The sequence below is a fragment of the Aspergillus viridinutans genome (genome assembly GCF_018404265.1).
Source record: "Aspergillus viridinutans IFM 47045 DNA, scaffold_9, whole genome shotgun sequence".
Taxonomy (NCBI): Eukaryota; Fungi; Ascomycota; class Eurotiomycetes; order Eurotiales; family Aspergillaceae; genus Aspergillus; species Aspergillus viridinutans.
Window position 1 is genome coordinate 889570 of NW_025091225.1, and position 270263 is coordinate 1159832.

Genomic DNA, 270263 nt, shown 5'->3' on the forward strand with positions numbered 1-270263 from the left:
AGATAGTAAGACCTACTAAAAGGGTATAAGGTAAGTAAAATTTAATTAAAAAAGAGGTTAAAGAATTTATATCTAGATTAGATATAACTTTAAAAAGAGTTAGTTAGGAATAGAGAACTTATATCTAAGGAGGATACTACTTATAGAAATAGAGTTAAGATAGAGAAACTTATATTTAAGATAGATAAAAGTTTAAGTACTAATAAAAAAAATTAAGAAAGGTTATTTTAACTATATAATAGATAGGAACTATATAAATAGATATATAAAATAGTTATATAAATATCTTAGAAAGTAGATTATAAGATACTTTACTAATAATATTTTACTAATACTATATATAAATATAAGGCTCTAAAAGTTTAGCTAGTAAATATAATAGTACTAATAGATATAGAACTACTTAAAGAAAGAAACTAGAAAGATATTACTCTTAAAATATTAGTAAGAGATAATATAAAGAAGGTTAATTTACTAGATATATAATATTAATAATTTATTAAGCTAAAGATATCTAAAATTATAAGAGGCTTAAGGCTTATACTAGAATAACTAGCTTAATTAAAGATTAGGCTAGATATTATATTATAAGAAAAAGAATTCCTTATTAAAATCTTATATACTAGGGAAGTAGTATTAGCTTAGAACTTTAAAGAGAAAGAGATAGTAATTCCTAAAGTAATTTTACTAATTAAAATCTAGATTATTCTATATAAACTATAGTAGGAGAAAAATATTCTAATTCTAAAGATATTAATATTAGCTATAATTTAAATTCTTAAGGAATAATTAAAAATAAAGATTTTAGAACCTAGAAGAGGACTATATAGGAATAAGTAGTTTCTTATACTAAAAAGTACTTTATCTTATTAGCTTATTAATATAGCTCTTAAACTAAATATAATCTTATATTAAGATATAAATTTATCTCTAAATATAGATAAGTTTTTAGAGAACTTTATAGATATAGTAATAGTATTTATAGTTAATCTCTTCTCTAGATATAATAGGATACTATTAGTATTATAATTATATAATTTTATAGACTTTATAATTGTTGGAAAAGGAGTTATACTATGGTTCATCCCTAGTCATATCCATGGGTCAACTTACTATGGTAGATTCCTACCATAGTTAACCATTACCTATAACCATGGATAACCTTTGACTATAACCATGGATCATCATGGGCCTATAATCTAACTATGAATCATTAGTGAGATCACTATGAGGTCAGTGGCAAATATAAGGCTGGTGGCAAGATTATTCAAAATATAGAATAGTCTAGGCCTAGGAGGGATTACCTATAAATATACCCTTAATATCCTCTCTATAGTCTATATTGAATTGATAATTCATTGATTACATTTCATCTTATACTATTTTATTCTAATATTCTACTAAAGCTATCTATTCCCCTTTATACTAGTGATTTTCCTTTGTTATCTACATATATATAACTCACTAGTATTCTTATTCTTTTTCACAGGTTATGAGCCCGGCCTTGCTCCAAGGCTATACTTTATACTAGGTTTAACCTAGTAACCTATACTATTGATTATATACTAATCAATATCCTTATATACTTATACTGAGCCTATAGGAGCTATATTTAATATAGCATCTATTAATAAGATTAGCTTGCAAAAGCTAAAAGGCTCTGATAACTATATAACCTGGTCTATTAGGACTAAGGCTACCCTTATAAAGGAAGATCTATCTTCTACTATAGAGGAAGATTCCTCTGGTAAGAAGAATGATAAGGCATTAGCTATTATAAAACTATTATATAAAGATGGACCCCTTCTTCATATAAAGGATATAGCTAAGGCTAATGAGGCCTGGCTAAGGCTTCAAGATCTATATAATCCTAAGGGATTTACTACTGAATATCTTACCTTAAAGGATTTCTTTAATACTACATTGGATGAATTCTAATCAATGGAAGAATATCTTAATAAGGTTAAGGCTTTAGTAGATGATCTAAAAGGAAAGGATATTATCTTGCCTAATTAGGTTATTATAGCCTAGGTTTTGAATAGCCTAGGTAATGATTATGAAGGGTTTATATCTAATATAATCCAGGCCCTAAGGAATGACCCTAAAGCCTATACTATTAAATCCCTATTTTCTAGCCTTGCTGATGAGGCAAGAGGAAGGGAAAATAATAGTCATAGACTACTATATACTAAGGGTAAATCCTATAAAAGGGGTTCCCTAGGCAAATATTGCCAATATTATAAGCTTACTAGTCATGATACTAGTAATTGCTATTTCTTATTCCCTAATAAGGCCCCTAAAGGTTGGAAGAAGGGAAATAAGAATAATAATCAGAAGGATTCAAAGATTCATAAGAATCAGAAGAATTAAAAGAATCAGAAAGGACTAAAGGATAAGGATGGCCTGGCAGCAGTCCTATCTAGTCTAGATCCTGATGTCTTATATAATTCTTCTAATATGAATCCTAATCATGATCCTAATCATGATTCTCCTAATAGTCATCAATCTGATCATTTAGATCAAGATATGACTAAGGATCCTGAAATTTATACTCTTCATGTTATGGACCCTGATCCATTAACTATGAATGATATCCCTGATGATGAGCTATTTGATATAGCTAGAAATGAGGTATGTTTACCTCTAATAACCCCTAATACTAGGGCAGTCACTAATAATAATAGTGAACTAGATCATCTAGTTACTAGGAATCACTTATTTCCTCAGAATGGATTAAAAGTGGATTTTATTATTGATAGTGCTGCTACTATAAATACTATTATTAGTATGGACTATTTCTTTAGATATAAAGAAATAAATAAAATAATATTATAGGGCAAAGCTAAAAGCCTAAAAGCTAAATATCAGGGTGATATTCTTATAAAATATCCTTTAGGACCTGTAACTATAATAAAAGATGTCTATTATATCCCTGAACTAGGAATTAATCTTCTTAGTGTGGATAGAATATCTGAGGTATTAGGAATAACTACTATCTTTACTAAAGATATAGTATCCCTATATCTTAATAACCAGCCTATTATGGCTGGATATAAAACTAATAACCTTTATCATATTCCACTTACTATATTCTATCCTAAAGAATATATCAATGCCTGCCTAGATAATTCAGAATTATCTGAATTTAGGAAATGGCATATAAGGCTAGGGCATATAAATGCTATTCCCCTAGGATTACTATTAAGTAATATAGGAATAACTATATCTAAGCAAGACTTAGAAGATTTTAGAAGTAATCCATGCCCTACCTGTATCCCTGCTAAGGATAAAAGGTATATTAATAAAGAATCCCTTAATAAAAGGGAATATAATATCCTAGAAAGGATCCATAGTGATATAGGAGGACCCTTATCACCTACCTATAATAAATATAGGTATTATATAACCTTCCTAGATAAGAATTCTAGGTATTTATGGGTATTCCTACTAAGAYATAAAGATGAGGCCTTTCAGACCTTTATAAATTATGTTAAACAAGCAGAGAATAATAATAATAAGAAAAGAATAAGAGAATTCTTTTCTAATAATAGATCTGAATATACTAGTAAATGCTTTCAAAAGGCATTAAATAACTATGGTATTATTTACTATACTACCCCTATCTATACTAAAGAGCCTAATGGCTTAATAGAAAGGATAAACCTAACTTTATTAAATAAAGTTAGATCCCTTCTAATAATGGCAAATGCTCCTAAATATCTATGGGGAGAAGCACTACTAGCTAGTGTTTATCTATATAATAGAACCCCCCATAAGGCCTTAGGATTCAAAACTCCTTATGAAATATTCTATAAGGAAAAGCCATATATTCTAAATATTAGAATCTGGGGATCTATAACATACTATCATAGTAATATACCTAAGGATAAATTATCCCCTAGAAAGGAGAAAGCAATTATTATTGGCTATAGCTAATATAATCACTATAAACTATAGGATCTAAATAAAAATAAGGCTATATGGTCTAGGGATGTTACTATCCTAGAGAATAGTTTCCTAGATCCTAAGCTAAATAAAAATACCTCTATATCTAATAATACTAATTAATATGATTATATTGATATAAAAGCTAATAATAACTATATAAAGGAGTCTAGTCAATCTAGCCCTAATCAAAATAGACCATTAACTAGGTCTAAAATAAAGGATATATCAACTATTCCTAATCATAGGATTGAAATTCAAATTCCCCAGAGAAAAGAATATAATAATATAAACTTCTCTGTAGTAGGAGAAGATAGGGCCCTATTCACTATTAGTGATACTATATTAAGGAATTATATGAATTCCTTAAATAAGAAGGAAGAACTAGTAGAATTCCTTCTAACTACTACTACTATAAATAAGCCTAATACCTTCCAAGAAGCTATTAATAGCCCTAATTCTAATGAATGGCTAAGGGCATACTTAGAGGAAGTTAATAAGCTAGAAAAGTAAAATACCTATGATATAGTTGATCTTCCTAAGGGGAAAACTGCCCTAAAGGGTAGATGGGTTTTTAAAGAAAAACCTATAAATAATAATATAAATAATAGCTATATAACTAATAGTGAAAAAACTATTAGATATAAAGCTAGATAGGTGATCCAAGGATTCTATTAAAGGTTAGGAATTAATTTCCTAGAAACCTTTTCTACTACCTGCAGAATAGAAACCTGGCATCTACTTCTAATAATAGCTATTAATAAAGGATGGCATATAATGCAATATAATATCAAAAATGCCTTTATGCATGCTGATATTAATGCTGATATATATACTATATTACCTATAGGGATCTATAATGATCCTAAATATAGGAATAAGGTTTGCCATCTAAATAAGGCTATATATGGCCTAAAACAATCCCCAAGGCTTTGGTATAAATATCTAACTAAAGTCCTAAAAGAACTAGATTTTCATGTCCTTCCTTATGATGAAGGTATATTTATAAATGCCACTAATAAATGCATTATTATATGCCATGTGGATGATATTCTGATAATACATGAAAATCTGGCCTATATCAAAGAGATATCTAATAAGGCTCAAAAATATATAAAAATAAAGGAAATAGGTTCTGTGGCAACCTTCCTGGGGAATGATATCTCTATAAATTATAAGGAAAAATCAATATTCATCCACCAAGGATCATATACTAAAAAACTCCTAAAGAAATTTAGTATATATGACCTCTATAAGCCTGTTTTAATCCCTGGGGAACCAGGAATTAAATTAAGAAAAAATACTAGCCAAGCTAGTGAGAATGATATTAATAAATATCAAAAATAAATAGATTCTATCCTATATCTTACCCTTAAAACTAGGCCTGATATCACCTTTAGCACTACCTACTGTGCTAGGTATATAAGCAATCCTAATAGTAAGCATTTTAATGCCCTAAATAGGATCTAGAAATATCTATTAAGATATCCAGAATTAGGCCTAGTGTATAACTGCAAAGGAAATAACCTTTTTATAAAAGGGTATTCTGATTCAGACTGGGGCAATGATTTAGATCAAAGAAAATCTACTTCAGGATATATATTTAGCCTAAATAGTAATATAGGGATTAATAACCCTATAAGCTGGAATTCTCAGCTATAGAAAACTATAGCCCTAAGCAGCTGTGAAGCTAAATATATAGCTCTAAAAGAGGCTATAAAAGAGGCTATATATCTGAATAGCATATTCTAATATCTAAATAATCATCTAAAACTAGGCTATAATGCTAGGACCCCTAGGATCCTAGTGGATAGTAATTCAGCTAAGAAATTAGCTGAAAATCCTGAATTTCATAAAAGATCTAAACATATTGAAATAATATATCATTTTAATAGACAGGCTATTCAAGAAGGAAAAGTAGAACTTATCTATATTCCTAGAAAATACCAGCTAGCTGATTTCCTCACTAAAAATRAGAATAATCTRCTACATAAATCATTTATRAAAATRGCTAGTCTGGGACCTAGTAAGGATATAAAATAATRAGGTTTTATCCCCTAAGAGGGTTTTATCCTTATAAAATYAGCCTTATGAAAAGAATTRCYATTYATTCTAAGCTRATATAACTAGTATAATTTTTACCTATAAAGGTTTTTAATACTAGTTTATATATATRCTAGTGCCTTTTTTCCTATAAGGTTTTTGCACTAGAAGACTAAAGGTCTAATCTAAATACTCCCATATTTAGCTTAAGGGGGGGTGTTGGAAAAGGAGTTATACTATGGTTCATCCCTAGTCATATCCATAGGTTAACTTACTATAGTAGATTCCTACCATAGTTAACCATTACCTATAACTATGGATAACCTTTAACTATAACCATGGATCATCATGGGCCTATGATCTAACTATGAATCATTAGTGAGATCACTATGAGGTCAGTGGCAAATATAAGGCTAGTGGCAAGATTATTCAAAATATAGAATAGTCTAGGCCTAGGAGGGATTACCTATAAATATACCCTTAATATCCTCTCTATAGTCTATATCAAATTGATAATTCATTAATTACATTTCATCTTATACTATTTTATTCTAATATTCTACTAAAGCTATCTATTCCCCTTTATACTAGTGATTTTCCTTTGTTATCTACATATATATAACTCACTAGTATTCTTATTCTTTTTCACTATTAGATTTACTTTAAATAACTACTCTATCCTAAGGGTGGATAAACTTAGTACTAATCTTTTAATATATAATAGAAAAAGTACTAGAAGATAATACTTTAAAATATTATAGCCTCTTCTTAGATAATATAGAAGTAAAAGAACTAAAAATAAGATATAATAAAAAAAAAATACTTTTTAGAGTTTATTAATTTATTTTTAAATATTTACTTAATTTAGATTAAATACTCTATAATATTAAACTCTTAAGGTTTATTATTTCTAGAATAAAGTCTTAATTTTTAGTATCTATTCTTAAGATTATAAATTTTATTTATAATTATAATAGAAGATATCTAGAGAAAATAAAGATTATTAAGATTATAGATTAGCTACCCTATTAGAATATATATAAAGCTAGATTATTTATTAGTATTATAGTATATTATTAGATATAGATTAAAGGTTTTATCTTTATTATAGAATCTATCTATACTCTCTTCTAAAAAGATATAATCTTTATCTAGAGAAGAACTAAGTAACTAACTATAGATTAGCTTAAGATAGCTCTTATATTAGTTCTAGTCCTTAAGTTTTTAGAATATCTAAAGAAGCTTAAGAATAGATTAATAATAAAGATAAAAAAAGTTATTTTTACCTATAATATTAGTAAAGAAGGTTAGGGAGGGAATTTAATATAATATAAGATTAGAATTAATAAGAGATATCTAATCTATTTTAAAAGTAGTATCTAGATAGATATAGAGATAAATTATAATACTAGAAAAAAGAAGTACTATATAGTACTTAAGTCTCTTAAGAAGTTTTATACCTAGCTTTATAGATATTATTTTATATTAGAAGTAGATACTATAACTCTAATTATATAATTAAATTAGATAGTAACTAACCTTTTAGAAGCTATAATAGTATAGTAAATTATATAAATTTAACTCTTTAACTTTATTATTTATTATATTCTAGGTTTAAAGAATACTATAGCTAATAATTTATCTTAAAGACTACCTATATATATAGATATTTAAGAAGTAGAAAATAATAATATTAAAGAGTTTTTAGATATATAATTTAGTATAATATTCTATATTTTACTACTAGACTCTTAAGGAGAGGATATATTATTCTTAGTTAAATTAGAAATATAGATAAAGGAGTTATACTAAATTATAAAATAGTTATTAACCTTAGAAAGGCCTAATAAGATAGATACTAGTAAATTTTAAAGATTTAAGAAAAGGGCTATAAAGTTTCTTATTTAAGATTATATTCTATTTAGAAGATCTAGGAAGTCTAAACTAGTTTATAGGGTAGTAGATAATAAGTAATAATAATAAAGAATTTTATYTACTATATATAATAAATTAGGGTATTAAGATAGAGAAGGTACTTACTATAAAATTATTATCTAATATTAGTAGTCTAGCTTATAGAAAGATATTTTAGATTAATATAAATTTTATAATAGATGCTAAAGAGTAGTAGAATTATAGCTTAAGAAAAAGATAACTCTTACTAAATCTAGTAAACTACTTTAAAAATAGTATATAGATATTATTTATATTATTTATAGGAGTATAACTCTATATTACTTAGCTATAGCTAGGGAATCCTTATTAGGATAAATAGAAGTCTAAGTAATAATAACTCTAATAATAGTAGCTATAGCTAAATTTATCTTTAAAGATATCTTTATAAGATAGGGTTATATTAAGATTCTAGTTTTAGATAATAGTCTAGAAATAAAGAATATTATTATAGTTCTTTATAAGAGATATAAAGCCTATTATATTTAGATATTATTATATAATTACTAAGCTAATAGGTTTATTAAAGTTAGATATAAGTTAATTATTAAAGCCCTAAGAATATTAACTACTAGAACTAGTATCTAGTAGTAGTAATACCTTCCTATAGTTCTCTAGGCTAATTATAATATTATAAGAGGTATAATAGGAATAATATCCTTTAGGATACTTATAGGATAGGAGGCTATTCTACTAATAGAATTAGAAGTTCTAATATAATAGATACTACCCTAGAATAAGATTTAAGATACTAGAGATCTAGTTATAATAAGAGTAAGATAGATTAAATAAAGGGATAAGGATACTACTAAAGCTATTATAAAAGTCTAGTAAAAAAGAGAAAAAGGAGATAAAATATTTAATAACTAGAATTATCTCTAAAGAGAAGTATTATAAAAAGATAACCTTATTCTACTTTATAATAGTAAGCTAGAAACTTTATATTCTAATAAGATAATATTTAGATAGTTAAGACTATATTATATTTATTAGATTCTTATAAATAATTTATACTTACTAAAAGAACTTAATAGTGCTATATTCTAGATAATAGTTTATAGTAATTAGTTAAAGTAGTTCTTTATCTTAAATTAATCTAGTAAGGTAAACTTAAGTATAGCTAAAGTTTTAGATAAGATAGATTCTATCTTTATATCTCTATATATAGATATAGCTTAAAGAGATTTAACTTAACTAATAATCTATAATAAAGATCTTATCCCTAATAATTTACTATTTATAGTAATCATCCCTTTACTATAATTAAACTAACTTTATTAGTTATTTTATATTTCTTTACTATAATTTATAAGTATAAAATACTTTATTTAAGGTATCTAAAGTTAGATAATAAGGTTTTACTATTTCTTTATTAGTCTTTAATCTTTTTATTAGTTTATAAGTAGCTTATATAATCTTACTTTTCTTTTATTCTTTCTTACCTTTTACTTTCTATTTCTTTCACCTTTCCCTTATATTAAGTTTAATTAATTTATAATTTATACTTATAATAATAAGGGTATTAACTATAAATTAGGGGGGGGAGAGGTATTTTAAACTTATATTTCTATCTTCCCTAACCTAGATCTAACTAATTAATATCTAGCTAATTATATTAATTTCTATAGACTAAAGAATTATATAATTCTCTATTATTTATCTATAAATAATATAATAAAATAACTACTATCTTATAAATTTCTTATTTTCTAGTTTTATCTAAAGTCCTTAATTTTATTAATTCTCTTTCTTAAAATTATTCTATTCTTAATAAAGTTATTTAGCTACTATCTACTATAGATAAAATCTTAAAGAATCCCTATAAGTAGGGAGTAGCCCTAGCTATAAAGAAAGTAAAAAGAAATAAGTAGAATTTAGATAATACTATAGATATAGATATAAAAGTATTTATTATCTCTATAAGAATAAAAGCTTAGTTAGCCCTAGGAGATATTATAATAGTAAGCTAGATATATATTAAAACTTAGATAAGAGAAGCTAATAATATATTAGAAAAACTTAATTAAAAACTATAGCTATATAAGATAGATAAAGAGAAGTATATAATTTATAAAGAGATTAGAGAAGGAATACTACTATAATAAAAAGTCTAGAATACCTAGATATATATTATTTAGGAAGCTATTAGAAAGATTAATAGATTTAATAAATAGAAAAAGAAAGATAAAGTACTATAGAAAGAAGTAGAGGATATTATAAAGATAGTAGTAGAAACTATAAAAAGAATAGTAGGGTATTAGGCTTAAATCTAAGAAAAATAGGATAATAATATTATAGATTATCTATTAAGAATTAGCTATAGTTATTACTATATAAGGGACTTAGTAATAATAATAAAGATAATTAGTTTTAAAATAGTAGCTAAGAGAGTAAATTAGTATATGTTACAACACCAACACAGCTGCACTAAAGTTAGGCGGACGTGACAGGCAGAATCCTGGAATAATAATAACTAACTAAATTATAATCACTGAATCATAGGAAGACCATAAGTTCCTAATATAAAGCTATATATAATTATGGCCTTTCCATCATCACCTAGAATTACTCTATAGAGCCTTAGGCACTAGGCTGGATTCACTAGGATAAGGATTACACCTGATATATAACTAGGTAGTATATAAATAGTATGCTAAGACCACTCTATTAGAGTATATAATATACCATATCTATATTAAATATATACTAATATATATACCACTGGGAGGAACTATAGATATATAAGGATACTTATTATTATTATATCTAGCACTCTTAGTTTAGTTCCTTATATTTAATATTAATATCTTACTTAAGTATAAAGTTGCTAGTCTAATTTATTAGCTACTCTCTTACTATTAAGTATATATACTTAATAGGCCTTGCTTCTATCTCTACTATTATTATTCTTATATTACCTTTAGATTATCCTTAATCCCTGAGAGGTCATTGTATCATTACATCTATAAGGCTACTGGGTAGGTAGGCCACAGGCAAGTATTGGATATAGTCTAGGGACTATATCACCCTGTTCTAATAAGACTAGCATAGAACAGCAGAGACGGATCCCAGGGTGTGACAACTATATACTATAATTACTTAGAACTTTTATTAGTTAGAGCTATCTATAGATATTAAATAATTTATATAGAACTATAATAAGTATAGCACTAACTAAGTCTAGTATAAATAATAATAAAGATTATTAAAACCCCTGCTAATCCTAGATTATAAATAGTATAAGATTACTATTAACTTTATTATAAAACTACCTATTTCTAATAGCTATAAAGATATTATAGTTATTAGTAATAGGCTAGGGAAAGGTATTATTTTAGTACCCTATAAGTAAATAGATGCTAAGATAGTAGCTTAGCTACTAATTAACTAGTTTATTAGATATTATAGTATTCTTAGTATAATTATATTAGATTATAGCCTATAGTTTATTAGCTAGTTTTAGGAGCACTTTTATAAGAGGTTAAGTATTTAATAATAACTCTTAATAGTATTCTATCCATAGATAGATAGTTAGATTAAATAGATAAATATAATATTAGAGGCTTACCTATAGAACTTCTATAACTATACTTAAAGTAACTAGAAGTTATTATTACTAATAGCCTAACTTACTATTAATAGTAGGGATGCTATAAGTATAAGAGTTAGCCTATTCTTCTTAGATTATAGATATAATATTAAGCTACTAGAGATAGAGGAACTAGATTATAAAGCTACTACTACTAGTATAGCCTATTTACTAAAAGATAGAGCTATAATAATTATAATAAAGATAAGGAAGGTTATAGAGATGGCCTAGTTAGAACTAGCTACTATCTAGTAATACTAAGAAGAGTATTTAAACTACTCCTATATAGTAGCCCTATAGTATACTATAAAATTAAAGGTCTAGTTAGACTTATAGAATATCTAAATAGACTATCTAAGCTAGAAGCTTAATATATAGTATATAAAATTTATAGTACTTAAGGCTATTAGATTATATATATACTAATTAGATATGCCTCCTAGTATCTATAATATATTCTATATTAGCCTCCTGCACCCTACTACTAATAATCTATTCCTAAGTTAGTTAAATAATAACTACTAACTGCTAGCTACACTAGTTAATAATAAAGCTAAGTACCTAGTTAAAGAAATCTTATAAGAGCATAAGAAATAGGTTAGAAGAGGCTACTAGAAGGAGTACCTTATTAAATAGGTAGGTTATAAATAGCCTATATAGGAGCTAGCTATTAACTTTATTAATATAGTAGTACTTAATACTTAGGAAGCATACCAGCCCTAATATAAGAGGGGGGGTAGTGTAGCAGGCAGGGCCTACTAAATACTTAAACCTTATTAGGCACTTATAATCTGCCTTAGGCACTAATAAACTTATGTCTAGTAAGAATACTAGTAGTCATATGATCTCATAGTAATTAATATAATAATCAACCCTATTATATAACCTTATTAACCATTTACACACCCCTTTTTATATTCAGCCATCACAGCCCTAGTTAGAACCTTTTAGCAATTTCTTACCATCCAAATCTAGGTTATAGATTTATATGGCTTCTAGTCCGTGACAAATACTTATAATTACGCCTAAGACTCTGGTAAATAAACTTATGTCCACCTTGGACAAAAGAAATAATAATATTCCTCTGCTAGACCTTACTAGGGGTGCTGGTGATGTAGATCTTAATAATAATAAGGAAGATAAAGATAATACTACTAGTATAGCTAATAATAGTAGGAAGAAGCCTAATAAAGGTAATAATAGTAATAGAAAAGAAGATAATAATAAGAATAATAATAGAAAAGGAGATAATAATAAGGATAATAAAGATAATACTAAGTCTTATAATAAAGATAGAACTCCTTAATTTAGGAGATCTATTAAGGGTGACTAGGCAGTAAGGGGGGGAGGTAATATAGTAGAGAAATATAGTATTAGTTCTAGCTAATTACTCATACCTATTTCAGGGCTTAACCCTTAAGATAGGTGACTAGGATAATAATAATATTATTACTAAAGGTAGAGGGATCTCCTTCTAATTATATTATTCTTTACTAAAGATTATGACTGCTATTTTAGGAAGGAATAAATTACTTTCTATTATAATATCTCTTCTATCTAGTTAAACTTATGTCTAACCTGGACATAACCTAGCTCATGACTCCTAATTATAATAAAGCTTGACCTACTCTTCAGAGTGCTATGCAATATCCCTCGTACACTATAGCACCGGGATCAGTGTAACTTGAGGCAATAACGCATTGCGCCATATGTTGAAGTTCCAGGTTGCGGATAGCTGCGAGTCCTCACGAGTGGATAGTCGGGTTTCAGTAATGACTATATTTAGCAGTAGTTGACTTGGGTTAACATCCACAAGGCTGAAAACAGGGGATATTACTCCATAGATAACAATTCCAAGATTTTCCCATTATTGATCAGAAGTAGATCAACATTGGGGAAGGTTCTGGAGCAATAGCCGAGGTCTTGGCATTAGGGGTTGTTTACCTCTAGTCAAGAGACTCAAGACCCATGCGTTTCATCTACTTGCTCACTACCTACACACACTCACTCACGGTCATGGTGGGACCTCAGCAGGAGCCGGCGACATCGCTTAATGGTCCTTCCGGCATCGAGAGCCGATGGATAGGTCACCTAGGAGTGAGACATCTTCCCTGAACGTTCCAGCCTGCAAGGTTCCTGCAGAAAGAAGAAACAGTCCGGTGCTTGGCATCGAAGATCGGAGTTTGGTGATACCCACTTTTGAGCCAACTAGCCAGTTTCAAGCCCTGCTAGTCATGGTTTGCAACAGAGGAACTGCTCAGGAGTCCAGGCTCGTGACTTGTTGGCTTTCTCTCACATGCCTTGACCTGGTGAGTTCGGGACTGTCGCTACGAATGTGGACAGGCTACACAGAATCATTGACTGACTCACACCAATAGGAAACTGAATTCATACAGACAGACTCATACCGAGGGTTCGAATTACCTTCGAACCCAAGTGCGAACGTTGTCATGATCCCTGGCACATGCTTGCCTTCGTGGGTAGATCACTAGTTCGTTACAGCTTGATTCTTCCCGCTTTCTTTGCCCAAAAAGGCAGTCCAATGATTTATGCATGGTACGGGTAATCGGAAGACCAAAATTAGAACATCTCAAACCGAACTACGGAGTAGATCCCTGGTGATCGCATGGTCTAGCCGGCATCAGACGATCCAAAACCCGAGCTTGAGCGAATAACAAGAGTTGACCAGGAGCCGGACCGTTCAGAGCGAGGACTCGTTCGTGCGATGTTCCCTTGATGTTTTCGCGCTAGGGCTGGAGTCTCCGCCAGGATAACTCTATTCGCAATGGCTCGAGATTGGATCTCGAAGCTGCACTGTAGAGTATGATGACGGTTCGTCCGTTGCAGTCATGGGTGCTAGGTCGTGTTCTAATGTCATGATGTTAAGCGCGAATTCGCTTCTGTTCGTATCCCTTCAGCTCGTTCATGGTTTGTCTATGCAGCTGACACTCATGGTGGACAGAACTATCGCAACGACGTCTCCACAAATTATGTAGCAACGATGTTACCCAAAGTAGCTTGCTACTCGATCAGCCCTTGGAGCCCCAACTCGGGTTGCTAGCAGGTTTCACCCCATGTCCATGTCTTTGTCCAAAACTCGGTTCACCATCAAGCCCTATCCCTCTGGACACCATCATTTCATCCCCCCGGAATAGAATCATGCCTTTGCAAAGGCAGGAAGAATATCTCCTCAACGTCAGAGAGCGACCACAAATGCATAAATACCTCTCAACTTCCCATCTTCTTCCTCCTAATCATCCACCAATCCACTCACTGCTCCTCTGGTAGAAGCATCTCCTCCTTCTTTTCCTCTCGTTTCTTTTCTTCTCAATCAATAAAACCCATCGTTCTTCCATTCGTTCAATATGCATCTCGCTCTTTCTCTTCTCGCCCTCTCGGCGACTTCAACACTGGCTGCGCCAGTGCATACTCTTTCCAAAAATCAAGATTCTACCGCCCCGACTCGGAGCAGCAGACTCCTGACTCCCATCTCCCACCCTGCCAAGGCGATACCTCGCGTGGAGGCACGTACCTTCGGCCTCCTGTCTGGTCTGCTCTCCCACGCTCTTGGCGGATCAGCTGAATGCGAAGCCTGTGAGGGTGAGGCCAGTGGCTCCGCTGGCGCCAGCGGCGGATTGGGCGGTCATCTCGGGGGTGGTCTGGGTGGTTTCCTTGGCAAAGGTATCGGCGTCAGCGTTGGCTCCGGCGAGGATTGTGATGAAAATGGTGAAGGGGGAATGAGTGCTGGTGGTTCTGCAGGCGGCATGGCCGGAGGTTCCGCTGGAGGTTCTGCTGGAGGTTCTGCAGGCGGCATGGCCGGAGGATCCGCTGGTGGCTGCGCCGAAGGCTCTGAATGTGGACCTGCTGGTGGCTCTCCTCCCGGTCACTCCGGTGGTTCCCCTGGTGGCTCTGCTACCGGTTCTCCCGGTGCTTCTGCCTCTGGTGCTCCTGGTGGTTCTCCCGGAGGTTCTGCTACCGGCTTTGCTGGAGGCTCCGCAGGTGGCTCGGCAGGCGGTGACACTGGCGCTTCTGCTACTGGTTCTGGTTCTGGTTCTACTGGAGGTTCCGCTGGTGGCTCCTCGGCTGGTTCTCCCGGAGGGTCTCCCGGAGGTTCTCCTACCGACTCTACTGGAGGTTCCGCCGGAGGCTCTGCAGGTGGTGACTCCGGTGCCTCTACTACTGGCTCCGGCTCCGGCTCTGGCTCGACCAAAGGTTCTGGCTCTGGCTCTAGCTCTGGTTCTGCTGGCGGCTCTGGCTCCAGCCCCGGTGGTATCAGCATGGGCGGCTCTGCAACTGGCAGCAGCGGCGCCCCGGCCTCTGCCTCTGCCTCCGCGTCAGCTAGTGCCGGTGCGAGCGCCTCGGCCGGTGCCTCTACGACTGGTGGGTCGGGCTCTGACAATGGTGAAGACTGCGACGAGACTGGCGCGGACGCGACTACTGGTGGCGACAAAGGTGGCGACAACGGCGATGACTACGGTGACTCCGGCTGCGACGAGTGCGGTGATGACGCTGGCTCGGGCGATGACTCGTCCGCGGGCGGTGATGACTCCGAGGACTGCGATGAGTGAAGGAGTGAAAAGCCAAGATCCATCCTGTACTGCTGTACTTTTCTAATACCTGTCTGACTATCCTGTGTCTGTGTCTAGATCTGTGTGGCTTCAATTATCATTGGAGCCTGCGTCCCTTTGCCTGTCTCTCACTATCATGTAATACCGAATGTGTCACTCCTTACGATCAACATCAGCGATAGAGCTGCATAATGAAGCCATCAAGCAACCTGTTTGCAATATGCGAACTCTCTTTTGTAGACAGTTCTCGGGTCTAGCGACATGTCATGGCAATCCATGAGTACTCCTCCATAGCAGGCGCATGTCTCCGCATAATCAAACCGTATTGTTGACGCCAAGCGCCAGCATAACGTTATGCTTGACCACTTGATAGTCAATCATCACCACCTCAACGTTAATCTCTAGAATAAATAATTTACCCTATACCAACAGTTAATCTAACAAAGATCACTACCATTCAAACTCACAATCTCTCGTCTGCAATATGACAATCTCCCAAGGCATCTCCCCACATGACGGTCTACGTTGACCCTGCGAATCTTCCTACATTCTGGAAAGCCTTCAAGTCAGTATACGAGCAAGTCATCGCAGAGCCTGAATGCACGTTCTTCGAGGTCTATCAAGACCTGAGAATCCGGGGACAGTCACACGGGTAGAAAACTGGTATGTAGCCCGCCATTGATATGCAAGAGCTTAGCTGACGGGGGCAGGTCAAAACCGAAGGAATGGATCATAGGTATGTTTAGTTGGTATAAGGAGGAAATGCTGCAGAATCTGATATTGGCTAGGTCCAAGCGAATAAGCCGTACTATAAGGACTATTTTGCGCGACGGTGCCGTTGTACCTCAAGCCCCGAGAGGTCAAGGTGCTGAATCGTGTTGGAGCGCCGTATGTTGCGGTGAAAACAGAGAATGGGGGATTATAATGTATGCACTTATTGATTATATGAAGGTACATGATAAATGGACTGAGTATATCTGCAGCTCCAGATCTATTGAATATCGGTCTCATATCATTTCACTCAACAATGCCAATAAACGATGCATCGCGAATTGCTATTGTATATAGCCTCAATAGCTACGGCAGAAACTGATCCGAGTCATTACAGAACTTGGAAGATTGGGCCGCGTAAGTTGTCAACATAATATCCTGGGCTTCGATGGCTGAGAACGACATATCTACTAGTCCAGGTCGAACAAGAAATAAATAGCATCTAGCCCTAGCTATCACTTTTTCCGACTAGTTCCTCTCGACTGTCGACAATCGGCTAAAGTTCCATGCATCGTCACGGCTGGCGGCAAAATGTAGGCTATTCTAGCCCATGTTGATGGAAGTTATGCAGGATAATTCTACTGCTCAGACATCGTTTATCCGGTAAAAGTACATTCAATGATCGCTTTTTGCATAGCCGGCAAATCCGGGGATACTTCATCTGCCCCGCATTCTACAGCTCTTGTGATGCTTATTCTGAGACACGCATTAAGCTGACGTCCAGATGTTTCTCTGCAGTGCTCAAGCCTATCCTTGGCAATCAATAAGCTTAAATAGACCAGAGAATGCGGTTGATCTTGTATCGTCAAAGGTGAAAGACCATCATATGACACAGCAATCTTCCTGTCATGTCTGCGCTCCTCCCGAGACATAGAATGCTCCAGGTGATTCATATTTCGGCGAAACTGAGACAATGCTGCCGATCACTCGTTCAATCCAGTTATAATATCTAACGGCCCACCGGCAAAAGTAGGTGTCGATCACAACATGAAACGAAACAATTTACCTGAATCATGAGATTCGTAATCCTTCATCGGCTGAAATCCGCTGAAGCGATGAATACTTAAGCCATGAATTTGCCACCAGGACCTCCTCCTCACCATCGAAGCAATCAAGCAATCGAGCAATCATTGCAATATGGTCTCCTTCTCGTCTCTCGCTCTTGCTCTCTCCACCGTCGCTGGCGTGCTGGCTGCGCCCGGCTCGGAGAAATACGTCGAGCTAGCCAAACGTCAAATCACCGCCTCTCAGACAGGCACAAACAACGGCTACTACTACTCCTTCTGGACCGACGGCGGCGGTGAGGTGACCTACACCAACGGCAACGGCGGCCAGTACAGCGTCGACTAGACTAACTGCGGCAACTTCGTCGCTGGAAAGGGTTGGAACCCAGCCAGTGCCGAGTAAGCTTTCTTCTCCTCTCTGCTTCATTGTCCAATGCTAATGGATTCAGAACGGTCACCTACAGCGGCACCTGGACGCCCAGCGGAAACAGCTACCTCTCCGTGTACGGTTGGACCACCAGCCCGCTGGTCGAATACTACATCCTGGAGAGCTACGGCTCCTATAACCCCTCCACTGGAGCTACCCTTCTCGGCACCGTCGAGAGCGACGGCGGCACTTACAATATCTACAAGACGACCCGGGAGAATGCGCCCTCGATCCAGGACACGGCGACCTTCAACCAGTACTGGTCTGTTCAGACTTCGAACCAGGTGGGCGGGACTATGACGACGAAGAACCACTTCGATGCATAGGCCAGGGCGGGTCTGGAGTTGGGAGACTATAACTATATGATTGTTGCGACAGAGGGATACGAGAGCAGCGGGTCTGCTACTATCACTGTTTCTTAGTTGTCGCTTTGATCTTCTCTTGTCTTTGTGCAAGCAGGTCAGAGAGCTGGTTCTCTGACATGGCACTTGGCTGTATAGCAACCTTTGTCAATAGTAGTGACTGTCACTCTTTAAGTCAAAGATTCTGCGGAGGATTATTATGGATTGGAAATGGCTGTCTAGAGTACTAGCTTTCTTGGCTAATATATGATCACATTCCACTATATTAAACTCCGTACGACAAGCCACAAAGCTTCTTTCAGCCATAGCATAAGCTGTCGCACTGACCAATACCCTTTAGTTCACTCTAATATCCTCATATCGAGTGTTCAATAATTTGGTCTGCGATATAGCACCATTACCTCACATTTGTTATCCTCAAGCCTGTCTTTATTCCGGGCAACATCTTCCCCGGACTCGGGGCTTTACCCCGAGGGCCCAGAGATGTGCATGTGCACTATGACAGCTGTCTCCACATACAGCTCTATCTCCTAAATCAAAAGCAAGAAAGCTTCTGATGATCGTCATCTGTCTTGGCCTGCCTATGGGGAATCCTCACTGCCGTCAGGGCAATATTCCACGAAGGGACTGGTCAGATATAGATCCCAGGCCTTGTCCGCGAGCTTCGATATGTTCCACTCAAGACTACCGATTATACACGAAGCTCTACAGCATGCGACTCTGAAACACAGCTTCCGAGGCAAGGCCTTATGGCCTCCTGCCAGGCCTTTCTCCTGCTAGGATTCGACCAAGGTAGTCCTCTCTTCCTTTCCTCCTAAACTCACCCTGACGAAAGCAGGGGTCATGTCCGGTATAATCGGCGCACAAAACCGCTTCGGCCGAGACTTCAACAACCCCGACGCCGCAATGCAGGGCGACATCACTGCGCTGTATGATATCAGCTGCGTGGTGGGCTCGATAGTCTGCTACTTCATCGGGGAGCGGTTCGGACGCCGCACGATACTCATGGCCGGTGGGGCGCTCATGGTGCTCGGAACGGTGATTCTCGGCTCGTTGCGCAGCTTATCGCTGGCCGGATCATCACGGGGATCGGGAACGGGATGAACTCGTCGACGGCGCCAGTGTACCAGAGTGAATGCTCGCCGGCGCGGATCCGGGGGGGCGCTACTCACCCTCCAGGGGACGGTTACGATTCTGGGGGTCGTGATTGCCTATTGGTAGGTTGCCGCTCTCTTTAGATGCATGATATTAACGAGGTGATAGGATGGACTACGGGACCAGCTTCACCGAGTCCTCGTTCCAATGGCGCTTCCCCCTCTCCTTCCAGTCCGTCTTCGCCCCCTGCCTCATCCTCCAGGTCATCGGCCTCCCCGAGACTCCCCGCTGGCTGGTCCAGCACGACCGGCACGAGGAGGCGCGTGCCGTCATCGCCGCGATAGAAGACAAGCCGCTCGCAGACGAGACCGTCAGCAGAACCCTCCTCGACATCCAAACCGGCCTCGAGGAAGAACAGCGCAGCGGCCCCTCAAATTCGCCGAGCTCTTCACCGTCGGCGAGACGCAGAACCTCCGCCGCCTGCTCCTCACCATCTCCATCGAGCTGGGCCAGCAGTTCACCGGCTCCAACATGATCAACTACTACGCCCCCGTCCTCTTCCAGCAGAACATGCACATGAGCCGCAACCTGGCGCTCGTGCTCGGCGGGCCTGTGCCTGTGTTTCGTGATGGTTTTCGATTCTCCTCTCGCTGGACCGTGAGGGGGCCGCGTACGGTGCCACGGCGTTTATTTTTGTCTTTCAGCTGTTCTATGGGGTGGGCTGGTTGCCTGTGCCGTGGTTCTATCCGGCGGAGATCAATACCACGCGGGTGCGCACGAAGATGCAGGCGATTGCGTCCGGGTGGAACTGGATGGCTGTTTTTGCGGTGCTGAATGCCGCCTTCATCCCCATGGTCTACTGCTTCTATCCTGAAACGAAGGGCCTGGAGGATATCCCGCTACTCTTTGCCAAGGGGGGAGTTACAGGGGATGTCTTGACGTCCAAGGGAGGCCGGACTGTGACGCCGGGGCAGCATGCTCGAGATGTTCAGGTAGACAGGAAGGTGGAAGTGCGGGAGATGGAAACGGCAGCTTAATTAGTTCAATCTCAATAGACATAAGAGTAGATATCAATACAGTTACATTCTCAATCGCAGACGCAGTCGCAATCGCAGACGAGACAGACATATGGAACACTTGACGCGACATCACATATCGTGAACAGTCGGTTCAGCCTCAAAGTCCGGCCGAACTGCTTTCTTTGTACTCTTCGCCTCCTGCTGCTTCACCTCGAATTGGACATCGCCCCGATCTGCCTTGACCGATGCCTCGCTTACTGTCGAGTCAATCTCCTCCCATCTCTCATGGGCCTTGCTGTCCTTCTCCTTGATGACGGAGGGAAGTTCAAAGTTGTCGGGGTATTGGGGCGGGATGTAGACTACATTACCATGGATTAGCGGTGATACGCTTCTGGCTGTGATGAAGACTTGCATTTGTCGCCCTTGTTAGAATGATATTCCGGCGGATGATAGGCTCTGAGGAGGGGGAGGGGTCTGAAGCGGACGGCTGTCCGGATAGTAGTGGTGATGGGTCTCAGGGACATGATATGGGACTGTGTGTTCACTAAAGAGGTATCATTTTCTTAATACATAATTCTGGAGACAGAGGTCAGCATGTTCTTTATATATATAGATCAATCATGATGATGTCAGGACAATGGTATACGAACCCATCATTGGTTCCCAAGCGGTGACCTCGAGGTATCCATGTATACAAGAACCTAAAGATCTCCGCAACTGTCATGCCACAGCTCAGTGGCGAATACTCCCTATCTGGGAATTTCCAGCCAACCACTCCACTACCTCCCCCGTACGCATCACCTCCGCAAACTCCCCCCTCAGACTCTCCACCGAAACCGCATGCACCGTCTCCGCATCAAACCCGCCCTTGGCCCACGTCGCCGTCGCATCGCTAACAAGCACCACAACCCCCTTTTCCACAGCCTTCTCACTCTGCCTGCCGTCAGGAAGTACCTCCGGCCGCCCGTCAGGATAAACATCCACAACCCCCAAATTCGCCGCCATCCGCACCGTCGTCGACACACAGTGATCCGTCGTCAGCCCCGCAAACAACACCTGCCTGATCCCGTTTTCCCGGAGATACCCCTCCAACTCCGTCCCGATAAAACACGAGTTGACGTTCTTCCAGAATACCGGCTCTGAATTGTCCGAGGCGGGCTGCGCAAAGTCCAGCGGGTGCGCGCCTTTGCTGGGGTCGGCGGGGTGGAGTGGGCTGGTTGCGGAGGTGGAGGAGTGGAAGACGTGGATGATTTCGAGGGGGAGGGCGGGGTTGGTTTGTCGGGCTGTGCGGAAGGCATTGAGGAGAGACTGCAGGTTGGTTTCGTAGTTGGGGTTGGAGCGCGAGGTGCCCCAGTAGGTTGGGTGGGAGAAGGCCGCTTGGTTGTCGATTAGGACGAGGGCGGTGGGGACGGAGAGGTTGAGCATTTTGTATAGGCTGTAGTTATTGAATTAGAGTAAATGTAGGTTGCAATTTGATTGCAAATTGATATTGGGTAGTTTACTTTATATACTGCTATCGTACATGACTCAAGGAGAAAGCAATTGTCAGCAACGAATGGACTGAATTGAGTGATTTGATTGGCTAGAATAAGAAGCTGTCTCTTGGCGCTGTCATATATTTCAACAGCCAATCAGATTTGCGTTTATAGATCAGCCCATATCGACTGTTTCTGGGAGGATATCAGATGTGGACACATACTGCGTCTCCAAAGGTTATACGCCCTCCACACCCATATAAATGCAGGATACGAAAGCCGGAGGGTTGTGTTGGGGAATGGCACATGTCATCGTGTGAAGTTTAGGTATCGAATGAAACATATTATATACAGAATAGAATGTACAACACTCACTCATGAGTCGTAGACCGAAGCCGGATCTGCTCCTCGGGCAGGCCGTCCTCAGTCGGAACGTGGTGGTACGGCTTCGTGCGCCGCCGACGAAGCACCGTATACACGCACGCCACAATCCCAGCCACGAGACACAGGAGCAACACAGACGTGAACAGAGCCCCAAAGTCCCGGACCAGTTCATACGTCTCCTGCGCCATCCGGAGGGCCTCCTCCGCAGCCGTGTCGACAGGAGTGATATCGCTGTTACCGCTTGTATCTGCGTCGTCGAGCCCGGCAGCGAGGGGTGTCTTGGTACCGGTTTGCTGGTCGGCTTCTTTCTGCGAGTACAAAGTGTAGGGATCGGCAGGATGCAGCTTTGCCGCCTCGCCCTTGAACCCGGCTGTGGCCCAGTCGCCGGGCACGCGGCTCCGATGGACCCGCGATATCCCCAGGACGTTGCCGGCGTGATCGACCGCCTCGGCCGAGACCCAGTCCAGGTATCCGTGGGCGATATAGATGGTCTCGAAACTCGTTTTGGTGGTGTTTCCAATGAGGACAGGCGGCGCGTTGGCTGCGGCGCGTGCGTAAAATTTCCAGCGCGCAACGTCGGTGGCCCCGTTCCAGCTGACATAAAACGTCGTCGCGAGATCGGAAGCGTCTGTCCCGGCAACCGAGGCGACGAGGTCGGGCGGCGTGTTGGGCCGGCCGGTGAACTCGAACTTGTAGGCCCGGTAGGTCGAGTAGCGAGTCGAGTTGAACATCGCACTTAGCAGGACCTCGCCTTCGGGCGCAAATTCGGTGATGTACCCACGTTCACTCCAGCCGACAAAAACGTTGTTGTCGGGAAGCAGCTGCGCGTTCCCACGCAGCCGGGTCAGCCCCCCGTCGGGGCGGTTGTAGCGCCGGATGACCTTGGCCGTCATGGGTTGTACGGCGGTGTCGAGCTCCACAATCAGAGCGCAGGAAACGGGCTCGTCATTTGTATCCTCGTCGGACGCGTTGTTGAGGAAGGAGATGATGTGGTGAGTGCCGTTGGACTCGACGAATTTGATGTCATGCTGTTTGGAAAAGGTAAAATCCTGCACAAAGTCGCTGTGCTGGCCTCCGAGCCGCCACAAGATGCGTCCGTCCGCCCCCGAAATCAGGTAGATGGTGTTGGTGAAGCGAAAGGACACAATGTAGTCTCCCGCATCATTCATATCGACCGAGTTGGCATGCACATAGTCCCAGCCGGGACGCCCTTCCGGCGGCGAGTCGGGGCCATAGTGGACCGACTCGTGTAAGGGAACCTGGTTGAGGGAGTCCCATTCGAACAAGATGTCCGCGGTGTTGAGATCCAGCCGCACGAATCCACCGCTCAGGACCGCCGTTCGCTCTTCGGGGCGCCCAAAATCCTCCAGACCGATCTCGTTCTCTCGATATGTCATCGCCAGGCCCGTTTTGCCGTCATCAAGGATATTGAATTCGTGAATATCAAAGGAGCCCAAATCCGGCCGGAGGGGGAGCTTATTTTGAATCTCATAGTTGTTTTTCAGAATCACACCATGGCCCTGGTCTTCAAAGTCCCATGAATGCTGCCAAACCAACGAGAGATGCGGCTGATCCCCGATACTGTGGACCGCTTTAAAATCAAAAACGTTCCGATTGTCGAACATGGGCGATCCAGCCCAGATGAGAGTGCCGTCGCCATCGTAGATATACGGTCCAACTTGATACTGTTCGAATCGATGGGTTGGCGCTTCGGGCTCGATCTGACCATACGGAGCGACGAACCAATAGCCAGGACTCACACGGTCGCGATCCTGGTAGTGGACGTCGAATTTCAAGGCTCGTATTTGAGGAAGCTGGAGGTGGCAGATCTCGTATTAGCACGGTGATCGATCTCTCGCAGCGGTTTGTTAGGCGGCAGAAAAAGAAAGAAACATAAGTAGCCTACCGTCACAAAGGACATGAGATCCTCATCATGCTGCTGTGCGGCCACATTATGCAGGAAGAGCGGCAACAATAATGCTGAAGCCCATCGCAGCATTGTGAGAGACTTGAAAAGTCGAGGGAAGAGAGAAAGACACTGGGAGTGTCAATTAATGTTGCGACAGAGTGATAAGACAAGAAAATGCGGGTCAGATCCATCACAGCCTGTCAAACTAGTACAGTCTAAGGCTTGTATAATTTCAAAAAGGGGAAATAAGGAGCCGTTGATCGGTACGTTGCCGAGACTGCTTCAGTCTTCAGTAAGCTGGTTTCCAGATCATTATTGGATCTCCAACGCTGATGCCGGGATTGCTGGAGGACGATCTCGCCGGCGGTGCGTTCCACAAATCCCCACGAGATGACGAGGCCTTGTCAGATCGTTCTTGGCGTTTCACTGTCGGCCTCTTCGGACTCAGATAGATACTCCTCTGTAGAACGGACTGTTCGGGAGGGACGGATACAACGGAGCACAGAGGCTCGTTTGATTGATCATTGGGGAAATGTTTAGCGCTTCCTCCTCATTCAGGCAACGCCAGAGTGGATAACCACCCTTTTGCTGACTCCGTTGACACCTTGACACCAAACAAGGACACAAGATGAACTACCGAACAGAGGCTAAGCGATACTAGCAGCTTCTTAGCACACAGGTTTCTGTTTGTCTGATTGGCTGGAACAGAAGACTTTGCAGAGGCACCGAGGCACGTGGCCAATCAGGCGTCGGAGGGCATGATTCCACAAATGCTGCCAAACACGTACGCGGTTAAGCCTTTAGCACAGCTCCATCATTGTTTCGAGATTACTCGGGAATCATTGACGTGAGGACGTCTCCCATGCCGAGATGCTCGTACAGATGATTTTGATTCGGGATTTCTTTCTGAGTTATGAGAGGTTGAGGACGTTATACTCCGTGCCCTCGAGCATCACTATACATGAAACCCTCAGCCAATGCAGATCTGAGCGAACGAATCTAGCTAGTCTATCGTACAGTATAAGGGAATCTAGGCTAATCCCATACAAGCAGCATAATACGTCACCGTGGCCGGCCAATCCGAGAAAATCCCCTTGACTCCCACCTTCCGCGCCAACGCATCCACAATGCGATACATATCCCCGTCCCCGGTGATCGTCGACTTGACAGACTGGATATAGTACTCTCCCTTGGCGGCCGCAGCCTTCAGGGGTCCCGACCGCTCCAGCGACCAGGTAATGATATCCAGCCCGGCTTTCTTCGCCGCAACCGCATACGCCGACGGCACGATCTCCCCGTCCGCAGTGGTATTCAGCAGCGCAAAGATGGGCGGGGACATGATCTTCACGCCCTTCTTAGCGAGGTCGGCCATTCCGTCCACGGCCTGTTGGTATCCGGCGGCCGTATCGATGCGCTCATCGAGGTAGATCGCCTGCTTGCCGAACGCGGGCTCATGCTGAAGCCAGTAGAAGATGTCGTCCGGCAGGAACGACTGCGGCCAGACGCGCGAGGGGTGGATGCCGTGCGCCTTGTAGTCGTCGATGAGCTGCTGCGCGTACATCGCCTGCGTGTAGTTGCCGCCAAACGGCATGGCCACCTCCGGCGTCTTCAGCTCCGGGGTGAACTGCAGGCCTAGACGGTCCACCAGCTCGATGTACTGATTGTGCTCTACCAGCGTGCCACATGTCGCGTATAGATCCGTGCGCCACGCCGGCGTGCCGTGCTGGTAGTCCTCGGGCGTGGTAGCGGAGGCGTTGTACCCGTCCATCTTGGCGCAGAGGGACTTGAACTCGGCGAGGGTGATGTCGGAGGTGCAGCACTTGGCCGTCGCGGACTTGCCGTTCGCGGCGGGCCGGAAGGGGACGCTGCATTTCGCTGCCAGACTCGGGATGGTGAGGATGTTGGTCGTCGTGTGCAGGTCGCACTGCGAGTGGCGGCAGACGAGCTGGCGGTCTGAGGTGAACGCGACGTCGCATTCGATAATGCCTGCGCCCATGCGCGCGGCGGCGAGGATGCCCTCACGGGTGTGTTCGGGGAACTCGAGCGGACCGCCGCGGTGGGAGATGGAGAAGGCGGGCGCGTGTTTGATACGCGTCTCCGAGCAGGACTGGAGTTCCTTTTTCAGCGGGCTGTCGGCCATTGCGTCGACCAGGTAGTACGGACGAGGTCCGACCTGGATGTTAGTGACTGCTGGACTAGAGTAGTGACCATTGCCGCGGGGGTTGAACGAGGGTGCTGCTGCGACTAAGCTGGCAGTGAGGATCAGAGATGTGAAATGCATTGTGCTGATAATTCGCATCTGCACTTGTGCGTAGAAGTTGGACTATGTGTATTCCTCCTCCAACCGGATCACATAGCGCTTTTATAGCCTCGAGATCGAGTATTCACTCGATAGCCATAATTACCTCCCCAGTCTCTTCCATGATGACATGAGCACATGGGACCATTCACTCCCCAGTTCGCATGGCAGCAATACCCACCCCCCTGCATGGCAATTTCCGCTGATAAGGATCACTGACCCGTGCACAAACCATAACATCTGACTTGCTCGAAATCCCGCGCATCTCCAATTTTTCTCCGCTTTGAAAGCAACGCTGGTTCTTGGCGTGCTTGGCGTCAATGCCTTGTCGGCACATGCATCCAGCACTGATGGTGATTTGATTCTCCAGATTGGCCTCAGTGAATAGATCGGAATGATCCCATCAGTGGCTTGCCGGCAGTTTTCTTCCCCTGGAACTCTCAAAGACTCGAAGTATAGTCGTGTCCAATTAGTTCCGTATTTGTTCTCCAATTTCTAGAAAGTTTGCTCTGTCGATCCTTGTCAGACACCCACGTGGAATATGCATCGATCAGCACGGAGCAGCGTGAGTGTTCTCTGAAACGTTAGAACTGATCGTAGACCCGATAGACTAAATAATTCACAGGTAATGGCAGAATCCTGGTAGAAAAAGTACATGTAGACCAGGACCGTCGTATCGCAATTGAGCCTCGGAATAGTGGCTCGATTCCAGGGCAAGATAATTAAAGTTTTTCATCCATAAGAAAAAAGAGCAAGACACAAGATAAAGGTGACACATCAACATATGCTATGTACAATCCGAATGCAATCACGCTCAAGCGATAGGTATCAGATAAAACTTCAAATTTCTGCGTCACCACAGCGCTACCGCAGCGCTACCACAGCAATAAATCACAGCATGGGCTTGATATCATCCGCAACCTTGAATGGAGCTTCCGTCTTGCTCCGGACCTCTTCGACAGTAACCCCATCAGCAAGCTCGACCAAGGTCAATCCGTCAGTAAAGTCGACATCAAAGACACAAAGCTCAGTGATGATCCGGCTGACGCAGGTCTTGCCGGTCAGAGGGAACTCGCACTGCTTGACGATCTTGGGGTTGCCCTTCTTATCTGTGTGCTCCATAGTCACCACCACCTTGGTGGCGGAGGGGTTGGAGACTAAGTCCATTGCACCTCCGAAGCCCTTGATCTTACCGGGGAGCATCCCTACAACATATCGATCAGTCACGGCAGGTAAGGAGGGAAGAAGGGGGAACTCACAGTTGGCCAGGTCACCACGGGCGCTCACCTGCATCGCACCCAGAATGGTCAGGTCAATGCGTCCAGAACGAATCATACCAAACGACTCATCACTGCCAAAGACGGCCGCACCGGGAATGAGGGTGACGGTCTCCTTGCCGGCGTTGATCAAGTCCGCGTCCTCCTGACCCTTCTTAGGGTAAGGGCCCAGACCGAGAATACCGTTCTCCGACTGAAGCATCACTTCCACCGAGGGATCGACAAAGTTGGGCGCCAGCATGGGCATGCCAATACCGAGGTTCGCATACATGCCGTTCTTGAATTCCTTGGCGGCACGGCGGACGATGCGCTCCCGCTTCGTGGCCGTGTCGCCCTTGCCCAGGGCGGCAGTGTCGTCGCCATCCTCCTTGGCAAAGGTGTGCTTTTCGATGTTCTTCGGCGCCGTGCTCTGGACGACGCGCTTGACATAAATACCCGGCAGGTGGATGGCAGCTGGCTCGATCTCACCCGGTTCAACAATGTGCTCCGCCTCGACGATGGTTATCTTGGCGTTGCGGCCCATCGCCCCGTTGAAGTTGGCCGCGGCGTACCGGAACTGGCAGTTACCCAGCTTATCCGCTTTCCACGCCTTGACAAAGGCATAGTCACCCTTGATCGCCTCCTCCATCACATAGCTCTTGCCGTCGAAGACCTTGACGTCCCGCGGCTGACTGTACTGAGCCACCGTGCTGTCGGGGTTATGCTTGAGGGGCAGCTCGCCGGTCTGGACGACCGTTCCACAGGCCGCTGGGGTGAAGAAGGCAGGGATGCCGGCGCCACCGGCACGACACCGCTCGGCCAGCGTGCCCTGCGGCGTCAGCTCCAGCTCGATCTCGCCGGTCAGATACATCCTCTCAAAGGTCTTGTTTTCTCCAACGTAGCTGGCAATCATTTTCTTGATCTGCTTCGACTGGAGGAGCAGACCCAAGCCAGCTCCATCGACGCCTGCGTTATTGCTGACAACGGTCAAGCCTGTGATCGAGGGGTTGGCGCGCACGGCGCCGATCAGTGTGTCGGGCACACCGGACAGGCCAAATCCTCCGGCCAGAAGGGTGGAATTGGGCTTCATATCCTTGATTGCTTCCTCGGCAGAAGCCACCACCTTGTTGATCTCATTCCGGCGAAGGCTGCTCGAGAATGCTCGTGCGAGGAATCGTTGGTGCTAGAGAGCAGTCGTTAGTCTGTCAAATGATTCCAAATAAGTGCGCCGAATACCTTTGCAGGATTGGCAGAGAATTGCCGCGCAAGGCGCAGACACGTCGCTACTTGTGAAGGCATTATGAAGGGAGTGTGTAAAGAGGGAGGAAGTAAAAAACAGCTAGACAGAAGCTGCAACAGTCCCCGGTCGTTAATAATACTCGTCCTCAATCACAAATTAAGAAATCCTTAGGGATTAGACTCAAGACAAAGACTAGGAGAGGAGGTTATGAGATGCCTCTCTCAAGGTCGAGGCGGTGCGGAGAAATATAAGAAGCTGGAAACGAGCGGCCATTCGCGGAGTTGCGGAAAGTCACCCGCGTCTGCCGTCCTTCCCCGGAAATACCCCGCACCTGCTCCAGCAGCCAATCATCAGTAGCATTTCGGTTGAGTACTCCAGCATAAACACAATGCGAACAAAATACTCATTCTAGCCAAATACCAGATTAGTCTGTTTGCTATCTACAGTTACTGCCTAGTGAATGCACCTTGAGCACTTCATAGCGCTTACAATCTGGGGTGACAGTCAACCTCATCCGATGTCGGCAGCCGATGCCCCTGCCTTTTCCGGTGCCGACCCATCATCCGCGGGGCCGCTTGAGCTCGTCCGCTGACTTATCATGGCCGAATCACGTGCTTGATATAGATCATCATTCATGCCTCATGGTCTCTTTCATTATCTACACGAACACAAAGTAATAGATCAAATCCCGCTAGTATGCACAGGCATCAGAAGACATAATATGACTGGAGGAACTCAACCAAGTCGGCCGAGACAAACAATCCCTGAGTAGAGTACACCGTCACGCACAAGTCGTGTCGCCTTCGTTCTTGCGTTTAAGTGGATTGGGCGTCGTGGAAGGTGTCGGAGAGAATTTCTCTGTTCCTACTAATCCACACCACGTTTATCAGCCTCGTTGTTCGCCGACCATGTCGGAGCACGAGACTTGCGACCCGCCGCACCGACAGGTACTCACTTTACATCGAGGACAGCTTTCGTACCTGAATTCTGAGTATCAGCCAGAGCCTCATCGTAGGCAGGAGGTTCCATGTCCACGTCCTGTTGAGGTGTCAAGGTCGTCACAGCGACCCCTTCCATGGGAACAGTGGCTTCGGTCGAGGGGATAGTCTCGCTGGGTGCAGGATCTTCAATAATCTGCCTGCAAACAGGATCGGCCAAGCGATCCTTGAGACCATCGTTGACGTATACCAGAAAGTATGGCGTGGGAGGGTTCTGGCGTTCTTGGCTTTTGAAAATCTCGTCCGTGTTGGACACCTCGGTGACTTCAGTGTCGTTGTACTTGCGCCAGACATTCTTCCTGAAATCAAAAATATAGATATAATAATGACCGAACTCGACAGACCCATGATGCACGAATACCGCATATAGCCGATAGGCCAGATGCTTGAAGTCCACAAACTGGCTGGAAATCATGGTTTGTGTATCTTTAATCTCTTGTTCGACATCTAGAATGAGAGAGGTCAGCTAAAGATGATGCGACTGCCTCGAACAAGCAAGAAATGCTCACAGTTCAATTCGGCTTTTGCGATCTGAGAGAGTTGGGCTAGCTCAGATGGAAGCTGTGCGTTGATGTCGAGGGCATCGTCAGCAGTTTCAGGATCCGCCTTTAGATGATTCAAGTCGTCAATAACCGCTCTGGCGCTGTCGAACAGAGTTGCCAAGTCCAGGCCATCATTTTCCTAAAATCAGTTAGATTTTAACACAACACTGATATATGTCATTCCTTACGGTTTGGCGTAGCAGCTCGGCACGGCGATCTTCAAGTGTCTTCAGCGTATTCTTCCATTCCCAGCACTGCCGTCGTCGATTCATGATCTCGGGATGCTGTGTGTCCATATAACGATCAAGGTAGATCGTCTCCTTAAGTTCAAGGTGATGCGTGGACTTGAAAGAGCTCTTCTTGATTGGGTCGAATTGTACTCGTTGCACTTGAATCTGAAGGACCGGAGGTAGCTTGCTAATGGCACCGAATTGTTCCACGACGGTATCATCGACGTTGACTTTTTGGGCATCAAAGGCGCCATCGATCGCTGAATAAATATCACGAGATCCCGTGGCGACGTCGACCTTGATATCACACCACCACTCCTCCTTGGACCGGACACCCGCTTCCGCAAGAATATATGACTTGGCCCGTCCGTAGAATAGGCTATCGATTATATGTTAGCGCCGTACATTGAGCGAATCTACGCGTCGTTCGAACTTACTCTTTCACTTGGTCAAGTTGTTCACCATCCTGGGCGAATGCGATCGGCTTGATTGCGCATTGGCTCTGGAAAAGCACATTGTTGATCACTTCGGTCACATCCTGCTGAGCGCCTATTTCTACCTCCTCCAGAAGCTGCTTTTGTGGATCGACTTGTATTGTTGGTCGCGGAGGTACAGGAGGGGGCTGATTCGGTGGCCCGAAAGGGATAGCCAGCGCCTCATCTTTGGGGGAAAGGTTGCTCTCGATATCTTGAGATACTGAGAGATCTGTCAACACGGCGTCCGCGGGTGGCGCTTCATTTTCCTTGTCCTCGTTGGGAGCCAACAACGTATCTGGCTTGGCAGTTTCCGATACAAGCGTTGCTTCACTATCCACGTCGCTTGTTGTTTTACGTTTGGGCCTTTCTGTCTCGGCATCTGTTGGACTATGGCTTCGATCTGTCGTTTGCAAAGGCGGGCCGAGGGGACCCATGATAGGCATGCCATTTATCTCTCCCAGTCCGCCAGGTCTGGTCATAGATATCGTCGACCGGCGCCGAATTGCTGCTTCATTGGACGGGCTTATTAGCGTCAAACGTGCTAACTCCGGACGAGGAGTCACAAAGGAATTTGATGAAGTGATCATGTTTTGAAACAGCGTCCGTAATTCTCTCAGGACTGCGAATGAAGAGATTGGTCAGTCGCTCGGATATTGCACATCCAACTGGACCACACTTACACGTCTGAGACCGCTCAACCTCTTTTTTCAGGACTTCGCGGGAACCAACGCGTTTCTTGCTCAAACTCTCGTCATCCAGCTCCATCTTGAAACTCTCAAAGTCCAGGACCATCTCTCGGAAGGGTCGAATGGAGAAATAGAATTGTAGTAAGCTATTGAGATAGCAGGTATTGCCAATGTTCTGCAATCCGACGGGCCATTCGGACAAGTCACGGCCAGATGCGGCAACCGGCCCCGCGATCATACTGCTGAGTAGAGAGCTATTTTTGTCCTTGGCGATGATGCTCAAGGCTTGATAGTATCGCTCGGCTTGTCCAGGAGCTTCATCAACACAAATTGTGTAAGCTGCCATTATCGCTCCATCGTCCACGGTGCGATCAGGAATTTGGAGCAAACGATAGGCATCGGCAACATCCATTTCCCCGGTTGTCATTTCGCCCGTCTTCAGAAAATGCCTCAAGACAGCCGACTTTCGAGCTTCCGCAATTAGCTCGACAGCACGCCTTGCGATATCCCTAGTCGACGGGTTGTCGTTAACCTGAACACAATCAGCATCCAGGCCTATTGCAAAGCCGACTAGCCCTTTACCTTCGTGGTATACATGGTCAGAACGAACTCGTCGCTTGTTTTACTATCGACGCCGAGGAAGACCTGAGCTTGCTCAACATTGGTGACCCCTTGCTCAACTATTAGTACAGTAATATAGTAGAACTTAGAGAGGGAATCACTCACTGTCTTCTGCCGCGGACTTGATACGCTCACTTCTTCTGCTATCCCCGATTCTCCAGAGTCGAATGCGCGATTCATTTTCCTGTGTAGTAGAACTCAAAAAAGCGTAGAACTTTCCAACTATGCTTTCATCGGTGAGGCGAGGATCATCGTGATCAAGTCCAAAGTACCTGTAAGCATCCACAATATCCTCGTGGGTGTATCGACCCTCGGCATACGCCAACTGAACCGCCGTTTCTATGATCTGGGCATCATCGCCACCCCTCAAGTTTCCAATAGACTTGAGACACTGTAGGTAAAGCGGTGACCTTGCTGGATCAATGGAAACTTGCCTATTGAAGGCTTCCACGACTGACGATGCCGACATGTCCTCCACGACACCCAAATCTTCGTAGTAACTAGATATTTAGTCAGCCACTCTGCGAAAGACACTCGATTGCTGTGGCCATACGGTGCAGGTGCCATTTGGAACTCATTCGCCCTTAAAGCTTTGGGATCTGGCGCTATGTTAGCAACGCCATTTCTGGTATTTGCGACCCAAGACTGACAATCTAAAGCATCCATTGCATAGAGAATATCACTCAACGCCGGGGTTTCAGTATTCTGCACCTGATGGCCCTTCTTCTCTGCCAAAGGCCGCTGCTCTATAAGTGCAGAGAGTTCATGTATAACGTCGTCGAGAAATATCTTCAGTTGATCCTGATAGGGATACTCCGCCCAAGGATTTGGTTTGGGAGGCTCCCAAAATCCCTCGTTCTGAGCAAAGGATTAGAATTAAGTCGAAAACCCGATGTGAGGTACGTGATACAGACCTTCACGGAAAAACCAACAAATTCCAACAGGTCTTTGCACGGCCTTCCTTCAACGCCGAAACAAGTCATGAATCTCTTGTTTATCGCAGATATAGACTTGCTATGCTGACTGTTATGAAGTGCATTGGATATGTAAGTGCGAAGATTCTCTAGAACCGTGATAGGCGACGGTCGACCAACACCTTCCAAACGCTCAGGATGTGTCGCAATAGCCTCGTCCGCCCGCTGTCGCAGCAGCTCAGGATCTACCAGCAGCCGCACCCATTCGTCAGCAAGAATTGGCGATGCGATTCGCACAGACACCGTCACAGGACATGTGAGATATGAACACTCATAGTGAAATGTTTCCACAGTCTGTCCCTTAGGTGATACCTCCGCTGGCAAAGCGCCTCCTTTCTGCCGTCCAGATTTATAGACCAGATGGTGCAGGTGATCCGGCAACCCTTGACTGGATTGACCAATGCCGGGGGTCGAGCTAACAACAAGCTGAAGATGATATCGACACTTCCAGCATACTGCTGACACTTTGGAAGGATTTCCAGTACTCCTTTTCTGCTCCGCTTGGGGTAGAAAGCTCTGGTTCGATTTGGTCATATACTGATGGCGACATGCTGAGGGCGAGATGAAGTCGGGTGGACCTTCATGACCTTCAGGGAACACTGGAGGGACGTCCGAGAGAAGGTTGCGGCCAGTTCCTGGAGGATTGGCCGGATCGTAATCGTAGATATCTTGGACGAGCCGTGGGGCAGTCTTGCCTAGCAGTCAAAAATGTTGGTGTTGGTAAAATGCGCATTCTTCAAGAAGGTGATGGGATGGGTATCTTCAACAAAGTTACATACCGGACCTTGGAGACGACATGGGTATGCCCTTCAGAGCTCACGTTTCCTGCAACACCAGGCCCAAAGCTTGGACGTTCTTCAATATCCCAGTTCCCATACAATCTATATCAAGGTTCGCAGAAATATTTGGGAAAAGGACTGGTTGTAACTGCTGGAAAACACTTGTCCCTTGTCGCAAGATGGCAGGCAGGATAGCGGGGACACCTCTATAGGCAAAACAAGCGGCCAGATTGAGGACGAAGGCGCTTTCGATCAGCACAAGATATTTCAGTAAAGAGTAAATACTATCAGAAATGTGATAGGTACTGACAATATCTAAAAGCGTAGGTTTCAAAATAAAGTAAATAAATGACTACTTACCGGTCATTTGCGCTCATTGACCTCACATGGAGCTCCACTCTAGGGAAAGCGGTCGCGAGCGGCAGAACCGGACATCCCAAATTCAACATCCCCAATCGACCGAACGACCTGTCCACGGCAATCCAGCAGACAATTCTTGCCATAAGCCGCCACCATGGCCCCGCAAGATGAGCATCACCACTACCACCCGAAGGATACGATTTCGGCGGCGATGAAGACCACCGTGCTTACTGGTGCAGTCGGTCTTTTCGCGTCGGCCGTCCAGAACACCCTCACTAGGAAGAACGTTGGACCCTGGGGTGTCTTCGTGCGAAGTGGCGGCACAATCGGTGTTTTCGGTACGGATGCACATACAATAGATCAATTGGTCTACGGAATTATTCTGACAGTTGCTCTCTAGCCGCAATGGGTGGTACCTATGAGTTTGTGAAGAACGCTTCGGCCAACCTGCGGGAGAAGGACGACCACTACAACGTAGCCCTCGGCGGTTTCTTCTCCGGAGCCATTCTGGGTCTTCGAGGTCTGTTTTGTTTTTCTGGAAATATGCACATGCGGCAATTGCTGATTTTGCATTAGCTCGGACATTCCCCGCCCTTCTGGGTTACGGGGCTGCGCTGGCGACGGCCATGGGCGCCTTCGAGTTCACTGGCGGAACCTTGTGGGGTAAAAAGGCACAAAGCGATCTAGATGAATTTGATCGCCGTACACAGATCAGAAAGGCGTACAGAACTCCGGCAGAGCAGACGTTTGCCGAGTTGGGTGAGGGACGAGGTGTGTTAATACCCAAACTCTCAGGACATCACAGTTATGGCGGCTTTACTAAATCGTTTGCCATAGGTATCTACGGTCCCGGGTATGCAGAGAGACGCGCAGAGAGACTCAAGGAGACATACGGCATTGAGGTTCCCACATCCGCCGCACCCGCATCATGAAGTGATTAGAATCGATGTCCGTTGCAATTTCAATCCTGCCAGTCTTCAGTCTCTTTTGTGTAAATTATCGTTTCCTGTCGGATGCCTTTCAGCTAGCAAATCCGGCATGCTCCACACAATGATATCTTTCTGTTCTTCTTCATGATGGTTGAGCGAGCGCCCTTAGTCTAAGCTTTGATCAACAAAAAATCGAGCGGATCGCGTCATGAGAAGAGATTTTGACGATAGCATGCGAGAGTTTGCGTCTCCTCGGCCAATTGGTGAACTATTGTCAATGGATGCAGCTATTGAGCGAATCTACTCGGACGGTCGATCATGAGACAATAGTTACGAAAAGGAATAGCTGAGAAGTAGAATTACTTTGGAATGTCAGACGTGTAACAATTTCCCTTATGGGCGTGCACTTGGCATATGTTATGGACAAATTAAATCATCTCAGTGGTGGCATTGGTGACAGTGGTGACAGATCATGGTACAGCCCGGCTACGAAATGCTAGACTTTCAAGAGTGAAGATCATGACTGGATAGCAGAAAGGAAAATAAGTACTCGATGGGGAACAGGAGACACTTGCTTTGCAGGTCAATATTAACTTAAGGTGTGCATGACAATCCCTGCGGGGGACGAATATGATGTCACATTATTCATAACTGTGTATCCCTTGCCCTTAGCATGACATAATGTTCTCCTTAGGATAACTTTTGATGCTCTATGAAAGTGAGTAAGAGATTGGTATGAGCAGTGCTGTCGAAATAATACCTGCTGGACAATGAAACCAGGCATACTCTTTGCGGAAAAAATATCACTGGCATACTGTGCAGTTAGATACTATCTATCTACCGAATACTTTCATAGGTGCAGAAAGTTGGGTCCATCAGATTTATCCGAACATGTCCAGGACTGAATAATCATGGAGACCTCCTCCGTATGATTCATGCATCATCTGAAGTAAGTATTATCAAAAATCATGGTTCGAAAGAGGGGAATCTACCTCTGGGAGTGGTCGGACAAGGCACGTTCGTGGTACCTGAGGCATACGAGCCTAGGTATGACTTAATCCAAGTAGATTATGTTGATGTCTGAGCAAATTCAAGGTTGATAGTAGCCAGTGGTACTCTGTAGACAGAAACAGAGGTACCTCAGATTGGAGCTCCAGGTGCCGGGCAACTATACACTGATGCGTATCACAGACGATGAACCGTGCATGACGTCGAAGAAATAATAATTGACAGTTTGGGCGCGTTCGCCAGATGGGGAAAGCAGAAGGATCTTCCAGCGGGCCCGTCTCCTTTTCTTTTTTTTTTCTTTTTTTTTTCCCGTTATTCTTTTTTGCTTTTGCCTCCTAATTGCGACTTGCGTAGGTATCATAGTCGCCACTTAAAAAGGGGGAACACCATCGAAGCTATGAAGAACAACTTGTGCAAGCGCTAGAAGGAGGTATGGAGTACTCCGTACTCTGTACGGATACATTGGCTCATTTTACACAATTACACACTGTGTCCACATGATTCTGAGCTTCTTAGTGGCCATTGCTGTCCAGCTGGAAAAGTAAGCGGTTCACAGCCACTTTAATGCATTAAGTTCAAGCCATTCCACAAGCCACGCTTCAATTATCAAAAGGGGGGATGTACTTTGGTACTTTGCTACCTAGGTTGGCAGTAGTCCACCGTTTCATGATCATCATTATCTCCGGATTATTGGATTAATTATTATCAATTGAGATGAATAGGCAACATCATTTAAATGATGTTCATTTTATTGTTTATTAATAGTACTGTAATGCTTCAGCTTATTAGAATTGCATATCTTTCTCTTGTTCAGAAAAGGAGGTCTGTAGTTTGTCCGTCGAAGTACTCCGTAGTCCGTACCTGTACGGAGTATCTCAATTTCAATCGTATAGATACCCATGCCGTAGTGATCTCTTTTTACCTGCCCATAAGTATCCTGGAGAAAGTAAAAGTTTCATGACTACTGTCTGTTCTTCATTTTTCCACTGGCCCGGGAAATCCGTTCTGTAAGTGCCCGATAGCCCTCTCCTGGTCGTCATAACGTCGCATTCCATTGTTCTTGTCGAGCGTAGACGTCATCCGGAACCGTCCAGCAGTTAGTTGTTCATCACCCACCTCATAATCATCTCGACTACTTCTTTCTACACTCCCTGGTCGATCTCAGGATTATAACGACAGATCTCTTGATTTTTAAATAATTACTACCTTATATTCGTTCGGCTTCCAGATCCTCTCCTTAATTTCCCTCTCATAACTCCCCTGCGTGGAATGAAAATTCCCTTCTTCGATAGTTCCTCCCTAGAGCTGTGGGGCTCATACTTGAACCATCTAAAAAGAATCCCTATATTAGTTACTCCCTAATCCATCTCACGACTAATCTATCTACATGCTCCCAAACTGAGCCGATCATCGCCATCGCGAAAAGGGCGCGCTTTTCTTTGGCAGTTTGGTTTCTGAATCCCCCCCGCAAACAGTTCGCTCCAGACCATCGACACCTCCGTTCGCCTGGTAACCAGACTCGACTATCCTGATTCATATTCAGATCGTGCGCTTCGTTTGGCTCCTTTTATGATTATTTTATGATTATTTTACCATCTCGTTCGCTTCCCCCCGTTCTCCTTATTACCAGGGACTCCCGTTCAATTTCCAACATTCCTGGACAAACCGACGACGCATTGATTGGAGCGCTCCCTTATCTCACTGTAGGACTTGCACCGCCCGACTATCCTGGGTAGCGTCATCATCGCTGCGCCCCTCCTTTCCAGCCATGGCAATGACCGCTCAGGCGCATACACCTGTGCAGGATGCATATCGTCCGTTGTCACCACCAACCGAATCCATCCTCTTAAATCGAGGCTACAGCCTGCGGTCCGGCTCTAGACCCAACTCCGTTGTGGCCAGCAATTCAGGCTACAACTACGCTCACGGTGCTGTCGTCGACCCTCCTTCAAACGTTCACAATCCTCGCTTTCATGAGGAGTTTGACGCGCCCAGTCAGCGTGGTTCTGTTGTGCTCGATGGACCGTCAACTTCTGGTGTACAACGTTCCGCCTCGCAGATGTCACATTCCCGTTCAGCGACTCCGACACGGTCAACTACTTTGAAGAAGAAATCGTCGCTCAGCAAGAAAGGCAGTATGCGTCGCAGCGGGAGCCGTCGGAGCCTACGCGCAGGCAGTGTGAGGAGTCTGGTCTTGGGTGATAAGGAAAAGTATGGCGTCGATGGCGCGGATGATCAGCACAGTGCGTTTTATGTCCCGATCCCGACGAACGGGAACCCGACTGAGGTCATGGCGCAACGCTTTCAAGGTATGCATATTTCTTCTTCGGAGCATGTATCTCAATGATCAATAGTATGCTAATGCAAAGTAGCTTGGCGCAAGGTCTTGAAAGATCTCATCGTCTTTTTCAAGGAAGTCCAGAAGTCCTACGAAACCAGGTCTAAGCTCTACCTGTCGGCGTCGAATGTAGTAAATAACGCTTCGCTCCCTCCGACGTTTCTCAAGTCTGGCGGTCTCGCCGATGCAACCGACATTTTGCGAGATTTCCACCGTCAAGGTTACCTAGAAGCTAACAAGGCTGCCGAGGTGGAGAGCGAAGTCGTTAACCAGCTCATGGGCCTCCGAAACGACCTGCAAAAGAAGACCAAAGAAATCAAGAGCCTTCAAGGCGATTTCCGGAACTCCGTCGACAAAGAAGTAGAGAACACACGCAAGACGGTTCGCCAACTGCACGAAGCGCTAGGTCTGGTCGATACCGATCCGTCCGCTACTTCAGGCAAAGGAGACCCGTTCATTATCCGGTTGGGTGTCGACAGGCAGATTGAGAAGCAGATTGAGGAGGAAAACTACCTCCACCGTGTGAGTCTTCTTTCTAAAGATCCCTACAGACTTTGGTCACTGACCCGGCTGTAGGCTTTCCTAAACCTGGAAAACTCCGGTCGCGAACTTGAATCGATTGTCGTCAGTGAGATACAGAAGGCGTACAATGCGTATGCCAGCATCCTCAAGCGAGAAGCCGATGAGGCTTATGACACCGTGGAGAAGCTCCGGACAGGACCCATATCGATGCCTCATGACCACGAATGGAACCACTTCATCGCCAATAGTGACGAACTCGTCGATCCTCGCGTTTCTCTCCGGAACGTGGAGAACATCACCTACCCTGGCAAGGATCATCCGGCTGCGGCTGAAGTTCGATCCGGCATGTTGGAGCGAAAGAGCAAGTATCTGAAGAGCTATACACCCGGCTGGTAAGTATTCTCATTGTCAATGTCTGCCATCTTTCTGATTAGAAAATAGGTATGTCTTGTCACCGACTCATCTACACGAGTTCAAGTCTGCCGATCGGGTAGCATGGCAGACGCCAGTGATGTCACTGTACCTACCGGAGCAGAAATTGGGATCACACTCGCAGCCGGACTCAACGTCGCACAAATTCATGCTCAAAGGCCGACAGACCGGCCCCATGCATCGTGGTCACTCGTGGGTCTTCCGCGCGGAATCACACGAGACCATGATGGCGTGGTACGAAGACATCGAAAGCTTGATCTCCAAGACTGGCGAAGCACGTAATGCATACGTTAGGCGACACGTCCGCAGTGTGAGTGGCGCGAGCGCTCGGACCAGCATTGATCTGGATGAAGACGAGGCCGATCGCACACCGTATGCAGCGGAGGCAGTCGTATTGAACCAGGAGCGGCCGACGTCTGCGCCTCGCGAGCCTGGTGGCCGTTTCCCGAGTGACGTGCAGATTGATCGCCACGTGCAAGCCCCACTATCTCCATCCAGTGGTGAGAGTTCTGGCGGGCACGACCTATTTGCTGCTGCAGGGTCCCTGCCCGACGGAGCTCCTTTTGCAGATGGAAATCGTTCTATCTCGGGACGAGATGGTAGCCAAACTCGAAACGCGGTCGGAGAGCACGATGGGAACTACGGGCTCTCGGCCCCAGAGCAAGATAATAGATATTATTCCGGTTGGATGGGACCAGCTGAGATTGTCGCTCGTCAAAAGCAACAGGAACAGAGCAACGCTCTGGGTGGCCAGAGAGACAATCTGGGTCCCGACAGATCAAGCGACGTACATCCCATGCTCTTCACCGGAATGGGGTCCGCTAGTTCCCGTGACCCTTCACTGAATCGACAGAGGAACAGGCGCGAGAGCGGATCCACTGCCCCGACCACGACGAACATCACCGATCGCACGCACAATACCGTCCCTACCTCGATCGACGGAGATCATGAAACTTCCATGATCGAAGGTAATGATGCCGGCCACCAGCTTAGTGAGGGCCTCAAGAATGAACGAGCCCCGTTCAACATGAGCAGCGCTGCAGCAACGCCGTTGTCTGAAGTTACCTCGGAAGGAGCCTACGGCTCCTATATAACAAATCCCGAAAGTGATGTGAGGCGATCTAAACCAAGTGTATCTGCGCTTGAGTTGCAAATTCCAGGCCACTACCCACCCGCAAATCATATACCTGCGTGAAAGCATCCAATTGACGCAAACACTTCACTTCCAACTGCTTTTTTCTTCTTCTCTGTACATTATATACTTCATCAGCATATACTTCGTCCACAGGTGATCACCCGCGTCACTAGCTGACGTCTCCTCGGTTTTCCTTTGGGTGACGATGTCAGGGAGGCCGACGGTATGAATTGGGATACTTCACAATTGGGGTGCTTGTCGTTTTTTCTTTTTCGAATGAATGGATTGTTTGGATACGGCTGTGGAGCTGGGGATCTGGATTGCTTGTCTGCTCGGCGTGCGCGCTTGATTTGACTCTGAATCCCCATGCGGTGCGATGTATTTCCTTTGTGGTTTCCTTTGTCATTTCCTATGTCATGCGTCATTGACTCTGATGTTTCGCTTCCTTGTACTATATTCTTATATTTCCTGGAATACACGTCACGTCTCTTGAAGCATATGGATATCAGCCCCACGATCTCAACATAGACAAGCCTCCAGAGATTACTACCGTACCACACGCTGTGAACAGCTAGACCGAGATCAGCATGCAGAGTTCTTGCTCGCAAAATTGATCCGCTTAAGTAGTATACAAAGTGCAATGAATCTAGGCCCCTCGACATCTTATCACGGTCATGGCATAAGAGCTTGCGACTGGTCAAGGAACTCAATTATTGCCACATCATCAACATATAGATCGATTGGCCCAGTGGTTAAGGCACCTGCTTTACAATAAAATCGCAGGGGATCGCAGTCGAACCCTGCATCGATCATTTCTCTTTTTTTGCCCGTTATTCCTTTTCAAATATCATATCACGTAATTTTCTTCGAGAACTTTTTGTCTCTTCGCTGGTGATGGAATTCTTCGGCCGTCTTCACTACTGGGGAAACATACCACAACGCTAAGTGATGGTAAATTGAGCGCCGAAAATAGCTGCATTCGACGCCATTTTAAGCGTTCAATTTACCAAGCAAGATCTTAGCCATTCCAGTATCACGTGATGGGCACTGGCCCACTTTGATTTATTGCTTCCTGAGTACTTCTAGGGGCAGGCTATCCCGCTAGTCGACTAGGCGCTCTAGTCTATATAGAAAGAAACGAGCGATCTAACATTAATCATTTTTTTAGCAGTGCAGACGACGACGAGGAAAAAGCCGAGGATGATTACGACCTTAGTAGGGATCTCAAGACACTTCATTACGGGCAAATCAGCTTGATCTTGCTACCGAATCCTACTAGAGACCGTGACCACCTCGTTATGGAAATTGATTTAAAGGCTACTAAGGGCCACCATAGTAGACCTGATCTGCTGAACTGACTATGTCTTCAAGAAAAATACTTTTGATGTCCCCAGTGAGACAGCCTATCTTCGACGTCATAGATCTCGCAATTTCACTGGCAATCCTCGTGAGATATTCATGACAAGAGAAGAATGATTAATTGACTCTTTGTAACGGCGCGACCCAATGTTAACCTATGGGATAAGTCCACCATAGAAATGCTAAGATGGGAAGGTTAAGGAAGCAAGCCGGCTGACCAGTATCAAGAGTACCAAGGGACAGCGATGAATCTTGTTCATTGTGCACATTTCAATTCATTCAGGGGAATTTTGGACCCTAGAAGGAGGAAACCACACGTTGACTGAGTGCAGGTCTTGACAACATCCCATGGTTGATCGATCTAAGGAACTGAGCTCATTTTGCGTGTATACCAGACAAAACAGGCATCATTCAAACCTACCGATGTTGAATCAGTACGTCAGACGGCAGTCCCGGAGTCTTCTCGTTCTCATTTTTACAAAATAGTATCCATAGACCAGATTGAGTCTCTCGGTCTACTCGTTTTACATCGCGTCTGTATCCAAAACCAAAACTGCCTCACGTCCAACATCATCTTTCGCCTTGAAGACTCGAATATGTCGCGATGTCAAAAGATGCACTTCAGGCTGCTTCATATCTTTGGGAAGAAAGGGCCAAAATACTCCGCCATACTTTGTTTGGATGAGCCCATCTTACAGAAGATCTACGGACACCTCTCACTGGTCGATCAAGTTTGTCTATCCCTCAGCTGCAAAGAGCTCTTCGGCCTATTCGGGACGATAGTGAAGCACAAAGATCTTGAATTTCCACGACTCTTGCGTATTAGGAATCCAATCCTGTGCGTGAACAGTCAGGATGTGCCGCGAAATCAACTCCTCCTTCGACTCGAAAATCGCCGCTGGGCCTACTGTGGAAAGTGTTTGAAACTCCATCCACGGAAAGAATTCGTGAGACATTCACTGGGACTATCAGCTCTGGAGAGACTCTGCACTTACTACGCTGGTATAGCTGACCTATGTCCCTGTATTTCTCTGACGATCCGAGGTCGAGACCAGCTTGTCAAGATCCTCAAATCACCCGCGAGTCAGCCCAAAACCAAATACGGCCCATTTGAGTATGACTTTGACAATGGAGGAAGACCCAGCCTTGTCCACCGCTGTTTATTTAGCACTGGGTCTGGCTGCCTTGTGCGAGTTGCTCTGATAGTATATATTAAGGAAACTGGCCAGTTATGTGTAACGGGTCGGCATACTATAAGCTTCTTTTCCTCCCACGCTCATCTCACAGCTGAGCCTAGCTTTGCTTGTCCTCATCAGGATCTCCTATATCTCGTCTCCAGGGAGCAAACCGCAAAAGATCTTCACATGCGCAGGACTTTGATTTTTTCAAAACCTCATCGGGATCTCCTGCCTCTTGTCCCCGTGAAGCTGGTCTCAGGAGCCTGTCCCAGGTGTCAGACTTTGATTGCAAAATACCCTTTGTCTGAAGACAAGAATCGGGCTGAGTTCTGGGTGGTTCGAAATCTGGGAAGGTGTGAATGGCCTGCAGACCGTCCTTGGCTTGACCAATGTCGTCTCACCGGAGCATGGTTTTGGCATAATGAAAAGTACTGGTAAGCTTATCAAAGGATCCGCGCAGAAAGAAGAACTATTCCTGAAATTTCCCTATAGGTCTTGGTCGCGGGACTTGCGGAAGATGACGCAAGGTGTTTACGGTCAGTGGAAAAGAGATTACTGCCTGGAACAGGAAAGAAGGTTGCTTCAATATCAACGCAAATATCAACGCAAAGCCTCATGAACTGCAGATGAGGGAATCCAGATAGCTGGTACCATCCCGACGCTGCTTCTTGCAGCATCGTGTTGTTGAAGGAAAAAGAAAACATGATGTGCGCTCCTGGGACAATTCATTTCTATTTTAAGGAAGAAGACTGGCTGAATGACTTTGATAAATCAATGAAACTTCATTTCATCTCGGTACAGGACATGTCCAAGCTGGTCCAGCATTTGGTATCCAGCATAGAGAGTGGCGACAATATGTACATTGAATTGATGCTGTCACCCTGATAATTGAAGCTGCACTGTACTCTTTGCTGGAAGCCAGCCAGACAGCGCCAGCGGTGGAATCTCCGGCACTCGATTTCTCCGCTCCGTTGGCCCCCTCTCCCGTCAGTGCGGCCGCCTTAGCTTCCAAATCGGCTGCTTCATTGCCAGAAAGGCATCAATGGACCACCGAACATCCTGGCTGTCGAGAGTTTGGGGACAGGACAGTGAAAACATCAGTGACCAATCAATTGAGAACGGAGCGGTCTGCGGGTGCCAAAGCCATGTGGCCAAGGCAAGGAGAGAGACGCTCGGGACGCGGGGATAGGAGAGTGAATTCGTTCTGGTTGCGCTCAGTAATCAGTCAGACTACCTTGGGGACAATGTACTGACCCGAGCCTATCCTGGGAGAAAGGATGGCATAGAGATTGTCCGTTCGAAGCAGGAATAGTGTCGAGAAACAAAAGTGAGTTGTCTCATGTCATTTTCCTGCGCTCGAGATTCCCAAAGCAATGAATCACTTACATGTGGGCTCGTCTTGGCTTCACCCGAAGGTTACTAGTCACCAGCACTGCGAAGAAGTGCGAGCCCGTCGCTGGTGGCCCCACCACTCCATCTATCAAGGTGAGCCGCCTCGAAAGATGGAGCTCTCCTACACCATTCCCTCAGCCACCGCTTCCCGGGTGTAGGGGTGGGGTCTCGAAGTGTACCAATCCAGTCAACCGATCTCGCGTCTTCGGAGATGACCTGAGTCAAGTTGACCTTCATGCCCTGCGCCTAATCTGTCCTCGTCAGTGACCCCTCAGACGCGCTCGGATCAGCCCTGCCACCACCTGAGTTAGATGGTGCCGAAGGACCGGGAGTTTCGTCTCTCCCGACAAGATCTGGTGGATCCTGGAGCTGATCATCGCGCTGGTCTAGGGGGTCCGGTGGGGCAGGATTGATTCCTCCAGAAGCGTCTGTTCTGCCCCCACCACCTGACTCGAGATCGGCTGGACGGCGCGCATCATTCTGGCCCGACGGCGGCCACAGTCGGGGAAACCAGTAGCGCAGCCATGCCTTGACAGGGAGCAGCATACTTGCCACCGACACTCCGAGAGCGACACAACTAATAATCAGCGCAATCCAGACTTCTTTCATGATGGGTGAGTATATAACTTGCCTTGGAATTTGTGTGTGAGGAGAGGAAAAGAAGAAGACATAATGAAATCGAGCAGGAAATCCTTTTAAACCCACGGGGGAAGCTATTACGAAGGCAGGTGCATCTATCGTGGAGGAAGGTACGATGGCAAGAAAAGTATGTGCGAAGATCCTACAGGCACAGGAACGTTGAATCTAGTACACGGTAGATTTCCCAGCCAAGACCAAAAGAAAGAACCATTCCACATGGGAAAAACTAGAGCCGAGTGCCGGGGTTGCTCGTAGATAAGTCGAATGAACAAATTTCTAGGTCACGGCGGACGTTCGTCTAATGAGATGCTTACAACCCGCTCATACGTGAGGGATGCAGCTGCGAGAGACCCATGAGGTTACCGCCGGCAAGTGTGGAAAGGGTAGTTACGTATGATCACTGATGGCCATAACAGACAGGTCATTTATAAGAAGGCCACCAGCATCTACTGCTTCCCCGATGAGGATTCTCCAGAGACAAAAATCGAGGGCGCCAGTCGATGACTTGGTGCGCCCACAAACACACTGATCCAGGTGCACTTCCTGTATTCTTACGACTTGAGAGCGTACCTCTTATATTGAGGTTCGGCGTAACAGGAATGATCTGCCGAGATTGTTGGCCCAAATATAATCTTCTAAGGTCCCTTCGGACTACTGTGCCAGTGCACAATACCGGAGGCCGCAGTAGTAATACCCTGGATCCGCTGCATGAAGAAAACCTTTTAACATTGCACCCAACGCAACACAAAACACGATTCTATCACTGATCCTTGAGTTTTTATGTGATAAGCGCGGCGGTTGACAATCGCCTCATTTGGTGACCGGGTTGCGTCAAGACCATCTGGATCTCCGCCGGGGTTGTCTGTGCCAGAACTGGCACCCAGGGACGCGTCTCTGGGGTAGAGTCGCGATCGAGGGCAAGGCATCCGGGTAGCGAACAGATGGAACCAAAGAGACACTCGCAGATTCCTACATCAATTGAATGTTCCGCGACAATCGAAGATCTTTTGAAATGGGACAAGGTAGGCACGTATACTGCTACAATAATGGTAGCTCTGCCATTCAACAAAAATCAAATACACAAACCAGCATCAGGAGGTGTAATAGTAGAATGAGAACTTGAAAAAAATAGTCAAATTATGAAATGCAGGTCAGTATGTCATCAATTCCTGGTTTATGAGTAATACATCGCAAATTCTGGTTAAAGTAGTTTTCCCAGGAAATAATACCCGCAATTTACATGATCTGATCCTGCGTGATTCCGGTGGTGGATTCTGCGCCTTCCATTGGTTCGCCTTGGCCCTGGTCTGCATTCATGTACTTGACAAACGTGATACCGAGAGGACGACCACCATACTGATAACCAGTGAATTTGGCTGCCGAGGAGTTAGTCAGTCTGCGGTCAATGATATTTTCCAACTGTAACGTACCAATCGCAGTCTCCGCAGTCTCCGCATTGTCGAACTGGACTACACCAGTGCCACGAGAGCGACCGTTGGGCTCGTACTGAATTTCAGCACGTTCAACCTTGCCGATGGTGGAGAAGAGATCCACCAGATCATCATTGCAAGTAGACCATGGCAGCTGGTGATCAGGATCGTTAGCACAAGCTCCTCGACGGCGGAGATGACCAGCCGTGTGAGTCAAAAGGCAAAACTCACATTGCGCACGTAGATGATGGGACTCTTTTCTCCTCCAGAGGTTGCAAAGTCAGTGAATGGGTTGGGGTTAGCCGATGCGGCGGGCTCGAAGTTCTGGGGGCCTCCTCCAAAACCACCGGCTCCACCGTAGCCACCCCTGAAGCCGCCGCCGCCGCCAAATCCGCCACGGCCGGCAAAACCACCACGACCGCCAAAGCCACCCCGGCCGAAGCCACCGTAGCCACCCCGGCCGCCGAAGCCGGGTCCGGAACCGGCAAAGCGGTCTTCACGGACCTCTAATGTCCGTCCCTGCCAGTCGTAGCCGTTGAACTGTTGAATAGCGTTGCGCGCATCCTCGGGAGATTCGAAGGCGACAATACCGGAGCCCTTGGGACGGCCAGTTGCGTCGGTGTGAACGTCGGCGCGGATCACAGCACCTTGCTGGGCTGTCCACGACGGTCAGACGTTAATTCGATATGCAATATCGCCAATAGAAGGCTGCCGCGGAGCGGTTCTGCACTTACCAGCTTGGCGGAACAAATCCTTCAGGTCCTGCCAACCGACATTGAAGGGGAGCTAAATCAAGATTGTCAATACTTATAACCGGATCTATGACGGAGCATTATATGATTCGAGTAGGGGCAACAAACGTTAGACACATAGAGTTGTCTTCCACCACCGCCAGGAGCACCACCGGGGGGGCCACCGTAGCCTCCGAAGCCACCTCGACCAGCACCCCCAAAGTCTCCTCTGGAAGGTCCACCAGTAAAGCGTGGTTCGGGCTCACGGTCCTAGTCAAATCTTGTCAGCGTACACAATGGGCGAGAGACGCGCACAGATCGGGCTTCGGACGTACCTCGCGAACGTAGACAAGACGACCCATGAGGTTCTGGTTGCTAAGCGTGTTGACTGCATTCTGCGCTTGCTCCCTTGTAGCGTATTCCACAATCCTGAAATATATTGTTAGCGCAGGCTCAAGAGGTTAATGAGAGCCGGAAACACTCACCCGCATCCCTACAATGTCCGGATGGCCAGGCCCAGCCCGTCAACCCAAATCGTCCATGCAAGAAACCAAGGAAAATCCAGAAGTAAAAAGAAAGAAGAAAAAGAAAAAGCCAGCCACGCTACGCATTGGTGCCCACCTTCGACATTCCGTTGGGAAGTAGTAAGACGTCGGCAAAGATAACCTCTCCAGCTGTATGAACGATGCGGAAAATCATTCCCCCCAAAGTCAGCCACAAGTTTTCATCCAACAAAAGCTGCGTCGCACTGTCGACACGATATGACCCTGCTCACCCTGTCTCATAAAGTCCTTGAGATGATGCCACTTGACATCGTAGGATAGGTTGCCAACATAGACCCGGCGGTCCTGTTGGGACGACTCGCGTACTGATTGCATCATTTGTTCTTTGGCGACTACGCGGTCCTCAAAAGATCTCGAAGGAGGGTAACTGCTGCGGCCACCGTAACCAGATCCCGAATGTCCTCCAGTTGCGCCCTGAGCAGTACTCATAGGAGACCGAGACCGGCGATCACTGCGGCGATAATCGTCACGACTGCGAGAGCGACTGCGTGGGGAGTACGAGCGACGGCTCCGTCGAGGACTGCGAGAACGTCGGCGGGGCGAGCGAGACCTCTCGCGCTGCACGTAATCAGTGTCAAAAGAGTCGGAAGGCATCGACGAGATTGGACCGAGCCCAGCAAAGACTAAAAAAAAGAGAAATCGATAAGAAGCGCGAGTAGCGAAAGGGGTATGGCTGAAATGAGAGGCTAGGAAATGACGGGAATGTAACGTCTCAAAGGGGGGGGGCTGGTCTCAAACTGTCCTTCCCGAGTTTCGAGGAAACCCCCAACGCTAGCGCTGAGAACCGGCAGAATGGGAGATCAGGTGACACCGCCTGCGCGACAACGCGCAAACCTCAGAGAGTTGAGGACCCGGGGAGAAAGGGCACACAGAAAGTGAAATTTCTATCACGGAAATGAAGAAGGACAAAATTGAGACAAACAAGGTAGAAGGAATCTTGAGACAAACAACATGGTGCAGGAGTGCAAACGAGACGTTAGAAGTGTGTTACATGCAATCGATAGGGACAGTGGGTACCCGGCATCATCAGCCGCGCGCCATCAGCCCCGGGAAATGGGAACTATGAAGGCATAGGAAACTCATTTCTGAGCAAGGGAAGAATGTTTTCAGCTCAAGAACATTTGGGAGTGACATTCTGATGGCAGGTGATGGACTATAGAATGTACACTAGACAAGGACACGACAGAAGCCCAGGACTTACTTGGTATGGTCGATAGACGTCGGCTGGAGAACAGTACTTAATGTAAGCCAAGAGTCCACTATCAACGCGATCGGAAATAGGAACAGCGAAGAGAATCAAAGCAAGTGCCAGGGAGGCGAGAAGGGTAAAAGGTAGGAGGAACGAAATGATCAAAGGAAATGAGAAAGATGAGGTTGTGAGAGAGTAAATAGCGGGGGTGAAGATGGAACGTAAAATCAATCACACTTTGTCAACCACTTTGCGTGTGTGCGTGTGCGTGTGCATGTATGTCTGTCAAATCATCGGAAGTGTCAGGGCAAAGGTAAGGGAGGGAGGGAGAGAGGGATGGGAACGATTGACGGAAATCCCGTGGGGATCCGAAATGCAGCGCTCTCTCAACCAGGATGATTCGCTCGCGGAGGACGAGTAGCCCGTGGATGGCTCTTACCTGGTATTGACAGCGCGGTAGAGTTCCGGGAATGTTGGGGGAAAAGAATTTTGATGGAGTGAGGGACCAAGGATTGGATGGACTGATGAAGGGATGAAGCGGGTGGATAAATGGATGGGAAGAGGGGGTGTGAAAGGTGATGGTTCCTACAGTAGTAGGTACAGTAGTACGATGGTAGTTGGTGACTTTTCGGGGTTGGGTGAGGCGGGGAAGGAAAAGGGACGGATGGTGGGAGAGAATACTAAGGGTACAAAGTAGCTCGATTGTGTTGAACGCTGAATGTCAAGCGTCAAGCCGGATGGTATGTGCAGGACCCCGAACAGTGATTGGACTGAGAGCAGCCTTGGAGGAGGCCAAGACAGGGGGTTGACAGAAGCAAAAGGTGGAGGTGATTGTTCAACAGAGCAACACAAGGCTAACAGTGCTCTGTAAGGTAGTAAAAACAACTTATATGGAGGAGGATGTGAGGACGAGACGCAATGGAAATACCATGGATACAGAGGGATGCGTGTTGTTGTGGTTGTGGTGGTGATGATTGATAATGATGGAGACTTGAAGAAGAAAAGAAAATAAACGAAGAAAGATGTAGATGGTCACTCACCCATGATGTTGTGTTATTGTTGTTAGCTGCAAGATGTGATGTGACAGTCGACGATGACAATCAGATGGGATGGGATGGTCTGGAATCTGAGTCCTCCCGAGTTGAAGGTTCGTCCGGTCTGTCCTGCTTGGTGTCCGTCCAGACTGTGGATTTAAGAGCGAATGGGCTCTCAGACCTGGGAAGGGAGTAGCAAATGAACGATAAGTAGGGGGAGGACTGGAGTAATAAGAGACGATAATATCAGAGGGAATCGAGGGGGGTACTAATGGGGGAAAAAAAGAAAACAACAGGCCGAAGACAAGGGACGCTGATTGGGCCTGTTGAGGTCAAACAGGGATCATGCAAACTTTGCCGGTATACAGAGTATCTACCAGCGATTCAGGATATCTGAATTGCGGAGGAAGATGGAATCTCTCAATACTCAATGATCGAGTCTTTTTGATAGAAGGGTTGATTGTTTTGATATGAGGAGTGGAAAGAAGCGCTGAGCAGACGTGGATGAGTCCAATGGCCACGCACCTGGGGTTAAGTACTGAGTACGCAGTAGTCGAGACTAGTATATCCCATGTGCTGCTGTCAGTTACATGATACTATTATTGACATTAACTACTCTACTATTTATTTTCAATTCTGTGTTCATAGAACTGTCTGGTGATTTGTTGATCCGGAATGATAATAATAGCTACACCAGAGAGAGGTACTACTAGTAATAATCACTGTCGACCATCGATCAAATATATAGGCCAGCCAAATGTGATTTAATTCGGAGCAGTTAGCGCTGCAGCATACTGAGGTTGATGATCAGGCCTGATCATACTATTTTTCTAGATATATATAAATGTGTTGTCATATGGAGAAGCTAACAATGGTCAGATTTCATGTACTGCTCTTGGACAATGTATCCCAGTATGAGACAGTTCAAGGAAGGAAATATATCATGAAGTACCTATATAATTCAAGCTGACATATAAGGCCACTTCCGTTCATTCTTCATCGACTGAAGATGATTCATTATCAGCAATCAAGATAAAGCTAACACCACATCTAAATGGTGCGACCTGGACTGCCTGCTGAGTTAATGAAGAATGAATTCTTGACAGGAAGATCCGCTTGGCTCAGCTCAGCTCAGCTCAGACCACCGCTTATACCGAGATTCCTTCTCCGGCTGGCCCGATGTTCCATCCCATTCATCAAGCCACTAGTAACTTTTCTAACTGCACTTGAAAGACCACCAACAAGAGGAACGGGAACAGTACTCTCTACAATCAGATACAATGGCCCAGCCAGTCTCGCTTTCTCGCTGCTCCCAGAGACAAATCAACACCCTTCTCTCGTCCTCTATTACCCTCACTTCTCGCCCCAACCACTCCTCCTACATCGCCCTGCAGTCCCGCCGTCTATACCAGACTCATAGCTCACCGCGCCGTCTCATCCACCAACAGTCCCAATTCTCACGACCGCAACAATGTATCGCTAAAAGATCATACCACTCCCAATACCACCCCGAGCTGCCCCCCCACGAATACACAAACTCACAAACCACCATCCTCTCCACCGCCCTAAACCATGTCCCCAAGCACGGCTTCACACTCGAAGCTCTGACCCTCGGCGCCCGCGACGCAGGCTTTCTCGACGTCTCGGTCCAGCTGCTCCCGCGAGGAGAATTCGATCTCGTCCTTTTCTGGCTGGCGAGTCGGCGCGGCCTTTTGCGAGGGAAAGTCGAGAACGGGTTCTTTGACAAAATTGCAGCCCAGGGCAAGTCGTTGTCTGTCGAAGAGAAGACCAGGTTGCTTATCATGGAGCGGCTGCGGATGAATGCGGAGATTAAACATCAGTGGCAGGGTGTAAGTTCTGCTACGAATTGCATTGCATACAGTTGAATGGTGCTGACTACTACTGCTATCCCCCAGGCCCTGGCTCTCATGTCCCTTGCTGGAAATATCCCTCTGTCGCTCTCCGAGCTGCATGCTCTGTCCTCTGATATTTTGGATCTTGCTGGAGACGCCTCGGTCGATGCATCGTGGTATACCAAACGACTGTCTATCTCCGCCATCTACGCCAGCGCCGAGGTTGTCATGACCCGCGACTCGAGTCCGGATCTCTCCGCTACGCAGGCTTTTGTGGATCGTCGTATCGAGGATAACAAGTATATAGGTGATAAGATTACCGGTATCAAGCAGTGCCTGGGCTTCATGGGTTCCACTGCTGTTGGATTGGGTAGGAGTTGGGGTTTGAAGATCTAGTCTGAAGGGGTACAGCCTCGACTGAGATGAGGTATAAGTGGAGTGGATATTGTATTCATATTCTAATGTAGAGTTCCGGCATTGTATAATATACACCTCCTTTCTTCTGCCTCCGGCAGTAGGACTTCACCGCTACAGATTAAACCTATCTGCAAGTAATCTCGTCGAGCTCTGTATGTTTTGAATCTCCTCCACACGCTTCTCCAATCGCGGCAACCACCCGTTCTCCCCAAACAACTCCCTCACAGCTGTCCGATTCGGTGCCATATCCCACCACGGATCACGGAGCGAACCCCGATTCTGATTCTCGCGACGCACCCGTTTCCAATGATTTTTGAGGTCTCGTTCTCGCTGCTCGGAGATCGCCCTGAGCAGTCCGCAGGTTCGCTCATCCGGCTCCACCCCTGTAGTCTCCATTTCCTTCAGCAACGATACAACACTAGGTAGATCACTGCACCCGCGCCAGTAGAAGTAGATCAGCTCGTTATACAAACCCGTCGAACTCCCCAGCACCGCTGAGGTCCTGCCGTGCGACTTGATCGTCGAGCGGAACTGACCGATCAAGGGCGAGCCTGGGAAGTGCGAGTTCAGAAGACGGAATGCCACGAGGAGCATTTTCGGGTAGAGGATTGTGACGACTGCTTCCACGGACACGGATTCAGGAACCTCCAGAGGACTGTGAGGGGTGGGCTCGCCCGCTGAGCTTGCCGGCGACGTGCCACTGTCTTCCGGTAACCGGCTATCTCCGAGATATCGTAGCATCGAAAATACTCTCTCCTTGCACACTTCCCAGATCCCTGTATCCCCTTTGCCCTCGTCAATTGCCGCACGGAGCGCGCGCTCGATTTTCGCCGACTCCCTTTGCACGGTGAAATGAATGGCCCGCTCGACAGAGACAGGATCATCACTGCGCAGCTCTGGAGGATTCGAGTCACCCGCTTGCTTCTGGAACCCCAGCTTCGAAGTCGACGCGGGCTCATCCACCTTCCTCCGGGTCTTGCGTTTTGCGGCACCCTCCGTTGAAGCTTCAGAACCCTCCTTTTCCTTCCGAAGGTCCTCAAGCACAGAGTTAAAGATAGCGGAGATCTTAGACATCTCGTCTTTGCTCAGTGCCGGCCTCTCTGTTCCTTCTGTAACCGCCTCAGGGTCAACCTTCTCCTCCACACCCATCTGCTCCAGCAGACCACCGAACGCCTTCTTCTCGCTCTGTGTCATCGTCAGTGGCTTTTGGGGTGGTCGTGAGGATGGTGGTGTCCGCGATTGTGAGACCGTGGTGCCGCGCCTCTTCAGGTAACTTTTCCGGGATCGCCGGCCATCATTGCTCGGGGGTTGCGAGGCAGAATCAGATTTCAAGGAAGGTGTCGCGTTTTCAGAACTCTCTCCATCATGAACAGACTCTTCGCCTCTACCTAGGCTTGATTCGGGTGGTGTGAAGGTAGTCGATGTCGACTGAAGCGATCGGCCCTGGCGGGCATTCCATTTTGCATAGCTCGCGGCGAGCGTCCGCGTCTGGTAGAGGAATGGAACGGGGGAGTTAACGGTTGCTTGCGGCAGGCAACTGCGCGAGATGCGTAGCGGCATTGTACACCACGGCCGAGCAGACTATGGACTGGGCGTGGGCTCTCGTCAGAAAGTCTGCGAAACTCTGACGTAGACAACATGAAAAGTCGGAGAAATTCAACAAAAAAATAAATACGGAGTTAGGTCGACCGCATAGTAGATAGCGCAAAACTACGCTTTCTATACAAAACACACCGCAGACAGTTGTTACTTATTTATCTTATATTCTTTCTCTATGATTATATTTCCCACATGACACCTAGAGAGAGTAAACGCACTGAATCATTTGTTCCAATCTTATTCAGCATATCCCATTATATCACGTGACAGCGCGACATTGCAGCACGCGTTTCCTCAGGCAGAAGCGTGGGTTTGGTCTGCAACACAGAACTGAATCTACACCACTCCTTCGATTGTCAAGGCATTGGTATACACAGCGGACGCTCAAGGCGCTCGCAAAGCAGTCACTATCATGGGCGCTGATAATGAGCTCTCCGAATTCGAAAAGCAGCGTCTCGCCAACATCGCAGAGCGTGATGCGCTCCTCAAGAAGCTGACCCTGGACGCCCAGTCGTCCGGTCTCTTCCCGCCCAAATTAGCGAGGAGCTCACCAGGGGGTCAGACAAAGCCGAAGAAGAAGCCTCCGCCGAAGAAGATCAAGAAGGAAGATGAGGATCTAGTACCGCGGCGTACGTCCTCGCGTTTGAGAGGGCTCGCGGCGGAGAGCGAGGTTGCGAAACGCAAGGCGGAGGAGCAGTACGAGGCTGCGCAGCAGGCGGAGCGGGCGAAGAGAGTTCGCAAGTCGGATGCATTCTCTTTTAGTGAGATGCTTGTGTCCGGGCAGAAACTTAGCGGTGATAGTCTAATCGGGGTGGATGTGGTGACGAAGGGAGTTGCGATGCCGTATCAGCGGACTTTTGGTGATGAGGATATTAAGCAGACGACGGATAAGGAGCTGAAGGCGCTGAGAGAGGAGATGAGCGGGTTGCGGCTGTGGGAGGCGTGGGAGCCTAATCGTGCGTTGGCCTTCTGTGTGAACTGCGACATGCTGTGGCTAGAAATATTAACATCACCGCATCACAGGCATCAAGCTCACCCCCGAACGAATCTACACGATGACGTTCCATCCGTCAGAGGCCAAGCCGTTGATCTTCGCCGGAGACAAGATGGGCAACCTCGGTGTCCTGGACGCCTCGCAAGAGAAGCCAATCTCAGCCGTCAAGCAGGAAGACGACGAAGACGCAGATGACGACGACCCAGACCCAGTCCTGACCACTCTCAAACCACACACACGAACCATTAGCTCCATGCACGTCCACCCCTCCAAGCCAACCCACCTCTACAGTGCCAGCTACGATAGCTCCATCCGCGAGCTGGACCTGGAAAAGACAACCTCGGTCGAGAAATACGCCCCAGAGTCAACCTCAGACGACGTCCCCATATCCGGCATCGACATGGCAGCCGACGACCCCAACACCCTCTACTGGACAACCCTAGATGGCGCATTCGGCCGCTACGACACCCGCGCCTCGCGCAGAGGCGCCGTAGCCACCTGGCAACTCTCCGAGAAGAAAATCGGCGGCTTCTCGCTCTTCCCAACCCACCCGCACTACTTCGCAACCGCCTCTCTCGACCGCACCATGCGTCTCTGGGATATACGCAAGCTCTCCCACCATGAACCCGTTCCGGTAGGCGAGCACGTCAGCCGGCTCTCGGTCTCCCACGCCGCATTCAACAGCGCCGGCCAGATTGCGACATCCTCCTACGACGACACGCTCAAGATCTACGACTTTGGGGCCAAGGGCATCACCTCCTGGAAACCAGGGCACACCCTCTCAGACGCCGAAATGAAACCAGACACTGTCGTCCGACACAATTGCCAGACTGGACGATGGGTGACCATGTAAGGCTCTCCCTATCCCTACCATTCTCAAGCCCTTCTACGCAAAAGCTAACATGAGATGTCTCGCAGCCTCCGTCCCCAATGGCAAGCAAACCCGCAATCCCCTATCCAGCGCTTCTGCATCGGAAACATGAACCGTTTCGTGGACGTGTACAGTAGCTCCGGGGACCAGCTCGCCCAGTTAGGAGGCGAGGGTATCACTGCCGTTCCTGCTGTGGCTGTCTTCCACCGCAGCAAGAACTGGATCGCAGGTGGCACTGCCAGTGGCAAGATATGTCTGTGGATGTGAATGCCCGTCGGGAGCTGGCGAGGGACCGATGTAGCCTTCGCACATATTGTTTGGCATTCTAGTTTAGGCTCTTCGAGTGGCCGTGTTTTAAGGTGTATATCTACTTGCAAGTATTTCTATGACACGCGTATCTGAGCGATGGAAGTTGAACATGATTCAGTCTCGAGGACAGATTGATTCTTTCACTCGTCTACAATCCCATACACTGCGTTGTTCGAAATCTATTACCTAGGTCAACACAGACCGTCGGGTCGAGCCGTGCAAAGCAGAAGGAACTATTGGATGAATAGTAGTTGTTTCATCTATGCAAAGGCCAAAGGTTATGTACACAAAGGAACACGAACTGCTTTTGTGCCATGAGAAAGTCCAGCGAAATCCTTCCATCCATAGCGGCGATTACGAGATGAAAGGCCATGCTGACATTTTCCAGCCAAAAAAGCAGCTATCAGAGCAGGGTATCAACACCGTGACAAATGCTATTCAAGGAGAATGAGCAGGGTAGAAGGGAAGAGAAATCCAAGAAGGGACAGAACGTCAGATCATCAACACATGGGATCAATCGCCGGAAAGAGGTAGAATATACACCAGATGATGCAAGATTTTGCTCACAGGAGGCCTTCCTTGATATACAATAGAAAGTCTTCTCTCGACTGCCTTTTCCCCGCGGAGTCATACATGTCCCGTTCATTATCCAGGACGAGAGGGGACGCTCCGGGAATAACAGAGAGCGGGCCGAGAGTGCGAGCTAGGCTTGATATGATATCAGCCAATAACACTGAAAAATATCATGCTCTATATTTAGATCATGACGGTTTAACGCGAATCTAACCAAGAAGTAGATAGGCTAGTAGAGACTTGTACGTCAGAACTCGTTCCGTAGTTCTTCGCGCGAGTGTTGCTGAGTACTCTCACGGTCTTTGGCCTTGCGTCTTGACGAGGCCGGTACAAAATCAAAGAACCGATACTTGCTCGTCGTCTCTTTCGTCATGCTAGATCGGCGCGCCTTGGAGGGGTCAGAATATTCAAGAGAGTAGGTGGAGGAGTTCTTTGAGCTGCCGGCGCTGTCTCGAGTGTCTGACCAGCGGGGTATTGAAAAGGGCACACGACTCTGGTCCCAGGTCGCTGACGAAGAGCTTGGAGGAGTCTCCTCCTCAGCGTCTGGACCATAATCTGTGGACCGTCGAGGGAGCGAAGGCCGTGAAGCGAAGTAGCCAATCGAGTTTCTGTGATTCCCAGGAACGGATGCTGGCGTTGCAATCGCCGTTTCTGTCGCCGGTGTCGTGGGCTTGGAGCTGTCATCATAAAAAGTCGCCGATCGTTCCATGGAATCCACCAGTTCCTCCCATTTGACTTCGAGATTGCCATTCGGGCGTTCTGCCTGCTCCGCCTTACTAAGGCATTCTTTGGTACGTTGGTGGAGACGAAGCGCCATCTCGTGGAACTTCTTAAGGGCCGGATCGATCTCTTCCAGCTCAGCAAGTCTTCCAGGCGCTGTTTCAAGCCAGATCCTTATCAAGTTCGCGAAGCTCCTTGCGTGGTCGATCAAGAACGGGAGACTAGGGAAGCCCTCGCGTGAGGTGGGGGGCAGACGGTTAAGAATCTGAATCGGCGTCGCATAAGATGGTGTGACAATAGGGGTAGGACGGTCAGCAGGAATCGCGCAAATCGCGTCAACGAACTGCTTGAATTCGGCCCGGTTGCCAAGCAAAAATTTGTTCATCGGTTCCATCCATGGCTCTTTACTACCGAACGTCGTCATGTTTGCAAGGCCTTGCAAGGCTTTGGCGATCAGTGTCAACGTTCGTTGAGCACGAGGGCGAGGGTGATCTGCTAGGATTAGCGGGAAAGAACGAAAGTAAGAGAAAATGGACGGACAAGGGATCTTACCTTTCAACAATCCAAAGAGCTTTGGATTTAGAATTGCTGGACAGAAGAATCGCAGGAACAAGAAACCTGAGACGCTGCTGTATGTCACCGTTCGGAGGAAGTCGCCGTAGCGGTCTTCTGCGCAAGCTCTGATATGCCTAAATATGAGTCTCAACTCTGCAGGACAGCGAGAAGTGGAAGCGGCAATTGACTTCCAAACACTCGTGGTAAGCGAGACGAGTGTCCTCCAGTTGCGTTCCAGGTCATCCGAACGATGGACTCGTGAAGGGTCAACTTCACATTCAGGATCGCTCTCGTCAATCTCGCGTAGCCGTTCTCCGATGGTCTCTTCGAGGTATTCCTTCCCTAGCCGACGCATATGCAGGTCCAGTGCCTTGGTGAGAAGGGAGTTCCCTCGGAACAGAAGATTCGCCTCCACCGTCGCCGTTCGGCCCAAGTCCCTGACGAGGACTTCTCGATCCTGACCAGATTCCCTTGAGTCATTTGAATGGATCCTTGTAGTATACCTGAGTCTATTCGCAGTCGAGTCTTTGTGGACGCCATCAATCTCGTCCTCAACCAGAGCGGAAATCCATTCGACCGTCTGACCCGAGACCTGATAGATATTGAGTAGTGCCTCTGAGAGTTGGTTAAGTTCGGAGGAGATGATCTGGGCCATGTTGATTGTAAGACCATTGGTAAAGGCATGCAGGATCTCGGACATGGGCGTGTATTCATGTGACATGAGGACGACCGTCTCTTCCATCCGAGCTCTCATCAGCATCTCCCCAACAGACTGATCCCGTTCATCCAATATGGTCCACCACTTCTCGGTTTCCACGCCAGACTCCAAGTCATCCAACCGTATCTCCACCCGTCCGTATGTGGCATCATGTGACGAAATTTCCACATCATCCAACGCATGCAGGGCATTTGCATCCTGGTGCAGAGGATAGGACCCGTGGGCAATGAGCGTCCAATCTTTCTGGGTCGGGTTGAGAGTTTTGACGAGTATGGAGACCTGTGAAAGGACAGGGGGGAGATCATTGAAAATGAAATCTTCGCGCCAAAAAGGGTTGGACGTGCGGAATTTGACAGCTGTCTTCGCTCGAATTTCGCCGTCGAGAAGAACTTCTGTGTAGTAGTCGCTGACAGCGGGTGCCGGTACCGGGTTACTGTGAGACCTTGATGGCTTCCGGCTCCTTGGTGTCTCAATTGGCCTGTCACGTTGCAGCTTTGCCTCTGTCACTCTGACCGAGAGCATCCTTTCGATTCGAAACATGTCTCTTGTAGGTGGCGAGCTCGTATCACCTGACCCTGCTGTATTTGTCGAATTCTCCTCGACAGGTAGTTCAGGGCCGTAGAGTTCCGGAATGGTAAAAGCGCGCAAGAGAACGAACCAGACCTCAAAGAGCACTCGACTTTCTAGCGCAAGATACACAGGGCGGGTCAATCCGGACGCAGAATGCGCCGCATACTGAGGATAGATGGCAATGCAGAATTCGTCCTCAAGAACAGACTCGTTCAATTGCTGCACCGCACAACGAGATAATTGAGACAATTGAATGCAAGTGACTAAAGTGATATCTGTTTCTGTGAATAGTTTGAATGCGCCATTCTCTTGCAGCGTGCAGCTGACTTTCTGCCATGACGAAGATAGAGCCCTTTGCTGGCGATAGGTCGAAACACGATGGCTGGAATTTGGCCGTGCACCGGAAGTACCCGGTCTGTCCCACAGGAGCATCTTACCGACCTTGATAATGGCCGCATCTTTCTGAACGGTGCTCTCAGAATTTCGCCGACGGTCCGCAAGGCGACGTTCTCCGATCGCTACCGGCTGAGGTTTTGTCATCTTGTTTTGCACGCCTTTCGGTCGGATCGGCTGCCAACACAGTAAGGCGGCCAGCCAGGAGTCGAATGTTTCACTGACGTGGGGTCTCAGTTCGATACCGAGTCCTGAGGTGAAAGTGGAAACTTTGAGATAGTTCATTCCAGTTTCTGGATCGGCAAGAGAGCGAACCTGGCATCCACGCAGGTCCGGAATCAATGTCTTCGCAAGTGCAGGTTCTCCCTTGGCTTGATATATTAGACTTCCCGTTGCAACATTGATAGCGCAGTAGCCCGACGTCCAGGCTGTGGTGGAAGATGTCCGAAATGACAGAATACCGTGCATTCTTCCACACGTCGTTTTCATGAGCTGAAGTATTTTGGAAGCATCGCTGCTTGACAACGCTGTCGAGGACGGGTTCGTACTAACGGTGGTGATTACGTTTGAGCTACCAAGGTTTCGACTCAAACGATGACGACCAAGCGTCTGGCTGAAATATGGAGCCGGTTGTATTGATGGGAAACCAATGGAGCTCGCTTGGTCTTCAGAGGCTTTGGGCTGGGGAGAAGCGGTGTTGATGGAACCAAGGCGATTTCGAGTTCGTGTGAGGAAGGAGTTGGGGGAGATTTCGCTGCGCTGGTCGTCCAAGGTCGTGGTGCGGGACCGCGCCCGCTGGCTCCGTAATTCCACCTGGCCCTCTTCCTCGTCTCCCGCCGAATGATAGGGTTGAAAGTCGCGACGAGACTCATGATCGGGCGCTCTTGTTCTGTATGCGGCTCGAGGTGACGGAGCAGCACTTCCAGACATATATTCAGCTTCCGACAAAGGGGAATGATTGCCGGTCTCGGAGGAGGGGTCTGGCGTCACCGTCCGGATGCTCGTCTCTCTAAAGCTATCGGGGTAGACCATTCCATGACGGTCTTTGGAGGATGACTTCTTGCTGGGACGCCGTTCCACTGGGCGACTGTAGATGCTGTGGTGGGCAGAGGTCCGCTTGAACCCGTTTGAATTTGAACTTTCCGATTCCATCTTGCCAGCGGCACACGATGGAAACGGTGACAACGGTGCTCAGACGAGGTCGCTAGGAGACGTATGATACGCAGATCAAGGCCAGCACAAAACCACGCAAAACGCACGCATAAGCAGACGCACACCTCGACGTCTTCGCTTCCAGAGTGTTACCTTGCAGCACACTGAAACCAAATGACGCTGCGCAACCGTCCTCGAACAATTGAGGGCCTTTGTTCGTCCAATGGGTCGCTAAGCGAACGCATGGAGTCCAAGTGAAAGATTCTGAGTGTAGTCGCACATTCGGTTTGAAAACGGAGGGGCGCGTTGAGATTGCAGCGTTGGGCAATCGAGCGACAAAGCGAAAGGGCCGCAATCCACGAAATGTCGGTTCAGGGGAGAGGGGGTTGCGCGGGCGGCAGAATAAAAAGTGTGGAAGAGCTGAAGAAATGGCTGAGAGGTATGGCAAATAACCAGACCTTCAACAACGACGGGTTTATCGTCACAATGTCACTGCTAGAAGAACCATGATCGTTAGGTTAGCCCGGCAAAGGTGGTGTGGGAAAAGGGAAAGTCTGGAGAAACGGTCCGTTGGTACGAGGCCATTGGGGTGGCCGACTGGCCGTGTGCTGGACTGGAGCAATAACGTGATATCATTGGATGTAGAGGGAATAGGTAGTACCTACCTACCTAGTAGTACCTAGGTCGTAGCTAGGTTGGACGGATCATCCATTTGGGAAAAGGAAGACACACTTTCATCAGCCTGCTTTTTATTTAATGGCTTCTTTTTCTTCGTTTGTAAGAGCGACAGGAAAAGGGAAGTATCAATGGGTGGTAAGAAAGGACTTTGTGTGTTGCAGATCCCGCTGAATTACACAGGATGCCCAGAAAATCGTGGTGGTGCGTGAGTCCTAAGGTACCTAAGCGGGAGGCGGTGTCGAATGGAGGCAAGGTAAGTGGTTTCCGGCAATCCCAGCCTGGAGCGGGACGGACAGAGGGCAGTTAGGATGACTCCAACGACAACTAATAATTTTAATGTCAATAATAATGATGGCTTGGATGATTGACTTCTTGGTACTCCGTACTTCAATCTCTATAGCATCAATTATCCCCTGGATGGAGAGCTCTTATTCGCTGTAGACTAACCTGGTCTTCCGATCTTTGGGCCTCTTAGGTGCAAACGACGAAGCCTGAAGGGGAAGGATGACGAAGATGAGGATGGCCGACAAAGAACCCTTACCACTGATCTGTCGTCTTCTCGTCTATCCTCTCTCTGGTGTTGTGCTGAAGTGGTGAGAATATGTCTTGCTACCGCGGACTGGGGCTTTCTTCAAGTACCAATCTTAAAGATACCTAACGGGAAGCTAAGGTACCCAAGGCTGTGCTTGGAAGAGGATTGGCCAACTTCATAATCCTACTAGGTGATATGGGACTTGTTGAAAGTTACCTACCTATCTTATTCTACGATATCAAGCAACTACCTATTTGATGGCAACATGATCATCTTCGTGGTTGAGATGAATGGGCGAATCACGTTGTCAGGGACTATCTCGGCAACCAAAAAGTCAGAAGGCTTAATTTGTAATCTGTGGTCTCATACATCTACTTATTTTCATCATTGCTAGATACTATAGGTCGGCCATTTGGCGGCTCCGAAATAGTACCTAGAAGAAGAACTGTAGAAGTCATCATCTATCTGAAGTATAGCCGACAGTCGATAGGCCTTACCAGTCAGGGTCCGCGCCCCTCAACCCGGGATTTTCTTTCGACCTATGATAAAGAAAGCCATTGTGAGTACGGAGTAAGGCACCAGTAGGTACCCCCAAGCCTCTACGCCATCCAGTAATCACTAGTCCCAGTTCATGGATTCGAGTCTGTATGTGGGGGTTAAGAATCCAAATTAAAAGGCCCATGCTGAGACAAGGACATTAGAGCTTGGGCTTAAGATCCTAGGGTGCGTCTAGGCCTTCGTAACTCGGCAAATGCTTGGGAATCTTATGTGTCTCAGTTCCGTAGTCATATCCCCATAGAGAGGTACTGACTGCTAGCTAGAAAGAAAGTTGCTGACTCACACCAGGAAATGATCAAGCTTCTGCGTATACCTTTATCACTTTTCTTACTTTTGCATACGAGGAACGCAAGTGGAAACGGGAGCAAAAAGATCAAGGGACGGAGTAGTAGAGCAAGCTTCAGATTTCGACACTGTTGAATCGTTCGACTCGGAAGATTGGCGAGGTCTAAGTGGTCCTGCGAAGGTGGAGCCCAGGAGAGTCAAAATCAGCACTTCGGCCACTGAGTGAGCCGGCACTGTTGCCGTAATAATAACCTTCCTGATATAAGACCTCTCAGCGCCACGTATATAGAGAGGACCGAAAGGGGAGTCAGGGCATAGTTAGCTTGTGTCTCGCACAAATGAGGCAATTCCCACGATATGGTCATCTTTCCAGCTTCTAGCCCTGCCTCTTTCCAGACTTGAGTACGCAAGCAAGCAGGCAAAGCAACTGCACCCCGCACAAACCATAGATGTCTACCTGGGTAGACAAAGCCTTCGTTTAAGCCATCGGACCTGCCGTGGCCAATCAACGACCTCATCACTGGGTCGTTCCCCACCTTGCGCCTGACTCGTGTCGTCAGGGAAATAGGAGTCTGCTGAGTCATTCTAAGTAGAATCACGTGGTTCGCTTTCGCCCTTGATTGATTATCACCTGATCTGTTTAGTAGCCTCAGGCATTAGTGATAGCATGTTGGTGATCCTTACCGCCTGCATCATAGGTACCTAGCTTATCATGAGGGTTGAGTGGTCATCAGATCGACCAGCCATGCATGGTCAAACGACCATCGTGGAAACACAGTGCTAACATTCCTTCAATTCTCCGCACAAGCTGCAGATAGGAGCTTGTTGGACTTCTGCAATACTCATTTTGATACAGAGAGTCTTTACGATTTGCCTGTTTACCGTTCTTTGTGCAGCAGACGCACCTGGCATTGCTTCTCGAATGGCCCATGACTGATCCAGGCTCTCGGCTAACAAGTCGCTGCCATGTGCTGAACTTACAGGATATTTACGCATCTGCCTTTTCGATTCCATGTCTACACTTTTACAACCAAGATGATGACATCGAATATCTTATCCCGGTTCCTTCCTCCGAACGGCTCACCGTCTGTATACGAGACGATTCGACATCACGATACGACATCAGATTCATCGGATGTGGAGGAACGCGCGGGATTAACTCTGGAGGACGGTCCTGGAGAGCATTATAGTGATCGTGAACTCGAGGACGCCATGGCCGACGCCGAGCGGAGCAGGTTGCCGGACGCGGATGATGCCTTCATAAGTAGGAAGAGTCCTCGGAAAGCGTCTGTCGCGGGACCGTCCAAGTCAAATTCTCGTCATCGCCAACGTAGTCGTCCGCGGTGGACACAAGCTGCCTCACCAGATCACGACTTCGAGGATGGCGATGATGATGTTCCAGCTTCCCTTCTCGTAGAAGGGCATCAAGACGACGACGATCTTAGATCTCGGTTGCCTCCTCCTCCTACTTCCCACCTCACTCCCGACGATAGACAGCCCTCTCTTCCCGGACCTTCAACCCGCGGTGATCGAGCTCGCTGGAGAGCAGCCAGAGAACAACAGCCGCTACACCATGCCGATCGAAGGCGCGCCCCTGGTGTACGATGGTCGTTAGGGCAGCCCAACTTGAACACGGTGGATCCGAAGGAGAAAGCGATGTGGATGTGGGCAAATGTTGAAAATTTGGACAACTTCCTAAAGGACGTTTACACGTATTTTCTCGGGAACGGGATCTGGTCCATTCTGTTGAACCGAGTTCTGAGCCTGTTGTAAGTGGCTACGTGCTTTCACTCTCACCTGTTTATGTTATGCATTCTGACAGAGCACCGGTGCCGCCGTAGAACATTTGCATTTGTTATAGGATTCAGCACATTTCTCACGAATTGCATTGACTACCACAAGGTTCGTGGGAGCAAGACATTGAACGATATCTTGATCGAGCAATGTACTACCAAGATGTCACTGTCGTCCACCTTTCTGCTCTGGTTACTCACGCTGTTCTGGATTGGAAAGGCCTTCCAGTGCCTGTTGGATATCAGAAGGCTGAAACACATGCATGACTTCTACTATTACTTACTTGGAGTCTCTGATACCGACATCCAAACTATATCATGGCAAGAGATTGTCAGTCGACTCATGACCCTCAGGGACGCCAATCCCGCGACGGCCGGTGCGGTGTCTGCGAGACACCGTAAATTTATGGGCAGTCAGTCTAAGCAGCGAATGGATGCTCACGACATTGCCAATCGACTGATGCGCAAGGAAAATTATCTTATCGCCTTGATCAACAAAGACATATTAGACTTGACGCTTCCCATCCCGTTTCTCAGAAACAGGCAACTGTTTTCTCAGACCCTGGAGTGGAATATCAACCTATGTATAATGGACTATGTCTTTAACGAACAAGGCCAAGTTCGGACTCTGTTCTTGAAGGACACTCATCGAAAGGCGCTGAGCGAGGGCCTGCGACGACGGTTTATCTTCGCGGGCATTATGAATATATTCGTAGCGCCATTTATTGTCGTCTATTTTATGATGCATTATTTCTTTCGTTATTTCAACGAATACAAGAAGAACCCTTCTCAGATCGGCTCACGCCAATATACCCCGCTGGCGGAATGGAAATTTCGTGAATTTAATGAACTCTGGCACCTCTTCGAACGCCGAATTAATATGTCCTATCCTTTTGCTAGTCGCTATGTGGACCAGTTCCCCAAAGATAAGACGGTGCAGATCGCAGGTTTCGTGGCGTTTGTGTCGGGCGCACTGGCGTCTGTATTGGCTCTGGCATCGATCGTGGATCCGGAACTGTTTTTGGGATTCGAAATCACGCACGACCGAACAGTTCTTTTCTACCTTGGAGTATTTGGGTCTGTCTGGGCTGTTGCCCGAGGCCTCGTTCCGGAAGAGACAACTGTCTTCGATCCGGAATATGCTTTACTTGAAGTGATCAACTATACACATTATGCTCCAAGTCATTGGAAAGGGCGACTGCATAGTGACGAAGTCCGGAGGGAGTTCGCGGAGCTTTACCAGATGAAAATCGTGATCTTTCTGGAGGAGATCCTTAGCATGATATTTACACCTTTTATTCTCTGGTTTAACTTACCCAAATGCAGTGATCGTCTGATCGACTTCTTTCGGGAGTTCACCGTTCATGTGGATGGGATGGGGTACCTTTGTTCATTTGCTGTATTCGATTTCAAGAAGGGAACCAATGCGATCACCCAGGGAGATCGACGAGACACGGCGAGGCAAGATCTCCGGGCCGATTATTTCTCTACCAAAGATGGCAAAATGTTGGCCTCATACTACGGATTCTTGGATAACTACGGTGCCAATCATCGCGGCAGCCATCCTTCTACTAGACGACAATTTCATCCTCCGCCCGCCTTTCCTACTCTTGGATCACCACCAGCGGGCGAGATGGGAACTATCGGCGACCGGCTCGATCAGGCCCAGACTCGGCACGGTCTGGCAGGCCCTTTCATGGGCCAACAATCTGTATTTGGACCGTCTCGCTACGGTCCGACTGGTCTAGGTGACCATGGATCACCTGCTCCTTCAATACTCCTGGATCCGCATCACCAGCCATCAACTTCAGGGTTTCGAGGGGCGAGCCGCGCACCAGCCTTTCCACGGTACAGATCATCGCGGGCGCAACCTCCCGTATCAGGGACAATAGCGGACGGCGATGAGTCGCCAGTAGCCACGGGACGCAGCGACCCGTCAAGACCGGCTCCTAATGCCGCTGGAGGATCAAGTGCGGGTGGTGTAGGCACTAGCGACAGCAACCTGGGGGACTCGTGGCGGATGAACTTGACGGAAGACGTGGATGATGACAACACAGGAGAGGGCGGAGAGAATGTTGACGCTATTGCTGGGGGTGCCGGCGTTTTGGGCTTGATCCAACAATTCCAGAGGGTAAACAAGGACAGTCGAGGACGCACAGCGGTTGGTTTATAGACATTTGCATGCAATTTGAGAAAGGGTAGAATTTTATCATTTATTTGGTTGTCAATGCTAGTGATATTCTTCCAGCGTCTTAGATTTATCTGACTCGGATTGCTTGCAAAGTGGTCCGTCTGTAGTACGCTATAGGCGACACATGCATGAACGTGCAGTTCTAAAGTAAACAGTTATACCAAAAAGTACCAAGTATGAGCAATACTGGCATCGATCATCAGCCACCTAGTATTATTCGGTCAGTCGTCAATTGTTCAAGTACTCCATAGATACTTTGGACACGGATGATATCCACAGGCACAATCCTTGTAATGGTTTAATGCAAATTACCCCTGGATAAAAATAGAAATATAGAAACAGACGAATCATGATTCATGAAGGACTGAAGGACCCATCTGGCAACGATCATTAATATCTCTTTTCGGTAGTCGGTGATGGGTCAAATAAAAATGAGCATTGAGGATTGGTACTCTGTAAAACTATCGGATCACAACTTCGTTGCAGAGATGAATTCTATAACCATACTCTGTAAGTGAAGACAATATGGTGGACTTGATTATTATTATGTACCTCTCTAGTCTACCATATCCATCTTTGATGGCTCTGTATTATCGTAGGACCACCCCAGTCGTAGATAGACGTAAAAGGCTGGGATCATCGGATCTGGATCCATCCATTTGGGCAGCATCCATGGCTAATCTCGCCCATTCCACTCAGTCGAAAAGTCTGGACTCCGACCGCTGATTCTTTTGGGATGTTGATCCGGGGTCCTCGCGATGTAGGATCTCATATCACGGACACAGAAAGGCGTCCAAGGGTAGATGTTGAGGGAGAGCGAAAGCACTCAAGGAGACTACAGTCTGATCCATCATTGTCTGCAAGTAGTGGAATAGACCAGATACTCCGAGGATTGGACATCTTTGCTTTAAATTTCCGTCAACCTAGTGTGTCTGACTTTGGCCCTATATGTGGGCGGTTTCTTGGCTGCTACATCCGTTGGTTTCGCTTCTTTTGCACCCTCCTTGCTTCTAGTCTAGTCTATCGTTTCTTGATTCTTAGGCGAGAGCTGATATTCGGAGGATTGTCATGACATTAATTGATGTGAATGTGATATGATCATTTCGACGGTTCCACCCCGAGAGAGTCTGCTTACGGTTTCTATTCTGCTGTTCGACCTCAGAGAGGAGTATAATGATTGACCTTTACGGCTCGGTTCCTCCAGCCTCTCGCTCAGTTTGTTGATTTGTTTATTCTTGTGAAATTTCTTTTTCTTCTGGCTCCAAGGCCTTTTCTTGGTGTCTCGTGATCGCATCCATTATTCCTGTCACTCTTTTATCCCTCTTGTATTGAGATTTGATTTTCCTTAATCTTCGTTGCGTCGCCTCACCGTCGCTATCAGTTGCCCGCCATGTTTCGAGCCCGTCGCTATCGAGTCTCGCTGGTTTTTGCAGTCATCTTCGTGCTGATCTTCGTTCATTTCTCCCGATCCCGCGATACATCCGCAAGTACTGTGAGCATCCCCGCGCCTGTCGATCAGCCCAAGACCTACCCTCAAAGTCCACCCCCTGCTGCCCCCAACAACAAAGAACCCATCGCACCCGAATCTTCCACCTCCCATGAGTCCACCTCCGAGTCAGTTTCTCCCCCGGCTCAGCAAGTCGAGAAGCCCGCTGCTCCCGACTCGAAACCCCCGCAGGGTCTTGAATCCGATGCGCATGGTCAAGCATCGTCCAAGGATGGTTCGGTCGCCGGTCAGACCAAAACATCATCCAGTGACAATGGATCTGCCAACGGAGACGGTTTAGAAGTAGCCCCATCCGAATTGGACTATCACGGCCACGCACGGCTCGAGGTGGACCTTCCCGAAACGAATCGACCTACCTTGCACTGGAAGCAGGTGCAAGAACATTATCCTCTGGCGCCCGAAGACCTCATCAAATTGCCGACCGGTAAATCCAAGGCACTGCCGAGAGTGCAGGCTGTTTTCAGAGATGAGACGACCTCCGACAAGATACAGCGGGTGCAGCGGCTGTCGACCGTCAAGGCGGCCTTTGAACATGCCTGGAATGGATACAAGACTTCTGCGATGGGACATGACGAGATCAAACCTCTGCGGGGCGGGTTCAAAGACCCGTTCATGGGATGGGCAGCCACGCTGGTGGACTCCTTGGATACTCTTTGGATCATGGACCTTAAGGACGAGTTCGCCATTGCCGTTGATCAGGTGAAGAAGATCGACTTCACAACTAGCAAGAGGGACGAGATTCCTGTATTTGAAACGGTCATCCGCTATCTTGGAGGATTGCTCGGTGCTTATGATATTTCGGGTCACAAACACGACGTACTCCTCGAGAAAGCCGTTGAGCTGGCGGACATCGTGATGGGTGCTTTTGATACTCCTAATCGCATGCCGACCATGTTCTACAAATGGACCCCGTAAGGCCTCACTTTGCAATCGTCCAAGTGTATTGAAGACTGACTGATAGGTGAAACGACAGGCACGATGCCGCTAAACCTCATCTAGCTGATTTTGACACGACCCTTGCGGAAATAGGCTCGCTCTCCGTCGAGTTCACTCGACTGGCACAATTGACTAAGCAAGACAAATACTACGATGCCATTGCACGGATCACCAACGAGCTCGAGAAACTGCAGGGTCAAACCATGCTCCCTGGTCTGTGGCCGCTCAAAATTGATGCTTCTGGTTGCAGGACTGCCGCCTCACAGCTCAATTACGAGGTCCCTCGCAATGATGTGGTGGATACCGAGACGTCTACCTTATCGTCTGCAGCTCTGCATTCGCCCGCATTCTCCTCTGCAGCTCCCTCCGCATCTCCCTCCGCACCTTCTTCCGCATCTTCGTCCACGCCTCCCTTACCTTCCCCCACGCATACACCTTCCCTAGCGCAAAACGAACGGCCGTTGCCAACAGACGCACAGACCTACGCCAAATTCTTTGATCGGCGCGATGGTGGTAGCTTACATATCGACGCGGAGCCGGCGAACTATGACGACGCCCCGAACGAAGGCGCGAATTCTGCAGTTTCTGGTGACTCTGGTGATAAGGCCTGCACAGGAGGTCTCGCCGCGTCGCCCTCCTCGAAACACAAGTTCGGGCTCGGGGCCCGCGGCGATTCAACCTATGAGTACCTTCCCAAGGAGTACATGATCTTGGGCGGTCTCAACGAGCAATACCCCGCAATGTACGAGAAAGCCATGAACGCAACTCGCGAACATCTCCTCTTTCAGCCCATGGTTAAAGACGAGCGTGATATCCGATTCTTGAGCACCATGACCCTGACGCACCCTATAGCGGAACAGGTCCCTGACAGTGTCTCTGTGACCTACGAGGGAACTCATCTGGGCTGCTTTGCGGGTGGGATGTTTGCTCTTGGTGCCAAACTATTTGGTATTGAGGGGGATCTGGACCTCGCTGCTAAACTGACCAATGCGTGTATTTGGGCTTATGGGGTCACCAAAACGGGCATCATGCCCGAACACTTCTTGCTCGTTCCCTGCGAAAAGGGTCAGCCGTGTGTCTGGAACGAGACCAAGTACTGGAATGCACTCGACCCTAACGAAGAACAGCGGATCGCGGACGCAGAAAAAGCAATCGAGCAGAAATCGAAAGACAGCGACTCGACTAAGCGATCTACTACAAGCGGGATTCGTAGGCGTGACTCGTCTGGAAAATGGCACGTCATCGCTGATTCGGCAACTACGGACGACCTGATCAACCATGACGAAGGGGAACTCAAGAAGCAGGATGCCAAGGATAAAGCTGTCCCTCATGAAGTATATGTCACCCAGCGAATCATGAATGAACGCCTACCGCCAGGCGTTACTCGAATTCTGAACCGCGCATACCTCCTTCGTCCGGAGGCCATCGAGTCCGTATTCTATATGTTCCGCATAACAGGCGACAACTACTGGCGAGAAAAGGGCTGGGAGATGTTCCAAGCTGTGTCCAAGCACACCAGCACCGAAATCGCACATTCTGCTATCAACGATGTCACCCTTGAAAAGTCCAAGAAGCGGGATACCATGGAGTCATTCTGGCTTGCCGAGACGCTGAAATACTTCTATCTTCTCTTTGCTGACCCGAGCGTGGTCAGTCTTGACGACTATGTTCTGTAAGTGCTCGCCAGCAACTCTTGCTAGAGGCATAACTGACTCTTCTCGTAGCAACACCGAAGCTCATCCCTTGAAACGTCCGGCCTATTAACAGCCTTCCCTTTTTCTTTTAAGGGTATATATTTCCCTTCATATGAATTCTTTTTTGATGTAGAAATATCGATACCATCTTCAAAGTACATGCCATTTTCTTTCCAGTGGCTGGCTTGCTACGCCTGGTTATGTTTCTTCTTCGTCCATTACCGTTATTGCACCAATTTAATGTTTGACTTAATGTGTCCATATATGGCTGGAAGACTTGCCAAATGGAAGCGATCACGAATCATAATGAGCGTGGTGGCTCTGATACCCGATCTACGAGGAAAGCATCGAGGAAATGACAATTGAAGTAGCCGTAATGAGCCTGAACTATCAGCCTCTTCATACCCCTGAAGCGGAAGCCTTCTCATCAGAAGCCGTACATTGTAGGATATCCTGCGCTCTGCATACCATGAAGTACAGTAAAGCACTCCGGCAAAGATAGCGGTGGATCGCCGCAAATCCCCCGCCGCCCGCCTTGTTCGCTTTGCCTTGGCCACATTCGTCGTCATCAACATTATCGCTTGGTGCCCCGTTTCCCCTCGTGGTTTCCAGCCTCCTCGCACGGAGCAGCCCTCCCAACCAGAGGTTTCCGGGCACGAGACGGGATGAGTGCAGAGAGACGACTAGTCCGACGACGACGACGATCGAGCTGTGGGAAATGGAGTTTGAGGTCTCCCTGGAGAACGAGCAGCAGTTCTGGGACGGTGAGTTTGTTTGTGTTGGCTGGTTGGTCGATAACCAGAGATTCTACCTATTTCCTCTTGCTTTACTTTGCTCTCCTTATCGCAGGGAGTTGTTCAGTCGTATCTAACGTGTTTGTTTTGGTAGAACTCCAAGAGATTGTTTCCACTCCTTGCGGCACCGAGGACCTCATCGATAATGCGCTCCGGTCTTATTTGAGTTTGGCGACCAAGTACAAAGGTGGGAGACTGTTCTTTGATCTTGACGGCAGCATGGATCGATTGAAAACGAGCTTCCATGAGGAGGGCTGACTTGACTTTGGCCATCGCAGATGAATACCTCAACTCGCCGTTCGAGGTCTCGCGCTGCTCGTATAAATTACTCGCATCGAGTATCTTTACCGCCCATGCGGACTACGTTCGAAGACAGATGATATATGGCTTATTACAGGTATGCGCTGGATGATTTCCAAGGGCTTCATGTCCCTTTGTTCTGTCTTATAATCGGGCCTGCTGACGGTTTACGACGTTTACAGGAGGATGATCCGGACACGCTACATCTGATCGTTTCGTTCCTTCTGTTCGATGGCCGGCAGCATGAGGAGTCCTTTCGCATGATGAATGAGGAGGGTTCATTCCCGCGATTGCTGGAGCTCTTGCAAGTCTACAAAATAAAGGATGGGGAGAATCAGGCTGCGCTTCATCGCATGCTGATGGACTTGCTGTATGAAATGTCGAGAATCCAGCGGATAAGAATTGAGGATCTTGGTGGGTGTTCCAGGCGGCTTCGCTGTTTGGAGCAGTCGGCTAATAGGCAACGCATTCTGGGTAGTGCTTGTCGACGATGACTTTATCAAGGGACTTTTTGAGATTATCGAAGATCTCTCCTACGATGCCAGCGACCCTTACCATTATCCTGTGATTCGCGTTTTGGTGAGAATTTGCTTGATCTGGCCCTGCAGATTTGGAGTATCTTACTGACCCGAACGGTAGTTGGTTTTTAACGAGCAGTTCATGATTTCAGCGCATGATCCTGTGGACGATAAATCGTCGACTCCATTGACCAACAAGGTCATCAAGGTCTTGGCCATGCATGGGAATCTCTATAAGACATTCGGCGAGAACATCATTCTCCTCATCAACAGAGAAGGTACCAACCTCCGAGATACTCGTCTGGCATGACAAATTTCTAACGACTCCTAGCGGAAACATCTCTTCAGCTTCTCACGCTCAAGCTTCTGTACCTCATATTTACAACCCCTAGCACCTATGAATACTTCTACACCAATGATCTTCATGTCCTGGTTGACATTCTTATTCGGAATCTTCTGGACTTGCCTGAAGAGGCGGCCGCCCTACGCCATACATACCTCCGCGTCCTCTACCCGTTGCTCGCTCATACGCAGTTGAAATATCCTCCCCACTACAAGCGCGAAGAACTCAAGAAAGTGCTCAATATTCTGGGCCGGGGCCAGCTATCGAGCAGTGAGGGCGACCTGGAGAGGATATTGCACTTTGAGGAAGTCGACGAAACCACGAGGAGATTAGTCCTCCGGTGCGCGACAGTCGAGTGGTTGCGAGATGAAGAAGCTGAGTCACATAGAGAGAGCGTTGCCTCGTTTGACTCCGCGACCGATGCCGTCCAGACGGACGCGGAGTCTGGTACTCCCACCAGCACGGAAGGCAGTTCGCCTGGGGCTCTATCACCCACCCGGCTTGGTGGATCGGACTCTCCCAAGCCAGACGCGCATCGCAAGCCGAGCGCGGTGCAGCGCCTCGGAATGCAGTTGGAGCCAGCTTCATGCTCGACTATCAGCGTGCAGGAAGTTGCCAGCCAGCACGAGAAACCCGGTGTCATCACCCCTAGTCGCAATGACGCACATCCCACAGAGAATGCTTCAACTGCAGACGCTATCAGGACGACCATCAAACCCAAAATCAAGCCAGAGCCCCCCAAATCCCGACGCCGGCGCGGGAGACGCATCGCCGAGGAGGAAGACAATCCCGATAAAATCCTCGAGGACGCAGCATCAGCGGCATCGAGTCCAGTCATGGCTTCCACATCTGTCGCTCCTCCAGTCGATCGCAGAAACTCTACAAGCATGTCCGGTCTTGCTCCCCCGGTCCCCGCACACTTGCGTCGCTCTGCATCGAATCCTCCACCGGCCCTGCCGCCCCCTCGACGTTCGACTCACCCGGCCGTTCACGCCCATCCTCTTTCTGGCAACTGCAGCCCTGTAAACAGCAGTCCTCTGAACGTTCCCTCCGTCGGCAAACACGGCCAGAAACCTGAGCCACCGAGGGCACGCCGCTGGGCGAGAGGAAAGCACGCACATGGTGACTCCGCGGACAGGTCCGGGAAAGATTTGCCAATGAACGGTGAAATTTTACCCGAGTCGTCGGCTGAATCGAACAGTGCTGAACGTGTTTGTGAGACAGTGAGTGTTGAGGAGGCAGTTCAAAAGGTGTCGTTGGAGTCTTGATCATTTTGAGCAACGAATCTACGTACAAAGCATACTCTTTTGCATCGCGTGTCAGTGCACAGAGATACCTTTTTCGTTTTTGTTATCCATACACATACCCATTAAGCAGAGGAGGCTGCCGTCTAGGCTAGCCAAGGTTTCGACGATCAGTACCATTCAATTTAGCATTCCATAACTCATCAAATGACTCTGCTATTCAGTATGTACCAGAAATGTACATGACAAGAAAGGAGAGAAGTATCATAATCGCAGACCAAAGCATTAATCAGATTGAACCATGAACTCATCAAGTCAATACCCAACCCCACGCCATGCGCATGCAACGCTATGCAAAGCCATGCAAGGTGCCCATGCAGCGCAACGCAACACAACGCAACGCAGATAGAAACGCCATCAGCCAGTCCTCCCGCAAGAGCAAAGCAACATAGCACAGCGCAGCGCAGCGTAGAACGCTGGAAGCTCGACTGACCCCTTCCCTTACTCCCGCTCCCGCTCCCACTCACGCTCCCACTCACTATTCTGGATGCCCCAGAACCGCTCCGCGCCAAACGTCCACGCATTATCCGCCTTCCACAAGTCATCGAACGCAGTGAAAAGGACAAAGTCTGGGTCGTCCGCAAACGCCCGCCTCAGACTCGCAATGGCTTTCTTCTGGTTCTCCGGCGACGGCACCGCTTGCCCATTCCGCTGGCCCGCATGAGGCCACCCAGACTCAGTGATGACCGTTTTCTTCCCGCCCGCCGCGGCGGAGATGCGGCGCGCCTTGTCGATCGCGTACTCACCCGCGTTCTCAGGCAGCTGGTTGTTGTCGAAGAAGGCGTGGCAGTTGGCGGCGCAGTAGTCGGACGCGGCGCAGAGTTCCGGGTGCTGCAGCATCACCGAGAAGGTGTCGACCGTTACCACGGGGCCCTGGTACCCTGCGTCGCGGAGGATGGTGCGGGCGGTGTTGACGGCGCTGGCGACGTCGCTGGGGTTGTTCTGGCCCTTGTTGACGAGCTCGTTGCCGATGCCGATGGTGTGGAAGACGGACCAGTCCCCGTCTGCGGCGTCGCGGATGTAGTGCAGGCTGTCGGGGAAGTTTTGGAGGTCGAACACGCCTGCGAAGACTTTCAGGCCGTGCTGTCTGGCTGCTTGGGTGACGAGCTTGGTCTGGTCGCAGTCGATGCCGTAGATGCGGATGAAGGCGTGGTGGCGCAGGCGCTCGATGTCCTGGTTTATCTGATCCAAGGTCTTGCAGGTGCCGTAGCTAGTGTAAGGCGAATAGGAGATGCCGAAGCGAGGGTTTGAGTTTGTGTTCAGGTTGGGCACTTCGCTGGGGAGATTGGGGAGGAGATTGTCGGGGAGGATATCGCCGGTGTTTGGGAGCAGAGGCAGCTCGGTGGGCGACTGTCTCGATGTCAGTTGTAATTTCAGGCAGGTTATACATTGGATCAATTGCAGGTAACACGTACGTTCTCGAAGGTCGTCGTAGGGGTCTGGTGGGTATGCTCAATACTGATTGTGTGGCCAGCGTGATCGACCCAAACGATAACTTGCTCCTTGGGATTGATGTCGTGCTCGGCATTGCGACGATGGCCAACTGATATGGTAACTACTAGTCAGCGATGTCTTCGACGCTCAAAGGTGTGTTGTTTTGAAAATATCTTACCATGAGGGTGCGCTGCGGACTGGTAGGCCAACAACAGGGCCAGAAGGTTGACCTTGAATCTCATTGCGATGGTTAATCACAGTCCTCACGTTGAATCTCCCTCAGCACAATCCAAGAAACAGTAGAACTGAACAGAATGATCTAGCCAGGAAGACTAATGAAGGAGTAGAGATTGTGAGGGCAGGCCCAGACTGTGGACTTAAATACCCTGGCTATAGATGCACATTCACTGCCAGAGAGTTAGTCATAGAACCATCAGAGGCATAGTGAATTAATGTCCACTTACCCTAGATCTTTAGTGGTGAAATTCATCATGAATGCAGTGATCAGTGAAGACATGCTCTTAAGTACCAGTACTTCGCTTGCCTCCGCGGAATGCAGGGCCATACCTTGCCAAACCCCTCATACAAAAAGAATGTGCTTGGACCCTGGTTTGATAGCATGTTCCTCAGGGGCTGTAACTGCAAGACAGTAGCATGACCGACATGCTCCGCCTTGATTTGACTTCATAGGGTTGTGAAAAGTAGTTCCTCTTGCCTCAACCAGTACCAAGGGGAGGCTTCCCTGGCATAACCCTTCCTCCAACACTCATTTTTTGACCAACATAGGGGAGATGTATAAAGGTGATGTTTCTGATCATTAGGTAGATTTAAAACCCATCTTAAAGGATACAGGCTTTACAATGTTGACATTCAGTGACGTCGAGAAGGACAGGAAGGGAGAACTAGGGAGGTTGTACGTTGTGTTTAGGGAATTAGGGTAGGGCATTCGTCTTAACCATCCAGATAATAGTGTCCCAAGGGGGTGCTATATGTCTCAATACTACAAGATGGTGTTGTCTTAAGCCACTAGGAGATGATATGAGATTCTAAATTATGAATAATCACTTTGAACTGCGTATGAGCCAGTATTCCGGGAGCTTCAAGCCTATTCATAAAAGATTGTTAAAAGGGTGGACTATTACAGGCATAACAGCTATGTGACCCTTGCTTCTTCTATTCTGCCTTATGTTTCTCTGGATCTCTTAAGTCTCATCTTACATCTCCATAATGGTTGATTATCATTGGAGAGAATACCAGTTTATCCCCTTGTATTAAAAGCATAAGTCTAAAAATGCTGAGAGTGAACAACAGCAAGGCCTAATTATAAACAATTGACAAAGCAGTCTTTCATGCACCAGAGGTATCATTATGCCTGTTCCAACCCAACCTTAGGTCCTCGCCCATAACAGGACAGGTTGGATTGAAGTGAACGACATGGGCTGTGACCTGCTCCAGAAAATCTTTTCTCCATAAATCAGAGATCATGAAGGGCGGAAGGTCGAGACATTGGATATCGAGGTGAGGTCTTGAATGAGTGCTGGTCTTCCATAGTTACATTGCCCCTGATGCTCTCATGGTTCCCCTTAGGCGCTTCCTAATCATCCAATCATCACATGGCTGGTTTATGATGATGGAGCCCCTCGCGCATGGGATATCTAGAGAAAACAGCCATCTCCGTTCCTGGATAGGTAACAGCACTACAGAGTGTATCTGCCAGGATCACCCAAAGCAGCAAAGCTATCACAATGGGCCTCTAATTCGACCCGCCATGATCCCAACTCATAGTCAATTTGGGGAAATTCCTTCAATTCATGTTATGTTGCATCTCTCCTTTAGCTTATCCTGGGTTGTCTCAGTCACAGCATCAGTTAATGGCTGAGAGCCAGAGCAGTTTCTCCCTGCTGGTGAAAATCTACTTATACTCTTAGCATGCTTTTGGAGCCCTGTTACACCCATATGATTTGGCCTAAGCAGGCATAGCAACTGGGGAAACCCTAACAGTGCATTTTGATGCATTGGTTTTAGATAATACAGTGTGCATGCACTAAAGATCTAGCATATTCAAAATTAGTGTCATTTCATGGCGTGTTTCCAAATCAAATTTCATGCAACCCTACTTTTTAAGGGTAAGATAGTTAAATATCTACTAATTTATATTAAAATTATCTTATTTAAGGGCCCAGAGTAGGCTGGCTGTTGGGAAGGGAAGGGAATTCCCATGGGAGTCCTATAGCTAGTTCCTTCCCTTTTTACTCTTAGTAGTGGGAATCCCATCCTAACCCCTTAGATAAATGGGATTCCTATTTCCCTATCCCTTAAATAAATAGGATTCCCTAATTAATATAGCAATCCTATATTAATTTCCCATCCTATTCCTACTAAAGGATTAGGGATCCCATCCCATCTAGATAAGAATAGGAAATCCCATGGGAATCCCAAACTATCCTAAACCTTAAATTATGGGGTAAAAATAGGGTAGAATAGATAATATAGCCCTAAAAATAGGCTATTCGGGGTATTCCCTATTTTACCCCACTTTTACCCTATATATTAAGGTTTAGGTAGAGTTGCATAACCAAACCGCAAAAGTCGAATCCGACCCTCACCGAACCCAGGGGGGGTTAGGTTCAGGGGTAAGCCTAGGGAACTGCTTTAGGGGTGGGTTCCCTACCCCAGGCCTGATTTAGGTTCAGTGAAAACTGTTGGTTATAGTTTTCGTGGGTTTAACCTAATGGTTTAACCAACCCACACTGTTTTACCTAGAAATCCCTGATTTCTAGGCTTTTACTAATAATCTTAGTATCACTAGATAGCCCCTGATTCAGGCTATCTAAGGATATAAATATTAATTTAAAATACCTAGTGGTTGCTAAGATATAAGGGAATAATCATCTCTATTATAGGTTGGTATAAAAGTACTAAGTAGTATAGAGATATATATATAAGGGCTCTAAGGTCTGATAACTACTATACCTTTTAAATAATTTTTAACTACTACCTATTCAATCCTATAGATATTAAATTGATATTTTAGATCTAGATTAGTATAATAATAATTACTATATATTTTATATAAAAATAATGATTTTATATAAGCATGCTTAATATATAGGGTAAAAGTAGGATAAAATAGGTAATATTTACCTATTTTTAGAGGTAAACTACTTATTCTGCCCCACTTTTACCCCATATATTAAGGTTTAGGATAGTTTAGGATTCCTATGGGATTTCCCATCTTATTTTAGGATTTCCTATGGGATTTCCCATTCTTATCCAGATAGGATGGGATCCCTAATCCTTTAGTAGGAATGGGATGGGAAATTAATATAGGATTCCCATATTAATTAGGGAATCCCATTTATTTAAGGGATAGGGAAATAGGAATCCTATTTATCTAAGGGGTTGGGATGGGATTCCCACCACTAAGGGTAAAAAGGGAAGAGAACTAGCCATGGGACTCCCATGGGAATTCCCTTCCCTTCCCAACGGCCAGCATTCAGGGATGCATCAGGGGGAGGTAATGGCTTCTATAATTAACTACTTAGTTAGAAATCATTAACACCATAGATATATAAAGATAGGGGTTTACCATGGCATTCTATGGCTTCAAAATAGCTATAATGGCTTGTAGGGAGAAAAAGTATAGAGTTATGTGAAATTTGATTTAGAAACACACCAAGAAATGACACTAATTTTAAATATACTAGATCACAAACATGCTGCTTGTTAGGATGCTGCATTGCTAAGCAAATAGTGTACCCCTGAGGTGCGGAATACATGAATGTGCTGGATTGCTTAAGCCTTTTGATGGACAGGAGCTGCTGCCCAGCTGTGAGTGAGCTCCCCAAATAATGTATGTTTGTGTGTGAGTTGCTAATTTTTGCAGAGGTGGAAAGAGAAACTCCCAGCTACCCAAGGGGTCGTTTAACTAGAGAATGACATTGGCTCCTCGACTTTTGAGCCTAATGCATCTCCTGAACCGACGGGCTCATCCAAGTCAAATCCTGCATCATACTGCCATAACCGTGTGACCCGTTCGACAAGCCTCGGAGAACTCGACGCCTCATACTAAGTCGTAGTTGGCCAAGCCGTAGACGTAGTAGGTCTCGGTCAAGGTCCAGACGTCCAAAAGTACCTCCACCTTTGATCTGAGTGTCGTGTTATCGACACCGAGTCACCAAAGCCAAGTCTGCTAGGTGCGCGGTCAGAAAGTCCTAGATTCTCCCTCACCAATAACGCTCAAGCTCATATGGTTCAGGGAAACCATGCATGTGAGTCACCTTCGGAGAATGATCCACTGTGCTTGGGGACCATGAAGCTACGGGAGATCGTTGAGGTAAGTCATGCTGAACTAAAACTTCTCACATCCATGCTGGATCCCTTGTCTTCCATTCTCATCCCAGTTCAGGTTACATCGTTGGAGTCGGCCTGTCTGAATGGCAAGATCGTGGACATAGATGGCCGTGGCTCTCTGGAGTATCAACCCATGACGGACTAAACTTCTTACATTCATGCAGATGCATTGTCCTGCATTCTCATCCCAGTTCAGGTTACATCATTGGAGTCGGCCTGTCCGAATGGCAAGATCGCGGACATAGATGGCCATGGCTCTCTGGAGTATCAACCCATGATGGACTAAACTTCTCATATTCATATGGATGCATTGTCCTGCATTCTCATCCCGTCTCAAGTTACATCGTCGGAGTCGGCCTGTCCGAATGGCAAGATCGCGGACATGGCTGATCATGACTCTTTGGAATATCGTCCCATGATGGGCGTTTCTCGCTCGCCGACGCATCTACACACTCCACATCACCGACGGAGGCATCTCGTTCTTTTCCTTTGGATAAGGTCATCTGCAGGAGTATAAGTATCCCCTTCTGTCGTCCGTCTCTGCAGGAGAATCCATCTCAATCATCTCCTTCTGACTTCCATTTGCCTGCATTCAAACTCAAAATCGAATAGTGGCCCTCTATCACAATGCGGTTCTCTATTCTCATTCCGCTTTTTCTCTCAGCAGCTCCTTTCACTGCTGCCGACTGGTGGATGAAGGCTTACACCGGTGACAATTGCGGCGGACAAGAGGTGGGCAGTTGGGCTTCTGGTGACCGACACCCTGAGTGTGAAAAATTGGACTTTCTGGTTCCGATCAAGTCGGTCAGAGGTGACGCTGGCGCGGATGGCGTCCTTCAAGTCTGGACCGATGATAATTGTCGTGACCAAGCATGGTACATCCGAAACGAATGTGTCAATGCAGGCAGCTGGGGACAGTGGAAGGGTTTTCGGGTAAGGCTAAATCTACGAACCATGGCTCTGAATAAAAGCTGATAGAGTATCCCCCTGCAGGTTTCCTATTAGACTGCCATCGCCTTCTCAGGAATCAAGGAGACTTGCTGGTATTGAAGATTGCTGGACGTACAATTGGAATACTTTCTAATTGTTTATGATCGATGTGTCCTACAGTTAGTCGACAGTGCTCTACTCCCTCAGATGTCAATTAAGAGGATTATCATACATGAGAACGATGATGGCCTTTTCCATCACATAGGCTCGTGAAGAGAGCAATCGATAGAGGCTTCGGCCTAAAATCATAGTTGAACACGGATTACTGTAGGCAATTTCTTTTCACCATCTTAAATCATCAATCCTGCCTGAATTAGCATCTTTGACACGGTCTACTTCTTCATATTCTCCTTACCTTGAACTATCAGGATCTATCCATATTGAGGATACCATTTTGTTCCCTTGTATTAAAAACATATCTAATAATGCTAAGAGGTCAACACACAGCAAGGCCTAATTATAAACAGTTGAGAAAGCGGTCTCCCATACACCAGAAGTGTCATTATGCCCTTTCCCCTCATATGTGGTTGACGGGAAGATGGCCAAACTTATTCGAAACTGCTTCACGAAAATGAAGTCGATGGCTGCTGCACGCATTTGATGGTGTATTGTACACAAAGTTGAGAGTAGGAGTGTCGCAAGTCAGGAGACAGACAACCGAAAAGTCACGGCGATGTAGGTCAATTACGAAGCAAACGAGGTCATGACAGCATAAGCGTTTCGGATTGAGCCCGTTGAGAAAGAGGCCTGGGCGAAGAAGTGATCTACTTTCTCTTGCTCACCACCTTCGTGATAGCATGGCGAATTATCGTTCCGGCCTTTTCGATTTCCTTTCTCGTCAAGCCGATGGTGACACACACCTTGAGCGCTGGAGGGACAATTTGCTTCGGCTGAAAGTTATCATCCAGAGACTTGAGACGGCTGATAAGGACACCATTCGCAAGGCACTAGCAGAAAGTCAGTTCCCATTGAATCCCATGACAATTTGGAAGCGCTCAGATCAGAGATTGCATACCTCGTCAACCACATCCTGCAGTAAGAACTGCTGGTCTTCCGCAGTAAGTCTCTTCGCGGCCACCACCTCGGGTTTGAGAACAAGGATCATGACGGGATTCTCAGGGGCGCTGGTACAATACACCCAGTCACTGCGAGGATCCAACTGTGCCCACATAGCTTTGGTATGCTCCCTGAGCTGCGATACCAGTTCAGGGCCATTCTGAAGCAAGTTGATCGTTGCACTGGCTGTGGTCGATAGAAGGGCAGGCAATGCCGCTGAGAATGTATATGCGGCAGCAGAGATCCGTTGATGATGGACAATTTCCTCAGAACCAGCACAGAAACCGCCTCCAGCGACGAGTGGGCCGGCCAGCGAGCCCACAATCATATCAACTTCTGCCGCATCGACGTTTTGGTGCTCGGTGACGCCTCGGCCAGTTCTTCCCAGGACGCCAAATGACCAAGTTTCGTCAAGGATGAGTCGGAATTTGTACTTTAGTTTCAGTTCAATCTTCACCTGTATGTCAGACTGTGCCATATACCCTCATAGCTGGAAAGGGAAAAGTCACGTACGATTTTTGGGAGATCAACCATATCACCATACGATTCAAAAAGGCCCTCGGTGATTATGAACCTTCTCGTGAGGGGCTTTCTCGCTTGCTCTTTGGTGATCTTCGCAAGAACTCTTTCCAAGTCTTCCATATCATTATGCTCATACCACCGGACCATGCTGCGCGAAATCTGAATACCCTTCCGAATGGCGAAATTGACACCCTTGTCGGCAACAATGATATCTCCACGTTTCGAAAATGCCGGGATGACGCTCGATATGGTAGAGAATGCCTGTGAGTAGATGATGCAAGCCGCTGTGCCGAGATAGGCAGCAACATCTGCTTCGGTTTTCATGTGTACGTCTTGAGTGCCGTAAAATCCTCGGGGACCACATGGGCCGACTCCATAATTGCGAAGCGTCTGGATTGCCTTTTCCTTGAGACCCTCGTTTGTATTAAAGTTATAGAAGTTGAAAGAACCAAGATTCATCACCGTGCGACCGTTGGACAGTTTGGACTTGGGCCCGATTGGACTGTAGGCCATCAAACATCAGCATCGCAGAGACAATTGAAATGAGAGTCAACATACCCAACAATCACTGTCCGCTTCTCGATCTCCATTTCCTCTAGAGCGGTGGGCTGTCCCACAAGAGGCTCCGGCATCCATTCGTCCACGAGGTCATCAATCTCATCCTCGGAAAGCTTGACGACTCCGGGTTTCGTTGAGTACTTTGGTGCAAGCAGATAGCGAACTGCGAATAGGAAGAGGAACAATTCGACGGCGGATCGGATCGGATCATTCTGGTAGCTCGATTTCACGTAGCGCAGGAAAATTGCAGATCCTGGTAGCCGGTGAAATAGGTTTGCGAGCTCATGGAGGTATTCCGAAAGAAGACGTTGGGTCTCCTGGATATCCATAATGAACGGAAAGAACGCGGCCTTCGGGCGCAAGGCCAAAGTGTGAGCTTCAGGAAACGTAGATTGATGTAATCATTCACCGGCACTTGCAGCGAGCAATAATAATACTATCGGCAGACGAGGGACTATTTGGGGAAACGCAACGAAAGATGAGCCTTCGGTTTGGGATATCCAGAGTCAGGACGATCGGCGAAACACGTCGCGCACGTGACGTGCCTAAAAGGGTTTCTTTCTCAGGCAACAACGAGGCAAATTACACTACGAAGTATACTAAAGCCCTATTTCCACCCAGGTGCCGTAGACCAGGAATTAGACACATTTGAAGTACCAGACTATGATATTTCTGTTGTTATCTTTCGCGGTGATCACCACATGAGGCTGTCATTATTACGGAGTTGCGATGTCTGGACCCCTGGGAACGAAACGATCTGAATGTCGTGTGGATTGCCTAATGAATACCATACATGATGCCTAAGGTCAGAGTACTCTCGATAATGCAGTTTATGATGAATCCTCTGTATTGATTTCAGGGTCCTCGAAAACAACTAGACAGTAAACAAATTGAACAGTGAAAAAACAGCGACTTTATGCGGCTCAGCAGCGACTTGGAGGCGCTGGATACTTTATACAGCTCGTGTTCATGATGCCATTTCTGCAAAAAATTAAAAAAAAAACAGGCGAACAGAGAGGGTCGAGAATTAAAAAAAAAATTACAGCGCTTTCTAGCTCGTTGCAGTGGCCACGCTTGAGGCGCTCTCGACTGGCTCAAAACCAGCGGGAATACCGTTGCCGGTGTACGTCACCGTAGTGTCGTTATTGTTCTTGTCAAGAGGCTGGAGCAAGTCGAAGGGAAGATTGGGAACTTTAACCAGTCCCAGGGAGCGAACAACAAGTGGAGCAACGAGAAGGACAAGGAACAGAAAGAGCATCGCGAAGTAGAGAATAGCGAAGCGGATGACTCTTCTCTTCCTGAGCTTCGATTGCTTCAGTGAGTAGATTGGAGGGCGGATTTGGCGACTAGAGCAGTGTTAGACAAGATGCGATCAAATATCGTGGTGAAGAGTGTTCCTTACCTTGGCCGCAGCCAGAAGAGCATGACCGAGTGGAATTTGTCAATGAATGGGACGCAGAGGGCAGGCAGCATAGCGAACAAGAGCAGATGGCCCAAAACGAAGTCTGCAGAGAAGTATCCCAACTCTGTAATCTTGCATAGGAACTCACGGCCAGGTTGAGATACGGAGTGCCAACCCATGCTGTACCACTTGCCGGTCCACCATGCGATATTAGACTGGTCATGCTTGAACTCGCGAGTCAATGCAAGCGCAATGATGAGCTTGTAGATGAAACGCTGAATGGCCGCCGCTGCAATCATGCCCATGAGCATTCTCGGCCAGGACCATGATTCAAGGAAGAACATGACTTCGAAGATGGCGAGGAATATAATGACAGCTATAGCGTGCGCAATGGCAGCGAGAACAGCACCGAATTTCTTGCAGCACATGCTGAAGATGGGCCCCATACAGCAGGCCATGCCGAAGAAAGCAGCAGCAACACCTGCGTTGATGGCGATTGGTCCAGCGGCAACAATAGCAATCCGCATGATGGCATCCATAGGTTCCACGTCAGGTACTCCTGTCCTGGAGTTGATGTAGAGATAGGGAACCAGTGTCACAGCAACAAGTACCAGGGGTGCAATAATCTCGCTGAAGAAAATGTTGGTGATACGAGCCCTAGGAACATCGCCGGAGCCCTTTTCGGATGGCACACCCAGAAGCTTGCGCTTGTAACCAGTGATCCGAGTACGAGACAGACGACAGAATCCGATCCAAGAAGAAGCGTGCGAGCGCGAATTACCACGCGAAAGCCATCTGAGATAATCACGGTAATCAATGAAGAAATCATTCCAGGCGAACTGGTGAGGGTTGAACAAGAACGGCGAGATGCAGAGGGCAAGCAGAGAGACCCAGAACCAAATGAGAGCCGCCGTCCAGACGGTGGACGTCGCGAACAGAAGCATAAGCAGCGAACGCGCGCCAGCGTAGATGGAGGGACCTGCAAAACGCGAGTATAGGACACCAAAAGGAATGCGGGCCGTGGCAAAACCACGGCCAGTACCGATATATCGCGCACCGCCGAAAGAAAGGTTCTGGTGGACAGCGTTGGCATAGATCTGGCAGACAAACACCTCGAACATGAAGGAGACGGAACCGAAGTGTTTGGCTAGACGCATGGCCATCCGCCATACTCCCCTCTCTGTCAGTTCCTGGACAGCCAGTGGGACGAAAGAGATGAAGAAGACGATGAAGATCGAGATGATACAACGGTTGACCCAGTCGACGATCGGGGTGAGATTGGCACAGTAAGTGGGTCGAAGAGGATCCGTGATCGGCAGGTCAGGGTTGTAACGGCAAATGATGGTCTCGTGCTTCAGAGCACCCAGGTTGATTAGGACAATCATGAACATCTGCACCGACAACATGATGAACATGTTGTTAATGTGGAAGCCAGGGTGAGCATAGTAAAATGACAGGAAGCGGTCGAGAGGCAGTTGAGTGCCGAGATAGTAGTACTCTCTGGACAACATCTGTTCGCCCATACCCGTACCGATCTTGGTTGTGAAGTTCAAAATGGAGCCAAAACCAAGATCACGACCTTTACCACATTGGTAGTACTCGCAGTGCTTGATGCGACCACCACGGATCATGGCATTCATACCGGCATAGATATCCTCGTTCAGATGCAGACCTTTTTGAGCTTTCGAGATACCGCCACGAGTTGTCATGAAGATGCCGTTCAGGAAATCGGGGTGACCATAGTGAAGCTTACCACCGATCTGAGCCAGCGTACGAGCGAAAAGGGTACCGAAAGTCTGTTCTTTCCCAGCCGCGACGTCACCGAGCACGCCGATATTCTCGGAGAAAATGTATTCACGGGCACCAAGAATGGCCACGGGGTTGGTGTTCGTAGAGGGAATGCCGGGCGTGTAGGGCGAGACGTTGTCAGTAGTCAATTCCTCGAACTCAGCGAGGACACTACGGATCTTGAGACACTCTTCGAGATAGTTGTCCTGATTGGCATCGATCACTTGGATATACTCGCCACGGTAGAAGATGATTGAGTGATTCTGGTTGTCAGACTTGCCATCTCCTAAAATTGGGTTTCCGGAAAGCTGAATCCTAAACTTCGGCTTCCGCATACCGTTCTCCAACAGCTCGCAGTGTCCGTCAATAAGGGCAGAGTACAGACGGGGCTCTTCACCTTCATTGACGGGGGGTTCCTCGTCCAGGTAGGCGATTTGGAGATCTGGGTAAGCCCTGAGAAGGAACTCGGTATTCTCACGCTCTTCCTTATTGAACTTGGCGTAGCGTTGCATAGAAACGACGATCTTGAACTTGCGGCGCGCCATCCTCTCAAGCTCTCGTTCGAGCTTCTCGGAATTGCCACCGAACATCTGCACGACCTCTGGATTTTCAACCCGGTACAGGAGCTTGATCGCCCTGCTGTAATTCATGAACCCAGAAACAGTGCGGTAGAGTGTCTGTGAACGCAATGAGGACCAAATACGAGTCCGAAGGGTGTACTCTGGAGCAGCGGACTTGAAACCAATGCAATAGAAAGGAAGGTCATCAATCTTGCTCTTAGCAACATCCTTTTCACTCTTCTCAGGTTCGCCATTAAACTGGGAGGTTTCATCGGCCAAAATCTTGGTGTCCTTGACGAAGCAGTCCCACTCGTGAGGATGAAGTTGTTTGAGGTATTCCAGCAGCGTCACGCGAGAGTAAGGCTCATCCTCACGAATAATCTCACGCAGAGAGAGGAGGATTTTCTCGCTATAGTGGGGGATCAAAACGGTGAATGTAGGCATATTGTCCACAGGAAGGGGCTCGGGCATGGGGGTAGAGAGTGATTGCGCGAAGAACGAAATCCGACGCTCAGCTTCACTACCAGGCGGGAAGAACTCAGTCTTGAAAGATTGATCCTCCTGAGACACAAAGAAAGTGGGCGCACGCAGGGTCCGTTTGCCTTCTTGCTCAGAAGGAACCTGGTGGTAGAGGAGCTTCTGGACATGGTCTATGGCCAGCAGATGCTCCCGGTACATTGAGATGATGATGGCATTCCAAACTTGAGAAATCAATACCTTAGGTTTGTACTTGATTTCCATGTCGGTGGTGGCGAGGACCTTCGAGTAAATACGCTTGGGCAGTCGGGAGAAGATGTTTCTCCAGGGCGACCAGATCGACACACCCAGGTAGAACGACCTTGCAACAGAGAAGACAGTGTTGCAAATAATGTACCAAAGATAACTGTCCAAGAAGAAGAGCGTCAAGTCCATGAAGAACATCAAGCCGAGAAGAATCTGGGGCTGTTTGTGGCACAGAACATTCCCAATGTATTTCACACCCACACACTGATGTATGCCCATGGGTGAGAGAATTCGAATCGGGTCCTTGAAAGACAGGGTCAGGAAGAAGTACGATTCCGCCAATTTAGCACCGAAAACGCAGACCCACAGGCCGTACGACATCCACATATCGTTGCCGTGCAGACGTGGGAAGCTTGCGGTGAATGTCTGGCTAGCCACGTACTGACGGCCATGCTTCTTCAGGTAACTGCCGAAGAGTCCGCCAAGCGGCATAACAGAGAAGAAGACGAAAGTTGCCAGCGCGACGAAAAAGTGGACGATACCAACAATCAAAGGGATGGTGCTGCTGATGCCCATGCTCTTGCTGTATGCGAAAACAAACACACCAGGACCCAGATTGATGATGAAAACCAGGAGCAGGAACATCAATCGCTTGGTGAGATGCTGAGCTCCTGCCCAGCGCCTAGGCACGTACATCCATTCACAGATAGTAGCCGCGATCTGGATGAAAGAGACCAGGGCACCTCCGAAACCAACGGCGGACCAAATCCTATAACCAGGGGGCTTATTGTTCAATTGCTGTTGATAATTGTCGGTGTAGAGCGATTGTGCGTTGAAAGCAGTAAAGAACCAGAAAGCGCCCAGGTGGATGACCCAAATACGGTTGAAGTTGGTGATCAAGTGGAACCAAGATCGTGTTTCCTTGTAGGTCTTGAAGAAAGCCTTCTTCCAGACGACGTCCTTCAGCTTCGTCCATCTCTCAGCCGGTGGGATGTCAACCAGGCGCGTCTTGTCCTCGAAGACAATCCGTTCGATACCTTCTGGGTACCAGAAAAGCTGGTTCATATCATCATAACCAATGATCTGGTTATGATCGCGCTCACGACGTACGTACTTCCCATCCACGATTTCATAGCCCTGATCACGGCAATATTGGTAAAGAGGCGTGATGATCTCGTTAAGATAAGTGAATTCTTCAACAGGCTCAACTCGGTTCTGACACTCGGGCGAGTTGTAGTAGTCGTCGGCACATTTGAAGATGAAGCAAAGACATTCGGGTAGGAACCGGACCTGGTTGGCTTCACCCCAGCACAGCAAAAACAGTGCCAGTTGGCGAACTCTGTCATGCTGGGACATCTTGTTCATCCGAGTTTTCCATCTGTACTCGGCAGCCTCCAAGCTATTGTCGCCCTCCAGCGCTTCCAATGTCTCCTCAACGTTCTCCGGGTTCTGCTGGGCGGCTTTCTTGGCTGCTTTCCGCGCTTTCCTTGTCTTACGGTCGGCTTTTCCAAGCTTCATGTTGGCGAAACCCACGGCATCGTCCAAGTCCAGGTGGGCAGCGAAATACCAACGTCGGTAGTTGGCATTGTCACCCCCAATGTAGTCGGCGTGCAAGGAAAGAAGCGCCTGGTTGGGCGTCATCCGGGAAGCGCGCGAATCCAGCATCGTCATCAAGTGATCATACATGTTGCGCATGCTGTCTCGTTGGAAACCGAACTTATTCACTAGATCGAGGAAAATGTCTTCTATCTCCTCCTTGGAGACGGGGACCTGGCCGTCTGACGCCCACGAAGGGTAAGGCTCTCGAGATCGCTGACCACCGGGCAGAGCATTGCCGTAGTCCATGCCGTACACTGGGGTTGATGCTCCGGAGGACCTGTTGGCCCCATATGAGATCTGGGATGACGGTGGGCGGTACCCGTACCCACGTCCACCATACTGGCTATCGGCGTAGCTGTTGTAACGTTCGTCACCGCGGCCGTAGTAGTCCATATCGGCCGCACGAGCGGTTTCAGACCTCATGGTGAAATCACTGAATGTCTCCGAGTCTTCTTCCGAATCACCTCGGCGTCTTCCCCGATTATCGTAGCCCTGCTGGCCATTGCCCTGGTCGTAGTATTGGTCACCGTAGTAGTCATCGTGCGGCTGACCAGCATCGTAGTATCCTCCTTCATGCTGATTGTGGTTGGCGTCCGCGCCATAGTACCCGCTACGACTGGTTAGTAAGTGTCTGCAAACCCAACGTTGGAGACATACGATCTGTCGTAGTAACCATCACCATAGTCATGGTCATAGTAAGCTTGCCCATGTTCATCTTGATAGTAGGAGTCACCATGTTCCTGATGGCCATAGCCATCATTGTAATGGCCTCCCCCTTGTTGATATCCCGACATGCTGAATGAAACTGTGGACAGCTCTGTGGCGGACGGTAGAATCTTAGCTTCTTGTGTACTTTCGCAAAAGAGACGGAAGTTGCATGGGAACCTTACATCAAGGACAACCCATTAAATGATTAGAAGTTAAAGACCAATCGTTCCCACGATATCAGAACATAGATCGATAACAGCTCAGCCGTTTCCAAGGGTGAATCTCGAGTCGCAATAAACCAGACGCGTCGTGATGTATATTGACGATTCACCAGTCCCAGACCGCGCAGCCGTTTAGTAGACGATGAAACGATGGACTATCCTTCAACCCAAGCAATGAACCAGATGACCGTTATCGACAAAGGTGATTAACGAGCGGATGTGGAAACCGAGAGGGAAGATAAGAAAATCGAAAAGGGTGAAATGGCGAAAAAAAGAAAAAGTCGATACTGAGGGAAAAGCGAAGTAATCTATTGCAGAATCGATGCTGCAGATTTAGTCTGATGCAACAGCCCAGGCCGCAGAAAACAGGCTCCCTCTTCTTTCCTCAAACGAAAGCCAGAAAGAGGGAAGGGAGCGTTGGCCGAAGTTTGTCACCAGAAAAACTTCTGCTTTCCTTCCTCTGACAGTAACAATATTAAAGAGCGAACGGAAACGTCAAAACGAAAGTGGTCAGAACAGAAGGAAAATGACCAAGAGATGGACGAAGGTAGGGAGGGAAGACTTGAGTTGGACAGTAGTGAGGAAAAGGAAAAGGATTGACCACCAACTCAGGGAAAATGCTGGCGCTACGGCAATTGTGGTTATTTTGGGATCTGGATCTGCCAACTTACGGGCAACAATCAAGCACATGAGGGTGTTACCTTCCTTTACTGCTATTTTGGCCTAAAATGTACACAAATGTATGTATGGTAAGCACGAAGTAGGTGGGGAAGGTACTAGGCCTGTATGGTATGGTAACTTTAGCGATTGCTCTGTACATAATGCAGGCATTGCACCATTTTTAGAAGGGTGCTGTATGGTTACCTGGATCTGTATCAGGTACCATCCTGACCTAAATACAATAAATACATCAACTTAGATGTTGCTCATCCCTTTATAATTTTGGAGAGGTTGGCAGAAATCAACCATTTATGGCCAGCCATCTATCTCATGGAAGAATCAGAGAGGGAGCCAAAACAGCTTTGTACTGTCAGTGTCAGTAAATTTTTGATTCTGCGTTTATCTTTCCTCAATCCCGCTACTTTTAATTGTCAAATAACGCGTTGGCCTTCCAAGTTTTGAAGCCACCGCCTTCTTTTCAATCACATCAAGCAGGTTGAGATTCGAAGTTTAGACAAGCTAAAGTGTAGTGGTGGATTCACAGTAGCAAATGACCAGCCACCGTGGACTCCGGAACCCATGGAAGCTGATGGCGCCGGGCGGCCCCTGAAACCAGACCCACTGCGTTTCTTTGAGACGCAACAATGAAACGTAATTATCCCACTAAATACATGGTCCGTACCTTGGTATTTTACGGAGTACGCAGGGACTAAATTACAAGCGCTTGTGGTGGACAGCTTGTTTCTGAACTTTTGGTATGCAGGGATGTACTTCGCCCATTCCTGTCAATGGGTCTTGGGAGTGGCAACCTCATGAATGCGTCGCTATGCAGCTGCGATTAGGGACTTGAAGAAAGAGCTTTGTTTATGATTATTAATGCTCTTATACTATAACTGACTCTTAGAAATCAGTTGCTTACCATGGATGCATTATGCTTTCACATAAAATTGCTGCAGCTTATGCTACATAGCGGATTGCACTATATTGAAGTAGCGTGTCTGAATAACAAGTCAATTATTGTTATATTATGCTAGCTACATGAAATACGTACCTGCATTGAATTTGTCAGGGTTCCGCCACCCATCAGTCCCATCAGACTGTGCGAATTCTATGGCGTATTTGCTCCATAGTAAGATGCAAACTAAGGTACAAACTACAACTCATATACGTAGTAACTTACGTGTATGGATTGCAGTCGGTAGTGCCTAACCTAGGAGCTAGCCACTTTGACAGCTGAATGCAGCCATGAATACAATTCGTTTGCCACTCTCAAGAGTACTAAATTTTTTATGCTTGGTAGATTTGTATGGTCTACGAAGTATGGAGTGCGAATAATCCTTATCAGCCTTGGCAGACAGAATAAGCAAGATTAACACTGTAACACCAAGTCTTAAGCCTAGAGAGGTATGGTACCACAGAATAAGTCTGCCGATCTTAATGGTCCGGTGTCAGGACGGCGGTCCTCCATTTAAAATCAACAAGGCATCACCAAATTTGCTGACATCTCTCTGGCGATTCCGAAGGTAGACTGTATAAGTTCAGATATTGTACCTAGGTTCGAAGCTCGAAAGTTACACCCACTGTTGGCTGACTGATTGATCTCCTAAATCGTAGCCCATCCAAGGCCGTAGTAATAGTGTACAGAGGTACGAAGCACACAAAGCCTTGAAAACAGAATTATGATGCAATCATACTACCAGTAATCAGACATTGTGCTTCCCGTAGATCAAAATCTACCGTCAACCGAGTCATATTTTCTTTCGGCGACTCTATTGAGTACTGCTAATCAATTACCTTATCCACGCCGTACGGAGTAAGGACTTAATAATTCAGACCAAACTATCATAGCTTCTAGAATCTTGCCTTCTTGCGTTCCGCCTCATTTCCTTAGAAACTGTCACGACTTTTAGATATTAGATATAACCACTCGAAAATAGAACAGTCGAGATTTAACATGGTAGCTTGGGCCAATCTCATTCACACGGTCAACGATGCCAACGATTCTCAAACTAGTGCTTACCTAGGATTTTGAAATTAGAATCGGAGATAAGTTGACCCACAGAGTACTCCGTACAAAATATTGCAATTCCACTCTTATGGAGTACATACTATGGCACTATTGGTTCAAGTTCTTTTAATGGTGGCCTAGACACAGCCATCAATGTAATCGTGCTTACGCTGATTTATTTGTGTACAACCATGTCATCCTCCTTTTTATGCAAAGTATCATCTCCTGAACTTCATCACTTACAATAAGAGGAATTTATTATTGCGAGGTACCTCTTCACTGAGTATGGTTAAGTGGAAAGTGTTTCCAAATATATCACAATCTTAATTGGACAATCATCGTTTAGTTACCCTGATCCTGATTCCATGGAACCAATCACTGAGCATTAATGTTAATTAACAGTACCACTATCTTCCTCCCCTCATGTCCATGGGACTCTCGTCCGTGTAGCTATGTATTGAACAAACTCCTTAACTACCTTACAAGATGTATGTAGTATACAGATCTCACAAGGTCTGTCACATAAAGTACTCTGTAGGTGAGTTAGCCACACAAATTAGCTATGGCGCTGGTTGGTAGATAAGGTAAGTGTGCATAATGTGTTATCTCAGGTACCACCCAGGCAATGAAGCATGCAGGATGCAGGTATCTAAACTGTATTAGATACAGCTCAGTCAATCATCGGCCACAGTCCACAAATATCCTGTGGCGACCGAGGAAGGGGAGCCAGGAGCTGTTGAGTAAAAAGGTTAGATTATCCACTCAACCATTGCAGTGCTCTCCTTGCAGAATATTGTGCATTATCACCATCTCTTATCTACTCAAAGAGGGTCAGATGTCCTGGCCGACTTTTTGAAGAATTGCCATTTCAAAGACGCCATCTTGAAAATTCCTTAATCCACAGGTGGATATTACGCCGCGGGAGTTTTTAGAATTGAAGAGGACTCTTAGTCTAGTCCGTACGCCAGGTAATTTTACACCTGCGACTGTGGCTCGATTAGCCCGTTTCAGTATGTTGGCGTAATAGGTACCTTTGAGCCAATTTTCAATGTTGAAAATTAAAGTGGCTGTGAGTTACGGAGGTGTGCACCAAAAGTTTTGACGGCGCTAGTAAGCCTTGGCTGTATCCTTCTGACGCAGCCCCCTAGTAATTTGTATGGTAAAGCGTCTAGAAGGAAAAATATTTGAATGAATCTATCCATAATAGTTATATGAAGCTATTCAATAATGTCTTCCCAGTCTGGATCTAGATCTTGACATCTAGATAGCTGTCCCTTAATCCATCTTCCTAACTAGTTACAATTAGGCCTATCTTCTTGCCCCTCTTGATATTCATTCCCTCCTTGCAGCTTTATAACCTCTTAGATATAGTGAATAAGGCATTAAATCCATTGTTGAATCTTCTCCTGTGGAAGCTCATTCCATGCCTTTATCTAAATAGCTTTACCAGTCTTCTTATCTCGAGGGGCTCCGCGTACAGTTATAAGTCTCTTAAGAAATAGCTAGCATGGCTCAATAGCATTCAAATCAGGCGAATTCCCTGGCCAATCTAGGAGCCGTTGAACCATATGGATATCATATACACATTGTTAACTATGGTGGATATGGGCCGGGGCCTTATCTTCAAGGACAATAGTATTAGGTTAATCTTTCTGGCATTCTTTCATAAAAGGAATGAGCTTTGGAATTAGAACTTCCTAGTAAGGAGAAGTTCTAGATTAGTATGCAAATTACTAAGATTAGAAGAACCTCTAAGAGAAGAGAACTTACCTTTTAATATCTCCACCAATCTATTCCACCTTTCTATGCATTGCAAATATATTTACCACTCTTCTGATTCCACTTCCAGGTAGGCTTACGCCCCCCAATTCCGCGGAGATGAAGGCAATTCATAGAGATATTTATCTCCCATTCAGCACAGCGGATAGGCTCAAGCTCCTGGTTTAAGGCTTTAATTTCTATCTTAGCCTGCTTCTTCTGTTGTGATGTCTCTGGCTCCCAGATATAGATAGGACCTTTCTTATTATAAGAGAAACACGCCCAAACCATGAAATCAGATGCACCTTTCCAACGCCTCCATACACACATTAAGTCATATTGATCTTGAACCGTTCACCATACACGTATAGCTCCACACCAGTGGCCTAGAACTACCACAGTTTCATCTGTCTAGATAACATTCTTCCAATCATCTAGGGTCCAGTGTTGGTGATCCAGGCAGAATTTAAGTTGTTTAGCCTTAGCAGCTTCAGTTAGTCCAGGCTTCCAGGAAGGCTTCGCAATGACAAATCTATTTCATTTAAGAATCCGCAAAACAGAGGAGTATGATATACCAGCCTCATAAGCTAGAATTTCAGATAATTTCTCCCTTCCATTGCGGTCCTTGGATACAGATTCAATAATAGCTTTCTCCTTCTCAGGTGTTATCTCCTTAGGCCGGCCAGATTATTTAGCATCCTCAGCATATTCCATTCGAACGCGTTGGCAGCTAGTAGGGTTGAATCCACAGTCTTTTACATGTTAAATCATCTTCTAGATAGATCAAAGGGGAACCTCTAGCCTGGCAGCAATATCTTTTGCTTCTATGCCCCAGGCTACAAGCCCCAGTATCTGTATGCGCAATTCAATTAGATGGAAACCATTCTTAGGCATGGTAAGTAATAGATTTGATGAAAATAGGGAGTTTAGATAGTATCAAAGAGTTAAATACTAGAATGTAAACAAAGATTATTCCTTCAAGACACATTTCCATACAAATTACTAGGGGGCTGCGTCAGCAGGATACAGCCAAGCTTACTAGCGCCGTCAAAACTTTTGGTGCACACCTCCGTATGGATCGCGGAATTGGCGTAGTGGGGCGGGAGCTGATACATCAAAACCAATCAGATAATACAATCCCAACTTGGACCAACGGTGGCAAGTTAATTAAACAGCGGACCAGAAAGGGGTGTTTCACATCTCAACTCTCAGCATTCAGCTCTCATGAGGGATTCGTGGTCAAGCCGCCGGCTTCTTTAGCTGTTTATTGACTCGTGATTGCCTTTATTCTGCTGAGTAGTCCAGTCCCAATACGTTCAAGGCTCAAGCTAGGCGCGACACAAGGGTGTGTGGCGATATAAGCTTATAATGGTTCCTTTTTTTCGATGGCCGACTTTATATGTGTCACAGCAGGTGGAATTCTGCTAAGGGATAAGCTTAAGTGCAGAAAACGGCGGCTTTGGCGGGTGCGAGTAGGAGGTTTCGAATCTATCGCATTGACGATCTTCAGCTCTGTGACCATCTAAAGATCCGGCTCTGTCTGAAGTACTCCGTACTCCCAGGGCACGAAGGAAAGACCATGAGATAAAAATCATGGCCACGAGCTACATGCAAGTACCCATTAAGAGGCTGGTCGAGTACCATGACGAGAACCGAAAGCAATGATATACGAATGGAGAAAGGATATATAAGGATGCTTATTACATACCGTATTTATACTTAGGTTTGGCGTTGCTTCTCAACTAAGATCCACGCGGCCGTGAGTCTTCATACTGTTGGATGCTTACGTGGGTTAAGTACCACAGAGGTAGGCAACATAGGTACTATGCCGGACAAGAAAACAATACCTTGATGGTCTATGCCAGATATACCGAACCAAGACCCCCAAGTATACATGGCCCCTACTCTGGTAGTTGAGTGGCTTGGGTATGGCACTTGTCTGGAAGACACGCTCTCTGCACAGTTTATTTCTTTTTGCAACGTGCCAGGTCGAATCTGTTTGAGCGCTATTCACCTTGGAAGTCTATTTGATCATCCTTTGCTTTCCGCCGACGGTGAAGCAATCACACCTACCTATCCTAGTATTAGTAGCACTATTACTGATTTGTTTCCTAGCATATAGCTATCCCGGGAAATCAGCGTTCCATTGATCTTTTTGGGACAAGGAACGGCGGGAGACCATACTATACCTCCAGGGCTATCGGCAGGGTTAGGCATGGCACCTACTTCATAGATGTAGTTCTGCTCCGTCCTCCAGAACAACCTCTAAAAAGGGAAGTTACCAACCCACGCTCGGCACACGACACATAAAAACGGATCTTTCCCTCTCAACTCGCTTTCTTAGGTAGGCAGCACATTGCTGATTGACCGATCGAATAAGCTTTTATTGTTGTCTCACTTCTATCTAGCCTTCAAGGGTTTTGGACCCCTGATCGTCTGAGGTGTGGACCTGCATTGCGTGTTCCGGATGCCCTCTGATATCGACATCTCCCGCGGCAAGGGCACCACCACCTGCCTCGGGGCAAATAACAGCCCGCGAGACGGGAAGATCACCGATTATCACCTGTGATCAACAGTGGATAACATGAATATCACCCCATGCAGGATGCCCTGGGACCCAGCAAAGCGGGATGATGGTGGGCCGTTGCGTTCAATCCTCGAGTCCCTCAGGCATTTGGAGTAGGGGTCCGCCTGTCGCATAGAAGAGGACGAATTTCCAGGGCTCAAGTGGCTCACCTTCTCTTTTTCTCGTGCGTACATCCGTCCGTAAGAGTGTCGCTTGTCTTTGGCTTGTGTGCTTGTTCTTTCTTTCCTTCATCTTTGTTAACACCACTGTCATTCTTTGAAATATCCTTCGGGTGTCGCATCTACAATCGTTTGCTCATTCAGTCGACCGAGTCCTTCGTTTTCAAAAACTCTTCCTAATTGAATCCCGCTTTGGGATTACCATTCTTTTGTACACGGCATTCGATCCATCTCTGAGTATTCCGTGATCTAAATACAGTCTCCTTGAAGCATCAACATGAGGATCAGCAGCATCCTCGCAGGCGCTATACTGTTTGCCAGCAGTGCTAGCGCCGTAGATGTAGACCCTATCGTCATCAAGGGGTCCAAATTCTTCTACAAGAGCAATGACACCCAGTTTTATATCCGGGGCGTTGCCTACCAGCAGGACTATTCCGGCACCCAGTCTTCCTCGAATAGCTTCAAGGATCCTCTAGCCGATGCCGACGCTTGTAAGCGGGACGTTCCATACCTCGAGAAGCTTGGTACCAACACAATCCGTGTATATGCTGTCGACCCGACCGCGGACCATTCGACGTGCATGGACCTTCTCAGCCAGGCCGGCATCTATGTGATTGCGGACCTCTCATCCCCGGGGGAATCTATTATTCGTAATGACCCAAAGTGGAACAGCGACCTTTTTAACCGATACGTCACTGTGGTGGACGCTTTGGCCAAATATACCAACGTCATCGGGTTCTTTGCTGGAAACGAAGTGTCTAATACGAAGCAGACAACTGGTGCCAGCGCTTTTGTCAAGGCTGCAGTGAGAGACATGAAGGCATACATCAAAGCAAAGAACTACCGACCGATGGGGATCGGCTATGCTACCAATGACGATTCGTCAATCCGTGAGAAGATGGCCGACTATTTCAACTGCGATAATGCGCAGGAGAGTATTGATTTCTGGGGCTACAACATCTACTCCTGGTGTGGAGACTCTAACTACGAGGAGTCCGGTTACTCGACTCGTACTGATGAGTTCCGCAACTACTCGGTCCCTGTTTTCTTCGCTGAGTATGGTTGCAATGCGGTTGAGCCTCGCAAGTTCACTGAAGTCTCCGCGCTTTATGGACCGAAGATGGCTGATGTCTGGTCCGGTGGTATTGTTTATATGTACTTCCAGGAGGCCAACAATTACGGTATGTATTTGGTGGTTCTATCTGTCCTGCGTTCTGCGACTAACGATCCGCAGGGTTGGTCAGCATTGATGGCGACAAGGTAAGCACTAGAGCCGACTATAGCTATCTTTCCCAGCAGCTGGCTAGTGCTACTCCCTCTGGGACCAAGAAGAGCGAATACACCCCGGCAAACAGTGCTCTTCAGTCATGCCCACCAGTCAACGGCGATTGGCTTGCAACTGCGAGTCCCCTTCCACCCTCGCCAAACGGCGACCTTTGCTCGTGCATGGAGGACAGCTTAAGTTGCGCATTGAAGGACACTGTATCGGACGACCAGATCGAGAAGCTCTTTGGGACCGTCTGCGGCTATGATGTCTGCGAGGGAGTGACTGCCAACGCAACCACCGGCAAGTACGGCGCGTACAGTGTCTGCAGTCCCAAGCAGCAGCTGTCTTATGCCATGAATCTCTACTACGAGCAACAGTCCTCCAAAGGCAAGGCCCAGTCGGCCTGTGATTTCAACGGCGCTGCATCCACTCGGACTTCCAGCAGTCCCAGTGGCACTTGCTCTGCGCTTTTGAAGGAGGCTGGTAATTCCGGTACAGGCACTGTTACTAGCTCCCCAACTGGGGTTGCGGGAGCGGCCGCCGTTGGCTCCTCCGGCAGCGCTTCGGCGTCGACCTCTAAGGGTGCTGCATACATGAATGCTCCCGGAAGAGTCACGGTTGGTATCTGGCAGTTGGGTTTGTACGTGGTTACTGCCATTGCTGCCGGTGCTGGTATGATTCTACTGTAGATTTTCGGCTCGGTGTACATTAGAGGGATATGGTCTCTAGTTGTGGTTGCCGCTGAATGTAAACTCGGCCAGGAGTGAGAGGTTCAGGTCTTGTCCAAAGGCATGTATCCTTAGTAGGTGAGCGGCGTTTATAGACTCCGTATGCATTTTGTGTAATCCGGGGGGTCGTGAGTCCTCCCAGGAGTTGACTGTTTGGTAAATTATAGAATTTCGTGCTATTGGAGATCGTGATATAAATATATCACCAACGGCACCATGATTAGACAAATTCATAAGTATCGTCCCGGCTGGATTGAATATCATTATCTTAGATGCTGCTAAGTGGCTCGTAGGTAGATCCGATAAATAGGCAATTCGCAGCTGCTGCCACGAACACATAAGAAAAGAAACTAACTTGACATCCTTTGATCACAAGGGGTTTTTGGAGCACGTATGACTTTTTGGCTCATTAAATTATTTAGCTGAGGCTCTTCAACAATCAGGCCCGGGTGGTCTACGGAGTAGTGGTTCGAAACGCGCTGCTCGAAACACACGAGCCGACTCGGGGATGGACAGAAAACACTTAGTCAGCATTTGCCTGAGCTATAGAATCTGCCTGAGGCCGCAACTTCAGATGCTTTGTCACATGATTATCACATGACATTGGTAATTCACTACGTGTGATCTGCTAGCCTGTAACTGCTTCTCAGGGATTAACCCAAGCCTGCGAGAGGTCCCGCGTTCTCCGCGTCGGGCCCTGACCCTTCTTTTTCTTTTTCTTTTTGTGGTTGTAGTTCCCTATTACCATGGTACCAACATCTGTTTATTTTGCTGTACACAAACACCAGCAAGATTGGTGGACGGATATATAGCCCCCCAGTAGAAAGCAAGTAAACGCACACATGCTGCAGACTGTAAGATAATGAATGACAATTAACTATCACGTCCGTCCTGCATGACAACAGCCCGGGTCACCTGGATGCGGTTGCCATGTCAACCACCCAACTTCCAACTTTATACTCGGACTATCAACATGAGACACCTTCTGCCCAGCAAACAAATGTATATACATTATTCTCGTCCACAACCAAGAAAGCAAAGTGATAGAAGACCTATATAGTCTTCGCCGCCGTACTTCGCTCTCGCAGTCGCAATCGGAGACGCGGGCAAGCTGCACAACACCCGGAGGGAAGCCGCGGGACGTGCAACGAATCATGGCAAGACTTAACGCAACGCCAGCGAAGCAGACAACTGCTCGGAAATTGACGAAATTATCCGAGAAGAAGGAACCACACAGTTCCGTTCGACGCATATTCAAAGAGTGGTCACCAACGGCAGAGGCTGAAGAAGACAGGGAGGAACAATGGAGAAGAGCAACCGATGCATGGGCCAAAGAGAGATCTTATGGATTTGGAGGAAGGCCACCGCTGGGAAGAAGCGGATCGCAACGGGAAAAGAAGACGACTCTAGCAGCAAACTTCAACATACTTCCAGATAGTGACGGGTCGAGCGACGTGGACCAGGACTATAGATCCTCTACGAGCTCTGCCCGCGAGGAGACAAGCAAGACAACAGTCCCGCTGAAGCAAGCACACGTCAACTCACTCCTGCTCCCACTGTCGCAACAACCACGAAACCGACCAACCCAAAAACTGGAAACATACGACTATGCGAAGGAGAACGACCCCGTCGACGGGGACGAGGAGGAAAATGCACCGACAATATCCAGGCATTCATCCAATGCCTCTTCGCGGTATTCGCCAACGAGGAGGAATGCCCGCCAGGACATGGAAGAGAAGGAGGGAAACCTCCGATTTTTGAGTTATCGCCAGTCACAAGAGACTAATTCAGAAGACGAAGAGGGAGACAACAGCTTTAGTTCTCTGGATGATTTCATAGTCAGTGACAATGAAGAGCTGAGCTACCATGAGACATCTGCAGACGAACTAGAGGAGGAAGAGATCCCGAAAAAGATTTCTCCCCCCGGACCAAGGCGAAGGTTGTTAAGAGGTAGACGACCAAACCCAGAAGCAAGGCTCATGGAGGCTTTGATGAACCCTTCAAACAAAGATGACATCTGCTTAGAACCGTCTCTGCCACCTACAATGACGATACCATTCCCCCAGCTGAAACCAAAACCTGAGAAATCACACGTGAAAAATCCCAAAATCACCAAAGACATGGAAATCCCGAACCTGGAGGACTCTGATTCTGACTTCCAGCTTCAAAGGGACAGGTGAGTGGATTCCAGGCAATCCTTAGGCCATTATATCACTTATCTGTTGCACGCTGCTGACATCCCACAAGCACTGCAGCGGATACTGATTCACCCACAAAGAAATCAGAAGCGTCTTTGGCTGTTCTAGAAACACCACCTCCCAGTCCCTCTAAAAGCTCTCTACAGTCACCAACGAAGGACAGGATCTGCATACCGCCAACCCCATATCGCGAGAGCGTCGATGTTTTCTGGAGCCAAGAGGCCACCAATGACTGGATCGACCAACATTCTCCGCACAAGGGAGAAAAGAAATTAGAGCAGTATCTACGAGAATTTGAGGAGTCGGATGGTGATACCAACTCTGAAAACATGCGAAGACCCCGTGAAAGACATAGAGAGCCCAAAACTCCAAGCAAGACGGCGTTGAAGAGAGCAGAGACAGAGAAGAAAAAAGCTGCTCTGGCACGCAAGAAGCTGTTTGACAACAAGAAAGAGCAAATCGCAGATGAATTTCTCAAGGTCCTAGACGACGCCGTTTCTGGAGGCCAAATCCAAAAGCTCGCGGAAGAAACGGGCGGTGTCCGGATCATCTGGAGCAAAAACCTGCTGACTACCGCCGGACGTGCTAACTGGAAACGCGAGAAGATTGGAAAAGAGTCTCGAACACCAGAAAACGGATCTGAACCGTCAACGCTGATCAAGCAGCATGCTACGATTGAGCTAGCAGAGCGCATCATCGACAGCGAGGATCGACTGATCAACACAGTGGCACATGAGTACTGTCACCTGGCAAATTACATGATTTCAAACGTCCACAACAATCCCCATGGAGCAAGCTTTAAGCAATGGGGTCGCAAATGCAAAGAAGCCTTGAAAGATCACCCTGTGTACGGCGGAAGAGTCGAAGTGACGACGAAGCACAGCTACCAGATCGATTACAAATATGTCTGGAGCTGCGTTGACTGTGGTCAGAACTATGGCCGGCATTCCAAGAGCATTGACACAGCCAAATCTCGTTGTGGTGCGTGCAAAGGCCTTTTGCAGCAAATCAAGCCGAAGCCGAGAAACGTCTCACCCAGGAAGAAGCAACCAACTCCTCCGTCAGAGCGGTGCGAAAAGAAATCAGTGGAGGATATGGCGAAAGTGTTTGGCGAAGTCAGTTTGTATAGTTAGAGAACAGAAGTGAAGCTTTGACTGGCCTGCTGTCTATCCCTCTGGGAATGTTTGAGGATTTAGTCATTTCTCCGACATATGAGCGCTCCTTATGATGACATGACAGTTTTCTTTCAAAACTATCTTGATGCCCTCTTTCTTCTTACCCCCCGAAATCCACCTAATAATTCTTGAAAACCGGTAAAAGCAAGCGACCTTATTTCGATGGTGATAATGTAGAGGCAGCATCTGACACTGTACATGCAAAACATCATTCCATATATATTTCAAACCTTGTTTATATGTTTTCATTCCCACTGCAGATACCGATCATACAGATCCAACCGCATTTTGCCAGAAGTACCCTGTTTTGTTTATAATCGATTATCTCCGCCATTGCCCTTTTTATAGTAGACCATTGACCGGATGCGACGCGGACGCCGACTGTTAGTTGCGCGATGCGGCCTCTGCAGATGTTCACACGTACTTGCATCAACTCCCTGCGATTCTCTAAACAGGCATGCATATTTGTCTCGAATCAATTTCATGTCAGAAAGACATCATCGATGTCCACATTCACCCCCCTGAGCTCAGATGGGAGGCGCTGGGATAAAGCTGGTTCCAGCGAATCTCGTACGTCGAGCACAAGATCTGGCAAGACTCAGTATCGGCTTATTGAAGACGTCGAAGACCTGGATAGATACCGCCCCGAAGGGTACCATCCTCTACAAATCGGGGATGAGTTGGATTGTGGCCGCTATCGGCTGGTTCACAAGCTTGGGTATGGAGGATACGCGACCATATGGCTAGCTCGTGATCTACAAAGGGTCAGATATGTAGCCGTGAAGGTCATTACCGCTGATAGCAGTGGTTGCTCTCCTGAGGCTAGCTTTCTACGTTCTCTTGGAAACACGCGATCCGGACCAGGGAGAGAGATTATCCCACCGCTGATCGACGTATTCTGGATCGCTGGTCCCAATGGGAAGCACAGATGTATCGTGACTTCGCCCGCGCAGATGAGCTTGTTTGACGCCAAAGAGGCTTCTACCTTCGGGCTCTTTCGGCCCAAGGTCGCGCAGTCGATTGTTGCTCAGCTCATTCGTGGAGTCGCATTTCTTCACCATGAGAACATTGTGCATGGCGGTATGTGATACGTATAGATGTGTCTGGCTGAATTTCCTGGCTGATACCACTTCCAAGACCTTCATCTTGGCAACATTCTGATCCAGTTTCCTGGAGTGATTGATCGCCTCTCCACATCGGAGCTGTATGAGAGATTCGGTGAGCCAGAGTCAGAAGCCGTCGTTCGTCTCGATGGCAAGCCGTTGCTGGACGGCGTACCCGCCCACGTATTCATTCCCGGTTGGTTCGGCGTCCCCAGCGACGAGATTGTTCTTGGTGACGAGAAGATCATCCTTAGCGACTTTGGGGAATCTTTCAACCCAGACAAAGAGCTCAGATTCTCCTCGAAGACACTTCCGCTCCTCCAGCCACCGGAAGCTAGATTCTCGGACGAGCCGCTCTCCTTTGCTGCAGACATCTGGACACTTGCCTGTACCATCTGGGAAATTTTTGGCCAGCGACCTTTGTTTGAAGCTTTCTTCCCAACTGCCGACCGCGTTACCATGGAGCAAGTCGAAATCCTAGGCATCTTGCCTCCGGAATGGTGGCGAAAATGGAGCAGAAGACTGGAATGGTTCAACGAAGATGGTGAAATGGATCTGAAGCCAGAGACGTCTGGGGGCCACGATGGCGTGCGCAGGACCTTGGACAAGAGGTTCGACTACTGCATACAGGAGCCTCGGGATGAGGCGGGCCTGGAGATCGTGACGGAGGAAGAAAGGAGAGCGTTTGAGGGGATGCTTCGGTCGATGTTGGCCTTTCGGCCAGAGGAAAGGGCAACAGCACAACAGGTATTGCACTCAGAATGGATGAAGGGCTGGGGAATACCTGCTCTGGAACAGAGTTGGAGTACCTTTGATTCGTAGGAAAGCTAAACAAAAGGTACAAGGCTGAGTCCTGAACCAGCATTAAGAAAGAGGAAAGATCTGCCCGTAAATTAAATTATATTGATATTCTATAACCATTCTTGCTGTAGACTAATTGTTTTTAGTAATAGGGTACCTGAAGCAATCAAAGAGTGTAGGTAATGACACCAGTTTCCAGACTGTAAGCGTTTCCCAGCTCTTCTGCACAATAGGCCAGTCCCTACTCATCCCATTCAAGTCCCTAAGCAAACAATCCCCAGTCCTTAACCTCCAAAGTCTGCACCAGCCGATCAATAGCCTCAGTAGCTACCTCCTCCTCCTTCGACAAACCCCGCGGATCCCCGGACAAATCGAACTCATCATGCGGCACATTAAAGAAAACAAGCAGATCCGATTCCTGCGCCTCCAGCCGCACAAGCAGATAATGCACCGTCACACGCGACGTCTGCGGCCCATCTGCACTAGATCCCGCCGCCGCACCCCCAACCGAAACAGGAATCCTCCCCGTATTGGTATCCCTCCGCTGCCGCTTGGGCGTCGTCATCTGCACTACACCCTTGTACGCATGCGCGCGCGCAGAGGCAGGGATCTTGGCTGGGGTTACCGCTGTCGCGGGGATAATCACCTGCATCGTGTCGTCTTCATCGTACAAGTCGCGGAGGTGGTACATGACGGCTGCTTTGTCGATTGTCTCGTGGGTGGCGGGGATGCCGCCGCGGACGGCGGCCTGCGCGTCCAGCGTTGATAGGGCCTGCTCTTGCGTGACACGCTGGTTGACTTCGACGATGAGGCTGGAGAGGGTGGTCGGGGAGAGGAAGAGTTCTTGGTGATCTGGGATCTCGCGGAGGGAGCTGGGTGCATGAAATGTTAGCTTGGGTTTTTATTGAAAAGCAGGAATGTGTGATATACTGACCTTCCGTCTACCCAGCCTTCGGGGATGATGCCCTGTATCGCGCCGCCGTAGAAGGGCTGCTCAGTAAGGGTAGCCATATCGTCTTGTTGCACGCAATGATTTCTTTAACGCGGGGAAGCTGTCGGAGATAATCGAAGCTCGGGGGCCAAGAAATATTCAAATGGCGAGGGGAAAGTGATCTGGGTGAGCTGAGTTAGCCAGGATAAGCGTATGGGAAGCTATCTCAGAGCTATTTATCATCCCATTTCTCAGTGTTTCTGTTGTTTCGATGCTGTTGACTGCGGTCGACGGTCTTCCGCTGCAGAAATGACGTCCGCCTTTGGTCGAGACTGGAGGGGTTCCCTTCCGTCTGATTGGTCGGATTTGACTTCTACGAGTGCTTGGTTGGGGATCAATGTTTACATATGCTTAGTCTAAAGCACAGCTGGAGCCTACAGTGGTAGATAGATGCCTATTTTACTATTGTGCGCAAGACCAACTGTAGAAAGACGGTTGTCGGTGCTCCGGTTGCTGCCTCAGCTCGCGGATTGCTTGGCGCTGAGGGCAGGTCTCTACAAGATAGAAGCAAAGTGCACGGGATAACCCATACATATATCATTATTCTTCACATGTCTAACAGCTCCTCACTGAACTCATCCAATGCGATGAATCTAAATTGCCTCCCCCATTTCGCGCGAAATTCCTTCCGACGATAGGCGAAGCTCGTCACTTGCGAGAAACTCACAAGCTCGACGTTCCATCCTCGCTGCAGTGCTCGCTCCACCATCTTCATGAAGCCTCCTGAAAACTCAGCTTCCGCTGCGTCTCCTGTGGCTAGAACAATAGTCGCCGGTTCATCGGTATCCACCAGACTCTCTAGGATCTTCAGGTGCAGAATTTCGTCCACTCCCTGTTCAACCCATCGCTCCTCCGGCGCATCGTTCGTTTCAGAACCGCTGCCTCCTTCCTGAGCGCTGACTCGGGGATTCTTCCGATACTTCAACTGACGACGAGTCACATGTTTTACCTTGTGAACCCGATCCAATATATTGGCCTCGTAGCCCAGCTTTTGACTTTCGTCAATGGCTGCAAATCGATCAGAGCCAACCAAGACTCTCTTGGCAGCGGGGCGACCACGTTCGAGAATCAAAGAGAAGTTCTGAAACGAAAGGGGTAGACGCCGAATGCGAGTCTTCACAGGTATATTGCGAGCTAGCTTCGCAGAGTCATGAAAGCCAACCATAATCTGCCATATGCGAAGTTAGTCACGATCATGAAATTACAGTGTACCGAATACTCACGTTGGACATATCGACAAAGACATGGATGGGACGAGAAGCCTGATCGTTCGGTTTAGTGCTCGGAGACCGGCCAACTTGAGCCACGGCTTCCGCGTACTCGGGAAATCTCTTCAGGAGTTTGGTAAGAAGACCAACTCTTCGGTCTGCTGCCGATTTATACGCAATGGGCCGCACGCGAATAGGACCAGGCAAGCTCTTGAGAGTTTCAGCTGTCAGGGACCCTTCCAACTCGTCAAAAGAGGATGGCGGAGTCTCGCATGGCTCAGCATTGGACGCCGGTGTGCAGACTTGAGAGGGAATGAAGGACACGGCACCCCGTTTTTTCAACAAGGGTGGGTCAAAGACACTGAAGTTGCCGTCGGACTCTGCCTCCGCACTACTCTCCGACGAGCTGACATCAGAAACTTTCGATTGAGGGTTCTGACAAGCTGTGCTGTTTTCTGCTACAGCTTTCTTTTTGGGGAGTTGAGCTTCAGAGGCATTTGAACTAAGGATCGGTCTAGGGGCAGCCCGAGATGTCTGTTCGATAGTATGTTCGGCAAATTTTACTGTGGCTATAGGTCTCTTGAGGATCTGAATCGGCTTGCATTTCTGAGGCTGTTCAGCACAAGTAGGCTGAGACTGTTCTGTCTTCACGCCTGGTGAACTACCGTGGCCAAGGAGATCCCAGAGAGGGCCAAAATCACCTAGCCTCGGATAACTACCGCTCGAATCGTTGGCAGTTTTCTTGGTGTCGTCTTTCTCGAAGGTAGCAGACAAATTGGTGTGGCCAGCCACATGGGCTTGCTCACGCCCGTTGTACACAGGCGAACGTAGCAGATTCAACACCGGAGTGAAGTCCCAGTTCGAAGCTGTCTCAGCAGGCGATGGCATTGACAACTAACACGATGTTTTGAGTTGATATGTATGCTTAAGAGTTGTGGAAGTGTCAAGGCTCTTCTCAGATAATGCGGGGTCACGAAAGAATCACAAAGAACGGTAAACTAAACTGGAGCGACAATAGAAATGACTAGAGACGACAAGATGATAAACAAAAACAGGATGTAAAGGTGGAACAGGTCACCATGGTCGTCGATACAATCGCACAACACAACGTTGCTGCCAGAAGCATGAAGGAAACGTAGATGATAGAGAAGGGCAGATCGGGCATACACCCATGATGACCTTTGCAGATGACTCGATGGGTGGCGATTATTCTGTCAGTTCCCACCGCCTTCTCTATCGCCTGAATCAAAAGCTCTTTTCCATAAACGGTATAGCCTTTCCGGAGCCCGGAATGACAGATAACCCGATGCAAACATTGCTGCAAAACTGCCAAGAATAATGCTAACCACATATGGCTAGCTGTTAATCATCCGGACGTCATAGATCTGGTTCAACCATATTACCTGCTCTGATGGTTGTGGCTTAAACTTCAACGTCAGAGCTTCAAGCCTCATGAGAGTCAGGTACAAGTTTCGTAATTGTGACGTTGGGTGGATCATAGGTATGTCATGTCCGAGGCACAGGGCTCGGTGATGGCCAGTTGCGGGGTATGGCTCCTTGCAAGCACTTGTGAATCATGACAGAGTATGGTACCTGGGCTAGTCGCAATTCTGGTTACGGATATCGCAAGATACAGGTTGCTCAAACGACGTCATTGAAGCTATCAAGTTTCAGGAGTCCAGAAATGGCAGGCAGAGAAAGATATAAAGGTCTCGTTCGACCAGTGTAGAGCTCCTTCATCATCAACAACAATCACAACATTCCAAATAATCCACAAGCAGGCAAACACTTTTCGAATTTCAAACAATCTTACTTTCTCCTTATCAAACCATCTTCAAAATGTCTGACGCCGGTCGCAAGGATTTCTCTACCAGTATGTGATATGCACTCCATACTCTTGCAACTATTGGTACCGTACACTAACAGACGTGCAGAGGCCAAGGAGGAGATCACTCCTGACTCCACCAAGTCCACCCAGCAGAAGGTCAAGGAGGGTGTTACTGACACCGGCGACCGTGTCGCTCGTGGTCTGCAGACCGACGGGAGCAAGTCCGGCACTCAGGAGGCTTTCGACAAGACTCAGCGTTCCCATGACAACCACGCCCACGGTGGTGCTACCGGATCCATGTGAGTATTCTTCGCGAACAGACCTGATATCGCAGCTAGTTCTGACTTGTCTTCGTGTAGTGGTGACAAGGTCAAGCACGCCGTCGGCCTTGGAAACCACTAGATATGCTGTTGGAAGCGAACGGATAGCTTGCAGCAGCTTGATATCATGATTCCATTATGAGTTCACGATACCACTTCGGAAACCATGTCTTCATACCCTTTGTCATTATTAGTTACGAATGATATGTCTCCATGATGGAAAGTCGCTCACATGCCGCGCCTCTATCCGTAGTTCATATCTTCTCCAGTAAACTCTCAAACATCGAGTCTCGTCGCTCAATGAGCTGGTTCAATTCTCGCTCGAGCTGCCTGTATTGTGCCCGAGCGCCCTGAATGTCCTTCGGCAGATCATGAAACATTTTTAATCGGTGGTCCAAACTCTGGATAATGTCTTTGAGTTGGCTTATTTGCTTCTCTCCTGTGACCAAGTCTTCAATCGTAGGACCTTTGCTGCTGTTTCTTCCCAGAGTTGCTAACCTATCTTGGTATTCACTAAGTTTTGCAGTGAGCATTTTGGTACTCCTCAACCACTCAGCGGTCTGAGCTGGGAGGTCTGCAGGTACTTCGAATGCAGGATCGGACTTGAGTTGATCAAGTCGTCCCTGTAGAGCGGCCAGTTCTCTTTCCAGATGTTTTTGTAGCATGTCAATCTTAGAGATTTCCTCCTGAGCATCAAATTCCTCTACCGTGAGCTCAATGATCGACTGACCAAGGTCTTTGGTACCTGTGCGTAGAGCCCCCAGGACAGCAGTCGTCTCCGCCAAGTCGTCGAGGTCTCGTTTTCCAATCTCACCGAGACAAAGCTCCAGCTCATCCAGCAGTTCTTTCTTCTGTTTATCCCCAGCTTCCTCACGTGCTTTGAATTCCCGAATCGCTTCCTCACGCGCACGGTGGAGCAAGGCGGCCTCTTCGTCCGCTGCGTCGTTAGCAGCAGCAAGAGCTAAAAGTGTACGCAAAGTGTCTTCATTCCGTTCAAAATTCGGTACCGGATTCGGTGAGTATTGGCGACTTAGCCAGGAATTCACATATGCCCAGTCTTTGGCCTGAATGGCTGCTTGACGCGCCTTTGCGGGGGAAAGGAGCGGGCTGTCCATCGCGAGTGCGGTCCTACTAAACTCCTGACTGGTATGAAGAGAAGCAGAGAAGTAAAATTGTAAACCGGACTGCACCGATCAATTCCCGCGGGTAATCGAGCTTTATCAATTGTGCCACCGGCGTTTCCATAGGATCGGCTCGAGACGACTATGCGATTGTTGATGTTGAACTGAAATCGGGGACCGGGGATTGTTGTGATTCCGACTTCCCGCCTTCGCTGTAGTGACCTCCTGGATACATCATCCTCCGACAGCTCGCCCGTCTGACCATTAGTCGGATAGCCCACCATGGAAAGCTACTTTCCTCCGGGAGCTCTAGCTAACCACTCGTCCATACGTGCTCCTTCCCCAGCCTCCACTCCGTTATCGCCGCCTACACAACGATCGAATGCCTTGTCAAACCGACTGACAAGTGTACTGTCGGCCTCCTATGCGGACTCCGATATACGCGATGCGCTGGAGACACTCAGTCTTCGGGGTGTACACAACACTGCAGAGACGCGAAGGCAGCTGCGCTTAGATGTGCAAAAAGAAGTGGTGGAATGCAATGCAGAAATCGTGCGGGATTTCGGCAAGGTCGCAGAGGTGAGCCGTTTCGCATCTTGGGCGGCACAAGAGCGACATTTGAGACGGGTAGCTAACATAGTCCAAATTGGTAGCAATTGCAAAGGATCGGGACCGTGATATCAAGCCTGAATCAAACGTGTGAAGAAATGCGGCAGCACATTGTCCGAGCCAAACAGGACACGGCACCAGTCATCGAGGAAGCATCTGCACTGATGAACCAGAAGAAGGAATCGGAGACAAAACAACAACTTCTCGATGCATTTGTGAAGCACTTCGTCGTCTCAGACGATGACCTACTTGTTCTCACATCGGCAGAGGAACCAATTGACGACCGCTTTTTCGATGTTCTGGATCGGGTAAAACAGGTGCACCATGATTGCGAAGTCCTACTGGGAGGGGAGAGCCAAAGGCTGGGCCTGGAATTGATGGAGAAGAGCTCCAGAAATCTGAATTCCGCATACCAGAAACTCTTCAGATGGATACAGAAGGAGTTTAAGTCCTTAAACCTCGAGGACCCGCGAATCAGCAGTTCAATCAGGCGCGCTTTGCGCGTCCTGGCCGAGCGACCGAGCCTATTTCATAGCTGCTTGGACTTCTTCGCCGACGCACGGGATTATGTCCTGTCCGACGCCTTTCATTATGCCCTAACCGACGCCGTCTCCGGCAATGGGGGTGACCGAAACGTGAAACCGATCGAGTTCTCTGCTCATGACCCTTTGCGGTACGTCGGCGATATGCTGGCATGGGTCCACTCTACGACTGTATCCGAGAAAGAGGCTTTGGAAGCTTTGTTCGTGGCAGATGGGGAGGAAATCGCCAAAGGAATCCAGGCTGGCCTGAGCAGCGAACCCTGGTCTCGTATTGATGAGGGAGAAGAGGTCTCCTTTGATGGTCAGAAAGCCCTTAGCGACCTCGTGAATCGTGATCTAGTCGGAGTGTCTCGAGCTTTACGGCAGCGGGTTGAATTGGTGATTCAGGGCCACGATGAGCCTGTCACTTGCTATAGGGTTGTTCACTTGCTTTCATTCTATCGAGCAACATTTTCCCGACTGCTGGGAACGAAATCCAATTTGGCGGACATGATGCAGACACTAGAGAACTTCACATTCGCCCGCTTCGAAAGTATCATGCACGAGCAAGTCAATATACTCTCTAACGATCATTCTGCCTTGACTCCACCGGACGACCTTTCCGCACCCGAGTTCTTCCTTGATGCCTTGGAAGAACTGACCTCCCTCATGAAGACCCATGACGCTTCACTCGGGGCAGAAGATGCGAAAACCGAAAGCACAGCGGATAATAAATTTACCCCCGTCCTCCGTGTCGCGTTTGACCCTTTCCTGGAACTGGCCAAATCTTCAGCGGCCGAGCTCCCCGACGCAACAGCCCGAGCTATCTACACCACCAACGTTCTCCTAACGGCACGTTCAACGATCTCTGCCTTCCCATTCGCAAGTGCAACACATCTGAATCCTATCTCTACAGCACTATCTAGCCTGCGGATGGAAATGCTTGAAATCCAACACCGCTATCTACTCGATACTTCAGGCCTGGGCATCTTGTTGGCTGCCCTCGAGCCTTTCTCGCCATCCTCAACAACTCAAAAACCAGAATCCAAAGAAAAGGATGGCCAGGCACCGCCGCAGGCTGATAAGCAACCCACAGACATCGCCGAGATAGCTGACCATCCCGCCTTCCAGCCAGAAGCCCTCATCGCCGTCAGCCAACAACTTGATGACTTCCTTCCCTCGGCCCTGATGGATGCAACGGATAATTTGAAGCACCTGCAGAGCGCCAGTTTTGTTCAGAGTGTCACGGAAGAAGCGGTCGAGGCTTTCTGCCGCGACTTTGAATTTGTGGAGGGCATGATTATCGGCGCGGACGAAGCTAGAGGTCGAGTCCATATTAAACGGACGGAGGATGGAAGTGACGCTGGTGCTGAGGATGAGGTTGTCTCTGAGAGTGGAAATGGACCTGATGATGACGAACAGGAATCTGGGCTTAGGACGCTCTTCCCTCGTACTACGGGCGAGATCCGGGTGTTACTCAGCTGATCGCTATGAGACTGTTTCCTCATGACTTACGGGGTAGAGTTGTGTATATAGGTGCTTCATCTAGATATTTATCTGGTCGAACCTAGTTCTTGATGAAATTTGCTTTGCGCTCTACTAGTGCTAAGGGCACATTACACCGCGGCATGTATATACTTCATTGCGATGTTGAAGGGATTACGCCCGTCGGATCATAATACCATAAGGGTCCCGATCGCGTTCACTTACGTCAACAGCACAACTAGAGTCTCTGTAGACCTCCTCATAACTCCCAATCACGCTTGGCCCTCCTTCCTTAAAAATCTCCTCTAAAGCCTTTAGCCCTTCTTCGCGCTGGGCCTCCCATTCCTCCTTGAGGGTAGCGGCTAGCTTCTGACGCATGACGGCATGCAAGTACCCCCTTTCTGTATTAGAATGGGCGAGCGCAATGACAACTGAGCCACGCTCAATGGCCGACAGCGCTTCATGGTGACTCAACTCGCCTGTGAACAAAAGATCTGGCAGGCTGCTGGAACTCATAAGGATACTAGATCCAGATCCCGGACAGATACCAATGGTGCGGATCTTAATTAGATCGACCGGGACAGTCTGTGGGATCGCGATCGGGATACCGCCTGGGTGCCCGACGCCTTGTGCTATGCGGTCGACGATGGTGGTCAGAGGCTGGGGGGTCTCGAAGGTGACGAGACGGCCCATACCAGCTGATTCCATACCTTCAGGCACTGGGGTTGGAGACGGATGGATCGTGCTTCGGACGTGGGGGGCTGCGGAGGAGGGGGAGGTGGATGCTGGCCGAGGTTGAGGATAGGTTGGCTGGGAGTAGTGCTGAGAGGAGGACGCAGAGAGAGAGGGAGAAACGTCGGTAGATGGGGCAATTGCGCCGGTAACGACGTCGCAAAGCCAGTCTGCCATTCCACCGGGGGTAGCGTCCACAGCTGTATGCGGCGAGTACACGCTGATGCCATCCGAGGCGAGCCGCAGCAGCGTCTGTTGCTGTGTGTCATTGAGAGTGAGGGACTTCAGTCCTCGAAAGATGATGGGGTCTTCGTCGCAAAAAAATTGGTTAGCAAATATGCTGGTAGCCAGTAGAGGATGTCGGTACAATGCATACGGTAGGCCACAACCACTGAATCCTTCCGCTTGATAGCTTCATCTGCCACAGCCTTTGTGAGGTCAATGGTCAGAAGCACAGAATTCTTCTGCCGCCGAGCGGGATGGAAGGGAGCTTCAAGAAGCACTGGGTGAGAATTGTATGAGCAGTTGGAACACTATGACATAATACAGGCAATCTTATCTCACAGCCAGTGTTGTCAAAGCTCTTGTCTGCTAATGACTCCGGATAGCTGTAGCAGAGTTAGCAAAAAAGCAATTGAGAAGAAACCGCCAGTGACGGTAGGATGAAGGTGCAAGCATACAGCTTCTTCATGGAGCTCACAACCGCCCGAGTGAAAGGTGACGAGGTGGTCGACATTGTTGAGAGTCGGCGCAGTGCTACTCGGGAGAGAGAACTCATGAAAGGTTGCAATAATATTCAGCAAGTAATGTTGCTCAACAGCATATGTATGTCTTTGAAAGAAAATCATAGCAGAAGGTAAACCCCAAACGATAAGAGAGGGGATAGCTTGCGCCACGCCGATAGATACACACCAGCCACACCATGCAGGTGATTAGATACCTAAAACCCAGCGTGCAAACTAGTCAAGCCACATACTGTAATTTACGCCGTCACACATTCCCGCCCGGATTCCGTCATTCATCTTCCGCGGATTGATAATATCTGATCAACTGCTTCAGTATCACTTATCAGTTTTCTAAGCTGTTTGCTAAATCTATTAGTTACACATCAACGCCTTGGCTTGGGCATCAGAGGAAGACCCCCGCTGACCCCTCTATTACTTAAAGCCTGATAGCCGCGCTTGATGTACTCCCGCACCACCACTTTGTTAAGCAGAAGCTGCCGGTACCTTCTCCGCACCCCCATTCACCAAAACTCGCCCTTTTCGATTACTGCACGCTCCTTCGCGGCTATCAACGCAGCAATGGCGGACGCAACGTCGAGTGTGACGCCGGAGCTACTGAAGAGTAAACTGGTTGAACAACTTCAGGCGCAGGTTGTGGAGATTGAGGATTTGTCTGGTGTGTAAAGTCTGCGACGCTGGCCTGTAGTACGGATATACTTGACTGAGGGGTGTCTAACTTCTTTTTTCCTCTGCCATAGGTGGCTGCGGACAGGCTTTCCAGGCGATTATTGTTTCTCCGCAGTTTGAGAAGAAGAACATGCTTGCGCGCCATCGGTTGGTGAACTCGGTCTTGAAGTCGGAGATTGCTGCTATCCACGCCTGGACACCCAAGTGTTACACCCCCGAGCAATGGCAGGCCCTGCAGCAAGGAAGCGCTTGAATCGGCAATATACTAAGATTATGACTATGTCGCTTGGACTAGGGGCGAGTTAGGTCGATTGAAACGTTGTATATTCCAGATGCCCTTATCGCATTTGGGTATCGAACAATCAGGCGCTAGGAGGATATCTGGGATACATCGCCTCTGACTATAGACTACATGATGGGGATCACCATCGTACCATCAACAGGATAACCCCAAAATCACAGTATGAATTTTGATACCTACGTTTAGCCCAACACCTTCTCTGCCGCCGAGACTACATTCCATGTGTTAGTAGATTTTCTGGCAGCCAAGAAAATAGTAGGAACTATGCATACCGTTGACACCGGTGTTATCGGGCTCAATATAAGCCTCCTTAACCTTTCCATCCTCAACGACAAGCGCATAGCGCTTGCTTCTGTGGTTCCCAAAGATTGAGCTGCTGTCGAAGGTGACGTCGAGCGCCTCCGAGAACTTGCCGGTCGGGTCGCCCAGAAAGCGGATCTATCCTCCTCTTTAGCGTCCATTGATTTGTAGATTCGCAGTGTCATGGGGAAGACTTACACCACTCTTGCCGGTGGCATCAAGGGAAACGCCCCAGGCCTTCATCCTATTATGACTCGGTAAGCTGCGGTCACTGAAAACCCCAGGCATGGAGGCTCCTTAACGATCAACCATCGGCGACTTACACAAAGGGGTCATTGACCGACACCACGAAGACCTGGCCGGCTTCCTTGAGCTTGGGGTGGTTGATATATCCAGGCACGTGAGAGCTAGAGCAAGCGGGGCCTTTCATTCGAGTGAATTAGCATTTGTCTTTTTCTGTCACTGATGTCGCGTCGGATTGGATGCTTATGAGACGGAGGGCTTCAAGGCTGGGGGCCGCAAACGTACTGAAAGCAGCAGGGACACCGATAATGATCCCCTTTCCCTTGAGCTCCTTCGCAAGATTGACTTTGTTTCCAGGTGAACTCTCGACCAGCACGTCAAGATCTGGCACGGCGTCTCCCTTTTGGACGAAGGCTGGAGCGGTGCTGTGAAACAGCGCCCTCCGGGGCACGGCGCGAGGGGCGCTGGTAGCGAGGCGACGGGCAGCGAACATCTTTATGAGAAGACGAACTGTTGAGCTCAAAATGTGCTTAGCAGCGGCTATGAAATATGTAAATATGCCAATTTAATTGACAGATAATGGTCCTTGAGATAGAGGATGAAGCGATGGATGCGTAGGAAGGTTTGTGTACCTGGCGCGTCGTTGGGGCTAGAGAGCATGGCCGAGGCGCTTCACTGCTTGGACGTATTTCGTCATGGACTCCTCTCTGCTGGTATGGCAGCATGGGGAGCCATGTAATTTTCCCATCAGCACTTTATTCGATACAAAATGTAATTGATGACTGTCATAGATATTCCAGTGCATCTGCTTGCCTTTTCCTACTACTGTAAGGTATAGTCAAGTCATGAGGAGATTCCGGCGGTTCCAGGGTCTTGGTTAATGTACAGTCAAGACGAGCCTAGATCTGCAATACATTCCATTATGGCATAACCTGATCTAATTTCTATCTAGGCACAGACAGTTAAGTAAACTTCAATAATAATTGATACTCTGAACTGAATGGTTGGTGAACGGGGTACTTAGTAACTTAGTCTTAAGAATTGACTGCTGAGGAGGAACTGACATCTTGGCTTGTATTTTCCATTCAATTAAGTCAGATCTTCAACAACAGTCAGTGTGGCAGCTTTTTGAATGAAAGGGATTCAGACCCCTGACCATACTCACTATCTGCTTCTTCAAATTGTTCTCCCGAATGCCAACTACCTTAGGATTAGGGTGATCTGCTGATGTGGCGCACTGCTCCCTGAAACCCAGGTCTGACCGAACCTCATCAGTCATATGTATGTGTCCACAATAAAGGATATGTAAGAATCATAGGAGTACTCCTAAACCAAAATAAAGTCGAACATTCCAAGGGTTCTTGGACATTTCATCTCTCTTGCCCCCAAAGCTACCTCCATGTCGGTTGTTCCCACCCACGTTCCGCGAGGGATCTGCATGAAACCAGCAATCCCCAAACCTATTCATTAATTCATTAAAGGTGAACAAATATTGGTGCGGGTAGAATATCCGCTATGTGTCTAATCCTCGACAGTTTGACTGGAGTATTAATCCACCTGCCTTATGATACCCTGTGGAACTCTACATAACTTCTGGGGTCTTTCGCCTACATACTTTCGTAGACCACAGGAAAAATATCTGCATCAAGTTGCAATCAATACCTTTGATGACTGAATAAGGGCAAAACTATCTAATATGTGATTGACCGTTTCCTCATATTGTGGAAGAGCGTCAGGACCCAAGAGCTAGGACGATCATAATGCATTAGGTTTCCCCTCCACCATCATCATCCGCCTATCCTCATCAATACTCCAGGGTCATAACGTCTTCCCCTCCATTGTTGTTGCTTTCTGTCTGCATCTAAATGCGCACTGACATTACTAACTTCCATGATGCTTGCATACTGTAGAGAGGTAGTCACGTTGGGTTTCATAATAATACTGCGCAAGAGACACAGTATCTAATAAATAATATCAAGTTAGCAACTCACAGGCTTTATAATTGAAAATGTTATGTTGCTTTGCATAAGCATGTGTGCTATTTTTTCCTTCACTGTGGATTTTTTTTTTTTTTGGATTTTTCATACCTGATTTTGTCATTTCCCCCCCTTCCTCAATACCTAAGGTAGTAGATTACCTCTTGGGTCCCCACTGTTATTCCCAAGGACCGGTAGTATGATATTTCATTGCCCTCTCGTTCTTATCCCCTCATTTCTGTCTCTCCTTGCATTTATTAGTTTTAGGGAAAAGGGAAGTCTAAACAGACAGTTCACTGATCATGTTGCGTTCTACCTATTAATCAGAAGTAAAGATAATATAATCAGGTCTTATTAGTCTACTAGTTAGAACGAAAGACCGTGGAAAAGTGGTTCCCACAGCTCTTTGTGCACGAACCGCGGAAGAACAGTTATTCAACTCCAACAACAGCTAATCGTCCCACTTATCACCACGAACCAACTAATCAATTTATTCCTACCTAAAACTACTGCCGTTGCTAAATGCTAACACCACCACCTTTTTCAACTACTAAACTACCTACTATTCAACTACCTTGACCTCTACCAATTTCCTGAACAATTCCTTTTTCTTTCTCTTCTCTATTATTCCACAGCGGCACCTTTTCTATCCGCATCTCGGCGCACATTATAGCGCGATCTTCATTATCTCCCGCCCGTTCTTCTCAAAGAGCTGCGACTTGGTGAGCTTGTTGCTTGTTCGATCGGTCGCGACCCATCTAGCCCACGATGGAGGGTGGCCAGACCACGACCAACACCGCCCCCGCTGGTAACTCCAGCGATTTTGTAAGTGTTGACCCTGGAAGATGAAGATTTTCTTTTTAGGAGATATTGAGCTGCATGATAATTATCTCTGCTGTTCCGAGGCTAACAAGATGTACAACAGGTGCGGAAACTGTACAAGTGAGTTCTCCTTTTTCGATTCTTCCGGGGGAAAATCTAGTGCTCTGCCTTGGCTTCGTCGTCCCCCTCCCTTTGTCTCGACTTCGACCGGTTAATCGCCAGGATGGATCGCATACCTTGTGGAATGTTTCTAACTGGTTCATTTGTTGCACAAGAATGTTGGAAGACCCTTCGTACTCGGAAATCGTTCGCTGGGGCGACGAAGGGGATAGTTTCGTTGTTCTCGAGGTCGGTAGCTTCTTCCGCCTGTTCCCGTACAGTCCGTCGGTGTGTCCGCTGTCGAAACTTCCAAGCTGACCGTGTTGCCTTATCGCAGTGCGAGAAATTCACCAAGACCATCCTTCCCAAACACTTCAAACACAGCAACTTTGCCAGTTTTGTGCGGCAGTTGAATAAATACGACTTCCATAAGGTCCGACAAAACAACGAAGAAAATGGACAATCGCCTTATGGACAAAACGTAAGGCTTCTTCGCTCGATTCAAGCGGAACAAATTCTGACAACAGATAGGCATGGGAGTTCAAACACCCGGAATTCAGAGCGAACAGCAAGGAATCACTTGATAATATCCGACGAAAGGCGCCGGCGCCTCGAAAGCAGACTCAGAACACCGACGAATCAGTTCCCACACAACAGATCGATCTTCTGAACCAGCAGATCGTAGCGCAGCAGCAGCAGATCCAGCACCTTTCCGATAGATACGCGCAGTTGACTGTTGATCATCAGCTCATGTTGCAGGAGCTGATGAGAGTTCAGAAGACAGTTCTGAACCATGAAAATGTCATTCACCAGGTGATGAATTATTTGCTATCAGTAGATGCTCGCCAAAGGCGCGATAACAAAACGGCAGCAACCTTCCAAGCTCAAGGGCAAGGCGGTTCAAACGTGAATGGGGGACAGGTAGACGATGTGCCTTCCTCTCCCTTGCAGCATGCATCGAAGCTACTGAGTAACATGAACGCCGAGGTCCAATTCAATTTGGCTGGCATTGAGTCGGTGGGCGAACCCTCGAAATCCGCCCCTGTTGTTTCCACCCCTGCACTAGAGGCTGGGCCGCGAAATGGGGTAGTGCGCCCGCCTACAGCGGCAGGTGCAAATCCCACCAACCTTTTATATCAAAAGATGAACAGCGACATTGAGCCAGTTGTCTATCCTGTTGGTGCTACCAATGGAATTGATCCAATGTACAGTGAGCATGTGAACAATTTGCCGTATCCTATGCCTCCAAAACAGGAAGTGGACGACACTCGCCGACAAGTTCCCGACAATCGAAAGAAGAGCACAAATGTCGATCCTGGATGGGTACGCAGCCCACACATTCTACTGGTGGAAGATGATGCAACATGTCGCCAAATTGGTGGTAAATTTCTCTATTCTTTTTCTTGTGTTATTGACACTGCGGTCGGTTCTCCTCTCTTCCCGTATGGATGCAAGGCAACTGACAGTCTTGCAGTTTGACGGACTGGAAGCGGTGAACAAGATTCAGGATGGATCGAAATACGATCTGATTCTGATGGATATCATCATGCCAAATCTTGATGGGGTTTCTGCATGTCACCTTATCCGCCAATTTGACCGAACTCCTATCATCGCTATGACCTCCAACATTAGAAGCGATGATATTCAGCTCTACTTCCAACATGGTACGTAGTCCTTCAATCCCAAAGACTGACGTTTTGTTACTAACGCGCAGTAGGCATGGACGATGTGCTACCGAAGCCTTTCACACGGAAGAGCCTCTTGGACATGCTTGAGAAGCATTTGGTTCATTTGAAGACCATTCCGCAAGGCATGGAGACTTCGCAACCCACGGCAACAGTCGCAATGGCTGCTCAAACTTCGGCAACCCACTCTGTCAAGGAAGACAGCTCCCCTGGCCAATCACCAGCCACGTCAATGAATAATTGGCAGTCTCCTGGCCAGTTCCAAGGCCTCCTTCAACATGTTCAACCCCAATATGTCCCTGCGACCGCGGCCCCAGCCGCCTACGCCGTGGACCAGAATGGAGTGCAATACCCGGCGCCTCCAGTGGCACTCACTGCCGCTGCTGCGGCTGCGCGGCCGCCTCATCGACGGCAGATATCCGAACTGTCTAGCGCCGCGGATAATTCAAATTTTGCGAAGCGACCGCGCATGTACGCTCAACCATCACAGCCGATGGTCAACCCGGCTCAGGCTACCCGAACTGGCTAAGCTGAGAACAATCCGTCACTTTAAACGAACGCTTCTCGGTCTATGCCAACTTTATCTCAACCCCCGCTCCTCCCACCTCTGCCTCCATCATACAACGGATTTTTGGCCACTTTCTGCGCAATATATTGTGAAAGTTGCTCTTGTATTGACGATCATTACCTCGGTATTTCTGCTTTTTTTTTGCGTCCTTTGTCAATTGGCGACTACGGCGTTTGCGGTGTTTAGGTCCTTTGCATTGATTGCAAACACTATAATAGGCGCATCCATTCACCATTGCGTAGTGATTCGACGAAAGGGAGTGGAATGGGCTTTTGCAAGCGATGCATCAAATCACTGTCGGAGCTCTTACGGAGGTGGAAGATGAGGGGGCGCTGTGTAGCATCGGCTGTTCTCCCATCATCGGTGCATTACTTTTACCTTCACCTGTTGATACTTGGTTCTGTAATGTCTTTCTTTATTATAAACTCTTGTTTTGCATGGAAGGGTGAGTGAGGTGCGATTTTCTGGCCAGTGATGCTCTAGGATAATCCTAGGGCTTTTGCTCGGGTATTGAGTGTGTCTGGCAACATTCCTTCATCATGTCATTTACATTGGGAACAGCTTATTAGAAGATACGCACATATTAAAATTATTTCAGTACGCTCTGACTCTGGTCATTTCATTTAAAAGTAATGGTGCTTTCAGTGGTTGAGATTCCCGCTAAGTCCAAATCTCGGAGACAGTCAACGGTAAAGACGGCTACGTCCGCTTCAAAAGATCGAGAGTTCGTCAACCCCCCCTTCCCTACCTTATCTAGACTGATCTCTTGCAATCTCCACGTTGACGCAAATCAATTAACATGGTTCTAGACCGCTGACCCCTTGACGGGGGAATCTCCCTGAGTCCAGGAGGGCCCAGGCCTTTTGGATGAAGTTCTGGACTTTTCGAGGCTGGAGACACAGAAGATGTGGCTTGCGCGATCAAGAAGGGAAGTCACGTGAATACAAACAGTACAAACATTGTCCCTGACCGCCCTGAGTGGAAGTGGGATGGGATGACTCCTCGCATCGGGCTTGGCACAATTTTTGTGGACGAAAGCTTAGTGGGCGGTACTTGCGAGCTTTGGGCGCCGTCGCTGACAGAGAAACTTGAGAACCGTTAACTTGATCTGCATATTGACTAGCTGCTTCGCACACTGGCTCTAGTCTCGGCAATTCAAAGCCTGGACTATTTGGCGTTTTCATCATTCTGGAAGCGGGGTGCAAATTGAGCTAAATTATCAATGTGAGTGCGGAATGCTTCAGATTACACGCAGCTGGCTCTAACCGCTTTCTTCTGCCAGATGGGTCCCAAAAAAGGCGGCGGTGGCCAAGCGAAGCAGAGGGGCAATGCGACTGAGGAGGTTGAGGAGACATTGCAGGCTGTGGTATGTTCATTGTATGCGGAGCAGCCAGCGCACTGGCACTGCCGTTCGCTAGATGATGGGACGACGATGGCTGATAGTGTGCTTCGGTGCTCTCTAGGTTCTTGCCGATACTTTCGAAACCAGATTCGAGCCCTTTACCCTTGAGAAGCCTCGTGTATGTTGTCCGTCATTGAACCATCTCGTGAAGGAGGATGCGATTCGGAAACTTGCCTTGCCAGAGGGATCTTTTCTCGGTAGCTGACGTGGAGTACAATAGTGCCTCTTGCCGCTTGCGAATACGCCGTTGATTGAGTACACTTTCGAGTTTTTGGCTAATGCCGGCGTCGAGGAGGTTTTTCTTTACGGAGGGGCTCATTCAGATCAATTAGAGAGATACATCAAGTATGTTGATATCGGCTTTGCTTAAAGGATGTTGGCTGACCGTCGGAATCTGCTGAAGTGCATCGAAATGGAGAAGCAACTCGTCGCCTTTCAAGCAATTGACTTTCCTCAAGTCAACGTCGACTTCAGTTGGAGATGTTATGCGCGATCTTGATGGCAAACACCTCATAACTGGCGACTTCATTGTTGTCAGCGGTGATGTGATCAGTAACCTGCCTATTGAGGGTGCACTGGCGACTCACCGTGCCCGCCGCCAAGCAGACAAGAATGCAATCATGACTATGATTCTGCGCGAGGCTGGTCGAAACCATCGCACAAAGTCGTCCTCCGTGTCCCCTGTATTCGTCCTTGATCCCACCAAAGATCGTTGTTTGCACTATGAGGAAATTGAGCATCATTCCGACGAATCATCTCGCCTGACTATCGACACCGAGCTTATTTCATCTCATGCGGAGATCGATATTCGACAAGATCTGATTGACTGCAACATTGATATCTGTACGCCTGACGTGTTGAGTTTGTGGTCCGATAGTTTCGATTATCAGTCTCCGCGAAAGCATTTCTTGTTCGGTGTGCTCAAAGACTATGAGCTTAACGGCAAAACCATCCACACGCACATCATCAAGGATCACTACGCAGCTCGAGTGAGGAATCTGAAAGCATATGACGCAGTGAGCAAGGATATTATCTCCAGATGGACGTATCCACTGTGCCCGGACACAAACTTGCTCCCGGGACACACCTACGATCTCCGCAAGGGCAATCTGTACGCAGAACAGGGCGTTACTTTGGCGCGTTCATGTGTCGTTGGGCGGCGAACTGTCATCGGGAAAGGCACAAGCATAGGTGACAAGACGACAGTCAAGAACACAGTTCTTGGAAGGGACTGCAAGATTGGAAAAAACGTTACACTGGACGGCGCCTATATTTGGGATGGTGTGGTGATTGGCGACGGCACAACGGTTCGGCAGGCTATTATTGCCGATAAGGTTGTGGTCGGCAATAATTGCAGTGTTGAGCCTGGCGCCCTTCTCTCATATGAAGTCAAAATCGCTGATGGTGTGACTGTGAGCGAAGGCAGAAGGATCACAAAGGCCTCGAGAGAGGAATCCGGGGGACTACCAGCGAATGATCCGGATGTGGTCGGTGAAGGAGGCGAAGGTTACGAATATTTCCATGAGGAAGAGGAAGACGAGGACGAAGACGACACTGTATCCAATGCTTCGTCAGGACTTGGTACGCACCTTCCCTTATACTCTACAGGCTCCTCCTCATCACCACCTTTGAATGAGTGTCGAGTACTAATATCTCTTCAGTGTACAACATGGCGCAGCTCTCTCTTTCTACGGAGTCTATCTCTACCCTGTCGTCTGAGATTTCTCATTTCGGCGGATCTCGATCCGAGAGCTTTGGTACTTCGTACTCTGAAGATGAGGATGCGGACCATTTCGTCCATGACGCTGCAGCCAGTGTCTATGACAGCTTGAAAGACGGTGTCACATCTGACGTTGTGCAGTTGGAATTGGTCAGTTTGCGGATGACTGCGAATGCCTCCGACCACCAGCTCCGACGAGCTGTTGTCACGGCCTTCATGAAGCGAACCCAGCAACTGATCGAAGGAGGAAAAGGTGCTGGTGAAGGCGTTCGGGACATTTTCGGCACATATCGCGAGGTTGTTGAGCGGTGTATGTTCGATCGAGACAGCGACGAGAAAACCGACCAGGTCGACTTCTTACTCCTGCTCCAACAGGATCTTGTACATCGGCCTCGCGGCGAGACAGTCCTACTGTTCGCTGCTAAGGAGCTGTACGATTTGGAGCTCTTCGAGGAGGAAGCCTATGAGCAATGGTGGGCCGATGAGCGGTCCAGTGCCAGCGAAGAGATGAGGCAGGTGCGGAGTCAGACACAACAGTTTGTTGACTGGCTCGCAAATGCTGAGGAAGAGGAGAGCGAGGAAGAGAGCGATGAGGACTGAAGCCGAGGTCAAGCACTACGTAGCGATGCCCTTGGAAAAGAGGGGGCAAGCAGGAACGAGTTTTGCGTTATCAGGCAGTATCAACATAGACGAGCAAGTTATGATATCCATTGATGGGCCATATATAATTTCATGATCAAGATCCGATGCGTTGTTATGTACCAATCTTCTATCTACGGACAGAGTTGATTTCGAATTGAGCATCGTTGCCTGGCTGCCTAAGACTAGTAGCCTGAAAATGGCTCCAAGGTGTCTATTTAAGTACCAAATTATTTAGCCTGAGCCGAAGAACCTGCAACATACATTTCTTTTGCATTGAATCTCTAGCAGTCACTCTCTTCACGCTGTGACTCATAACTTCTATCTTTCATTAGTTCTAACCCATACTTGAAGCTGTCTGTATTGAGCCTTTTCACTGATGCACTGACATCATTGCTTCTCCCATTCCCCGTGGACCCAGTCAGCTGGGCATCGATATTTAAGCAGGCGCTGCAAGATATACTGAGAATACCCAAAGAGCCCCAGAAGATCCAAGGAAAGCAGATGAAGACCTCGAAGGATATCAAACGGTAGGCTAGTTAATTGTTGAGCCTATTGAGGCGTACTTCTGATTTCTCCCCACAGTGGGTGTGGTCTTCCCGCAATTGCCAGCGGAGTCATCCGAACAAGATTTCCTCCCTTATGACTGGGAGGCTTGCGATCTGTCGGATCGTACTCTAAGCCTCTGAGCCATCCCCAAGAATCTCACTTGTTTCCAACCCTTTAATTCACTCATACTACTCCACATGCCTCTGCAGGCTTCCCCTTGACACTGTCAGTCGGTTGAAACAATTAGTGATTGATGTCTTGGGTAACAGTGCACGCTTGCTTCTAAACGTTTTAGACGCCCCACTCCCGTGACGTCCAGCGATCATATGTGATAACTAATCACAGTCACCCCTCGCTCTCTTCCTTGACGCTGAACTCGATAAGCGACGCAACGACCCCGTTTGGTGCTAGTGCTGCATAGTTCCGTTTATCCCTCCATCGCTGTCGACACCATCTTCAGTTCCCTGGACTGAAAATAGTTATCCACTTTTTGTTGGTAAGCTGCGACTTGTGTTGTCCCGGAAAAGAAGAAGGCCTCGAGGTACAACATCGAGGCCTACTTTTTTTCTAGTCAGCACATATCGTCTTGCCAGAGGAATAGATCTTCACCACGCCTCCTCTAACGAGAAAAAGGAAGGCGGCCGAGGCGGCGATTACAGACCAGGAACCATCCATAACCGCCACCAAGGTTTCCGTCGCTGATTCGCGAACCGCCACCGGGATAATCTCGTCAAACAAGAGGACTACTCGCAGAAAGGACAAGCTCGCGGACCAAGATCCTGACACAGATTCGGTATCGGTGGCGTCTGCAAGCGTCCCTGTTCAGGACAAGCAAAAGGCAACCGATCTCGTCACGCCGGCTTCCACCAGCATGGATTCAGACGATGATTTTATGACGGATGCGTCCAGTGCGGATGACTTCTTGGATACACAGGGTAGTGATGATGAGAGTCTAGGAGAAGGTATGTTGCAGTAATCTTCCGTTTCGTACTTTGCTGACGCGGCCTTTTCTTCGGTCGCTAGAGTTCGGTGACGAGTTCGACGGCGGATTTTCTCAAGATAAGGATCTACTAGGGAACACAAAGAAGCCATATGAAGTCGACTTCAGAGTTCTGAGCCCAGAGGATATCGATCGGGAGCAGAGTCAGCAGGTCAACGAGGTCTCGCAGATTTTAGGCCTTCCACCAGAGTCGTCCTCTATTCTACTACGGTTTGGGAGATGGAACCGGGAGAAGCTCATAGAGTCCTACATGGATCATCCGGAGGAGACACTCGAGGAAGCTGGTCTTGGGACGAACTTTCATGGGACACCGAAGACAGAGGTTGTACCAGGGTTCATGTGTGACATTTGCTGTGAGGATGGCGACGATTTGGAGACATATGCTATGCGCTGCGGACATCGCTTCTGCGTTGACTGCTACCGACATTATCTCGCGCAGAAAATCCGCGAGGAGGGCGAAGCTGCGAGGATAGAATGTCCCGGGGATGGCTGCCATATGATTGTAGATTCAAAGTCCCTGAGTCTTCTCGTCACCGATGATCTCAAAGAGAGGTAAGTCTTCAGCCCAAGGATCGCCATGTCGGAATCCGTTATTGACGTTGGCCTTGCAGATACCAAACGCTGTTGATGCGGACTTATGTTGATGACAAAGAGAACCTTAAGTGGTGCCCGGCCCCAAACTGCGAGTACGCGGTCGACTGTCCCGTCAAGCAGCGCGACCTCAATCGGATCGTACCCACCGTGCAATGTGCCTGTAAGCATTTCTTTTGCTTCGGCTGCACGCTGAACGATCATTTACCGTCTCCCTGCACATTGGTCAAGATGTGGCTTAAGAAGTGTGAAGACGACTCAGAGACCGCCAACTGGATCTCGGCCAACACGAAGGAGTGTCCTAAGTGCCATTCGACGATCGAGAAGAACGGGGGTTGCAACCATATGACGTGCCGCAAATGCAAGCACGAGTTCTGCTGGATGTGCATGGGCCTGTGGTCTGAACACGGCACCAGCTGGTACAACTGTAATCGCTACGAAGAGAAGTCAGGGTCGGAAGCTCGTTCAGCGCAGGCGAAATCTCGAGCATCTCTTGAAAGATACTTGCATTACTACAACAGATACGCTAACCACGAGCAGTCGGCGAAGCTCGATAAAGATCTCTACCTCAAGACAGAAAAGAAGATGACAAGCCTACAATCTCAGTCTGGTCTATCATGGATCGAAGTTCAGTTCCTTGATACTGCATCTCAGGCACTTCAGCAGTGCCGACAGACTTTGAAGTGGACTTATGCCTTTGCATATTATCTTGCTCGAAACAACCTGACGGAAATCTTCGAGGACAACCAGAAAGATCTAGAGCTTGCGGTGGAGAGCCTTAGTGAAATGTTCGAGAAGCCGGTGCCTGAATTGGCCAATCTGAAAGTTGATATCTTGGACAAAACGGCTTATTGCAACAAACGCCGAGTGATCCTTCTTAGCGACACTGCCCAGAAATTGAAACAAGGTAAGCTCTCATTCATTACACAATGTTTGATACATGATATGATGCTGACATCTGTATCTCTTCAGGGGTATGGTCATTCAATGTTGAATGGTAGACTATATAGAGCCAACAGACACCCAGCTGTTCCAGATGTTGATATTTCAGTCAAAAGCTGGCAAACCGGCCAGATGCGAATGGGATTTTCATGACGTGAATGATGACAGCGCATATGATTTCTATTTCTGATTCATACAAGATCATTACATTTATCTGTTTACACCCGGTGTGACTGTCTTTACTGGAGTTAGCGAGGCAGTGACTCACTATTTTATTGTATCAGTTAGCAATGCATTATTTTCATTTCTCTTCATGTGATCAGTTGGACAATGGGTAGGGAGGAGTTAACTAAGAGTTTAAATCTACAGCTCCTGTATGCAGGAGGACAGAGTCAATATATACGAGGAAGTAGAAGGGTATAGCAATTATGAGCAATAGTTTGTAGATTGCATGCTACTTCTGGCTCTCGGAAATATCAAGAAAACCATTCTAAAGGGGTCGATGCTAGCTAGTGCTGATATTCCCTTAACAAGAGTAATGGTTCTTTCAAGGCAATGTTATCATGGTTACTGACCACTTGACTGGAGGTCCAAAATCTGATTAATGGGATCAGATAAGGACCTGAAGCTAACCAAGGACTTGGTATTAATATTTAGTAACATTAAACATTGGTTATTCGGTTTCCTCCGGGACTCGGAGGGTCCAGTGCTGATATTGATAAGATACTCCCGTATCTGCTTCGGGGTGGCGGACTAGAAAAGGGTTATGGGATGCTGGACAGGGAGAAGTTGACAGGGCTTTCCGGGAGAGAAATATGCGCTGACTGCATGAAAGAATCAGCTGCTGCTGTTGCCATTGTATCTTTCTTGGCCGTGCTTCTTGGATAGGATATTCGAGGTTTGTTTGAGTATCTACTTCTCTATACTACGTACTGAAGAAAAACTCCGTCATCGGAACCTCGGTGTAGTCTGGGCTCGGTGGATGATTAAGCAGCGGAGCCACGACCTCATTATTAGCAACTAATCACGATGGTGCGCCTGGCGACAGTAGTATATCGTGTCAGAGCTGTGTGTGCTAGATCTAGAGTAAAATGTCAGACATTTGGTCTTACCATCTTCAACCTTTAAGTAGGTCAGTAACGTCTCGTCGCTCGATTGATTTGGTCCGAGTTCTCTTGTATCCAATCCACCGGTGGAAACTCCGTAGCGACTTTAGCTCCGCGGCATTCGACTTTAGCGCAGCAAACGAAAAAGAATAATAATTTCCCCAACCTGGATTTTCCAGAAACATTGTCAGCCTCCCGATCGATCTGGTCCTACATACTCTAGTCTTCTCCTTTGCCTCACGCATTGGAATTCGTCTCTTATTGCTCTCGTTGATTGAATTCTACTTGAGGTCCATATCCGTTTCTCCTATCGTCGTCGACTCTTTTTGCGCCCAACTCGTTCCTGTTCGCCGCAGGCTCAATCCGACCGAGAATCGTCGCTACTGCCAAAGCCCGGCATATTGAAACGGACCTTCGGACAAGCTTGGGACACCCGTCTTCCTGGCCTCTCCTCTCCTCCTCTCAACCTCTTCCAATTTCGTGCGGCTCCGGCTGCGTCCGGAGCTATTTAGAGCTCAATGGCAATCCCCGAGCAGATCCCAGGGCAGGAATATGAGTATGTTGCTATATTCAGCACGGATTCCACCACTCCATACCTGCAACATTGTCGGTATCGCGAGGAGAAGGCGTTCTAAAGCTTACTTCTCGCGAGTCGACTTCCTCACCTTCAATCACACTGCCTGTTCCAACGACGCACTGCTAACCTCTATTCGACGATAGATACGAAGCCCTTCCCTCCAACTATGGCCTAGGCCGGAACATGTTGGCTGGTGCCTTTGCAGGGATAATGGTATGTCGCCGTTGAAAACTGGGACTTTTGCGATTTCTGCGAGGCGATATTGACTGGAAGGAAAGGAACACGCTGTCATGTACCCAGTAGACTTATTGAAGGTATGTTGGGTTCGAAGACAACCATTCACCTGCATCACGTTCGGACGCGTAACTAATATCGGGGGTGGCTACGGACAGACGCGCATGCAAGTTATACATCCTACAACCGGAGGTCTCTACACAGGCTTGACCAATGCGGTCTCCACAATTTATCGGATCGAGGGGTGGCGGACATTATGGAAGGGAGTCTCGAGTGTGATTGTCGGTGCTGGTAAGGATGCACATATCCTTAACATATTTGGGGGATGAGGAAAGGCTTACAATCCTGGTTCGGCAGGTCCGGCGCATGCCGTGTACTTTGGTACTTACGAGGTTGTCAAGGAGATGGCCGGTGGAAATGTCGACGAGGGCCACCATCCGCTGGCTGCCGGTAAGTGCTCTCAATCATGATTCTGTCGACGCAGGAAACGTACTAATATTTCCAAGCCGCTAGTGGAGCAGCGGCGACCATTGCCAGCGATGCTTTGATGAATCCATTCGATGGTAAGTCGTCGTCGATGGACTGACCCATTTGACTCCTTTAACGCTCGGAAATAGTCATCAAGCAGCGGATGCAAGTACATGGCTCTGTACATAAGAGCCTTTTACAATGCGCCACGTCCGTTTACCGTGCTGAGGGTCTGCATGCATTCTACGTCTCATATCCCACTACACTCTGCATGACGGTGCCCTTCACGGCTACTCAATTCGTGGCGTACGAGTCGATCTCGAAAGTGATGAACCCGTCCCAAGAATATGATCCCTTCACCCACTGCATCGCTGGTGGTCTCGCTGGTGCCTTCGCAGCAGGTCTTACTACTCCTTTGGACGTTGTGAAGACGCTTCTTCAGACACGTGGGTTGGCGCAGAACGAGGAGATTCGATCGGCAAAGGGCCTTTTCAATGCGGCGGCCATCATCAAGCGCCAGTTTGGCTGGAGAGGCTTTCTACGTGGCGCTCGTCCCCGTATTATCTCTACGATGCCCAGCACGGCGATTTGCTGGTACGTTGTTATCCGCGCATGAGCAGGGATTCAGAACTGACATCGGCATACAGGACATCGTACGAGATGGCCAAGGCCTACTTCAAAGGCCAGGAGTGAGACTTTCGAGCTCCCTGCCCGTAACGGCCCTGTCACATAGATTTCAACTATACCTAACATTCCTCCGACTATTCCCATCGGCGAGCGTGAAAAGTTAATAGGGGTTCGGATTGAAAAAGCGAAAAAAATCAAAAGCTATATTTCAATGCATATTGCGTAAGAGAAGGGATACCGGAAGAACAGGGAGAGAGCAAACCCACAGGTTGGGAATACTCTGTCCTAGCCTGCCACAGACTTCTTTGCGATGTGTTTCTATATTTCCTCCATATTCCTCCTTCCCCTGACTTGTCTTTTCGTCTTCCTCCGACCCTGGTTACCCACCTCATCTACCGCTTCGCTTTGCGCACCCGCTGCCGCGGCGGTTCTGKATCTCAGGTACCCATGATGTTTGGACCACTTCGTGGAGGATACATTTCTCCGATTTATGTTTATCCGTTCAGATAATGTGTGCATAAGTTCTCTTTGGACGGGTGTTGTGGGTTTGATATAGAAGGGCTTCTTTCTTCATTGGGAACATACTTGAGGCGGCTCCTCCGATGAAATTTCCAAGGCGGAAATGTGAGCTCCTAATTTAGACTGCTTCACGGCTTGACCGATGTATCCTATATATTGTGCTGGCGTTGGGCATGCAGGGAAGCTTTCCTTGCGGTTATGATTTGGGACACTCATTGATCCCAGCACCTGGCTGAATATGTACTCAATAGACGGAACGATTGGCCTAGCCTCAAAGACTACTTACTATAAAATTGATAGAAGAAGATCGAGAAGCTAGCAGATATCTGTCCAGTAACTAAGACGTTATTACGATGACAGTCGTAGTATCACCGTGGGGTAGTGTCTTCTCGATCCGGCGGACCAACGACGTCACGCGAGGAGCGTTCTGATGGAAACGAGACGAAAAATCAAATCAGCAATCCCATCAACTTCCAGCAACCTTCCTGTTCGTCTGTTCCTCCTCAGACTCACTGGCCATCGATTCCATCTTTCCCTGCCATCTGTCAATCCAATTCTTCAACTATTCAGTCCCTACTCTACTACGCCACCCGTACCACCTCTGGACGTTCCGACATCGCTCCCCTCGGTTCCCGACAACCCTACAATTTCGCCTCCGCACCCCAATTGTGGTAGATCGCATGGCTGGTGCGGGCGGGTCCTGCATTTCCGCCGGCGTGAATGATGCGCTCCAAGCCTGCTGCGTCTTCGCTGCAGAAGACGTACGATGAGTGCTATCTCTCGTGTTCTACGGCTGTATACTTTGAGGGGCAGGTTTGTCGTCCCCTCCCTTCCCATCTCGGATTTATTCGCTCTATGTCAATTGATATTTTCCTTTTGTCTGAGTACTAATTCGCTCTGATATCTCTAGAACAATGAAGATGAAGCTTTGAGAGCATGGCGCTCTGCTCTAGACACAATCTCTTATCACAACGCCTACCGACTGTCGTCGACTTATACACCCAAGAACGAAACGGAAAAAGCGCTCCAAGATTCGATCCGCCAGCTAGAACTCCAGTGCCGAGAGCGAGTCAATCTCTTGGAAGCTCTGCGTGAAAGCAGGAAGGAAGCACAGGAGAAGGACAGTCCCACCACGAGCGGTGTCAGCCACCGATTCTTCAAAGGCAAATCGGCCTCCAAGGCACCTACTTCGAACACAGCCGGTTGGATCGGAGACGGGACGGTACCTCCGGTGGATTATACGGACTTATCTCGACCGCCGCCGATCCCAGGACGTCCAGCGCCGGTGACGCAGGCGAGCTCAGAGTCAGTCATCCAGGACAGCAGCGTTGCGTCTGCGACTAGCTTACCGGCATTACGTATTCCATCGCATTCCTCCGGCAAAAACCAGTCTCGCAACTCGAGCCCCGAGAAACGGAAGACGATGCCTACCACTCTGCGCAAGTCGGACGGCCACAAGAAGCACGGCAAGAACAAGGATATTCTCCGGCGGAAGGAATTGCGGCCGGCTGCGTCTCAGGCTGCGGGTTTAGCCTGGGGGAGCATCTATCGGCTCCCCTCCACATCTGGCAATCTAGCAAGTGACGCCGCAATAACATCCTCGCGGCAAAGCATCTCCAGTGACTCAGGGTTCCGGAAAGATTCCGGTCAGTTGAGATCCCACTCCGGGGATGAGCTTGTATCGAAGAAAAGTGTGGCAGACGACTCAGATGGCCGGGAGCCTCGACCTGTCCGCTCTGCGCGACGGACAAACAGTAACACAACACCGGTGCCGACGCTAAAACCAACTCATCACTCCCCGGCTGGGGAGGTCCGGCAGCCGTCTGGCAGTCGGAGCAAGACGCTCGCCCAGCCATCGTCGGAGCCTGTTGACAATCCTCGGAGTAGTCCTAGGCCCTCCATGAGACCCAAACCCGCTGCGCTCAGAGCTTCACCTCAGGGTCCACAATCGAGCGATATTGGCCCGACCTCATCGCCTGTCAGAAAAACGAGACCCGAGGCCACAACGAGCATGTCGGACGAACCACAAAGCAAAGCCACATCAAGGTCTCGGATCAACTCCACATCGGCAGGAAAGCCTGTCTCCCGAGCTCAAGCTGAGGGTTTGAGCCCTGCTATGAGTCAATTAGAGGTAGCAAACAGTTCTACTCGACGCAAACCACAGCCAGCGCATACAGTTACACCGCCCTCAAGCGATCAAGAATCGATGGGCCCGAAGTCGATAGACGCTGACGAGGAACTAGAGGAAGAAGACGAAGACGAGGACAGATCTATTACGGACATCATGAACAAACTGCCCAAGGGCATTGACCCTAATGCGGCCCGGCAGATCCTCAATGATATCGTCGTTCGAGGGGACGAAGTCCACTGGGATGACATTGCTGGACTGGATGGCGCCAAGAAAGCGCTCAAAGAAGCCGTTGTCTACCCGTTCCTTCGCCCGGATCTCTTCTCTGGGCTTCGCGAACCCGCTCGAGGGATGCTCTTGTTCGGCCCACCGGGAACAGGTAAGACGATGCTCGCTCGAGCGGTAGCCACGGAATCGAAGTCGACCTTCTTCTCTGTCTCCGCGTCCACATTAACATCCAAGTGGCACGGCGAGAGCGAGAAGCTCGTTCGGGCGCTATTTGGACTCGCCAAAGCGTTGGCTCCATCCATCATCTTCGTCGACGAGATCGACTCGCTCCTTTCGTCGCGCTCCTCCGGAACAGAACACGAAGCCTCGCGGCGATCAAAGACGGAGTTCCTCATCCAGTGGTCGGACCTACAACGAGCAGCAGCCGGTCGTGAGCCATCAACAAAGAGAAGCAGGGGAGACCCTAGTCGGGTGCTCGTCCTGGCAGCGACCAACCTGCCTTGGGATATAGACGAAGCAGCTCGCCGACGGTTCGTCCGCAGACAGTACATCCCCCTCCCCGAGCACCATGTCCGCGACCAACAGCTCCGCAAGCTCCTGAGCCATCAGGTGCACGAACTGGACGACGAGGACATTGAAGTCCTCGTCCATGTCACAGAGGGTAACTCCATCATCATTCCACCGCCCCCATTTCCTTGTCTACCATGCTCACAAGATCAACAAAAAATCACAGGCTTCTCCGGCTCCGACATCACCGCCCTTGCCAAAGACGCCGCCATGGGTCCCCTCCGCAACCTCGGCGAGGCCCTCCTCCACACCCCCATGGACCAAATCCGTCCCATCCGCTTCCAAGACTTCGAAGCCAGTCTCAAATCCATCAGACCCAGCGTCAGCCGCGACGGATTACGCGAATATGAGGAGTGGGCCAGGAAATTCGGCGAACGCGGCGGCTGATTTTCTCCTTTCTTGCACTTCACACTTCATCTACGTTCTCTGTTGCAAGTCGTCGTAGGCATATTTGAAGCCTCGAGTCCATCGTACATGTTCCTCGGTCTTTGGTGTTTTCGCACAGCTTGTTTCGGCGCGGTCTTACTCGGGTGGTTTGCATTCATGTTATGGTCGGTTGGTTGGGTGTTCGTCGAGTTCGGTTGAAGGGGTTTCAGGTGTATAGGTACATACATGGTATTGGTGGCACCGGATGAGCGGGCGCTTTTTTTGAGATGACTTTATAGTATCCTTGGCGTCCATGGTTCAACTTGGTGATCTCGATGTTAGGAGCATGGATAAGGTAGGATCGGAGTCTCAGTGCTCGTCGTTACATTGAACTTTGCAGCTTTCTATGTTCAATCATCGATATCTAGCGATTCTCTGAGACCTTGACGGCACAAGGTACTACTTACTTATACTTACTAAAGGTAGATATAAAACGATCTTCCACCCAACCTAGGTTCAAAGCAATCTTAGGCAAGTCATCTCAGTGGAGATATCATCTCATTGATAATAGGAAGTAGTAGGTATGTAAGCGGTAGTAGGTATGGCGATAAAGACAAGTACATCACAAAAGGGAAATGGTAGGCCAGAGACGGACAATAGAGAACAGGGTGGGCCAGGTCGAGTAATCACGGAGTTGACAAGACAATAAGTCGTGTATCTCGTCGGTGAGCGACGAGCAAAATGGGGCCAAGAGGGAGTGAGAAGTACGCATTCTCTTGTATATTCACATGCCATCAAGTACGAACATTCAACAACCCGGCCGAAGAAAAGAAGATCAGTACGCAGCGAAGGATGCTAAAGATGAAGGGAGAAAAACAACCGTGGTATCCCAATCAATGAACATTTCCTCACACCCAGAGTTGATGGAAAGAAATAAACAGCTGTCAACTGTGCGCTCTTTACAAGTCAATCAGGCTGCCACCGGTCTGAGACTGCTGCTGGTAAGGCCGCTGAGTCGCCCAAGGGTTGTTCGAAGATTGAGCAAAGCCTGTCGACTGTGGGACAAATTGCTGCTGGTTATAGAAGGGGTTGTTGCCGGTGTGAGTGGCTCGCAGACGATCCAAACCCTGACCGGCAGAGTTGACGAAAGTGCCTGGAGCAGTATGCTGGGCCGGGATACGTAGATCGCCAACGTTGCCGAACGTGTCCTGCCCCTCGCCGGTGGCTAGAAGAGCGTTGAGGCGGGCGTGGTGAGGATTGTTCGTTTGTGGCGGTGTGCTCTTGGGGGGTGCTGGGACCTGGAAATTGGCGATAGGGTTAGTAGAGGAAGTAAACTGATTGGTTGCTCTTTCTTCCGCGAGCGTGTTAAGCGATGGAGGACCCGTCGACGTTTGGGGCCGAGTCTGGAATTGAGTGCGGGCAGCAAACGGATTGTTGGACCCGGTAGGCATGGGTTGCAAGGCATTCGCTGTCTGGCCACCGCTCTGGGCCCATGGGTTGTTGCTACCTGCCGGCGAAATATTCTCCTGTGCTTGCTGTTGCTGCTGGTACTGCGGCTGGTACTGCTGCTGCTGCTGCTGGGAGAATACGTCGGTGCCGTACGGGTTGTTCGTGGTAAAAGCTGTTTGCTGAGGCTGAAGTGTCGCCTGGGGCTGCAAGAAGTTGTTCTGAAGCTGGCCGTATGGATTCTGATCGAATGCAGCTGGCTGATTTTGGAATCCATTGGTGTACCCATTGGGCATCCCAGTGACCTGGTTCTGAAACCCGGTTGGTTGTGCGTATTGGTTGTTCAAGTAACCGGTAGACAGAGGCTGTTGGGCATTAATGGGGTTGCCAAACCAGTCGACGGCGCTTTGTTGCTGGTACCCTTGGTTATACCCGGTGGGCTGGGCTTGGGCCACGGGAGTATCGTCAAAAAGCGATTGGGCGTTGCTCTCTTCCAGCTCCCGCTTCCGCAGTTCCTCTTCTTCCTTGCTCAACTTGATCGCCTTGGCCAGATCCTCATCTTCTTCTCCCATCATGGATTGCTTTTCCCGTCGTCTCCGCTCTTCCTCGGCTTCTGCCTTGCTCGCCTCGATAGCCAGGCGATACTCTACGTCTTCCTCATCGGCCGGTCGGCGACGCTCCCGTCGGTCAGATCGGCGCGAAGGCTCGGGCCCATGGCTCTGGTATTCGTCCAGTCCATTCACCCGAGATTTCCAGAGCTTGCGGTCGGATCGTTCACTGCGCAATCGGTCCTCATCGAGGATGAGAGTGGTAAGTTCCTTGGCCGCAACACGAACTGTATGGGTCAGGAGGTACCAATCGTTAGCAAATGGGTTACCTGGTCGCGCAAACACTCATCGCAGTACCACCTACCATTCTGGCCTACATCCCTCCCGTCCTCATCGACGTATTGGAACTCGCGCAGCGTCTTGATGATGTAGACATTCTTTCGGGCCCACGTAACAACTAGCTCGGATCCTTCATGAAGGCAATAATCTAATACCTTCAACGACTTGAGAACATGGCGCCAATTTTTGCCCTTGTCGTTCAGTCGCTTATCGAGCATGTCCATAATCTCGTAGAAATCTGTGGGACTAGTCGCATCTGTCAGCCTGAATCCGGGATATGCCGAAAGAAAACGGAATCATACCTGCTGAAGGTCATCGCAGCAATCTCGGCCATTTCGGTGCCCGTCGGGCCCCAAGGGTCATTGCTCGTCGCTGAATCAGGTCAGTACGAGTAGCATATATGAAAACGCACAGACATGTCATGACGAAAGGAGGAATGCAGCCTCATTACGACCACTCCAGACCCGATGGAGGAGAAGAGGCGAAGAGAGGAAAAGCAAGGAAAAGGAGTATATCAAGGACGTACCATTTCGAACTTTGACTTGTACTGAAGAGTAACCCTTTGTTACGTTCTTCACGCTGCGGACAACTTTCGACATCTTGAATGGTGACTATGTATGAGGGTGAGTTTGGTTCTAGATATTCAACACGAGCGCGGTCTCGATTCTTGCGGGGAAACGAGGCGCCGGGATCGCGAATTGTTCGCCTTTCTGTTGGTCGGGGAATGGGAACGATTTGATGTCGTATGGTGAAAATTAAGACGATATTGGAGTGTTTTGGAGCGAGACCAAGTAGTTGTTCTTGGATAGCTCGTAGAGGCAGATGGCGTGGTCGTCGTAGGCTTCTCCTTAGTCGTTATCGCACGGCCCAAGCAGGAAAGGCGGTGGTGTATGTAAGCCGCGTGCGGGATTCCAGTCAATGAATGCGCCGCAATTTATTATGGCGAGGCGGAGTGTCGGCGCTGGAGACGAAGGTAGAGGGTCAAGAAGCAGGAAGCGATCGGGTGGTAGATGAAGTTCGTCGGGTGGATATATTATTATTATTTGACCTCCAGCGCCTCCGGACGAAGCAGAAAGATGAACGTGGAGGAAGAGGAGAGAGAGAGGGGAGCAGGACGGGTCAGCAAGTTTGGGCCTTTTTTGGGTTTGGTTCCGGCAAGATTCTGATGACGAATTGGGAGGCGGGTGGCAGACTGATTAATATCATTGCTAGTCACATAGAAGAGGTAAAGGCAGTGAGATTGACCTTGATAACTTTCTCTATATCTACTCGATTCTCTCGTCTCTCTGCGTTCATAACTATTATTGGTGAATCCCGTATGGTCATATACAAGCAGTAGTAGTGGCTGGTCAATATCATCTGTCACACCCACTCCATAACAACTTTCTATCCTGTGCTCAGTCCAACTGTTGTATTTAGGTCACAATTCATTATTCCAGCATGGATACCTAATTCCTCACAGGGCTGTTACCCAGCCACACCGCAGACCCCATCTCCGAGACTGCTATACTTCTCGTGGCAAAACGGCCGCGTACGCCTTGGACTTGGCATCATCAATGAAGCACCACGAACCATAGCTGACGCAGTGTCTCTACCTTGGTCCAAAGGATCCTCGACGAACAGTTTTGTTTACTATATCTACTTTGTGGCGGTGCTTCACATCGTCCATGATTGTGAAATGAAAGTGAAGATACCCAAGGATCGCCATGTACGTCATCGTAGGCCGAGCCGGTTAAGTCCCTGGATTCTGGAACACTTCCTGAAACGTAGATCTGTTTACATCTCTAGGGCAATCTTGAGCCGGAAGCGAAGAGATACCAGAATATGCACTAACATGCTTGAAAGTGTGATGAGGATCGTGACCTATTGTATCTATCAATTTATCATATCCGTCTAATCATCTCACTTTTGAATAACCCTATAAGACCTCTCTTCCTACGGCTGCTCCATGCTCAAATATTTGTCCTCGGCACCCTTGATGCACTGGATGTTGGCACCCAGCTTGTTCAGCGTCTCGACGTACTCATCATACGGGTCCGAGTCAAAGACAATGCCACCGCCGGCTTGCAAATAGGCAACTCCATCCTTGAGAAGCATCGTCCGAAGTGCGATGCACGTGTCCATTGCACCAGGCACCAGGTTCGCCCCGTCAGCACTCGAGCTATCGAATCCGAAGTAGCCCACCGCGCCCGCGTAGACCCCCCGCTTCTCGCCTTCAAGCTCAGCGATCAACTGCATCGCTCGAACCTTGGGGGCACCAGACACAGTCCCCGCAGGGAAGATGGATCGGAACGCATCGAAGCGCGTCTTGTCCGGCCGTAGAATCCCCGACACTTGCGACACAAGATGCTGAACATGCGAGAATTTCTCCACCACCATCAGCCGGTCGACCTGAGTTGTCGTAGGATCACAGACCCGGTTGACATCGTTGCGCGCCAAATCAACCAGCATGACGTGCTCGGCGCGGTCCTTCAGACTGCCCCTCAACTCGGCGGCCAGAGCATCGTCCTCCTCGGGAGACTTGCCGCGTTTTACCGTTCCCGCAATGGGGTGGGTGATGATCCTGCCTTTCTCCTCCTTTGCGAGGAGCTCCGGACTCGCTCCGACAAGCTGGAATTCTTCGCAGTCGATATAGAAAAGATAAGGGGATGGATTGACGGTGCGCAAATGACGGAAGAGGTTGAAGGGATGCAAGGAAGTGGGTCGTGACAGGCGCTGCGACGGCACGGTCTGGAAGATGTCTCCCTTGGAGATATGTTCCTTCAGTCTGGTCACATGCCGCTCATATCCTTCCCTACCTATGTTGGATGTGTATTCTTGGTTCGGAACGATCGGGCCCTGAGGTGGGAGTGGACATTCTGGCCTCAGCAACAAGTCGATGGTCTGCTGGAGTGTCTCTTGGCCTTTACCGTATTCCGCTTCAAGGTCCGAATCGGTGCTCGGAATAGGAATGTATGTTACGACCTTGATGACCTGAAAGAAATGGTCGAAGGCGACAATGGTCTTGAACATCATAAAAAGCGACTCGGGAATCCCCAGCACGTCCTTGAGTGGCCGAGCCGTCTTGGGCTCAAAGTATCGAACACAGTCATACCCCACATATCCGATGGCTCCTCCGGTGAGCGGTGGGAGTATCAACCCGGGGACTGTCGCAACACGAAACTGCGAAAGCTCTTTTTCAAGGATGGGAAGAGGATCGCACTCGGGGCCATGACCTGGCCCGGTCTTGAGAACTTTGTACGGTTCTGTGAAGGAACGGCACGAAGACCAGTCAGCGAAACGGCCCAGGCACTTGGAAGGTCTCAAGGGAAATAACACCGTACCTGCGCCGACGAAACTATATCTTCCAATTGTCTCAGTAGTAGCAGCACTCTCATAGATAAATGATAATTTCGATCTACTCATTGATAGAACCACCCTGTCAGCGCTCTCCGTTACACCAAACGGCCCAGACAATCCGCGACTCACTTTTCGGCAATCTTCAGGTAAGCCAACGTGGGCGTCAACAGATCGGCTGGTATACTAGCAGTCAACGGGAGCAGATTTGGGGGGTATTTTGTAGTTCTCGAGTTGTTGATCACATCTCTGGCTGTCTCAAGCGACGGCACAATGGTAGTCTGAGTCATCGGAAAGTCGTTAGCAATTGGCCCCGAGCGGGATCGCAAATTGGCAGAAAAGAAGACAAGTTCAAGAAAGCTAGTCTGAACAGTATATACTCACTGAGGGCGCCATCCTCTCGGAGATAATTCTGATGGGTTTGCGTGCCGGAAGGAAAAAGCTCTCTGCGGGGGGTTTGAAGGTGCCGGCGATGGGGAAAATAATGCGCACGGAGTTAATCACGGTTCCGCCGATAGTAAGTGGTGGTGGTTAACACGACGTATGCCAGCAACAGCACTTTTCGACAGGTGACACAGATTATCAGAGGGTCAGAGAGGTAAGAAAAGATGAACTGAAACCTTTCAAAGACTAAATAGGCCTATCCTTGCTTACATACAACTTCTCAGCAGCCTCGAAAACTGGTCGATAGACAAAAAGGTGCTTGGTGGCCCAGAGTGGTCTAGCGTTGACGCACTGGTCTGATAGATAGAATTATGGAGCCATGTGTTTTTGCATGGCAATACGGAGTAGACTAATAGATGGTAGCTAACTGGGACCACTGACGATTCAGATACTGACCGTCTATTTTCTTACTGCAATTCAGCTGATCCGCCATATCTCTAATTCCCTCCCCCTTACTGCGAACTTCTTTCGTCTCCGATGAGCTCAACTACGACTGAATTTATCCAAGTTCGATTTTTGTCAATAACTAGTCGAGTCTCTTTGCCGTCATACCGCATACCATCTCAAGCATCGCAGGCGCCTTTCTGTCTAGGTCAGCGGGCTTGATTCAGGGCATCGATCGGCTTCAAATGTTCTTGTATTCCCCTTGCGTTTTCGTACGAGAGATCTAGCAATTGGATTGGACCGACGGCAAATACGTGTTCCCCTATGTACGTCTAGACAAAAAGTACATGCATACAAACAGCGAATCATAATGCCATGGAGACATCACACCCGATTCCCGATCCCCACGAGTGTGATGCGTATTTGACAGTGAATCACACCCTTAGTCCCAAGCTTGCGGGAAAGTTCCCAGCGGAAGGAATAACGCCGGTTTCAAACCGCCTGGCAAGATTGGCTTTCTTATCGGAAAATGCGCACTTGTCAGGAGAGCAAATCATTATTCTGAGCGGCTGCCTCGACAGCATTGAATCCATTTTCGATCCACGCGCAGGACTGACCCAAGAAATTGCCCAATGCCGTCCCAAAAGTGTCTGCACGGAATGCGCGAAAGTCGTTACTTCCGATGTTCCAAGCATTCGTCATGTTAATACCGATGTTGGAACTTCCGGCACCAGAGAGGCATCTATCGAGGAGCTGACAAGCGTCCTCAGTGAAATCACCGAATTCAGTGAAGAGTTCAAGAAACGCAGAAAAGAGTCGCTGCAAATTTATGATCTTTGTAACCGGGAAATTCGAAGAATGACACGGAGCATATCTGTACTGGAACACGACGTGCATGAATTGTGAGCAGTACCTTGACTGGAAAATTTTGTCGTACGCCACGAATTGACCATTCTGATTTCCTTGCAGGCAGAAGGAACTCTGGGAAGAGACGGCGGAGCGTGAAGGGCTTCGAGGTACAGTTAATGGGTTGGTCGGCTGGGTTGAAGCTTGGCAGGAACAGCATGATCACGTAACCGCGTCCAGGTCGCATAAAAGTGGGCGAAGGCAATGGACACGACGTAAGACGGAAAAATGCAACGAGGAGACCGTCGGGGCACTTCTCGAGGGTATACGCGCTTGGACGCGTGGATGGAGAGATGTCGAAGAAGCATATGGCATACGAGAAAGAGAACGCAGGTTGAGAATGAAAGGTAGACAAAGACAGCAGCTCGAAGACATCCAAGAGCACAGCACCTCTGGAACCCTCTGAGATCGGAGGTTTGCGAAGACAAATTTACCTGTGTTGAAGGAGGAAAAGAATAAGCCGCGCCAAGTGTGCCAATCACCTTAATCTTGCCACATGATCCGAAGGAAAACGCTGAGCCACCATGCACCATGTAGTTCATGCTATAGGGTATAAGTGTAAAGTATAAGTGTAAAGTAGATGATTCACGAAGGGTGAAGTAGATAATCGTAAATTGTCGCCAGCGGTCAAGCTTGAAATTATGGTAGCCAGACATGGTTATGCAGCGAACTGCGTGGTCGTGGACTTTCAGAAGGGCCGTAAACAAAGCGGGCGTACCCAGTGGGAGACCACCTATGCTCACTGATTGCCGGATGTGGCAAGCAAGCTCGTCAACCTGCAAACGTCACCATTGCACACAAGATATGCTATCTTGAGTTGTATGTTCGGGTTGAAAAAGCCTTGCGGGCGTCGCGCCACGAAGTCTCTTCGCTCGTTGACAAAGGACGGTCAATTCAACGTTGCAGATTGATTAGTGCCAACTGTTTTGACATCTTCAGTATGTGGTTAAGCAATTGACCGGAGATAAGAGACACACCTGTTTTGCGAAACCGAATGCAAGCTTCTTACCATCGGTATCCCACGAAAGGGAGCGATCTGGTAGCGACTCTACGCCCCCGTTTTGTCCGTTGACAGCATGATCAGCTTCTCCTTCTGACCTTGCTTTATCGGAGCCGGGTACGGCCCAAGTAGCCATGGCGGTACCTCCTCTCTCTGCATTCCAGATAAACAATCTGTCGCGGCTGGCAGCAGCAACGGCGTAACCGTCAGGTGAGAAACAGGCGGCCAGAGCTGGCATTGACTGTCCGAGGACCAGGCGATGCAGACAGATAAACCGTTTTGCTTCTAGGTCAATTTGCCAGATCTTGACTGTATCGTCGGTGGATGCGGAGGCAAGAACGACAGAATGACCAAGCTGGGTCTTTTCAAATGACTCGGGATGAGGACGCATCTCAATGGACGTAATATCTCCTTGGTGCGCGTCGTCGAGATGCATATCATGCGTTGGCACCCAAAATGCAGCAGTATCAGAGGATGCAGCCACTGCCACAGCGGAGGAGCCGGCGTTCGCACAGCGAACGAAGGACCAAACTCTATCTGATCCACCCCACGAGAAAGTCCTGGCAATACGAATGCTGGAGTCCACATCGCACTGGTAAACTACGCCGTGGCCGCTGGCATAGGCCTGTTTGTGCCCGAGCCAGCTAAGGTCATAGATTGAACCATCAACCACTTGAGGAGAAGGAAACTCATCTGGTCGCAACGAGTCATCCCAGATTGCCAGCTCGGAAATCTTGCTATCGGATGCCACTACAATCAAGTGGGAGCTATTGTCGGCCCAGTGAAGACCAGTGATCATGCGTGGTACCTCTGGAAGGAGGTCAACAGCGTTTCCAGCCACATCGTACATGGTAATGGAGCCTCTCATGTCGTTATAGGTGGCTACAGCAAACTTGTGGCCCTTGGGGTGCCACGCAACGGCCGAGACGCAATTGCCGTCCCCTCTGCTCTCGACCAACTTCTCCTGCACCGGACCGGAAGAGGTAGATTGTAACCTCCACAAACTGCAGAACGTATCTCCAGCTGCAAGGACAGTGGTGGGATCATTGGGCCGCCACAAGGTGCGCGTCACGTGATCGCCTCCAGCCACATTCAGGATGGTGGTGTTCGGGCTGAGGTCAGCAGCCTTGGCGGGACTGATCTGGACACCCACGCTTTGGCCCGTTGTCAGTGTGAAGGTTGGCGCCGCGGCTTCTTCCTGCTCCTGCAGGTCTGGTCGTACATCCATGTTCACGTCACCATCGCCATCCACGTTCATTTCGGCAGGCGATGGCGACGCGGCGACAGTTGGTTTTTTTTCTGTTCCCACGCCATTAGTGTCTACATCCATAGGGACTTCATCACCGTTGACTTCTCCGCGATCGCTTTTCCGAGCTTTTTTGACAGTAGCGGGCGGTAGTTGGGGACCACCAGCCTCGGCCGTCGGGTGACCATTACTCACGCCGCCCTCTCGCGCAGCTTTGCTTGTAGACGAGTCAGCCGCTTGGTCAGTGCCGGTACCCGCCTCTTCTGGACCAGCTTGGCCTTTTTGTGTTTCTAGCTCTAGCGACACCGGTCCGAAGAAATATTTTGAAGGTGTGAATGGTGTCGGATTCCCATCCTGTAAGCAAGATTAGAGATCTCCGACAATAGATTTTTGAGGAAGACCAAAAAAAGAAATTTAAAAAGGGGTGTGATGCTTTCAACAATAGAAACATGCCTTGTCAATGGACTGCTCCAGTTCGTAATATTGGAGTCCCTTTTGAACTAGAGATACCAGTGCGTGCGTTCGAATGTAGGGAGCAAACGGCAAGCTCTGCGGATCATGATTCCATGCGCGCTGCAGCGTCACTGCAGCTTCACCATGGCCTGGATACGAAGTTAGATCAAGATATTTGGATATGGATTCGCCTTTGCGAGATATCTGATTTATTGGCGAGAGAGCAAAGACTAAAAGCTGTGAACACCAACCTGATTCTTGAAGATACCTAATGCGTGGTCAGTGTCCTGGCAATGTGAGAAATCCACCATCATGGTAGGATTGTGTGGCCGTAGAGAATAAGAATCCAAGGCCGGCAAGGGTGATCAGCACATACCTCCATATCAGGTAATTAACATGATGTGACGTGAGGTCGGGATGTGCCATTGTGACATGCGAAGCAACTAGATGCAGAATCCGCTCGCATGCCAGGATTGAGGATATTCAGAATAAAAAGGTCCTCAACTGGAGAAGAAGGCGAAGATCGAAAAGATGGCGCGGTATAATGGGCTTGCGAGATTCAAGATCCGAGGGATTGACTGGGTGGGCCAGTAAAACAAAAAGAAGGTTCCTTCGCCGATTTTCCTACCCTGTCGAACTTAGGTGGGAGACGCGGAGTCCTTTTTTGGGGTCAAGAGGGGAGGCTCTATTGGGACAGATGCAGCCAAGACTGTGACAAGGGAGAAATAATAATGAGGAAGAAGATGAAGGGAAATAAGAATGAGTTTCAGGAACAACGCCAATAGAAGTGACGAGGAAGGGGCTCGTGAATGAAGATGTAAGGAACCAATAGTAAGTAATAGGTACTAGCTGTAGGTTCTTCCTCAACTTGTACCTAGACAAGCTAATGCGAGTGTTGGCAAAGAGCAGAGATGAAGGTAAGTGAAACTAGTCCTGTGCTTGTGTAGGAAAGATTATTTCTTCCGTTGAAGAACAGTAGGAAGTAATAATGATTAATGAAAATAATAATGAATAATAATGGAAGTCATGAGACGGAACCGAATTGAGAGCAATGTGTGGCTCAAGGATTGCAGGCCCACTAGTAGTGAACTGCAGAGGTTGGGAGTCGAGAAAGAAGTTGGATCCAGATCCCAGATTGTTGCTGACTGTCCACTAAGACAAAGACTGCAAAACTGCAAAAGGGTAAACGTCTTTGTGAAGAAGAAGAGGAGGAAAAGGAAGATTGGGTAGGTATTTTGCCTACCTAGGCGGCTCTAAGTCTGGGGCCTTGGTGCTTAAAGTTTCACCTTCCAGCCAGACTCCAGTGGTAAGGTCACTGGTTAGGCTAACCGTGTCCAGTTAACGACAAGATATCCAAAATTCGAAGTCGAAAGTCAAGAATCCAAAAGGCATGGAGACATGATGGGCTTGTGTCTCGTTGTGGCGTTTAGCCCACAATTCCACCATCTGGCTTAGGCTAGGATTAGACTAGCGCATAGCGTGCAGTCAGAAAACCCACCAGCCCCCTTGGGACTTTACGCTTTTGGGTATTTTATCTAGCTAAGGTAACTAAGGTAGGTAAACTTCTGACGGCCGAATGATCGTCTAGGGCGTCTCTTTATTTTTTTTTATTTTTTCTGATTCTGTTGGTTTGTCTATTGGGGTCTAGGGTCAGCGCTTCCAGCCTAAACCTTTTCTTCATCTAGATACGGCTATCTATGTAAGATTCGCTGCCCGTAATATATCTCCTCGATGTTGCTGCTTGTGCTGGATATTGTGTAGATATATACTACGGAGTACTACAAGTCATAGACAAGGTACTGAGAATGATCCATTTCCAGTGGAGTGCCCTTCCAGAGCTGCTCAGCCTCATTTCGGTGCTCCTGTTTAAGCTCTGGAAAAACCTCCTCTGGGACTCCGCTTGATGAGCCTGCTCAATAGATTGTAAGGCGCAGCCAGCCGTGCAGTCAGTTCCGACACGGGCAATGTGCGGGACATGCTCACAGTTTCCCGAGCCATGAAGGAAAAGCATCACATCAATAGTACTCATCATAAGGAAAGGCGGCTAGCTGCGAACGGTAATCGATGGGCTGTTCCATTCGACAAGAAGTAGACGACAATGAGTTTTCGTTCCTAATATATCTCTATGATCGCAAAAGATGTCATCGTGGACAACATCCATCTTGCTCCGTCCACTGGTTTACGAGGATTCGATGAAAGTCTCGACAAAGACGGAACAATAAGGATAACGGCAGTTCATTCAAGCTACTGTATTCGCTAGACTGTTTTCCTACATGCAAGTTGACATGAGTCGAATACTTTCGTCGGTTGTATCTCATTGTGCGGGTACGACGATTATGACCACCTTGCAGACCAGGTGCATCTATTTCCTATCCACTCCTCGTCATAGATCATTATTCTAAATTTCACAATTATTGTTATTAAGAGCAACTGTCCGCCAATTCTCAGAGAAGTCAGGTTTACTCAAGCTAAATCGACTCTATCCAATCATCAGACGCGATCCAAAAGGTCCAAAGGCGCTCGATCCTTCCTGTCCGACGTGCACTTGTCTGATCGGCCGCCTTTCTTGTAAAGTCCTGCCTACAGTACGACAACTCCTACATCTCTAAATTCCTTAGGCTCTCGTCAACAGCCTGCGGTCTGCGGTCTAAATGAGCAGCCGTGAGTGCTCTCCTCGTCAAGATGCCTCACCGAATTAACATTCCTCCTGCGACCCGAACTTGTCTCGTCAGCCTCGTCACGCTCTCCTTGCTGTACAACATCGCCCGATGGCGACAAATTGGCCCGACGGGGAAAACACCTACAGCGACACCTATTGTTCCCTACTTGACCCTTGTCCCATCGCAGTTCTTCTTTTACCCATGGACCCTACTTACGGCCACATTCGTGGAGCAGAATATCTTTACGGTACTCCTTAACGCCGCTACTCTGTTCTATGGTGGGAAATACTTGGAGCGCGCTTGGGGTTCCAGAGAGTTCGCGAAATTTATTGTCATTATCGCAGTTGTTCCCAACCTGGTGGTAGCCCTGGTATACCTACTATGCGCCGCCATAGGGGCGAGTTCAGTGAGCGGGTAAGAAATCTTCTCCCAGCACGACCGCATAACCTCTGGCGCTCTATCTGCTGACTCCCATCTCTAAGCCTAACGCAAATATGTGGTGGCATTTCGATTCAGTCGTCCTTCCTCGTCGCCTTCAAACAACTTGTTCCCGAGCATACGGTCACGATCTTCAAAGGCCTGGTCAAGATGCGCGTGAAACATTTCCCCGCCCTGTTTCTGTTGCTCAATACAATTAGCGGGTTGGTTTTCGGAACGCAAGTCGCAGCGCTCCTCGCGTGGCTAGGCCTGTTGGCGAGCTGGTCCTACCTGCGATTCTACAAGCGGCAGCCAGACCTCATGGGCACATCGACAGACGGACAAGGAATCAAGGGTGATGCAAGCGAGACTTTCGCGTTCGCTTGCCTCTTTCCAGACGTTATGCAGCCGCCGATTGCATTTGTCTCTGATCAGATCTATATGCTCCTCGTGGCACTCAAAATTTGCACGCCATTCTCGGAGGAAGACATTGCATCCGGGAACCAGCAAGTCCTCGCCAGAGGTGAGGCCGGTCTGCCCAGCCTGCTCAGCAACCAAAGAGGCGGAGGAATGCGTGGTATAGGAAAACGTGAAGAGGTTGAACGAAGACGGGCGCTGGCACTCAAAGCGTTGGACCAGAGACTCCAAGCCGCCGCCGCCGCAGGAAGAGCTCAACCCCAGTCGTCTACATTGAATCAGGCCGGTCCCAGCCACGCTCACGCTGCGACCCCGACTGTCTCGACGGGACAGAGTATGCTGGGGGAAACGAGCTACACGCCTGATCATGCATGAGCCATACATTCGTCGTTTTGCATGACCACTCTGGAGATTGCAATCTCCCATGAGATATTGATAACTCAAATTGGGGACAAATGAGATTTTATTATTCTCAACCGCCTACACCGTCACAAACGCTGGCTTCTGCAGTTTCCCCTATGTAGTGAAGGCAGATTTTCACGGGAGGAACTAAACTGCTTTCTTCGAAGCTACTGGGACCTCCCGTACTATGTTCTTGTTTATGTTGTCACTTGTGGTGGTGGAATCTGGTCAGATGATATGATGTATATGGCGTGAAGTCGATATGCAAAGTAAGGTAGTTTATGAGTCAGAGTCGTGAAATCTCTCTCATCCGCATATCCAAATATCCCCAAGTATTCCCAAGACAATCTTGTAAAAGAGTTTTCCCAAAACTACAGGATCAGAAATAAAAATAAAGGCTATGTTACAATTGATCATGCCGATGTCGTTTCCACAGTCAAAACCCATCTCAAAAACAGAGCTATGTACCCAGAGACCTCAGAATGCGAAGAAAACATTCTCCAAACCAAAACCCCAAAGAACGATATCTTACAACTGCCTCAATTTCTCCACCTCGCCTCTCGCCTCCTGTAACATTCGCTCTTGGTCCTTCTTCGCCTGCCGGATAGCACTCACCCGCGCGCGGTCCTTATCCGACTGCTGACGCATCTTCTCAAGCTTCTTCAGCTCGGCCTCCTCGTCGGCAGTCGCCTGCAGCTCCTCCGCCCCCGTCATCATCTTAACCTTATTCCAGATCTCCTTGTGGTCGAGGTTTTTGAGGTCAACGACGGCCGTCTTCTCTGTCTCTGATGGCGCAGGGGCGTACTTGTCCTGGACCTGGGAGGCATTCAGTGCCGCGGCTTTGCTGGCTTGTTCGGCGAAGTATATCGTTAACGCGGCGGGTCCTTCCTGCTCATCGGTTTGCTTGACGGTCATCCGGACACCCGGGTTATAGAACTTGAGTCGAGGCAGGCAATTGCGCCAGAAATGTCGTGCGCCTTGGTGGCCGCCGTAGATCTTGCGGGCGTATGTGAGGTGCAGTCGGGTGATGGCTGGGAATTCTGCGGTTGCTTTTGAGGCAGCTGGGAGGATTGCAGCACCTGTCCCAACGCGGACGTTGAGGATCTGTACGATTGAATTGAGTTAGCGAATGGTATATTCGATCCAAGGTTGGGTTTGTTGTATTGAAGGGGACGCAGCTGAGGCTAGAATTGAAACCAGCTCGCGATACGAAGGACAGCGGAATGTGTGCATTTAGAGAAATGTAGCGGATCATACCCTCTAGAGATTCTAGGTCAGTAAAATGGTTCAATGAGCAGACAGTGTGAGGTGGCCGGACAACGTACAGTCTTCAACTTCCGCATCCGCTTGAACAGGTTCACCATCTTGAGAGTTGTCGGAGCGCACAAGGACCAGGTCCTTGTGACAGGTGGGATGAATAGAGAAATTGACAAGACCAATGATGAATTAACAATCAACTCTCAATGACTACTCCGTACCAGCGGGGACAGTAGGGCAGTTCTGGCTTAAAGCTTAACTTCAATTTCTGGAAACACGGCGGAAAGAAAACGCTCTGATATATACTCACGTGACTTTTATAGATAGCCTACCTTCATGCTTGATGCTGTCTTGTTAAGCATGGTAGTCAATGTCAAGAAACTCTCACGTAGTAGAAAAGTTTTCCACTTGTAGATCTCAATGACACATATCAATTCATGCTTGCTCCTTGCTATCCTCGAGGCCTCTCTGCTTTGAACTCACCCTCGTTCACAGGGAAGTTATGCATGTGACTCAACGCGGAAACTACAGCTTTTCCAACCATATTCGTAAATTGCATTACAATTTTTTCAAGTAGACTGCAGAAGAACATCTATTTGATTCATATGACTACACCACTGTTACCTGTATAGCCAGCATCAATCTGAGCTGATGGTCTGCCCTCCGGACTCCACCAAAAGCAGACAGATGGCACGTGCGCAATAAATACAACTACTGTCACCGCCATTACATACGCCGTTTTGACTCACAAATGGCCGGCAAGAATTTCGTTTGATAGAGCCAAACCCCGCGGTGGATATATAGGTAGTGATTGACCTCCACAACCACGCCTCAGGGCTCTCCCATTTTCTGTTTGCATCACTTCAATATTGAGAGCCATGGCAGCCGCTGCTGCATCTGCTGCTGCGCTCGACCCGGGCAACAGCACCAAGAATACTCTTAAACTCGAAAATGTTCGTACAATCTATTACCCCTCCCCCTCATTGAGCATTTCCGTGTGCATTTACAGCTAATTGCTTCTTGTCGATCTAGACCGAGAAGAGAGACTCTCTTATCGCCATCGAGAAGAAATACCAGGCACAATGGAAAGAGAAGAAGGTGTTCGAGGTCGATGCCCCGTCTCTGTCGGAGGTCCCTGCCAGCACCATGTCAGCCGCAGAGCTTCGGGAGAAGTACCCAAAGTTCTTCGGAACCATGGCATATCCCTACATGAACGGTACTCTTCACGCCGGTCACAGTTTCACGGCCAGTAAAGTCGAATTCATGACCGGCGTTGCCCGCATGGAGGGTAAGAGGGCTCTTTTCCCTCTGGGATTCCACTGCACGGGTATGCCTATCAAGGCCTGCGCAGACAAGCTTGCCGACGAAGTCCAGAAGTTCGGCAAGAACTTTGAGCGCTACAGCGAAGAGAGCGAGGAGCAGGACCCCACTGCAGTTGCAGCCCCTACGCAGGAAGTCAAGGCCGAGCAAGAGAAGTTCTCCGGAAAGAAGAGTAAGGCCGCTGCGAAGACCGTGAAGATGAAGTATCAGTTTCAGATTATGTTGGCCATCGGCTTGCCTCTCGAGGAGATCCACAAGTTCGCCGATGCTAACCATTGGCTCCACCACTTCCCACCCCTTGCCATTCGCGACCTCGACAGCCTCGGTGCTAGAATAGATTGGCGCAGAGAGTTGGTCACGACCGACGCCAATCCTTACTACGACTCTTTCGTGCGCTGGCAGATGAACCGCCTCCACGAGCTTGGCAAGATCCTGTACGGCAACCGCTATACTATCTATTCGCCGAAGGATGGCCAGCCTTGCATGGACCATGACCGCACGGAGGGGGAGGGAATTGGTCCGCAGGAATACACCGCGATGAAGTTGCAGGTGAAGGAGTGGGCCCCAGAAATTTCTGATCTGGTCAAGGGAAAGATTGAGGATGATGCCAAGGTTTACTTCGTGCCTGCCACTCTGCGTCCAGAGACAATGTACGGACAGACTTGCTGCTTCCTTGGTCCCAAGATCAAGTACGGAATTTTCAAGGTCAAGGAGAAGGAATACTACGTCGCGACCAAGAGAGCGGCCTGGAATATGGCCTTCCAGGGAATTTTCTTCGACAGCGAACACTTCCCCAAGACGCAGGACCAGCTGCCACTCGTCCTAGAAGCGCCTGGTTCCGCCTTTGTGGGTACCCTTATTAACGCCCCACTGTCGTTCCACACCGAGGGTGTGCGCATTCTGCCTATGGAGGGTGTCTCTGCCACCAAGGGTACCGGCGTCGTCACATCAGTCCCCTCGGACAGCCCTGACGACTACGCTACTTTAATCGATCTTGCAAAGAAGCCAGAATACTATGGCATCAAGAAGGAATGGGCCGAGCTGGAGATCTTCCCTCTTATTGAGACCCCGACATACGGTAACCTCACCGCCCCTGCCCTTGTCAAGAAGCTCAAGATCAACTCTCCCAAGGATGTCAACCAACTTGCACAGGCCAAGGAGCTGGCGTACGGCGAAGCCTACTACAAGGGTACTATGTTGGTTGGTGAATTCAAGGGCGAGCCAGTGAGCGCCGCCAAAGAGAAAATCCGCAAGTCCCTCTACGACAGCGGCGACGCCTTCCCCTTTGCTGATCCTATGGGCAAGGTTGTTAGCAGAAGTGGAGATGACTGTGTCGTTGCCTACCTTGGTCAGTGGTTCTTGAACTACGGAGAGAATGACGCGGAGTGGCAGCAGGAAACCTTGAAATATGTCGCCAACGACCTCAACACGTACCTGCCCGAGACCAAGCACGGTTTCGAGAAGAACCTAACGTGGCTGAATCGATGGGCCTGTGCGAGAACCTATGGTCTGGGATCCAAGCTCCCATGGGACCCTAAATTCCTCGTTGAGAGTTTGAGTGACAGTACCGTCTACATGGCCTACTATACCGTTGCTCACTACCTGCATGGCGACCGCTATGGTAACACGCCCGGTCCGCTAAACCTCAAGCCGGAGCGGATGACTGATGAGGTCTGGGACTACATCTTCACGAGACGTGAGCTTAGCGACGAGCTCATCGCAAAGAGCGGTATCAGCAAGGATGCACTGCTGAAGATGCGTAGAGAGTTCGAGTACTGGTACCCTCTGGATGTGAATATCTCTGGCAAGGACCTCATTCAAAACCATTTGACTTTCTTCCTTTACATTCACATCGCGCTCTTCCCACGGGAATACTGGCCCCGCGGCGTCCGTACAAACGGGCACCTACTCCTGAATGGGGAGAAGATGAGCAAGAGCACGGGCAACTTCCTTACACTTAAAGATGCTGTCGACAAGTTCGGTGCTGACGCCTCTCGTATTGCATTCGCCGATGCTGGTGATGGAATCGAAGATGCCAACTTCGACGAAAATGTCGCAAACAGCAATATTCTCAGACTCTTCACGCTCAAGGAGTGGATTGAGGAGACTGTCAAGGACAACTCCCTGCGCACAGATCCAGAATACTCGTTCTGGGACAAGCTGTTCGATAATGAGATGAACAGCCTGGTTCGCGAGGCCATCAAGCACTACAAAAAGTGAGTTTCTGATAATCCTATATGTTGCACTTCCAATGGCTAAACCCATCTCAGTACCGATTTCAAGCTCGCCCTGAAATCCGCTCTCTTTGACTTGACTAACGCTCGTGACGTCTACCGTGAGGCCGCAGTTTCGGCTGGTGTCGGAATGCACCGTGACGTGGTCCTGCGCTATGTTGAGCTCCAGGCTCTGATGATCGCTCCCATTGCGCCTCATTGGGCTGAATACATCTGGCTCGAGGTTCTGAACAAGGTTTGTACCTCTGAGAGTCAAAAGACCTTACGGTGTCGTGACTAATTTTGTACCTCTTAGCCTGAGACAATCCATTATGCTCGCTTCCCAGAGGTCCCCGAGCCGTCCGTTGAGCTTTCGGCTGCCCTGAACTATGTTCGTTCCACCTCTTCGAGCATCACATCGGCTGAGGCTGGATTCGTTAAGAAGCTTTCCAAGGGCAAGACGATCTTTTTCGACCCTCGCAAGCCCAAGAAGCTTACCATCTACGCCGCGAAGAAGTACCCTGCCTGGCAGGAGAAGTATATCGACCTTGTGCGGGAAGCATTCGATGCTGTCAGCCTCTCTATTGACGACAAGGAGCTGAACGCCAAGGTTGGCAAGCTCGGTGAGATGAAGAAGGCTATGCCTTTCGTTCAGACCCTGAAGACCCGCTTGATCAAGGCGAAGGAAGCTCCTGAGAACGTTTTCTCGCGGAAGCTTCCCTTCGATGAATTTGCTGTTCTGAAGGAGATGCTTGGTAACCTGAAGCGGACGACTGGCTGCAAGGAGATTGAGGTCATTGCTGTTGATGAAGGTGGCAAGACCGGTGAGGTGCTGGGCACTGGTGAGAAGAGAGAAGGTCTGTCGGCTGAAAACGCGGTTCCTGGTCAGCCCACCTTCGGCTTTACCAATATCGCTGAGTAGACATGGGTGCATTATCCTTCTACTGTTATATTTGCCTTCGATTAGACATAGGCCGAGCTTCTATAGGCGGTTTCACGATCAAAATACAAATATTGACGATTCTCTTGCGAGTTCAAAATCATTACATTCTTTACAGAGCGATAAAATCTAGACCACCAACCTGTATAAGACAAGAAAGGAACGAAGTCAACAAAAGCGTACCAGTACGCCTCCAACCAATGATTTGCTGCAACAGCATGTAGGGCCTAACTTGAACTTAGGTAGTCTATATACATCGAGTTTTAGTATATCGGCCGATATCGTACAGAATGGAGAGCAATGAATTTAGACGATGCCCTCTATGCCCATGAACACCAATCGCTATGCTATACTATACAAAACCGCCAAGCTGGCTTCGTATCATCCACAAAGCCAGACACGGGTTGAACAGACACATACCATACTAATTATTGGGACTGCTGCGCTCGCCTTTTCAGACCAACGTTCTGTCGTCCGCGGGAAGGCCTCTTGCGCTTATCGGCAGCGCGCTTCTCGGCGATGAAATTCCAACATTCGATCGGAGGCCGCGATCCGATGTGCTGTCCGTTGGGACTGAAGACCTCAACTCGAGGCATGGAACTCGGGGACTCCAATTCCTCCGAGTTTGAACTGGCTCGAATCTGCACGGTAAGCTCCACCCATCCGCAACCTTCAATCAGGATGTCTGTCGACATCACTTTGTACGGAAGTCGAGGTACTGGTATACCATGGTCTTCTACCGCCTTGGCGATGGAGGTCGGCAGGTGCGAGCGAGTCACATCCCACTTCAACTCGAAAATCCCGGCAGAGGAAATCGAAGCAGTGGCTTCCTCTCTCATAATCTGCTCGCCGGGATAAGGACGCTGACCTACCTGCATCTCCACGGCCTTCTCTGTTTTGGTAACATGGGCTTCGATAGGAACGAAACAAGCCGCCATCAGGACATGGTCGGGGTTTTCAGCCGTTATTCGGACGAGACCTCCTCCGAGAAGCAGCGATTGCCCGGGTTTAACCGTGAGGCGCTCAGGCTTTTTCCGTTTGGTCATGGTGAGATCGCGTTTATGCTCGTCACGAACGTGGTTTAGTAGTTGACCGCGGTCGAGTCCAGGCAGGTCAATCATTTCACCTTTACCGTGGCCGAAGGGGATGCGGATCGGCGAGACAGTGGTACCTGGCACAGACGAGACGACGGGGAGGACAGGGTAGAGGTCTTCTCGCGGCGCCGGGGGCAGTAGGCTGTCGGAACCCAATGAGACATCGTTGAATTGGTTAATATCCGACTCCGCGGCCCGGCTTTCAACCAGTTCTGCAATCTTCTCCAGGTTCCTAGAATCCTTGGGGAAACAGGCTTCGATAAAGCTGCTTTTTCCGACATTGGCCTTGCCAACTACCCAAATACCTCCCCCATGCTCTCTGATATCCTCCTTCACCTGTTTAGTCCACCAGCCTCGATGAGCACTAATCATATGTACATTGCCCAACCGGAATTGTTCCGAGGACAGTTTCAAGGCATCTCGGAGAACCGATCGCACGTACTCCATCTTCGAGTCAACTTGTGTCTTAGTCGCGGCTAATAGATCGGAGCGCGTTATGACAAACGATATGGTCGGTAACTTCCTCCCCCATCGGTATTTCTCAGTCGAGGCTCTTCGATTTCGTGAGCGTGGTTCTTGAATAGACAAGGCATCGTAAATATTGTCGACAAGGGACATGGGAAAATCCGCTGCGTCAATGACGTGGTAAATGCGATTATCCCTGTGAGGCGACTCTTTCAAATATTCCTGGATTGAATAAATGGTAGGCGTAGGTACGGAAACAGCTTTATTGTGGTGAATTAGGTCGTGACATCTGTCGCACACCTGCGCGGGCGCTCTGGATTTCTCTGAAAAATGGCTGGCAGTTGTCGTCGCTTCCTCGAGCATCGCTCCATCTGTATTAAAGAAGTTCATCAGTGCCGCCTTGGTCAACCGAGGGAAATCACAACGTACGCTTCGCTTTCGGAGTAGGTACTTCGGAATCGACTAGCTTGAGTATTGTGCTCGCTGCTTTCTCCGCTTCACTCCTCAAGTCAGTCTCTTCTTCAGCACCTCCAGGCTTGTCGTTTGCCGCTCGCTGTGACTCTGATACGAGCTTCCGCACATGTTTCCTAGTTTTGCCATAGTATCCGGGCTCGTTCGGCTCGACGGTTTGCGCATAGGCGCCACATCCCGGGCAACAGACGGGCAATATATCTTCAACAGATCTGGGTGACTCCGGGTATGACTGAGTAGTGGTTGATAGATTGCGTAACTGGCTTGTGTTTAAAAGCCGGCTCGGTTGACGATTTCCAAAGAGCTTCGCATGCGCGAAAAGTTTCCGCGGCGGTGATAATAGAGACAGGCGAAGGGTCTGAGCTGGTCGCTTTGACGGTATCTGACGGAATCCGACGGCTCTGGAGTAAGTGCACTTTAGACAGCGCGACATTATGGTGATAATTGTCTAAGAGCACATGTTGCAAAAATGCAGGAGACGATCTCCGTATGCGATAAATAGATAAGCGTCGGCGGCCGCCCAGATCTCCGGAAAAAAGTTTATTGTGGCAAACAGATTGTTTAGACGTAGAACTACAGTACAAGCGCAGGTATAGCACCAAAACTATGATAAGAAGAGGATTACGAGCATACTATTCCGTTAATCTGAATTCTGAAGTTCAGCGAAGACTACAAACACTCCAAAGGCAAACACGCTTGCAAATCCCTGATCGTAATGTACAAGATAAATTCGAAGAAACAGTCGCAACTGAACGTTGTAAAATCAAGCCTTCGCTTTTCCTTTGCCCTTCGGATCGTCAATTTGCTCGGTTCCTTCGTCTTCAGAATCACTCATGAACTCGTCCTCGTCATCAAATCCAATGAACTTCCTGGTTGGCACTGACTTGACAGCCCGTTCTGACGGCATGGAGACATCGCCCGCGTCTTGTTCCTCATCGCTGTCTTCCTCTGAGCTGTTCGGAGTGTCCTGTCCACTACCCTCACTAGCACTGGCACTCGTGCTAGATCCGCCCAGGATCGCGTCGCGTAAGTTGTCCGTCCAAACTCCGTCCCTCATTGCTGCCAACACAGCCTCTCTGGCCTTTTCGTTCATTTCCTCCTTGTCCTCCATCCACTGTCCATCGATTTTCTGCTTTCCGCCACCGTTCTTCAATTCCTCCTGGCGCTTTTCTGCGGCCTCCACAACAGCCTGCCAACGGCGCCGACGCTCTTCCTTTTCTTTTCGATCCATCTCCGGTTTGACTGCGAGGTATTCGGCCAGAGCCTTGGCTTCGTTGACCGTGCGAATACGGCGGCCGTCAAGGTTGCGACTGGAGCCATTGTCATCGCCCTGATTGCGCTTCCGCTTGCTCGACATACGTCCACCAGCCGCACGAAGCTGGGAACCAAAACCACCTTTGCCTCCGCGCAGGGGAACAGTCAGCCGGAGAGGGAGGAGATTCGACGTTGTTGCAACTTCGCCATTGGAGGCGCCAAAGAGAGAAAGTAAACGTTCGCATGATGGAACAAGTTGCTTGTTACTCGTTGTGGTCAAGACAAGGGACTGAAGCGGTATCGACGACGGTAAGTATGCGGAGACTTTATCGGTAAGATCAGCGATTGTCGACGTGGATGGGAGAGAAAATGAGACTGTCGAAGGTAGGGAGAGGCCTGGGAAGGATGAAAGGAGCACGTTCACTGTTTGTGCTGCCATACTGATCGTGGGGTATCTGACTGCCACTGAAATTAGTGTATTCAATATTTTATGCGGCTAGTCAATGCCGTTAGAGACGAGAGTGCGCGGTCAAGTGTTCGAGATGTAAAGTGTGAGTTGACGTAGAGGAGGCGTTGAAGGTTGTCAAAAGCGGAGTTGAAGATAGGGAGGATGACTAAGATATGGTGGCTGATGCCTGAGGCTCAAGAAGCTCAGGCCATATAATCATGTGATCATCTACATATCAGGCTAGCGCTGATCAGGGTCACAACCCTAACAGGCGTTCCCGAAGAGGAAGCGTCGCACTTTTAACCTGGGCTGCCGCTCCACTTGATCACTTCCATCATATAAACCGTTCTCCTCGCGTTGTCAGAGCGATTCCCCGAATAGCGCCTGGAACTCGCGACAATGTAAGTGCTTGTTTAACTTCATGGCTTTCATACATTGATTTCGCATTGTACTAAATGTTACTGCAGGCTTATCCCCAAGGAAGACCGCAAGAAGATCCACGAGTACCTCTTCCGCGGTATGTTACCGTCGACTCCCAATCGTGCAGCTTTCGCAGCGCAGATTGGTTCGCTCAATTGACAATGAACTCTCACTAACTTGGTGCTACTTGTTGAACAGAGGGTGTGCTCGTGGCCAAGAAGGACTTCAACCTTCCCAAGCATGGCGACATTGACACCAAGAACCTCTACGTGAGTCGACCCCATAAACCGCTTGAGAAAAGTCGGAGATGAACAATTGCGTCTGACATGTGTGTTGCTGCTACTATAGGTGATCAAGGCCTGCCAGTCCCTGAACTCCCGCGGCTATGTCAAGACCCAGTTCTCGTGGCAGTACTACTACTACACCCTCACCCCTGAGGTAGGTTTACTTCCGACCGCGGATAAGTTGAACCGCATCTGATTCTCTTTCATCTAGGGTCTTGACTACCTCCGCGAGTGGCTCCACCTTCCCGCCGAGGTTGTTCCTGCTACCCACATCAAGCAGCAGCGTTCTCACGCTCCCCCTCGCGGCATGATGGGTGGTGAAGAGCGCGAGCGTCGCCCCCGTGCTCCCCGTGAGGGTGGCTACCGTCGCCGTGAGCAGGAGTCCAAGGAGGGTGGTGCCCCCGGCGAGTTCGCCCCCAGCTTCCGCGGTGGCTTCGGCCGTGGCCGTGGTGCCCCCGCTTCTTAAAGGAAGGTTGTTCGTCTCTCGGTCATCCAAGGGGTTGACGGATGCTGCAAGTGTGGCTTGAGTAGGCTCTAAAGGCCAGAAAAAGCTGCACCCCTCCACATCCTGTGATAAAGTAGAACTACTCTTTCTATCTGGGGAATGAGGATCATGTACTGCCAATGCCTCTTGTTACGAACTAGCTAGGATTAATGGCAAAATCATCATGACTCAGTCCGATCAGTCTGTGCTACTCGTAGATTTGTTGGTTTCTGATGGTAAGATGCCAACACTTGAATTTGCGGCGCACGGGAAGCGCTAAATGGAGCCTGCCTTGCTTTCGTCGATATGACACCTGATCGGAGAGAACAATGTAAACTGTTTGATTTCTTGATATGTTATGACAAGCACGATTCCTATGCAGAGAATCTCCTCCTGTCATACCGGATTACTGTCTGCAGAATGACTGATGCGCCTGTGGCACAGTCGTCCGCAGAGCAAAACTCCTCGGGATGATGGCTCAAACCGTCCTTGCACGGCACAAAAATCATACTTGTGGGAACTCGTTTGGAGGTGAAAACACTGTCATGACCTGCACCGCTCATGATAGTCCGCACAAGAGACTTGGGATCAGAGATACCGGCGTCGGCAACGACGGCTTCTGCTGATTGTTGAACACATTCAATGCAGTCAGGGTGAAATTTCACCGCTGGGGAGTCGAAATCCATGGTCCACTCCACTCGACATGGCTTCCCAATACCCTTACCTTCCTCGGCAGCAATTGTATCGAAGTCCTTTCTCAATTCTGCTTCCACAACGGCGACTAATTCGGTCTCTGGCCCGCGAATGTCGAGGGAGAAGCTTACAAGCCCTGGCACGGTGTTGACACTACCAGGCTTCGCTTCGATAATACCAACACTTGCCAAACAACCGTGAGATGACGCAACCTCCCTAGCGCGAACCATCATGCGGGCAAACGCGTATAGGGCATCTGCCCGGTGCTGGAAGGCTGTAGTACCCGTATGAGTGTCTCTACCGATGATGTTCAGGCGGTACCAGCGGTATGCCTGGACGGCAGTGACTACACCGACACGCTGGTTGGCAGATTCGAGATGGGGTCCCTGTTCGATGTGAAGTTCAAAGTGTGCTGCCATTGGCGTCTCTTTGTACGAGCATGGGACACTCCCAAGGTAGTTGATCTTTTCCAGGGCGGATTTCATCGAGTCTGGAGAGGAGGCTGCGGTAGGTAGTGAAGCCACCGTAGGAACTTCCTTGAGGTCATGGGCCCTCGAAAGAGGTATGCACTCCGCCCACACGCCGGAAGAAATCATGCTAACTGGGAATCGAGCACCCTCCTCGCTGTGAAAAATGTCACTATACTGTCTGCGGCAGGAATCTGCGCACGTCATCTGGAGAACGGTTCTTACTTTGTCCAGTTGACAACTCCTATGCCTCCCTCTGTCTCGATTCCCATCTCGTCAACGACCTTCAAAGCTTCAATGCCCGCAAGAACTCCGAGAATTCCGTCATATCGACCACCAGTCGGCTGAGTGTCCAGATGGCTGCCGATGAACGTGGCAGGCACATCCTTTCGACGCCCCGGGCGTACAGCGAAGATATTCCCCATCTCGTCAATGGTGATATTGCACTTCAGTGCCTTTGCAGTTTCGATGAACCAATCCCTCACTCTCTTGTCCTCCTCAGACAGGGCGAGACGCTGCATACCGGTATCTGTCGGTCCACTAAGCCAGACATCGTCAGCACTGCCCCAGTTGAACTACACGTGGGACCAGTCTGTCCTGGCGGAGCTTCATTGTTTGCTCGCCAAGATTACGAACAGCACCGGCCCAGCTTAAGAAAGAATGCAGGATGCCATGCTTACTCTCCCCATCGGATACCGTAGCCCCATTGACAACTGTGATGAAGATCTTTCGCAAGACGGTCCTTGTTCGCGCGTAAAGCCGCGACTTGAGCTTCGCTCAGTTCCGTGGATAACATGGCTTGGCTCCTTGAGATCGAGAAAGACCGTTGAGATCGTATGAACGCAGATTTAACGGGATGTGATGGTACTCTTCCCCTGAAAGGAAGTCGGACAGCTGGTGAAGCTGCAAACCTAGAACTCCATGCAAGTGCCATGGCGCCTTTCAACGAAGGAACGACGACAATTTATCTACGAGTCCTTGCTATGAAGAGCGGCCGCTTGATAGGGAACCCCTGCGGAGAAAGCAGAGATAAGATGACTCCTCAGGGTGGGGTAAGGCCTATCAACGCGGGTCTCGGGGATCTCATCGAGTTCAATAGTCGTCAATTGGGTCGTTTCAAGCCGTTAGAAGCGGACTTTTGCCCGTTCATCAGGGTAGGCTGGTTCTCCAACTCGGAAGATTTGGGGTAGCTTCGCACTACGGAGGGGACCGAGAACCTGCCTCGGACGGAGTAGAGAGATACCCTCTAGATGCTTTGATAAAGTACGAACAGACTGGCTTGAGCACAAGCATATACTCATGTCTTTTGCTTCGGTGCAGCTTATCGAAATGCCAAGTCACGATGATCTTGAAAGCGTCAAGAGTTGCACGTAGCACTCATTGACAAAGGCGGAGTGGGAGCGCTCGCAGTGGCACTATAGCCACGGGGCTTACCAGTAAAAGGACACGCACTTTGTACCGTTCCTGCAACATTTGAGGTATACTCTGGGCTAGAATTCCGTAAAAAAGGGACACGGCAATTTAAGAAGGCATTAATCCAAAATCTAGACAAAAATAAAAGTAACAAAATCGACAGCTATGTCGATGGAAAGGTCCAAAGATTGAGAAGAGGAGTATGTTGGGCAAGCCACGGCCATCTCTGGTAAAAGGCAAGAAATGGGTTCTGAGCTAGCTTGTCCCACTCCTCGGGGAAGTCTCCCTAATTTAAAATATAACCCACCTCCGGCTCCAGAAAGGTTCTCCGTTCGAATCCTGCTCTCTTCGCCCTTTTCTTTTCTTTTCGGTTCTCTTGACGTCGCGTACCCCGCATTCAACCCACCTGCCCGCATCTTGAACAGTTCAGACTTCACGATTGATTATTGTCTGTTCTAAATCGGTACTTCATTTTACGTGTATAGTCATCTAATTGATCCACACTTCGTCTACATAATGTCTTCCGCTGCTGCGTGTATATTCTGCAAAATCATCAAGGGTGAGTCCTATCTCCTGCCGCCGAGCTAGTGAGCTTTTGCGTCTCCAACTTTCGCCAGAGAAGCTTGCGATGACGCCGTACGCACTCCTGCTTGATGGCGCTAAGCTTCTTTGTGAAACATAGGTGATATCCCCTCTCTCAAGCTCTTCGAGAGCGACAAGGTCTTCGCTTTTCTTGACATCCAGCCTCTCAGCCGTGGCCATGCGGTAGGTTCTGGCGCCTTTACGTTGAACTGCAGCATAACCTACCCGAGATATCCGTCCTATACCCAGGCATAGGATATTCCATGCAGCCGCTTTGTACACATCTCGGCGGGTCTCACGCTATTAATGTTGAGAAAAGCATTAGTCCGCTAACAGTAGTGCTGAATCGTCTGTAATAGCTCGTGATCCCCAAGTTCCACGGTGCGAAGCTCACCGACATCCCTGACGAAGACCTCAGAGAAGTGCTGGTACGTGAAGAAAGAAAAGAAGACACAAGCTGAATTTCGTGTCACCCGCCCTTCTATACCCTTTGCACATCCCTGAGGACCTTGGGGGATAAGGTCCACGAACTTTGAACTTTGTCCCCCGCAGGTCACAGAGTCCCTACCCAATCCTATTCTCATTAGGAGAAGGCTGACAGATGTTATCTCCAATAGCCCGTGGCCAAGCAGATTGCCAAAGCAAGCGGTGCAGAAGATTACAACATTCTGCAGAACAACGGCCGCATTGCTCACCAAGTTGTTGACCATGTAAGAGACTGATCATGGACGTGGAAAAATGGAAACACGGCGCTAACTCTTACTGTTCTATTTGATTAGGTCCACTTCCACATGGTACGTCTTAGCATTCCTCCTGGTGTATGTAGCAATGGTGCTAACACGCAGATTAACAGATTCCCAAGCCAAATGAGAAAGAGGGTCTTGGTATTGGATGGCCTGCCCAGGCTACCGACATGGATAAACTCAAGGCTCTGCATGAGGAAATCAAGTCCAAGATGTAAACCGACACTTCTACTCCAAAAGTCGCAGTCCTTGGCTCAACACGAAGTTAGCGTGGTCGTTCAGTTCCTGTCGAGCATTTACTGTGTCATTACCAAGGCTTATTTGAAATTCATCTCTTACATCGTTCAGTAAGAAAGTCAAGACAGTGTATGCGGAATTGATGCATTAGTACAGACTGTGATGCTCTATATATACAAACTGTCGTCCAGTACAGATCATGACTCATTTTCTGAGCCCGTCGATGTCCAAAAGGTAATGATAAGTCAGGTCTATAGTACTCAGTCTCATCAACTCTTAACATTCCTGATTATTGGCTGCTGGCCGCGTTTCCCTTCGACATGCTCTCCGCTGAATAGAAGTCGATTTTACCATTACCTTGGATCACATTCAAGCGATCGTACAGGGACCTGGCACGTACGTAAGGGTCAAGCTGCCAGTATTGCACCCTCAACCGCTCAATAAGCTCCTTTCTCCTGTCCTTAGCTGTTGCCACGACGTCCTTGTCTCCTTTGGAGCTGGCCGAGATCCATGAAATGGTGGCATCTTGGATTTCTTTCCCGAGTTCACGTCGCTCTGCTAACAGCTGGTCTCGTGCGGCAGAATCTTCCATCGGCCTATTTTCGTCCGGTTCGCATTCCGCGTACTTGTACTCCCAATTCTCATCACCCTCAAGCTCCTTCATGATGCGATCTCGAGGAATGAACTCCTCCAGATCCTTGACATTCTTAGTGAAATGGACCTTGGCAGCAACGACCGGATCAAGCCATCCTTTGATGATGTTCCAGATGCCTGTGCAGAATAATTTCAGTACATACGGCTTCCAATTTAGGAACGAAGACAAACCTGAGAAGATCCAAGGCGCCTTGTGAATGAGCACCACTCCTAACGATTCAGGATAGTTGGCCTCGAAGCATTTGATCATGAACTTGACCGGAGAGTAGTCCTGCCGAGGTAAGTGAACGTCCATGGCAGATTGAAGATCATGGGCATACCATATTCGCCAATGAGAAGTCGGTCATATCGAAAATGATACACTAAGAATGTGTCAGGTGCATCTCGGCGGCTTTTGCCTGAGATTTGAGACTCACAGCAGTTTCGACGGGAGGCGCAAGCATCATGCGCGCCGATTCAATTGTGTAAACAGTGAAGCGATCCAAGACCTCTTGACTTTGATCACCAGCCTTATGCAGGCGCACCCTGACGACGCAAATTGGCCGGCCTGATTTGTCGACACCGTGGAGGAAACTCTTTCCCCGACGCATTTGCATCAAGAAATCTTCACCAGCTTTCTTTTCAGTAGGGTCGGTACTCTGCGACTGTTTGAGAGCATGCTGCTCGCCATTCTTCATGATATCGTCATCCACCTTCACATCCATCAACCTCCAGCGGATAGTGGAAATAAACATGACGAGAGCATTTTTGACATCCCACTTACGCGCCCGTAGAAAGCGTAAAAGCAGAGAATCGGGATTATCTTGTTTAACCATAGTCCAGAATGTTGCCCGAATCTCCTCCGGCGACATGTCAACCAGAGTTTGCTTGAACTCCTTCGACTGTCCATACTTATCGTCTCCATCAGAAATATTGATAGACGCGAGGTTGGCTGTGATTCCTTCCGCCGGTTTCTCGCTCGCGGCGCCATCTTCACTGTCCTTGCCTCTGCCGAACAGTCCGAATCGTCGCTTGGGCTCTTTCTTGTTCTCCTGCGGCGTGCCGGCCGGCGCTTCCTTAGCTGACTCCAGCGCATCAAGGTTAACCCCAAAGACCTTCAGGAGCAGCACCCAGAATTCCTGCAGTTTCGCTTCCTGCTCTGCCGTGAGATTCCCCACGGTTCCGGGAGGCAAATCGGTAGGCATTGTTTTAAGAGTATCAATGACGCCGAGAAATAGTTCCTGTTCAGGCTGGATATTTTGCGAGATTGATGGAGAAGGCGAGTCGTTCTTGGGATGAAAGCGTTTATCCTGTAACCAAACTCCTCCGCAAATGACAGCAAGAGCGAATGTAACTGTCCAAAATGATGAAGCCTTCCTCGGAGGGTTGTTCCGCGATAATGGTACAGTGAAGCTCGACCGTCTAGCTAAGGAGCCTGAAGCTGAACAAGGCTTCGATGCGCCTCCAACCGGTAATAATGGCAGGGAGTATGAGCGGAAATGGACGGAGTCGGCCGAAGAAAGGAGTAGACGGCGTCGAATAGACGAACAAGCATGCATGTGCTGAGAGATTAATAACGAGGGTCCAGGGTGGGGTCCGTTCTGAAGACTGTGATGTTGTTGGTTGTTCCTATCCTCATTTCATGCCAGACGGGGCAAGGGCACACGAGGATGGGAAATTTGATAATTATTATTAGTAGTACTAAATAGCAGTGTTCTACCTTGGCAACCCCGAACGGTTTATATCATCATTGCTTTGTGGATAATGAATGCCGCATCGGACCCTCGGGGCGCCTCAATTTCCGATCCAATCGCAAATTGGAAAGCGGGGGATCAACAATGCGGCACCCACTGTTTAATTAACGAGGCAAAGCCAGAAACACTCGATATCTAAATACTACCGATCTGTGTTTAGGTCTCCAACAAATTCATTTCTATAGCGATCATTTACAACCCATGATTGATATTCTTTGCTGAGCTGCCCAACTATCTTGCTGGCTAGGCCCAACCCATCACGCGTTGTGGTTGTTTATCGTTGGCCCCGGAACAACAAAGGCTTCGTAGTCAGGTTTCTGGTCAGGTTTCCTCGAACGCTGGGAACTTGCGAGAATCTATGATGGAAACTGCTCTCTCCCGGTCATCCTCGCGCCCGCGACCTTCGTCCAGGCCCACCACTCCTCTGAGGCCCAATTCTCGATCGTCAATCCGTGAAGCCCATGGTTATGGGACGAGTATCAGCAATGCTGGCTACACCCAACCTGCAATCAATGCTCTCGAGCCGCAATTTGCAGAACTTGCAGATTCTATGGCAGACCTTGAGGCGAATTTCATGCACCTTCAGTTGATGCACGAGAGTTTAACACGTTTCAGCGAGAGCTTTGCCAGCTTCCTCTATGGTTTAAACATGAATGCGTTCTGTGTGGATTTTCCGGAGGTATGTCAGAATGAGCCTTACCTCCCAATTAGACTCTTGCTCACTAAGAATTAGGCACCAATAGCAGATTCATTTCGGAGAGCTAAACAAGCTGAAGCTCAAAAAGGTATTATAAAGCACATTCGACAGAATTAACAAGACGAATTATACTCACTAAGATTGCAGAGGCTGAAGCTGAAGAAGTTCGACGAGCTGTTGACGCTGAGGCAACATTTATGTGAGTTACTACTAAGTCATAGCAGCATTGCACATTGGAGGTTATTCTGACCACGACCCGGGGCCACAGGACGACAGATACTTCGTTCGTTGAGAATCCTCCTAGCACGATTTCCTCAAAGCCCACATCCAAACCCTCCATCCCTTCTCGAGGAGCTACTCGGGGGTCTTCGACACGCGGTCGCTATACAACTAGAGGGAGTAATCGGGCCCGGCCCAGCGCATTGCCTCGAGGTAGAGGTGTTCGATGAGCGCTGTTCTGGGACAGTAATTTTACAACTGGATATCCTAGTGCACAACTGTGCTCGTGCGGACTTTCCCCATAAATCAAGATAAGGAAGATAGACAGCACTGTCGAGAACTGGAGACCGAGAAGCGGAGCTCTGACGGAGAAGCGCTGGTCCGGCCCAATGGTGGAGGCACAGCTATACCAGATCAACCAGAGCGCTACAAAGTGCCTGGGCTGCTTCATTAGCATACGCCTGCCTCCATTCGAACCGTAGCCCTTCTCTTTTCAAGGGCTACTTTTGTTGAGACGGATCTCTAACTTGCCATTGCCACTGAAGCCAAATTAGTGTCATGACAATGCGAAATAAAACTATCTTTAGAAATAATGGCCTACGCAATTCTTAGATTTCGTTTCACGAGCACAATATGAGACATTACAAGTACACCTTTACTTTTAGATATCTCCCAAAAGGCGGCGTATCCTCCCAGCAGTAGCCCGGTTCCTTATCGCTCCGAGCGGCGGACCCTGAGGAGAAAAAGATCTCTTGACCAACATCGAGCCGTCCACAAAGCTTCTGTGGCGTCACATAGTTTCCGCTCAATAATCTTGAGGAAACACCTATCATTTTAACGAATTTAGTCATCTGCAGTTCAAGCTTCACTTTTTATCAAGTGTTGCTGCTGGAGTATCATTCGCTCCTCAGGTCGCTTCAGTGCAATCCGACCCGCACGGAACACTTAGCGGTAGCAGGGGAGAGTGAGGTTCACCACAGCCGTCAATAGACTCGAGCTTGGGCAACACAACGCTGAAGATTTCTATTGTTGATTGAGAGGCTGGCCTCTGAAAGCTTCACAATGCGATTGTGAACCCATACAAGGTCTTTGACGACTCTATTCATGAATGCTTTAGTCCGCACTTGACGTGAGCTTATTGTCCTTCCTCGGCTTCAAGAGCCAAGGTATCTGTTGCTAGACGCCTTTCCCAGTCGTCTTATATATTCTGAAGCTTTTCCTTTCAGACTCTCAAATCTTCTTTAATTCTTCTAATACCCTGTCATCCTGATCTTTCCTTTATACAACATCCTTGGAGCAGCTTGTTCTTGTGCTGTCACCGTCGTCACCATGGCCAGCATTACTTCTGCGTCCATTCTCTCGGAGGCTGAATTCGGTTGCGGTAAGCAGGCATCATCACGATACCGTCCTCTCTATAGATCTTCAAACTGACTTGTAGTAAGAGCATCTCGCCGCAATATTGACTCAGAGTGGAAACACTGCCGATCAGTTCAAGAGCTCATTCCTTAGAACTCACAATGCTCTGGCTCCTAGGCCTTTACCTTTGTTTCCTAAGCCTTTAACGGTGGATGATTTCCCGAAGCAAAAGGGAGGCCTGCGTATTGCTTCTTTGCTAAGGCCAAAATACACGTGTTTGACTTGCTCTGAAGTGTGCTCTCCTGCCGATAGACAAGCTCATACGAAAGCCACTGGGCATCAGTTCTGTAAGTCAATCTAATGCGACTCTACAGTAGAAGGTAGCTGACACCACCAGACATGGAGTCAAGGGGACGTACTCTGTTCTGCCAAGGTTGCGGTGACCTCGTCTATGACCATGACTTAGAACGTCTTCGATCGTTACCTTATGGAAATCACCAAGGTTCGCATCCTGTCTATGTTGGTTTCATTCAACCTGCTAAAGTCCAGCAGCATCTAGGAGACGGAGATCAAGCGCAAGTTCTTCTGATGAACAGTTTGTCAGGAACAACGCCAACAAGCGCGCTTGTGCAAAGCAAGGTGTCAGAGGTCTGTACAATCTCGGACAAACATGTTATCTCAACGTCATCCTGCAGACCTTACTGCATGATCCCATCTTGAATGCCTATTTCTTGGGGAATGGCCATCAGTCACACGATTGTTCTGTCCCAGATTGCGTAGGCTGCGCAGTTGCAGAGGCGTTTGCCGATTTCAACAGCAGCGACAAAGCAGAAGGCTTTGCAGCATTGAATCTCCTTCTAGCATCATGGCGTGCGAGTCCTGTAGGTGGTTTCTTGACCGGCTCTAAGAACATTAAAAGTTACTGACGCTTGGTAGACTCTGGCAGGTTACCACCAGCAGGACGCACACGAGTACTACCAATTCCTCGTCGACAAGCTACATGCGAGCACTGAAGGACACGTGGATGATCACGACCAAGGGTGTCCTTGCTTCTTTCACCAAACATTTTATGGCAAGCTTAAAAGCAGTGTGATGTGCGATAATTGCGGCAACATTACAAAAACGGAAGATCCTATGCTCGACCTGAGTCTGGACGTTCAGGTACAGGCGAAGAAACGGGCCATGGGCGGTGGTGTTGGGCCATCAGCGACACCTACACTAAATGGTTGCCTGGAGAGCTTTACGTCGCTAGAAAGGCTGATGGCAGGTGTTTACAATTGCAGTGAGTGTGGCGGTACGCCTCAGAAAGCAACAAAGCGTTTGCGAATCAAGAAATTGCCGGCGATTCTCTGCATGCAGTTGAAGGTATGTCTCTCGTCTCTGACGACCGCGGTGGACCTGGCTAACATGATATTCAGCGCTTCGAGCATAGCTCAGCAGTGTCCGAGAAAGTGGAAGGCAGGGTCGATTTCCCTTTGTCGATCAACATGCTCCCATATACGACACATCGACACAGGGAGGATCTTGACAAATCCAAATTCATCTATGATCTTTCTTCTGCAGTTGTCCACAAAGGCAAATTGGACGCTGGACACTATTACGTGTATTGCAAGCAGGGCGACCAGGTTTGTCTATCCGTTATTTAGTGGCTTATGCCTCGTGTGTCCACTCAGGAGACAACAACTTGACATTGTTGACATGACTAATTCTTCTCTTGACAGTGGGTACTGTTCAACGATGATCAGGTCACTGCGGCCACTGAGGCCGAAGTCCTCAACGCCGATGCGTATCTCTTGTTTTACAATCTACGATTGTTTACTGCTTCTTTGCAGTAGCTCGTCGCATTGCCTCGGCACCCTTCTATCTTCAATAGAGAGGCAACCATCTTTGATTTACCCCTCCTGGCTCTAGCAGAAAGGAGTTCATGGCATCGGAGTTCAATTTGCGGGTCTTATTTGAATTCCAATCGGGAGGGCCTCAACGTTATCTGTATTTGATTGCGTCTCTCTCATTAGGCAGGTAGTTAGAATACCGTGCTAAAGTGGTCGCGCAAGACATAGCTCGGTGATTGCTAGAATTTAATTCCAGCAGTTTTTCTCATCATACGTTCTACGAAGTAGGAATGCTACGTTGTGTGTTCAAAACGCGGAGTTTCAATAGCAGACACCAGACAATCCGTGTCTCTACGAAGAGCGACATTGGCGACCGCATGGTAAAGACCCAAAATCTTTGCTGCGCGATGGGGTATGTTTCTCCAGTCATAGAGTGTAAAGGTGAAGTGAATGATGCCGCACCGGAGGGTTAGACGAAAGGAAAAATTCAACTGTTGCAACCGGCCGCTACGTCCATAAGTAACCTTACTAGACATGGTGGTCTACAGGTGGCATTGGCCCAATTGCAGTCGTATTCGTCACATTCACCACATTGTTTCGCTATGGCGGGCTCGAGGTGTAGGCAAAGTAAAGTTGAAAGGACGGGAGAAAGATCCTCATGAATTCAATTTAAAAATTGAATTGGAAAGATAAAGGTTTCGACATAACACCTTTTGGGTTGTTCACACCGGCATCTCCTCTTCCTCTTTCCTATTTTCCCCCGTTGGAATTCAAGCGGATATGATTCCTTTTTGATTTTCCTCCATGGTAGCTACCGAGCGCCGAGCACGTAACGATTCGTCGTGAAACAGGAAATGGATCGAGAAAGCAGATTTAACGGTACTGGATGGTAGAGGTGATCTGTTAGTGATCCGCTCTTCTTCTGCCAACCAGTTCTCCGAGAGTGTCGTCGGGTTGAACCTGGCCATGGTGTTCCGACTCTGCGGCGTATGTGGGAACCAACCTTGTAGAAACCGATGTCCTGAGCCTTCTCACGGAAGCACTGTCTACAGATGTCCATCTATAACCACAATCAGTCGCATATCCAATGCTGGTTATTCTCGATAGTTGGCTCATTTCCATACCCCGTACTTGCGGATGAGACCAGCGCGGTGGGCGCAAACACGGCTGTTTCGACGCAAATATCTGATTAGCCATTCCTGCTCGCAATCCATGAAATTTCGACCTATCCTCCTGGTATCGCCTGGGGATTTTCGTTCACACACCATTCACGGGAACCCTTGCCGAACCTATCGAGGGAAAAGCGTAATTAGCCAAATCGTATCGACGCATCCTAGAATAGAAGAATATCCTTACTTGCGGGGCCGGCTGTACCAAACGGACTCGTGAGTCATCTTGAATCTGAGACGGGGAAAACCTGGGAGTTGACGGTGTTTGGCAGGTGATTTGTCGTCGCTGGCGCTGGGCGTTGAGGATAAAAGATATTAAGGTTGAAAATGCGTTGTGTGCCTCTGTTCCGCTGCCGGGCTCGGACCATCTCGCTTGAGAAGCGCTAAGCCGTTTCGGGACCCATTAGGCTATTGCGGTCATGTGATTTTGAAGCTCGTTATTTCGGCTCCAAGTCCACGGCGTTTTGTTTCTCCGCAGTGCCTGAATCAGGATGAAGCAAGAAACGACCACATCTGCTCATCAACTCGAGGATAAGCTTAAAGCTACCTTTCTTTATTATTACACGATCGACGATAAGAAAGAAAATCATACCACTGAATCTGTTTACATAGAACAGTTAACATTACTTCTAGCCTAACACTGCCAGTTCGAAGTCTCAAACCAATGCGGATGGGTGGTCAATCCCTAATTGTGGACAAGCCACATCTTCTCGTGGATACCGTTCATTGGAAAGCTTTCAGATTGAAGAGAATCCCGCGCGCTCAACTACGTCCATAGAGAAAGCGCGCCCTGGAGGAAGCCCATATGATCGCCGTTGTGGATTGTCACTAGCACGTGCTAGATCATTGACCTGCATTTAGTCTATAAATCGAAAAGCTTATGAAAGTCCGGCAAGCGAAGCACTATTGGCTGTGGTAAAAGTCGATCTCAAGTTGAGAATGCGTATGGCATGTCGACAGTGATATGTGCCACACAGACAGCTTCGTTTCTGTTTGTGGCTGTTGAACAACGGTCCTGCGGAGGGAAGGTACTCGCAACTCTCAAAGCATATTTGTCAACGTATGCAAAGCTGGACATTGACGGATTACGGGATTACAACAACAGAACCACCACATAGACCGAATCTCAATGTTCTGCATTTTGATCGTCCTCGCGCTGCGTTCGAAAAGCTGTTTTCTGTTCACTTCAGCTGCGGTCACAGCTTGTCTAGTCTTACGGTTGTGTGCGCGACCAACAGGGTGTCTTTTTCCGCCAGAGGTGGACAATGAATGAGAACGTCCTGATATGTTATTGGAGTGCGCGCTTTCTTTTGGGTCTTGATCCCAAGAGGTGTACAGGCTGTAACTCCATGCAGGCGAGGACTGATGGTTACAATGGTGAATGGTCTCAAGACTCATGGTGAGTTACCCCTGGGAAGAGTAGCCGAGGACTCGTATGACAATCCGACATTCGTTCGCATTCAGGGCGCGGGATTACCTGCATCATATCTGGGGTAGATATTATTTTTTAGTTCCTTCCGCAGGATGAACTCAAAAGTCAGCAGAGCCACTGACTCAGTGCTGACTGCTGAGTATTGGAACACCAGTTAGCTCCTACACAGTAGCGCGAGGTGCGGGTCATCTTCTGGGACCCCGCTGATATCCTTAGCAATGTGCCGATTTTCCGATGTGAGAGGAATCAATTCCTAGGCAGTATCCATGGAGCTACTAAAGGAATGGATCTGTGGATGATCCCAACAGTGACTGGGGCCTCTGGCGTGGTACGGAGTAAAGTGCCGGTCTTCGGATGTGGTTCATGCTCTTGTGTTGAAGATTTATGCAACGGGACAAGCGTTGTGCAACTGCAATACCCTATGTTTCCGAGAATGGTTTCGCGATATATCCGACAGGGTACCTGAAGTTTCCGACTCCCCGAGTTCCAGCCGGTGATCATAATTTATGATTGGTTGGTCTTACCTGTCACCATGGCACGATTCACGCAGATCTGTCTGATTTATAAGAAAATGTGCCGCTGTGATTTGATGCTCAGCTGTACGGAGTACTGTGTAAGTACCACTGAGGTACTTGGCAACTTCAGCCCGTACTTCAACTGTTGCACATGAATTGAAAGGCCGGGGTACCGCATTACATTGATTAAAATAGTTCTGACACTGACAGATGTTAATGTGGAGAGCATCTATGACAGCACCAAGAGTTCAAAGCTCGACCACAGTCATACGAAGCAGCCAACATGATGCCGCAGTATCTCGGCCATGACAAGAGGCTAGGGGTCTCATAGATACTCCAACATACGAAGTTCTCGACGACCGCGACAAAACCTGACGGAAAGTAGGTTGACCAGAGGCTCGCTGATCCGTGTTGTGAGTCACACCACTCTACTCCGTACAAATTTAGTAAGGACACAAGCATAGAAAGATCGAGAAGCATATCAGGTCAGCAGGTCCCGTGTGTCCGTAATCACTCATCAATCCCAAAAGACGGGTCGTGTGTTAGATGATACAAGTGCGTGCGTATAGAGTGAGTAATCTGCCCGTTTCACCTCAAATGTCGACTGTCCAGGACTCCGAGAACTTTATTCCTGAGAGAAACTGGAACTGGGAGTTGGTAGTTCATTCTCACGGAAGCTCGCGGATGGCGGATGCAGGCCGATTCCTTGATCCGTTCTTACCGGCCAATCATGCCAAGAATGGATCGGCAGCTGGCTTGGGCAGTCAGATGAGTCGGCCTAGTCAATAATGTAATTATCGTTAGTCTAAGGCAGGGAGCTGGTACGAGTACCTTACCTACTATCACGAGAACTCCCGTCAATGACTCAGGAAATTCAAAATTACTGATACAGTCTTATTATCAAATTAATTGATGTCGTGTCACCAACATTAGCCAAACGTGCTAGGTGTTCCGCTTGGCGGGGTCACTTCGAGGAACAGATGAAGGGAACCTGTCCGAGCTTTGATTGCAGCTAATCGAATTGATTAGCTGTACTCGGCGGAGGATGCCGTTGTTGTATACTCGCTTAAAGAGTGCCTCTCCCTTTCATCTCCGGGTCATCTCAATGACTTTAGGTGGGATTCTTGGCAGTGTCTTTGCTGTCTTCAAAGCAGATACTCCGTACTCTGCGCATGAAATTTGGATACCTGCCCCTACCAGCATAACGTGGCATCAGCTCATTCTCAGCTTTGCGTTGCCGGAAGGAAGTCTTTGCGCCTGGAGCTGAGTAGGTATGCATAAGTAGGCTGACAATAGCGGATGATCTTTGAAGAACAATTCAAGGGAAGAGGGGTACAGATCTCGGAGTTCGGCAGTATCTTTCTCTACATTTAGTACATTCTTTTTTGCATCACGCGCAAATGTCATTCCTTATCAAGTAATAGTTGATATCTTTGCTTGATTTCAAATGCAAGGAGGAGATGAATGAATCCGTATACCTACCTATATTGTCACTCTGCATTAAAGACCTCTTCCTACTGAGCCGTATGTATTCGTGTTTACTTCCCCTTTGTCCCCGTCGAATGAATAAGTGCCTTAAGACTGGTAGGTTTCGGCTCTGTTGCAGGGCTTACAAATCATGAATAACAGCAGTATTTGTGCCTTTCTCATTATTGTTAAGAGATCGGCAGAGGCCTCAACCACGTAACAGGGGAGTTGGTAAGGCAGAATGTCGTCGCTTCGGCACAGACAATTTCATCCAATCTTTGTACTCATACGGAGTTACAGAAATAGCGAATCACAATCCCGGTAATGATCAAGTGACACCTTCTGGCGATAGGTAAGGTACTTGCTCAAAGAATCAGGCTGGGCAGAGGTATCTAGGTACGCCGAAACAGTATGAGCCGCACGGATCAGATCGAATCATTAGCGGTGAGTGTGTGGATAACGGACGAATTGAGACTTCGATAATATTACTCGCAGTGTGTTGTTCTCAAAAACAATCCATTCCAAAAGGGACGTACAAATAGAGTAATTTGGCCCCGTCCTCAAAAGAGGCCAATGCCCAATCCCCTAGTAGCTCCGAGTCAGGCGCTAAAGCCCAGCTGCCTGGTAGCCTTGGTACCTTGGAATGAGGTCATCCTATGGCACGCACTGGTGCAATAGTGACTTGGATGGTTGGTCACGGGCTAGTCCATAATTGGTAATTCAAGGATAAGGCGGGATGATGCCTCCGGTAGATCCGAGCATCCGAGAAGAAAATCTTTCTGTTTGTTATGTAACTTATGTTGCCTATTCTTCTGTTGGAAAGATCTGGATGGTAATTGGTTGTTATTGTTGCTATTGGATTGCAGTTGAGAGCTGGGTTTGATATTGTAGTCTGCTCCAAGCTCAAGTAAATGTCGAAAGAAAAAGCAGTGATATCAAACACTGACATCATGCGAATCAGTAGGCGATTTCAGGTCCTCCTGGGATACATACTCTCTAGTTCCCTGGCGTTCCAGACCGACCCATTCTGAAAATGAAAAATAAGAGAAAAGGAAAATTCTTACCAAAGACTCTCAATTATTCAAAGTAAGTCCCAAAGACTCCGCATGATGACGGTCTCTATGACCATTCCGGAGCTCTGATCCAGGTAGAACGACAACCTATAAGCGACGAACTCATCGTCATCGTCACTCATATCATGCTCATCGGCATCATAAAATGGCATGATAATTTTCGTCGCTTGATATTTTCTATATCGTAAAACACCGGGAATTTATCGAAATATCAGACAGCATCAGGACAATTCAAGCCGAGCAGGGTAGCGCTAGGTAATTATTCTTCTCCACCGCCGTGCTATTCGGCATACGGAGCTTTGGGGAGCGTCTTTGTTTCCACGTCCGTCTCGGCGCAGGGCGCATCTTATCCCCGCCTGGTCCGAAAGAATCAGAGCGAAACTCCAAAGATTATTAAAAAGGCATCGTCGCATATAAAGAGAGAGGATAAAAAAAAAAGAAAAATACAGAGAGAAAATCTGACCTCGCATCTTACCTCTTAATCTACTCCCCCCTCCCTCCCCTGGCTCCCTTTCCATTCTTACTTCTTCCTTTTCCCTTTTCCTTCGGCTGTCTCCTTCCATACTTCAGCCCTACAAGCATACCTAACGTAATTATTGCGCGCCAGGGCCGGTAGCACTTCAACACCGCAACTCATACAGCTGCGGTTTTGCGCAATCAGAATTTCTCACAATCAAGCCATCGGAATAACCATCAGACGAGCTGGAGCTTAGGTTCCTCAACTCCAGCTCTCTGTAGTCGCTGCCCATTCAGAACAACCTTCTAGCTCAGCCCTTATCCCCATAATACAATAACCAAATCGCCCATGCTGCGAGCAGCATCCCGCGCCGCATTTGCGGCCTGCTTCTTACTAGTATCCATCGCCAATGCACTTCCTCACGGAGACGATGAATCCATGGAAATGGACATGGGCATGAACATGGAAGACACAACAAAGTCGGAGCCGCATAAAGACGCAAACGACGAATCTCCCATGAGTTATTTCGCATACGGAAAGCATTCGGGCACCATAATGGCTCACATCGCTCTCATGATCATTGCATGGTGTTTCGTCCTGCCCACAGGTAAGAAATTCCAGCAACCACCATCTTCGGGATCTTTGCTGATCAGTGCTGCCACAGCCGTCATGTTCAGTGTCGCGCGTTCGCGATTTGCACTGCCGTCGCAATTTTTCTTCCTGGTGTGCAATGCCTTGGGTTTACTTATCGGAATTATCTACAACAGTCAGACCCCTGATCTTTATGAGAACAATGCTCATCACAAGATTGGGTGGATTGCGACGTGGGTAATCAGCGCACAGGTCATTATGTCGTTGATCTTCGCGTATGCTGGCAGAGGCGAGAGAGCAAAGGCATACGAGCAGGCAGCATTCCTCCCTGTGCCCACCGACGAAATGGCTGATAATTCGCACCCTTATACGTCTGGAATGAATCATGCCTATCGCTGGTCAAAAGACAGCGGCCAGGGCACCGAGAGAAACTCCTCCTCCCTTCACAGTCGACCAAGTTCACCTTCCTGCTCAACTCCGTCAGAAGAATATGATGCCTTTGAGAAGCCCGAGCAAGTATTTGAGGAGCCCGCTCACCGCGGCTGGCTACATAGCACCGTTTTAGGCCGTTTTTTCGCCAGTCGCCTGCCTCGCTTCGTATCTAGTCGCGTTCTCCGGGTCTTGAATGCTGTATCTTTGGTTATTGACAGGATTATCCTGCCTTTTGGCTTCGTCGCTATCGCAACCGGTGGTGTAACTTATGGTGGCATCATGGTAAGCGCCTTCTCTCTATCTCCCTCTTTGCCCGATGTAAGATTGCGCTAATTGAGTTCAACTGCAGCGGGGAAGCGAAGTCTTCAACGGTCTGGCGCACTTCATAAAGGGTGGAATCTTTTTCTGGTACGGTCTGTTGACCATGGGCCGCTGGATGGGCTGCTGGGCAGATTTTGGCTGGGCATGGAACATCAAACCCTCGAGCTCCATTGTCGGAAAATGGAAGGAGAAGATTCCTTCTGCCGAGTTTACCGAATCCTTCGTCATTTTCCTTTACGGGGCAAGCAATGTCTTTCTGGAACATCTGGCTGGCTGGGGCGGCGCATGGTCTGCTACGGACCTTGAGCATGTGTCGATTTCGATCATGTTCTTCGGCGGTGGCCTTTGTGGCATGCTGTTTGAATCCAAGCGCGTCAGAGGCTGGCTGAACAGTACCGTTCTGCAATCTCCCGCTCATGCCGGCGTACATGTTTCGGCAGACCCTGCTTGGCAGACCCCTGATACCCAAGGCGTATCCCTCAATCCAATGCCTGCGCTTGTTATCCTGCTTTTGGGCATGATGATGGGATCGCACCATCAAACGAGCATGATTTCGACCATGGTGCACAAGCAATGGGGAAATCTTCTCGTTGGGTTCGCCTTGGCTCGTGGCATGACGTATGTTTTGCTATACCTCAAGCCTCCGACCTCCTATCTTCCGTCGCGCCCACCAACTGAGATTGTGGCATCCTTCTGCCTGATTGCTGGCGGGTTGATCTTCATGCTAAGTGTAAGTGTCTTGTGTCCCTCTCTTTCCTTCTTTTCAATCCAGGGGATTGTTACTGATCTTTTGTCGGTAGACCCGCAATGTGGTTGATAGCATGGAATACTATAATCTGGATGCTATGTTCACGTTCACTGTTGGAATGGGAGTGACCGCCTTTATCATGGCTTGTGAGATTTTGGCTATTGCCCTCAAGGCTTGGGCGGTGAAGAAGGAGTCACGACCACAACTGCCGCCTTTCAAGTTCCCCGCCGCCTGAATCATGCCGAAATGATTTTCTCACCGCCTGTCGCTAGATCACTTCTCATGCTTCAGCTTGAGTTTTTGATACGAACCACGGCGGAAGCAGGTGAAAAAATGGAAGAACAAAAAAACAACACGGACAGGATGAACTGGAGGATTTAATGTTTACTTGTGATCTCATTATACCCCTTACACTATTTGACTTCTATGACCAGGTGTTTGGCTTTGGGTGACTGGACATAATACCCCATATATCACAGCCAGGTTTTCACTTTTTGACGCCTTTTGATGTTTATGAACGATACGCATGGCTTACGGAATGGCTAATGAGGGGTGGTTGATAACCAATGATGTGACCGGATTTTTTTTTTTTTTTTTTTGGGAATACTACCTAGAGACCTCTTGTGGACGTCTTAGTGGATATAGGATGAAACGAACCATGAACAATTGTACAGAGTCTTGTCCAAGTGCCACCTCCTGAATCTGATTTCAAAGCTCGAGCCAAGCAGAAGTTTACAAGTCTCTTCTGGTGGGGGTCCAGCCAATCGTTCTCAGCAAGGCACGTTTTGCTGCTACTCCGTATCATTTGAGACCTTGATCTAATTCGCTCTACCGGATTTAACATGATTTATCTCTTTATCCCCGAGCCTCCGCCAACGGGGAGAAAAAGCTTAGCCATACTGCCGATTACCCGATGCCTCAGTTACCTCGGTGGCTTGGTGGAGGTCAACAATGTCAGACAGACGTTGCAGAGGGATTGTGACAAGGGCCGGTTAGTTTCCACAGCTATTCAAACATTATTCTAGATCGTATCAATGGACAAGGCACTTCTGCCAAAGCTCCTTTATCTTGCAGCCTCGTAATACGTGAAAGAGTAAACCATTAGTAAGCGTCCATGAGAGGCAAGAGTGGGGATGGGGGGCCGCTGCGTCGAAATCGAATTGGATGGATGTTCCTTGATGTTTCTTCGGGCATTTAAGAGGGGCGACTGTCCCGCGTTATCTATCAGCTATTTTTCCCATATTTCACAGTCTTTGTCCAAAGTACGCTCTTCACGCAGCTTTCTATACTCATATCCTTTAAAGATGGCATCCAACCCACCCGGAGCTTGCTGTGCCTCTGGTTTCAAGCACGAAGGCAATCCCGCTGGAGAAATCAAGACTGTCGAGGGTGGTAAGTAGCCTTGCTACCCCTTTCTGAACGCAGCTGGTCTCGGTGCTGAGTCTCCAAAGTTGAAACCTACATCTCATACCCCAAGGACAACAAGAGCCCCGAGAAGGCCATCGTCATATTGAGCGACATCTTCGGTATCTATGTCAACGCCCAGCTGCTTGCCGACGAATTCGCTGCCAATGGATACCTCGCCGTTATTCCCGATCTCTTCCAGAAGGACGCTATCAAGCTCAGTGACATGGAATCCGGCAAGGCTGATCTTCCCTCCTGGCTTCCTAAGCACCAGATCGCCAACGTTGACCCTGTTGTCGAGTCTACAATCAAGTACCTCAGGCAGGACTTGGGAGTCAAGAGAATCGCCGGTGTCGGTTACTGCTTTGGTGGCAAGGTAAGTTACATGCTTTGAAACCTGCAAGGTGTCTATGTTGGTGTATCCCGTTCCTAACAAGGCTCTTTCGATCAGTATGTCTGCCGCTTCTTGAAGCCCGGTAAGATCGACGTCGGTTACACCGCTCATCCCTCCTTTATCTCCAAGGAGGAGCTAGCTGCCATCGCTGGTCCTCTTTCTATCGCTGCCTCCGGTAAGTTGGTCCGCGAGGATGGGTTAGGTTACTATCAATATCATAACTGACGTTGAGAATATGTTAGAAATCGACAACATATTCACCACTCAGCTCCGTCACGAGTCCGAGGATATTCTGATCAAGACAGGTCAGCCCTGGCAGATTAATCTGTTCAGCGGCGTTACACATGGCTTCGCTGTCCGCGCTGACTTGAGCAACAAGCACTTCAAGTTCTGCAAGGAGCAGGCCTTCTACCAGGCTGTTGCGTGGTTCCAGCAGTACCTGTAATCTGATGTTATAAGTCAGATATAAATCTCATATATAATTGATCATGATTTAATGAGCTAGAAGAAATGAGATTGCAAACTTCCAGTATCAACTTTCGTATTTATGCATCACTGAGAGATTCCCTGGACCGATAGCGCTTATCGCACACGTGACCCCGTGATCCGCGTTACTGAAGAGCCCACTCAGACAAAGTAGCCTCAAAGAGCCCTGAGCATTGATCGTTTTCAGTTCCAAATTCAGTGCTGCTGCATTACCTCCTTGTGTTTGTTCGAGCTCACGGTTTAGTCTTACAGGTTTTATATTATTTGGACTATCTCTGCATAAAGGACATCGAACTTTCCGAGTCGTGTGGTCCGCATCGCATGTTTTCTGGCTTCTGAATTGTTTGCATTCATCCTAGACACTGCCACTGGGCACTGGCAATTCCGCTTTACGACATATAGTGCATTGTCCTTGCCTGATTGATGAATCACGACCTCGATTTCCTTGACTTTGCTTCCTCGGTTGTACCGACGTCAACCCTTTCCCTTCGATCTCGATACAACAGCAGAGTTCTACACAAATCAAACAGAACACTCATCCACCTTATTCCTACCTTGACCATCACCTTCGGCGTACTCAAATCGTTCGCACTTTCTGTGAATTGGGGAATTTCGTGCCATTTCTCTACCAAGCAACATGGCAATCCCGGCCGCATTACCGCCATTACCATTCAACCCTACCAGGGTGAGATCGTATGTGCTCCGATTACCACTTTTCACACGCCTTGTGCTGTTGGCCATCGTTGTATTTTGGTTGCTCGAGCTACAAACTATATGGGGCGTGGTACAATGGGGATCATTGACGCCGAGTGAAATCGGAATTGGTAGCAGTATGTCCATCTCTGCCGTGCCGCCCAATCTGCAGTCGATTGTTACGTCTTTGCGTGCGAACGGTACTGACGCGAGAAAATAGTGTACCGACTGAACACCTATCCATTTATTCACGTCGGGTTTTTTCACGCTTTCGTGAATCTGCTAGCTCTCACACCGTTGCTGGAGCGATTCGAAGCTGAGCATGGTACATTGACCGCAGTTGCTTTATTTCTTGGCCGTATGTCATCCCCATTTGGTTTCGGAAACCGCAGAAAGGCCCTATCAAGGAGACCTCAGGTTGCAGTGGGCTAATATCTGTGTGCAGCTCTCTCAACCTTCCCAGCCGGTATATACATCCTGATTGAGAAATTCATCCTGCACAGCAACACTGCTGTGGTTGGGGCAAGGTGGGATTTGAAGACCTCAGAAAGTGAAAGTATTTCTAACATATCCTTAGTGTCTGGGTGTTCCTATTGCTAGGCTCTGAAGCTATTAAGACATTTAAGTCAAACCCATACTTCAGGTATCCCAACTTGGAACGAGTCACGTTGAAGTCCTCAGATCATCTAATTATTCATAGTCTTGGGACAGCGAAGATTCCGACCTGGACGTCACCACTATTCGCATGTGCTCTCGTATCGATATTCATGCCGAACACGAGCTTCTTGGGCCACCTGAGCGCTATTATAATAGGCTATCTACGTGAGTATTCCCTATCATTGTGCTCTCTTGCTTTAAAACTAACGTGTCATTCTCTAGTCGGCCTCGGGTATCTCAAGGTGCTTGTTCCACCAGAGAAGATCCTGAGATGGATTGAGGGAAAGCTGAACCTACTGGGACGACTGCCACATTATGTGTCAGTAGATCAGAAAACCTATGGTCGTTATGGTGTCCTTCCTACGGCGACGGCAGCCGTAGGGGGTGAGAGGCCCACTCCTCTGAGCTATCTGGGCACGAATCAACGCCTCGGTCCTTGAAGCTACCACACTCAGCAGGAAGAAATTTCAATTTTGTGTGCATATTAATCAATAAATACTTGTTAATGAAGCATTAAGTGTATCAGGGAAAATTTTGTTAATTCATTTGCATCACTTGTAGTCTCTTAGAGCGAGTTGTGTAGGTGGTCACTACCGGCCGACGTAAATTTAGATACCAGCTATTGCGGAGATGCTGGTTCCAATACATTCAACTTGCCCTCTAAGCAATTTTACAACAACACTCGGCATGGGAAGATACTTCCGAATGTCTTTAATTCCATGGCATTGAAATGTAAGTTAAATACTTCGAAATTACGCGCAGAGACTTGGTCTATCGGCAAATTGTATCTCAATGCGCGCCATTCATCCCCTAGCATCTACCCCAGAATATCATCAGACGCAGCTTCAGATAGACCTAAGCTGACAGGGACCGGATGACAGCCGTGATCCGCAGGTTGCGGAGCAATCCCCAGTTTCTCTTCGTGCGCCTGCCGTATATACTTTCGCTTCTTTGCATAATCGCAGGAGTGGTCTGGCTTCTTCTCCTTCCCCTCGACGAATACGCCCGTCGAACATACATCTCCGAGAATGCGCTTTTGCCTGGCCAGGTTCATGCATACTTTTCAGGCAGCGAACAGAACATCTTTCGCGGGTATAAGAGGGAACTCGAAAGTTTGCTGAATTCTGGGAATCAGGAAGGTCAGGAGGCGAAGGATAGTGAATTGACACCGGTGTACGTCGAGACGTTGCTGCTACACCTTTCTACCGCTTAGCCGTGTGGTCTGGTGGTCCCATTGCTAATTCCAAATCTGCGACTAGAATTTCCGATCAGATACAGTCGGTCTTGCGAGCGGCCGGGTTGAAAGTTGCGACGCAGAAGTACGAGTACACTTCTTCGGGCATCACGCATGAGGGACAGAATGTCTACGCGATCATCCATGCGCCGCGGGGCGATGCCACGGAGGCGATTGTGCTGGTTGCTGCTTGGAAGACTGCTGATGGGGAATTGAACTTGAATGGGGTCAGCCTTGCGCTGACGCTGGCAAGATACTTTAAGCGTGGGTCGAAACTTATCGCGATGCAGTGTGGAGAAGGGGTCATTCAAGCCGTGCTGATGACGATCGTCTCTAGGTTGGTCTTTGTGGTCCAAAGATATCATTTTTCTGTTTCCACCAGACAGCAAATCTGGAACTCAGGCGTGGATCGATGCGTATCATGACATGCAACCGCCCTCGGTCCAGCCTCTGCCGCTGAAGAGCGGTGCCCTACAGGGGGGACTCGTTATTGAATACCCCTTCGATCATCGATTCGAGTCTTTACATATCGTCTACGATGGCGTCAACGGGCAACTGCCCAATCTGGATTTATTTAATACGGTCATTTCAATCGCCGGGGGTCAGATGGGAATCGGAACCAGCCTGCAGGAAATGTGGGAGCATGATGATAGCTATCAAAAGCGCCTGCAGACAATCCTTAGGGGTATGGTCAAGCAGGGCTTCGGACACGCTACCGGGGCACATAGTAGTTTCATACCGTACCACATTGATGCGATCACTCTGCAAACGAAGGGAGATGGCTGGCAAGATGAGATGGCTCTAGGTCGAACCGTGGAGAGTCTCTGTCGCAGTCTCAACAACCTGCTCGAACACCTTCACCAGAGTTTCTTCTTCTATCTGCTGATGCACACCAATCGCTTCGTCAGCATAGGTACTTACCTTCCAAGTGCGATGCTGATTGCTGGGAACTTCACCATCATGGCGATTGCTTTGTGGATGCGTACGGGCTACTATATGCACGCTCTCGCGACCTCTACCACGAAAGGAGAAGGTCCCCAGGATAAGAAGTCTCCGGCCGATCAAGCAACGAATGCTGAGACAAATGGCGAATTGAATGACTCAAATCCCAAGGAGCTACCCAGTCCTGGCAGCGTCCTGGAGCGACAGTTGGCGCTCCCGCTCACACTAGTTATCGGGCTACACCTGCTTGGCCTGGTCCCTCTTTTCATCTTCAATAACATCCATCACAAGGTCGGTCTCCTCACTTCTGCACTGAACGTGGTCCCGCAAGATCTCTAACAATGTCAACAGTACTATACGACCGCGACCTACACTTGTCTCGGAGCTGGGGTCATCCTCCCCCTCATCGTGTCAGCCCTCTTGAACCATGGGGTTAGTTCTCCTCCAACAACTCAGCAATATTTCCTGACTAAATCCTTCTCCCTCCTTCTGCTCGGCCTGTTCCTCTCTACCCTTGCCACATTGAACTTCTCTCTTTCTTTCATGGTTGGCCTACTCTGTGCACCACTTAGTTTCGTCAAGCGCATCAGTCCCCAGACGAAAGCTGCTCTGCGGTACCCCATCGCTATACTTGGTTTGCTAGTCTTAAATGTCCTTTCTCCTCCTGCGGTTCTCATTGGGGCATGTTGGTACTCAGGCGTGACGGTTGAGACGGTTCTGACTCAGGCAGCATTCGGATGGAATGTCTGGGGCATGTGGACACAGGTGGTTGTGTGGTGTGTCTGGTGGCCTGCTTGGGTGGTTGGATGTGTCTTACTAGGATCGTCTCTTCTTTGAAGCCTGGGGTCTGGACTTGAATTTAGGGGTCTGGCTCGACATTAGGGCTAGTGTTTATACATCACCGTCACATCATTCCATAGGTATATCCTCCCCTTTGGTATTTTACAATTTCCTTGTAGGCAACGCTCATCCTTGACTGGAAAGGACCAATCGCTCCCGTAGTTTTTCAGTTATTGAGAGTGTTCTAGTAAGGTTCGTACATACATGCAAAATAGTACCCTTGTAACCCTCGAACGCCAGAAACATGGGCTCATAAGGATACCTATCATGTTACCTGGTCTGCTTTCTAGGCAGCCCACACGTCCTTACCAACTCCTTCGATCCAGTGACCCAGCTGATTCACACCAGCATCCCAATCCTTGAGTCTATTGCGCATGCCTTCAATCTGTTTCATATCCAGCACCTTGGGCTGCACCCAGTGAATCCGAGCGACCTGCGCAACCTGATCAATAGCACCCTTGAGAAGACCCAAGGACAAAGCCTTCATGACCAGGTGCTCGATCTCTTCAGGCTTGACCTTCGTCTCCGAGGAGATCGACGCGAATGTGAGGTTGCGGTTGTGCGGGGGTCGACGGAAGACCATTTCTGTGAGGGCTGACAGGGAGATCTTCTGGTAGAGGAAAATGCGATGCTGCTCAAGTAGCTTGTTCTTGGAGATGTTGCCGGCCAGGACATCGTACGCAGTAAGGTCGCCGCGGTTGAAGGCAAACAGGAGGTCGCGCAGCCAGCTGTGCGGCGTCTCGGTGAGCGAGTCCAGGATCGGGTGCAGGAGGAGTTCGCCAAAGTTGTAGATTGTGTCGGAGACGAGGGCGGCGACACTCAGGCTGTATGCGCGGGAGACACGCTCTGACTCGCTGAGATCCTCCAGGTTGATGCATGCTAGGTAAAGAAGGGCGTTTTTGTAATAGGCGGCGAATTCTTGTTTGGCCTTGGCGTACGTTCATGGTTAGTTCGCGAGCAGAGGAATTAATGCGAATCGGTCGCTCAACTTACGTGGTAGTAATCTGCGTTGACTTTGTAAAAGGAAGCGTGCACCACCGTCTCGACGGAGTCGAACGAGTCCAAAACCTTCTGGCATACTTCCAGATCTTTTTGCGCTCCATCCAAATCCTGTAGTCGCTGCTTCACGTTTGCAACTTCCGCAAGGGCATACACGTGAGCTTCTTGTGTGTCGGGTTTGTTCACTTTGTCGGCAAGTGATGTAAGAAAGGAGAGTCGCTCTTGGTCATCTGTCACCCCATTGACTGTCAGTCAAATGCTACCTTGCGTTCTCCCTTTCTAACTAGAATAGAACATGGATCTCAAACAAACCTGCGCATTCCGTTGATGCCATCAAACCCAGCGAGACGAACTTCAGCTGATTAATCTTGTCGGCGAAGCTCAGAACAAACGTCTTGAATATCGGTAACCGCTGAGGAGCGCTTTCAGGTAACTGGAAGAACTCCACCAGAGCGTTGGTCAATTGATGCCATAGTTTCCGTTCCCAGAAGTCTTCAAAGCTGAGGAAGAAGGCCTGGCTCTGCTCTGGAGCTCGTTGCAGCTGGTCTGCCAGGAAATCGGAGATCTTCTGGTTCTCCATGGTGGAGAAGTCAAGGAGAGATGCTGGTTTCGCGGGATACAAGGACACGGACGGTAGCTAGGAAGGAAGAAGAGGAGGAGGCTCAGGTATTTGAGATGAAGAGCTAATTAGTGGTGGATGGAAGGACTCGGAAAGTGGTTCAATGAATTGTGAGAGCAAAGGTTGCTTAGGTCTTAGATGGCTGTGTTGCGTAGGAGCTTGGGCGGTGTCTCTGCGCCGCCGTAGTACCTCTTACTGGAGAGATGACATCCCTACAAAGCTACGCCAACAATGTACTCTGTCGTCTACTGCGGTTTCTGAATGCGTTCCAGCAGGTAGCATCCTGACCCACATTGGAGCTATGTGCATGTGGTATTTTAAGGTACTAGAGAGGCACCTCTCTTGCCTATGGTAAGTTGGTAACAAGATATCAGTGCGACTAAACTGTTCCAGGACCCCGGTAGTGGATCTAGCAGTTCGCCTCTAGCACAAGTGTCCGATATGTCTCCGAATTGCTGGTATATATTTGGCAGTCTTAGTCTTGCCATCTCAACATAAGTCTTTATTACTCTATAGTAGCTATCTTGAATTAGGTGAAACCGATTATAGCGCTCTTACTCTTTTCCCTTGCATTTCTTCCACATCAATCTCTTCACATATCGCTCAGAAGTCTTCAAACTTGTCACGATGTCGGACTTTACTGAGTTGAACAGACAATATTTCAGGTCAGTCCGCGATCATTGGTGGATGCAGAGTACCTTTCTTACAAATCACACAGTAAACTAGCTAGTTCCTACAGGGAGGAATTCCGACAAGGCCAGGAATTGATCTTCAATGAGGTTCAAGGACGTCGCTCCTGGATCAGTGATACCTGGAGTGACACCCAGTCGGGAAAAGGTCATAAAATCAGGATGCTCGAGTATGCTTGCGGGCCTGGTGCTGTCTCCGCAGTATGTATCTCAAACAGACTTCAAGGTGATGGAGGATGCTGCTGAATCTGAAAACAAGGCGCTAGCACCGTTCGTCGACCATATTGTTGGCATGGACGTATCCGAAGAAATGATCAAGCAATTCAACATCAACGCCCAAGAAACGGGCTTTGCGGATAAGATGCATGGCTACCACGGCGACCTCCTCGCTGAACCCGTGCCGGACAATCTATCCGGGCCTGAGTTCTTCGATTTCGATCTCGTCGCTGTGAGCATGGCCCTTCATCACTTTGACAAGCCTGACTTGGCGTTGAAACGCCTTGGCGAGCGGCTAAAGAAAGACGGCATGTTCTTTATTATCGATTTGGTACCGGAGGATGAACACTCAAATGGCCTGCACAATGCATTCCTCCAGGCAAGCGCGACAGTTAGAACACGTGGCTTCACCTTGGAGAACATGCAGAAGTTGTTCAAAGACGCCGGAATGGGCGAGAAGTTCGACTACCAGGTCATTCAGGAGCCGGTAGTGTTCAAAAAGGAGGGAAAAGAGTTCAAGAAGACTATATTCATCGCCAGAGCTCAGCGCAATTAGTGACCTGCGTGAGCTTCTCAAGCATGTTCGTTTTTGTATCCTACAGACTGTAATGGTTGTACCAATGACATGAGGGCGTTCGCAGGCTACAGGGTGCTCGGCTCACTAGAGATGAGCTTCCTGTGGGAGCTCACAGTCAGACACCCGAGCAGAATGAGGCCGCTTCGGATGGCCAAAACCCTTCCAGTGTCGGTAAGAGGTCAAGGGAAGTATTAGAGATAGGATTAGCGGTATGGATAGGCACCATCAGTTCATGGCTGGTCAACTTGGTCGTCCAATCAGAATTTCCGAATAGTCAGATGGGGATACGTGCTGAGGGCACAAGATGGTAGTATCCAAGTATAGATTGGCGTTAATTAGTCTTTGGGTGGGAATTTCGCTCGAAATTATCCAATTCACCTCATGGAGATGAATAGTCTGCAGTAAATTCCTACAGTGCAAAGTATTGATCGTAGGTCATTGACATTGCTAGAGGTTGCTGTCCGAATTCGGACTAGCGCAAAAGTCCCGTGCTGCAGTTCGCTCTCTGGAGAACGACTTTCGACCAGTCCAGCATCAAGCCCGAAACTTACCTGCCGAGCTGTGCTCTCACCTCCATCTCTCTCACAATCCACGCAATACCGATCCGGACACAACACGGTGGTCTCATTCGGACCGCGAGCTGAAGAGAGACCATGCAGAAGTGCCGGGCCGTCAATTCCGCTCTGGGGTCGAGGGCATTCGTCCCCGCCCCTCGGGTCCAATTCCAAGTGCAGCGCCGGAATCTCCAGGATGTCGCGATTACTCGAACTGGGAAACCAATTCTGAAGGTCCAGGGCGGACGGTGAGAGCAATTGAGTCGGAATTGTCCGGTAGCTGGGATGCTAACAGGCAGTTTTGTTATAGGTCCTCTCTTGGAGGTATGCTAGTCATCGCCAGCAATTCACGTCGCTTGCAGCTCGCCTAATATGAATACCTTTGCTTTAGGTCATACCGCCACTGTTTTCGGTGCTACTGGCTTCCTCGGTCGCTACATTGTCAACAAGCTCGGTAGGTCAACGAGGTGGCCCGCAGGGTGGAAACAGACGTTGATTCGCAGCTAGCCAACCAGGGATGCACGGTTGTTGTTCCCTTCCGTGAGGAAATGACTAAGAGACACCTCAAGCCGACTGGTGATCTTGGAAGAGTTGTCTTCATTGTACGTGGACATCTAATTTCAGGATATGGAGGCTGTTTCCTCCGGCTAACTCGAGCATCGCTTAGGAATACGACCTGCGGAATACCCAGTCTATCGAGGAGAGTGTCCGTCACTCCGATGTTGTCTACAACCTTGTTGGTCGTCAATATCCCACGAAGTGAGTGGCCGCGTTATGTTTCATGGGGTTCGGTAAGAGAGGGGCCACGGCTAATGCTTCGCAGGAACTTCTCCTACACCGACGTTCATGTCGATGGAACTGAGCGCATTGCCGAGGCTGTCGCCAAGTACGATGTTGACAGATTTATCCACGTCTCCTCTTATAACGCCGACAAGAACTCGCCCTCCGAGTTTTTCAGGACAAAGGTCCGTTTCGGCTCCCCAGCGAGCGGTGGCTGCGTGAAAATGCTGATTGATCGTACAGGGGTGGGGTGAGGAAGTTGCTCGCTCAATTTACCCCGAGACTACCATCGTCCGGCCTGCTCCCATGTTTGGTTTCGAGGACAATCTTCTCCACAAGCTCGCCGGTGTCACCAACCTTTTCACTTCCAACCGCATGCAGGAACGCTTCTGGCCCGTTCACGTAAGCTCAGCACCAAACTAACGATTCGGAGCGTGACACTTATCATGTTATATAGGCCATTGATGTTGGCTCCGCCCTCGAGTTGATGCTCCACGACGACACCACTGCCGGCCAGACTTTCGAGCTCTATGGGCCGAAGAATTACTCTACTGCGGAAATTGCTGAATTGGTTGACCGTGAAATCCTCAAGCACCGCCGCCACATCAACGTTCCCAAGGCCATCCTGAAGCCTGCGGCTTACTACCTGAACAAGCTCCTCTGGTGGCACACCATCTCCGCCGATGAGGTGGAGCGGGAGTTCATTGACCAGAAGATTGACAAGACGGCCAAGACATTCAAGGACCTCGGCATTGAGCCCGCCGAGCTCAGCGACCTCACCTTCCACTACTTGGTAAGTCATTCGCCTTCGTTCAAGTTTTGTTAACGACACTGATTCCTCCTACAGAAAGGCTACAGAAGCTCCTCCTACTACGATCTGCCTCCCGCCACGGAGCGCGAAAGAAAGGAGGAAAAGAAGTACTTGCACGTTCTTGACGACCAGTAGTTGTCTCTGTTTCTTTTAAGTGTGTACATAAGTTTACTAGACCCAGTCAATTTCCTTGTGTTATCCCCAGCGTGTTAGGTATATCCATTCAGTAATGACGTAGTTGAAGAGGCTCCAAGGGAGTCGTGGTACATACAGTACTTATATTTTAAAAAGACCTGACTTAATCCATCAATTGGAATAGGACATCTGCTGCAGGGTCAAACCAACAGGTCGTAAAACTGTCTCCTCGCGCAGCTCTGCTGAAGACTCCACCGATCAAATCACCTCACTCCCCGAGCGTATCTTACCCCACACATATCAAATGAACGCCAGTAAACAAGCTCAGCAATCGAACATCGGAGAAAAATGACAACCTCACCTTCAAATCCCTTCTCATCCTCATCGGCAACGCCCATCTTGCTCCCCAAGACGAAATCTACCCCGCACGATGGCTATGAGGAATTCTTCTCCGCTCACGGCTACAACCCCGCCTTCGTCCCAGTCCTCGAGCACCGTTTCAACCAGACAAACCTCCGCACCGTCAAAGATCTCTTCACATCAGGCAGTCTAAATGCCGGTCCGGGGCGGAAATACGGCGGGCTGATATTCACCAGCCAGCGTGCTGTGGAGGGGTTTGCGCGCTTAGTCACGACAGAGGTGGATGGTACGTTTGCCCTGCCCTCAGCAGATACGGTGGAAAAGTCAAAGGAAAAGAATATCCACAAGCTAACGGGCTCTGACAGTCTCAATAGCGAGAGACGCATCCCGCTCCTTGATACTGTACACCGTCGGGCCCGCGACAGCCCGCTCCCTTACAACGTTACGAGACACCCATCTGCCCCATGCGACGATCTACGGCTCCGACGCCGGAGACGGCCAGAAACTTGCGCTCGCGATCCTGGAGCATTATAATGCGCTGTATGATGGCGGAGATGCTGGCGCAGGCGCCCATGCACCGGCTGCAAAGCCACCCCTCCTCTTCCTCGTTGGCGAACAGCGCCGCGATATCATACCGAGAACACTCATGGCTGAATCCCTACCTCCCACTAAGCGGATTCAGGTCGACGAGCTTGTCGTGTATGAGACGGGGGTGATGGAGTCCTTTGAAGGTGATTTTCGGGCTGCGGTGCGCGCCGGACAGGAGTATTTGGCCCTGGCTGATCGGGACGGGGACGGGGACGGGGAGGAGAGGGTGATATGGGTGGTTGTGTTCTCGCCGACGGGCTGTGACGCGATGCTTCGTGTTCTGGGGTTGCTTTCTACATCTAAAGAGTCCTGTGCGGGAGGTGCGGGCGCGCTGGTTGATGGGAGTGCAAGCGGGACGGAGAGGAGGGTCTTCATTGCGACTATCGGGCCTACGACGAAAGATCACCTTGTCAAGAATTATGGATTTGAGCCTGATGTCTGTGCGGAGAAACCTAGTCCGGAAGGTGTTGGTGCTGGCATTGAGGCGTTCATGCGGCGGAGGAAGGGGAGATGATCTAGGCGTGCTTGAGACTGTTACTGTACTTGTATTTTATACCTAGCCGTTTCGTCGCATTGGCGATGGTTCCAAGGCACGATGTAAAGACATAGTAATTCTTCAATATACCCAAGCACTATTATGGCTGACAGGGTCGGACTGAATGGAAAGACGGCATTGCACGTCCGGAAGGAATTTCGTTCATCAAACCCGACGCAAGATACAAGAAACTTGGTATGGACGATCTACATTGACAAACAACTAGCTGGACGCCAACGTGGAAATTTGCTCGCAACAAAAGCATACGGCCGGCGCTGATATCCTATTCAGTACAACAGAAGGACCTAGGCGGAATCGGGTATTGTGGAAAGACGTTCAACGATGTGGCGAGTCGTGGAAGTTGAATGCTATTGAGAATAGCGATATCGTGCAATGCGTGAGCATATCGCTTGAGCCTTCTATGCGCTTATGATAATATGTGCAGGAGCTTAACCCATCCCTGGATCGGCGGGTGAGATGGTTGAGTTTCATCCTGCCCTCAAGTCTGCTGGAGAGTTGCCACTGGATCGGATACAGTCTTAGAGTACTGCAGGAGACGCCACTGTCTCTCTACCGCATGATTTCTTCGTAGATCAGGGCTGCGGATCACTGGTCAGCGGTCTTTCCTTGAAGCAAACGGATAAAGCGACAACTGACTTTTCAATTGCTCCTTGCTGAGTGCATCCTTGTTCTTGTCAAAATCAAAGAAGCCCTCGGGAATAGGGGGAGCCGTGGGCTCATCGTCGGGGTCGTGGTACGGCTCCAGATACGGATGGCGTAGAGCATCTTCGACCGTGATACGTTTTGCGGGGTTGAAAGCCAGGAGTTTTTCCAGGAGATCCAATGCTGATTCGTTGCTCTTGGGAAATAATGCCTTGAAGGGGATCTTCTTCTTGAAGGGAAGAGAGCGGATGTACTCTCGAGCCCGGCGCGATTTTATGCCGTAGTAGTCTTCCATGGTTGGTGTTCCGAGAACATCCAGAATGAGGGTCAATTGGTGATGGTCTGCTCAGTCAGTCGTGGAACGCTTCACTAAGGAAATTTCCAAAAGCACAGCAACTTACAGTCTTTCCCGGGGAACAAGGGCTTCCCGCTCAGCATCTCGGCCAAGATGCAGCCAACACTCCAGACATCAATGGCTTTCGTATACTCCTTGAATGTCAGCATGATCTCCGGCGCACGGTACCACCGAGTCGCAACGTATTCTGTCATAAAACCCGAGTTGTCATCGGTCGAGGCAGCCGACCGAGCCAAGCCAAAGTCGCAGACTTTCAGATCACAGTTGGCATTGAGTAGCAGATTCGAGGGCTTCAGGTCACGGTGAAGCACGTTAGCTGAGTGCATGGCTTTGAGTGCACGGAGCGTTTGGTAGATGAAGTATTGGCAGTGGTCATCAGAGAGATCCTGGGTGCGGATGACACGATGCATATCGGTTTCCATCAACTCCTGTCAAGGCAATCAGTCTTCCAAGGTCTCCACGTGTGCGTGTGTGCGTTGAAGAGTGTACCTGAATCAAATACACCTCATTGAAGCTCTCATAGTTGCGAGGTCTCTGAATATCCAAGATCGAAATGATGTTTTCGTGGTTAAAGTAGCGCAGTAACTTCATTTCACGCAAAGTCCGCAAGCAGAACATGGAGTGATCGAAGGGTGTAATCTTCTTAATGGCAACTTTCTGGCCAGAGGGTTTGTGAATAGCCGAGCTGGAACAAGTCAGTATCGGAGCCTGATTGTCGCTATCGACAATAGAGGTCACCCACCAAACGACGCCGTAAGCACCCTCTCCAATGACATCTTGGATTTCATATTGCTCAGAAACGTTGAAGGAGATCTTCCTCGATCCTCCTTGAGGAGGCTGCTGCACCATGGTTGCTAACTTTCAGCATCAAAAGTTAGTCAAGAGTTCTTGGATTACAGGAGTGATAGTCGCAAATCGGATCATGCTCAGGTTATCCCCGCACGGTGCATCATGGTTTGAATTGCTCAAGAAGCCTCAGAGAAGGAGGGTGAGGGTTTATCAAGTACTGTTTGGCATGCAACCAGACGAGCCACACAGTGGCTCAGAAACAGATAATGAAAGTCGGCGCTTACATTCGTTTAATTTGTGGTAATCGTAGCTTTGGACGATAATTCTTGATTTAATTGTAGCCAATTCTCATACCGTGGTCGCGCTCGAATTGCTGAAAGTCGCCCAGAATCTGTGGAAGGCTTGAAGCGGGGTAAGATCCGTGTTGGGGGCTGAACAAGTATACAGCAGCGTAGTAATATGAATTCGAAAAAGACGGATCAGATAAGCACGCTGGTCTTTCGAGGGTATAGGGGTTCGAATTTCGAATTCAAGTAACCCGGTTGACGAGCTTGAGATGTAGCCACAAAGCGCTTTGGATGAATCCGTCGTCGTTCTAGACGGCGTCGAGTCAGTCTTTGAGAGTTGAAATAAGCTTCAATATCAGGGCCGTCAAAGCCTTTTTCAGGGAATATTGAGACCAAGAAGGGTGAACGCAATCAAGAGATCATACCGAAGCTTAAGCTTTAGCTTCTGTGGTTTTCAAGACTTGATACTTCCCCAGGTAACTGATAATGGCTATCTGTTGTTCCCCTGAATGGATTTAGCCGCTATCCTCGTTTGCCGCTTCGACAGCCAGTTTCGAGTGTATGGGATAGCTTGCAGAAGGACGATGACAGAGTATATGTCGTTTAAGACCCGCAGTAGAACAAATGGCAGAGCGCGGGAAACAGAGCAGGAGAAGGAAGGTCGATCAGTATCGTGATGTGGAGGGGCTGGAGAAAGCAATAATAACAGGGAGCGGAACGGCCGAAGTGGGGTGGGGCAGCTTTTGCAGGAACAAGCAAAGGAATAATAGAGGGAAATAACACTTACCGAGAGATTCCCCAAGAGAAAGTCGGGGTGTATGTCACGAATGCATAGATGGAAGGAGTAGTAGCACCTAAGTAGATAGAGGAGGGATGTCGAAAGTTGTTTACAGGAATATAGAGTTGGTACAGGAGATCTAATAATACTGTCGCTGATGATCGGCAGTAGTTATGATAGCAGTGACTTATTGATATGGAGACTCGATCTCAAATTCAGCGTTGACAGACGGATTATATCGACAGTTACCTTCAATCCTTCAAAAAGCAGTCAATAGCTTGTTGAAGTTTGGTACAAGAAGGAGCTGAACAGAAAAGCTTTCAATTATTGTTGATTCTTCTTCTTAATATTGTTGCGTTTAGGGGGTGAAGAGTACCTAAGGTAAGACAGGCACACGAAAAGTCCGGGTGTTGGCCGGGACTGAACCTTGGATCACGCAGAGAGGGGCCGCTGTGGATGTATATACTCCGTACTAAGCTAGAATTATAGATAGAAACTTTCAGTTTTCCTATGAGAATGATCATTGAGGGTTCTTCTTTGTCGATCGTATACTAGAGGCGCAAATCTGTGACTTGATATCTAGAGAGAGAGCCTTTACAGCAGAAAATAATTACAGTTAATGAAGATGAATACGGGACAGGACAATGAACTCATTAAGAACAGTTTATTCGTCATACAGTTAAGAGGCTATATTTGTCAAACTCTATGGGTACAGGTAGCAAATACCAATTCTGTCCTACTACTGTGTCTATTATTGACTACTATCAAGCGAGAGACCCAGACCTCGCGATGAAGAAAACTTGAGATCTCTCACTAAGGATAGAGGAGAAAAGCGCCTTTGATTCGGAACCACAGAGGAAACAAGCTGTCACTTCTCAGCCTGTCATTAATAGCACATTTAAGCGTCAGGCTTCCATAATTGGGTCATTCAAGGTCAGTACGGAGTACATAGTGTATGGTTACAACTACGAAGGAGCAGTAGAGAACATTGAGACAAGTTACTGGCCACGATCCACTTGGATGTATCGGAATCCCGTCTCGATCAACTCTGTCTCAACCAGTGTTTCAATCCAACCATGCCAATGACACTAGTCGCCTTCAAACAAGCTAACAAGCAGGTAAATAGCTAACCAACAAAACCCAAATATTTAGCCGCCACAGCGCCAAAGCCGCATCTCGTACGGATGGACACCGCATGATGGTCCCACCCTTACAGCGTGTTACAGGCTGTTCCCTTCAATTTCTTACTAGCAGCTTACAACCCACCATCTTATTCCCACCAAATGTTGGCCGGGTGAGGAGGCTGTGCGATCACAGGTCGGACACTGCACTTGACGCTACTGCCGAGTACGGTCGTCACAATCACCAGATGTTGGATAGGTATCTACCAGTCAATTTTGCTCACTGCCCAATGTCAGCAATGCTAAGCTGTGACCAAAAGTCTACCGTGCATAAGCGGCCACACAGAGTCACAGCTGCCAGGGCAAGTGCAGCTCGTGTGCCATGAGACACAAGGCCCAGTGATGAGCGCCAACGGACTGCAGCTTTAGGGGGCATACCTATGTCCCCACGTACCTCCCTACTTACAAAGTACTCAGCACAGAAATTTAACTCACTACAACATGCTCCCTCGTGACCATTCCAGTTAAAGGCAGAAGATGACTGGACGTGAGGAAGGAAAGCAAGGATGAGAAGACACGGTCTACTAGATCTGGATTCTGTATGCACATATGGTAACTTGTAAGAAAAGAAGCCGTTCTCATCACACCAAAAGTGACCCTCACACTGAGTATTGAAATAATGGTACAATGAGACCAAGGATCTACTCCAAATGATAAGTCAAGGCTCCAGTGCCGCTCGTTTCAGAATAAAATGACATGGCCACTAGAATTGTTGATGTATTTGCCATAAAAATTATCAGACTTTGTAAAGATTATCATTACTGGACAACCTATAGGCGTGATCAAGCGCGTCAGTCAGGATGAGGTTGGACAGCGACTGTGTCGAAGTGAAATGGGGAAGACCTCAAAAGAAATTGGGGCTTTCTCAAACCTTTTCTCGCAGAGAACCCATCCACTGCACCAGGCTGACGCTCTGGTCGGTCCTATCTTCCACGAGCATCGTCTGGGCCCACAGTCGAAGACCTGGCTCTCCATCTTCCTTGACCACATACAGGTGAGGCACCACGATGCTGCCAACGCCCTTGGACCGGTGGTCCCGGCTTTTCTCAATGACCGCCCGCACTCGTTGATTGAAGTCATTGTCAAGCTCCGGGAGGTTCTGCTTGCCCACGCGAAGTTGCGACTTGTCAGGCAGACCGAAGACATCAAGGAGGAGCTGGGGCACTGCGTCACGCCCGATCCAGAGGAACTGGGTCTGTCCGTCATCAATCAGGTAAAGACCGTACGGCACGATGCGTTCAGAAGACAGGTTGATTGGAGGAGGGAGAACAATCTCGCCAGTCTGCTCGTCTGGCAATCCTGCATTGTCAGGCATGTCATGTAGTGAATACATCTTCGGGTAGATGTATTGAATGAGAAGAGGAAGAGGGAGCGTTGACAGCAAGCACAGCGCTGCAGATCGCATATCAGTGGGTATTTGTGCGGATTTGCGAAGACCGAGCTTTGACGCCAATGTCAGTCGGCAGTTTCACCCAGGATAGAACAGGCTGGTCCGGAGAACAAAAGGGGGGGAGGAGAAACTCACGTTTTTGATCATCGCCAGGAAAAGAACAGGAAGACCTCTCAAGTTGGCAGGGAATTGTAGGCCGCCTCCGCTCACGCTTCCACCAGCAAGCTCCTTCCGATATGTCGACAGAAGTTCCACAGCCTTGGCTTGTAGGGCCTCACGGGCAGGTTCCAGTCCACTTGAAAGAACCCGCTCGACAGCTTTGTGGCTGAAGTAAGTCGCAATTGCTTGTTGGTCTGCCGATGCGTATACATCGGCAAGGTTCTGCGTTGTGGGAAGAGCGAGGGTCAATACTCGAATCCTTCTCTCGCCATTGCATGTAGTGTGGAGGACAGCAGTCTGCATGCAAACAATAGGCTTGGTGACGGTCTCATCAATAGCAACCTCAACAACGTATGCTTGGTCACGAGGGAACGCGGGAAAGGCGCATAGGTCGGAGCTGCGGTTGAAGAAGTTGCCATAGAAGGTATTCATACGTAACCCAGTTGTAGCACGGACACGGAGGACGGCTTCAAGCCCAATCTCTGAAGACAAGTAATCGGAGAATTCACGAGCAAATTTGATCGCGTCCTCTCCCCGTGCTGCATTCCATCCGGGATAGAAGTATGTCTGTCCGCCAGTATATCTCGGCAGGTTGCTGAGGGATGCCACATCCTGGTATTGGGAAGAGAACAGGAACATGTCCACTGAGACCTGTGCCTTGGAGCACTCGACAGCGAAGCTCTTGTAGAAGCTGTTCGCCGTCTGTAGGAGACTGCTCTCTTTACTCGTCCCGAGGACTTTCTTATCCTCTCTCATGGTCAGGGAACCATGTCCGACATTGGGCAAAGACGAGCTCAACACGGTCATCTTTCCTCCCACCGGAGCGATCAACTTGTAGCCAGCCCGCAGAGCCGATCCCATGGCACAACCATTATTCTGGGTGTTTTGGAACATTTCCTGTAGTTTGTCGAGGAAGGTCTCAATGTTCTCTCGGCATTCACTCAGAGTCACCAGGAGGTCGCCCGGAATAGGGAGGAAAGGCTCGTCCAGATCGCTGATAACGAGCATTCTTGGATCAGAGTTCTCCGAACCGTCTCTGGGAATGCTGAAGTAATGAAGGCTAGAGTCGACTGCGATGAAACCCAGCCGAGTCCGACGGTCCGCATTGGGGATCCTGTCGAGGCTTTCCCTGATGCACCTTGCGCTAGTTGCCAGAAGACCATTTGTGACGGACGCATAACTCACGTCGATCAGGAAAAGATACACGAGCGGCTGAGGAGGACGAACCATGTACTCTTGGGGAGCAATGAATTCGACTACCGCGTGGTTGAGATCAGGTCGCAGGGAGCGGTCCGCAGGCTTCTGCAAAGCAGCATCCCAATCGAACGCCTGGGGCACATCATTTGTCAGGTTGCACATATTGCAGCGCCAGCGATGGCCATGGTCCAGAAAGGTCACAAATGGGTTGATGTAGGATCGGCAGCGTCGACACCGCGAGATAACCTGGTCTGGAATGACTGGAATCGGGTCTTCCGCATCATGCAGAGCGGCATATGGCTGAATGACAAGGGCAAACGGCAACTTAGATTTCTTGAGGAGAGAGTGCGTTGTCGGCACGGCATTCAAGGTCGATCGGACATATTTCGGAGGACAATTCGCTGTAGGAGATGGGTAAACGCTGGTCTAGAAAACGAGGCGGTCAGCAATTTCACTTCCTGGGTCGGATCATGCGAGTGACGTACACCTGGCGGGAGAACGATTGGCGGCGGAGGGTAGTCAAGCTCCGCGACATTAAATGGTTGAGTGAGAAGGTCTGTAGGATAGAGCTGGTTGAGGGGAACGAGGCGCGGAGCCTGAGGAGCCACGGCGGCCTGCGGAGGCTGCGGCGGCATGAGGTGGGGGTCGGTCACGCCCATCGCGCCGAACTGCTGGGTCATCTGTGCGATTCCTGGAGCAGCAGGGGCAGTATACCCCGGCGCTGCTGCATTCATCTGACTTGGGTCCGCCCCGTATACAGGTTGTTGATATCCCGCAGCCGGCGGCTGAGGGGGATATGCACCGTAACTGCCACCAGCGGGGAGTTGTCCCCCAAGAGCAGCATTGGCACCAGATCCAATTTCAAAGGCTTCTCCAGCATATGCTCGCTTCTTCTTACCACCTGCATGACCTTGGGGGGGAGCTCCGGCGGCCATGCCCGCGTGTTGCTGAGTGGGAGACCCATAACCGGCGGGTTGACCGTACCCTTCCTGGGGAGGATAGCCCCCTTGTGGTGATGCCATGAAGGACGACGCGTGACTTCTTTGTGTATGAGTAATATTAAGTTGTTCAATCCGTGCGAATTCCGAAGGCGGAGGCTAAGGGATCTTGAATGGTCGCGCAACTTGTCACAGCTTCACTACCTTACTAGTCAGCACTTGTCTCGAGCGAGGGGCGGGGAGATGATCAAAGAATCGGGGCAATCCGCGTACCAACAAGCAGGGTCACGCTTCAGACAAACGTGGAAGACGAATCCAAGGTATCATAGGCAGATGCCGCACACGAATGCAGTCGACGTGTTCTGGCAGAGTTTGGGATAGCTGTTGGTAGATAATGGAGGTTCCTTCGAAATGGATGGTGTACGGTGGCCTTTGCGGCTGCTGTTCCCCTTGGGCCAATCAGACCCCACAAGTCTAACCGAAGTTCACAGTCTACCAAAACACTCCAGCTTTCCCAGTAAATCACAAACACTCGCTCCAGATATAATTATCGGGTGGGATGCTCTTAGTTCGAGAGCTGAGTAGCAGAGATATTTACAATTCTATAATCCTCGGGAAATCTGTCCGACGTTGCTGGGTTGTTGGCATAATCAATAAGTGTCCGGAGGACTAGCGATGATCTCATAGGGAGTAAGTACATCATTAGGGAATGTCTCGATAAACAGAATGGAACCTGGATGAAGTTGGCATCGCCGCAGGTAAAGAGATGATCACCTGAAGAACTGAGATCGCATTCAAGCATGGTGTATATCATGTAGATACTGGGTTCCTCATAAGACTCCAATTTCATTACAGGTGGTTGACGCCCGCAGCACATGTGGATTATATATTCTTCTTCCTCCAGGACTGATTATCACAGCCGTACCTCTGGTACTTGAGGATTCGATTTCCACCATTAGTTGTTTATGCACCTGCGTCGTAGCGCTTACAGAAAGGTCAAATAAAACAAGCAGCTGCTCAATTCTATGTGAAGGGCAGAGATAGAGGTATGCCTGGATTCTCAAGTGAGATCAATGAGTAGTAGGCAATCATTGAGTGTGCCAATGTTTGCTTCGGATTGAATAGAAAACCACTAACTACTCCGTACTTATAAAAGACATTACTAAACAAACTCCTGATTCAACTGATTGACCCCCTATCTAATTGCAAATCGCACTGACATGGATATTCTCCATATCCACCATCGTACTAGTAAGATGCGTGCGAGGTTGCCGTGCCAACAGCGCTTGACCGCTAAGCATCGCACCAGGTGAGCACGATCCCTGCCTATTTCCAAGAGCACGGCCGAGTAAGTAACCTCTCTGACAGCAACTCAGTCCAAAGTTGCTTAGCGGGTCTATTTTTGCAGTGAAGCGTATTTCGCTAAGCGCTCTTTTCTTTCTCGCTCTAATCGTGGTTCCATTGGCTTTAGTTTGTGGGTTTGTGTCTTTGATTTATCGAGTCCAACGTATCTGCACCTTGCTCTGATTTGGATTATATTCTCCTACCCTGATCGTGCAACATTCGCGGAGTGATTCGAGCGCCTCATTGCTATGCGAAACCTAAGAACCCTGGAGGTCACCTCTAGTTTATTCTGAACTGGAGGAACACACACGGTCGACCTATTAACTCAGATCTCGATCAACGGTACTTCCAGCCGCGTGGGAACTGCATTTTCAAACGAGAAGGCCGATAGAACGAGGACCTAACAGATAATATGAGTGTTCGGGTTGTGGCCCGTGTTAGGCCACTTCTGAAAGCGGAGCGTGAGCAAGATGTAATTCTTCGCACTGGTCCGTCAAGTCATACTTTACCGCCAAAGGGCGACCAAAAGAGCTCCCGGGGCAATTCGGCGGTTGCAAAACTGAGGGACCGAGATACAGTTGTCAGGATCCCCAACCCCAAGAACGAAAACGAGGAATACTCTTTCCAGTTCAATGCCGTTTATGATGCAGATGCCTCGCAACAAGAGCTGTATGATGCCGAGGGTTCGTCATGCATTCCTCTGATCTAACCGCCATGATAGACTGACGTTATTCCTTCAGTTGCTCCCACAGTCAAGCACCTCTTCAACGGCTTCGATGTCACAATATTTGCATATGGGGTCACCGGAACGGGGAAAACACATACTATGCGAGGCGGTAAAAGCCTGGCGGAGAGAGGTGTTATTCCGCGTCTTCTGAGTAGCATATACAGACGCAACAGGAAGATCGAGAAGGACAGCGAAGGAGAAACAACTGTCAAGGTTGCCTTGAGCTACTATGAGATCTACAATGACAAAGTCTTCGATCTATTCGAACCCCCAGAGAAGAGGACACTAGCAGGGCTGCCTCTTCGGGACAATGGCGGGAAGACTGTAGTCGTAGGCTTGACGGAAAAACCGTGTACCAGCCTGAAAGAATTCGAGAACCTGTACGACCACGCAAATATCAACAGATCCACATCTGCAACAAAGGTCAATAGACATGGCTTCGAAAACCAGGATATGTTAGGCGAGGCTAACTGTGTTTTAGTTAAATGCTCATTCATCCCGATCGCACGCCATTCTGTGTGTGAAAGTGACCATCAGCTCCAGTGACCAGGTTCGCATCAGCACTGCATGTGCTATTGATCTCGCTGGGTCAGAGGATAACCGCCGGACGGACAACGACAAGGAACGCATGGTTGAATCGGCCAGTATTAACAAAAGTCTTTTCGTTCTTGCGCAATGCGTAGAAGCAATCAGCAAGAAGCAACAACGAATTCCATATCGTGAGTCGAAAATGACGAGGATATTATCTTTGGGCCAGAACAATGGCTTGACCGTTATGATCCTCAACCTCGCGCCAATCAAATCTTATCACCTAGATACCCTCAGCTCTCTAAATTTCGCAAACCGCACCAAGAAGATCGAAGTTCGCGAAGTGGAGAATGAGCCTATGTTCAAAGGACCACCGAGGGTCGTGGCACGAGCCTCAACGGCAAATGCTCAGCGGCAGCCTCTTCGGCCATTGACGGCCTCTGTTAATGTCAACTTGACTGTACCAACTAACAAAGATACATCGCAACCTGGTGACGGCAAGCCGGTGAAAGCGTTCCACGTATACTCGGACAAGTCCCGTTCTAGAAATTCGGCGCAATTTAAACGCGCTGATGGGCCGAAGAGGTCTTCATTGAGTTCTGGTCTTCACGGAGCACACCCGAACCGAACATCGAAGACTACTCGGATCGCGCAGACATCTCTGCCTAGCAAACGGCAGGAAGAAATCTCCACAGCCATGATTGAAGAAATGGTCGAGAAGAAAGTTGAGGAGATCCTTGCCGCGCGGGCTGTCAGTGAGCAATCGAAGCAGAGTGAAGTCTGTGAGATGAATGAACAACTGCAAAAACGTCTGGAAATACTGGAGCAGCGGATTGAAGGCACAGAGGACGCCAGAGCCGAAGGACTTTCGTACCTACTCATGGGCAAGCAACATCAAGCGCGAGGGGAGGACTTTTCGGCCCTGAAAATGTATCAGCTGGCGCTCCCTTTCTTTCCAAAGAACGAGAAGCTCGCGACCAAGATTGCCACTCTGAAAGACCGCATTCAGAGCAGGCAGCGCGAGCAGCAGACCGAGTTCACTGGCCAAGCGCCCTCAGCGCACAAAACCGGCCTCGGAAGCATCTTGTCGATCAAGAAACAGCCAGCACGTGCAGGCACAAAACGCCAAGCTGCCGAATCTGACGAAGATTATGAAGAGCCTGAAGAGAGCCTAGCTCATTACAGTGATGACGATCTTCTTGAAAGCTGCCAGCCAAAGCGCTCAAAGCGTACCAGAACCAAAAGCCCAAGTAAAGAGAGCCCAGATGAACCGGATTCGCCCGGCACGCTTCGCTATCCTTTACGAGCAAGGCGGGGACAGTTGCCAGGTGAGGTCATCTGTTCTGGCTGATTCTTGTGGTGTACTCTCAGCAGGATTAGAGGACGGTTTTTATTTTCTGATAGACCCCCCTCATTCGCCAATTGTCTTTCGTAGCATCCGCATCCCGTTGCGGCAGATGGTTGCAAACAGCCACCCCTAGCCATATGTCGAACATGGTCCCAAGGCCTCCATGCAGGCCAGGCTCTGGTCCTTGGTGAAGCGCGGAACAGTGACTCCGCACGGGAAGATACTTTCCGCAGCTCTGGAATACAGATATGAGGCACCTGCCTCGCTAGTCGAGACGTCAAAGCATATCAGCAATCGACGTCATATGTGAAATAATATGCATCAAATACTCTTTCTGTGTAATCTTGATCAGACACCACTTGTGGGCAAGCAGGTTGTTCTACTGGTACAATAAGCTTTCGAGGCAGAGGAATAACAGTCAAAGCTTCAGGCCATGAGTGCGCAACCGTCTAGAGAAGCATGACTATAGGTGGAGGTAGCTTAGTTAAGTATTTCGATGGATTCTACCTGGTAGGACCCTATCGTGATAACTTAGGTACTGAGTAAGTTGCTTGCCATGGCCAATGATAAGGGATCAACAGCCAGAAGAAAAATGAAAGGACGTTGGACTCGAACGACCTGCCCCAGGACACTACGTACATACCGTTGCAGGATCAATAAAGCCAATACATGTTGGGTTTTGTTCTAAGACTCCTGGCTCTTTTGGCCCAAGAGCATAGTCTGCTCGAGTAGGCATATGGCACAATGACAAAATGGGTCAAAATCTCTTCATTTAGAGGCGGGGGACAGCTTGTAAGATCGGAAGAAGATAATTGTCTTGTTCTATAGTACATCGAACCTGCAAAATGGAAAAACCCCCAAGTGAGTCGCTGTTGAATTCATGTATAGAAATACTGCATCTTACTTCTTCTCAGCGATCTTTTCAATGATAACTTTCCCCTCCTTGGTGAGCGTCGCGATACTCTGGCTTATCCCTTTCATCTCGTTTTCCAGTTCCTCGATTGTCCGCGACGGCCCAGGACCTGCATTGACAGCCTCATGAGCGACGTTTCTGAATTCCTCCCCAGCTACCCGTGGTTGTTCAGTAGATTTTGTAGGGTCGAAGGTCAATCCTCTTGGCGTATCCGCGATTTCGTTGATTTCACGGGCAGACATGATATCATTGATACGAGGTCCACGGGTTTGCAAGAGGATCTTTGCAGGGCCGTCGAATTGGAGGAAAAGCTGGTCACATGTACGGTTAGTTCATGGAGTCAAGACGATTGCAGGTGAGCCCATACCCTGTCTCCCCAGATGGTCATTCGCGACCATGTGCGAACCTTGTGCAGTATTTTCATTGTCGTCTTCCATGTGTCTGAGTCTGCCATGTCCCGAATGAACTTGGAGTTCTGGAAGAGACTCGGCAAACTCTTGAGGCCTGGAACCTGGAATTTCAGTGTTGTCGATTTGAAACGGTATGGGCGTGGTGGGTTGGAGGTCATGGTGTAGGCCACCACATTACTACTATGTGTTAGAGCTACATGCGTCAAAAGAAGAAAGACGTGCGTACCTGGGGTGTACAATGTATTGTTCCCCGGCCTTCAACTCGACTGAATATACTTGGCCCGCGCCAACCAGTGCCAGCAGCCCTCGTCCCGTCACCTCTGAACTACCCCAGTGGGCCAAGCTCTGCTCAAGTTAGCGCAGTCTCCCTGCATAGATATATAGGGTTAACGGACCAGGTTTGTGTTGATCGTTGGCCGGACAGTGAGAGTGCGACCAGTCCAGGCGAGCAATGCTCGTCTTTGAGCAATCATCCAGTCCACCGAGCCATCGAGGCGGACAACCGCGAAAGAGGTGACTGGGGATCGAACGGAGACCAACGCCGTTACTGGACTCGCCGAAGATACCTAGCCCGATTTCAGCAATGACTCGTTCGCGCCTGATATCTTATAGGTCCAGACCTTCTGGTAGAGAAATGGTATGCCGACTGCGGCTCTTCGGAAAGGCTCAAGAACGCTTAACGTCGAAACAACCTGTAAATCAAGCCGAGAGCAGTCAGCAGGGCGACCTCGACGACAGCGTGGAAAATGAAAGGTCTCCTTCGTACATTGTCTGCTTTCCCACTTAATCCCACCAGTGTCCCTCGTCGAGTGTAAAGATTCTGTGAAGCGGAAAGCGAAACTGAGAGCAAAGAGTAGGGTGCGCCAATGACATCGAAACGCGCATCTGTCTCAAACGCTGTTAGCGAGGGTGTCTGCGCTCAAGACAACTGCAAATGGCGCTATCGTCTCGGTATGCACATACCTGCTGATTGTGCCGAGCTTGGTGTGTCGACAATGGCGAACTGATCCCCATTAACTGCTCCTGGTCGCTCGGAAGGCGCCGCGCGGATTTGGACGCATCTCGTCTGCCATCGCGGAAGCGATGCAACATCCCGTCGCACCCGCGGAGGGCCGGCTCGGATGGAGGATAGAGTCCGAACACCTCCTCTCAAGGGTTGACTCATCCTTGAAACTACAGCAAATTTTCAAGATGTGTTGCAGAAAAGCGAGTGTCAGACCATGGGGCCGGCCGTGAGTGAGCTCCTCGATTGCCCGGATTTCAAGATTCCCAATTGGGTAAAGCGCTTGGCTGGGATTCAACACCGCCTTGGAGGTTGCTCTTCTATGAGCATAAACTCGAATGTCGCTGGGGATTCTTTATGTAGATATCTAGGAGCTTGATGATGGACTGAGCAGCTTTCAATTGCTTCTACCAATGAAGCAAGTCATAGGAGATACTGTTGTGTGCCCACCCAAAATGTGTAAACATCTCCTCTAATGCGGTGCTGTGATGTCACATGCGAAAAGGGCCCTGCTACGCGATAAACCTGCACTCACCTTCTTATTTCCAGCTAGGATTTGGGATCTTGCAGCAGGAAATAGATGTTCATTCTTTCCTGTTGGTGGATTTGTACTTAATCAAGCATGAACTGATTATAAGCACTTTATGGATCTGAAAACACAGTGCAGAGAAATTGCGCTCGCTTTTGTAATACCGCGTTCATGTGTAATTACCGGAAGAAGCAAATTGGCGATTGCGACAGAGCAACGCATTTTGATGTTATCTCTGCCATTACGTGCTTCTGAATGTCTTCAGGATCTCCTTCTTTTTATTATCATCTTTCTTGAGTTTCCGCAGAAGTTGTTGATTAGATCTAGCAGAGTACTGTAGTATCTCATGCCAAGAGGGTAACTGAATCCGGGAGTACCTCACGAGCTACGCAGATTGTCCCCGCCGAGCTCAACCTCCGAACCCGGCGGTTTGCATGGCCAGCCAGCTATTTACACCCAAGAACACGCCTCTATGATGGTCTCCTGACAATACATCGCAGTGAAGACCGTCGTCAGATAGGATCTACGGCCATAATGCTGCCCGGAGCAGCTCGATCGCCATGTCTGCGTCTCCCCAGGCGCTTCGCCCGCGGTGGTCTCGCCGTTCCGCGCACAGCGTTGTGGGCCACCGCTTGCTACGGGATACAGTTTAAAGCATTTACCTCAGCCAACGGCCCGTCGAGGAAGGAGATACCTAAAGATCCTGCATCGAAATTGAAGACTGCGAACCCCATACCCACCCCGGCATCCGCCAGTGTGAACCCACCGAAAGATTCACGGAATGCGACGGCCGCGAAGAAAGACCTCCTCAGCGAGGCGACGGTTGGGAAAAAGGAACAAAGGAAGGCAGACTGGGCTATCATCAAGGAAATGGCCAAGTATCTCTGGCCAAAGGTAAGGCATCGTGAGGCCTTCATATTCTGGCAATACGTGGGTATTGATTTTGTATAATGCAGGATGACTGGGGGACCAAGCTTCGCGTCGGGACTGCGCTTTCATTGTTGGTTGGAGCAAAGGTAAGAGGTCTTTGAAGCAAAAAAAAAAAAAGATCAAGCGACAGCTCACAAAAGGGGCCTAGATCTTGAACGTGGAAGTTCCCTTCTATTTCAAAAGCATCGTGGATTCGATGAATATCGACTTTGCGACTGTCGGCGGAACAGCATACACTGTGGCTGGTTCAATGATTATTGCCTGTAAGCGATAGCTGCTTGGCGGGTAACTATACAATCAAGTCTAACAAAAACGCTTTTTAGACGGAGCTACCCGAATCGGGGCTACTATATTTCAAGAGCTTCGCAACGCTGTCTTCGCGAGCGTGGCTCAGAAAGCAATTCGCAGGGTTGCACGGAATGTCTTTGAGCATTTGCTGCGGTTGGATCTCAACTTTCACCTCAGCCGCCAGACTGGTGGATTAACAAGAGCAATTGATCGTGGAACGAAAGGTATCAGCTTCTTGCTGACGTCCATGGTTTTCCATGTGGTACCTACTGCTCTGGAAATCTCGCTCGTTTGCGGTATCCTGGTAAGTCGCAGTAATTGATCGTAGGCAGGACTGCCCGGCGACTAATAGTGCTAGACATATCAATACGGATTCCAATTCGCTGCAATCACAGCGGCAACGATGGTCGCATACACTGCCTTCACCATCACAACTACTGCCTGGCGAACCAAATTTCGAAAACAGGCTAATGCAGCTGATAACCGTGGAGCGACGGTGGCTGTCGATTCTCTGATCAACTACGAAGCTGTCAAGTACTTCAACAATGAACAGTATCAGGTGGCGCGCTACGACAAGGCACTCAAGGCTTATGAGGATGCCTCCATCAAGGTGACGACGTCTCTTGCCTTTCTGAATTCCGGCCAAAATATGATATTCTCGAGCGCACTGGCCGCAATGATGTATCTTGCCGCCAACGGAGTCGCCAACGGAAACTTGACTGTCGGCGACCTGGTTATGGTGAATCAGCTGGTCTTTCAGCTTTCAGTACCACTTAATTTCCTCGGATCAGTGTATCGTGAACTTCGTCAGTCTTTGCTAGATATGGAGACGCTGTTCAATTTGCAAAAGGTCAACGTCAACATCAAGGAGAAGCCCAACGCCAAACCGCTCCAGCTCCACAAAGGAGGCGAGATCAAGTTTGAAAATGTCACCTTCGGCTATCACCCCGACCGTCCTATCCTCAAGAACGCTAGCTTTACAATTCCTGCAGGACAGAAGTTTGCTATCGTGGGCCCTAGTGGATGCGGCAAGTCCACTATCCTGAGACTCTTATTCCGATTCTATGATGTCCAGGAGGGTCGAATCCTGATTGATGATCAAGACGTGCGTGATGTATCTCTTGAGAGCTTGCGCAAAGCGATTGGAGTTGTGCCGCAGGATACGCCATTGTTTAATGACACCATTGCCCATAATATCCGCTATGGAAGAATCGATGCAACCGATGAGGAAGTGCGCAAGGCCGCTCAACGAGCACGCATTGATGGTTTGATTCAGAAATTGCCCGAAGGGTATCAGACTGCGGTGGGAGAAAGAGGTATGATGATTTCAGGGGGTGAGAAGCAACGATTAGCCATCTCTCGCCTGATTCTGAAGGATCCGGAGCTATTGTTCTTTGATGAAGCGGTATGATATGCGAGGACTCAAGTTTGGTTTTGAGTGATGAAGTAGCTGACTGAAAGAATACAGACCTCCGCCCTCGACACATACACGGAACAGGCACTGTTGCAAAACATCAACAGCATTTTGAAAGAAAAGAAGCGCACCAGCGTGTTCGTGGCGCACCGACTGCGGACTATCTATGACAGCGACCAGGTCCTCGTTCTCAAGGATGGTCGTGTGGCAGAAATGGGATCCCACCGAGAATTGTTGGATCTGAATGGCATTTATGCTGAGCTGTGGAATGGTGAGTATACTCGGCAGGAATATGAACATACGGATTGAACTGGAGCTAATGATGGATTGTGCAGCCCAAGAAATGTCTCTGGCACAAGATCTCGAGCTTGAACGGGAGACTGAGCGTGACGATGTGGAGCCGAAAGAAAGGGATATGGCGCCCGGGCCAAAAGCGCAACAATAATAAAATACCTCCTTAAACTTCCTTTGATTATTGTCGATCGGGTCAATCGATGTACATATATAATTCTGGATTGATGCGACTGTACTCCGTACAGCGTATATGATTGTCTAAGCTAGACGAGGGTACAAAACCGTTGATCGAGCTTGCTTTTCTCTGAGCGAAGTGTATGTAAACATTATACAAGTGACGAACCGATCAATTCCGTTGAGGACGAGGCTTCATCCAGAGTGAGATCTCGCAAAAAGGATTTGTTAGATTGATTTAGCCACCATAACAAATTGTACAGAAGGAGTGTCTTGGGCGTTGAAGCAGGTAAGTCCATATCCCAGCCAACGTGGGGATCGAGTGTGTAACCCAGAAAACACTGGACAACGTCACTATACTCCGCAGCAGAACAAAATCCTTGCCTAAATGCTGTCGATGCTGACGGACTCATAACCACTAAAAATATTTTATTAGAAGAAGACGGTTGTCAGTCTAATGTACGAGATAGATGAACTCTTCCATGAATTCCCGCTATCGCAGCATCGCTATCTTTCCCTCTTTCCATCCGTGCGCGCCACATGGTTTTTAGACCACCAGCGCACTTGTTCCCGCTCGGCTCAATATCCCCCATGGTTTCATACGATATGGAGTACGGAGTATTGCACCATTTGGGTCCATCGCACAAAGACACCAACGAGAACGCCAGAAATCAGCCAGACTGGCCGAGAAGTCGGCCTGGAAGGACTTGGAGGCGCGTTGGGGCCTTAGGCGGGTTCGCGGGCCTTGAACTACGCCCAAAATGGGCAAGCGGAACCAAGGGAAAGTGGGACTGAGACCCCTGGCTAGTCCGTTCCAGGACTAGCCTCGCGTCATTTTCCCCCTCGGCCACGTATTTTCGCTATTTTTCCATGGCGAACTCCGCACTAGGAATTACTATTCGGGATTTACTAGGCTCATGCTGGTTTAGACACTCACTAAGTCAGGTACAGTGCCCTGTTCTTTGCTGGTAGTCTGGGCAGCCGTCTGTTGTCTACTACGGTATGGAGCATCGTATCTACTTCTCTCTCCTGTTGTTCACAAACTCCCCTTTCCCTCTGCTTCCATCTGATCGCTTGCCATTCTTTTGTGTCTTTCCACGGAGTATTACAACTCTCTAGACTACAGTAATACTTCCCTCTTTTTATATTTCTTTCATTGCCAATAGTTGATTTGCTACATACTTTATTGTGGTTAGCGTGCACTCAACCACCAATTGTATTGCTTCCCACATTCTTTGCAGCTGCCATATTCCCGTCCAGCATACTATCAACCAGCCATCGCTCTTTTTTGACATAGACTATTGAGCCCACTATCATTCATATATCCTTCTTATCACGTCGGCTCTTCTATTAATCAGATACCTACCTACCTACCGTCCTATTGGGTTGGCTATCTCGACGATTCGGCATCCTTTATTGAAAGAGACTTTTCGCGCCACGACCCGTTTAGCCTTTCTTCCCCAGGGTTCTTCTTCGATTCCGTCCTATCGCCGTTTTCCCCTCTTTTCCTCATCTTACTTTCTTTCTCAGCCCTCCCCTGAGAGGTACTGTCTTCACTCGTTCAATTGACTTCAACCTCTCAAACTTGATATATAAATCTACCTCTTTATATTTATACATATACCTTGCGAACGGCGTGGGCCCGTCTTGAATTCGAGTACCGCATTAATCTCCGGTTCTTTGTGATTGATAACGACTCAAAGCCGAGTCCCTCTGAGACACAATGGGTTTCATCGAGAAGTTGCAAGCAAGTAAGTCCATTCGGATCCTCGCTGCTATCGATTAGCAATTCCATATCCCTCTGAACACAATCACGAACTCAATGTGTCTCCTAACATCCCATCCGCAGAGATCGAGCTCTACAGGTTAGAGCAGCGCTATGCCCGTCGCAAGCACCGCAGCACATTCTCCGGCATCCAATACGTCGATGGCGAATATGTCTACTCTAACGGCTCGAACTCGCCGACAGGAACTGTCTCCAAACATTCAACAGGCAGTCACTGGAAGACCCCGACCTGGGGTGGTTCCGGTTCCGAGTCGCGATGGCGGTGACGGACCGATCTGACGCCGAATTTTCTCTTCTTTTCCACTTCTCTCCATTTACCTTTGTATATTCTCAGCATTATGTTTGTGCGGAGGATATGATGACGTTTCCGATCACATATGAATGCTTGCTATTCGATTTTTCTCGCGTTCTTCTATGGAGTCGGACGGCCCGCCCCGAATTTTATAATGGCACTGCACATGGTTTAAAGTCCCATTTAACGCGTATATTATGTAACTATCATTTAGGCTAGTTATGAAATGGACAGATCAGATAAGCATAGAGGAGGCTATTGCTATGCAAATGGCTGCAGCTGCTAGAATACCTATTCTGAGATTCTTAGGCTGTGGGGAGCATCCAGATAATCTATTTAACTAGGAATTCTTAATCCTGACGACAAGATTGCCTGGTGTGCCACTAGAGAACTTATTTAATTATTTAGCACACATGGCCTAGCGTTATGGCCGGAGTCCAGGACCCATCGAAGAGTATAAACTGACATCGGGAAGACGGAGGGATAACCGAGTAGGAGAGCACCTGAAGTCTAAAAAGCCCGTCAGTCCTAGATTATCCCTAGCAACCAAAAATGTTCCCAGAAGCTTTCATCGTGCTGTGGTGTCTAGTGAGTATACCAGACGCCCTCACATTGATCGGATGCTCACTCATATCCACAGGTTCAATACTCCTACGCGATGGTCATCCAAACAATTGCCATGATCAAAAGTCCCCAGTCCGGCATCACTGACTCTTTTCGCACCATAATCCACCATTTACGCGTCCACGCCGGTCCGCTGTTCTGCCTGCGCGGATTCCTATTGTTTATTATATATGATTTCATATGGATTGCTTTACTCCCAGCGCTATTCACCATCAGTGATAGCTTAATATGGAAAAGACACCTACACTTAATTCTTTTTCTAGCTCTCCTTGCAAACCTACAAGTTCTCTGGGTCTATACTGTTATCACGAAGCCATCCGCAAAATACACCCATCAGAGACTCCCTGGACTCAGATGCTGGATTTGTATTGTACCCATCATCTTCTTAGAAGCTGTTACCTATTAGATAGTGCTGCTGTATGCTTTGGATCTCACAATTTATGTCTTAAACATATGTGGCTTCATCAATGATGAAGATATTCTAGACCCAAAAGGTATTCATGTATTGCGTGGAGGCTATAAGCTTGCCATTCTGGGTCTAATACTGTTCTTCATAATGTGTATGGTTACACTTCCCGCACGAACAGTTTTTATCCGGATTGCGGCGTCCACGCTACCTGACGATGACGAGCCGATTGTGCCACTCAATCCAAGTCTGAGACAGAACCCTCCAACAGGCATTCTAGATGCATGGAAGAGCTTACCAGAAAGGACATGGGCGTGTCTGGAGGATCCAAGCCCGGGCGTATATCATGTCAGCCGGCATTTTCTTTCTGGGCAAAATGACCTACGATGACTTTCATAGATTTGCCTTGATTTACATGATCTGGTTTAATAATGCTTGAAACACTCCTTTCATTTTGGAAATAGCAAAAGGCCCTACTTTACATTTAAAAGGCTCGGCCATAGTGTTAGGCTGGTGACGATCTCGTAGAGAATAACCAGCAGCATGCTAGATCCTATTATGTATCCACTCAACGAAGAATCAGACTATCCCCCGGTCCTCAAACGCCCCTGACGGCCATAGTCATGCCCCCATGGGAACCTTCGAGGCGGTCCGTTGTCTTCGCGGCGGCCTTTTTATCCACGCTAGCCTCGAACGAGAGAGGGGTGGCTCATAAACACACATACATTGTCATCAAAAGACATCGTCAATCTCGCAGAAATCTTCCTGGGACTCGTAAAGTCTGACCATGTCGTGGTCTCCTTCATCATCGCTGTCCAACAACTCATCGATGGCTTCCGCAGCACCGCTCAGCGATGCCAATCTCTGGAGTGCCCATTGCAGCTTGAGTAACTTAATACTCGGGAGTGGACGACGGAGAGGGTCATCGGTTTTCATGATGATCTCATGGCCAGACTTAATCCTGAGGTCTGTTGTGGCGTCGAAGAGACAAACTTCTTTATTACTGCGATCTAGAGACTCTTCGAGGGTGGGTGGATTGCTCAGAACCATAGTGGAAGATCGCGGCACTGGCCACAGCCAGTGGAACTCCAGCTTCAGAGTTTTCTTATCCTCACTCATTGAAACAGGCTTGAAGGCGAAGAGACCTTTATCCCAGTATGCATGCGCATCTGGGCTGAGAGTGATCCTATTGGCACAGAGCTCAGTATTCGTGCCTCCGAAGACGTCGGCTTTCCATTCATCAATAGTACTTTGTGGCCAAAACATAGACAGCGCTGTCCAGAATCTCTCGCACTTACGACCAGCGCGTTCACGAAGAGAATAGGGATATATGTGGGCGCTTTCCGCGCAAATCCCCATCTTTGTGATGACGCAAATCTCTCCGTCTCTTTCGAGAGACTGTGGTAGAATCAAGTCAGCCCATCTGTAAATACATGTTGAAGTCATACACATACTAAATCCTTTGCTGCAGCAGACCTCGGGGAGTCAGCAGCTGGAGACGACACAGTTGTGTCTAAACGTAGCCTTTTCCTCGGGTTCGGGGTCGTCGAGGAGGTGGTGGTCGGGGTTGATGGGCTTGCAGGGGACGCAGCACCACCCACAGGGGTTCCAGGACCAGATGATGCATAGCTTTTTTTAGTACCGCTGGTCAACCCTAAAGAGGGTTGAGTAACTTTGAAAATACATAGTTAGTTGCGTAGAAATAGTGAGAACATACATGGTTTAATGATATCAGTCAAAACAACCTTCGTATAGAGTGAGGTTGCAGCTAAGCTGCTTGGGCTCATCTCTATCTGTTTGACATATTCTTCCAGCTTCTCAACAGAACACAGCCACAGGGCCGCCCAGACCTCTTGGGCACAGTCTGCATTGCCGCCTCGAGCACGGTCAAGTTTTTCGATAAGCTCCAGACGACGAGGGTCCTTGAGCTCGGCGCCAACGCCGCCGGAAATGATCTCCGACGCCATGGTTATCGTTATTGGTGTTCTGGTAATTAGACTCAAAGTGGATAAAAGGGGGGGATGGTTGAGTCGCTGACAGTCCAATAATAATAGAACTATGATTGGAAGACGGGTGTTGTGGAGAAATTGTTTCATAAGCGCTAACCAAGCCCTAACCTAGCCCTACCTCAGGCCCTAATCAAGCGCTGATCAAGCGAAGTATGATGTCACTTGATTGATGATGCGGATCTCCGCCAAAGGGATGTCCGCCCCTATTGATGTTTGTCAAATGGTAGGTACGGGGCCACTTCTGCCCGGCCCATAGGGGTCCTCTTTTCTCTCTTCTTTTTTTCCAGACTCTTTTGTCGTTTTCGTTTTCGCGCTTGAGTGCCAGGCACGCAGGCTGAATGGGCGGGAGGGTGCGCTAGTCACACGGACCTATGTTGCCTGATGTACTTAGTATCGATCGTCGGGCACACACCATACTGTCATCATACCCTCTCAGCAGGCCTCAGTACCTGGCTCAAGCCGTGCGATGCTTACGGGTGAAGAGGAAGAAGAATCCGGGCAACATTTCGGACAACTCCGATCCTTGACTGCCGATCTTTTCAACTCCGACCTAGAAGACAGGCGCCCTTACTTCCCTCCCTCGTGATCTGCGATCATTTCAAATCCAAGTCAATGGACTTGGTCACCCTTGTTGAATGACTTGGCTTTCATACCGATTTACCACTTGGCCTACCTCACTGTCAACCATCTTTGCATGATCTTCTTTCCTCTTTTGGAAATTTGACTTGGGAACATGACACTCCCGCGCCCTACTCTTTCTTCGACTTTTCAAGACTTTGGACTTTCTAACCTCCTTTTCTACTTTATTATACGTGAGTGCATGCAAAATTAGCGGGTCGTCGCAATGACTTATACGGAATGGATTTTCTCCCGTGGCGAGCGCTGGACAACTAACTGTGCATATGGTTTATACTCGAATATTTTGAGTCAAATCACTATAGACCTTTGACCAACCATAGTTGCTCTTCCATAAGTACTGCAATAAAAAGACAAACTGTAGTAACGTCATCTGTATGGATATCACTGTGGGTATAGATATAGTCTGGCTCGAACCACGCGCCCTTGGGTCAACGACATTCCTCGTATCAGCCACTTGGGTATGCGTGAAAGAAAGAGGCGGACAGCCGGAAACCTCTGAAGCGCAAATGGCATCATCATGTTGAAGCACTCCAGAAAGTTGAACAGCAGACAGTCTGGTTGTGCGCAGACAACGCTAGTTTCTCTCAACGCTTGGACCTTCTGCTCCCAATACCTAGACGGCCGAGATTAGGAAGCCCCGACTTATTCCTTTGCGTACCACTAAGGAGCGAGCCACGGTTAGGTATGGCAGAGTCTCCGGGGCTATTGCGCCCACCCGAGCCACCTATGTCCGGTTTGCTGCCTCGAGGCGAGTCCGGCAGCCCCCGCTCCTTGCCCCTGTCGGCTGTTGCAGCGGCAGACAGGGCGGCAGTGAGGGAAGGGTTTCGAAGTCCTGCGGTGCTGCCGTCCTGGTCGAACAGCCTTTGTGAGGCACGTTGCGCGCGGCGGGCTTTCTCCTGGACGGACTTGAACTTGTCGAGGAGTTCGACCCACCGGATGGTGTTTTCCTCGCGGCCTTTCAGTCGACTGCCAGAGGCACGTTCGTAGCCTGATGATGAGGATGACACCATGTTCGTACTGGTTCTCTGTCAGCTCAGGTTCCTTGCACCAGGTGAAATTTTCCCTTACAGTCGAGGGCCGGTGTGCAGGAGGCCAATATTGCTGACGCTGTTTAGACGGTTCTTCAACGCAGCAAATGCACTGCTTTGAGGGAGGAGCATGAGAACTCCGTAGAGACACTTGTACAGATACGGGTATCTTTCTGGTTCGAGGAGCTGGAGACGAAGATCTGCTGTACCTTAGTCTCAAAATTCGACGGGTCATATAGGTAGGAGGAAAACTAACAGGTAAAGACAGGCGACTCCAGGAGCTGAACTAGTTTATCAATTTGGATCAACATATTCACAGTCATCTCAAGCTCAGCACTGGTTTCTACGTTAATCACCGTCAGAGATTGGGGAAGGGACCGGTAAACGTACAAGACTTGAAGAAGGTTATAAGCCTGCTCGTAAGCCTGCGCAAGCAGACAGAGGGAGAATGTGGAAACAGCATTGTGGCACCATGACCGGAACAGAGCGACAAAGAACATCTGACCCTCCTTTCGGGATATGTCAGTAACTGCTTGCAGCCGCCGACTCAAGACGTTGTCCTACCTTGGAGTCAAGATTCCTTAGCCTCTTTCTGAGATCTGATAGCTCAGGTGCAGTGATCAGGTTATTATTCAAATTCTGTACCATGATACTTGCAAACTCGATGTCCTAGACAACATACCAGTCAGCACCTGGAAAAATTGCATACAGGAGGAAACTAACTTCTTCTTTCTCGAGGCAGTCTGCTAGAGTCCGATAGATACGCTCTGGACTTAAATTCATGCAGAGTTGTCGAATGATAAGGTTGCCTCGGACTTCCAACAGATGCCTGTCGGTGGAGAAGAGCTGAAGCAAATTAACCATGAAAGATGTAAAGTAGCTATCATCGCTGTTCCTCGAGATCTGTGAAAGAAGCTGGAGGTCCTTTGTGACAACAGCTTCCGCAGGGTCTGACAGCGTCTTCAGAAGTGCAGGGAATGTCCCGTCGTTGAATGCCACCACTTTCTTTGGCGCCTTCCGATGCAACATAATCAACCAAGACAGGGCAGCCACCCTTGTGGCTTCGTTCTCATTCAGGAACTGCAAAGTCAGCGAGTTGACGGCTGCGGCATAATCCAGATCGGCTGGAGGAATTGGTGTAGATATCACACTGCTACGAGGTGTCTGCTCATTGGGGAAATCTTGTTGAGAGGCTTGCTTTTTCGACTCACTCGTGGACGTTTCGACAGATCGACGACCACTTGGTGTCGATGCTCTTCTCTCCACAAGCTCTTTGCTTGCGGATATTGGTCCGGAAGGCGGACCCTGTCGTGTTTCCTCGGTGCTATCCTCAGACAAGGTGACGATATACTCGAGCAATGATGTGTTGACGCGGTTTGCGGCCTGCCGCACTTGGTCTGAACCACTAGACATTGCTGGGAGAACCTGTGTCAAGAGACGCGGGACGAAAGGGAGGATATCTTCAGGGCTAATCTCGAAGAAGCTGTCAATCCAGCGTAATGCAGTTAACTGCATCTCCTCATCTAACTCAGTGTTTAGTATGCGACTACGGCATAACGCACCACTCATTTTGCTTACCGAATGAGGTATCGACAAAAGCCACAAGGATGTCCAGGATCTTGGGATAGTCAATGTGAACATCTTGCCCGGGGATCCAGTCCCCGTCAGCCTGCAAGTCATTTTCCTCAAGGTCTGACTCGGGCTCGGAGTCCTCGATAGCATTTTCACTGCGTTCAGTGTCCACAGCCACTGTGTTATCAGTAGTAGTGCTGACACTATCACTCGCAGCCGACTGTCTGTTGTCGCTCCCTTGCTCTTTGCGACTCCCTTCTATGCCCTTCTTGAGGCGTGCAATCCTCTTGATTTCGGACAGAAACCTGTCGAGAAGAGTCTGAGTGGTGACGTTGACGTCTCTGTTCGGGTCACCAAGGAACTCAATTAATCCTCCCAAGAATTCCGGCAGATATGACACAAGCTCCAGGTCGGGAATGGTATCCAGTAAGGTCAACCATGACACCAAGAAAGTGCGTGTGGATGGACTGATGACATGTATCCGTTCCTTCAGCAAGGGTATGAACTTGGCCAACGAAAACGCAGTGGGAAGCTCGACCTCTTCCTGCGCATCAGGGTCTGCCGTATGCTTCTCTGATAATTGCAAAACTGATATGTAGGAGGCAGCAGATTCCGAAACAATGTCCTTGACGAGTCGATCGAGAAGCTCCGCACCGTTTTTGACAGAAAGCTCAGAATCGGAAGCTAACTGAATTCGATTTTAGACCCTGACAGTTGTACACAAGAAAACAGAGAAAATAGCTAGGGACGACTTACTTTGCTCAGAGCGTCAAATATGTCATTGAAAAAAGGAAGAACCTCCCCCTTGGCGACTTTCGCAATGTTATACATGCTCTCGCACGCGTAGTATCGGACTCTGGCATCTTGGTCGGAAAAGCAAGCAAGAACCGGTGGCACAATCTCTTTTAGATATGGCGCAACGCCCTCCTAATTCAGTCCAGTCTCAGCACCAGCGATATCATTGCAACCTATCCAAACAGACTCACGGATCCAAGCGCTATTGAAGCCGCAGCTAACCCGATCAGACCACCATTTCTCGCATGCGGCTGATGTACGGCGTAGGCGTAATCATGACAAAGCTGATCGACAATCTTCTGGATCTCTTCATGATCTCCTCGAAAAACAGCATTGCGAACGACTTTCTCAAGCCTGAATATGGTTAATCAGTATCTTGTCGGTCAAAGACTTTCCTGGAGACAATCGGTCAACCGTACTCTAGAGCTCCCTGTTTTCTGCGATCATAGAGCTTGTCATTCAGCAGGCGCTGAATCGAATGATCCATAGCTCAAATAAGCATAGATTTGATGAGTTCTCGACTCTCGATTTTCTGTTAAATAGTGCTCATGGTGGAGGGACGATTTCTGGCTAGACTTGGCGGTGAATCAGGGACTCGAACTCAACGACCTGTAGCTATGGAAAAACCATCAATACCAGGCTGCACCCTCTGCACAGTTAGAACCAAATAGGGCTGCGAAACTGCTAAGTCAGCTGCTTACGCGCGCCTGGCCGTTGCGATAGCAATGTGGGGAGCACTCACAGCGTAGATGCGTTGGCAGAGTTGATGGGGATATCTTAGTGGAAGTGAAGTGACGTAGTTGTCAACCATCAAAGACAGGCCTTAGCGCCGACCATGGATACTCGAGTCTAGCGGTACAACAAATCCTTGACGTACAGTCTCTCAACGTACGACTTATATATGCGTCCGCGGGAAAACGTATTCAACTATATCTCTATGTCCTATCACGTATGGTGTCCTAAGTTACGTTGAGTACCTAATCGCTCTAACCGCGGGGACTATAACAAGGCATCAAGATGATCCCAAAACTCCAAAATCTAACATGAAAGCCGTAAAGGCTCCAAGCGAGAATCGGCATGAGAGTAGAGCCTTAATGACTAATATATTGGAAGACGGCGGACACATCCTTTTCACCGGTCTCCTGGCGTATCAGTAGATCTTGGATCTTACTGAGCAGGCCCTTCTCACCATCATTCACAAAATGATTCCAGGAACTGGTGTCGCCGTACAACATTGCTGGAGCCTTAATGTACTGCGTTCCGTCCGGTCTGCATCGCTTACATTTGAATGTGTCGTGAGTGTCACTTCGCGTTTCTGGCTTGAACTGGAACAGCTCGCGGAGGGACTCCAGCGAGAAATGTCGCTCAACGTCTTCAGCCGAATCCACGACGCATGACGAGAGTGATTGCTTGTGGGATTGACGTTGGAAGATCTTTTCCTCAATCGACCCAGTTGCAATGAAACGATAAACAAAACAATCTTTCTTTTGTCCGTCACGCCAAACTCGAGCCAAGGCCTGCTGGTCTGCAGCAGGATTCCAATCTGGATCGAACAACACAAGGCGGTTTGCCCCGATCAGATTTAATCCACAGCCTCCGGCCTTGCTGCTTAGAAGGAACACGAATTCCTCACCGTCTGGATTGTTGAATTTGTCGACGAGCTTTTGCCGCTTGTTTATGTTCATAGTACCGTCCAGCCTCAACGAGCCATAGCCTCTCGATCGGCAGAGTTTCTCGAACAAGTCGAGAGTTTGGGTATAATTGCTGATGAGAACAATCTTGTCATTGGTATCCTGACGTATACGAGCCAGCATACGATCAAGAACCGTCATCTTTCCCGAGTACCAAGATTTGACATCTCTGTCTCGACCTCTAGTTTCAGGTGGAACATAGTCCTCAGGGAACGTATGCTCGCAACCTGGAAGATCTCTAGTGAGATCAAGTAAATCCGGATGATTGCATAGCTTTTTCAATATTCCAATGGCCTTGAGAGGTTGACTTCCCTTTCCCCTAAGTAAGCTCTTGATCTCGGGGCTTTGAATGAAATGGTTGTAGAGAGCAAGCTGGAATTGGGAAAGATTGCAGAAGACAACATGCTCGTATTTGACCGGCAGATACTTCGACAAAATATCGTTCGTCCGGCGAATGATGAATTTGTTCACAATACCGGACAGCTCCGCCAAGCGCTCGTCGCCTTTCTTCCGATCTTCCTCTGTTCCTGCGGCATCTCGTCCTTTTAGAATAGGTATTTCGAATCTCTTTCGAAACTCGTTTTGCGAGCCCAGCAGATTTGGGTTGGCAAAATGAAGTAGAGCGAAATACTCCGAGAGATCATTCTGAATGGGGGTACCAGACAAAATTACACGGCGAGTCACATTCAGACTGTTCAAAGCAGTCCATGTTAAACTGTCTTTGTTCTTGAGTCGATGGCCTTCATCGCACAAAAGAAGCCCAATTGGACTGTCTTTTAATGCATCGACATACATTCGAAGAGTTTCATAAGAAACTATGAGAACAGGCCTGACCACGGCCCGCCCGGATGCGATTGCCCATTGCTTTATTTGGGAGGTGAGCTCCGCCTTCGAGGCTTTGCCGTCTATCGCGAACGGCGTTATTGCATCCTTTCCCAGCCATTTCACTACCCATATTAATATAAGCGACTGACGCAAAGGGCTTGGGGCTTACCGAGTTCGTTGGCCCAATTGCCAACCAGACTGGAGGGACAAGCAATAATACATTTTTGAATTGTCGTCTTTCCTGCTTCCGGTGATTGCTTCAGAAGTGTCCACATCAGGGAAATGCATTGAAGCTGTCAATGTTAGGCTTGATCAATATATCGAAAGAAGGTGCGACATACAGTCTTTCCCAATCCCATACCATCGGCCATAATGCAACCATTTGCATTTTTATCTATCATACCGGTTGTACAGCGATAAAGAAACTTGCGGAAAAGACGAGTCAGTTTCTGGGATTCGTGTTCGCGTGGATGTAGAGAGAATCATTACCTTTACACCTTCCACTTGATGCGGCCTCAGAACTTTCGCCAGTCTGGGATCTATGACCACTGGGACCTTAGGACGAGATTCAACTTTCTTCTTCAGCCCGAGTATATCTGCTAGGCTCTTGTGCATCAGTGGCTCATCCAGCTTGGCTTTAGTTTCCTGGGTATCCTTGTCTTCGGGCTTCGACTCCGGAGGCTCGTCAATATCGTCGACGGTTGGATCATATAGAACTATCGCAAATTCTCCACTGGGATCATGTAGTGGTTTCACAACAAACGTGGCACCTTGCCTCATTCCCAAAGTGGGAGTTGGTCTCGAAGGATTATATTCATCAGAGGACTTGTTGATCAAAGGGATACGAAATCTTTGCTTAAAGGTGGTTTCTTTGTCCTTGACTTTGAAGACGGGGAATTTATTCGCGTCTCTCGTCGCAAGAGCAAGACGTTCTTCGTTGGTCCATGGCTTGACGGTGTTGTCCTCCACCTCTCCATCTGCTCCCGCATAGTTGACTTTTCTTCGTTTTCTCGCAGGCTTATCTGAAGTTCGCGTAGGGGCGGCAGTCCCCGGACATTTAAAAGGCTTTGAAAGACGGTCTATCGAGTTGGATGACACGCTTTTCTGTAGTGGCTTGGATAACGGGGTGTTTCCACCTTCGATTCCTACGGCTGGTCGCGGGCGATACCTATTTCTGTCAGTTAGGCTCATTGGGACATAAAGACTAGGAGGTACTTACATTGATGGCTTCCCCTATAGAAGATCAGGTTTTCGAGTGGCTTCTTTGGTTGCCCTGTCGCTGTCTGCGGTCATCAATCAAGGTTGCTTGATCCGGTGAATTGCCTCTCGACGCGTTGTCCGCAATACTTGGCGCGTTTCCACCGTTGACGGAACACCAAAATACCACGCAATCACGTGCGGATATTGTAGCCGACCCCGCCATTAGCCATGGTAGGATTAATAACGATGTAGGTAGCCACTACTCAAGCTGTCGACGTTGAGAAATTGTTCTCAATGTCGTCGGACTTTTGGGCGGGATACCTCAGTGGGGCCATTGGAATCATAATCGGCAACCCTCTAGATGTTGTCAAGGTTCGAATACAAGCTGGCGGGGCTGATGTAGCTGGATCAACAAGCCAGAACATAGGCTCATTTGAGAATGCGAGCTCCCTTGTGCGAGGTTGGTTGGCCCTTTCACGATGCGTAACCTGACATAAGCACTGACATAGGTATTCTGCAGGTGCTGCTGCTCCCATACTGGGATATGGAGCGCTTAATGCGCTTCTATTTGTCGCCTACAATCGTTCATTGATGTTTATGGATGATTCGGTAAAGGATCCCACAAATCCTTTCGGTGTTTCGCTTTACAAAATCTGGCTTGCTGGTGCTGCTGGCGGAGTGGCCAGCTGGACGGTCTCATCTCCCACAGAGTTCATCAAATGCCGAGCGCAACTTGACACTCGCCCCGGGATCTCTTCGTGGACAGTCGCCAAGGACATCTTTCGGACCCGAGGATTGATGGGTCTCTACTTCGGAGGTGTGATTACTTGCGCCAGAGACTCGATTGGCTACGGATTTTAGTATGCACAATACTTCCCCAGATCTTTCCCCGCCAGTTCTAGTCGGACGTTTATTTACCTATGCCACCCACAGTTTCTGGTCTTACGAGTACTGCAAACGTCTTATGTCCTCTGAGAATGATAACGCGCATGAGATTGCTCTGAAAGTACTTCTTTGCGGAGGCATTGCTGGAGTGACCACATGGGCTTCTGTCTACCCGCTGGATATGATTAAGACGAGACTGCAAGCGCAGACAATTGCAACGGCACCCGAGTCCCGCCCACTGATACATTTACAGAGCAACCCACAGACACTGAACTCCTACCAGATTGCCAAAGCCGCGTATCTATCCGAAGGGTTGAAAGCCTTTTACCGAGGCCTGGGAATTTGCAGCTTGCGAGCTTTCATAGTGAACGCTGTCCAGGTATGTGTTCTCAACAGTGTCATCACCACGAAGTGGCATTTGCTAATCATGCGCAACAGTGGGCAACATACGAATGGCTCATGAAGTATCTAAACAGCCCGTGCGATCAGACACAGAGCTGTGTTGCTGGAGTTACTGGAAGTATAAAGTAGAAGGCACATTTGTTATGTTTAAGATCAACTTGTAGACTATACCGATGTATCTGGTATTTATTGCAGCTAGTAAATAATTTTCATACTAAGACCCAAATAAATGTGGGCCAATGCTAGTACAGGACCGAAAACCGGCGATTCGAAGGTCACCGCAAACCGGAATTGGTTTGCTCGGCTTTGGTATCGCCAATAACTGGCGAAGTTCGGAACATGTGGTTTCATGTGCGGTTCAGACCCAGCCTGGTTGCTGATTGGACGAAAGAGCTTCGCTGTTGCCTTCAAGGGAAACGACAAGAACCTGAAGGTGTAATCCAGTCGTGCAGAGTTTGTCGCCGAGTTTGCAGCCTGAACAGAGGGTCGAAGATAGTGTATCTATCGAAGGTGGTTCTTTGTTGAGGATGACCGTTAGGCTATAGGCTGTCTAGTCCTCCATGTCAACGACCGTTTCCTGCTGTCGCAACCCATTGTCGGTACCCAGACCGACAGCAGCCTCTGCGATTTTTTGTGAATGAGGTTCCTCGCGCAGCATCCGCAATCTGTTCAAACATCCCTCGGTCAGTTGTGATCGGTCCAAGAAGGGGTTCGCGCCGTTTACAATTACCGACCTTCTTTTGTGGTTTTTGCCCTTGGTATGGGCGACCAGGTTGTATTCGCTCTCAAACCATTTCGAACATTCGACGCAATAATGCTTTCCTAGACCTGGAAGATCCTCCGCGTCCTTGGTGGCTTTGTACTGCGTAAGGTGCTTGGGAGAATCAATGTCCGCTCGGACCTGATCGTAGTCCCTACAAAGACGAATGATGTTAGAGCTCGGTTCTTCAAGTGTACCGACGAACGTGATGAGTGTGTCCCTGTATATCGTACCTTGTTCTGCGCTTTGTTTTGATCTTCCTCACAGCTCCCATCTTGAATATCTGTAGACCTAGTATAGTCTGGACACTATTCACCAGATGGTCACAAATTGTTATCACCGATATACGGAACGATGGAAAAGTTTTAGGCCTTTGGAAGCGGGTCAACTGTCTCGAAATTTCCGCCTCAGCCCATAAAGAGGGATTTTCTCGAAGTACTCGCTTTTGATTGGTGTGAGTTCTGGTTGGGCTTGGCACCGGCCCGCGGGATACCCCTTCGGTAGACCTCGGCTCAGACTCGGCTTCAACTGCACAAGCAGCACAACCCCATGCAGTCATTACAACATCTTTCCACGTTCCGTAATTTATGACGTTTTCATTTTTTTTTCGGCATGTTGCTCCGTTCTAGCATCGTCCAGTTGCGATTCAGGTAAAGTAATGGTCTTAGCCCCATAAACAGCCGCTTTCTGAGGTATCCCCCGTGGACACCTGTCAAGATCGTTCCCCTTGATGAATAGAGCACAAGTCCTCTGTAATATTCTTCAACGTGGAGAAGACCAAGTAATCATTTTGACCTGGATGAGCTGTAGGGTCATGGAATTCAGGCGTCTTCTACAATCGAAGCCAGTGGACCACTGCCGAGATACCTCAGTACAGAATCAGAGTGACGATAGATAATTGTTGCCACATGATTGGGCCAGCGCTATTTCCGTCTCACATGCCCCAGAGTGGAAGCATGGGCATCAGGCCGCTTAGAGGTAAAACCCATTACATCAATCCATACCTTTACCGTTTTCTGTAACGAAGTTGGACATGGGGGTACTAGGTACTCCTTAGGGCTGGCAGCAACATTGCAAGGCCATTAATGATGGACCCTTTTCAAACACACCTGATGAGCCTGTGGATCAATCTTTGGAGGCCTCCGGTCTTAAGACCTAGAGAAATTTTCCAATTGTAATCAAGATCATTGGTGTATGGTGAGCTTCAGTAGAATAATGGAGGAGGCGGGCTTCCAGCCATTTTTCCTTGTCTCCGGTCGCAAGCATGGCGCCAATTGTACCGAAAGCGTATGGCCGTACTGTCACGAGCGGTTACGGGTCCTCTTCTCCGGTTCATCAAGAATTCTTTCCCACACCAAGCTTCCTTTTTATCTGCTCCATCTCCCTTTGATCCTTAACTCTTTTTCTCTTACTTACTTTCCCACTCCACTCCATTCTTTACTGCAGCTGGCTGTTGTTGCTGCTTGGATTGGCTCTCGTTGGATGTATTGCGGCATTGTCCAACTCACATAGAGAGAGCTTCCATGATGATCTCCACAAGGCTTGCGCGCGCCGGTGCGCTGGTAAGTGAACTCTAGCTCCTAGTTCATCCTTCAGGCATCTGCATTCATGTGCGATGCATTGAAGGATGGGTCAAACCACCAAAATATGATTTCTCCAGAAGCTGACATGATACCTCACAGGCCCCCAAGTCCCGACTTGTAAGAACCCCATGACCTCAGCTCGCAGCGCTGTTCTCCAGCGAGCAACTCAGAAGCCATGGTTATGGCCTCTTGACCAACAGTGCAGATGTACTGACTGATCTTTCGTGCAGTTCCTCGGGACCCGGGCCTTTGCTACCGTCGGTGACTCCCCTCTCGACAAGAAGGTCGAGATGGCCAACACTGAGAAGGTGAGTGGTCTTGTTCGGCCAGTCTAGCGCTGCTGTTTAGCTCGTTACGGGAGCAGGATCCGCTAACGTATCCGCCAGGGTAACTACATCAACTACAAGTATGCTACAAACGCCCTTTGCGCTCAGCCCAAAACTATCCGCTCATGCGGAGAATCTGGAAATCAGCATTAATCACTGAGTTACTAACGTGTTCATCAACTTTCCAGGAAGATGTCTGAGAACCTGGACATTGTCCGTCGTCGCTTGCAGCGTCCTCTAACATACGCCGAGAAGGTTCTGTACTCTCACCTTGACGACCCTCACGGACAGGAGATTGAGCGTGGCAAGTCCTACCTGAAGCTCCGTCCCGACCGTGTCGCTTGCCAGGATGCCACCGCTCAGATGGCCATTCTGCAGTTCATGTCTGCTGGCATGCCCTCTGTCGCTACTCCTACTACCGTCCACTGTGACCACTTAATCGAGGCCCAGGTTGGAGGTGACAAGGATCTTGCTCGTGCCAACGAGATCAACAAGGAAGTTTATGATTTCCTGGCTAGTGCCACCGCCAAGTACAACATCGGTTTCTGGAGGCCCGGTTCCGGTATCATTCACCAGATCGTCCTGGAGAACTACGCTTTCCCCGGTGGTTTGATGATCGGTACTGACTCTCACACCCCCAACGCTGGTGGTCTTGCTATGGCTGCTATTGGTGTCGGTGGTGCTGATGCTGTCGATGTCATGGCTGGTCTTCCCTGGGAGTTGAAGGCTCCCAAGGTCATCGGTGTCAAGCTTACCGGTGAGATGTCCGGCTGGACCACTCCCAAGGATATCATCCTGAAGGTTGCCGGCCTCCTTACCGTCAAGGGTGGTACTGGTGCTATCATTGAGTACCACGGACCTGGTGTTACATCTCTCTCTTGCACTGGTATGGGTACCATCTGTAACATGGGTGCTGAAATTGGTGCTACCACATCCATGTTCCCCTTCAACGACCGCATGTACGATTACCTGAAGGCCACCAAGCGTCAGCACATTGGTGACTTCTCCCGCGAGTACGCCAAGGAGCTGCGTGAGGACGAGGGTGCCGAGTACGACCAGCTGATCGAGATCAACCTCTCTGAGCTTGAGCCTCACGTCAACGGTCCCTTTACACCTGATCTTGCTACCCCCATCTCTAAGTTCAAGGAGGCTGTCGAGACCAACAAGTGGCCTGAGGAGCTCAAGGTCGGTCTGATCGGTTCTTGCACCAACTCCTCCTATGAGGACATGTCCCGTGCCGCCTCGATCGCTCGTGACGCTCTTAACCATGGTCTGAAGGCCAAGTCCCTCTTCACTGTTACCCCCGGTTCCGAGCAGATCCGCGCCACTATTGAGCGCGATGGCCAGCTCCAGACTCTGGAGGAGTTCGGTGGTGTCATCCTTGCCAACGCCTGCGGTCCTTGCATCGGACAGTGGGACCGCAAGGACGTCAAGAAGGGCGAGCCTAACTCCATCATCTCCTCCTACAACCGTAACTTCACTGGCCGTAACGACGCCAACCCGGCTACCCACGCCTTCGTCGCTTCTCCCGACCTTGTCGTCGCCATGACCGTTGCCGGTACCCTCAAGTTCAATCCTCTCACTGACAAGCTGAAGGACAAGGACGGCAATGAGTTCCTGCTCCAGCCTCCTACTGGAGAGGGTCTCCCCGCCAAGGGCTACGACCCCGGCCGTGACACCTACCAGGCTCCTCCCGCCGACCGCTCCACCGTCAACGTGGCTGTCTCTCCCACCAGTGACCGTCTGCAGCTCCTTGCTGGATTCCAGCCCTGGGATGGCAAGGACGCCACCGGCATCCCTATCCTCATCAAGTGCCAGGGCAAGACCACCACCGATCACATCTCCATGGCTGGCCCATGGTTGAAGTACCGTGGCCACCTTGACAACATCTCCAACAACATGCTGATTGGTGCTGTCAACGCTGAGAACGGCAAGGCCAACTCTGTCAAGAACAAGTTCACTGGCGAGTACGATGCTGTCCCTGCCACCGCTCGTGACTACAAGGCTCGTGGTGTTAAGTGGGTTGTCATTGGCGACTGGAACTACGGTGAGGGAAGCTCCCGTGAGCACGCCGCTCTGGAGCCCAGACATCTTGGTGGTCTCGCCATCATCACCCGCAGCTTTGCCCGTATCGTAAGTCTTTCAGGTTCATCATTTTGCACTTTCACAATAAGGCTAACTCTCTTTTTTACAGCACGAAACCAACCTGAAGAAGCAGGGTATGCTTCCTCTCACCTTCGCTGATCCCGCCGATTATGACAAGATCAACCCTGAGGACACCGTCGACCTCCTTTGCACCCAGCTCGAGGTTGGCAAGCCCATGACTCTCCGTGTTCACCCCAAGGATGGCAGCGCTCCCTTCGACGTCTCCCTGAACCACACCTTCAACGAGTCTCAGATCGAGTGGTTCAAGGATGGCTCTGCCCTCAACACCATGGCCCGCAAGTCCGGTACCAAATAAATTCAGTTGCGACAGTCCGCTTGTAGGCTCAACCCTCCGCATTACGGTGTCGAAGGTTTGTAAATTATGTCTTGAGTGTTCCTAGCGATCACTAGGAACATCGTTTTGAGCGACTGAGTTTAGTGCTATGTATCCTGCACTTGACTCGAGTTCGCAATGTTTGGGGAGTGGGCAGCGGCCTCTGGGCCTGCTTTTCACGGTTCATGATGGTAAAACGGTGTTCTGAAAATTCTAACGATTTGTGTTTCTTCGTTACCACCGAAGTTCTCCTTGTTGTTCTCTACCATCCTGAGTTTGGGTGGGCTCTATGGATATAGGCTTCCGTTTTTCTTTTTTTGCACACAACCATTGTATGTTAGGGATCGCATGCATACCAAAGTCATTTCTTCTTATGTTCAAGGCCAGATTTTCGGGATCATATCTTCTAGTAGCAGTTTGCCCCGTCTGGTTAAGTCATATAACATGGAAAGGCGAGATTGCTTCCCATGTGCCAAGTCCTTGGAGAGAGTCCATCCTATTTGCAAATGCCTCATGTTATCAACTTCAAGCTGGAGCAATTGGAAGCTATACAGACAATACACAGAAACCAACAGAATTCACTAGCGTACCTGACGACAGCTTAGCACCCCGCAATGAACACTACCTCGGCTACTAAGGGACCGCTCTCTACTCCATACTGTGGCTTAAGCAAAGAGAACCTACCTAATTTCGGAAATGGCGATTATCACCTTGTAGACCGCAGAGCACTATAGTTGCGTCTAATTTGTAAGGATACCCTCTGGCTATTCCTGAAAACTCGACGGTCGATCCGATAAGAAAAAAACAGTTTGTAAGCGCCTTTGTGAAACCCAACAACTTCGCAAGCAAACTCCGCATGTATTCAACCATCATTAACATCACTTCCTAAACCATGGCTACACAACTTGTCCCGCTCTCAGAAGTGGAAAGGCTCAGCGCTTCAGTAGTCCGGATACTGGGGGGAAATCCAGGGAAGGTAAGCGCATTCTTGAATTTTAAGGTTTCGCGCAGAAGCAGATACAAATCAATGACCCGGTTCGAAGCTAATATGCGATCGATCTTATAGTTCACTCTGCAAGGTGAGTGGCTTACACAAAAGTCCTAAAACGAAGCAGGCATCTCATGCCGGATATCATAGGGACGAACACATATCTAATCGGACGTGGCCACCAGCGGATACTCATCGACACCGGCGAGGGCAAACCGTCCTGGGCAAATCAGCTCAAAGGTGTGCTAGCAAAGGAGAATGCGACAGTCCACAAGGCACTCCTGACACACTGGCACCACGATCATGTTAATGGGGTTCCCGATCTCCTCAAGATTTGTCCGCAAGTGACAGTTTACAAGCACCAACCAGATGAAGGACAGCTTGATATTGAAGATGGCCAAGTCTTCAGTGTTGAAGGTGCTACGTTGAAGGCGTATCATACTCCAGGGCATACCGTGGACCATATGATGTTCGTTCTTGAAGAGGAGGATGCCATTATCACAGGTGATAGTGAGTCTTACTCTCCACTAGGTGGTGGTCCTATGTGGTCACCGTTGCGGCTGACCCCTTTTTTCACTTTTGCTTTTTAGACGTGCTGGGTCACGGGACAGCAGTATTTGAAGATCTCAAAGTGTATTTGTCCAGTCTACAGCGAATGCAGAATCGGGTCTCAGGCCGCGGATATCCAGGCCACGGTGCAGTGATAGAGAACGCAACTACGAAGATCACCGAGTACATCAACCATCGGCAGCAGCGTGAGGAAGAAGTAATTCGGGTGTTACGGTATGGAAAGCTTGACGTCCCGGATAAGGAACCTTCTCCAGAACGCAAGGCTTCATGGACCCCCCTCGAACTAGTCAAAGTTATCTACCGGAATGTTCCCGAAAGTCTTCACTTGCCTGCTTCGCATGGTGTCTTGCAGGTGCTGATGAAATTGGAGGATGAAGGAAAGGTAGTCCATGACACAGAGACGGGGAAATGGAGCATAGACAGTGGGAAGTCGGCATTGTGAATCGATTGATTATAGGATGGCGACATACTACTGCCTGGCAGCGGATGCTTGATTTCAAATCCGTCTCAACATCTTGCTGCATGCGCGATTAATATCGTGATATATATGGTATCTAGTAGTAGCTTAAGGTGACAGACAATGCTTCCAACCAGTGAAAGTGCTTCCGGTCTGATCCCAAATTCTACTGAGTATGCAAGAATTTCAAGAAGAGGTTAGATTAATGTTGCAACAGCTGCCAGGCCATGTGAACCCAAATTAAGAGATTGGACTCGCAAAAACGCAACCTGTTGGGCGCCTACTTCACTCATATAAATACCACTGATAGTTAGGTAAACATGCAGGAGTTATGATTACGCCGCCAGCCCGTCATCAACCCACGATACCAGACGACTGGTGGTAGACCCATGAAAGGAAATTGTCAAAAGGATGCGAGATATGGACCGGGAAAAAATGGACTGTTGGCGGGATTTGTTTCTTTCTTTGGCAAAGGAAACCTGATGCCGTTATCTTTTTCCTTGGAAGTGTTGGTTGGCATCATCGACGGCTTCTTCCTTGACTGGCCGGGAAGTCCAAGGCGACATTCCAGTTAGTCAGACTCTGACTTCACTTTCCTTAAGCTGGGCACCTTGCCACAAACCTTGGCTTACAATAATATACTGTAAGTTACCTCTGATACTGCTCTGCAAGTGCCTGAATTGACAGACCTGCAGTAGTATGGTATCTTTATTGTTACCTTACCTATCACTTTATCTAGACTAAACTGGTTTTAACCGGTTACCCCTCCGTCTGAATCTCACTGCCTACCTTACCTATATTATTGTTATTAATATCACTATTTCGTATCAAACCATATAGGTGTATTGAGGAGGATCAAACCAGTATTTTTATGCTTCTCTCCCTTCTGGTCTCAACGAGCTGGCCCTGATATCATATATCCCATCCGAATCTCGCAGTCGATGAACTCGCTATTGAAGAGCAGGCCGCTTTCTTTGCCCCATCAGCCTTTTTGCCCAAATCTGGGTCCGGTGGTCCGCGCGTTTGGCTGTTTGCTGGGCTCTGAGGTCACTCTTCCCCGCCAACCTCCAGCTTGTTTCTTTCTTCCTGTCTGAGAGATAGTAGCGTCAACGAATTCTTCGTTCAAGGCGTGAGTGAGCTATTCAGGATCAAAGCTACAACCAGAGAGGGCTACATTTATACAGCATTGGCGACCAAGATTGCCGTCCCCCTGCGCTGTTATCGGCGCCCTTCATTCCCCTCACAGTCGGGTTGCCCTTACGATCGTCCCCACCTTATTCTCGGCATACTCCGACGCTTCGTTAAACGTCACCTGTCTTGACTTGCCTTCTTCTCTTTAGCGTCGCGTTCTGTCTCTAAAAAGGTTTCCGATTGGAGTAAACTTCAATTACATTCTGTCGCCGGTCCGATCAGATATTCCCGATTGTGCCTGTCTGATATCCCGCAGCCACATACCCTGATACGCTATGCCGTCACTCGAGAACTCCGCCCAAAACGAGGCGAGATTGCTTCTCGTCTCCAATCGGCTCCCCATTACTATAAAGCGCTCGGAGGATGGCAAGTATGACTTCTCCATGTCCTCGGGCGGACTGGTCAGTGGTCTTAGCGGACTGTCCAAATCTACGACCTTCCAATGGTACGGCTGGCCCGGATTGGAGGTTCCCGAAGAGGAAATCCCTGTTGTCAAACAACGTCTAAAGGAGGAATATGGAGCGATTCCGGTATTCATTGATGATGAACTCGCAGATCGGCACTACAATGGGTTTTCCAGTTAGTTCACCATCTCTCACGCATTGTTGAAGCAGGCGAGTTTAGGCTTGCAGTGCGCAGCCAGAATAGACTACTGACAGCGTCTTTCATTGTCTAGATTCTATCCTGTGGCCACTTTTCCATTACCATCCGGGCGAAATTACATTTGACGAATCAGCCTGGGAGGCATACAAGGAAGCGAACCGCCTTTTTGCCAAAGCCGTTGCGAAAGAAGTCCAAGATGGAGACCTGATCTGGGTTCATGATTATCACCTCATGCTTCTTCCTGAAATGCTCCGCGAGGAGATTGGAGATAGCAAGGAAAACGTTAAGATCGGATTCTTCCTCCATACTCCCTTCCCTAGCAGCGAAATCTACAGAATCCTCCCCGTCCGCAACGAGCTGTTGCTTGGTGTGCTTCACTGCGATCTCATTGGGTTCCACACATACGATTATACGAGACATTTCCTGAGCGCATGCTCGCGATTACTGTATGCTTAACGCCGCCTTTGATGTTGATTGACACTTGAAGCAGCTAACATATATCTTCAGGGGTTTGGCAACCACTCCTAATGGAATAGAGTTCCAGGGCAAGGTCATCGCTTGTGGTGCTTTCCCCATTGGCATCGACCCGGAGAAGTTTCAGGAAGGTCTCAAAAAGGAAAAAGTCCAGAAACGGATAGCTCAGCTCGAGCAGAAATTCCAGGGCGTGAAGCTCATGGTGGGTGTTGATCGCCTCGATTATATCAAGGGAGTTCCCCAGAAGCTGCACGCTCTCGAAGTCTTCCTTAGTGATCATCCGGAATGGGTGGGCAAAGTCGTACTGGTACAAGTCGCAGTGCCCAGTAGACAAGACGTTGAGGAGTATCAAAATCTGAGAGCGGTTGTGAATGAATTGGTTGGGCGGATTAACGGTAAATTCGGTGGGTGCTCATCAGCAGTCATCTTATCTTGGGCATCAATATCTGACTGGCGGATATAGGAACGGTTGAATTCATGCCCATTCATTTCCTGCACAAGTCAGTCAACTTTGACGAGCTGATTGCTCTGTATGCGGTTTCTGATGCCTGCATCGTCTCTTCGACCCGAGATGGCATGAACTTGGTGGCATACGAGTATATAGCGTCTCAACAAAAACGACATGGTGTGCTTGTTCTGTCAGAATTCGCTGGCGCGGCCCAGAGTCTCAACGGCAGTATAATCATCAATCCGTGGAACACGGAAGAGCTAGCTGGTGCTTACCAAGAGGCCGTCACTATGAGTGACGAGCAGAGAGCCCTCAACTTCTCCAAACTGGACAAGTATGTCAATAAATATACAAGGTAGGTTCCCGATATCTCCGTCGCTGACCCGCTTAACCTGAGCTGACGACATCAAGCGCCTTCTGGGGTCAATCCTTTGTCACCGAGTTGAACAGAATATCTGCGCACTCAGCTGGGAAATTCCAATCGCGAAAGGCCAAGCTGTCTGAAAGTGCTGATGCGGAGAAGCCTATGAATGGTTCTGGAGAGTCTGACGAATCTCAGAAGACACAATGAAATTGCCATTCTTTCTTCGCTTAGAGAATGAAGAGCTGGGATCGCTTGATGGGATGAGGAAGATTCCCCGCCAGTTTACGAGTTAGGCGCGGACATAATTCTGTCTCTGCTATGCTTTGTATTCATTATAACAGAGTCTTTGGAACGGAAACCACCAAGAAAATGATCACGAATAGATTCCTATGCCCGGGTAGGCATGACAGGCGGGAAGTTTTGGCGTCTTGTATATTAAGCACTCCCGTAATGTGTTTTTATTTATCTTATGGGCCTCTTCATTCATTCAGATTCGAACTTCCGATATATGAGTTTGATTTATTACGTTTCGGGCTATCAGAATGACTTTGATCTCAACACATATCAATTATACTCTTTAAAGACTTGAAGGCGTCTCTTTGTACAAGTCGGCTTTGCGATTGAGGTTGACAAACAGTGCAAACACCAATGGAGAAATTCTTGGGCAACTCCGCCGTCCGCGGATTTCAACTCAGACATCACGATCCCATATAGCGCAATTCTGTCAATATCCAGGTGCTCATTGCATTTTTCGCCCCTAATTGATATACTGGGGACTGTGCTCTATTCTCCCCGGTCCCCCGAGGCCGCGACTTTCCACTCTCCGAACGAACGCATTCTGAAGAACAAAACTCTACCTTTTCAAGCAGCCGAACGGACATCGCCCCATTCGAGAACCGAAACACGGTCGTTTGAAGTCTCGGAAAGATCAATCTCTTGCACAAAAATGCCACCCAGCAATATCATACGGGCAATGCAGCCCCTCCGATCCTGCATCCCCCAGTCAACAATCACCACCGCCTCAACCCAAGCTTCCTTCCTCCAGCCGACACGGATAAGCAACATCGCAGGCTCAACAGTCCTCAGACGCACCGCTTCAACCACAGCCCCAGTCGCCAAACAACAACAACAGACAGCTCCCGAACTCGCACCCTCGTCGACCATCGCACCCCCCTCCCTCCGCAAGTACCCCTACACCCTCAAAACCGGCACCGTCGTCTCCGTCGGCCGCATGGACCGCACCGTCCGCGTCAGCCACCGCCATACAACCTGGGACCCGTACCTCCGCAAATCCTACCCCAAGGTCACGCACTACCTTGTCGCGGACCCCCGCAATTCTCTCCGCGAGGGCGATGTCATCGAGTTCTCGTCCGGGTTCCCGAAGAGTCGCAATGTGCGGCATGTGGTTGAGCGGATTGTGGCGCCGTTTGGGAGTGCGGTTGAGGACCGCCCGCCGGTTATGACGCGCGAGGAGCGCGACGCCGTGCGTGCTGAGAAGAGGGCTGCTAAGTGGCAGCGGCGGGAGGCGAGGAGGCCGGAGGGTGGTGAGGTGCAGGGTGTGAAGGAACATGTTGGACGGATCAGGGCATTAGTTTATGAGAGGGTTGGCGATCTGAGTGCGTGAAGTGGAGGGTCTTTGGGCTCTTCGAGATTAGTATTTGTATGAGGGATATGGGACTCCTGTATAGGGATTTGCGAGATAAAGTGTATTATACTGTGAACATTCATGCTCTTTTACTGCTCTTTGGACGATTGGCTCGTCGAAATACAAACCGCAATGGCGAGGAATTCATCCAGACCTGCCTCATCCTCTGTTGCTTATTTTTGCCAGCTGAAACTGGCTATGAAGTGATAATTGTTCTGTTTAGCTTCAGACAAATTCACTACCATTGGAAGACTGACTGAAGTGAAATAGTAACGTGGTAGGTGCCATGTATTGATTGAAAATGGATTCAACAGTATAGAACAATCACAGCAGAAAGGTATCTTGAATCTCGATCAACAAGAAAGAAAAGGGCCGTAAAATATGTACGAGGAAAGACGCAGGTTTGAACCAAGGGAGAATCCGTCCATGCAACAACCCCAAAAACCGGCAGGATTAAAGACAATACAGAAGGTAATAAGGGTAGTACAGCTTTCTAGCCCAAAGGAAATCAGACCTTGCTTCCAATTAAAATATACTGGTATCACAGAATGGAAACCAACTCCATGCCCATATGAGTGAGCGAGCCATGTTCACTTAGATTTCATCCCAATTGAACGATGTCGATAAGTTTGCTTCTTCGTCTTCGTATGCATTCATCTTCTGGTGCGTCTACGTTGTTGTCTAAAGAGCAACGGCACTGATCGGTCCACGTCGTCAGGTTGCGAAGATTCGCACTGCCCGGTCGACGCTGCCAGTGGCAATGACACACCTGATTGAGATCTTGTTGGTCGCGTTCGGATCTGGTCTGACACCATTTGTTGCCGCGGTGGCCGCCGGTGCCCCATTGGTCTCTGATTCTCCATTCGCTCCCGCATCTTTGATTAATGGTGGTGCCCATCGCAGGCATGTGACAAAGTGTCCGTGGACATCAGAGATGACCCTGACGCACTTGCATTCCTGGGTCAAATCCCAGCAGCGGATGGTCTTGTCGTCTGAAACCGATAGAAGATATTTACCGCCTGGATGGAAAGCCAGCGCACGAACCCAGTTGTCATGGCCCACAAGCGTTTTTATAAGATTGCCCCGTGAATCCCATAGCCGGATAGTTTTGTCTCGAGACCCAGTGGCGAAAAATTCAGCCGATGAGGAAGCCGGCGGCGGCTTCTTCAAGCCGGAAAGAACCGCAAAATGTGGATAGCTGGCAGCGGGAGCAATATCAACACATTCAATGACATGTTCGTGCCCGAGGAATGTGGATTTGGTTTCCGCAGATGATAGATCCCACAAGCGAGGGATCCGGTCATCGCCCGCAGCGAAGAGGAACCTTCCGTCGAGAGAAGGCGCAACGGCTCGTACCCAGTCCACATGTCCTGACAATGTCTTCACACAATATCCGGTCGTTACATCCCATATCCGCAAAGTCTTATCTCGTGACGCGGAGACCAATAGATTCCCCGACATAGGCGAGCCAGCCGCGCCAGATGGGATGAATCTCACAGAGGAGACACTGTGATCATGACCTGGCAAAGTTCTTATATTCTTGTAGTTATCAGATGGGTCCCATAGCTTGATTGTTAGATCGGATGAACAGGACGCCAGAAGTGTACCGCCGCGGGGCCCACCATAATCGACGTCTAGCACTGCCTTGGTGTGCCCCTTGACAGTCTGTTCTAGTTCCCCAAGCTCCCAATCCCAGATCTTGATCGTAGTATCGTCTGAACCGGATGCGAGGGAAGAGAACACTGGGTGGAACGCAACACATGTGACAGGGTCTCGGTGGGACTCGAGTGTATGGCGGGCAGGGGATCGCGGTAACCACGATGTAGGATCCTGATTCTTTCGCAATAGTGAAGTAGGCGTTGCAGAGTCTAGTTCTGACTGGAGTGCGGCGCATCTGGACTCAAGGTCCATGATCTGATCAGGCCGAAGGGGTGACGATGGTCAGTTTTATCCGGCATTCATTACGCAAAACAAGGTCCGCGCGAGTCCTAGGAACCAACCTTCTTCTGTAAACGGACTACACTGGTCCATTTCTTCTCTAATAGTCCCTCATATTTCTTGAGCGTCGCATCGTCAATGGAAACCGAGTCGCCTAGCTCCGCTCGCAGAGTAGCGGAACTCTCAGTCAGATTCACCGAGGCAAGATAGGCGATAATGGATTTGTGTCTATGGAGAACAATTTAGCGATGTCAGCGTCACACCCTCTCCTCCTCAGTCTTCCTCGGTTATTGTAACCCAGGAGCAATGACGTACAGCTCCTCTGCCTGCCGCGTCGTGAGTAGCTGGCTCATGATCAACGGCAGTTTCGTGCGAGTCTCTCCAAACTAGTCTGGCCCTCTGCATGCACTGCTGTAGCGTCGCTCGACTGAGACAGGTAAATTCCTTATCGGTATATCGTGCGATCGTCCGCAGGAAAAGTGAAGTCTTCTATGCTAGCTCTTATTGGCAATTGATCTAGGAATTTGTATGCAAATGATAGTCCTGAGCCGGGCGGTGAGCCAGTTCGATGTCAAGAGAGGGGGAGGGTTTCTGTTTTGCGACCGAGGGGATGGGTGTGAGAACACAGGGGGAGCGGACAACGTGGGAGTTGTATCTGTCGTCAGAGCGGATGCATATACTTTATGTTATGGACGAGAGGTGATTAGTGGTAGCGCGGACGGTAAAGAATTAAGTATTGATATGATGCTGGTTGAAACAACCGTGGGGGAGACAAATCCTCAGATTGTTTGTTTAGTTGCACAAACAGCACAGTTGGGCATGTGTTCCTGCGGGCCTGAATGCCAAGGCAGCAACTCCACCCAATCTTTGGGTCGCGAAATCACCACAGCGACTTGTTGGTTGTTTACTGTCCGATTCTATCAATCATCGTCTGCCGCAAGTGGTTTATTCTCCTTCTAGACGTCCACCACACCCCCTTTCGTCTTCTTATTTCGGCAAAGATACCGGAAGAGGAGATTTAAGATTGACTGAAGGGATTATTTCCATCTCTTCAGGTGACAGTTGTGCATGTCTTGATACACTACTCAGGACTGACCATTACTTGAAAGATCCACACCAGGAAACCCCTCCGCAAACAACCCCTCTAAGGTGCGACCTTCGTCTTTTTCTGTTGCGTGAAGTCAACGGCAGTTTGTTGTCCAGCCTGAGGTTGCTCGTCGCCCTCGGCGTCATTGTATAGTTTTCTGCATATTGCGCTTCGAGTGTTTACTGTTCTGTTATGCCATGCCACTTCCGGTGGAATGAAGCTAACTGTACTCGCTTCTCAGTTCTAGTGCGCCTTCTCGCTAATAACATCGCCCTCGCATATAATCTGTCATCATGGCTGAGGGGGAGGAGGACTTTTCTTCATTACCGTTGCCTGACCGGTTCTCTCACAAGGTTAAAACCCCTTTACTCGACGTCTTCGGTCATTTCCATCGATGACACATAACGCTGACAATCTTCCGAATATCTCTAGAATTGGAAAGTGCGAAAGGAAGGGTATGAAGACGCTAAGCAACGGTTTGAAAAGACACCCGACGAGTCGGATCCAGTTTTTGTACCATTTCTACAAGATCCAGGTCTCTGGAAAGGGGCAGTGTCAGATTCCAATGTAGCTGCTCAACAAGAAGGCCTTGCGTCATATTGCTCTTTTCTCAAATACGGGGGTGTTCAGGCCTGTACACGGTATGTCTACCCTTAGCACTGTGCCTGACATTTCACCCCGGTTCGACCTTGGGTATAGCTGACAGGGGTTTGCGCAGAACTCGCGGGTCCACGATAGGTCCTATTGTGGAAAAAGGACTTCCCTCAACGAGACCGGCGGCCAAAACAAATGCGCTTGAAGCTCTTCTACTCTGTGTCGAATTAGATAAGGCAGATCCTGTTATTGAGGAAATAGTCCCTGTCTTGTCGCACAAAGTACCCAAGGTGATTGCAGCGGCATTAAGCGGATTGAAAGCCATCTATCACAACTTCGGCTGCAAGATTGTCGATCCTAAACCAGTCCTGAAGGCCTTACCCAAAGTCTTCGGCCACGCGGATAAAAATGTTCGTGCGGAAGCGCAGAATCTCTCAGTTGAACTGTATCGATGGTTGAAAGAGGCTATCAAACCGCTGTTCTGGGGAGAGCTTAAACCTGTCCAGCAACAGGATCTCGAAAAGCTGTTCGAAAGCGTCAAGCAAGGACCGGCGCCAAAGCAAGAGAGATTGACAAGAGCACAACAGGATGCGATGGCTGCACCTAGTGCTGCTCCAGAAGTCGGTGATGGTGACGGGGAAGCTGGAGAGGTCTACGCAGATGAAGATGATGGCGAGGTAGATACATTTGATCTCGCTGAGCCAGTCGACGTATTCCCCAAAATACCAAAGGACTTTAATGAGCAGTTGGCATCGTCAAAGTGGAAAGACAGGAAGGAGGCGCTGGACGCTCTGTATACTGCACTGAACGTTCCGCGAATCAAGGACGGGCCGTTTGACGATATTGTTCGAGGGCTTGCAAAATCGATGAAAGACGCAAACGTCGCAGTCGTGACGGTCGCCGCCAACTGTATCGATCTCCTCGCAAAAGGTCTGCGGTGTGGCTTTGCGAAACACCGATCCATGATCATGCCGCCTATCATGGAACGATTGAAAGAGAAAAAGCAGACCGTCGCAGATGCACTGGGGCAAGCTTTGGATGCGGTCTTTGCATCGACAAATCTATCGGATTGTCTAGAGGAAATTCTAGAATTTCTTAAACACAAGAACCCACAGGTGAAGCAGGAAACCCTGAAATTCCTGATTCGCTGCCTTCGAACTACTAGAGACGTTCCGTCGAAAGCTGAAGTGAAATCCATTGCCGATGCCGCCACGAAATTGCTGACTGAGTCTACTGAAGTCAATCGTGCAGGAGGAGCTGAAATTTTGGGTACCTTGATGAAGATCATGGGCGAGCGTGCGATGACCCCTTACCTGGACGGACTCGATGATATCAGGAAGACAAAGATCAAGGAATTTTATGAGACCGCCGAGGTAAAAGCGAAAGACAGACCGAAGCCCATCGTTGGGCCGCCAAAGGCCGTGCCTGCCGCCGGCAGGAAGGTTTTTGGAGCGAAAAAGCCAGGTCTGGGAACGAAGAAGCCTGCTCCAGCTGCTGCAGCGCCTCCACCACCAGAGGAGCCTGCACCGACCCTTTCTCCCCCAAAACCCACTACAAGGTCTATCCCTTCGAAGTTGGGTGGGGTTCCCAAGCCTGGTGGACTTCCCACTCCAGGCGCTGGACTCAAGCTTCAAAGAAAGCTTGGTGGTCCTGGTGGCCTTGCATCCCCACAGCGTCGGGTAATCTCGCCCCCTTCGGAAGGCCAGCCTCCAGCGCCAGCTGCACCGAAATTTGGTCTTGGGAGAGGGCTTGCAGGCCGTCCCATAGCCAAACCATCAGCTGCTCCTGAACCAGCTCCAGCTCCAGTTGCGCCACCCCAAGTGAGCGGGATTTCTACCATCGAAAGGGCTGAACTCGACGAATTGCGCCTTGAAAGAGAAAGGTTCCTTCGAATGATTGAGGACTTGAAGTCCGAAAGAACTCGACTCAACTCGCAAGTGACTGAGCTCCAAGATCAAAATGCACAACTCATTGAGGATCATACTAGGGATGTTCTAAGTATCAAAGCCAAGGAAACGCAGTTGGTTCGAGCCAGGAGTGATGCAGAGGCGGCTGAGCAGACGGTTCAGAAGCAGCAGAGGGAAATTGATCGTTTAAAGCGCGAATTGGCCAGAGCTCTCCGGGCCGGCGCTCAGAGTCCTCCCAACGGCTTTTCGGATAATATGAATTTGCCAGTACCGGAGACGTCGATATACCATGAAACGGGTATCAACGGCTATGGTGCCATTCCCAGAACCGGCCTCCACATGGGAAGTCGCTTTGATGGTGGGCGACCCCGGAGCTACGTGTCTGCCAGTCCAAGTGAGGAGAAAGAAAACACCGATCTGGAGTCACCAGGACGCGGTAGCAGAGATGGAGGCCTTGGTCGACGGAAACTTAGCCCTTCCTTCGGAACCAACTACTCCGGGATGGGCAGTCCAACAAGGTCGTCCATACCAGGCTCTGGTAGTGCTTCTGGAGAGGAGCAACCGGTGAGGAGCTCAGAACCCGCAGAGAATTGGAAGAGAGCCGCAGAAGTCACCAGCCAACTCAAGGCAAGAATTGAACAAATGAAGGTACGTCTTTAACCAGCTCTGTTCATTGCTGAATCTGTCTCTGATCGATATTGCTAGGCAAGACAAGGTCTGTCGCGAGCCCCTGCGCAACGCTAACGGCTCCATGAATTATTTTTCGATTCTATAACCGATGACATGATTTTTCTTCTTTCTTATGACAGCAGGCTTCGTGATCTTGGTACTGGCCAATACCCGGCGTTCTTCTTTCTCTTTTCCAATTTCGAGGTCGTTTTCTCCCCTTGCACTTCTTTCAGCCGCTTGTTCGGAATCAGCTGTGGTGCTAGGGAAACAGTCAATTTCATTGCATTTGTCGGGGTCTGCTTCTTCTATTGTCATGCCTTTGATGTATAAATTTGCAGCATGCGTGCGCGCGGATTGTATTTTATGGATACGGTCGTTGGACATTAGGTATACATGGAAAATTAATGGGCACACGAAGGAGGGTTATGAATCCAGAAATCTAGGGTCTTTATTTCTTCAATTGACTCGAAGAGGAGAATGTTGTACAGCATTGGAATAAAGTCTACTCCACAACAAATATGGTACAGGCTAGTAACACCAGGTAGCTTAAGCCTTGTTCTACTTTACAGACAGATATCACATGCATGAATGCTCAACCTCAATTATGCTCTACGCATGGTGTGCTTGCTAATTGATGTCTGAAAATGCATTCATGGGTATCTGCGACGTGTACATAAAAAAAGAAAACAAGGTGGGCCATCAATATGGATTGGAATTGAGAGGGTGCCGAAGTGCTCCACCCATCTAAGCTAAAAATGCCGTCAACAAGTCAATATGAGCCTCAGAACACCATTCCCATTTCCCAAAGTGTTTCAACTTTTGATTACATCCACCCCTGTGGAGAGAATAAAAAGAGAAGGACCGCGAAGTCATAATGTCGTCCGGAAAAACCCGTCAATCAAACTGATCAGGCTTTAAACTCTGACGGCAGCCTCAGCAGCCTTGCGCTTCTTCTCCATGCGGGCAACAGCCTTGGAGCCCATGATACCACCACCCCAGTGGCGGCGGGACTCCTCGTACTTGTCGGTGTAGCCCTCCTTGATGGTGGAGAGGAGCTTGGAGAACTCAGCCTTGTCCTCGGAGCGAACCTCAGTGAGAGCAAGGACAGCGGCGGTCTGAAAGGGCGAAGTTAGGACACGTCGCAGGATGTAAATAAGGGGTAAGTTTGTCTTACCTTCTTGTGGACAACGGTACCGAGACGAGCCTTGCCCTTGACAATGGCATAGGGGACACCCATCTTGCGGCAAAGAGCTGGAAGGAAGACAACCAGCTCAATGGGGTCAACGTCGTGGGCGATCAGAACAAGGGAAGCCTTCTTGTTCTCGACGAGGCCGACAACGTGGTTGAGACCGTACTTGACGTTGTAGGGCTTCTTGGAGACATCCTCCTTCTTCTTGCCCTCGGCAACAGCGGTAGCCTCGGCGTGGAGACGCTCCTTCTTCTCGGCCTTGGTCTCAGGGCGGTACTTGTTGAGGAGCTTGAAGGTCTGGGCAGCGGTGTTGCGGTCCAGAGTGCTCTGGAACTGAGCAATAGCAGGGGGAACCTTCAGGCGGAGGTTCAGGATCTTCTTCTGGCGCTGAAGACGGACATACTCGGGCCACTTGACGAAGCGGGAGAGGTTGCGCTTGGGCTGGACGTCCTGGCCAATACCGAAGTTGCGGGGGCGGCGCTCGATGAGAGGGTTCTAATTGAAATTGTTAGCAACAAGAATTCTTTTCAGAAGTCTGGGGAATGACTGCATACCTTAGCGCCCTTCTTGCTAACGCCAGCCTTGCCCTGGGGGTAGGGGAGAGGGGCGGCCTTCTTTCCGGACTTAGGAGGCTGTCATTGAGAAAAGAAGATCAGCGAGTTGTCCACCAATTGCTGTATCTTCTTTGAACTCTAGAGAGAACACAAGAAAGAGTCCAAAGACAACTTCTGTGACTCCAGCCAAATCATCGCCGGTGCACGCATCTCAGAAGAGAATTGTGCGACCAGCGGAATATGCCTCGACCCTCGCGAAATGAGGAAGACAATTTCTTGTCTCACGACATGTCGCAAAATGATCGACAGCTCTACTAAGAGAGATTCGAATTGGGTATCAAGGGCTTACCATTTTGTCGACTGAGTTCCGCAATGGTGCTGGGTGACGGGATTGACAGACGAGGGAAGAGAGGAAAAGTTGAAGCTCGTTTTTGATGATCGAGAAGAAAAGCCGCCGTTGCGTTTGTGGGTCACGCTAGTGCGGAAAAACCGCGGGCCGGCTTGTGTTGCTGCATTTTGGTCACATGCTCTAGGGTTAACCCTTCGGGTTTTCGAAGCTCGATTGCTGCCTGAATTTATGCCTGCATCCTAAGGCAAGAAACATAGAGTACGGAGTAGATGGAGAGATCTGGACTAACAAAGTGTGAACGAGTCCTTCTAGGTGTAGAATCGAATATTGTTCTCAATTACTTATGTTTCGGGACACTTAAAGTCATCTCATAGCCATTATATGTACACAATGCGAATTCCAAGCCAGACGCCGTACCCGTAAATGCAACCAAATTACCCGATACCCTGTAGCACTGGAGCAAACAAATATGGGAATCATGCTATTCAACGCCAAGCACCAAGCCCTGAGAGCCCTCCTCGCCCAAGGCCGGAGCTGGCTGCTTGTATAGCCTTCTTTTTACCTAGATTGCCTTCCTGTTCTCGCACGCCTGCAACAATCTTGTCGATGTTGGTTTCGACCACGACACCACCGACAATCATCTCACTGAGGACTGCGTGCATTGTCTCGAACCCGAAGATAAGATCCAACTCGCAAACGTTCTCAAATATCCGATCCAGAGCTTCCACGAAAACTTGTATTAGATCGATGAGCGCAAGCGGTGACTCGGTGGATGTGGATATCATAATGAAGGACAAGGTGGCATAGGTGCGGTAGGTGACTTGCGTAGGAGCATCAGAAGGACCATTTGCTGCGCTTGAACGCGCGCCTTGCGAAAGCAATGGAGGCAATGGTAGGAAGTTGCAGGCACTCGGCGGACGCTGTGCCACCAGATCGTAGATCTGGGCAATCAGTGACTGTTTTGTTTGCGTATCCTAACCGCGATGCAGAGGCTTATATCAGTAAAGTTCATCTTCAATCGAGCTCATCAAGAACCGCGACGTCCAGGTCACTCACGATTTGTGTATAGAATTTAGTGAGGCGCGGTTGCCCGTTGTTGTTGAAGACGAGGACGGCGTTGATCATGTTGGGCGAAATTCGAAAGTTATCTTCAGGCTTCCTCTGGGACGAGAAGCTAGAATTGTGTGAATGGCGATTAGTACGTGCGCACACTACTCAAGTCTCTTCCAGATAAGTGATCAAGGCAGAATGGACGTAGAGTTGGGTTCTGGAACCCCGGAGCTTGCTTATCGGCCGGATGGCGGTGGGGCCCAGATCGGCGGAGAGTCGGAGACTCCCCTTGGATCCCGCTCGAATCACTTTCTCATTCGACGGCATCATGTTTGAGCTCAGATACTTTTTCTGCAAGCTGAATTTCACCTTACAGTCAATGAATCATACTTCACAATGAAGACCGGGCTCTATGTCTGTACGGCCTGTATGCGCAGGAATCTCTCAACCGCTCTCCCTCGCCGAAGTCCACCAACAGCTGTTGCACCATCCGATCCTCCAAATGCGCCCAAACTCCAGCTTCGCGATCTGACTCCGTCCGACCTCTCCTACTACTGGGATACACGAATACCGAATGAATCTCAACTTTCCTACGCGGATAAGTTCTTCACTCCGTCGCGTCATTCTCCGGTCAAATTATGGTCCGCCAGCAAATTCCGCACAACACCCCTCTCGTCGCTCGAACCCGAAGTGGCTTTCCTTGGTCGTTCAAACGTCGGAAAAAGCTCGTTACTCAATGCCATAATGGGCAAGGAGATGTGCTGGACTTCATCTAAGCCTGGGAGAACCCGGGAGATGAACGCATTCGGCATTGGAGGGACCAAAGGCGGCGAATCCAAAATTGTCCTTTTGGACATGCCAGGGTATGGAAAGGGAAGCAGGACGGAATGGGGTATTGAGATTTTGAAGTATCTTCAGGGACGGCGCCAGTGAGTCGCTTTTTGCATTGACCATGGGCAACTGATACTGACTTTGGTCGCGACATGTAGGCTTCGTCGGGCCTTTATCTTAATAGACAGCCTCCACGGGATCAAAAAGAAAGACGAGGACATTCTCATGCTCTTCCGAAAGTACGCCATCCCCCACCAGATTATCCTATCGAAAGTCGACAAGGTATTAGCGAAGAGAAAAAAGCAGGTTAAGAGCGGCGCATCAGTGGCCAATGTCGCCGTGCTAAGGAACCTGCTTCAAGATCTCAGGCCAATAGTTCAACCGGACGGTCGTGTCGAAGGCCCTGGCGCTTTGGGGGAAATTCTTACATGCAGTGCAGAAACACCTACTGGACCGGGGCAATTCCTAGGCATCAGTGCCATACGATGGGCCATCTTATCTGCTGCTGGGTTCGATGGCAATGTAGAAGTGAAAGCTGAGTCCATCCCGTCCAGCTCATCCGTCCGAGGCGCTTCGGCAGCTCCACCATGATCGATTGGGACGTCGTGTGCTCGTTCGGATCTCAGACCGTCCTTGAGAATATGAGAGATCTCAATCGCTCTCATACCGCATACTCTATAGACGGCTCAAGCAATCGCGCACCTGCCAATGTGCAATTCAGAACTCTAGGACTCATTTCCGCGTGGCCCATTCCTTGTCTTACATCCAGTGGATTGAATTACATCTTGCGAATTGCCTTGCGCAGGATCTTCTCCCAGTTCCTGGGTATGCCAGACAATGGAGAAGTCGACAGCTGATGGGCTGGTCCGCATAATACAACGGGTATCATCCTGTCCTCAGACTCGGCACGTCATTATACTACTGATCAAGTCTAATTGATAGCCAATATTCCCACAGTGCGCTCAAGCTTGTTTCAGCACACCCTTCTGACTCATTTTCTAAGAGCGATCCGTTCAGTGATGGTGTACCCAAGTTTATTGTTTTTGTAAGGCTACCCCTTCCAGCAAAAAAGCCCAACCGCATGAGATAGTACAACTGCCCCCATATGAATATAAATGCAAGGATTCAATTCACTTTTTGAAGATCGTGAAAAAGAGCTCATAGAGAGTCTATGAACAAAATTCTCGCCTGCTGAAGCACGAAGGGAAGCAGGAGAAAACAGTCAAGCGCCGTGTGCATCAAAACAGATCTGCTCAACTCACGCAACATCAATTAATCATAATGCATATAGGAATGACATTTGAACATGGAAATAAGAGATATGAATGAAACATAATAGAGAAGATAAATGAAGCGAGCTGGGGCTAGTAAATCATTGTTTTCGAAAGTCAAAACGCCATTTCCGTCATTTCCCAGCATGACAATGGATGCTGACCACGCTATGCAAAGCCTCTCGATAAAGAACAAGTCTGTGGATAAAGGGTATCTAAACATTTCATGGCTTGAAAGGCAGAGAGGAAGAGGAAGCAGAGCAGGAAAGAGAATAAAAGCGGCAAACGTTGGCATGATCTGGTGACCGAAGTGCTTCGAGCCATGCCAGCTGGCGAAGCACTGACGAGCCCAGTAGTCTGAACCAACGGCGTCAACCGTCAGATAAATCGTAATCTTCGTCAGCATTGTCACCGATCTCCTGTCCCCATCGGTTGACAACTATCCGTCTCCCCAACTGATCCTCCGGGACACCGTCGCGAGAAGCACCAAAGTCGAGGACCTGAAGATGGTTAACAATGATGATGAGCAAATCGAGAGACACTTTCCTCGACTTACCTCAATATACGTCAGAGCATCGCGCTGTACTGCGGCAACGCATCTTCGATCATTGAATTTGACCTGCCATACACCGCTCAGGTCCGTGAGAAGATCTCGAACGCACTCCCCGTTCCGCACATCCCACATCTTTAACGTCCGATCAGATCCCGAGATCACCTTCTGGCCGTCATGCTGAAAGCAGGTAATGGCACCAGTATGCGCGCTCAGCCTGCTCTTGCATTGACCACTTTCAGGATCCCAGATCCTCAAGGTAGAGTCTGCAGCCGCGGAGACCAAACGGTCGCACTTCAAATCAAGAAGACCCACAAGTGAACTATGACCTTCTAGATTGTAAATGATCGAGCCAGTATCCAGAGACCACACTTTGACTGTATTGTCCATTGAACCGCTGATGCATCGATTCCTTTTGTGGTCAAGTACAACGCTGTACACTTTGAGTGTATGCCCCTGAAGTCGGTGAATAGTCTCTCCAGTCGATATTTTCCACACTCTCACGGTACAATCGTAACTCCCGCTAACCAATGTGTCACCGTGCGCAGCGATCGCACGAACAGAGTGCTGATGACCAGTAAGGACACGGATGAAATAAGGGCAATCGGTATCATCGGCATGGGGTCCACTCTGGTAGTACACCGGATCACCTGGTTTCGGGAGTCTCCAGACTCGCAAACTAGAGTCGCGGGAACCAGTTATGATGATTGGTTCTTTAGGCATCATTTCGGGTGTGCCGTCAGCATTGCTACCAACTTGGACTGGTAGAACAATTTGCAGACAACGCACTGTCGAGGTATGTCCATGGAAAATTTGAGTGCATCTTGCCCTTTCGATATCCCAGACTCTCACCGACCTGTCCGTGGACCCGGACACAAGAGTGTTGCCGTGATATTCCAGGGCCCAAACCCCTCCCTCGTGGCCTTCCAGAGTCGCCCTTAAGGCGCCCGTCTTTGTATCGTAGACGTTAATGTTCGTGTCGTCACTTCCTGTCAGAACCTTGTCGGTGTCGAACTGGAGGCAAGTAACTACGTGGCGATCATGAGCGCGAAAGGCAATGTGTTTCGGTTTCACACTAGGTTTCATCCAGCCTTTATGAATCGAATGGTGGCGCTGGTAGAGGGACTTGAACAAATGAAGACCCCTGAGGGACGGTAGGCCAATTTCTGGGTATGGGACAGCTGCTGCTGCTGCATTCGCGGCTGCATATGGTCCCTCAGTTGCAGTTACTCCATTTCTCCAACCTGAGGAGTCCGAGGAATCGGTATTACTGGAGGAAATCTTTCTCTTCGCATACTTGCGACCCGAGATGCGAGTGGCCTTCCTTTTCGGTCGACGACTTACAGACAGAGCCCGTTCACCGGATTCTCCTGGCAACGAAGAGAGAGCGGACCCAGGCGCGCAATCTGGTTCAGATTTTATGACTGACGACGAGCTCAGATCTTTTTCCCAGTCGTCATTCCCATGCGGAAACTGCCATCCCCAACCTTCTTTGATTGCACGTTCCAACTCACCATCGGTGAGAACGTATCCATCCCTGTCGAATAGATCTTTCCAAGTCTTCTCATCCGAATTGATGATATGCCTCCATTTCTTGGACACTTGTGCTGCACGACACATGGTTTGAACGTCGAAATACTTGACAATGTTGAGGCTAAGCTCCAGAGGGAGAAGCGCGAGAAAATCGCACTTCAAAGCTGGATTCACCACGTCCGCCACAAAATGCAGTGTTGGCTTGGGGCACCTCCTCAGAAACTGATACATCAGGTAAGTTTTCAGTTCTTCGGGAACCGAGTCAAAAAAGTCCAATACGCTGGGTATGTCCATCAAAGACGGAGTATGACGGTTTTCCGTAGCGCCCGGCAGGTTTCCAGACCTGGAAGGAGACAAATCATGGTTCTTTGAATCGTCCAAGTGCCGTATGTTTGAAAGGCGGGAGGCATTATTATCGAGGCTTGAGTCCGTATCCATCTCTTGGTCTTCCGCCGACTCAAATGAGGAATCCACATTCATTGCATTCAGGGCAGCCACAGGCGACAAGCTGGGGCTGGGTAAGCACATGTCGTGGGCAACAAGATTTTCAATAGCCGAAATCTGGGATGCAGGTTCCGTTGGTGCCTGCTGAAACGACTCTTCCGACCCGTCGTAGTCAGTGCCTTGGCTTGCAGTGTTCACACCCGCAGCTGCATCACTATTTACCACCGGAGTAGCAAGTTGGGGTGCTGGCCTCGAGAAGGCGCTGTCCCTATCTCGACTAAGATGTCGATTTCTCTCCCAAATAACTGCCTTAGCGCGGAGTGCTTCTTTTCCTAGGACCGATTCTGCACCGGGATCCTGCAATACTTCCTGGCTTTCAACTTCTGACGACAGAGGCGAGCGCAATAAGGTCTCTCTGCGGGGTATGGCCGCACTATGTATCCTTCTTCGAGGCATCGCATAGTCACTCAAGTTGTAACTGCTGGATTCGGTCTCCGGAGTCGCCAAGCCAGTCGTGTACGTGGCTGAAGAGAGATGAGAACGAATCTGACGAAATGAGGGCTCCGACGGAAGTCTACCTGGACGTAGCCTTGTGGACGATTGGTGGGAGTCTACGGCTGATGCTGGCCGACGTTTCGCGCTGGACGCGTTGGACGGCTGGCTAGATAATCGAGCAGATGCTAGACGACGGGAGCTCTGGGCGTTATCTGAAGTAGTGTACGAAGTGACGGATTGCACAAATCCATTCGAGGCTTTCAACGCGTTGTTTGTCTCATTCACCTGTGAAAATCAAATTAGCGGAGAGAAAGTCGGGGCATGTAATGCAGTACGTATGTAAGTACAAACAGAAACAGAAGAGAAGTCACGCTCCGAAGGATCTAATTTGGGACTGCCGTACCTCTTTGATAGCCACTACTGCATCTTCCGGCTCGTTGAACACGACAGTTTTCCCGCCGAGTCCGAATTTTATGTTCCTCAAAGCCGTAGGAGTGGGAGAAGAGGCCAGGGGATATAGCTTAGGATCGAGATCCCGCGTCGCTCGAGGAGATTTGATGACAAGGGGAGGAAATGTGGTAGTGGTAGTGGTTGTGGTAGTCACGACAGTCGTTCGAGTAGCAGGAGCGAAGGAAAATTGACCAATAGTACTATTGGTCGCTCGATGATCCAGGTCATTGTTGGCATCTAGTTGGTCCATGTTGAATTTCTTGCTGCTGACAACGTTGGCTGGAAGGTAAATGGAGAGCGGGACTGAGGCAAGAGACGCGTCTTGACTTGCTGATAGAGGGTCAGATCGCTAACAAAGAATATGTAAACAACTGTTGATTCTATTCACCTAATGCAGCGACACGAGGTCGTGGATGGTGCAGATCAAAACAACCAGCCTTGGGGGAGGTTAATGAGCCAGTTGTGGGAGAGGGCACAGTGTCTGATAACACGATAGGCTCGCAGAGACAGAGTTGATGCCCTGAAACCTTGAATGAGAAAGCGAGGGGATAATTCAGAACATGGTTGTCATAAGAGAGTTCCCGTGTAAGAAAGAGGGGGAAAAGAGTGGGAGAGAAACGGTGGTGTTAGCAAGGATTGAAATGCTGCAGCTGACAAGAAAGATGTTGGAACAGTTGGGCGGCGGAGAATGATCGAGGGAGCTGGACCACCACTGGGAGGTGGTTGGTCGTGCCTCCTCTGGCAAGGCTTTTTGGCGCTTCCCCGAGGCTAGTATGGACTAAGGCACCCACAGCGGTACCTACGTACTAGTTATCGGTCTGATGATAAGTGATAACGATCAGGTGAATAAGCAAAAAGAGGGAATAGAGGTTTCGCAAGGGTAAAACTAGGGAAATAAACCAAACAATCAATCGATATTTGGGGGTAGATCGATCTCCAGAAGAATTTCGGATGACGAGGGCAAAATCAGGAAAGAAAACTCGATTGTAATGAGGCAAAACGGATTCACAATTTGCCGTCCTGAGTTACATGAATAGTGTCAACGAACGACTAATCATCTTGAGAACTTCCCTAAAGGGACCATAAAATCGATAGGGTTCCAGTCTCCCTTTACAAGGCATACAGAGTAATTTCCTTAATCGGCTCTGATACATCAAGAGAATAGGTCATATACAAGAGATACTTCGAGTAAGAAAGAGTTCAAAATATGTATACCTAGACTCCTGCTACCGAAACTGCACCTTATACTACCTACACAGCAAGGACACACAAACCACATCTCATCATCTCACTCGCAACCATGATCAGTATTATGACCTGAAATTTAGCTGTTCCATCATACGCATCACTTATCAACCTCGCCCTAGAAATATGCATGCCATTGCCACTCCATGACCACAGAACCACACGTGATATAGTGGGGCGGAATGAAGTTCTGGGGCTTGATTCTCAAGATTCCAAACAGTTGAAAAGAAATAATTCCGGTAGACAAAAACGGTCTTTCGAGACAAGAATTTGGGAAATCATCGTAGCCAGAAGGCACTGCTCTAAAATCGGCAGAACCCAGCTTGGCTGGTGCTATGCTTTCCATCATCCTATATCATGTTTGGCATGCAGGAAGTTGAACCAAGGATTGCGGGGAAGAGGCCAGATAAGGTAAGTCTGCCATTACATATCGGGTGGAATTGGAACGCTATCTTTTTTTAGGTTCGCTTTAAGCCGACCTCAAACATCACGTACACTGCTCGGTTCAATATAAATATGTTATACTTGTCCAAATGCCTTTCCAGATGACAGCTCCTGACGAAATGGTGTTTCGGTTTTCCTGTAATCATGTCTGTCGCGTTTTTCAGGTGTGGCAGTATACCGAGTACGGAGTAATCCTGCTATGCAAACTTTCTCAATCGACTCTGAGCCCTTACTCTAGAGCCATCGAAGCGTGATCAAAGCTGAAGCTGCTGGATTGTAAACATACAGATGAGACAAACTCAAGGGTGGGATAGAATTATGTTTCAGTGCCTTATCTTGAGGCGCAGGCACTGGGTATAGCATGTTTGGAGCATGCGACGCATCCCGATTCAAGATCAGAGGCTATCGCAGCCCTTCTCGTTCAGCCAATCCAGCCAGCCTCATTGAGACCAATTGGATGTCGTTCACATACCAAGGGCCCCAGAGATACTACAGGAAATTCTCCAATGCGTTCGAAATCGTTTGGAATGCTCGCCCTCGGTTCATAGTTGTGGTTCTTGGAGATACAGGTCTACTGAAAGAACAAGAATGAGGGCGTAGGAAGAGCTTCGGGGAAATCGAACAGTATAGTTCCCGGTTTACAGCGAAGGGCCAAAGCAGGAACTCCTTCCAATATGTAGATAAACCACGTTTTATTGGAGTGGGCGCGCCAAGACTCCGGGAAACATATCGTCGGAGATAACCGTAGATGAGCTAAGAAGGATGAAAATTCCAAGGATAGCCAAACTGGAAAGATAAGTAGAAAGCTGCAGAAGATAAAAAAAGAGAAAAGGAAATCCATAAGCAGGCCTGGCTATCCTTGAGTCCTAGGGGCCCGATAGATAAGCATCTAGAAGAACGTCACTCAAAGTGGTGGTTGCATCTGGAATCTCCGATATCCCCGCTTCCCAACCATACATGAAAGCTCAATGATTCCATCTTTCGGATTATACCACTTTTAGTTGAAGCAGAATACTTAACTCACCAATACTCTGAGAGACTTACTCTCTTCGCTTTTCCTAGACTATGAACCCACCATCTGTGTCGATTGGCCTTACCGGGTTGTAGCTGAGTCGTTGCCTGAGGCGAGCGGGGAGGTACCTCTACAAAAACAGCTGTTATTCCCCAGAACCTTGACCATCGTCTTTTCCCTCGCGTCACGATGACCTTGATCCCAGGTCAACTCTAATTATCTTATCTGCAACCATATCAACATATGGCACGAAATTCCACCTGAAATCAGCTCCGCATTTCCTGGTCTCTGCTGTTCTCAAACTAGGTGCGTAGGGGGCGCCGTCAGAGAAAGTTGCTCAGAATGGCCCGAATCAAATTTACTGGGCCTGTGTCGACAGTCCAACTACAGCCAACTCCTATTCTTCAAGGCCTCATATCGAAAGGTGACGTCTCTGACCAGACTGAAAGGCGGGTTGAAGTGGAGAATATCTCGAGATCGATAGTTGAAGAAAGCACAGCCTTGAAACAACAGCAAAGCCTTGAATTGGTACAAATCATGCTGCACGTCTCGGTGAGTACACCTGGCCGAATCTGGTTTATTTCCACCACTAAGGTTAATCGGGTGTTTATAGCTCGGGACGTTGTTCTATCTCCGGTCAGTTTATCCTCGCCTTTGCCATATTGACAGACATCCTGATCTGTGCTTCCCAAAGCGAGTTTCTACCGCTCCCGTGCTTTGACGATCGAGATCTGAAAGAGGCTCAGAGGGAAAATGCTTTATCATACAGAGAGTTTATAGATGGAAAACCGCGCCCCGGAGGAACCGGAGCTCTTTCACAAGTCGCGTTCGGGACCGGGAGGAGGGGACAACCACTGAAGATCATCGTCCGTGATTCCGACCCCAAGGCTAACATGCTACTCGATGTCCTGGTGCGTCTGCTGTCTACGTTGATTTATATTCAGACCATTGATGGGAGTAGGAAAACGGCATATTCGATGCGCTCAAGAGAAATGTCCTGGGTGCTATTCAATTCACCATTCTTGTTGACAAAGATAAGCCAGAGAATGTCTTGGAGACCTATACTTTTACGTTCAGATACTCGAGAGGTTCTGGTGGTGTGAACAGTCGTCTGGAGAGTCTGTCGATCAATCCTGTGGGCTGTGTCGCTGATTTGAAGTCCGCCCAAACGGCTAGAATCGGTCTAGAGACGATAGTTCGAAGACTGATAACACTCAGTACCTTCCTACCGAACCTTCCAAGTATTCTCCTCCCCTGTTATATAAGAGGCATACTGGCTAATGCTTTGATAGATAAAAGGAACCTGGGAATCCACTTATTCTACACCGATGACTGTCCCCCGGAGTACGAGCCTCCCGGGTTCACCGGCGCGATGAACGACGTGATCAAATACCCACTTAATGAGAACTGGAGAAAGGAAACCCAATCTTGCGGAGCAATGAATAGCGGATGGCATACGTAGGCACCTTTTCCTGCCAGAGTTGCTTCCCTTACTAACTTCACAAGGGTGGGACTAAAAGTGACGTCCCTAAAATGGACGGGTCCCGACCCAGAGGGATCGGAAATTGCGCCGAAGGTGCCCATGGACCTCGAATATAGAGACGTGGTGCACCGATCTGAGGACATTGGACTTGTTGAGGAAAAATTTAACGAGGACGACTTGAAGATCCGATGTAAGATGTGTCATATAAAAGAAGATGATTTCAAGCGAGACTTACCTTTTACAGCGGTTCGTTCCACAGACTTATCTCGCGAAGCAGCCCAAGATATCACTGAAAGAGAGAAGTTGCAGATGATGATTCCTGTAAGGAGTCTGATTGAAACCATGAGCATAGATTACAGAGCTCACCAAAGCAGACCCAGACCACATCCCCTCTGCCGGACAGCGAACTCGTTCCTACCCAACCGATCAATCCAAGATCTGCAGTTGACGATGCCAATAAGGGAGACGCGCATCCAGGCCATGGGACTATACTGTCACAGAAAAAAGTTGCCGAGATCCAGAAGCATGTTGGGCGACGAGATAGGACTCTCAGCGAGGGCAACGAGAATCAGCAAAGCGTTCGATGTCAATGCGGATGGGATGGAGAGGAATCGGCAATGGTAAGCTTGTCATGTTTTACAGATGCAGAATGCTAAGTCTAGCAGATTGAGTGTGTTTTCTGTCATTCACGCCAGCATGCGGCATGCTACGGATTTGACAGCTCGGATGATTCTAGAATTCCTAATACCCATGCGTGCTACCAGTGCCTACTCGAGCCCAATGAGGTCCAGTTACTGAGCGAGATGACCAGTCTGGTGCTCTTGAGACGAGCCCTTAAGATCATTATGGATGAAGGCTATCCAAGTCACACTTCATTATTTACTCAAAAACTCCGTAAGTCCAACCGCCGGTGTGAACTTTGAACTCGACTGATGAGTTGCAGACTGCAATGGGCAAACTATTATTCAGATTACTGATATACTGAAAAAACAAAACATCCTCCAGCCGACTCCCGGTTATAAACAAAAGGGATTCCTGAGGAAAGGCTTGCCTAAATTCAAGATCTCGCCCTCGGAAGAAATCCAGCAGAAGATGAAAGAAGAAATATTCAACCCAATGGCAAAGATTGGGCATCACGTGAGTATCTTCGTACCATGAACAGATTTCGAGTTCTAAGACTATTGTAGTATGTTCTACCTGGCTCCTCAGTGGGGCCCGCTTCTCGAGATCAGGCTCCGGTTATAGGAGCAAATGTGGGAAGAGACCAGGAAACTCCGAAGCGAGCAGAGTATCTCGGTAAACCGGCAGAGGAAAACAGTGCGCGCAAGAGAAGGCACTTGCCGCAGAACTACGAAAATGATGACGACTCCGATGACCTTGACAGGAACAGCAATCAACCGTCGACGCAGGCACAAGCTATCGATACCCACCTCGGCGGAGCTCACAAGTTAAGGGACACTCCTATTGATGACTCAATGACTTCCCAGAAGCAAGGGACCGATAGCCCATCGAGTAGCGAGGGCGCACTTCGACGTAGCGGCAGGAAAAGACGCAAAATCAGCAATTACTCTCGGCTGATTGATATTGGCGCTGCAACGAGCGAGGACGATCGGGCGATTTGAGATAGCTCTTGCTAACTTCTTATTCTGTACGATTTTGTGCAACCGCTGCTTGGCCAGAATCAACCCGGCGATTAAAAAATCATGGGTGCCCAAAGTCAGTTTTCCGAAGCTCACAGCTTCGCAGGAATCGATCTGGAAGCAACTGGCCGTGCGGATTTTTTATTCAAAAACCGTTCTCATTCCGTGCATGCAGAGCTCCCGGTCTAACCGTCACCCCTAGCCTTGTGACCTTGGATCTCTGGAGCCACAGGGGAAAGGGTTTCAGTAAAGCAGACATAGAAGCGCAAGAGGAAACAGGAGAGGAGAGAAAATGAAGAACTGCAAGAGTAGGGGTCTAGCTGAACGATGTTTTGTGTGGATTATTGACATGATAGATGTACTAGTATGGAATCTTTGATCACAGCTTCTAATAATTGATAGCTTGAGCAGCCAGCGTAGTCGTAATGTCAGTCGGACTCAACTAGCCATGGCCATCCTTGTATTCCTGACCGTTAACGGATTCAATGCTACATGTGAGGGCATGTAAAAGCAGGGAAGAATCCAGAATCTATTAAAATGATCATGAGAATATCAGCCCATCGCTGTGATCGAAGAGGAATGTAGACGTATTCGTTTCGGGAGTCCATATACCAAGTTGAAGACAGCGGTCCCGCTTCCAACATATGCCGCCATCAATTCGACTTCATGATGCATCCATCTGTAGGATCTCTAGCTAGCTATGTCCTGAAGAATCCTTCTTAACTAGCTGCAACTCTTGCAGCCCCGCCTCGTTTGACCACTTGGCTGAAGCAAGATGTTCCATGTTCAACTCATCGAAAGATCGATTTGCTTCCGATTGCCACAGCTGGCTATTTGTGACATCTGAGGCTTAGTCCTCCATAAGAATGATATTAGATAAACGGTGAGCCCTTGATAAACTATGTGTACGAGACAAAGCGATAAGGCTTTCAGGGCGGCCCCAGCTCCACTCCCAACTCAACGGATGCCTCCGTTGAGACTTGAGACTTGAGACAGGTTACGTAGCTTGATTGAAGTTTATTCATTCTTTATCTACCTAACAAAGGGGTCAAGAGCTGGAAGGGGTTTTAAATCCCGAACCCAGAGTCCCGCATATGACACAGTACCTGACACATACGGAGTAACGGTGCCACGAATGTGATGTATCAACAACGCCGAAGAGATCTCCCCCGTTGGATCGATCCAATTTTCCGGGGCAGTTCATGTTAAGGTATCACTCCAAATTTCCGATATGTCTTCGTGGCTCTTTCACGGCGGTATCCCTTGCTTCGTTCGCTGGCAATACTCCGTAGTTCAGGTGCTCAGTCTATCAAAGCTGCATGGCGCCTGTAGAAACTAGATGGATAGATAAAAGGAACACTGAGGACCAGTGGTCGGTGGCTTAGGTGGAATGACGAATTTGTCAGGATTCGGTAGATCTCCTATTTATACTTTTATGACACAGGCCATGATTCTGGCTTCCATGCTGAGGAGATATTTCTCTATCTGGTCCTATCGCCTGGACTCAGCACTGCCACGCCTTGGGGCATATTGCAAACAGTACTCCGTAGCTTCAGCTGTACTCGATATTCACAATTCAACTTTCAACAATCGACCCGAGTGGGTGAGTTGATCTACACCTGTTCGCATTTCGGTGCGTGCCACAGATCTTGATACCGGGTGCGACAATCATTCGCATATCACCAGTGGACTCTCAGTGACGTCCATTGTCCCTTCCTGGGATAAAGTTAATCTGGTTCATGTGATTCTGGAATCTGGATGAGGAGTGGGCTCAGTCGATCGTTTCCCCTATTCATCGTCTTTCGGTGAAAAGTTCTTCATCTTTTTTCCGAAAAAGACTAGCGTTTTTAGAATGTATCCTGGCCAGCACGAACATTGTCGGCGTGTTGCTGAGGCATCGGGGCTCGAATTGAGAAGCCAGTGATGCACATCCTGCCCTTACGGGCAATAGATCTAGTGAATGATCTCTCCGCTTCCCTGGGACTCTTCCAATGGACCTGTCGACTATTGGCGGCGATCCGTCATGTCGTGCATTGCAATAGTTGATCGTTAGACAGAAAACAAGGCGCACATGGCAGTATCAGCCAACAATGGAACCATACTTTGATTTACTGGTTGTGGAAAAAGGAACTTGTGAAGTTCGTTAGTAGTGTCTGAACTCCGAAGCAGCTGATTACCGGAGAAGGAAATCAGCTTAGACTCTGTATGTACTTACTAGGACTTGCAGATCCTATTTGGCAGAGTTTCCTCTATTCTAGATCGAGTATAGAACAGGAACGTCTTCCAATAGCAGCACTTGGCCCCTAACTACTCAGTCTGGAGGCAAGCCTGCCTCATGCCTTGGTGAGCGGGATGGTGATCGGCGTCGATTTCAACTCCAATCAGGAAATTCAGGACGGTGGGCGACTGAGGAAAGCCGAATAATAGTTCAAGCCCTGAACCAATTCCTGGCACGGAGTAGTTCCATAATTAATATGTAGTATTATTATTATTATTATTAGGCCCATCGATCGAGTTGGTGCCAGAACCAGTGGAGGATGTAGTCCCAAGCGGGTGGTTTTACCCCTTAAACTCTTTTGTCAGTGTCCACCCTTTGCGGAATTGCAGGTACAGCCAATGACTATTATTATTGCTCCATATTGTCCCGAATCGCCGAGTTGATATCGTACAAAGAAAGGGTGCATCCGAGAAAAGTCATGACCGTGGAGAGATGCCATAAATTCGCAGACAAGACACTGATTATCGTTGAAGCAGTACGCGGGGAAAAGCACGTGTCAGGATCAAAACCGCCCAATACGTCTCATTGTCTCCGGATTCTGAAGGATGATCACGAAACCATTCTCCGACTATTGAATTCTTAGAAAATCTCCTGGAAACTAGAGAAGTATGCGGGCGGGAAGTAATAAGCTATCTTTCCTCACTTCTCGGATTATTGATCATCAAACACTGGTTGCCAGGTTGAGACCAATGCCGTAGGACTAACAATAATAACAGACCCCCTGGGAATCCCATCAGACTGTACTCGACACGGAGTAGCCCGTCCCTAAGTAGTCCAAGGTAGACATTATTTGAATGAGATCCTGGTCCTCCGTAAAATTGTTCTGAAATAATCAATTATATCGAGCTGCTAAACTCGAGGCACTAACTTCTGACAGAACTTAAGTGGATTTATTTCAATTAGTTGAACCATTGAGTCCATTGACGCATCGCCGGCGCGTGCCTGTCGATGATTTCCTTTCCTGTACTTGCTAGCTGACACTATCTCCATTACACGGCCTCAACCAAGGCTCACACAAGCCTCGTTTCAACCAGATATGCCGTCTTCTGTGGATCGCTATTTGACGCGGTTCAGAACCGGCCCAGGATGATAATCCTAGCACTGCAATCTACATATCACACATAGGATACTTAGCGCTTGGGCGGTGTTGCTCAGCTCAGTGCTCACCATTGACGTCCCACAGTCCACACAGCCCACACAGCCCACTTTTAGTATGACAAATTAAACTCCGGACGATACTTTTGGCGGATCTCCCTCAACTCCTTTTCTCCATCGAGTATCGGCTGTGGATTAGCCAATACGATTAAGATGTTGGCGCTCAAGCAACCTTTTTCTTCCCATACGTAACCCCTTAGCTGGAAGTGGAAGTCCCTCAGGTACTCCCCTCGTCGTCCCCAGATACCAGACGATCAACCAATAGCGCCAATCGAATATTTAGGCTTGCACGGCCAGAAATTGGCGTCTCACTTGACTCCCTGTTCACTTGTTCTTGTGCATCGTTGAAAAGCATAGGGGTGACCTCTCGAAGTACATCCAATGTTGCTGCTGCGAAGCTGAACTCTGAATTTCTGTTTCGAAGATCTACTACCCATACTTTACCCTCTCTCCCTCTTTATCCTAAATCTCTTCTAGAGGTTGCTTGACCTCCCGAAATCCGACGATTCCCGACAAGGTCGGCCTTTGAAAGCACAAGAGCAGCATTTTCTGAACGCCTTTGCGATAACAGCCGACGAGGACGACGTACCAGATTTGAAATTGCGACATTGTGATATTGCACCTTGGCTCCAGCCCCCGACCTCCAATTTCCTTCACGAAATTATAATATCTTCTGGCGCGGCCCAGCGAAAGGAATTGTGTCATGTCTCAGCCGTCATTGACAATTCCGCTGAGGTCGTCGAGCAAGAATGCTCAGACCACAGCAAAGCGAATGACCCACAGAAGTAAGGAGAACCTGAGATGCGAGAAATCATCCAAAGCCCACAAGATCTTGGGCACGACAGACATCACTTTTCAGGAACATAAACAAGATGATACAAGGAGAAATGTCCGGGCCAGTTTCATGAGAACATCAGAAAACAAATCGACAAAAAGCGGCACATTCGTCCCTTTTCCGTCGGCCAATCTTGACACAAGCCTACCACCCCAGCACCTTCGCGTCAGGGCATCGTCGCCGCTCTTGGGACAGGAGTATCGGTCTCAAGATGTTAGTCCTCCTCTTCCGAAACCATCGAAGAAAGTCCATCAGTTTGGGTCATCGTCCACTCTTTTCTCCTACTTCAGTTCGAGAGAACCCACCGTTGAGCAGAGTTCGTCACATTTGAGCACCGGGGCAGCAACAAGGAGTCACGAGTCGCAACAGGGTGGTCCCAGCCCCGGCCGAGGATCAAATTTAGATTCAAGAATGAGCCTAAGGCAAGCCAAAGCACCCGTCAAGGAATCAAAGCGGAAAATGCGGCCACCAAGGATTGATCTTTCTCTATTGTTTCCCAAACCGCGAGAGGCAGCCGCACCTCTTTTGTCCCCGCAGCGCCTGACGAGCTCTCCTTCTCCAATCTCGGTGACTTTTGAATATCCTTCCACCATGATGAAGGGACCAGAACCGCCTACAGTTGCGAAGCGACCCACGAAAACACCACCCACACGATCATCTGCGGGCCAGCTCAATACCCTTCAGGAGAACGATAACATAGACAGGACCTCAGCAGTTCGTAAGTCAGAGAATCTGGATTACTTGGGCACGTCCTTTGAACGAACGGTGAGGACGAGCGAATTCGATATGGCCCTCGACAAGTATTATGACGCCAAAAGTCTCAAGTCAATCAAATCAGCACAATCCGGGCCATCTGTCTTGAACTCCCACAGCCCAAACAATACGCGAGCCCGTGATCCCAAATCCACGGAAAATGCGTTGCGGAAGATGTCGTCCAGTGGCTCCGTTAATAGCTGGAGTAAAGAAACATACTTGTCTCCAAAAACCTGCGCCTTTCCGAGGCCAAACCGCAAATCAGACTCGTCAAACGCACGCAAGTATGCCTTGCGGGAAGACCTGGCCGTTGATAAGGCTTCAATGTCGAAGAAAAGCAGCAAGAGCACTTTGAGGAATGTGGATTTAAACAATTCCAGCGTCCTGTGCCTTTCATCCTCGGAAGATGAGAGCGACGGGGATGAGGCGCCAAGCAAGGAAATAGGCGAATCTCACAATCCTACAGCAAGAGACAGCGTTATCACATTTGAAGACGAGTTTAACGCAGAGATCTGTATGGCCTCCGCCGCGCAAGCCACACGGGGCTCGACATTACGACGGGTGGACATATCCAAGCTGTCCAGCAAGGGTAGTTCACAGACACTCCAGAACAACTCAGCTGTCCATCGAAACCCATCAATGTCTTCAGCGGGCAAATTATCTTCTGCGACAAGGACAAGCCGATCTCGTCGGTCAAGCGGCATACCTAACATCTCAGAGCCTGATAATGATGATATCTTCAGCCAATTCAGGAATCCGCCCCTATCTCAAAAAGAACGCGATAGAAGAAGTCGGGTGATGGCAGTGACAAGACAGGAAGAACATCTTCTCGAGGCGATGAGACAGCGGAAAGGGAAAATCACGCCAAGTATATTTCAGCAGGCGCAGTATAACACCAGCCTCGAGCCTGACCAGGGTTCAATGCTTTCCTCACCCTCCCGTGACTCTTTCTACGGCTCGCACACCTTCTTGCGATTAAGTCCCGGGTTGCCGCCTCAGCCATCACGGGCAGATCAAGGTGCAAGCTACCATGATAAGGGCGGTACTATTTCTCAGGGCGCTGCTTCTGATGCTGAACAGAAAACCATCAACTCAAGTCGCGCCAGCCTGGCGTACTCTGAAAGCCTACCATCTCCCGCTACCAGCGCGGCATCCCCGCTGACCCCGACACTGCCTATACACCGATTCTCACCGCTTCCATCACAGAAACCGCCCCCACGTCGTCCTCCTCCAGCCGTGCCTCAGGCTCAGAGAAGGCACTCCAGAAGACGCACAGATAGCAGCGAGGCGATTGCCTTAGGCGGAGCTGAAGAGTCGGGAGATGGAAATGAGTTCCCAATTTGGGCGCTTGAATGGAACCAAACCAGCCGCAGTTTAGCTGCTGTACACTAGATAGGTGGTGACGTTGACCTATTTCTCTCGTTGATTTCTTTTCCCAAACTTGTCTTTCATCTCACACATCTGGACCTGACACTCACTTATGATCTCTCCTTACTTTGTCCTTTTTATATCATGTTCTTCCGCGTCATTCGCTCCGCATCAAGCGAATCATCTCTTATGTCAGAGCAATGTTGATGCTCCACCGCAAGTTTGCAACATATACCACATGACTTTAGTATATTTCCTTTAAATCTGACAATGCCTTGCATGCAAGGCATATCATCTCATCATTTCACTGCAATTCTCTATAAAAGGAAGGCAAATGAGAAGCTTGCATTGAAATACGCTGGTTTAGCAACTCCCTTACTTCGGATCCAGACAATTTTGCAATCTACATGACTACTCTGTGTACAAAGCTGATTGGATATCATCCAAGGCTCCAAGTAAGCCATGCAATTGCATTATTACTTTTTGTTTAATCCTTAAATGTCACCAAGCCCACGATTCAGGCTGTCTGCCGCTAGGGTGATGTGGCTTGCCAACCTGCAGCGAAGGAGCGCCTTGAATCTCCAGCAATTCAGACTCAAGATGGCGAAAGGGAGGATCGTCCCATTGTGAGACGAGACTGGGCACTGACGTCAGACTTTGGAGCTGAAATCGATCTATGCGAAGCCAAAGTATTACGGAGTAACAAGTTAAACAGGTAACAATTAAGGTAGTTAAGGTAGTTAAGGTAATAATGGCAAGGATTACTTGTCATGTAAGGTAGGTAGTTGATCTAGGACGCCTCCCTTTTCTTTGTGGTTCGCCCAAAGACTGGCGAGCTGGCGGACTGCGGACTGCGGATCATCAGTATTTGTTACTGGCGATTGGGAGTCCAGACTCAACTCAAGGCTCAAGAATCGAGCAAACCGAGTGAGGACTATCTACCTTACCTTTACCTAGAATCAGTAATATTATTACCCTAGATTTAGACCCTCTCCGTGGCCCACACACCGCCCCCAGCTCGTAATTCGTGGTACCCCAGAATCCACATAGAATCACTGATCGCTCTCCTGCCAGTCTGTATCTTGGAAGGTGCTCGTCGCAGGGGAGGATTCTATTTATGCTGACGACTGCTTGCTGCGCAGGCCATTTTCATTCTTGGTCTTCGGTTTTTATCTAGGCTATCTGACGTCGTGGTTATTCCATCTGACGGCCTTGTGCAATACCGCCCCAGTTTTTCGCTTAAATACGCGCTCCGAGGGGCTTTTGTCTACCTTACGCTGAGGACATACGCCGCTTTTTGTGCACTCTCAGCGGCAGTTTGCTGGTGGACTGCCAGGTCTAGTGTGAACCGTGAAGGATTTCCCTTCCCTGTCCATCGGCACGCGCACAACTTATTTCGCGACCCTCGGCCTTTTTTTAACGACCCCTTTCTTCCGAATCAGAGTCACAGGCTAAAATCACCAACAACCTACATCTTCCCGTGGGTTGTGTTGTGAACACTTTTCAGGGGCTGGCACCTACGATAGTGTTGTCGCAATGGGGGAACACACTCGGGGTCAGTCTTCAGGGCTGGGAGGCGTTTTGAGACGTTCCTCTTGGATACTGGTTAGTCTTCCTTGAGGCATTCTGGTTGGACTGCGTGTTTCTTTTCCAACTTCGCCGAGTCAGAATCTGGGGGTTTAAGTATTTCTATTTACTGACTGCTCCTTTGCAGCTGACGGTTCAATATACGGCGTTTGTTCTGGTAAGTTTTTCTTCGACTTGGAGCAAGAGTGACACTCAGCTAAATTCCATTCTGTAAAAGCTTTTGCATTACTCCAGAGTCATGCCTCCCACCGGAGGTAAACGATACCTCACTTCTACTGCGGTCTTCCTCAACGAGGTCACCAAGCTTGCGATTTCCTTGACGATGGCCCTCTACGAAGTCTCGAAATCGGCTCCCCCATCGATGCCTGCGACGTCGCTCCTCTCGTCGTTGACCAGTGCTGTGTTCTCCGGTGATAGTTGGAAACTTGCTATTCCCGCCAGCTTATACACACTCGCGAACTCTTTGCAATACATTGCACTTTCCAACTTGCAGGCGGCGAGCTTCCAAGTGACGTACCAGTTGAAGCTCCTCGTCGGCTCCATTTTTGGCCTAGTTCTCCTGAAGAGATCTATCCCGTTGCGTAAATGGGGATTCCTGATTCTTCTTCTCGTCGGCGTCTACCTTGTGCAAATGCCAAATGGAACCGCGGATGAAATCTCACTGGAAAACGAGGGCTTGCACCACTCTTTCCCCCGCTCATTCGAAGAATGGAAAGCTGTTACAGGAAAACGCGCCAATTTGCACAAGCGTTCAGCAACCTACGAGGGCATTGAAGAGGACTTGCTGACCGCCATGCCGCGATTGAACAGCACAGTTGGTCTGCTGGCGACTATTGGGGCCTGCATCGCATCGGGGCTCGCCGGGGTGTATTTCGAGAAAGTACTAAAAGACAGCGTAAAGACGACCTCTCTCTGGGTGCGTAATGTGCAGTTGGCCGTGTATTCTTCGTTCCCAGCCCTCTTCATCGGTGTCGTCTTCCTCGACGGGGAAAAGCTCGCCGCAAATGGCTTCTTCCAGGGATATAATTGGGTTGTTTGGTCGACTATCGTGGTCCAAGCTATTGGGGGCATCGCGACCTCTTTCTGTATCAGCCACGCATACAAGGACGCAAGAAACGTGGCCACTGCTATCAGCATCGTCCTCAGCACTTTGGGGAGCGTGTTGTTTTTTGGATTCGAGCTCACAGGGAACGTATGTATCCCGTTCAATCACGAACTTCTGCGCATGGTTACTGACCTCTTCCTTCAGTTCATCCTTGGCACTTTCGCGGTGCTTGTGGCTACATTCCTCTATGAGGATTCTAGCTTAGATTCCAGTCCTACTAAACCTCACGGCATCCGTCCGCCGCCAATCCGGATCGAGAGGTTTGAGAAGGAAGCCAAGAGTGATGAGACTTCGCCTGTCGCAGGTTCGCAGGACGAATTCTCGATACAGCTCCCTAGCACCCCATTCCTGTCTCAAGCTGGATTGTCCACCTCCAGACCCGCCTCGCCAGGCGTTGCAAGAATCAGCTCTGCCCGCACTGCAAGCGGCGGCTATTTCGACAAGCAGTCACGGGACGAGTGAGCCTACCGACTTGCAAGCAAAAGCCGCATTCACCTTGTCGATATTAAGCGTTGCTCCGGTATCCGTGATATCGAGAAGTAAATAAGAATGTCCGACTCCGAGTCATTGCATTTTCCTGGGAGGAAAGCGTAGCAAGTCCTTGTACTCTATACTATACCATTTGTGGCCATGTTTTGATTTTGGTTAGTGTGACGGTTATTATATCGTGATTTGGCCTCGAGTCATGGGAAATGTCCTGATGTGTATGAGTGTATAAGGTTAAATGAATGGATATGAACGAGCTTGACGTCGAGCTTCTCGTCCAAGGATATTTACCTGCGTTTGATTCAACAATCGTCTTGTTTACTTCTCTGCGCCGAGTTCTCCACGTGCTCTTCTCGCCTGGGGCATCTATACCCATCTACCTGGACCCCTCCTCACTTCGGGACTTGCTGCTGTTCCACTGAATCTCTTGCACTCATTCTTCTCCGTTCAAAGCTTCTTGAGCGCTGGACATTTCCTTGCCCTCGTCGATCATCATGGGGCGCAAATCTCACCAGCCCTTCTCGATAGTACGACATAGTGCTTCCAACCAAAGGCCGATGGATGCAAGGCGGCCCCAACTTGGGTTGCCGACATCAAAAGCAATTATCGATCAAAAACTCATCGAAGGCGCTCAGATCTCCCAGCCTTGGAACAGACCTCGACGTTATGATACTGAGAATGCCGACCCCTATAGCCAGCCTGTTGGTCCGGATTTGCAATCCTTCCGTAGCGATGATCATCAGCTGGACGCCTTTGGTGAGTGGTTCTGACTGCGACGAGTTGATACAATAGTATCGTGGATGGGGTTGACTGAAAGACTTCAGACCTCGAATTGCTTGCTCAGTCGGATGAAAGCAACCGAAATCCGTTGAGGCAACCGGCTAACTTAAACTATCCATCGGTGCAACCAAGAAATGATTGTGCGAAGCAGGTATCTCGATTTTTCCAGAGTACGCCCATCCCTCGCCTATCCTGTGTAAGAAAGCTAATGAACGCAGCGGGTTCTCACATAACGCCGCTCCGAAATTTGGATTCTAGCTCATCGGATCTAGGTCTGGGGTCGCCTTCTAGTCCTCTCAGTCGATTGCAGCCCGGGAAGACGATTGTGACACGTCGGGAGCGTGAGTATCAAGCCAAGGAGCCTTCGAGACAGTACCACGAAGACCAACTATCGCATGAGGAAGGATCACCATTGCATGGAAGTTCTACACTATCGATTAGTACAGCGCAATGTCAAAAGAGCCCCTTTGAAAATATTCCCATGTCAGTTAGAGGAATTGTTCTTGTCTCAGTACATGAGCTTCCGGATAGCTACCGGTCCATCTTCCATTTCCCGGTATTCAATGCTGTACAGTCGAAATGTTTCCAGCGTGTGTACAAGACCGATGACAATATTGTGCTGGCAGCTCCTACTGGAAGTGGCAAAACAGTCATCATGGAATTGGCAATCTGTCGCCTGCTCAGCACTTTGAAAGACGAGCGCTTCAAGGTCGTCTATCAGGCACCGACCAAATCCCTGTGCTCCGAGCGATTCCGGGACTGGAACAGGAAGTTCATGTCCTTGGGACTCCAGTGTGCGGAGCTAACTGGCGACACTGATCATACGCAGCTCAGGAGTGTTCAGAACAGTCAGATCATCGTTACTACACCCGAGAAGTGGGACAGCATGACTCGGAAGTGGAAAGATCATGCGCGCTTGATGCAATTGGTCAAGCTCTTCCTGATTGACGAAGTTCACATTCTCAAGGAGGCTCGTGGTGCGACGCTAGAAGCGGTTGTGTCGAGAATGAAGACATTCGGGTCGAATGTCCGCTTCGTCGCTCTGAGTGCTACCGTCCCAAACTCGGAGGATATTGCGAGCTGGCTCGGGAAAGACGCAACGAACCAACATGTACCGGCGCACCGAGAACACTTTGGGGAGGATTTTCGTCCTGTCAAGCTCCAGAAGTTTGTGTACGGTTATCAGTCACACAGCAATGATTTTGCCTTCGACAAGTTATGCAGTTCGAAGTAAGCTTGCATACTTTGAATTATGACACGGATGTTTACTGAGTTCTATAGGCTCCCCGATATTCTAGGTACGCATTCGTGTAGAAAGCCAATCATGATTTTCTGTTGTACCAGGAATTCGTGCGTCGCTACCGCAAAAGAGCTTGCTCGCCTATGGTCCATGACCAACCCACCGGCAAGGTTATGGAAAGTATCTGGCAAGCATCTCGAAGCCCACAATGCAGACCTCAGAAGTATGCACTCATCTCTAATTCATGGCTACGGAGCTAACTGGACGGTGCAGCCACGCTTATGGCAGGAGTTGCATTTCATCACGCCGGTCTCGACCCTGCTGATCGCCATACCGTTGAGTCTGGGTACCTGCAGGGACATATCGCCGTCATTTGCTGTACCTCAACCCTGGCAGTGGGGGTCAATCTCCCATGCCACCTTGTTATTATCAAAGGTACAGTAGGTTGGCAGGGTGGTGGCTGCAAGGAATACTCCGATCTCGAGATGATGCAGATGCTTGGTCGAGCTGGTCGACCTCAATTCGACGATAGCGCTATTGCAGTGATCATGACGAGGAAAGAACGAGTCCAACATTATGAGAAACTCGTATCTGGGTCTGAGACCCTAGAGAGTTGTTTGCATCTCAACCTGATCGATCACTTGAACGCTGAGATTGGGTTAGGTACTGTCACTGATGTCGATTCCGCAGTCAGATGGCTTGCGGGTACTTTCCTGTTTGTCAGGCTGAGGAGAAACCCAAAGCATTACCAATTAAAAGAAGGGGCCACAAAGGATGATGAAGACGAAATGCTTAGGCAGATTTGCGAGAAAGATATCAAACTTCTGCAGGAGACTGGACTAGTGGCTTCTGAACGTCTCAAGTCCACACCCTTCGGAGATGCCATGGCTCGGTACTATGTACGGTTCGATACCATGAAGACTTTACTCGCGCTGAAACCTCACGCAACTGTATCTCAAGTGGTAGGCCAGCCCGTCCTCTGTTCGAAGATAGGAAAAACTCTAATGGCTTAATTCAGCTTTCTGCAATTGCTGAAGCAGAAGAATTTCGCGAGATACGGCTCAAGGCAGGCGAGAAGTCGCTGTATAAAGAACTGAACCGTGCCAATGGCATAAGGTTCCCGGTAAAAGTTGATATAGCGCTTCCAGCTCATAAGATCCTGTTGCTCATCCAGTCAGAGCTCGGCGGGGTTGAGTACCCGGACGGTGAACAATATCAGAAACACAAGTTTGCTTTTCAACAGGACAAGAATTTCGTGTTCTCTCATATCAATAGACTCATTCGATGCGTGATAGATTGCCAAATCTGCCTTGAAGACTCAATCACTGCCAGGAATGCCCTCGAGCTCGCAAGAAGCTTTGGGGCCAAGGTTTGGGATAACTGTCCTCTGCAGATGAAACAAATCGACCAAGTCGGTATCGTGGCAGTGAGAAAGCTTGCAGCCGCTGGGATTACCAGTATCGATGCTCTGGAAGCTACAGAGCCCCATCGCATTGATATGATCATGAGTAGGAATCCGCCGTTCGGAATGAAACTACTTGCTCGTGTTGCCGACTTTCCTAAGCTTAGAGTGAACGTCAAGTTGGTAGGAAAGGTACGTTTCTCTGATCTCTCGGCAAGACGGTCTCTCTGATGGCTTATTAGGAAATTAAACCCGGAAAGCCTGTAAAGATACGATTCAAGGCTGAGATTGCTTTCATGAACGAGAAAACTCCGACTTTCTTCCAACGGCGACCCGTGTATGTCTGCTTCTTAGCAGAGACGTCCAACGGCCATCTGATAGATTTTCGGCGTATCAGGTATGACTAGTCAGCCATCACGATCACTCTGTCGAGCTGACGACGTTATAGTGCAAATAAGCTTCAGCAGAGTCAGGAGATTCCTCTAGATACAGAGCTGAAGAGTCCAGAGTTACATATAACGTGCTATGCGATGTGTGACGAGATCGGTAAGTCAAACTTCTAGCCCTGACCCGTGTCTTTTCCA

General features: G+C 48.7%; 85 protein-coding genes and 1 non-coding gene across 86 annotated transcripts in view; 49 read left to right on the forward strand and 37 right to left on the reverse strand.

Annotated features, from left to right (window-relative positions):
* Positions 1 to 14895: 14895 nt before the first annotated feature.
* On the forward strand, positions 14896 to 16098 carry Aspvir_009925 (uncharacterized protein; the record flags this gene model as incomplete). The annotated part of the gene is made up of 1 exon (XM_043273063.1): positions 14896 to 16098. The coding sequence occupies one exon, from the start codon at positions 14896 to 14898 to the stop codon at positions 16096 to 16098; it is 1203 nt and encodes a 400-aa protein (XP_043128998.1).
* Positions 16099 to 18006: 1908 nt separating this feature from the next.
* Positions 18007 to 18626, forward strand: Aspvir_009926 (glycoside hydrolase family 11 protein; the record flags this gene model as incomplete). The annotated part of the gene is made up of 2 exons (XM_043273064.1): positions 18007 to 18203; positions 18323 to 18626. The coding sequence occupies 2 exons, from the start codon at positions 18007 to 18009 to the stop codon at positions 18624 to 18626; spliced, it is 501 nt and encodes a 166-aa protein (XP_043128999.1).
* Positions 18627 to 19505: 879 nt separating this feature from the next.
* Positions 19506 to 20794, forward strand: Aspvir_009927 (uncharacterized protein; the record flags this gene model as incomplete). The annotated part of the gene is made up of 5 exons (XM_043273065.1): positions 19506 to 19700; positions 19785 to 19879; positions 19926 to 20127; positions 20181 to 20414; positions 20462 to 20794. The coding sequence occupies 5 exons, from the start codon at positions 19506 to 19508 to the stop codon at positions 20792 to 20794; spliced, it is 1059 nt and encodes a 352-aa protein (XP_043129000.1).
* Positions 20795 to 20905: 111 nt separating this feature from the next.
* On the reverse strand, positions 20906 to 22201 carry Aspvir_009928 (putative isochorismatase family hydrolase; the record flags this gene model as incomplete). Its single annotated transcript, XM_043273066.1, has 2 exons — positions 20906 to 21135; positions 21523 to 22201. 2 exons carry the CDS (start codon positions 22199 to 22201, stop codon positions 20906 to 20908), a joined length of 909 nt encoding a protein of 302 aa, XP_043129001.1.
* Positions 22202 to 22622: 421 nt separating this feature from the next.
* On the reverse strand, positions 22623 to 24634 carry Aspvir_009929 (uncharacterized protein; the record flags this gene model as incomplete). The annotated part of the gene is made up of 2 exons (XM_043273067.1): positions 22623 to 24449; positions 24542 to 24634. 2 exons carry the CDS (start codon positions 24632 to 24634, stop codon positions 22623 to 22625), a joined length of 1920 nt encoding a protein of 639 aa, XP_043129002.1.
* A 940-nt stretch (positions 24635 to 25574) lies between these two features.
* Aspvir_009930 (glycerophosphodiester phosphodiesterase family protein) lies at positions 25575 to 26843 on the reverse strand (the record flags this gene model as incomplete). Its single annotated transcript, XM_043273068.1, has 1 exon — positions 25575 to 26843. One exon carries the CDS (start codon positions 26841 to 26843, stop codon positions 25575 to 25577), a length of 1269 nt encoding a protein of 422 aa, XP_043129003.1.
* An 891-nt stretch (positions 26844 to 27734) lies between these two features.
* Positions 27735 to 29398, reverse strand: Aspvir_009931 (3-oxoacid CoA-transferase; the record flags this gene model as incomplete). Its single annotated transcript, XM_043273069.1, has 3 exons — positions 27735 to 28048; positions 28103 to 29282; positions 29336 to 29398. 3 exons carry the CDS (start codon positions 29396 to 29398, stop codon positions 27735 to 27737), a joined length of 1557 nt encoding a protein of 518 aa, XP_043129004.1.
* Positions 29399 to 30290: 892 nt separating this feature from the next.
* On the reverse strand, positions 30291 to 35094 carry Aspvir_009932 (ubiquitin-specific protease UBP2; the record flags this gene model as incomplete). Its single annotated transcript, XM_043273070.1, has 12 exons — positions 30291 to 30784; positions 30847 to 31018; positions 31068 to 31488; positions 31547 to 32204; positions 32266 to 32803; positions 32854 to 32942; positions 32998 to 33392; positions 33446 to 33491; positions 33543 to 33750; positions 33807 to 34556; positions 34642 to 34711; positions 35006 to 35094. 12 exons carry the CDS (start codon positions 35092 to 35094, stop codon positions 30291 to 30293), a joined length of 3930 nt encoding a protein of 1309 aa, XP_043129005.1.
* A 65-nt stretch (positions 35095 to 35159) lies between these two features.
* Aspvir_009933 (Tim17/Tim22/Tim23/Pmp24 family protein) lies at positions 35160 to 35937 on the forward strand (the record flags this gene model as incomplete). Its single annotated transcript, XM_043273071.1, has 4 exons — positions 35160 to 35343; positions 35406 to 35525; positions 35582 to 35776; positions 35843 to 35937. 4 exons carry the CDS (start codon positions 35160 to 35162, stop codon positions 35935 to 35937), a joined length of 594 nt encoding a protein of 197 aa, XP_043129006.1.
* Positions 35938 to 38710: 2773 nt separating this feature from the next.
* Aspvir_009934 (SLM1 family PH domain-containing protein) lies at positions 38711 to 41429 on the forward strand (the record flags this gene model as incomplete). Its single annotated transcript, XM_043273072.1, has 4 exons — positions 38711 to 39251; positions 39315 to 39802; positions 39857 to 40194; positions 40244 to 41429. The coding sequence occupies 4 exons, from the start codon at positions 38711 to 38713 to the stop codon at positions 41427 to 41429; spliced, it is 2553 nt and encodes an 850-aa protein (XP_043129007.1).
* A 674-nt stretch (positions 41430 to 42103) lies between these two features.
* On the forward strand, positions 42104 to 42181 carry Aspvir_009935. The gene has a single exon. It is a non-coding gene; the product is annotated as a tRNA-Val (tRNA).
* A 3363-nt stretch (positions 42182 to 45544) lies between these two features.
* Aspvir_009936 (uncharacterized protein) lies at positions 45545 to 45907 on the reverse strand (the record flags this gene model as incomplete). The annotated part of the gene is made up of 1 exon (XM_043273073.1): positions 45545 to 45907. The coding sequence occupies one exon, from the start codon at positions 45905 to 45907 to the stop codon at positions 45545 to 45547; it is 363 nt and encodes a 120-aa protein (XP_043129008.1).
* Positions 45908 to 47173: 1266 nt separating this feature from the next.
* Aspvir_009937 (RNP domain protein) lies at positions 47174 to 49255 on the reverse strand (the record flags this gene model as incomplete). Its single annotated transcript, XM_043273074.1, has 8 exons — positions 47174 to 47313; positions 47368 to 47521; positions 47599 to 48023; positions 48102 to 48153; positions 48228 to 48368; positions 48434 to 48527; positions 48706 to 48772; positions 48874 to 49255. The coding sequence occupies 8 exons, from the start codon at positions 49253 to 49255 to the stop codon at positions 47174 to 47176; spliced, it is 1455 nt and encodes a 484-aa protein (XP_043129009.1).
* A 2909-nt stretch (positions 49256 to 52164) lies between these two features.
* Aspvir_009938 (uncharacterized protein) lies at positions 52165 to 53133 on the forward strand (the record flags this gene model as incomplete). The annotated part of the gene is made up of 2 exons (XM_043273075.1): positions 52165 to 52734; positions 52801 to 53133. The coding sequence occupies 2 exons, from the start codon at positions 52165 to 52167 to the stop codon at positions 53131 to 53133; spliced, it is 903 nt and encodes a 300-aa protein (XP_043129010.1).
* A 132-nt stretch (positions 53134 to 53265) lies between these two features.
* On the reverse strand, positions 53266 to 54714 carry Aspvir_009939 (uncharacterized protein; the record flags this gene model as incomplete). Its single annotated transcript, XM_043273076.1, has 1 exon — positions 53266 to 54714. One exon carries the CDS (start codon positions 54712 to 54714, stop codon positions 53266 to 53268), a length of 1449 nt encoding a protein of 482 aa, XP_043129011.1.
* A 451-nt stretch (positions 54715 to 55165) lies between these two features.
* Aspvir_009940 (WD domain protein) lies at positions 55166 to 56885 on the forward strand (the record flags this gene model as incomplete). The annotated part of the gene is made up of 3 exons (XM_043273077.1): positions 55166 to 55709; positions 55777 to 56596; positions 56666 to 56885. The coding sequence occupies 3 exons, from the start codon at positions 55166 to 55168 to the stop codon at positions 56883 to 56885; spliced, it is 1584 nt and encodes a 527-aa protein (XP_043129012.1).
* An 862-nt stretch (positions 56886 to 57747) lies between these two features.
* Positions 57748 to 61608, reverse strand: Aspvir_009941 (GTPase-activating protein BUD2; the record flags this gene model as incomplete). The annotated part of the gene is made up of 2 exons (XM_043273078.1): positions 57748 to 58712; positions 58773 to 61608. 2 exons carry the CDS (start codon positions 61606 to 61608, stop codon positions 57748 to 57750), a joined length of 3801 nt encoding a protein of 1266 aa, XP_043129013.1.
* A 3088-nt stretch (positions 61609 to 64696) lies between these two features.
* On the forward strand, positions 64697 to 67627 carry atgI (autophagy protein ATG9; the record flags this gene model as incomplete). The annotated part of the gene is made up of 2 exons (XM_043273079.1): positions 64697 to 65430; positions 65503 to 67627. 2 exons carry the CDS (start codon positions 64697 to 64699, stop codon positions 67625 to 67627), a joined length of 2859 nt encoding a protein of 952 aa, XP_043129014.1.
* A 1408-nt stretch (positions 67628 to 69035) lies between these two features.
* Aspvir_009943 (class I alpha-mannosidase 1A) lies at positions 69036 to 71852 on the forward strand (the record flags this gene model as incomplete). Its single annotated transcript, XM_043273080.1, has 3 exons — positions 69036 to 70063; positions 70126 to 71760; positions 71813 to 71852. The coding sequence occupies 3 exons, from the start codon at positions 69036 to 69038 to the stop codon at positions 71850 to 71852; spliced, it is 2703 nt and encodes a 900-aa protein (XP_043129015.1).
* Positions 71853 to 72500: 648 nt separating this feature from the next.
* Aspvir_009944 (DUF2013 domain-containing protein) lies at positions 72501 to 75005 on the forward strand (the record flags this gene model as incomplete). Its single annotated transcript, XM_043273081.1, has 7 exons — positions 72501 to 72546; positions 72671 to 72763; positions 72855 to 72973; positions 73059 to 73290; positions 73355 to 73455; positions 73516 to 73672; positions 73726 to 75005. 7 exons carry the CDS (start codon positions 72501 to 72503, stop codon positions 75003 to 75005), a joined length of 2028 nt encoding a protein of 675 aa, XP_043129016.1.
* A 477-nt stretch (positions 75006 to 75482) lies between these two features.
* Positions 75483 to 76717, reverse strand: scw4 (putative cell wall glucanase (Scw4); the record flags this gene model as incomplete). The annotated part of the gene is made up of 3 exons (XM_043273082.1): positions 75483 to 76391; positions 76457 to 76584; positions 76654 to 76717. The coding sequence occupies 3 exons, from the start codon at positions 76715 to 76717 to the stop codon at positions 75483 to 75485; spliced, it is 1101 nt and encodes a 366-aa protein (XP_043129017.1).
* A 5865-nt stretch (positions 76718 to 82582) lies between these two features.
* lcbA (serine C-palmitoyltransferase subunit lcbA) lies at positions 82583 to 84283 on the reverse strand (the record flags this gene model as incomplete). The annotated part of the gene is made up of 4 exons (XM_043273083.1): positions 82583 to 82765; positions 82834 to 83325; positions 83388 to 83898; positions 83955 to 84283. The coding sequence occupies 4 exons, from the start codon at positions 84281 to 84283 to the stop codon at positions 82583 to 82585; spliced, it is 1515 nt and encodes a 504-aa protein (XP_043129018.1).
* Positions 84284 to 85005: 722 nt separating this feature from the next.
* Aspvir_009947 (1,3-beta-glucan synthase) lies at positions 85006 to 90820 on the reverse strand (the record flags this gene model as incomplete). The annotated part of the gene is made up of 3 exons (XM_043273084.1): positions 85006 to 85300; positions 85357 to 90636; positions 90684 to 90820. The coding sequence occupies 3 exons, from the start codon at positions 90818 to 90820 to the stop codon at positions 85006 to 85008; spliced, it is 5712 nt and encodes a 1903-aa protein (XP_043129019.1).
* Positions 90821 to 98403: 7583 nt separating this feature from the next.
* Positions 98404 to 100082, forward strand: Aspvir_009948 (glycoside hydrolase family 72 protein; the record flags this gene model as incomplete). The annotated part of the gene is made up of 2 exons (XM_043273085.1): positions 98404 to 99307; positions 99361 to 100082. 2 exons carry the CDS (start codon positions 98404 to 98406, stop codon positions 100080 to 100082), a joined length of 1626 nt encoding a protein of 541 aa, XP_043129020.1.
* Positions 100083 to 101275: 1193 nt separating this feature from the next.
* On the forward strand, positions 101276 to 103452 carry Aspvir_009949 (SprT family zinc-dependent metalloprotease; the record flags this gene model as incomplete). The annotated part of the gene is made up of 2 exons (XM_043273086.1): positions 101276 to 102297; positions 102369 to 103452. The coding sequence occupies 2 exons, from the start codon at positions 101276 to 101278 to the stop codon at positions 103450 to 103452; spliced, it is 2106 nt and encodes a 701-aa protein (XP_043129021.1).
* A 545-nt stretch (positions 103453 to 103997) lies between these two features.
* On the forward strand, positions 103998 to 105419 carry Aspvir_009950 (uncharacterized protein; the record flags this gene model as incomplete). The annotated part of the gene is made up of 2 exons (XM_043273087.1): positions 103998 to 104574; positions 104632 to 105419. The coding sequence occupies 2 exons, from the start codon at positions 103998 to 104000 to the stop codon at positions 105417 to 105419; spliced, it is 1365 nt and encodes a 454-aa protein (XP_043129022.1).
* A 241-nt stretch (positions 105420 to 105660) lies between these two features.
* mog1 (Ran GTPase-binding protein MOG1) lies at positions 105661 to 106409 on the reverse strand (the record flags this gene model as incomplete). Its single annotated transcript, XM_043273088.1, has 2 exons — positions 105661 to 106270; positions 106333 to 106409. 2 exons carry the CDS (start codon positions 106407 to 106409, stop codon positions 105661 to 105663), a joined length of 687 nt encoding a protein of 228 aa, XP_043129023.1.
* Positions 106410 to 106936: 527 nt separating this feature from the next.
* On the reverse strand, positions 106937 to 108485 carry Aspvir_009952 (NYN domain-containing protein; the record flags this gene model as incomplete). The annotated part of the gene is made up of 2 exons (XM_043273089.1): positions 106937 to 107557; positions 107613 to 108485. The coding sequence occupies 2 exons, from the start codon at positions 108483 to 108485 to the stop codon at positions 106937 to 106939; spliced, it is 1494 nt and encodes a 497-aa protein (XP_043129024.1).
* A 951-nt stretch (positions 108486 to 109436) lies between these two features.
* Aspvir_009953 (heat shock 9/12 family protein) lies at positions 109437 to 109827 on the forward strand (the record flags this gene model as incomplete). The annotated part of the gene is made up of 3 exons (XM_043273090.1): positions 109437 to 109470; positions 109532 to 109724; positions 109785 to 109827. The coding sequence occupies 3 exons, from the start codon at positions 109437 to 109439 to the stop codon at positions 109825 to 109827; spliced, it is 270 nt and encodes an 89-aa protein (XP_043129025.1).
* Positions 109828 to 109999: 172 nt separating this feature from the next.
* On the reverse strand, positions 110000 to 110860 carry Aspvir_009954 (uncharacterized protein; the record flags this gene model as incomplete). Its single annotated transcript, XM_043273091.1, has 1 exon — positions 110000 to 110860. One exon carries the CDS (start codon positions 110858 to 110860, stop codon positions 110000 to 110002), a length of 861 nt encoding a protein of 286 aa, XP_043129026.1.
* Positions 110861 to 111148: 288 nt separating this feature from the next.
* cog6 (Golgi transport complex subunit COG6) lies at positions 111149 to 113481 on the forward strand (the record flags this gene model as incomplete). Its single annotated transcript, XM_043273092.1, has 2 exons — positions 111149 to 111445; positions 111520 to 113481. The coding sequence occupies 2 exons, from the start codon at positions 111149 to 111151 to the stop codon at positions 113479 to 113481; spliced, it is 2259 nt and encodes a 752-aa protein (XP_043129027.1).
* Positions 113482 to 113655: 174 nt separating this feature from the next.
* Aspvir_009956 (Nif3-like dinuclear metal center hexameric protein) lies at positions 113656 to 114991 on the reverse strand (the record flags this gene model as incomplete). Its single annotated transcript, XM_043273093.1, has 4 exons — positions 113656 to 114521; positions 114590 to 114715; positions 114778 to 114821; positions 114894 to 114991. The coding sequence occupies 4 exons, from the start codon at positions 114989 to 114991 to the stop codon at positions 113656 to 113658; spliced, it is 1134 nt and encodes a 377-aa protein (XP_043129028.1).
* A 526-nt stretch (positions 114992 to 115517) lies between these two features.
* Aspvir_009957 (BolA family protein) lies at positions 115518 to 115878 on the forward strand (the record flags this gene model as incomplete). The annotated part of the gene is made up of 2 exons (XM_043273094.1): positions 115518 to 115614; positions 115697 to 115878. The coding sequence occupies 2 exons, from the start codon at positions 115518 to 115520 to the stop codon at positions 115876 to 115878; spliced, it is 279 nt and encodes a 92-aa protein (XP_043129029.1).
* A 230-nt stretch (positions 115879 to 116108) lies between these two features.
* On the reverse strand, positions 116109 to 116962 carry Aspvir_009958 (peroxiredoxin family protein; the record flags this gene model as incomplete). The annotated part of the gene is made up of 5 exons (XM_043273095.1): positions 116109 to 116137; positions 116199 to 116364; positions 116425 to 116470; positions 116550 to 116649; positions 116755 to 116962. 5 exons carry the CDS (start codon positions 116960 to 116962, stop codon positions 116109 to 116111), a joined length of 549 nt encoding a protein of 182 aa, XP_043129030.1.
* A 2251-nt stretch (positions 116963 to 119213) lies between these two features.
* skn7 (putative stress response transcription factor SrrA/Skn7) lies at positions 119214 to 121580 on the forward strand (the record flags this gene model as incomplete). The annotated part of the gene is made up of 7 exons (XM_043273096.1): positions 119214 to 119270; positions 119371 to 119387; positions 119543 to 119615; positions 119704 to 119847; positions 119898 to 120788; positions 120841 to 121030; positions 121084 to 121580. The coding sequence occupies 7 exons, from the start codon at positions 119214 to 119216 to the stop codon at positions 121578 to 121580; spliced, it is 1869 nt and encodes a 622-aa protein (XP_043129031.1).
* A 1321-nt stretch (positions 121581 to 122901) lies between these two features.
* Positions 122902 to 125341, forward strand: Aspvir_009960 (translation initiation factor eIF2B catalytic subunit epsilon; the record flags this gene model as incomplete). Its single annotated transcript, XM_043273097.1, has 5 exons — positions 122902 to 122985; positions 123083 to 123139; positions 123242 to 123366; positions 123425 to 124602; positions 124683 to 125341. 5 exons carry the CDS (start codon positions 122902 to 122904, stop codon positions 125339 to 125341), a joined length of 2103 nt encoding a protein of 700 aa, XP_043129032.1.
* A 543-nt stretch (positions 125342 to 125884) lies between these two features.
* Positions 125885 to 128521, forward strand: Aspvir_009961 (RING finger protein; the record flags this gene model as incomplete). The annotated part of the gene is made up of 5 exons (XM_043273098.1): positions 125885 to 125910; positions 126563 to 126891; positions 126953 to 127481; positions 127541 to 128427; positions 128493 to 128521. 5 exons carry the CDS (start codon positions 125885 to 125887, stop codon positions 128519 to 128521), a joined length of 1800 nt encoding a protein of 599 aa, XP_043129033.1.
* Positions 128522 to 130086: 1565 nt separating this feature from the next.
* Positions 130087 to 131540, forward strand: mrsA (putative mitochondrial carrier protein; the record flags this gene model as incomplete). Its single annotated transcript, XM_043273099.1, has 8 exons — positions 130087 to 130124; positions 130289 to 130358; positions 130424 to 130459; positions 130538 to 130670; positions 130737 to 130829; positions 130886 to 130942; positions 130997 to 131441; positions 131495 to 131540. 8 exons carry the CDS (start codon positions 130087 to 130089, stop codon positions 131538 to 131540), a joined length of 918 nt encoding a protein of 305 aa, XP_043129034.1.
* Positions 131541 to 132716: 1176 nt separating this feature from the next.
* Positions 132717 to 135303, forward strand: Aspvir_009963 (putative AAA family ATPase; the record flags this gene model as incomplete). Its single annotated transcript, XM_043273100.1, has 3 exons — positions 132717 to 132806; positions 132904 to 135010; positions 135083 to 135303. 3 exons carry the CDS (start codon positions 132717 to 132719, stop codon positions 135301 to 135303), a joined length of 2418 nt encoding a protein of 805 aa, XP_043129035.1.
* Positions 135304 to 136241: 938 nt separating this feature from the next.
* Aspvir_009964 (epsin) lies at positions 136242 to 138214 on the reverse strand (the record flags this gene model as incomplete). The annotated part of the gene is made up of 4 exons (XM_043273101.1): positions 136242 to 137563; positions 137641 to 137861; positions 137918 to 137987; positions 138142 to 138214. The coding sequence occupies 4 exons, from the start codon at positions 138212 to 138214 to the stop codon at positions 136242 to 136244; spliced, it is 1686 nt and encodes a 561-aa protein (XP_043129036.1).
* Positions 138215 to 139550: 1336 nt separating this feature from the next.
* On the reverse strand, positions 139551 to 141241 carry trpE (anthranilate synthase TRP2; the record flags this gene model as incomplete). Its single annotated transcript, XM_043273102.1, has 3 exons — positions 139551 to 140860; positions 140939 to 141012; positions 141084 to 141241. 3 exons carry the CDS (start codon positions 141239 to 141241, stop codon positions 139551 to 139553), a joined length of 1542 nt encoding a protein of 513 aa, XP_043129037.1.
* Positions 141242 to 142154: 913 nt separating this feature from the next.
* Aspvir_009966 (uncharacterized protein) lies at positions 142155 to 143091 on the forward strand (the record flags this gene model as incomplete). The annotated part of the gene is made up of 2 exons (XM_043273103.1): positions 142155 to 142681; positions 142749 to 143091. The coding sequence occupies 2 exons, from the start codon at positions 142155 to 142157 to the stop codon at positions 143089 to 143091; spliced, it is 870 nt and encodes a 289-aa protein (XP_043129038.1).
* Positions 143092 to 143620: 529 nt separating this feature from the next.
* On the reverse strand, positions 143621 to 145810 carry Aspvir_009967 (SIF2 family protein; the record flags this gene model as incomplete). The annotated part of the gene is made up of 4 exons (XM_043273104.1): positions 143621 to 145285; positions 145433 to 145533; positions 145636 to 145652; positions 145761 to 145810. 4 exons carry the CDS (start codon positions 145808 to 145810, stop codon positions 143621 to 143623), a joined length of 1833 nt encoding a protein of 610 aa, XP_043129039.1.
* A 2256-nt stretch (positions 145811 to 148066) lies between these two features.
* Positions 148067 to 149253, forward strand: Aspvir_009968 (rhomboid family protein; the record flags this gene model as incomplete). Its single annotated transcript, XM_043273105.1, has 2 exons — positions 148067 to 148458; positions 148527 to 149253. 2 exons carry the CDS (start codon positions 148067 to 148069, stop codon positions 149251 to 149253), a joined length of 1119 nt encoding a protein of 372 aa, XP_043129040.1.
* A 555-nt stretch (positions 149254 to 149808) lies between these two features.
* Positions 149809 to 150644, reverse strand: Aspvir_009969 (mitochondrial 54S ribosomal protein mL61; the record flags this gene model as incomplete). The annotated part of the gene is made up of 2 exons (XM_043273106.1): positions 149809 to 150384; positions 150606 to 150644. The coding sequence occupies 2 exons, from the start codon at positions 150642 to 150644 to the stop codon at positions 149809 to 149811; spliced, it is 615 nt and encodes a 204-aa protein (XP_043129041.1).
* A 771-nt stretch (positions 150645 to 151415) lies between these two features.
* On the forward strand, positions 151416 to 154992 carry Aspvir_009970 (leucine--tRNA ligase CDC60; the record flags this gene model as incomplete). The annotated part of the gene is made up of 4 exons (XM_043273107.1): positions 151416 to 151490; positions 151570 to 154073; positions 154128 to 154326; positions 154387 to 154992. The coding sequence occupies 4 exons, from the start codon at positions 151416 to 151418 to the stop codon at positions 154990 to 154992; spliced, it is 3384 nt and encodes a 1127-aa protein (XP_043129042.1).
* Positions 154993 to 155438: 446 nt separating this feature from the next.
* On the reverse strand, positions 155439 to 157473 carry Aspvir_009971 (uncharacterized protein; the record flags this gene model as incomplete). Its single annotated transcript, XM_043273108.1, has 2 exons — positions 155439 to 156940; positions 156999 to 157473. The coding sequence occupies 2 exons, from the start codon at positions 157471 to 157473 to the stop codon at positions 155439 to 155441; spliced, it is 1977 nt and encodes a 658-aa protein (XP_043129043.1).
* Positions 157474 to 157803: 330 nt separating this feature from the next.
* Aspvir_009972 (telomere maintenance SDE2 family protein) lies at positions 157804 to 158733 on the reverse strand (the record flags this gene model as incomplete). The annotated part of the gene is made up of 1 exon (XM_043273109.1): positions 157804 to 158733. The coding sequence occupies one exon, from the start codon at positions 158731 to 158733 to the stop codon at positions 157804 to 157806; it is 930 nt and encodes a 309-aa protein (XP_043129044.1).
* A 64-nt stretch (positions 158734 to 158797) lies between these two features.
* On the forward strand, positions 158798 to 159912 carry Aspvir_009973 (40S ribosomal protein eS10; the record flags this gene model as incomplete). Its single annotated transcript, XM_043273110.1, has 5 exons — positions 158798 to 158838; positions 159210 to 159259; positions 159361 to 159431; positions 159511 to 159600; positions 159658 to 159912. The coding sequence occupies 5 exons, from the start codon at positions 158798 to 158800 to the stop codon at positions 159910 to 159912; spliced, it is 507 nt and encodes a 168-aa protein (XP_043129045.1).
* A 392-nt stretch (positions 159913 to 160304) lies between these two features.
* Aspvir_009974 (M20 family metallo-hydrolase) lies at positions 160305 to 162024 on the reverse strand (the record flags this gene model as incomplete). The annotated part of the gene is made up of 3 exons (XM_043273111.1): positions 160305 to 161247; positions 161316 to 161630; positions 161771 to 162024. 3 exons carry the CDS (start codon positions 162022 to 162024, stop codon positions 160305 to 160307), a joined length of 1512 nt encoding a protein of 503 aa, XP_043129046.1.
* Positions 162025 to 163019: 995 nt separating this feature from the next.
* Aspvir_009975 (HIT family protein) lies at positions 163020 to 164046 on the forward strand (the record flags this gene model as incomplete). The annotated part of the gene is made up of 6 exons (XM_043273112.1): positions 163020 to 163062; positions 163186 to 163268; positions 163445 to 163513; positions 163703 to 163795; positions 163865 to 163879; positions 163939 to 164046. The coding sequence occupies 6 exons, from the start codon at positions 163020 to 163022 to the stop codon at positions 164044 to 164046; spliced, it is 411 nt and encodes a 136-aa protein (XP_043129047.1).
* Positions 164047 to 164354: 308 nt separating this feature from the next.
* Positions 164355 to 166257, reverse strand: Aspvir_009976 (CRAL-TRIO domain-containing protein; the record flags this gene model as incomplete). Its single annotated transcript, XM_043273113.1, has 4 exons — positions 164355 to 164836; positions 164891 to 164990; positions 165040 to 165081; positions 165136 to 166257. The coding sequence occupies 4 exons, from the start codon at positions 166255 to 166257 to the stop codon at positions 164355 to 164357; spliced, it is 1746 nt and encodes a 581-aa protein (XP_043129048.1).
* Positions 166258 to 166813: 556 nt separating this feature from the next.
* Positions 166814 to 167598, forward strand: Aspvir_009977 (DASH complex subunit DAM1; the record flags this gene model as incomplete). The annotated part of the gene is made up of 4 exons (XM_043273114.1): positions 166814 to 167131; positions 167186 to 167237; positions 167297 to 167348; positions 167418 to 167598. The coding sequence occupies 4 exons, from the start codon at positions 166814 to 166816 to the stop codon at positions 167596 to 167598; spliced, it is 603 nt and encodes a 200-aa protein (XP_043129049.1).
* A 1099-nt stretch (positions 167599 to 168697) lies between these two features.
* Aspvir_009978 (putative ubiquitin C-terminal hydrolase Ubp8) lies at positions 168698 to 170559 on the forward strand (the record flags this gene model as incomplete). The annotated part of the gene is made up of 8 exons (XM_043273115.1): positions 168698 to 168749; positions 168811 to 168966; positions 169018 to 169071; positions 169122 to 169226; positions 169277 to 169605; positions 169661 to 170089; positions 170143 to 170349; positions 170446 to 170559. The coding sequence occupies 8 exons, from the start codon at positions 168698 to 168700 to the stop codon at positions 170557 to 170559; spliced, it is 1446 nt and encodes a 481-aa protein (XP_043129050.1).
* A 6458-nt stretch (positions 170560 to 177017) lies between these two features.
* On the forward strand, positions 177018 to 178996 carry Aspvir_009979 (Ytp1 family protein; the record flags this gene model as incomplete). Its single annotated transcript, XM_043273116.1, has 4 exons — positions 177018 to 177276; positions 177334 to 177974; positions 178042 to 178743; positions 178814 to 178996. 4 exons carry the CDS (start codon positions 177018 to 177020, stop codon positions 178994 to 178996), a joined length of 1785 nt encoding a protein of 594 aa, XP_043129051.1.
* A 1069-nt stretch (positions 178997 to 180065) lies between these two features.
* Aspvir_009980 (dienelactone hydrolase family protein) lies at positions 180066 to 181004 on the forward strand (the record flags this gene model as incomplete). Its single annotated transcript, XM_043273117.1, has 4 exons — positions 180066 to 180153; positions 180213 to 180541; positions 180617 to 180734; positions 180802 to 181004. The coding sequence occupies 4 exons, from the start codon at positions 180066 to 180068 to the stop codon at positions 181002 to 181004; spliced, it is 738 nt and encodes a 245-aa protein (XP_043129052.1).
* A 678-nt stretch (positions 181005 to 181682) lies between these two features.
* Positions 181683 to 185408, forward strand: Aspvir_009981 (GPI-anchor transamidase subunit GAA1; the record flags this gene model as incomplete). The annotated part of the gene is made up of 10 exons (XM_043273118.1): positions 181683 to 181875; positions 181959 to 182096; positions 182184 to 182265; positions 182316 to 182381; positions 182439 to 182560; positions 182618 to 182779; positions 183277 to 183568; positions 183655 to 183893; positions 183967 to 184862; positions 184923 to 185408. The coding sequence occupies 10 exons, from the start codon at positions 181683 to 181685 to the stop codon at positions 185406 to 185408; spliced, it is 2676 nt and encodes an 891-aa protein (XP_043129053.1).
* A 289-nt stretch (positions 185409 to 185697) lies between these two features.
* On the reverse strand, positions 185698 to 186990 carry Aspvir_009982 (proteasome regulatory particle lid subunit RPN9; the record flags this gene model as incomplete). The annotated part of the gene is made up of 3 exons (XM_043273119.1): positions 185698 to 186339; positions 186405 to 186640; positions 186723 to 186990. The coding sequence occupies 3 exons, from the start codon at positions 186988 to 186990 to the stop codon at positions 185698 to 185700; spliced, it is 1146 nt and encodes a 381-aa protein (XP_043129054.1).
* A 666-nt stretch (positions 186991 to 187656) lies between these two features.
* On the forward strand, positions 187657 to 188490 carry Aspvir_009983 (class I SAM-dependent methyltransferase; the record flags this gene model as incomplete). Its single annotated transcript, XM_043273120.1, has 3 exons — positions 187657 to 187694; positions 187748 to 187919; positions 187978 to 188490. 3 exons carry the CDS (start codon positions 187657 to 187659, stop codon positions 188488 to 188490), a joined length of 723 nt encoding a protein of 240 aa, XP_043129055.1.
* A 674-nt stretch (positions 188491 to 189164) lies between these two features.
* On the forward strand, positions 189165 to 190791 carry Aspvir_009984 (complex I NDUFA9 subunit family protein; the record flags this gene model as incomplete). The annotated part of the gene is made up of 9 exons (XM_043273121.1): positions 189165 to 189313; positions 189376 to 189389; positions 189457 to 189519; positions 189573 to 189667; positions 189733 to 189824; positions 189889 to 190030; positions 190089 to 190247; positions 190303 to 190638; positions 190693 to 190791. 9 exons carry the CDS (start codon positions 189165 to 189167, stop codon positions 190789 to 190791), a joined length of 1149 nt encoding a protein of 382 aa, XP_043129056.1.
* A 348-nt stretch (positions 190792 to 191139) lies between these two features.
* On the forward strand, positions 191140 to 192253 carry Aspvir_009985 (uroporphyrinogen-III synthase HEM4; the record flags this gene model as incomplete). Its single annotated transcript, XM_043273122.1, has 2 exons — positions 191140 to 191437; positions 191517 to 192253. 2 exons carry the CDS (start codon positions 191140 to 191142, stop codon positions 192251 to 192253), a joined length of 1035 nt encoding a protein of 344 aa, XP_043129057.1.
* A 591-nt stretch (positions 192254 to 192844) lies between these two features.
* On the reverse strand, positions 192845 to 194141 carry Aspvir_009986 (mitogen-activated protein kinase; the record flags this gene model as incomplete). The annotated part of the gene is made up of 5 exons (XM_043273123.1): positions 192845 to 192873; positions 192932 to 193279; positions 193339 to 193720; positions 193782 to 193977; positions 194035 to 194141. The coding sequence occupies 5 exons, from the start codon at positions 194139 to 194141 to the stop codon at positions 192845 to 192847; spliced, it is 1062 nt and encodes a 353-aa protein (XP_043129058.1).
* A 3051-nt stretch (positions 194142 to 197192) lies between these two features.
* On the reverse strand, positions 197193 to 200095 carry Aspvir_009987 (COPII subunit SEC24; the record flags this gene model as incomplete). The annotated part of the gene is made up of 3 exons (XM_043273124.1): positions 197193 to 197768; positions 197853 to 199499; positions 199559 to 200095. 3 exons carry the CDS (start codon positions 200093 to 200095, stop codon positions 197193 to 197195), a joined length of 2760 nt encoding a protein of 919 aa, XP_043129059.1.
* Positions 200096 to 201767: 1672 nt separating this feature from the next.
* Aspvir_009988 (kinesin family protein) lies at positions 201768 to 203961 on the forward strand (the record flags this gene model as incomplete). The annotated part of the gene is made up of 3 exons (XM_043273125.1): positions 201768 to 202038; positions 202096 to 202505; positions 202564 to 203961. The coding sequence occupies 3 exons, from the start codon at positions 201768 to 201770 to the stop codon at positions 203959 to 203961; spliced, it is 2079 nt and encodes a 692-aa protein (XP_043129060.1).
* An 897-nt stretch (positions 203962 to 204858) lies between these two features.
* Aspvir_009989 (AIM24 family protein) lies at positions 204859 to 206446 on the reverse strand (the record flags this gene model as incomplete). The annotated part of the gene is made up of 7 exons (XM_043273126.1): positions 204859 to 205182; positions 205239 to 205458; positions 205508 to 205626; positions 205677 to 205847; positions 205902 to 205973; positions 206048 to 206166; positions 206245 to 206446. The coding sequence occupies 7 exons, from the start codon at positions 206444 to 206446 to the stop codon at positions 204859 to 204861; spliced, it is 1227 nt and encodes a 408-aa protein (XP_043129061.1).
* Positions 206447 to 207347: 901 nt separating this feature from the next.
* Positions 207348 to 209890, forward strand: atm1 (ATP-binding cassette Fe/S cluster precursor transporter ATM1; the record flags this gene model as incomplete). The annotated part of the gene is made up of 7 exons (XM_043273127.1): positions 207348 to 207707; positions 207770 to 207829; positions 207892 to 208006; positions 208067 to 208335; positions 208390 to 209436; positions 209500 to 209716; positions 209781 to 209890. The coding sequence occupies 7 exons, from the start codon at positions 207348 to 207350 to the stop codon at positions 209888 to 209890; spliced, it is 2178 nt and encodes a 725-aa protein (XP_043129062.1).
* Positions 209891 to 211636: 1746 nt separating this feature from the next.
* On the forward strand, positions 211637 to 211965 carry Aspvir_009991 (uncharacterized protein; the record flags this gene model as incomplete). The annotated part of the gene is made up of 2 exons (XM_043273128.1): positions 211637 to 211664; positions 211763 to 211965. 2 exons carry the CDS (start codon positions 211637 to 211639, stop codon positions 211963 to 211965), a joined length of 231 nt encoding a protein of 76 aa, XP_043129063.1.
* A 1788-nt stretch (positions 211966 to 213753) lies between these two features.
* Positions 213754 to 214988, reverse strand: Aspvir_009992 (HNH endonuclease signature motif containing protein; the record flags this gene model as incomplete). Its single annotated transcript, XM_043273129.1, has 3 exons — positions 213754 to 214419; positions 214476 to 214675; positions 214739 to 214988. The coding sequence occupies 3 exons, from the start codon at positions 214986 to 214988 to the stop codon at positions 213754 to 213756; spliced, it is 1116 nt and encodes a 371-aa protein (XP_043129064.1).
* A 1265-nt stretch (positions 214989 to 216253) lies between these two features.
* On the reverse strand, positions 216254 to 219551 carry Aspvir_009993 (VAC14 family protein; the record flags this gene model as incomplete). The annotated part of the gene is made up of 10 exons (XM_043273130.1): positions 216254 to 216686; positions 216738 to 216897; positions 216954 to 217033; positions 217088 to 217206; positions 217262 to 217366; positions 217421 to 218220; positions 218276 to 218957; positions 219026 to 219196; positions 219256 to 219418; positions 219484 to 219551. The coding sequence occupies 10 exons, from the start codon at positions 219549 to 219551 to the stop codon at positions 216254 to 216256; spliced, it is 2781 nt and encodes a 926-aa protein (XP_043129065.1).
* Positions 219552 to 220155: 604 nt separating this feature from the next.
* On the reverse strand, positions 220156 to 223003 carry Aspvir_009994 (DNA-dependent ATPase RAD54; the record flags this gene model as incomplete). The annotated part of the gene is made up of 5 exons (XM_043273131.1): positions 220156 to 221702; positions 221750 to 221873; positions 222070 to 222748; positions 222800 to 222813; positions 222965 to 223003. 5 exons carry the CDS (start codon positions 223001 to 223003, stop codon positions 220156 to 220158), a joined length of 2403 nt encoding a protein of 800 aa, XP_043129066.1.
* A 71-nt stretch (positions 223004 to 223074) lies between these two features.
* Positions 223075 to 224196, forward strand: Aspvir_009995 (putative mitochondrial carrier protein; the record flags this gene model as incomplete). Its single annotated transcript, XM_043273132.1, has 4 exons — positions 223075 to 223240; positions 223301 to 223640; positions 223714 to 224044; positions 224104 to 224196. 4 exons carry the CDS (start codon positions 223075 to 223077, stop codon positions 224194 to 224196), a joined length of 930 nt encoding a protein of 309 aa, XP_043129067.1.
* A 421-nt stretch (positions 224197 to 224617) lies between these two features.
* On the reverse strand, positions 224618 to 225101 carry Aspvir_009996 (putative C2H2 finger domain protein; the record flags this gene model as incomplete). Its single annotated transcript, XM_043273133.1, has 3 exons — positions 224618 to 224732; positions 224802 to 224981; positions 225061 to 225101. 3 exons carry the CDS (start codon positions 225099 to 225101, stop codon positions 224618 to 224620), a joined length of 336 nt encoding a protein of 111 aa, XP_043129068.1.
* A 1252-nt stretch (positions 225102 to 226353) lies between these two features.
* On the forward strand, positions 226354 to 229197 carry acoA (aconitate hydratase ACO1; the record flags this gene model as incomplete). Its single annotated transcript, XM_043273134.1, has 5 exons — positions 226354 to 226389; positions 226641 to 226718; positions 226797 to 226816; positions 226925 to 228869; positions 228931 to 229197. 5 exons carry the CDS (start codon positions 226354 to 226356, stop codon positions 229195 to 229197), a joined length of 2346 nt encoding a protein of 781 aa, XP_043129069.1.
* A 910-nt stretch (positions 229198 to 230107) lies between these two features.
* Aspvir_009998 (putative metallo-beta-lactamase domain protein) lies at positions 230108 to 231215 on the forward strand (the record flags this gene model as incomplete). The annotated part of the gene is made up of 4 exons (XM_043273135.1): positions 230108 to 230191; positions 230282 to 230294; positions 230354 to 230713; positions 230794 to 231215. 4 exons carry the CDS (start codon positions 230108 to 230110, stop codon positions 231213 to 231215), a joined length of 879 nt encoding a protein of 292 aa, XP_043129070.1.
* Positions 231216 to 232696: 1481 nt separating this feature from the next.
* Aspvir_009999 (glycosyltransferase family 20 protein) lies at positions 232697 to 234517 on the forward strand (the record flags this gene model as incomplete). Its single annotated transcript, XM_043273136.1, has 5 exons — positions 232697 to 233000; positions 233098 to 233470; positions 233532 to 233902; positions 233962 to 234301; positions 234358 to 234517. 5 exons carry the CDS (start codon positions 232697 to 232699, stop codon positions 234515 to 234517), a joined length of 1548 nt encoding a protein of 515 aa, XP_043129071.1.
* Positions 234518 to 235256: 739 nt separating this feature from the next.
* Positions 235257 to 235934, forward strand: Aspvir_010000 (uS17 family ribosomal protein; the record flags this gene model as incomplete). Its single annotated transcript, XM_043273137.1, has 1 exon — positions 235257 to 235934. The coding sequence occupies one exon, from the start codon at positions 235257 to 235259 to the stop codon at positions 235932 to 235934; it is 678 nt and encodes a 225-aa protein (XP_043129072.1).
* Positions 235935 to 236669: 735 nt separating this feature from the next.
* Aspvir_010001 (WD40 repeat domain-containing protein) lies at positions 236670 to 238246 on the reverse strand (the record flags this gene model as incomplete). The annotated part of the gene is made up of 3 exons (XM_043273138.1): positions 236670 to 237869; positions 237956 to 238121; positions 238209 to 238246. The coding sequence occupies 3 exons, from the start codon at positions 238244 to 238246 to the stop codon at positions 236670 to 236672; spliced, it is 1404 nt and encodes a 467-aa protein (XP_043129073.1).
* Positions 238247 to 239273: 1027 nt separating this feature from the next.
* On the forward strand, positions 239274 to 242225 carry Aspvir_010002 (putative spindle pole body component; the record flags this gene model as incomplete). The annotated part of the gene is made up of 4 exons (XM_043273139.1): positions 239274 to 239333; positions 239413 to 239621; positions 239699 to 242129; positions 242187 to 242225. 4 exons carry the CDS (start codon positions 239274 to 239276, stop codon positions 242223 to 242225), a joined length of 2739 nt encoding a protein of 912 aa, XP_043129074.1.
* Positions 242226 to 243064: 839 nt separating this feature from the next.
* Aspvir_010003 (60S ribosomal protein eL8) lies at positions 243065 to 244245 on the reverse strand (the record flags this gene model as incomplete). The annotated part of the gene is made up of 4 exons (XM_043273140.1): positions 243065 to 243265; positions 243325 to 243834; positions 243894 to 243971; positions 244243 to 244245. 4 exons carry the CDS (start codon positions 244243 to 244245, stop codon positions 243065 to 243067), a joined length of 792 nt encoding a protein of 263 aa, XP_043129075.1.
* Positions 244246 to 244727: 482 nt separating this feature from the next.
* On the reverse strand, positions 244728 to 245367 carry Aspvir_010004 (putative AP-3 adaptor complex subunit sigma; the record flags this gene model as incomplete). The annotated part of the gene is made up of 2 exons (XM_043273141.1): positions 244728 to 245216; positions 245299 to 245367. 2 exons carry the CDS (start codon positions 245365 to 245367, stop codon positions 244728 to 244730), a joined length of 558 nt encoding a protein of 185 aa, XP_043129076.1.
* Positions 245368 to 245688: 321 nt separating this feature from the next.
* Aspvir_010005 (translation initiation/elongation factor MRX8) lies at positions 245689 to 246714 on the forward strand (the record flags this gene model as incomplete). Its single annotated transcript, XM_043273142.1, has 2 exons — positions 245689 to 246221; positions 246282 to 246714. The coding sequence occupies 2 exons, from the start codon at positions 245689 to 245691 to the stop codon at positions 246712 to 246714; spliced, it is 966 nt and encodes a 321-aa protein (XP_043129077.1).
* A 1051-nt stretch (positions 246715 to 247765) lies between these two features.
* On the reverse strand, positions 247766 to 251116 carry Aspvir_010006 (F-box/WD repeat-containing protein; the record flags this gene model as incomplete). Its single annotated transcript, XM_043273143.1, has 3 exons — positions 247766 to 247894; positions 247951 to 250701; positions 250820 to 251116. The coding sequence occupies 3 exons, from the start codon at positions 251114 to 251116 to the stop codon at positions 247766 to 247768; spliced, it is 3177 nt and encodes a 1058-aa protein (XP_043129078.1).
* Positions 251117 to 253909: 2793 nt separating this feature from the next.
* On the forward strand, positions 253910 to 256672 carry Aspvir_010007 (putative meiosis specific protein Hop1; the record flags this gene model as incomplete). Its single annotated transcript, XM_043273144.1, has 11 exons — positions 253910 to 254119; positions 254181 to 254203; positions 254262 to 254478; positions 254529 to 254808; positions 254860 to 255025; positions 255074 to 255240; positions 255295 to 255371; positions 255425 to 255670; positions 255716 to 255944; positions 255994 to 256187; positions 256238 to 256672. 11 exons carry the CDS (start codon positions 253910 to 253912, stop codon positions 256670 to 256672), a joined length of 2244 nt encoding a protein of 747 aa, XP_043129079.1.
* Positions 256673 to 260826: 4154 nt separating this feature from the next.
* On the forward strand, positions 260827 to 263103 carry Aspvir_010008 (uncharacterized protein; the record flags this gene model as incomplete). The annotated part of the gene is made up of 1 exon (XM_043273145.1): positions 260827 to 263103. One exon carries the CDS (start codon positions 260827 to 260829, stop codon positions 263101 to 263103), a length of 2277 nt encoding a protein of 758 aa, XP_043129080.1.
* A 1801-nt stretch (positions 263104 to 264904) lies between these two features.
* Aspvir_010009 (putative UDP-galactose transporter) lies at positions 264905 to 266233 on the forward strand (the record flags this gene model as incomplete). The annotated part of the gene is made up of 2 exons (XM_043273146.1): positions 264905 to 265858; positions 265916 to 266233. The coding sequence occupies 2 exons, from the start codon at positions 264905 to 264907 to the stop codon at positions 266231 to 266233; spliced, it is 1272 nt and encodes a 423-aa protein (XP_043129081.1).
* A 518-nt stretch (positions 266234 to 266751) lies between these two features.
* Positions 266752 to 270263, forward strand: part of Aspvir_010010 (putative DEAD/DEAH box DNA helicase (Mer3)) — a gene marked incomplete at both ends in the record, with an annotated part of 4947 nt that continues 1435 nt past the window's right edge. Inside the window, 8 exons of the mRNA XM_043273147.1 lie at positions 266752 to 267013; positions 267082 to 267207; positions 267256 to 268267; positions 268319 to 268500; positions 268551 to 269239; positions 269296 to 269871; positions 269922 to 270076; positions 270128 to 270225. Of these exons, the coding sequence (XP_043129082.1) occupies positions 266752 to 267013; positions 267082 to 267207; positions 267256 to 268267; positions 268319 to 268500; positions 268551 to 269239; positions 269296 to 269871; positions 269922 to 270076; positions 270128 to 270225 (3100 nt within the window). The remainder of the gene's footprint in view (positions 267014 to 267081; positions 267208 to 267255; positions 268268 to 268318; positions 268501 to 268550; positions 269240 to 269295; positions 269872 to 269921; positions 270077 to 270127; positions 270226 to 270263) is intronic.